Genomic DNA, 288,358 nt, shown 5'->3' with positions numbered 1-288,358 from the left:
GCCTAGCTGACATGGTCATTCCATCTGAGTACAAGATGATATCTCATGGTGAAGATTTTCTGCTTTATGATAGTGGATCGAATGAGTAGCTTATCCTTGTGTTTTCCACATCTACAAACATCAACCTATTTGAGAATTCAAATGATTGGTTTGGAGATGAGATGTTTAAAGTTGTACTCGAGCTATTCTACCAACTATATTGTATTCATTGTTCATCTTCAGAAAGAGCTTTCCACACGTTTATGTTCTGCTACCAAGCAAACAAGCAACATTTCAAGACAAATTCCAAGAATTCCTCACTACCAACCCTATGTTTCATCTAAAGATCTTCTTTATAGACTATAAACAAATTGCGAGAAATATTATTGAAGAGGTCTTCCCCCAATTTAACAACAAGGGATGTTTATACCACTTATCACAAAGCATATACTGCAAGATGCAATGTGAGGTTTTTCAACGCGAATACCAAACTGATGTTAATTTTGCCATGCAAATTCATATGATTCCAGCTCTGGCATTTGTTCCCCCAGATAAAGTGATGGAAGCATGTAAGACACTGCGATAGGATTTGCCACCTGAAGGTGATCTTATCAAAGACTATTTCGAAGATACATGTGTTGGCAGAAAACGTCGACATACCAGGCGAGCAATACGTTTCCTTGTTGTCATGTGGAATATTCTCGTGTAGTTGAAGGTTTACCTCGTACTAACAATGCTTTGAAAGAATAGCATAACCATATGCAAGCTACCATTACTGAACTTCATTTCATCCAAATATATGGAAATTTCTTGGAAGTGTTGAAGACAGAACAGGTATTAACCAGTGTGTCCATCAATCAAATGCTTGCTGAGCAACCAACACCTAAACAGAAATATTATCAAGATTTGAGCGTCGAAATCGTAAACATCGTACAAGACTTTGAGAACCACTATGTGTTGGAATTTATTTTAGATATATAGTCCACAATTTATAATTTTAGTACATTAAAACTTTTTCTAAATATTTTTGGGATTACTGTAATGTGCTGTGTGGTCTCCTAGAATTTTCCTGTGAAAGGCTAGAACAGGGAATCCAATACAACAAGAAAATACCAGAGAAGTATTGTCTACCCTGCTCTGGTGCCAGTGTATAAACGTGCACGTCTGGGACGTAGTGAGTATAAGGAAGACTTATGGTTTCAGGCTTTACTGAATATGTCACAGCACCTTTTATACTCAAATACGTCAGACATACGATGCCACATTGCCAAGAACCAACAAAGTTATCGGAGCTGAAGCCACCTGATTATTAGTATGCACTCGATGGCCATCTTTTGAATTTGTTGACAAATGTGTGAGGACATTCTTTATCTGCGCGTTCCAAGTATCAGACGGTTAGGCATCCTCCTCAAGCTTTAAGATAAGTACTGTACAATCAATCTTTTAATTTATCATAAGTTAGTTTATGCTATTCATTATTCTTAGCGGTAGAGTTAATACAATCAGTGTAACAAATTTTTTCTTTCTTCTCCAAGTGTTGTCTACTTTTGAGTTTTGTCATCCATCATATGAAGTCACTAATTAATAGTTGTTTTCATAACATCTTGGGAATAGGTGGGTTTAAAAGTTCCTCTTTTTTTTTTTTTTTTTTACTTTACTTTTGTCAAATTTTAACTTAATCATATTGTTTACCGAACCTGAGTTGTGATTCTCAGTCTTGGACTTCTGTTGCCCATAATCTTATATATTTTGGCTTATAGCCCCAATAATTATTATTTTTTATTTATTATTTTTGGGGGTTAATGTGCTGTCTGGTCTCCAAGGACTTTCCTGTGAAAGGCTATACTAGGGAGTCAAAATAGTGTACTACTGTACATAAATACCAAAGAAATAGTCTCCCCTGCCCTAGGGCCAGTGTATCAACAAGCAAAGCATGGACTCATTCCGTATAAGAGAGACCTTCTAGTTCAAGCACTACAGAACTCACCAAAGCACTTCCAATTTTGAAAGCACTCTGGCACACTTTTCTATGATAGTTCTTTTCTTCTTATTTTTTTGAAGTTGTAATAGTTTATATATGAAAGATTTATTTCAATGTTGTTACTGTTCGTAAAATATTTTATTCTAATTTTTAATTACTTCTCTTGTAGTGTATTTATTTCTTTATTTCCTTTCCTTACTGGGCTATTTTTCCTGTTGGAGCCCTTTGGCTTATAGAATCTTGCTTTTCCAACTAGGGTTATAGCTTAACAAGTAATAATAATAATAATGATAATAATAATAATAATAATAATAATAATAATAATAATAATAATAATAATAATAATAATAGTAAACCGTTTGTTATGGATGACATCATTACTACAGCATCACTGCATAGACAAAGGAAGCAACGCTGCAGTCGGAGACAATGCAACGTGCACATCAACTTACGCCTAACCTCCATCATCATTCCTGTTTTCCTTGGGAGGTATCTTTTGGGAGACACCCCAGTGTCGACAATGCTATCTAGGTTGGCTCCAACTCAGGATTCTGCTAGGCAAATTTAATACACTTGCATCTCGCATGGATGCCTCGGTTATAGCTAACATAGTCGAGGATTTGATCGGCCCACCCTAGGTGCTTCATTTCTGTCCAAGCCCATGATTGGGCCTTAGGGTTATCAGCCTCCTGGAAATGCTTCAGTGGCGATCTCCTTCCAATCCTATGGATTTTACAGTGGCTAGGCCTTTGGGTTACTGGCCACTGGAAAGGCTCTAGTGGGGCCTCTTCCTTCCAATCAAACTATTGTTGGTTTTGAGGGAAGAGTGGCGCAGGTGACCTCATCCATGGATATAGAGGGAAACCCCTGATGATCTTTTAATGGATGCGCCTTTTAGACGGAGTCAGATATTTTCCTACATAAGAATATGGACTTCCCATACTGTGATATCAAATTTGAGAATCTTCCGGCATTTTCCTATCACAATGAAGGTTTTAAGGATCAGTCTCTCAAGTCTGCCTCGAATACTCTAGCAGAGGTCATTTCAGATGCTGGGGGTTTTCTTTTAGACCTCAGTTTTCTTGATGCTTTTGTGGTCAGAATGGCAGTGCCAGGCCCAAAAAATCCCTTTGTTCCGTAACCGAAATACAAACCACGCTATTTACACAGGGTTTACCTTTTAGCGCAGCTGAAATGGCGAGCCATTAGAATTTAACGAGGGTGTATTACCCCCGCGCTAGTTAGCGGGGGGTAGGGGAGTGGTAGCTAGCTACCCCTCCCCTCCCTCACACACAGATGAATGCTCACTTTCACTTTTGGCTCGGACTGTGACAGACGTCTCTGTCTTGGTCCTCTCTTGGCAGCCATTGTTTGTTTTGTCTTTACTTAATCGCTTACTTTTTATTTACTCAATATATATGTAAACATGTTTTCATGTTTGTATACATATTTGAGTATAGAAATCAGTAAGTTTCCTTTTCAGATTTGTGTGTGTAGTGTACTTATCCACGTGGTGTCCTCGGCAGTTGGCCGCCACGGCGTTATGGGTGGCGATCGAGTTTGACTTATGTCTTTCTCTCTCTCTCTCTCTCTCTCTTGAGGTCGTTCACCCTTTTACTACGTGTTACTACTCCCTTGTAGCTTCCTTTCCGTGTGGGGGGGTTGCTACGCCGTATGTTTGTCTCAATTAGTTTATGAATCTAATTGTATTTGTTGATTTTTCAGCTTTGTAGAACGATTCCTTTCGGGGTTTTCGTTCTTTCTTTAGTGTTCATTCATTTTTAAATTACATAATTACATAGTTACATAATTATAATTGTTATAATTCTGTTTTGGTTACAGCTCTCCTTCCGTGAGTGTAAGTGGTTGTGAGGGCACGTGCCTGTTGTGTAATTCTGGTTTCCTTTCCCTCGGGATTCCTCTTCGGAGCCTTCCCGGGGGAATGAATGTGTACTAATGTTTTTTTTTGTTTTTTTTTTTTTACAGTTACCGATCTAGTTCGTTTCTGTAATATGGCAACGGTGTGAGCTGTCTTGTTGAGTCCTGGGGATTCGGCTGTTGCTGCCTCCCCCCTTGTGTTTTCGTCAGGGGCGTGTCTCCTTCTACTGGAAGTACTCCCGTGACGACGGACAGCTCTCCAGTTCATTTTAGAACTCTCAGGAGGCTTGCCTCCTTGGGCAGGTAACTTTCCTTCCGAGGGAAGTTTTTCCTGTCCAGGCTTGAGTTTTTCCCCTTATGGAGGGTTCTCCTCTTGCCTTTTTTTCGTGGGACTATGCTCTTGGTGCTGAGCGGTCACACCTGCAGTTTCGCTCAAGGGGCTGGGCAACTGCAGGAGCTCCTCTTCGGAGGATTGCTCCTTTTAGGTCACTGCTGACCAGTCTCTTCTACGAAGTGTTTCTCTTTCGTTCGCGAGAGAGTACACTCATAGAGACTCCTCTTCGGAGGTTTCTTCTGTTGCTGTTGCTGTTGGCCTCCCTCGCCGTAAGGCCCACCGTCCGCCTCGTCGTAAGGGCCTCTCATCTCCCTATAAGGGTGCTTGAGGCACCTTTTTGAATCTCCGTTTGCAGCCTACAACTCCTTTTTCTCGATCTTCCGCCTTGGTGCAAATGGACAGCAGTCTGATCTCGTCTTCCGACGGGCAACGGTCTTCCCGACGGACAACGGTCTTCCCGACAGACAGCGCTCTTCCGACGGACATCAGTCTCCCGGCGGACAACGATCCCTTCGGGGCAAAGGGTTGCCTCCCACGGGGGTTCTTCCCTTGCGTGTCAGGGTTTCCCTGCGCGCCCTTCTGCTGTGTTCTCTCCTGCTCCTGCTCAGTGTTAACGCACAGGCGCTCTTCTGCTCATCAGCGCTCTCCTGTTCGTCAGCGCTTTCATGATGATCATCCGTGCTGTTCCTGTTGGTTCCTGTTACGCGCCCTGTGCGCCCAAGTTCGCCCTTGCGATCTAGAACTTCGGTTCAGGTCGGGGTCAAGGACTCTTCTTCTATACGCAGGCTTCCACGCGTAGCCTTCTGCTCGTCAGCGATCATCAGCTCGCCAGCGATCTTCAGCTCACCAGCGATCACCTGTCTCTCGGCGATCTCCACGTGTGTTACAGCCGGCACGCCAACGTTCCCCAACTCTTTTGAAGGAACATGGTTTGCCAGCTACTAGCTCACCTGCGCATGCTGATCGCCATCGCGCGACCCTCAACTGCGGATGCTGATCGCCATCGCGCGACCCTCAACTGCGGATGCTGATCGCCATCGCGCGACCCTCAACTGCGGATGCTGATCGCCATCGCGCGACCCTCAACTGCGGATGCTGATCGCCATCGCGCGACCCTCAACTGCGGATGCTGATCGCCATCGCGCGACCGCACACCTGCGGATGCTGATCACCATCGCGCGACCCTGCGCATGCTGATAGCCATCGCGCGATCGCCCACCTGCAGAGGCTGCTCGTCATCGCGCAACCGCCCATCTGCGCATGCTGATCACCATCGCGCAATCGCCCTCCTGCACATGCACATGTTGGTTCCTGTTACGCGCCCTGTGCGCCCACGTTCGCCCTTGCGATCTAGAACTTCGGTTCAGGTCGGGGTCAAGGACTCTTCTTCTATACGCAGGCTTCCACGCGTAGCCTTCTGCTCGTCAGCGATCATCAGCTCGCCAGCGATCTTCAGCTCACCAGCGATCACCTGTCTCTCGGCGATCTCCACGTGTGTTACAGCCGGCACGCCAACGTTCCCCAACTCTTTTGAAGGAACATGGTTTGCCAGCTACTAGCTCACCTGCGCATGCTGATCGCCATCGCGCGGCCCTCAACTGCGGATGCTGATCGCCATCGCGCGACCCTCAACTGCGGATGCTGATCGCCATCGCGCGACCCTCAACTGCGGATGCTGATCGCCATCGCGCGACCCTCAACTGCGGATGCTGATCGCCATCGCGCGACCCTCAACTGCGGATGCTGATCGCCATCGCGCGACCGCACACCTGCGGATGCTGATCACCATCGCGCGACCCTGCGCATGCTGATAGCCATCGCGCGATCGCCCACCTGCAGAGGCTGCTCGTCATCGCGCAACCGCCCATCTGCGCATGCTGATCACCATCGCGCAATCGCCCTCCTGCACATGCTGCTCGCCATCGCTCACCTTCGCATATTGCTCGCCAACGCACAATCGCTCACCTACGCATGCTGCGCGACCATCGCGTCGGCATAACACAACGCGCCATTGCCAACCTGCGCGTTAGTGCTCACCAGCTCACCACCGATCGCTTGTTGATCCATATCGCCAGCGGTCTTCCTCGCCCACGCGGCAGCGCGTTTCCTCGCCATGGCGCTAACGCTTGCGTTCGCCGCCTTGGACTCGCGCTCATCCACCTGCCCACCCTCACGACCGCTTGCCTGTGCGCCCGCGCGACCGCTTGCCTGCGCGCCCGCGCGACCGCTCGCCTGCGTGTCCGCGCGACCGCTCGCCTGCGTGTCCGCGCGATCACTTGCCTGTGCACCCGCGCGACCATTCGCCTGCGCGCCCACGTGCCTGCACGTCTACGCTCATGCGCGTCCGCGCCCATGCTCTCCAATGTTCGCCCACGCGCGAACCAACGGTTTTCCATCACGCGGACGGATGGTGTTCCGTCGCGCGAACCTACAGTGTTTCTTCGCACAAACGTCGGCTTATTTCTTGCAGTATCCATTGCTCGTCTATGGGTTATCGCTCGCCGACCACCAGCTCTCGCCCTTCCTACCACGCTCGCCCTCCTTCTGCGCTCCTTCGCTCACCTTCGTTTGCGATACCGCGCATGGGCGCTTCCACGTTCGCCCATGCGAAAAATCTTTGAATTACCGTCGCGCGAGCTCCAGGGCGATTGCGACCACGATTCCCAATGGGGTTTTCGCAGCATGGCCAGCCTGGCAAGTTCTTCTGGAGCGTATTTCCAGAACACGGCCTCACCCCGTAAATGCAGAGCATGGCACTTGCAAGAATAGGGGAAACTTAAGGGAGATCTGAGCAACACTCCTCTTTCCTGAATCTGGTTAGCCCTTCCCCGTCATTCCCTGGAAGGATTTTTGGCTGGGGGGCTTTCCGTTCGAGATTTTTCCATCGGACAAGGGGTGACTGCTTACCCCTTCCTCTGGGAGCTTACCAGGTTCTTTCCCTCCTCGGTTACGGCCCGAGGTTTGGTTCAAGGAAGCTACAGGAAGAGCATGGGTACTTTCCTCCTCTCGAGCTCAGGCACCTTGGCCTTTCGTCGTTAAGTATCTAACTTGCAGACAAGCTCGATGTTGTACCATCTGGACGCGCTGACTGAGGGCTTCCTTCGGGTGTCTCATCTGTGGAGGTCGACAACCTCAGACACCCTTCCATCCTTGAGAAGAGTTTGTTTGTGCCCAAGGACAGAGACTTAGACAGCGGCTGTGCGGAGGAAATCGACTTCCATTTTCACTCCTCCAAGGCGCTTTCTTCCAGACTCTGCAGGGCTACAGCGCCCCTTTCTTTCAATCTCGTCGGCCTAAGTTATCGGCTACGACAACTGGGACAAGGTGTCCAATTGCAGTTTCCTCCTGTCAGGAACAGATGGCACGGGAGACTCCCCCGGGGGGGGCATAGTCCTAAAAGGAGTTCACGAACTCTAGGATTGCAGGTTTTTCTCTGGGAGGATGCTTAAAGTTACTCATCCGAATGACAGCTTCCCGATGCCCATTCCCGCACAATCTCTGTGATCAGCCAAGGATATCGCGCCTGCCGTCTCTGTCAGAGAATTCAGTGTCTCTGAACCTCTATGCCATAGCGTCAGCAGAGTTGCCCGGTTGGGCAGAATGATCCATACCTTAGGCGAAGGTCTTCCTTAGGATCATCGACGGCTTCACCCCCGGCCTCCTCAGTCGATCCTTTCTTGTAAGAAAGGATCTGAGAGGGGATGTCCTTAGTCGACCTCTCAGCCCTGATCAAGTTTGTCGAACAAACTTCGGCCAGCGTAGACCAGCAGAATCGATCAGACTGGTAACGAGGCGACAGGACTCCTTAAACCCTGGATCGGAAGGACGGGTACTTTCAGTTTCCATTCCTTCCATCTTCCAGGGTGCTCGTCGAATTCAGCCTAGACTGCAAGTATTCCTGCTTATGATGCAGTGTGGCTATCCCGCCGTGGCATAGCAGGTTTGTTTCCCCAGAGAACTCTCTCTGCCTTCCTCTTGGCCGCTCAGGTGCAGGCTTCCGCCTCCTCTGCTGTTTGGAGGGCTGGTCAACTCCGGTAGGCTCGGGTTCGACCTTCTTCAGCGCCGGGACAAGCTTCCGGATGCTTACCACGAGTGTGGGCTCATGGTATTTTGCTTGGAGCCTTCTCTTCCTCTGCCTCAACATCTGGAGTATCTGGTCATGATATTGAGTCAACGGCCTTACCACGTTGGAAACCCTCTTCTCGTCCGTCCAGCGAGGTTAAGCAACGTCGGTACTTGGATGGGTGACCACCTGGGGACGTCAGATTCTGTTACCACATCCTCCGAGCCTTCCTTTCGGTTGACTGTGGCAAGACTGAGGAGAGTCGCAGTACCTGTTCTCAGTCAAGCAGAGCTTTCAGCCCTACCTTGGAACGTTTCCTAGTTCTCCTTTCCTCATTGACCCGTCTATAGTCCGAACGGTCGCCTCAGGATAAGGTCCATGTGGGGCGATCCAAGTTCCGGTGGCTTCAGGCAATGTTTAACCGGACTTCCTGGCCCCTATGGGACCAGCGGAACTATTAGACCTGCAATGGGTGTTGACCTATGGAACCTCTTGATGGTAGTGGATATTCTCGTCCTTTCCCCACATTCTTGATGCTGTTCTCGGACTCGTCAAAGGAAAGGGGGGGGCATGTTCCGGTCCAGGCCTATGGTCAAGACCTGAAGGATACCTCTCCATCATTCAGGCAGGCTTAGGAGCCTTAGTCTGGCCCCTCTACAGATCCTACAGCTCCTGCCGAGTCGCCCCGTGCGCGTCGACTTCATGATTCTGGCGTATTCTAACCAGCAGGGGACACATTTTCACACCTTCACATCTTGCAGTAGAGATACCGGGATGATTGAGATTCTCTCAATACCACCATCGGCTCTCTCATTCCAGGCAGGGAATGTTCTCTCAGACTATCCGAGCAGAGCCTCGTAGAGAGTGTACCTGGGGGTCTTTGACCTTGGGTAACCAGCAAGTACTGGTCTGGGGGACCTGATCGCGACAGCTGGGAACCTCAAGCTTCCGCTATTCTTCCCCCCAGTCTCAGATCCCGAAACTCTGGCAAGATGCATTCCGGTAATGGTGGGACAACTTCGACGCCTGCATCTTCCCTCCCTTTTGTCTGTGGACAATGGGTCTCAACAAGACCAAGTTGTCTGTCAACCTTTCAATGGGAGAGCTCCACTGGGACTATGCGCAGAACGGTTTCTGGACCCTCTGCTTCCCCTGACGGAACTCCCGGGAGAGCTTCTCCCACGGCGCAGACTACTCAAGCAACCACACTGCGACATCTCTCCCGAACCGGGGCGTCGCTTCGGCTTCATGCCTGGAGACACTACGCCTCCTCCTCAAGAAGAGACAACCCGCTACAGTCGCGGTACGGAGGTCGCGTCATCTGCGATAGTCATCCACAGGGGTCTCCCAGGCGAAGTGAAGAGTCTAAGGGGGTTGGTGCCGTGGGAGATATACCTCTTCCCTTGAGGCCTCTTCTTCAGCAATAACGGTCTTATTGCCTTTCGGCGGGAGGAAACTCCTTTCCGCTCTCGGCAATGAAGCCTGTTGCTCAGCCTTTCCCTGACCTTCAGGCTTAAAGGAATAACTTTTTCCTGCCCGCTGGATCTATCCTCGCTCATGCGAAGCTACGATCGTCCCTGCCCTAGTCGGAGGAAGACCTCCGACTTGGAGCATGGCTCGGACTTTTAGTCCTTTAAGAGATATTCTCAAGACCCTTTACGACAGGCCTCGGATTGTATTCCGCCTTGGGTCTCCTGCTCACTCTGGCCACGGCCAGTGTGTAAGCAATCTTCTTGGTCTCTTACGACTCCCCCCTTCTAAGGAAGAGGGGAAGGCAACATTCAGGCTCACTCCTGAGTTGTTGACTAGACTCAGAATCTGGGGGTCCCGGCCCTTCTGTCCGATTCATTCAAGATTTCGAGTCTCCATTCTGTATCTGATGTCCCAAGACCTTCTCTTTCTTGCCAGTAAAGGAATCGAGAGGTTAGCGCTGGGAACAGCTGCAGTTTGTCCTCAGTTGCAGCCGATTTGGGAGCACAAGGAGGACATGGGGGAGAGTCACCAGTATACCTCTTCAGCCCGGGCTCAAGGACATTCATCTCGACCTGTCTCCAGACCCTCCCCCGTCACGTCGCCCTACAGCACGATGTTGGATACATCTCAACGTCCCTCGCCTTCGAGTAATACTACTCTGTGACGCAGGTGCTACAAGCTGGAGTCTGGAAGCATCTAATGACCTTCGCAGCCCGCTTCCTGCAGGGCGTGACCCACAGGAGTCTCGATACGTTTTCTATCGCTCTGTGGTGGCTACACAACAGCTGGTCTAACCTCAGGCTCCTTTTTGGACAGGTAGCAGAAGGTTGAGGGCATTGTTATCAGGTTTTAGTCTGCATGAACGAAAGAAGTATGTCTGGCCCTTTCTTCTTTCTTCATCATCCCCTCTACGGGGAAGCAGCATCCTGGTGTCTGCATAGCTGACCTCGAACCTCTGCAGGTAAACCATGCTTCCTTGTGTTCCGAGTATTGAGTCAATACTGTCGCGTCCCCCATACCCTGACGAGGTGGTATTGGGAACGTCCTAACCCAGAGTTCCTTCTGGAACTCCAGGTCAACTGCCTAGGATGGGTCACACTTCTTCCTTCACACACAAGCTTACGTAGGCCACATGGTTCCTTGCGAAGCAAGGAACTTGTGAGGTGCAGGGACTCCTTTTATCGAGTGCTACTCACTCGGATTCTGAGTCCCCGGGTAAAGCCAAAGCCAGTATGGCTGGGGACTTTCCACCCTACCTAAGGGGTAAGTCACCCTGTGTAAATAGCGTGGTTTGTATTTCGGTTACGGAACAAATGACAAATTCGAAGATAATTTTTATTTTTCCTAACCATACAAACCTTAGCTATTTACACACATTTGCCCACCAGCCCTGTCCCCCAAGACAAGTCCTACCTCTAAGTGAAAGTGAGCTTTCATCTGTGTGTGAGGGAGGGGAGGGATAGCTAGCTACCACTCCCCTACCCCCCCGCTAACTAGCGCGGGGGTAATACACCCTCGTTAAATTCTAATGGCTCGCCATTTCAGCTGCGCTAAAAGGTAAACCCTGTGTAAATAGCTAAGGTTTGTATGGTTAGGAAAAATACAAATTATCTTCGAATTTGTCATTTTTGTCCAAAATTGTAAAAATTTCATTCAAATCAATGGAGGTGATGCTGTTGAAAGGAGATTTTATCCTACCTAAAGAGTATACAGTAGACCTTATTTTGGGGGTGTATTCAAAAGAGTTTGAGGGATGTACAGAACTGAAAGGTTTTTGTGAAGTATTTCTTTCTAAAAATTGGATGCAGAGGTAGTTGTCAACCAATTGGATGACCATTTTCCTTTGGTTCCAGATCATCTTAAGACTGCAGAATTCAGTACCCGGCAGACTGTTAACCTAGTGTCTGTCATGTCCTATTAAGAAGTAGTAGATACAGGGAGATCCCAGTTGGCCACCTCTGTGCAAACCTATCTACGAGGCTTTGCAGAGGTGTCACAGGCTGGCTGCCTGCAATCTAGAGAAAGTATAAGAAGAGGAATTTCTGTATAGTGATCCCCTACACATCTCTTTTCCCCAAGCAGTAGTAGACAAAGCCGACACAGAGGCAATGGCCACTTCACTTCCAGAAAATTGGAGGAAAGGTTTTCTTCCCTTCCTAAAAATTATGGCCTCCTTTCTCAAAGCTTCAGCACAAACAGCAGCTGGCTCAAAAGCAATAAGTTAGAAAGCCAGCTCCTTATTTCCCTTCTAAAACTCATCCTACACTTGAGTTTCCTCAGGAGGAACAGAGCCAGCAAAGCCACTCCACCTAAGGTGAGGCCCAAACCCCAAACTTATGGTCTATTAAATTTCTTATTCCTGATTTAGATATTAATCTTTGGCACTGTCGTTCAACTAGTTCATTATGCATGTTGGATAAGACTTTTCATAATTCTGACCCTCCGTTACATTCTGATCTTCCTGGACAGTTCCATCCTGTTCGTAATACTAAGCATGCAGTTAATTCTAATAGTCAGGCCTTCTCCATCGTGAGGCTCAATACTACACAGTATTCTAGAAGTTTTATTCCAGCTGTGATCAAGTTGTGGAATGATGCTGCTTATTGGGTGAATTAGTAGAACTTCAAAAGTTCAAAGTTGCAGCTAATTCTTTTATGTTGAATAGGCTGACATAAGTCTTTTGTAGTTTATATATGATATATCTGTTTTAATGTTGTTACTGTTTTTAGAATGATGTATTGTTGATTTTTCAATATTAATCTTACCCGATGATCATGTAGCTGTCAACTCTGTTGCCCGACAGAAATCTACGGTCGGGATACGCCAGCGATCGCTATACAGGTGGGGGTGTACACAACAGCGCCATCTGTGGTCAGGTACTCCAGTACTTCTTGTCAACACCACCTCAATTTTTCCCCTGTCGTGCCACCGGCTAGACCTACTTGGATACGCTGTTGATTCTGGAGTTATTGTTCACGATTTGGTGATGTATTTGCTCTAGAGTTTAGCCTTCGCTATTCAGGAAGCTTTAACATTAGCTTAGCAAGTTTTTGGAATTAATTTGATTTAATTTTGGTGACGAAGAGAGTATGAACTCTCTTTCACTTTTAAATGGCCGACCCTTCCCTTAGACGGAAGTGTTGGTGTCGAAGAGAGTATAGACTCTCTTTCTTAATTTTGCTTAACAAAGTTATAGATTTATTTATATCTCTCCGCCTTTTATAGGCCTCTTCGATTAACTTCCTTTTATTATAAACTTATAAAAATTAATTTTTATGTTTGTTTATATGCGACCTTTCCTAATAGTAGGCGGTCTTTTCTTGGAACCGAAGTTAATTAACATTGAGCCCGTCATATCGTTTTTACCTGTTAAGATTTTATGCTATTTTAATTTTAATGTTTTTGAAAGAATTTCTTTGATAGTCTCGTACTGTTTTCAAAGTTGAACTAACGTTTTGTTTTGTCTCCGCAGTTGTTGACGTTCAGAACGTTCAACTTGCGCTCTATCGTTACGATAGAGAGAGAGTATTCACGGTTTCACGTTGCAGTAAGAGTAAACCGATTCTAGCGTTTTGTTCATTCTTAGCTTAAATGGTTTTAATTCTAATAAAGGAACTTTTTATTTGGGAAATCTTTCAGTTTTTTTCCTTTAACAATAATATGTTTTAACGATATATATAATTGGGCTCATCTCTCAGGTTCTAAGTCAAGAGAGAGAGAGATAGAGACGGAGGGAGAGAGAGGAGGATAAACGTTTCGTTCAAGCGGGTAACGTTGTTATCGTTTTTGCTCTTCTCCCTAGTCTCTTTAGGGGAAGAAGGTAAACGTTTCTAGAGTTTTATTCTTGTTCCCAGGCTTTATGCGGTGAGAGATTTTAAACGTAGTTTATTTGATCTAGTGTTTAGTCTCTTTTCCAGCCACTGAATTCTTTATCTTTCATTATGTTTTTCTGTTACATTGTAATACTGTTTTCGCAATTACTAACTTTTAATGAAGGATAGAATTGCGTGTTTCAGGTACAAACCACTTAAAGTTTCGAGTTCAGTGAAATAAGTGCAAACAGAAAATCAAAAGTGATAAAGTGATAAGCGCAAAGTGTTACAGTGTTGCGTTCGAGGGTTCGTCTGTTCGTGCCAGTTGTTCGCCTAGTCTGGGACCTCTTACAAGCTCCCAAGCCCAGGGGAGAAGTAATGTCGAAGGACTTATGGGTTCATCAGGCCTTGATCGACGAACAGACGTTTCCCTCCGTGGTTTCGGGTGTATCCACTCACGTAGCCGACGTGATCACCCCACCCACACAAAGACGAGAGAGCCCATTTATTCCTCGTCTGCGGAAGAGGTTTCTCGCAGAAACCATGGACCAAATCTTGCAGCTTTTAAGTGCAAGTCGGTCCCTTCCGCGCAAGTCCAACTCCTAGGTGTAGCCACTGCCACTGGGTCAGTTCGGACTTGCTGCAGTACGACAACTGCACACCTCCCAGAGAGGCAAGGTGGTACCGCAACAGGCAGTAACTCCGTCTGTTGCCGCACCAGCTGTTTTAGACCCTCAGTCTCAACGGACAGTAGCTCCGTTTGTTGTTGTCTTTCATAGACCCTAGTGGTCCATGCTGCAGACTATACAGTCTCAGCTTGCTCCTTCATACAGGAGTATCATGCTGGAAGGTTGACAATGCAGCCTGTTAACCTACAACCCGCCGAGGTTGTGCGCTCAGCAGATACTGCGGCTGCCTGCTCCCACCCTCCACCTGTGAGAGCTCCACCTCCGATGCGCAGTCCACCCTGCCAGACGCATGTTCTTGCTGCGCCTCCTGCTTTCATGCGTGAGTTGCCGCATCGGGAGTTGCCGGGTTCCAGCACTATGAGGCAACCTCCTCAACCCATGAAGCAGGAGCCTCATGCTATGCGGCATCCTCCTCAACCCATGAGGCAGGAGCCTCATGCTATGCGGCAACCTCCTCTACCCATGAGGCAGGAGCCTCATGCTATGCGGCATCCTCCTCAACCCATGAGGCAGGAGCCTCATGCTATGAGGAGCCTCATGCTATGCGGCATCCTCCTCAACCCATGAGGCAGGAGCCTCATGCTATGAGGAGCCTCATGCTATGCGACATCCTCCTCAACCCATGAGGCAGGAGCCTCATGCTATGAGGAGCCTCATGCTATGCGGCATCCTCCTCAACCCATGAGGCAGGAGCCTCATGCTATGAGGAGCCTCATGCTATGCGACATCCTCCTCAACCCATGAGGCAGGAGCCTCATGCTATGAGGAGCCTCATGCTATGCGGCATCCTCCTCAACCCATGAGGCAGGAGCCTCATGCTATGCGGCAACCTCCTCAACCCATGAGGCAGGAGCCTCATACTATGCGGCATCCTCCTCAACCCATGCGGCCTGAGCCTCATCCCTTGCAGCATGAGCCTCATCCCATGCAGCATGAGCCTCATACCATGCAGCATGAGCCTCATCCCATGCAGCATGAGCCTCATACCATGCAGCATGAGCCTCATCCCATGCAGCATGAGCCTCATCCCATGCAGCATAAGCCGCATGCCATGCAACATGCTCTGCATACCTTACAGCATGCTCTGCATACAGCATGCTCTGCATTCCTTACAGCATGCTCTGCATACCTTACAGCATGCTCTGCATACAGCATGCTCTGCATACCTTACAACATGCTCTGCATTCCTTACAGCATGCTCTGCATACAGCATGCTCTGCATACCTTACAGCATGCTCTGCATACCTTACCGCATGCTCCTCAGTCACACATCTTTGGTTGTTGCCAACTCACAAGACTGTCAAGCAGTTTCATAACGTTGCCTTCTGGTCTGCTGCTTTTGCACCAGTGAAACCCTCACTGAGAGAACTTAGCTTTTCTCGGATATGGTTCCTGTAGATGAGAAAGTGCTATTCTCCCTCCTTCTGATATTCCCTTGAGGACTCTGTCATTTGGAGAGGAGCCTTAAGCTGCTTAGACTCCTATGGACTTTTATTTAAGCATAACATGCTTCCAGGGAGGGTAATGGTTCCGCTTCAGTCGCTAACCCCGTCTGTTGCCACACCTGCTCCCATAGACCTTGAGCTTTGTTGCAAGACATGCAGTCCAAGCTTAGTCCTTGTTAGAGGATTTTTTGTTTACGGAGTCAGTGTGTCACTGGGAAGACGTTCAACAACCAGCAGAGGGGACTTGTTGTGGCGCAGTGCGGCAACCTCAGCAACCCGATAAGGAGTTGTCTGTACTACCCAGACAGTCTAGACAGTTTCGGGTTGTCGCTGTACTTCCTCGCTTCCCCATGGTTGACAGTTCACAGACTGTGCAGCAGTACCATGATCTTGTGTCCGGCTCCGTCAGACGACTGGCTTTTAAGAGCTCCCACAAGTCGTCGCTGTCTGGAGAATCTCAGATGGACTATGGATCTGACCAAGGAACTGGGCCTCCTGGTCAATTTAGAGGAGTCCCAGCTCGTCCCATCCCAGACCTTTGTCTACCTGGGCATGGAGCTTCAGAGTCGAGCTTTTCGGGCTTTTCCATCGGCCCCAAGAATCTACCAAGCCCTAGAATGCATCCAGAGCATGCTGAGAAGGAACCGATGCTCAGTCAGGTAGTGGATGAGTCTAACAGGGACACTTTCATCGCTGGCCCTGTTCATCGAGTTAGGGGGACTCCTCCTCCGCCCCCTTCAGTATCATCTAGCTGCTCACTGGATAAAGGACATGACGCTAGAGACGGTCTCAGTTCCTGTTTCCGAAGAGAGGAGGTCTACTCTAACGTGGTGAAAGAACAGCTTTCTTCTCAAGGAAGGTCTACCTTTGGCTGTTCAGAAACCCGACCGCCGTCTCTTCTCGGACGCATCAGACACGGGCTGGGGTGCGACTTTGGACGGACAGGAATGCTCGGGAACATGGAATCAGGAGCAAAGGACACTTCACATCAATTGCAAGGAGCTGTTGGCGGTTCATCTGGCCTTGATAAATTTCAAGTCCCTCCAGCTTAACAAGGTGGTGGAGGTGGACTCTGACAACACCACAGCCTTGGCTTACATCTCCAAGCAGGGAGGGACTCATTCGTGGAAGTTGTTCTAGATCGCAAGGGACCTCCTCATCTGGTCAAAAGATCGAAAGCTCACGCTGGTAACGAGGTTCATTCAGGGCGATATGAATGTCATGGCAGATCGCCTCAGCCGGAAGGGTCAGGTCATCCCCACAGAGTGGACCCTTCACAAGAATGTTTGCAGCAGACTTTGGGCCCTGTGGGGTCAGCCAACCATAGATCTGTTCGCTACCTCGATAACCTAGAGGCTCCCGTTGTATTGTTCTCCGATTCCAGACCCAGCAGCAGTTCACGTGGATGCTTTTCTGCTGGATTGGTCCCATCTCGACCTGTATGCATTCCCGCCGTTCAAGATTGTCAACAGGGTACTTCAGAAGTTCGCCTCTCGCAAAGGGACACGGCTGACATTGGTTGCTCCCCTCTGGCCCGCGAGAGAATGGTTCATAGAGGTACTGCAATGGCTGGTCGACATTCCCAGGACTCTTCCTCTAGGAGTGGACCTTCTACGTCAACCTCACGTAAAGAAGGTACACCCAATCCTCCACGCTCTTCGTCTGACTGCCTTCAGACTATCGAAAGACTCTCAAGAGCTAGGGGCTTTTCGAAGGAGGCAGCCAGAGCGATTGCCAGTGCAAGGAGGACATCCACTCTCAGAGTCTATCAGTCTAAAGGGGAAGTCTTCCGAAGCTGGTACAAGGCCAATCCAGTTTCCTCAACCAGTACCACTGTAACCCAGATTGCTGACTTCCTGTTACATCTAAGGAACGTAAGATCCCTTTCAGCTCCTACGATCAAGGGTTACAGAAGTATGTTGGCAGCGGTTTTCCGCCACAGAGGCTTGGATCTTTCCACCAACAAAGATCTACAGGACCTCCTTAGGTCTTTTGAGACCTCAAAGGAACGTCGGTTGTCCACTCCAGGCTGGAATCTAGACGTGGTCCTAAGGTTCCTTATGTCATCAAGATTTGAACCTCTCCAATCAGCCTCTTTTAAGGACCTCACATTAAAAACTCTTTTCCTCGTGTGCTTGGCAACAGCTAAAAGAGTAAGTGAGATCCACGCCTTCAGCAGGAACATAGTTTTCACATCTGAAACGGCTACATGTTCCTTGCAGCTCGGTTTTTTGCTAAAACGAGCTTCCTTCTCGTCCTTGGCCTAAGTCGTTCGAGATCCCAAGCCTGTCCAACTTGGTGGGGAACGAACTGGAGAGAGTACTTTGCCCAGTTAGAGCTCTTAGGTACTATCTAAAAAGGTCATAACCTTTACGAGGACAATCAGAAGCCTTATGGTGTGCTATCAAGAAGCCTTCTCTTCCAAGGTCTAAGAACTCAGTTTCTTACTAATCAGGCTTCTGATTAGGGAAGCACATTCTCATCTGAAGGAAGAAGACCTTGCTTTGCTGAAGGTAAGGACACATGAAGTGAGAGCTGTGGCTACTTCAGTGGCCTTCAAACAGAACCGTTCTCTGCAGAGTGTTATGGATGCAACCTATTGGAGAAGCAAGTCAGTGTTCGCATCATTCTATCTCAAAGATGTCCAGTCTCTTTACGAGAACTGCTACACCCTGGGACCATTCGTAGCAACGAATGCAGTAGTAGGCGGGGGCTCAGCCACTACATTCCCATAATCCCATAACCTTTTTAACTTTTCTCTTGAATACTTTTTATGGGTTGTACGGTCGGCTAAGAAGCCTTCCACATCCTTGTTGATTTGGCGGGTGGTCAATTCTTTCTTGAGAAGCGCCGAGGTTAAAGGTTGTGATGAGGTCCTTTAGTATGGGTTGCAGCCCTTTATACTTCAGCACCTAAGAGTCGTTCAGCATCCTAAGAGGACCGCTACGCTCAGTAAGGAAGACGTACTTAATAAAGGCAGAGTAATGGTTCAAGTCGTCTTCCTTACCAGGTACTTATTTATTTTATGTTATTTTTGAATAACTAATAAAATGAAATACGGGATACTTAGCTTCTTTGTTAACATGTATGCTGGTCTCCACCCACCACCCTAGGTGTGAATCAGCTACATGATCATCGGGTAAGATTAATATTGAAAAATGTTATTTTCATTAGTAAAATAAATTTTTGAATATACTTACCCGATGATCATGATTTAATTGACCCACCCTTCCTCCCCATAGAGAACCAGTGGACCGAGGAAAAAATTGAGGTGGTGTTGACAAGAAGTACTGGAGTACCTGACCACAGATGGCGCTGTTGTGTACACCCCCACCTGTATAGCGATCGCTGGCGTATCCCGACCGTAGATTTCTGTCGGGCAACAGAGTTGACAGCTACATGATCATCGGGTAAGTATATTCAAAAATTTATTTTACTAATGAAAATAACATTTTTTCTCATTGCTTAATTATTTCCTTGTTTCCTTTCCTCACTGGGCTATTTTTCCCTGTTGGCCCCCTCGGGCTTATAGCATCTTGCTTTTCCAACTAGGGTTGTAGCTTGGCTAGTAATGATAATAATGATAATAATAATAATAATTAGTCAAACTTTGTTTATAGAGGAAGGGGAGGCTATAGGAGTCATTCCAAGGAAAACAGAGGACTTGGTAAGTTGCATAGAGGCAAAGGACCTCATCAATGAAAGACTTCGCTTTAGGGATCGTCTCCATCGTTTTCAAGAATGGAACTTTTCTCGATGAACACAGAGCATAGTCTCAAAAGGTCTTGGTTGATTGTGGATGTCAAAATCTCCTCTGTAACCTTTTTTATCAGCCCAGAACCCTGGCACTCAACTCTTTTGTAAGTAAGATGCTCAAAATGGAGTCATAGAAAATTGCAGGCTCTTAAAATTCTTGGCAGACAATTCAGCATACTGAAGAAAGACTCCCCAGAGAGAAGAGTGAGCCTCTATTTTTCTCATCTCAAATAACACATCAGAAACGATGCATTCAAAGTGACAACCATCCTGCATATCCACCAATTACAACACCAAGAGGTTGGACCTGTACAACAGATCTAAAATATACTTATTGGCATGTCCCTGTTGCTCTAAACTTCCAACCTAACTTTCCCCTCAGGAGGAAGGTATAGTATGGCAGGAAAATGGCTATATTCAATATAACACATTAAAGTCTGTTAAAGTTTTTTCACCTAAATCTAATGGTTTGGTGTGCAAGCGATAATTTTTTGCCTGATTTGTTGTTCCCACAATTGAGCATTCCAAGAAAATCAAAATGACATCTGTAATGGTTGCTGGCTATGAGTAATTCTCAATCACTTCACTTAGGAATATGATTTTGGCATCTAAACTTGGGTTTTTGGGTATGAGGATTCCAATGGAGCCAAGATTAATGGCACAGAACCAATTTTTAGGTGTATTCTGCCATAATATTCACATGTATTTATTTATGTCTTACATTTTTCAATATTAATCTTACCCGATAATCATGTAGCTGTCAACTCCGTTGCCAGACAGAATTCTACGGACGGGATACGCCAGCGATCGCTATACAAGAGGGGGGTGTACTCACCAGCGCCACCTGTGGCCAGGTACTGCAGTACTTCTTGTTGACACCACCTCAATTTTTCCTCTGTCGTGCTTCCGGCAAGACCTACATGGATACGCTTATAATTTTGGAGTCTTTGTTCACGGTTTTGGTGAAGTATTGCTCTGAGATTTCAGCTTTCGCTATACAGGAAGCTTTTCCCTTAGCTTAGATAGCTTTTGGATTAATTTTGATTTATGGTTTAACGATCTTTAGCTTTAATTTGGAATCCCCCTTGACTGTTCTCTGATTCAAGATGTCCGACCATTCTCAAGCTCCTCCCCAAAGACGATGTAGGACTTGTATTAGGCGGCTTCCGAAGGCCTCGGTTGATCCTCACACCGTTTGTTCCGACTGTAGGGGAAAATCCTGTCAGTTGGAAGATCGATGTGAGGAATGTGCCGGACTTTCGGAACTTGATTTTATTCGATTCCTCAAATATACCACTAAGTTAGAGAGAGAGAGAGTTAGGAGGAGTTCGGCTCGCTCTTTACTTTATTCCTCCCCCCATGATCCTCAACCTTTTCCTCCCCCTGTAGTGGCTACCCCCGAACCTACTATTAGTGCTCAGCCTGATATGTCAGATGTTTTACGTGCCATTCAGGCTTTAGGCGATAAAGTGGAGTCGGTAGTGAGTGACCACAAGTTCCTTTTGGCAGACGTCAAGGAACTTAAAGTGAAAAGTGCAGTGGGAAGTGGTAGTGCCAGTGCTGTGCCTAGTGCTAGTGTCAGTGTCAGTGTTGCGCGTGAGGATACTTCTGTGCGTGCCAGTCGTCCTCCCAGTCCGGGACCTCTTGCAAGCTCCCAAGCCCAGGGGAGAAGCAATGTCGAAGGGCAAAAGGGTTCGGCAGGCCTTGATCGGCGCACAGTAGTATCCTCAGTGGTTGCGGGCGTATCTTATAGAGATCGTCACTTCCACTCTCAGACGATTGAGCCCTTTAAATCCTCGTCTGCAGAAGATTTTTCGGGGAGAAAACGCTGGACTCAGGCCTCAAGACCTCTTAAGCGTAAAGTCCAGACCGCGCGAGTCCAACAGCCAGGGTGTAGCCATTGGGCTAGCTCGGACTCGCCGCAGTCATCAGGTGACTGCACGCCTCCTAAGAGAGGTAAGGCGCTGCCTCAACAGACCTCAACTTCTGTTAAAGCTATGCCTCAACAGACCTCAACTTCTGTTGATCCTAAGATGGCTATGCTGCAGACTATGCAGTCGCAGCTTGCGGTTTTGATGCGGGAGTTTCAGGCAGAGAAGGTTAATACACCTCCTCCTGCGAACGCTCCTCCTCCTCTGCGCAGTACAATCTGCCAGACGTATGAGGTTGAGGTTCCTCAAGCTACCTCCATGCGTGAGCTGCCGCGTTGGGAGTTGCCAGACCCCAGCGCTGTGCAGCAACCTCCACTTTCCTTGAGGCAGGAGCCTCTTACCACGCAGCAACCTCCTCAACAATGGGGGCAGGAGCCTTATGCCTTACAACCTCCTCTACCCTTGAGGCAGGAGTATCTTGCATTACAACCACCCTCGAGGCAGCAACCTCTTGAGGTACGACAACCTCTACCATCCTTGAGGCAGCTGCCACCTCAACTCTCGCAGCAACCACCTCCACTTTCCTCGAGGCGAGAACCTCAACTCTCGAGGCAAGCACCTCAAGAACCTCAACTCGTGAGTCAAGAGCCTCTCTCTGCGCAGCCACCTCAACCCTTGAGGCAAGCGCAACTCTTGAGGCAGGAACCTCATGCTATGAGTCAGCCACCTCAACGCATGCATCTGCCACTTTCTCCTCAGCTTGAGCCTCTTCCCATTCAACTTGAACCGCAGTCTATGCAGCATGAGCCTCATGCTTTACTACAGTCGCCTCTCACCACGCTTGCTCCTCAGACCTCCGCAGAACCTCCTTCATCCCAGCCTCAGGACTTTGTCATTACCAGCCCTCATCCTCTTCAACAGAGACTTGAGGATGAATCCGCAAGTGCGCATGCACCCGCTCTTCAGGATTCAGCCATTCAGCAGACCGCTTTAACTTTACCTCTCGCTTCTCAACCCTCAGGTGATGAGGTTTCTGAGGATGAAGCTGCTCACCTGGATGATCCTTCATCTGACGTGGAGGAATCCAAGTCATTGCTACCCTCCATCGACTTTCGCAAGGTTCTGGCTCTGTTCAGAGAACTTTACCCGGATCACTTTGTTTCTGCTACCCCTCGCTCTCCTCCATCCGAGTTCTCTCTAGGCATGCAACCTGTTAAGTCTGCCTACACTAAGCTCGTCTTCGCTAGATCTTCTAAGAGAGCTTTGAGAATGTTAGGGGATTGGTTGCAGTCCAAGCAGCAACTGGGAAAGACGTCTTTTATGTTTCCACCTCCTAAGCTGACGTCTAAGGCGGGCGTCTGGTATGCCACAGGAGAGGAACCAGGCTTGGGGGTCCCTGCCTCTGCCCAGGCTGACTTCTCAAGTTTGGTTGACTCTCCACGGAGGTCGGCTATGAGACGCTCTAAGGTCTGCTGGACCTTTTCTGACCTGGACCACTTCTTGAAAGGAGTCTTTCGCGCCTTTGAGATTTTTAATTTTCTCGACTGGTGCCTGGGGGCCTTGAGCAAGAAGACTGCCCCATCTGACAAAGACTCGGCCATGCTGATCATGTCCTGTATGGACAAAGCAATTCGCGATGGTTCCGGCGAACTGGCCTCTATGTTTGTATCGGGAGTCCTCAAGAAAAGGGAACAGCTTTGCTCCTTCCTTTCCACTGGTATCACCTCTTGCCAAAGGTCACAGTTACTTTTTGCTCCTCTTTCTAAGTTCCTGTTTCCTGAGGATCTTATCAAGGAATTGTCTGCGGCTCTCATTCAGAAGGACACGCATGATCTTGTGGCCTCTTCAGCACGGAAGGCTAAGGTTGCTCCTTCAGTTCCTAGAACTTACCGCACCCCAGTGGCTGATACTCCTGCTACTAGATTTATTCCGCCCTTTCGTGGCAGAGCCCCCAACCGAGGAGGTACCCGCCCAGACGGTCACAGGGGCAGGTCCAAGAAAGGTATCAAGTCTTCGAAAGGCAAACACTGACTCTCCTCCTCTCCAGACAGCTGTAGGAGCCAGACTCAAGATCTTCTGGCAAGCTTGGGAAAGAAGAGGTGCAGACGCCCAGTCTGTCAAGTGGCTAAGGGAGGGTTACAAGATTCCATTCTGCCGCAATCCCCCTCTGACCACTTCTCCCATCAACCTCTCTCCCAACTACAAGGAAAAGGACAAGAGGCTAGCGTTACATCAAGAGGTGTCGCTCCTGTTACAGAAGGAGGCAGTGGTGATAGTCCGGGATCATCAATCCCCGGGCTTCTACAACCGTCTCTTTCTGGTGGCCAAGAAGACAGGAGGTTGGAGACCGGTGCTGGACGTCAGTGCGCTCAATGCTTATGTCACCAAGCAGACGTTCACTATGGAGACGACGAAGTCGGTCCTAGCAGCGGTCAGGCAGGAGGACTGGATGGTCTCGTTGGATCTGAAAGACGCTTACTTTCACGTCCCCATTCATCCAGACTCCCAACCTTTTCTGAGATTCGTTTTTGGAAAGGTTGTGTACCAATTCCAAGCCCTGTGTTTTGGCCTAAGCACGGCACCTATGGTGTTTACGCGACTGATGAGGAATCTTGCGAAATTCCTCCACTTGGCGGACATCAGAGCCTCCCTTTATTTAGACGACTGGCTGTTAAGAGCCCCCACAAGTCGTCGCTGTCTGGAGAGTCTCAATTGGACTTTGGACTTGACCAAGGAACTAGGTCTTTTGATCAACTTAGAAAAGTCCCAGCTTATTCCTTCCCAAACCATCGTTTACCTGGGAATGGAGATTCGGAGTCAAGCTTTTCGGGCTTTTCCGTCGGCCCCAAGAATCAACCAAGCCCTAGAGTGCATTCTGAGCATGCTGAAGAGAAACAGATGCTCGGTGAGACAGTGGATGAGTCTAACAGGGACCCTGTCATCGTTAGCCCTGTTCACCGAGTTAGGGAGACTCCACCTCCGCCCCCTTCAATTCCATCTAGCAGCTCACTGGGACAAGAATATGACGCTCGAAGCGGTCTCTATTCCTGTTACCAAAGAGATGAAGACTACTCTCATGTGGTGGAAGAGCAACATCCTTCTCAAGGAGGGTCTCTCGTTAGCTGTTCAGACCCCCAATCTTCATCTCTATTCGGACGCATCAGACTCGGGCTGGGGCGCGACCTTGGACGGATAGGAATGCTCGGGGACATGGAACAAGGAACAGGAAACGCTTCACATCAATTGCAAGGAGTTGTTGGCAGTACATCTGGCCTTAATGAACTTCAAGTCCCTCCTGCTAAACAAGGTGGTGGAGGTGAACTCCGACAACACCACAGCCTTGGCATACATCTCCAAGCAGGGAGGGACTCATTCGAGGAAGCTATACGAGATCGCAAGGGACCTCCTCATTTGGTCAAGAAGTCTAAACCTCAAGCTGGTAACGAGATTCATTCAGGGCAATATGAATGTCTCGGCAGATCGCCTCAGCAGGAAGGGTCAAGTCATCCCCACAGAATGGACCCTTCACAAGGACGTGTGCAACAGACTTTGGACCTTGTGGGGTCAGCCAACGATAGATCTGTTCGCCACCTCCATGACCAAGAGGCTCCCATTGTACTGTTCCCCAATTCCAGACCCGGCAGCAGTTCACGTGGATGCTTTTCTGCTGGATTGGTCCCATCTCGATCTTTATGCATTCCCGCCGTTCAAGATCATCAACAGAGTTATTCAGAAGTTCGTCTCCCACGAAGGGACACGGCTGACGTTGGTTGCTCCCCTTTGGCCTGCAAGAGAATGGTTCACAGAGGTACTGCAATGGCTGGTCGACGTTCCCAGGACTCTCCCTCTAAGAGTGGACCTTCTACGTCAACCACACGTAAAGAAGGTACACCCAAGCCTCCACGCTCTTCGTCTGACTGCCTTCAGACTATCGAAAGACTCTCTAGAGCTAGAGGCTTTTCGAAGGAGGCAGCCAGAGCGATTGCCAGAGCAAGGAGGATTTCCACTCGTAGAGTCTATCAATCCAAGTGGGAAGTCTTCCGAAGCTGGTGCAGAGCCAATGCAGTTTCCTCTACCAATACCTCTGTAACCCAAGTTGCTGACTTCCTGTTACATCTTAGGAATGTTAGATCTCTTTCGGCTCCTACGATCAAAGGGTACAGAAGTATGTTGGCATCAGTTTTCCGCCACAGAGGCTTGGATCTTTCTTCCAACAAGGACCTTCAGGACATCCTTAAGTCTTTCGAGACCTCTAAAGAACGTCGCTTGTCCACTCCAGGCTGGAATCTAGACGTAGTCTTAAGGTTCCTGATGTCTTCTAGATTTGAACCTCTCCAGTCAGCCTCTTTCAAAGACCTTACTCTCAAAACTCTTTTCCTCGTCTGCCTTGCAACAGCCAAAAGAGTTAGTGAGGTTCACGCCTTCAGCAGGAACATAGGATTCACATCCGAAACAGCAACATGTTCCTTACAGCTCGGGTTTTTGGCAAAAAATGAACTTCCTTCACGTCCTTGGCCTAGATCGTTCGAAATTCCTAGCCTCTCCAACATGGTGGGTAACGAGCTAGAGAGAGTTCTTTGCCCTGTCAGAGCTCTAAAGTATTATCTTAAAAGGTCAAAACCTATACGAGGACAATCAGAAGCCTTATGGTGTGCCATCAAGAAACCTTCGATGCCTATGTCCAAAAACGCAGTTTCGTATTACATAAGGCTTCTGATTAGAGAAGCTCATTCTCACATGAAGGATGAAGACCTTGCTTTGCTGAAGGTAAGGACCCACGAAGTGAGAGCTGTAGCTACTTCGATGGCCTTCAAACAGAACCGTTCTCTGCAGAGTATTATGGATGCAACCTATTGGAGGAGCAAGTCAGTGTTTGCATCATTTTATCTCAAAGATGTCCAGTCTCTTTACGAGAACTGCTACACCCTGGGACCATTCGTAGCAGCGAGTGCAGTAGTAGGTGAGGGCTCAGCCACTACATTCCCTTAATCCCATAACCTTTTTTAACCTTTCTCTTGAATGCTTTTATTGTTGTTTTTTGGGTTGTTACGGTAGGCTAAGAAGCCTTCCGCATCCTAGTTGATTTGGCGGGTGGTCAATTCGTTCTTGAGAAGCGCCTAGGTTAGAGGTTGTGTAGAGGTCCTTTAGTATGGGTTGCAGCCCTTTATACTTCAGCACCTTAGAGTTGTTCAGCCTCCTAAGAGGAACGCTGCGCTCAGTAAGGAAGACGAACTTATTAAAGGCAGAGTAATGGTTCAAGTCGACTTCCTTACCAGGTACTTATAATTTCATTGTTATTTTGAATAACTGATAATATGAAATACGGGATACTTAGCTTCTTGATATACATGTACACTGGTTTTCACCCACCTCCCTGGGTGTGAATCAGCTACATGATTATCGGGTAAGATTAATATTGAAAAATTTTATTTTCATTAGTAAAATAAATTTTTGAATATACTTACCCGATAATCATGATTTAATTGACCCACCCTTCCTCCCCATAGAGAACCAGTGGACCGAGGAAAAATTGAGGTGGTGTCAACAAGAAGTACTGCAGTACCTGGCCACAGGTGGCGCTGGTGAGTACACCCCCCTCTTGTATAGCGATCGCTGGCGTATCCCGTCCGTAGAATTCTGTCGGGCAACGGAGTTGACAGCTACATGATTATCGGGTAAGTATATTCAAAAATTTATTTTACTAATGAAAATAACATATTTTAGCCAAATTTTATATATACAGTAGCTTTATTTGCCTATCAGATTGATCTATAAAATGGTTTAATATTATTCACTGTTGTTTCTATACTACAGTATATGTAATGCATTAGTTAATATACGGTAATGCCAAATTTCTTTTCTGAGCCTTACCAAGCTGAAAAATAGTTATTATGGGGATTAAAGAGGCTTAGTGTATTTTTTATTTCCGCTATGCAGAAAATTGTAAAAAAAAAAAAAAAAAAAAAAAAACTAGAAATCCTTCCAGGAAGTATTTTTATATTGTCTATCAGGAGAGTAAGTCTAGCATATGGTGACAGTTTACATTAAGAACTGCAACATCAAATACAAGAGAATCCTAATCTTATGATACATTATCATAAATAATTGTGTATTACATTTTTTCACTGTATCAAATATTGTAAAGAAGCCAAACACAACTGATGAAGGTAGAACTACTCAACTCATTGATGAATGGAAATGCTGTTCTGCTACTCCAGATTTTAACTTTAAAGGGCTAGAATAAGGAATCTAATACTGTACAACAAGAAATTACCAGAAAAGTATCGTCTACCCTGCTCTGATTAGATCTTCAACGTAATAAGACGCCAAGAATCAGTAATGCAAACCAGCTTACATGTTTTATGCAATTGAATATGAATGGAAAGGTAAAGATCCGTTGCTTAATCATAAGAACATGCAATGATAAAAAAGATAACTTGAAAATTTCAGAATTTGTCTAGATGGTGCAGTAGGAAATCTTCACACAGCAGGAGTAAGGTATCATGTGGACTGCAGGCAGAGATTTCACACACCAGACAGAATTTCAGAGGGAAGTAGTGACACAAACGCAACTGAAGGCACGAAGAAACTAATGAAGAAGCTCTCATAAAAGGCATCAAGGAGATGACCCAAAATCAGAAGCAAATATGGACATCAGTCTTGCTATTTGGAGTGTGGTGGTAGTTCAAAACTTGGCCATTTTGAGTTGCTTTATCACATTTCAATCTGTCAATGGCCTTGTAATTTTGTTAGCTAAAGGATATAGCAAGATAAGTGTTGTTCTAGGATAATGTAACAGCTACACTGAGGATGACGAAAAGTATTGATGATAATGAAGAAGAATAAGGTATGGCTGTAAACAAAGATTTGTCTTATTTACAGTACTGTACATCAGTACAGTAATGCCTACAAGATTCACATTTCAAAATCAGTTGCTACAGAAGCTGTCTCAGACTCTCTTTTATAACTTTTCACCATAATTTCACCAAACTCAATGAAGATTTTCTGACCCATTCTCATTGGAAATATCACCTGTAATGTAAAGTAGCATCCAACTCCACTACAAATTGCCTTCTCCAAGTAGTAGCAGATAACTTTAGTTGTATGCAAACATGTCCCTTATCAAATCATGCATATGAAAGGGAGGTGAGAGAAATCAAAAGAATCAATGGGGAACAAATGTATCACCCAATACCGAATGATGAGTTTGTCTTTATGCATTATAGGGGAGATAAGGAGCCTACTCTTCTTCAGATACCAAGTCTGGAACTTCCAGAGGATTTCATGGACAAGAGCTGAAAATAACCTTGCATTTCTACAGTAATAGTATGCTGGAAGGGAAATTTTAAATATTTAACTTAGCCGCTGAATATATAATAGCTGCTACTCAGCGGCTCGACAGAAAACACACTCAAAAAACTCGCGAGCGATCGCTATGAAGGTTGCGGGTGTGCCCACCAGCGCCAACTATCGGTCAGATACCACTCTTGCATGTAAACAAACCCTTCAATTCTTCTCTGTCGACCTTGACGACAAGACGTATCAATACTCACTGTAGAACCTGGAGTTTTCTCAACATATTTGGTGAAGTACTTCATTTTGGTTTGAGCTTTCGCAGTGCAGGTGTTTTTCCTCAACATAAACTCTTGAACTCTTTATTGAATCAGATTATTTGTTTATGACTTGGATTGTTTTTTGGAATTTTCTTTGACTAATTCAAAATGGCTGACCCTTCACAAGTACCTAGATTTCGGAAGTGTAATGCTAGGGACTGTAATAGGCGTCTTCCAAAGGCATCTCTCGACCCACATACTGTGTGTTCCAATTGTCGGGGTAAAACCTGTCAATTGGGAGATCGGTGTGAGGAATGCGTGGGCCTTTCGGAATTCGATTGGCTCGAATACGATAAATATGCACGTAGGCTAGAGAGAGATAGGGTAAGGAGGAGTTCATCTAGGTCTGTAGATTTTTCCTCTCCACATGCCCCTGAACCTAATCCATCCCCTGTAGTGGTTGTTCCTAACCCCCCTTCTAGCACTCAGGAACCATCTATGCAAGACATGTTACGTGCTATTCATGCCTTGGGGGAAAAAGTTGAAGCGTTAGCAACTGATCGTAATCAACTCATGGCTGACGTGAAGGAACTTAAGTGTCAGAGTGCCACGGCGGAAAGTGGGAAAGTGATTAGTGCGCAAAGTGTTGTGAACAGTGTTGCGACCGAGGGTTCGTCTGTTCGTGCCTGTCGTTCACCTAGTCCGGGACCTCTTGCAAGCTCCCAAGCCCAGGGGAGAAGTAATGTCGTACGACTTATGGGTTCGAGAGGCCTTGATCAGCGAACAGACGTTCCCTCTATGGTATCAGGCGTATCTCACCAAGATCGCCCCTACCATAAGACGAGAGAGCCCATTTTCTCCTCGTCTTCCGAAGGCTTTTCACGCAAGAAACCGTGGAGCAAGGTTTCTAGGCCTCTTAAACGGAAGTCGGTCCCTTCAGGACAGGTCCAACGTCCTGGATGTAGTCATTGGGACAGTTCGGACCCGTTGCAGTCATCGGATGACTGCTCGCCGCCTAAGCAAGGCAAGGTTGTGCCGTCTCAGACGTTAACCCCGTCGGTTACCGCACCCATTCCCGTGGACCCTAAATGGGTTATACTGCAGGACATGCAGTCTAAGCTTGCCTCCCTTATGGAAGACTATTCTGCCGATAAGGTTTCCGTTGAGCCTAGCCGTTTATCTCATCAAGATCCTGGCCTTCAGCCACCCAAACGTTCCTTTGTGCGTCCTGTTGACGTTGGTGTAGCCAAGTCACGTCAATCAGTTTGTTTAGAACCACACTCGATGCGGTCTCGTGTGGATTTTCAGCCGCATTTGGACGTTAGGCAACTTGCTGATGCTCCTGTTGACGTTCAGGACGTTCGCCAACCATCGGAGTTGACTTGTTTTGACGCTGAGCGTCAACATCCGCAGTCTAGAGTTGTTTTGACTGCTCAGACTAGGCGGTCAAAGCAGTCTCGGGTGGACGCTGTGCGTCCTCACGCACCTGTTGTTGTTGACAGTTCACAGACTGTCAAGCAGTTACATGACGTTGCGTCCTGGTCCGCTACTAATGCACCAGTGCGTGTGGACGCAGCGTGTCAAGCATTGCCAACCCCTTTGCTTGTTTCTCAGCAGTTGTCAGATGAGGAACCTTCAGATGAGGACGTTGCTGACCCTCAGCCTGAGGATCATCCTTCAGATATTGATGAACCCAGAACAGTTCCGCCTTCAATGGACTTTAAGAAAGTCATGTTAATTTTTAAGGAGTTGTTTCCCGATAACTTCGTCTCTGTTGCTCCTCGTTCACCGCCGTCTGAGTTTGTTTTAGGCGTACCTGCTGACATGCCAGCCTTTACAAAACTTGTGCTCTCTCGCTCATCCAAGAGAGCTTTACGGCTTTTAGGCGATTGGTTGGAAACCAAGAGGAGTTTGGGGAAGACGGCCTTTGCCTTCCCTCCATCTAAACTCTCGTCTAGATCGAGCGTCTGGTATGCCACGGGAGAAGTTCTCGGCTTGGGAGTCCCTGCCTCTGCCCAGGGCGACTTCTCAAGCCTTGTAGACTCTCCCCGCCGCCTAGCCATGAGACGCTCGAAGATTAGTTGGTCATCTTCGGACCTTGACCATCTGCTGAAAGGCATTTTTAGAGCCTTTGAAGTTTTCAACTTCCTTGACTGGTGTTTGGGAGCCTTAAGTAGGAAAATCTCATCGGCTGATAGAGATGTCTCCCTACTCATTATGTCCTGCATGGATAAAGCCATCCGCGATGGATCCAATGAGCTCTCCTCCTCTTTTACTTCAGGAGTCCTTAAGAAGCGAGAGTCTCTTTGCTCTTATCTGTCGGCAGGAGTTACTCCCTGTCAAAGATCTGAGCTACTCTTTGCTCCCTTATCGAAGTTTTTGTTCCCTGAACATTTGGTTAAGGACATAGCTTTGTCACTCGTGCAGAAGGACACCCATGACTTGGTAGCGTCCTCTGCTCGCAAAGGGACTCCTTCGACATCCTTTTCTGCGAGACCAAGGATAGACACTCCGGCGTCCAGGTTTATACCGCCCTTTCGTGGCAGAGCTCCCAGCAGGGGAAGTACTCGTGCCGAGGGAAAGAAAGGAAAGAAGAGAGGAGCCAAGTCCTCACGTGGCAGAGTCTGACTGCCCGCAGCCTCAGACAGCAGTAGGTGCCAGACTCAAGAACTTCTGGCAAGCCTGGGAGAAGAGGGGCGCAGACAAACAGTCTGTGAGGTTGCTCAGAGAGGGGTACAAAATTCCATTTGTACACAAACCTCCTCTAGCGACTTCCCCCATCGACCTCTCTCCCATATACCGAGAGGAATCAAAGAGACAAGCCCTGAAACTAGAAGTGTCTCTTTTGCTAGAGAAGGGAGCGGTGGTGAAAGTCTCGGACCTTCAATCACCGGGGTTTTACAACCGCCTCTTCCTAGTACCGAAGAAGACAGGAGGTTGGAGACCGGTGCTAGACGTCAGTGCCCTGAACGTCTTTGTCACGAAGACAAAGTTTACCATGGAGACCACGAAATCAGTCTTAGCAGCGGTCAGAAAGGGAGACTGGATGGTCTCTCTCGACCTAAGAGACGCATACTTCCACATCCCCATTCACTCAGATTCCCAACCTTTTCTGAGGTTTGTTTTCGACAATGTGGTGTACCAGTTTCGGGCCCTGTGCTTTGGCCTAAGTCCTGCTCCTCTCGTGTTTACGAGGCTTATGAGGAATGTGGCAAAATTCCTCCATTTATCGGGAATCCGAGCCTCCCTTTACTTGGACGACTGGCTTCTCAGAGCCTCGTCCAGTCATCGCTGTCTGCAGGATCTTCATTGGACATTGGATCTGACCAAGGAATTGGGACTTTTGGTCAACATGGAAAAGTCCCAGCTGATTCCATCCCAAACTATACTGTATTTAGGGATGGAGATTCGCAGTCCAGTTTTTCGGGCTTTTCCGTCTGCCCCCCGAATAGAGCAAGCCCTGCTCATAATCCAACGGATGTTGAAGAGAGAACGTTGCTCAGTCAGGAATTGGATGAGTCTGGTAGGGACTCTATCATCCCTGGAGCAGTTTGCCTCACTAGGAAGGCTACACCTTCGACCTCTCCAGTTCCATCTAGCTTTTCCCTGGAAAAAGGACAAGACGCTAGAGGCGGTCTCAATCCCGATCTCCGAAACAGTAAAGGCATGCCTGAATTGGTGGAATGACAATATCAGTCTAAGAGAGGGACTTCCCCTAGCAGTTCAGAAACCAAACCACGTTCTATTCTCAGACGCATCGGATTTGGGTTGGGGTGCGACCCTGGACGGTCGGGAATGCTCAGGTCTGTGGACCTCAAGTCAGAGGAGCATGCACATCAACGGCAAGGAGCTTTTGGCAGTCCACCTGGCCTTGATGAACTTCGAGAGTCTCCTTCGAAACAAAGTGGTGGAGATCAACTCGGACAATACCACAGCCTTGGCATACATTTCCAAGCAAGGAGGCACCCACTCCCTGACACTGTACGAGATCGCAAGGGACCTGCTCACTTGGTCAAGAGATCGAGGCATCTCCCTGTTAACGAGGTTTATCCAGGGCGACTTGAACGTCTTAGCAGATTGCCTCAGTCGGAAGGGTCAGGTAATTCCTACGGAATGGACCCTCCACAAGGACGTGTGCAAGAGGCTTTGGGCGACTTGGGGTCAACCCACCATAGACCTCTTTGCAACCTCGATGACCAAGAGACTTCCAATCTATTGCTCTCCAGTCCCAGACCCAGCAGCAATACATATAGACGCTTTTCTTCTAGATTGGTCTCATCTAGACCTATATGCATTCCCACCATTCAAGATTGTCAACAAGGTACTGCAGAAGTTCGCCTCTCACGAAGGGACAAGGTTGACGTTAGTTGCTCCCCTCTGGCCCGCGAGAGAATGGTTCACCGAGGTATTTCGATGGCTGGTAGACTTTCCAAGAAGTCTTCCTCTAAGAGTAGACCTGTTACGTGAGCCCCACGTAAAGAAGGTACACCAAGGCCTCCACGCTCTTCGTCTGACTGCCTTCAGACTATCGAAAGACTCTCTAGAGCTAGAGGCTTTTCGAAGGAGGCAGCCAGTGCGATTGCAAGAGCGAGGAGAGCTTCTACCATTAGAGTATACCAATCGAAGTGGGAAATCTTCCGAATCTGGTGCAAGTCAGTATCTGTATCCTCGTCCAGTACCTCTGTAGCCCAAATCGCTGATTTTCTCTTACACCTGAGAAAGGTTCGCTCCCTTTCAGCTTCCACGATCAAGGGCTACAGGAGCATGTTGGCTTCGGTCTTCCGGCATAGAGGCTTAGATCTTTCCAACGATAAAGATTTACAAGATCTCCTTAAGTCTTTTGAAACCTCTAAGGAACGTCGTTTGGCTACTCCTGGATGGAACTTAGACGTGGTCCTAAGGTTCCTCATGTCAGACAGGTTTGAGCCATTACATTCAGCCTCCCTGAAGGATCTCACTCTTAAGACTCTTTTCCTGGTGTGCTTGGCCTCGGCTAAAAGAGTCAGTGAACTTCATGCCTTCAGCAAGAACATCGGTTTTTCTACAGAAAACGCCACTTGTTCTCTTCAACTTGGTTTCCTGGCCAAGAATGAACTGCCTTCTCGTCCTTGGCCTAAATCTTTTGATATTCCTTGCTTATCAGAGATCGTAGGCAACGAACTGGAGAGAGTGTTATGTCCCGTTAGAGCTCTTAAGTTCTATTTAGCTCGTACTAAGCCATTACGAGGTAAATCTGAAGCGTTATGGTGTTCGGTTAAGAAACCATCCTTACCTATGTCAAAGAATGCTTTGTCATATTTTATCAGATTTTTAATACGAGAAGCCCATTCCCACTTGAATGAGGAAGACCGATCTTTGCTTAAGGTTAAGACGCACGAGATTAGAGCTATAGCAACCTCCGTGGCCTTCAAGCAAAATAGATCTCTGCAAAGTATCATGGACGCGACCTTTGGGAGAAGCAAGTCAGTGTTCTCGTCATTTTACTTGAAAGATGTCCAGACTCTTTACGAGGACTGCTACACACTGGGTCCATTCGTAGCAGCGAGTGCAGTAGTGGGTGAGGGTTCTACCACTACACTTCCCTAATTCCAATATCCTTTTTAATCTGTCTCTTGAAATGTTTTTAATATTGTTTTATGGGTTGTACGGAAGGCTAAGAAGCCTTTCGCATCCTGGTTGATTTGGCGGGTGGTCAAAGTCATTTCTTGAGAGCACCCAGATTAGGGGTTTGATGAGGTCCTGTTGTATGGGTTGCAGCCCTTGATACTTCAGCTCCTGGAAGTCTTTCAGCATCCTAAGAGGATCGCTGGGTTTCGTGAGGAAGACAGACTTACAAGGCAGAGTAATCTTCTAAGTCAACTTCCTTACCAGGTACCTATATATTTTGGTTTTGTTATATTGATAACTGTCAAAAACTCTTAGCTTATACGCTGTAAACTTAATTAACTCTGGTCTCTACCCACCGCCTTGGGTGTGAATCAGCTATTATATATTCACCGGCTAAGTTAAATATTTAAAAATGATATTTTAATTATGAAATAAATTTTTGAATATACTTACCCGGTGAATATATAAATTAAAGGCCCTCCCTTCCTCCCCAATAGAGACGCAGCGGGACGAGAAGAATTGAAGGGTTTGTTTACATGCAAGAGTGGTATCTGACCGATAGTTGGCGCTGGTGGGCACACCCGCAACCTTCATAGCGATCGCTCGCGAGTTTTTTGAGTGTGTTTTCTGTCGAGCCGCTGAGTAGCAGCTATTATATATTCACCGGGTAAGTATATTCAAAAATTTATTTTATAATTAAAATATCATTTTATTCAAATTACACAAAAAATTTATTATAATAAGTATATTAAGTGTACTGTAATGTATTAATGTAGACGTTGTTATTATAAATCTGATGGAATGTAAGTGGACTTCCTCCAACAGAAAATACCATTTGGTATGAAGAGCATTGATGACCTTCCATAACGATAAGTCCCCATGCCAAATAATCCCAGACTTCCTGGCTTCCTTTCTAGTTCAGCTCAATAAAAAAAGGAAACTTAAACCATTAACAATCTTATACAAATTTGCATTGACAGAACTTCTCAAACAGGCCTTTAACTTGGATTTAGACTTGGAGATATTCCACAAGATTACACAATTTTTTTGCCTTACAATAACAATCCTGGCCAATTGCTTCAATGTCCCGTTCTCTCAATAAGGTGCTTTAACTTTTTGCAAAGTTAGATCATTCTAGTTTTCCTCAAAGAGTTACTTAAGAAGGTTATTTTCATTATAGCTGTAGCTTTGAGAGCAAGAGAAGGTAAACTTTCAGCATTACATAGGGAAAAGGAGTTCCCCACTATCACTCCTGGCCTCCTATATCTAACCAAGAAACAAAAGCATCTCCAGACCCAGGATCCTCTTTATATCATGGCTTTATTGTCAAAGGATGACAACCTTTGTCCAGTATCTACCGTGCAGGCATAGTTGAAAGGAGTCATGTCTGCTGAGGGTAGTCTGTTTTTACAGGGGCTATCCGTATTCTAACGACCTCCCTCTCTAAAACCCATGATGTGAGAAATATTGCTTCCACATTAGCATTATTTGGTAATATGCAATTTCAGAACATACAGGGTTTTAGGTGTTGGTCTGGGGATACAGTATTTATAAAACACAACCTGAAAAAATCCAAGCAGCACAACATGCGTGGGTGGTGCTCAGCCCGTTTGTGGCACCTACGGGAGGTAACCTGACCAAAGAGGAAACCTCTCATCCTGGACCCTCAACAGACTGACCAATACAAAGCTATAGCTTCCTCTCACGAATGATCCTCTCCTATGAGGTGAATTTCAACCTGTGATTTTTTGGTCACCAGGTATGTACTAACTAATAGTTAGGTTAGTTGGAGATGGGTGACCATTAAGGTACCCGAGTCTATGCTAATGTTTCTCGGGTGTTAGTACTTGGAGACCACACAGCACACTAACCCGATAAAAAGGTGTTATGAGATGGGGAAAAACTAGTTTTTGGGAGGTACTGGGGAGTCTCCAAGAACCCCTTTCCTCCTTAACCTCATGTAGGAAAAGGAGGCTTGTGAGTATTACTTTGAATGTAAAAGAAGGTAGTCAAGTGTATACTAGTGACCAGGTGGTTTCAGCTCCAGTACCAGTGTTGGTTCTCAGCAGGGTGTCAACGTTTCTTTGATGTATTTCAGCATGAGAGGTGCTGTTACAGATTCAATAGAACCTGGATCCATAGATCTTCCTTACAGTCACGAAGTCTGTGCTGTGCATGTTGACACACTGGCCCTAGAGCAGGGAGGACAATATTTTTTTGGCATGTTCTTGCTGTATTGGATTCCCTGTTCAAGCACTTTACAGAAAATTTCTTGGAGACTAAACAACACTAACCCCAAAAATAGGTTTTTCCAATATCAAAATCCCATTTTTAAAACTTAGAAAATTAAAATTTTAGCGCAGTATATACATAGTCATTATTTTTTAGTATTCATGTATTATTGAATAATTTTTCTTCAAGGGTAATTTTTAGCATTCTCTTTCATTGAATAATTCTTCATAAAGGATAACAAATAAAACATATTTTCAATAATCATTTATCTTTCATACTTTTTTTCCTCTAAAGGGAGACAATTATCCGGGGGCCAGTTGTCATGGGCTCCACTTGTCTAGGGGCCAGTAGTCCAGGGGGCAGTCGTCCTGATACCAGGTACAGGATATCACAGTATTGTAGTTTGTAATTTTGGATTACTGTATATTAGTGATGTTTGATTTTGATTTTGGATTACTGTATATTAGTGATGATTGATTTTAGCCTCATACTATACAGAAAAAAATTTATTTGAATTCTCTTCAAATTCATAAATATGGAGCTTATTTGTGAAGTGACATCAATACTATTGTTGATTTATGAATTCATCAAAATGCTCCTTTATTTTCATGAAATATCTCTTATGAAAATAAGAAAAAGTGTTTAATAAGCATTTAATTTGCATCAAGTTTTGAAAGGTTGTACTTTGTTTGAATATTTTGTACTCAATTGCAGCGGTCATTTTTGTCATTGTTTAGAAAACCAAATCTTTGTCTTCATATGTTTAATTTATGCATGACATATTCAAGGTCATATGCTTAAATTTTTTTTAAATTTTTTTTATTTTTTTTTTTATTTTTGAAATTGACATACTGCACAACTTTTGAGTTTCCTTTGACTGCAATGGTACTGAACATTGAAAAATCCATAATTAAAGGTCCTTTACTAGGTTTCTGATTTATAATATCACTTAAAAGTTTACATTGTGCAAGAGCATTAGCGAATAACATTGCAAAAGCTAGAAGAATTATAATCTTTTCTATTTTTATTGCCTGTAGCAACTATAAAAGGCAAGCATTTCTCTTCTACATAGATCTGTTTGTTATGTAGAGCTAGATTACATGCCATGGCTAAAGCACTCTTGCCGATCATGTGTACATTTGGATTTTTAGAGTGAGGTGAAGGCTTCCTGTATTTTATTACATTAAGTAAAAATCTCATAACATCAGGCCTAGATACTCAGCAAGGGATTAATATTTTAGGAGAATTGAATTAATTACAAGTCAATACTGTAACTATTTGTGCCATCGAGAAAACAATGAGTAAAACAGTAGTGGACAATCTGTCTCAGAAGGGAATTCCCCTGAAATTAGTCATATTCTTCTAGTCTGCTTTTTATACTTATATGATTAATTTACTCTTCTTGGATTTGCTCGGTTCTGTCGACTTTCTACATTGTCTGTTCTTCTTAATGATTTATATGGTTATTTCATAATATGGTGCTTTGTCTTATTAGTTTGAGGTTGTAAAGTCTTTGTTTTTATTATGTTACAGTATATATATATATATATATATATATATATATATATATATATATATATATATATATATATATATATATATACATATGTATGTATGTATGTATGCATGTATGTATGTGTGTATGTATATACTGTATAGAAATAACTGTAGAATGCAAGTATCAGGTGAGTTTCAACCTTGGAGGTAAAAGAAACTATAAAAGTAATTACATGGCATTTGAATACAATAATTTTATGTGAATGCTATAAAGTTGGAAATATGCATGTACTTGCACTAACTTTCTCATCTTATATGTGTTATATCATTTTGTGATGGCTTGGCTAGACTTTGCCTTAGGATAATTGTGTGTACTTTATAGTTCTCCTTTAATCTTGTACTAAGCTGTAAAATATGTATCCTCCTAAAATCTATTTGTTGTTGGGACATTGTTATTATTGAATACTGTATTTTTGGTTATATAGGAAAGTTATAATTCTGTGTGAACAGGAAATATTTAAAATATAATTTAAGAGGAAATAACTACTCTTCTAGACTGTCCTGACTATATTGAAAAAGATTGACTCTGTCAACTTTTATATACAGGTATCTTGTTTTATAATTTGCCTAACTACCAGTCTCATGTCTCCATTCTTAACAATGTGTAACTTAAATACTTGTACAGATAATGAGAAATTCTGCTTCAGAAGGCAGCAAACAATCTTGATATAATTTCAGTGCTTTATTAACTTGAATTTTTTTTTTTTATGTTGAGTAGACACCTCTTGGTTAAGCACATTGATGTCAAGTAGACAAAAGGATTGGTCTGTTGAGGGGAACTGCATTTTCAATGGGCCAACAAACTAATTAGGTCTAACATTGTAAAACTAAATTGCTCCTCTGATCTGTTAAGAGGCCTTTGTAAAATTGATTGTGTATTTTTAATGAGTAGATGCTCAAGGCTAAACGATGAAAGACAAAGAGATAAAAAAGGAAACTCTGCCAGAAGTCGTCATTCCTTGACATTGTTTTGTTTTTATTTATACAATTAGCAATTCAAAATTCAAATGAAAAAATGTCATTTTAACATAAAACCATCACTCATATGCAGATCATTAATAGAGGCTGTAGGCCTATATCAGAGATGGACTAATTAGAATAACAATTAGTTTATTATGTTATAACTTAATGCTATTTTATTATTCTTATTTTACTTTTTTAATTACTGCAATTGCCCTACCTCCGACTGCAGGTAATACCCATTTCCCTTGTGTAGCCTAAAATATGTTACTTATTTGTTATTTTCCTTACCCTTATTTTGTTAAGTGATAAGCTTAGAAATATAATGGATGTGATAATTATAGAGAACCATGCCATCTTAGACTTATAAATGCCTGGAATGGGCTGTTGCATTTATTATTATTATTATTATTATTATTATTATTATTATTATTATTATTACTACTACTACTACTACTACTACTACTACTACTACTACTACTACTACTACTACTACTAGCTAAGCTACAACCTTAGTTGGCAAAGTAGCATGCTACTAGCTCAAGTGCTCCAACAGGGAAAGCAGCCCAGTGCAGAAAGGAAATAGAGAAATAACAAATAAACTATATACAGTACTGTATGAAAAATATAGTACAGTATGGTAATGAAAAATATTTGTATAAAAATGTAAGGTCGGCTACAACCTTGAAATAAATCAGTCATAAATTAGGAAGCAAGACTTATGTCAACCTGTTCAACAGAAAATCATTTGCAACGAGTTTGAACTTCTTAAATTCCACCGATACAAATGCCAGATTAGGAGAATGGAAAACTGTTAGAATTAACTGCATACCTAGTACTACATCCAGGGTTGCCAGTTTGGCATTTTTTCAGGCCAAAACCATCTCAAATTTGGCCTTTTTTAAAAATTGATTGGCCCCCAGTAATATGAAAAAGAGTGAGCCTTAACCCTGGATAGGTACGGTCCTCGGACACCCCTTTAAGGGTATACTCGGACGCGAACGACCCCGACGCCAAAAAAAATTCTTGAAAAATCAGTTTTTGCAGTAACCTCCTTTTTTCTTTTGCCAAAAAAAACTTCAATGAATGCTTAAAACAACTGTAAAGATAAATACTACTCATCTGCAGAAAAACTATTTATTATAAATATTTTAAAAAATTAAGTAGAAAAAAAAAAAGACCTGACATAAAAATTCATAAAAAAAAAGTTTATACATATATACACAAATCCTTTTAGGAATTGATTCTTGAATGTTTAGGACACATCTTGATGTATTTTGGATGAAGTCAGACCCATGGAGGTGAAGATCTGAAATGAGAAAAAAAGGGTAACTTTTTTTGGCCAAAAAAAATTGTCCAAATTTCATGAATTTTTTTGGGTACCCAAATGAAATAGGAAGTGGCTAATTTTTTTAGGGAATAAACATATGTTATCCTAAAATAGAAATATGTAAAAAAATCTTCATTATTTTGTAAATTACATTTATATCAGGGGCCATATCTAAAGGTAATTTTTTGAGTACTTGGAAATTTCGTAAAAAAATACACATATTTAATATATAATATGATATTTATGCAGGTAAAAATATACCAAAATATCACAAATTCTATAGGGAACAAGAATATATATAGATAGGGCAGCTTACGCTTCGGATATGTCCACAAAATGGCCGCCAACCACACTGACTCAGACTCCCTAATCTGCCACTTGAAATGTAGGAAGGGTATGTCAATTTCAAGGTGTTATTTACTAATCTAATTATTATTGGATATGCATAAAAATTGTATGGTGGGTTGCTGGATAATTGTCGATTATTTTACAACTATAAAATTAAAATTCTGACCCAAAAAATTTTTTTTGAAGGGAAATAAAATCGAAAAAAAAAAATGTAAAACAATATTTTAGCTAAAAAAATTTGATGATATTCAATCAAAAAAAAAGTAAACAAAATTTTCCGACAAATAAACATCTAGAGGAATCATTACTCTGTGATAGTTCCTTAGTACGTAGTAATTTTGAAAGAATTGGGAAAAAACGAAAAAATGGCAATCACCGGAAAATCGAACACATACCTATATATACGCCATATCTGGCTAAAAAAAAGATAGGCATGGGTAGCCAGATCATCTAGAAACACTTTCCAACACTATAAAAATATAAGTTTTGCGACACTACTTGCCAATTCCTTACGGTAACATGACTAAGCAAAAAAATGCAAAACAAATAAAAAGGGGCACTCGTGGAAAAATGGCCATTCTAATATACGGCATTTCAGAAAAAAAAAAATTTCAGCCACGTGCTAGGCAAACCATCAAGGCATATTTTCCGACAAATAAACATATAAATGAAATATTACTCTGTGATAGTTCCTTAGTACGTAGTAATTTTGAAAGAAATGGGAAAAAACGAAAAAATGGCAATCACAGGAAAATCGAACACATACTTATATATACGCCATATCTGGCTAAAAAAAAAATAGGCATGGGTAGCCAGATCATCTAGAAACACTTTCCAACACTATAAAAATATAAGTTTTGCGACACTACTTGCCAATTCCTTACGGTAACATGACTAAGCAAAAAAATGCAAAACAAATAAAAAGTGCACTCGCGGAAAAATGCCCAACATTCTAATATACGGCATCTCAGATAAAAAAAAAAGACATGCACGTGTTAGCCCAACCATCAAGGCACACTTTCTAACACATAAACATGAAAAAAAAATCAATAATATACGGCAATTCCTTACTACGTAGTAAATTTTTACAAATATTGAAAAAAAAACAGAAATTGGCAACCGCAGTTAAATACCCAATATACCAATAACTACGTCGTATCTGACAAAAACAAAATCACGCATGGGTAGCCAGATCATCTAGACACACTTTCCAACATTAAAAAAGCAAAAGTTTTTCGACACTATTTCGCAATATCTTACGGAAAAATGACTTGGCAAAAAAATTAAAAAAAATTAAAAAGGGACACTCGCGGTAAAATGCCCGACATTCTAATATACGACATCTCAGATAAAAAAAAAGACATGCACGTGTTAGCCCAACCATCAAGGCACACTTTCTAACACATAAACATGAAAAAAAAATGAATAATATACGGCAATTCCTTACTACGTAGTAATTTTTACAAATATTGAAAAAAAAAACAGAAATTGGTAACCGCAGTTAAATACCCAATATACCAATAACTACGTCGTATCTGACAAAAACAAAGTCATGCATGGGTAGCCAGATCATCTAGACACACTTTCCAACACTAAACAAGCAAAAGTTTTACGACACTATTTGGCAATATCTTACGGAAAAATGACTTGGCAAAAAAATGAAAAAGGGGCACTCGCGGTAAAATGGTCCTCGTGGTGATGAACGACATTTTAACTAAAAAAAAAAACATGCACATGGTAGCCAAACAATCCACCAAGACTTTCCACAACTGATAACCTATACAAGTTGCACCATTCTACGACAATTTTATAATACGTAATAACTTTGATAATTATGCAAACTACCTCAGAAGGGTAAACTCGGACGCGAACGACCCCGACGCGTCTCAGAAATCGGGGAAGGAGTACAGCTACAGCAATGCACATCTGGACACTACTAGAGCGTGTAGGGGAGACACCTCCTGCAGGTCGATCACCCACAAATTCAGTCACAGGGGTGAGTCACGTGAGAAAAACCTGTTTTTTTTTGACGCTCGGGGTCGCAAACGACCCACCGTACCTATCCAGGGTATACTATATATTTTGGCCTTTTTTTCTACTAATGAGTTGACCTTTTAAAGCTCCCGTTGATTAGAAGTTGGCAATTTTCCTTTAGAAAACCTGGCAAACCTACTGGGAAGATCTGAATGCAAAGAATGGTCAGATTTATCAAAAATCTTAGCAACATGCTGAACAATAGTGCCAAGGATTAATATCCAGATCAGGGATAAGGAGTTGGATAGACCAAGTTTTGTCCAACGAATTAAGATGAGAGTGAACTGTTGAAGCCCAGACAGGACATCAATATACTAAACATGGTAGAGTGGAAGAATTAAAACTTACTCCGTATAGAATGATCACCAAAAATCTTAAAAATACTCGATGTGCCAATTGAAGAAGAAACAGACTGGATAGGTGTCTAAAAGAAGTGTTTACAATAAAAAAAATAATTCTTAGAATTTTAAATGAATGACAATATGCATTTAAAGAGACATTGACACTTAATAAAATTAATTTTCATCTTTTCCACTTTGTTAAGGAAGTGACTTGAAATTGTTTTACTCTTCTGAATATTTATCATATATTAGTTTGTATTATGAACTGTATAATTAAATAGACAGTACAGTATATATGGAAGTGAGTTTATGCCATGTTGTTTTTTTTTTGTAAGAGGAAATTGTGATTTTTTTTTTATCCCAAAACAGTGATAAAGTTTGACAACTTATCCTTAATTTTTTTATTAGCTATGCCAGTCTAAAAAAAAAATAAGGTGTGAATTTTCACTTTTCTCAAAATTATTTGCCATTGTACAAATTTATCAATCTCTGATTTTACCCAGATTTCATTTTAGAGGCATAATATATTATCTGTGGTTTAAAAAAAGGCAACGTGTGATATTCACCAGAACTTATTTGTTGAATACTGTATGTGGACTAAATAATCAGTTCATGCCTGAAACACCACTGATAAAAGGCTTCTTTGTTTACAATACAATATCCTTAAACAAGGAAGAGGAATAATTTTTTTTCTTTCTGGGGATGCCAACCCACATTTCCTTTTTTTTTTGTAAGCAATATTCTTTGGATTTCATGGTTTACAGTATCGACTTACTTGTCTTCTGCCTCCAAGCATTGGAAACATCTTCATTCCTATTTTTTTTTTTTTTTTTTTTTTTTTTGTGATTCTTAACTGCAAAGAAATTTCCAGTCTATTATATTTCTTATTCCTGATCTTGATGTTAATCTCTGGTACTGTTGATCAGTTAGTTCTTTATGCATGTTATACAAAAATTTTCATAATTCTGACCATGCTTTCAAATTTTCCAAGACTGTACCGTCTTGCACATAGTACTAGGTATATAGTTAATTCTAACAGTCTTGATTTCTTCATCATAAGGCTGGAGACCAGATTGTGGAATGGTCTTCCTAATGTGGCAGTTAAATTGCTGGGAATCTGAAGTTGAAACTTACAGTGAATGTTTGTATGTTGAACAGGTTGAAATGTGTGTCTATTTATAGCTTATATGTGAAGGCTTTATTTTAAAATCATTACTGATCTTGAGATATTTTATATTTTTTATTCATTACTTCTTACATAAAGTTTATTTATTTCCTTACTTCCTTTCCTCACTGGGCTATTTATTTTTTTTTTTTTTGGGGGGGGGGCCTAGGGCTTGAGGTATCCTGCTCTTCTAGTTGGGCTTTAGCTTGGATAGTAATAACGATAAAGAAATTGTAAAAGGCTTTACCAAATGTCTGTATGTCATGAACATGTTCTGTGAATCCATAATCTTGGTTAGGTTTGTCATTATTGTTTTTTATTATGGCTGATAATTTGTATACTGGTTCTTGAAGTTTCATATCATTGTATCTAAACATTATAGTCTCAGAACAAGTGACGGTGGAAATAGGAAATGCCAGCTGTGATAAAATTTGGTGATGTAATATAGTGTTATCAGTTCCATTAATCTTTTTTTTAAGCCTTGATTGAAATGCTTGTACTTCCTAATCATGATTCATAGTATCAAGGTAGTATCAAGTCTTTACTTAGAGTAATTTGATTTTATAAAAAGACATTCATATCTTGGTTTATCACCTTAGGGAGCAATTGATACTAAATCAGGTATCAATAGGGCAGTATGAACAAGATGAAATACTGTAGTGGCAAGAGTTTGGGTGATATATAATGAGATTGCTAAAATACGGGTATATCAAAGCATCACGTTTATAAACAGAGCTAAAATTTGTATTGTGCTTGAATAAGACCTGTACTTTAATGTATGCTGCTGAGATATGTGATTTGACCAAGAAATTATTTGACACTTGAATACGAGATTCATACCTAAAGTGTAGTGAGGACATCAATTACAAATATAAATTCATTGTTAGAATGTGGTGTCTAATTGCTGGACAATATACTGAAATTTCAAAGACAGATGGTTTGGACATATGATGAGGAAGAATGAGTAAATAAAAAATAGTTGTAAAAGTAGGAAGAAGTTTACCTGTCAGAAGGCCCAGTAAATTGTGCTAAAATGGCAAAGATGAGATTCTATACTAGATTAGAAATCAGGCAGAAAATGCACAAGGCAGGAATGAGTTAAGATAACAAATGTTTAATCTAGTCCTTTAAGGGGGAAACATGACAAAGAAATAATGAAAAACAAGGACTCTTATCTGATCAAATGAAGTTTCAGTAAAAGTTGTTACATGAGTTACTTTTTAATGTGGTATGATAATGTTCTGGAGACCACAATACAGCAGATTCTGTTTTTTTTTTTTTTTTTTTTTTTTTTTTTTTTTTTTTTTTTTTTTTGCTTGCTTGCTTGCTTTCTAGTGTTATGTTAAAGTCATAAATAATGTTTTAAATGTTTTTCTTTGTGCCATTAACCATACAAAATTATTTGATGTGGAAATCATAGCTAAGTTTGTGAAGTGCCAGCCATGAGTAGCGGTCATCACCAAGGCTACTGAAAAAGTCATCCACTATTTTGTGACATTACAAATAATGCTCATTTGACATGGATTTGGTTTCCATTAAATTGTGATTTGTTGATCCAAGAAATGAATATGATTTGAAAAAACAAGTAAAGAGGAGTAAATGTCTTGCACTTTTAATTCTCATTATTTAGGTTTATTCTCCCAACACTTTTTCACCTATTCATTACTCTTTTAGGAGTGTAGATGGGTTACTGAAAGCTAATTCCAAAGGTTTGTTTAAGAGTAGAATATTAAAAAAGTCTTACGTGGTTGATACTGATGGTGATTGTGTTAAACTTTTATGTTTAGGTCCCATACCTTTTCCTTCCCCAGTGTCTTGTTTCCGAGTTAATTTTCTTTTGAATGAAAATCACTAACATGAATACAAAATTTGTAATGTGTTTCATTAGAATGTAATATAGAAAAATAATAAGGCAGAAATAAGGAAAATATGCAGCAGATAATATTTCAAAAATTGTAGTATGGAAATAAACACTATGCATGTGAAGCACCCAAGATAAACCAATACTAAACTTTAAGCAAAGAAGTGTAAAAGCAAAAATTAAAAGCAGCCATGAAGTAAATTACTATAGAAAAATTAAGGACGACCAAGTAACTGTTATAATTGTATGAGACTAACAACCCATACATTGTTATTATTGAGGACAGTGCACTAATGGGGAAACGAACAAAGCCATCGTCAGGAGTCTTCATAACTAATGCTGAAAATGGTGGAGTCTGTAGTGGTGGAGATGGTGTATAGGTGCACCAGGGTCTAAATGCTAAGCTAAATGTCAGATGAAGAGAGGCAAAGTAACTCGAGAATCATGGTAGTGGAGACTGAGATTTTTTATTCATGTGTGTGTATTGAGTAATGAATTGACGATTGCATGTCTGCATACTTACAGTAAAGTGATTTTGCTAAATGACCCTGATTAACACTGATCAGCTATTTTCTATGGACACACTTTTATGGCACCCCTTTATTTCTTAATAGTAATAATTAGGAGTAAAACATAGCAATTCAAGTATCTTGCTCTTGTGAACAATTGATCTAGATTTCTTTCACTAAGTTATACTGAACTTCATTTTATAGCTGCAGTGTAATTATGATCATGAAACAAAAGGAACAAAATCAATATCCGGTCTTTAAAAATGATACAGTTCTCTTATCATTCTTGTCATATTTTTTAGTGCTATTGACCATTTTGTTGATTCTGTTCTGCACAATACAAGGATTGTATAATACAGTACCAAGTAATAACTATATTAGAAGTGTTTTGAGAATTTTGTGAAAGGTTATGATATATTTATATTCTATATCATAACCCTCAAATAGACAGGGAATATGATAAACTGTGTAAACTCAATATCTTCTTACAAATGGAATTATATCTACATCCTTAAAACAATGTGTACAGTACAAAGATGAGAAAGAATTGAGAGAAACATCAAATTAAGTTGACACCTCCTCATTAAGAATATTTAATGGAGTGGCATATGTTGTACAGATGTTAATGAGCACTGTACTGCTGTATTTTTACTAATTAATTTCTCTCATTAATTTTTATTCACTCCACTTAGAATTTATATGTGGTAATTATATGAAAGATTTCATAGTTGTGTTTTATGTAAAACATTGTTCAACCCTTTGCAACAGGAAGACTTGTGAATATATAATTTCTCCACTACTGTAGCTTTAGGACTCTTTCAATGCCACCGTTGATATCATTCTTGCTACATCAAGTTGTTCCATTACTTCTGTCAGGGTTAAACCCCTTCTTTTCTTGTGTTCCCATCAGATTTGGACTGAATTAGGTAACAGTATTTTTTATTAGACTGACATTCCTTTTGGAATCTGTGTTGAAAACATTGGTTATTTTTATGTCAAATTATTTTATTTTTAATATCAGGAGATTTCCAGTGAGAAAGCATAGTTATTTAGGCTGAAAAATGTTCCTCGGATTTCAGAGAGAGCTGTAGCATTGAGTCATGGGAACGGGGGAATTTAACAGTAATGACACATTTTGAATAGAAACTATTTATAATTTCTTATGAGTATGCCAGGTGTTATATCTGCCATCTATGTATTGTCACAAGTCCTGTTGTTTTTATTGTTTAATGCTTTGCTTTGAATTGATTTGATTTGAACAGTTTATTGTCTTATTTTTTTTTTCAAAATGTTTAAACCTCATGAAACTGCTACTGTAATTCAAATCATGAAGAAAATCTCGTTTATTAGGATATGAAGTTTTCTTCAATAATTTAAGTGAGTTAGGGTCAAGAACAGAAATTTAACTGCTTTAGTGACTTCAAGTATATAGTTTATTCTTTTTCATTAATTTTAACTTTCAATTTAAACCTTTTTTCTGAAATTTAATGACATCAGTAACAGATTTTTCAAAAAAAAAAAAAAAAAATTTCAATGCTTTTTCATATATGTTATCTTTGGATATAGGGATAGTGAATTTCTGTGCTTTTTAAATGAAGAATGTCATATGAAGATTACAGGATTATTATCACTCATCTTTGTTCAGTTCAGCTACCCAATTAAAAAACATAAGTTCAAGTCGTCCTTGAATTAGATGCACTTAAACTTAACCATTCCATTTTGGTGTAAGTAATGTTAAACAATGGGAATATCTGTCTCACCGTATGAATGCATAATGTATGAATTTATATACAAGTGGACGCCTTGATTTTTTTTCATCCAGGGGGCTAAAACTGTGTAAATCACTTCAACCACATTGAATACAAAATCCATTAGCGTTCTCTCCAACTCTCCTGGGGGAGGCAACATGAAGGTTTAAATGCCAATCATGAATGGCAGATAGACCTATAGGCTTCCCCAAACCCCCATCCTTAGCTCACTAGGATGGTGATGCAGCCTATAAATGTAAATCTTGATTGTAGCCATCAAAGAAACTAACGTGTTTGAGTTGAACTCGAACCCCAGTCTGGTGATCACCTGACAAGGGCGTTACCAACAGTTCACTACCAAACCAAAGTACTTAAGGGCTGCCGACTCTATGCCACCTAAAGAGTTCGTTCTTATGGACCGAAATTCACTGGGTCCGTTGAGAAGCATTTTACATCAATTCACCAAGGTGGCCCTGTAATTTAGTTTCTGGCTATGAAAAGACCACAGTCCGCCAAACGTATTAGTGTGGTCTAAAAATTCTTGCAACTAGTATTTATAGTCCATATTTCAGTATTTTCCTATTATATATATATATATATATATATATATATATATATATATATATATATATATATATATATATATATATATATATATATATATGCGGGATATGGATTAAGGAGAACAGCGGTAATGAAGAAACTCAAAATTTCGAATGAAATGGAAATCCCGTTTGGCCAAGCTCATCCGCTGAGCATTTGTTATATGAATGAATGATGAACTGACACAACACATGCACAGTATGCCGTAGTTTTCAGTTTGTACTATACTGTAAGTGTGTAAGGCCACAAATATGTATGCATGACTCACGCACACAATGAATTCTCTAATTCATGCACTTTTCTGTGGCTTTTATGAAAGTGAAATTCTTTGAATGGCAGGTGTTTATGGTAATTCACAAACACGTTCCCCTTGTTTGTATTCCCACGCGTATTAACGTTAAACACCTGTCTTCATATATCAAAATAATCAGAATACTGCTAAGATAATTCTTTTGTGTTCCGTCATAAACTCATAATATTATGTAGAGTCGTTGCAAAACGAAGAAATTGTAGTCTACCTACACTTATTGACTACAAAATATCGACGTATCGTCTATTTATTAAAACCCATTAGTCACTGTGATAAAGGGTTACTAATGTATTTACCCAAACTTATTTTCACCACCCGTGCTGTAGTCAGGAATTTATTTGTGAAAACTTATAAGTTTGAAATATATTCAATTCACACATGTATTCAAACACGCCACTTTTACCTCTACTTTCTATTGTTGATGGGAACACTGGCTAAATGACATGCAGTATGCTATCAGTCAATCAATAATTGTAGTCGAGCGCTACCGTTGCATCGCGTTTTACTTCATTCAAAGTCGTTATATAATACACCTTATGTAATGATGCAGATGGGACCTAGGCGCAGTTTTAATATAATGTTTTCTGTGAGAAATTGTGTCTTTAAGCATTTAGTTGCTTGGTCCTTAGATATTATGAAATTTATAACCATGGTCAGTTTATTACCGTATTTCTTTCTGTGTGCACACACATACTGTACACACACACACACACACACACACACACACACACACACACACACACACACACACATATATATATATATATATATATATATATATATATATATATATATATATATATATATATATATATATATATATATATATCAGCCGTGACTAAACCACTGCAGAACAAGGGCCTCAGGTATGTCCTTCCACACATTGTATCATTATCAGTTGTAATTAACTAGCCCACTGCTGGACTAAGGCTTCAGACATGTCCTTTCACTCGCGTGTGTTTATGATTTTTCTATGGCCGTCCATACCCGCAAATATGTTTAGCTCGTCAATCTATCGTCTTCTCTTCCTTCCCCTGCTTCTTTTGCAATTTTTATGGGCGTATTCTGTTATTCTTAATGTCTATATATTATCTGTCAATCTCATTATATGTCCTGCCCATGTTCATTTCTTAACTTACATGCATTCAGAATATCCTCCACTTTAGTTTGCTTTCGTATCCATGTTGCTCCTTTTCTGTCTCTCAGTGTTATTCCCATCATTATTCTTTCCATAGCTTTTTGAGTTGTAACTAGCTTATGTTCTAAAGCTTAGTCAGACTCCATGTTTCCGACGTATAACTTAATACCGGTAGGACAATCAGATTAAATACTTTTCTTGTTTTAGAGGATGTGGCATTTTAATTTTCATAATCTCATTTTGTTTACTAAAAGCTCCCCATCCCATGCTTATCATTCTTTTTACTTTGGTCTCTGCATGTCCTAGGGAAATAATTACTGTCCGTTTATTAACAATCTCTAGAGGTTCGTCCATTACCCTTAGTTTTATTCGTGTTCATTTTCAGTACTACATTTCTGTTATCTCTATTCAAATCTTCTATCATCTATTGCAATTCCTCCCATGATTCACTAAATTGGACTATATCATTTGCAAATCTTGAGTTGGTAAGGTTATTTTCCATTAATGTTAATCCCTACATTTGCCCAATCTAAAATTTAAAAAACTTCTAGGATTGCTATAAATAATTTAAGAGAGATTTGGCCTCCTCGTCTAACTAATTTTTCAATCAGAATTTTCTCACTATATTTGTGTAGTTTTAGGATTACTGAACTTTCAGAATAGACATCTTCAAGTGTTCTGACATAAGATTCATCTATTTCTTTTCTCTTAAAGCAATACATCGTGGTTTGCCATACTCTTTTTTTTCTATTCTTCAATTAGCTGGTTAATTACATGGATATGGACAGTTGTTGGATACCCGTTTCTAAAGCCTGGCTGCTGCTCTCTTGGTTGATTAAAGACAAGCTGTGTTTCTATTCAACATAATATAGTAGGCCCTATTTGTAAATATCTTATATTTTACTGAGAGTAAACTTATTGGGTGGTAATTTTTCTGGTCTTTTGTGTCTCATGCTCTGTGAATTAGTATAATGATAAAGTTTTTCAAATCTGGCATAGGGTATTTTTGCGGCGAGTTTTAATACTATGAGATGTCCCCCATCTATTATCAAATCAATTGTTATGCCATCTTCTGCTGTTTTGTTTCTTTTCCTGCCTTTTAATGTTTTCTTTACATCTCGTACTGTTACGTTTGGTACCGGCTCAGGTGTTTCATTATTTCTATTGGCAAAGTTTTTTTTCTTATCTCTCTCTCTCTCTCTCTCTCTCTCTCTCTCTCTCTCTCTATATATATATATATACATACATATACATATATATACATATAAATTTATTAATTTTATTACGACTGTGAGTCCGCCGATGTGATTAAGATAAAAATATTAGGTCTTATAAAATCTTTTCAATTATTCTCTCGTACTTGTTATGCATAATTTATGGTCATCTAGGCCTACACACAATACACACACACACACACACACACACACACACACACATATATATATATATATATATATATATATATATATATATATATATATATATATATATATATATATATATATATATATAAAGAAGTCTGAAGTGTATTTCTTAAAATAAAGAGATGAGCGAAAAAATAGGTTACATTATTCCATCATATTGCAATACAAGGTGGTATACTTTATATAAGTATTTATAATGGACGTATATGTATAGTAGGAGCATATGAATGTCTTGATGTTTTACCAATGTTTTTTTGTTTGTTGTTATCGAGTGTTTTGTGACGCCTTATCACAATGGGAAATGTATATATATTTTTTATTTTCATCAAGCAAAGCAAACCATAGACCCACCTTGTAGACCAATGTATTGGAATTAAATGGTATTTTTATCAATTTCCTTTCCCCGGTTAGTTTTACTCCAATATTTACAGGAGTCAAAAGCTCTCCATGTTTTATGCAGTGTAAGGTTACAGACAAAAGCAACAGCCTTTTGGTTAAATCTATTGTTCTCTTCGTTGATTTGCTTTGGCGTACTGTACCTTGAACTACAAAGCAGGTGTAACCATAAAGCTTTCTAAATATGTGCGATATAAACTATACTACATATAAATGGGTGCATATATCAACTGTGAGTTTATCTGTTTATTGTTGTAGGTGTTTGAAAACCTTTAAAAAATAAAAGTTGTTCATACAACCCACACATGTGTTGTTTCTCTCGTCCCTCTGGCGGCCATTGGTGTAAATTTGACTGTGACGTCACAGGCGGAGATTCACTAGTGGCGAAGCAAACTATATGTCGTAAGGAGTTTCGACGTCGCGTCCTTAAATATCGGCGCTGCAAATGGAGTAAATTTGCTGTTGAGTTTAGCTGCTGTATTCAAAAACTTCGTGCGGTTCTCGGGACGCAAAATGCACCTAATGATAGTGACGGATGTTGCTTGTAAGTCCCAGTATTTTGTGATTCAAATTCCCTTCGCTCCCTCCCCTGGCAGCTTGTGTCTAATATGGCGGATGCGCGGAAAATCTGTGAAGGCTGCGCCGTAATGTGTGCGAGTGTGGGGCTTTTGTATGTTGACATGGCGCTCCTTTGTGAAATCGGGTGGGGATTCTGTAATATTGAATGTCTTGTGTGCTTCTTATTTTGTTGGTTTCTTTGTTCGAAGTTGAGTGGCAAGTTAATAATCTGCCATAATATGTCGTGCGGTTGGCAACAACTGTGTGGCGATGATGCTGTCGACTGGGTTGGGCCGGTTCTTGCTTGGGACCGGCTGTCTGCTCCTATATTTTTTTTTCCCTCGTTATTACAACTTGTTACCTTATGGTTTTTGTGTATGAATTGGTTTACAAGCTTCTACTCCGTCTAAATTAGGAATAAACTTCGTTCTGTTCTGATTGCAGGAAATTAAAAAAAATTTTGACAGAAGAAACCAGCCTTAGTACATAGGCCTTTTATATCATGGATGTCTTGTCTGGTCAACGGAAAAATCTACGGAGCGACAAAGAATACCGGTTTCCCATCTTTGTTTATCCCCGTGGATAACTGTTGACATCAGAGGTCATGGATTTTCCTATTAGCCAATCTGGGAAATTTTATATCCATCTACAGTTTCACTTAAATTTATCGAATTGCTAGTTTCCGAAAGGTAAAAGAATTTTATTCTTTATTACATCTTCTGTACAGAATGTTAGTTTTTAACCTTGGTCACCAAGTCTATTTATCTTTTCCACCCAACTGGTAATGAATTAAACATACCTGCACACACGTATATTGCTATGGGTTGCCTTTTTAATCGAAATGAAGGTGTTATCAATTAGACGTTGACCTACCGTAGCTACTATCTGAATTTCAGTATTGTTTAGTACTGTATTAACATAACCACCTGAAAGTAACAGCTGCCAAAGAGGGATAATTTTCAGTTATGACTGATAATTCTGATGATTGAACCTTGTCACATTAGACCTATCACAGTTGAAGTAGCTCAAAGTGATGGCAGGGCGGATAATATGCTGGGAAATTATTCTTTACAGGAATGTCTATGGACCAAATAGTTAAACAATCTTAGAAAGTTTACTCGAGAAGCATTACTAATTCGACCTAAATATAGATCACAAAAATAATACAAAGTAAACATGTATTTATTTATAAACTCCGAAGGTACTCACGAGGGAAGGGCAATTGACAGGTGTATGTGTTGCACATGAAAAGCTAAGGGAACGACCGACCAATGAATGATCTATTGGATCAATAGATCTCGAAATTAGAATATTTTCGAAGTCTACTTTAAGGTTAAAGACTTTAATAATCTTAGCATTAATTGTTTATTACATAACATTATTTAGGATATTGTGGATTTCTAAAGTATAATGATAATTTAAACTTAAAAGATGCGTTCAAGTCGAATGAAAATTTCTTTTTGCCTTTTGTTTATATTGAAATGTGATATCGTTATAAGTGCAAAGTTCAATTATAGTAATTTAACCGCGATTTATAACATCACGGGCAGTGTAATGCTGTAAACAAAAAGTCCGCCATGAACCAGTTCAGTTGCTGGAAATTAAAAACGATAAATATCTTTAAAAAACTACCTATAATTAGCCTATTTTAGTTCATTTTTGCTGTTAAACTGAATGCATGTCACCCCACTGCAGTCTTTCGTTTATGATATTTTAAAAGGATCATATGATTAGTGCTTTTTGTCGTAAATGAATTGAGAATCCTAACTGGTTATAATGTGATACTGTATTACGAAAACCAACAGGGTGCCCAGGCTGCGGAATGTCAAGGAGTGCCATGTACAGTACTCGGAGAGAGGGGCAATCTCAAGTACAAACATGTACAATTTACAAGGAAAAAGTTATTTCGTGGAGCCTGACCATAATTAGCTCTTATGTCAATGATACGTTCTATTTACTTTGAGCAATGAACGATCGGCATGGCAATTAAACTGTAGGTCTATTGATGTATTGCACAAAATTCGAAGCGGAGCAACTGTTCATCTAAGTCCATGAATATAAATATTTTAAAGAATTGTTATGGTCCTAACCCCCGAATGATCTTTATTAAGGAAATCAAATATGAAATTCGTGTTACTTTTAGAAGGAAAGTATCATGTTTCTAAAGTATTTTGAGTTACTGCTAAACGAATCTTTTTATTTTTATTGAAAATATAAGGGTGAATGGGGCAGATCCCATTGTGCTCAAGGTGAAGCAGTTACGGGAAAGAGATAAGAGGCGAATTCCATCTCCGGACGAAGGCACCATGCAACTAGGATTACTGCTGATATAAGCCCGAGGGCTCCAACATGGTAAATAGCCCAGTGAGGAAAGCAAATAGGGAAACTACAAGAAAAATAATTAACAATTAAAATATTTAAAAAAACAGTAACGTTAAAACACATATTTCATGTAAACTATATAAACTTTAAAAGACAAGGGGAAGAGAAATAATATAGAATGGTGTGCCCTAGTGTACCCTCAAGCAAGAGAACTCTACCCCAAGATAGTGAAAGACCATGGCACAAAGGCTATGGCACTATCCAAGATCAGAGAACAATTGTTTGATTTTATTGTGTCCTAGAAGAGCTGCTTACTATAGCTAAAAAGTCTCTTCTACCCGTACCAAGAGGAAAGTGGCCACTGAACAACTACATTGCAGTAGTTAGTCCCTTGAGGGAGGAATGATTGTTTGGTAATCTCTGGTGGTATCAGGTGCATGAGGACAGAGGAGAATGTGTATATAATAAGCCTAACTATTCTATGTATGTGTAGGCAAAAGGAAAATGAGCTGTAACCAGAGAGAAGGATCCAATGTAATACTGTCTGGCCAGTCAAAGGACCCAATAACTCTCTAGCGATAGTATCTCAATGGGTTGCTGATTCTCTGGCCAACCTACTACCTTGAATGATTGTTCCAGCCGGTCCAAAATAATGCATATGCTTATTATGAAATATGTTAGCCCTAGATTCAGTCCAAGCAATGCTTAAGGCAGAACAAAATAAAGCTCTGGCAATAACTAGAGGTACGATTTGTTTTGTCTTTAACCAAAATTAACAAATTAAATTTATGATTTGTGTAGAAATTAATCTCAATTCCCTGAGTATCATAATGTATGCAGTAATTGTATGCCATACCCATAATATTTCAGTTTGGAATGTGATATGGTGACTTTGTGTACTAAAACATTGTAAGGTGTTTTATACAGAATCTGAACACCACACAACAAATTTTAAGTTTAATCCAGAAAGAGGAAAGCTGATAAAACTGGAATGATATACCTTTAAATTGAATTTTCATACTTGTAAATTCTGAAATGTAAAATGGGTTAAATTCACATAAAATCATTTGGTGAACTCCTCAAGATACAAAACCAAAGTTGTAATTAAAATGTTTAATCATATCACAAGCTTTTTAAGATATGAAGCAAGGAACCCATGTCTGCATTATGACCTAAGGTGTCAAACTGAGTTTATTGTATTGGCTATGGTAAGCAGCTCTTCTTGGAATGCACTCCAAAATCAAACCATTATCTTGGGTAGTGCCATAGCCTCTGAACCATGGTCTTACACTGTCTTGGGGTAGAGTTCTCATGCTTGAGGGTACACTCGGGTATGCTATTCTAGTTTCCTCCTTTGTTTTTAAGTTTTTATAGTTTCTTTAAAAGAACTAATTTAATGCTATATTATTTTAATTTTTTATTACTTGTAGTTTATTTTATTTCCTTGTTTCCTCTCCTCGTTTGGCTCTTTTACCCTGTTGGAGCCCTTGGGCTTATAGCATCCTGGTTTTCCAACTAGGGTTGTAGCTTAGCTAGTAATAATAATAATTATGATAATAAAACATCAACACTTAATTAGGTACATGGAATTTTATTATTTGTCTAAAAATAGAAACCTTAAAGAAGACATATGCTGCTTTCCTTATTTTGAGTACATTCATCATCAAGGAAAGAATATTATGGACCTGTTACTATCTCATATCAAGGACAAAATTTCTTTGGCCACCCTGTGCAAGACAGCTACTTTCCTCTTGGTAAGGTTAGAAGGGACTCTTTAGCTATGGTAAGCAGCTCTTCTAAGAAAAGGACACTCCAAAATCAAACCATTGTTCTCTAGTCTTGGGTAGTGCCATAGCCTCTGTACCATGGTCTTCCCCTGTCTTCTGTTGGAGTTCTCTTGCTTGAGGGAACACTCGGGCACATTATTCTATCTTGTTTCTCTTCTTTTTTTTTTCATAGTTTATATAGGAAATATTTATTTAAATGTCACTGTTCCTAAAATATATTATTTTTCATTGTTTCCTTTCCTCACTGGGCTATTTTTCCTGTTGGTGCCCCTGGGCTTATAGCATTCTGCTTTTCCAACTAGGATTGTAGCTTAGCAATTAATAATAATATATTGCCACTTAGTCCAGGCAATTCCAAATAATTTTTGTGTATAAAGTTTTCATGTAATGCTTGTTACTACATTACATAATGTGTAGGTACATAGCTCGTCCATATCTGAGGAAGACAACATTGCAGGTACTGATACTGGTTATTGTATGGTAGCCTACTTTTGGCTCTATCAAATTTCCTACAGTGTTTAGTTAAAAATAATAAAGTTTGGCTATAATCCTGTAATTTATTTTCAACTTAGTCTCCTGTTATCTCTTGCCCAATGTGGTTTTAGTTATAGGGGTAATTTGGAAATGGAACATAAATTCCAAAACCACAGTTGAAGACCAAATCAATATTCCCCATAAGAATTGGTCCCCCATCCAAAGATGCTCTTATTATAGATTCGGCGTCAATGACCTTAGATGTCAGGATGCCAGAAAACTTTAAATCAGTCAATTATTCTTGTTATAGGAGAAAATTTACACAAGTTTTTAATACTGAAATACGTACAGTGCATTAAAGCATACTAAAACAAAGGAAAAGTTGTAATCAGAGTAAATGGGTAAATATGGAATACATGGGTAACTGTCCTTTTTGGGTTCTTTCTTTTCTTTTTCTTTGCCTTTTTTTTCTGGCACTGATTCGCTAGAGGAAACTGATCATGAAAGGATTGTGTTTCTGCCTCCATTAGGAGATATGTCATAAATGACTAAATGCATTGTCATTATAAAGATTGGTTTAGATACATTAAATCTTTCCTCATACACCTAACAACACAGCTAACCAAAGAATTCTGTACTAAAGGTGTTAACTACTGTGCTGTAATTGTTCAGTAGCCACTCTCCACTTGGTAATGGTAGAAGCGCTCTAGTTATGTTAGGTAGCTCCTCTAGAAGGCTACTCCAAAATCAAACCACTGTTATCTAGTCTTGGATAGTGCCATAGCTTCTGTATAATGGTTTTACACTGTCTTGTCATACAGTTCTCTTGCTTGAGGGTACACTCAGCCATGCGATTCTGTTTCTATATTTTCTTTCTCGCTGGGCTGTTTTCCATGTTGGAGCCCTGGGCTTATAGCATCTCACTTTTCTAACTACTGTAGGGTAGTAGTTAGGCAAGTGATGATGATAATAATGGTTTGAGTAATATGATGTGCAATATACTGAGTAATACATTACCTCCAAATAGCTACTGTCATTCAGTTCAGATGAGTTGTGGAAGTTCTATCTAGGATTGTGCCTCAATCATTTTTATTTTCTTTAGCTTAATGTGATTTTCGTTACCGTTAAGTTGCTTTTTGTATTAGCATAGTTGTTCTTCACAGCTTCAACTTGGTTCCGTTTAACTTATATGTGGTGGATGATTTGCACAGATCTACAGTCGGCATGTTTCCAAATTGGCTGATTTTCAATACCACACTGAAATGTGTGAAAGGCAGTTATGAATTTTGTGAATACCAGTATGAAACTGGGTTTAATTAATTTTGAATGTATATATTTTATTCAGGCAATATATTTATTGTGGCCCAGGTTATGAGACCTTTGTTAATATAGTAATTCAAAGGTCTGGTTAAAAGAATGAATACTGAATTATAATTAGTTGCAGAGAATTTCTTAAATGTGGCTTGAGATAGATAGGGACTGTACCTAATCATGTTCTCTCCATAGAATCATGAACAGTTCATATAATTTGCTGTTCTTGTGTGAATTGGAATTGATTCGTGTGTGATGTAAACTAAACAAGTTGAATAAGTTCTTGACTAATTAAGTAAAACCCAGTCAACAGGGAAGTTGAGAGCTAATACAGTAGAACACTTAAATCTTTTACAGTTTGAAACATAGAAAAATCAATAGTAATTAATATCCTTCCCTTTAAGTTTAAAGTGCAAAACATTTAAAGTGGTGGCATAACCTATTGAAATAGAGAGAAGAATGTAATTAAAAAAATGTCAGTCAAATTTGCCATTTATATTAATTTCATAGTTGACTTGCATAGGATACTGTATAAGTAATACAAGTGTCCCAATGTACGAGAAATTTGAGATATGAGGAAATTTTTCCCTGAGATACGAGGATACGAGACTGTTCCCTATGCAGCTGCTAGGTGGCCAAGTGTGCGAGAGGCTGCTCACGAGGACAGGATCGCTCGCTCTTTCCTGTCGGATCTCCGTCACGTAAAGCTACAGTATCTCCGAACATCGGCCGTAGTGTTTTCATTTTTTACGTGTTTTTTTTTTTTTATGGCGTTAATCAGTACAGAATTAAGTGAATAAGCAATGGGTCCAAAGCAAGCAAGTGCAAACAAGGGTAAAGAAAAGAAAAATCGTATGATGACAGTCGAGATAATGAAGCGTATGATGACAATCAAAATAATCGAAAAACATGAGAGTGGTGTACGAGTGACTGAGCTGGCTCACCAGTATGAGAGGAGTACATCAACAATATGTACCATCCTCAAGCAGAAGGATGCTATAAAGAGCACCAATCCTTCCAAAGGACTAACCATCCTTTCCAAACTGCACAGTGATATTCATGAGATGGAGAGGCTTCTTTTAATGTGGATAAATGAAAAACAGTTGGCGGCAGATAGCGTGACCGAGACGATCATCTGTGAAAAGGCCTGCGGAATCTACGAAGGCTTGAAAGGAAAGAAAGCAGCTGAGAGATGGGAGACTTTGACGCCAGCGGAAACCTTCAAAGCCAGTCGTGGCTGGTTGTATAATTTAAAAAAACGGACTGGGATACACTCGGTTGTGAGGCATGGGGAAGCAGCAATGTCTGACTCGAAAGCCACGGCGGATTATGTGAAAACTTTGCCTCAGTTATCGCAGGAAAAGGATACATCCCCCAACAAGTGTTCAACTGTGATGAAACTGACCTTTTCTGGAAGATGCCCAGGAGAACATTCAGAAAACTATGTGCTTTCAAGAGCCAAAGGATCTTGAAAGAAAAACTGCAAGTTATGTGGCGCTCTAATGCTAAGGCTTGTGCTATGCGACATTTCTTCACAGAATGGGTTAATCTGTGCTTTAGTCTGGCAGTCAAAAAACATTTGGACGAGAAAAGCCTGCCAATGAAATGTCTCCTGGTCCTCGACAATGCCCCTGGTCTCGAAGAGGACATTCTTGATGAGTACAGGTCCATCAAGGTCCTTTATCTCCCGCCCAACACCACGCCACTCCTCCAGCCCATGGACCAACAAGTAATTTCCAACTTTAAAAAAACTCTACTCGAAGCATTTGTTCAAGAAACTTTTCGATGTCCCAGACAACACCAATCTCACCCTTCGTGAATTTTGGAAGGAACATTTCAATATCGTCCATTGCTTAAAAATTATTGACGATGCATGGCAGGGTGTCACACGAAGAACGCTTAATTCAGCATGGAAGAAATTGTGGCCAGCATCCGTCGCTGAGAGGGATTTTGAAGGGTTTAATACGCCAGACCCTGATGAACCCGACCCTATTGTGGTGGATGAAATGGTTTCTCTTGGAAAGTCCATGGTGCTGGAGGTAGATGAGGCAGACGTGAACGACCTTGTCGAGGAGCCTCAGGAAGAGCTCACGACACAAGAATTGATCGAGCTCTGGGAGATGCTACATTCGAAGGTGCTGCAGGAGCTCAGTAGTGAGGAGGAGGTGGAAGAGGAAATCAGAGATGTGTTAGCAAAGTGGCATGAGTTTTCTGATTTTATGGAAAAGAGGCACCCGGACAAGTTGGTGTGTGGTCGTGCATTAGCCTTTTGTGACGACACTTCACTTGTGTACGTCATTTTTGTAACATTTTGAAGGGGAAACAAAAGCAAACATCCCTAGATAGGTTCCTTTTAAAAAGGCCAGCAAAAAGTGAAGGTGAAAGCAAGTCAAAAAGTGAGGCAAAAAGAGCCAAGCCAGAAGAAGAAAAGTAAAAAAGTGAAAATGAAAACAAAATTAGAATTAAGTTTAGTGTAACGTAAGATTAACATTTATTTTTAAGTGTTAGGTTATGTTACGTAGTGTTACAAAAGTGTAGCGTACCGAACGTCTGTCTCGAAGGTAAGAACTCCATAATAATGTTGCATTTTATTGCAGATCATAACCAGTACATAGATAATTGTTATTTTGTGAGCGTATGTTGTGAATTTGAACAATTAAAAAACATGTTTTACCACTGTAATACTGTATACTGTTTTTAGGTGTTTTTTCAGAGGGAGGGAACAGATTAATTTTTTTTTTAGTTATTTTATATGGGAAAAATTGATCCGAGATACGAGCGAATTGACATACGAGCTCGGTCCCGGAACGCATTAAGCTCGTATCTCAAGGTATTACTGGTATCGAATCAGTACAGTATTGTATACCCCTTGGGAGTTAACTAAAAATTAAAATTTCTCTTTTATTTTAACTAGGCCGTTGCCTTGTCTGCCAGCCAACCACAGTAAAACACAACAGAAAATTGGCAAAGTTACAAATCATAGTCATCATATTTTATCCTGCCTATATTGAACCTATAGGAGGGAGTTGTCGTTTGCCTCTCTCCGGTCATAATCTGAGGGCCCAGTGGACACCCATATAGGATGTGTTCCATTGTTTTTAGTGTTACCCTATATGGACATTCAGTGTTGGTGGCTAATACCCATTTGTGACAGTTATCTCCAGTTTAGCTCACTTTTACTCTTGCTCCGTTTAGGGTTACCCAGGTGAGGGTTATTTTGCTGGGTAAGCCTTTATTTTCACTGGGCAGCTCCGTATTGGATGACCATCGGTCACTTCTGTAGTCTGAGTAGCTGCCCAGATTGGTTCAAGTCAGTCCACTGTTTCATAGCTTTTGTGTGAATTCAGTCTTGCTTTGCTTCCGGGTGATTATAGGGTGGATGCCTCGGGTAATTAATATGTTTGTTCATTTTAGATTTTGCCAGTGTTTCTTGTTGAATATGTATTGGTGATTTGCTTCCTCTCAAACCTATCCTGAATGTATTTTGTCAGGGTTAATACACGACTGCAACAGGATTGACCTGGTCTAATGCCAGCTTTGGTTGTCGACAGTAGGTTGGATGCGGGCTAAGATCATTCTCTTATAATTTGTACAGGATACATAGTAAAGGTATTGGTCGATAGCTTTATGGGGATGATGGATGTTTCCCAGGTTTCAGGAAGGCCACTACTCTCGCTCTTCTCCAAATCATTGGCATTTGGTAGGTTGTTGCACAGGAATTGAATAGCAACAAGAGGAATGCTTTTGTTTTGTCTCCAAAATGGAAGATCATATCTGTTGTTACGACATCCTAGCTGCCTTCCCAGATTTGAGATGTTTCATGGCAGCATTTAGTTCTTCTAAGTAAATAGTTGGAAGTTGTAGTCACAGTCTTGCATGATACGGTCCGTGACCTGGCTCATTTATTTTAGGTAACCCCACTCTTTGTTGTGAGGCTTGTCGTTTAGCAGCAGTTTCTGTGGTACCTGGTTGTGGGTTACGGCAACTAATCTAGGTTGGGGCATCTTTTCCAAGTTCAATTGATCAATGGTTGCCCTGGCTTTTGCTGTTAGAGGTCGATGTCTATGAAAGTTATGACATTGTGCTATCGTTCATTTCTTTCATTGCTGATTGAGGCCAGATAGGCCTCTCCAAGTTTCATGGTACTTCCAGTAAAGGGATCTTAGTTATATGCCTCAATGGATGTACTTCATGTACTGCTCTTTTGGTCGTTCATTAAGACGTGTGATGTAGCTCTTCTTGCACAGAGTATGTGTCTGTTGTTATTGGGCAGTGTTGCTGTGTTGGTATAGGTTCACTGATCGATTTTGCAACATCTTAGTAATGTCTTGATGAGGCAAATGTTAAGTCTGGGATATAACCCAGTCTCCATTGTGTTCTGTGAAAAGGTGCTTTATCGTTTGCATCGTGCGGGAGTGTTAGGTCTTGGGTTGCGGCCCAGTTCTCGAGGGCCTCACCGTCACTTGCTTGTATGGCTGCAGCATCAGGTGGTGCTGTGGCTATTAAAGTTACCAATAACAAGGCATTCTTTTGTTTCCTAATAGGTTAAATTGTGGCCATGTGGAGTTTGTTGGTGGTTTATGCACATTCGTGATGGAAATGTATTCAGTGTCCACCTGGAGGATTTCCAGCCCGCTAACTGAGATGTCTTTGCTATTCAGGACGATGATTTATCCCGGACAAAGATTTTACTTCCATGAACAGGACTTGGTCAGATATTACTAGATGCATGCTAGGTAGGCTTGGCAGAACCAGATCCTTGTGTGTGTCCAGCAGACAGAGTATATCGGCTCCTAAGTTGGCGGGGAGTTCCGATTTGGTCACATATAATCCTTCAGCATTGAAACTTGATTTTGATTCTGAATTTGGTCGTCATCTTGTTCAGGGATCGAAAGTTTATCCTTTTACCCCCTTGTATAGGCTTGTGTGAAAGAGACAAACCATACCTGCATAGAAATTAGTAACAGTTGCAAAACTTGACTTTTGGAAGTACAGTATCATATCTTCTATAAGTACAACCGTAGGCACATTCATATAGCATATAAATTTGAATGATGTGTTAAAAGACCATGCAATCACCATGGTGGTGATTCAATGATGACTTGGATTTCAAGTAAAAACTTGATTGCCTATTTGTATTTAAAGGTTATTTTCTTTTCCAGATGTTAAAATCATATGTGTACTCAATAAAGATTTTTTGTAAGGGGTTAGTCCCGTTGAGGCACAGCATCCTTCCGCTGTAGGCCTTAGTTTGTGGTCTGCAGCATTTCTTCACTCCTGAGCTGGACTTCCTTTGTATCCTTCTATGTTACCTCTGTTCTCGCTTCCTGTCTTCCTTCTTGCTATCCTCCCCTTTCTAACTTTTACTCCCTAGTGCAGCTGTTGCCCAAATTTGAACATCTAATATAAAATAAGATCAAGTCATCTAATTACAATTGTTGGTGGCAATGTTTTGTCTGGCTGCATAGCCAAAAAAATGTGAGGAACTTGAAAGTTCTGGTAGGTGAGAGGAAGAGTTGCTCATGTGATACTGATATTAGTAGCCTCCAAAAGAGAATGGCTGGCTAAGATTTTTGCATAACAAGCATTTTGTTTTTGGTTTATGTAGGTACTTTGTATTCAAGTGTTCTTTTCCTTACAAGGGAGAAATGTAATGTTTAATCTAACTTCAACACCCCAAGAAGTTGGAAAGTAGTCTGATTCATGAAATATGGAAATAACTATCTGAGCACTGTGAAACCTTTGAGGAAATTTTCCTTCATAAGTTATCCCTAAAATATGTGCAGTACTGTAGGAAGAATAACCTGGGAATAATTTTTTTCTTCTCATTTGATACCTTTTTTTGGTGTTGGTTCTATCTTAGTTTGTGCAAATGCATTCTTCTTAGTTTTTTGTACACTAGACAGACACTTATTTGTGACTTTCTTAATGATTTCTAAAGTCTTTGTCTTACTGTAGTGTAACACATAATCTGCTAATCATTTTGTTGTGCTAGAATTGGACAGCCTAGTACTGGATATATTTTAGTACCTAGATATGAACATCTGGTGAATATAGAAATAAAAATTTTTATCAAATTCTCTATAGTAGTTACCTAGATATTTCATGTTGGCCTCAGAGTTCATCAGTACATAATACAGTGTATATGTTGGCAGATTTGATAATCAAATTTGGTACTAGCCTACGCGGTTGTATAGATTAGTTTGTTAAAATGGTAACATTATTTAGTACTGTATTTATATAGTGCTAAATATCAAAAGTTCTTTAAAATTTATTGTCGGTTGTTGAAGAGTTTTCAGTGTTTTATAGACATTTTCATTGGGCTGTGTAGGAGGAATGTTTATTATGAATATTTTAATTTATCAATATTGTATGTGCTTGTCTGTGATATTTATTTTAGGGAAATTGTTCATCTTTTGTTTCTGGTTATGGAATGGAAGGTTCTTTTCTTTTGATTTTTTTTAAGTATTAAGAGGTAAAGATGCTTTTTGATTTTTACAGATGCGTGTAAGTGTGTGTAATGAGTGCACGTGACAGAAGTTCACAAAATGAAACCTCAACATCGACGCACAATGTGACCGACAATCCACAGTCTGCTGGGGTCAGTTTTTTTAAATATTCTTATTGAAGTTAGTTATAATATAGAGGTTATTTTAGGGTTTGGCAATTTCTCTCCCTTTGAAGCATGGTGTTCTAATGCTATATACTGTATTGTAAATAGTTTTGTTTTTTGTGGGCTATGATTGTTAGTATTGTGGCAATTTGTTTCTTGCAGCTTTTGTTAATGAAAGTGGCATAGGTCAGATTTAATGATGATAGTTTATGGTGCTTTGCCTGCTTTATCATCAAAGTTTTATACTTTTGACATACTTTTTTATCATTTTAATTTTTTTTTACTATCTTTATAGTCAGAAATTTTTCTTAGAATCCAGGTGTATCTCATTAGCCATTTTTAATTACAGGTCAAAAAGAATTTTGCTAGCTATGCATGATACAATTTTTTTTTTATATATATCAAAAGTACTGAAACTGGTTTGGGGTTCTACTTTTGCCCTAGAGTAAAGGTTACATATTTTTACCACACTAACCCAATGTTTTTTTTTCTTTATCAATTTGATTTATATTTCGAATTTATGCTCTTAGCCATGGTTTTCAAATTGCTCATGTTTATTTTTTATATTTCTATTTAGGTATTGTATATTCAATTTACAAGTTTAATTTATACAAAACTCTTTAATCTCATAGTGCAGTTGCCTTTACAGTCATTGGTTATTTCTTGAACAAGCGTTTATTTTGGTGGTTTTTTAATATTCTATCAATGTGAATGATTGTAAACTTGAAATGTTTTTAATGCTTTTTTTCTTTGAATCTTGCAGGGCCCAGTCCCCACCAGCAGTAGCAGTAGCAGTGTCGCGGGAGGAGGCATGGAGTCACAGTTGGCGCAGCCACAACCTAGTCCATTGAAGGCAAACATCATGGGTTCTGGTGATGGGGAGCTTGTCAAGTTGGCTGATAACAGCAGTATTCACACATACACTCCCCATTCATCTCCAGTTCCCCCAATACAGGCTACACCAGTAGCTGCGGAAGTAACTCCTAACTCTACTCCATCCTCCTCCCCTCGAAGACCACTCTCGCTTTCCTCGGAACCTCCTGCCAAACGTATCAAAATAGAAGAAAAACCAACAGACTCCTTAGAGTTACGAAAAGTAATTATTGAATGGAAGAATAATAAACTAGAAAGTGTGAAAGAAAAGTACAATAGTCATATAGTCGAGAAATATTTTTTAGAAAACGTTGGTAATCTCATGGATTACCAAAATTGGTGCAGGCGTCCTCCCCGGGAATTTTTGAACTATGTTCGTCAACACAAACTAGAAGGTGATGAGTCCCTTGAAGTCAAATTTACTACTCCAAGTCCATTCCAACTTTCCACTGGAGTACAGATAAAAACTGAGAATACTCTTGGTGCACAGTCCTCTCCAAGTAAAGCAAATATGGGTAATCTTGCAAAGACTTCTACATCACCTGTTAAGCCAGGTAAAGGTCTAACTGGTGTTGGAGGTAGACAGAAAACTTTATCCACCAGTGAAAATCCATCATCAGTGACATCACACCAGGACCAGATGGTGGAAAAAGCTAGACAGGAAGCATATGTTGTACAACGTATTGCTGCCCTGCGAAAGGAGGGTTTGTGGTCAGAAAAAAGATTGCCCAAAGTCCATGAGCCTCCCAGACCAAAGGCTCACTGGGATTATTTATTAGAAGAAATGGTCTGGCTTAGTGCAGACTTTGCTCAGGAACGAAAGTGGAAAAAAGCTGCAGCAAAGAAGTGCGCACGTATGGTACAGAAATACTTTTTGGATAAGGCGTTACAGGCACAGAAGGAAGAAAAAGAGAAAGAAATGAGGACTAGGAAAATTGCGGCTTTTATTGCTAAAGAAGTTCGAACATTTTGGGGTAATACAGAAAAGTTTATTCATTTCAAAATAACAACCAAGTTGGATGAAAAGAAAAAGAAAGCATTAGATCAGCAGCTCAGTTTTATTGTCGATCAGACTGAAAAGTATTCCTCGATGTTGGCAGAGAGCATGAACAAACCTGCAGTAGTGGACTCAGCTGCAGTTTCAACTTGCACCACTCCATCGCAAGATGCAAGAATGTCTGACGGTAAGTCTTTTCTTAGGTTTCATTTCTATCATTATTAAATATTTAAAGAATCAGTGAGCCTTTTTATGGTTCTGCTAATGTTTTTATTTTATTTTATTCAAATGAGTGACTGGAAAAGTTCAGTTTATATTGTGAAGGCATTTTTAGAGTCCAAGTTAGCACATTATTTTGTTAGTAATAAACTTAATGTTGGAGTAACTCATAAGATAATTGAAATTATTAAACCAAAAAAAACTATCCCTTTAAATTTTCAGCAAAGCAAGAAGAGCCTTTTTAGGGAAATTCCCATTTGGCTCTGAAGTAATTTCATTGTTTAGAATTTTTAGTCTTATGGGGATATGGTGGTACAGTAGTTATTTACAGTATATTGTAAGTAGTCTTATGTTGGTGGATTCATAACCAGGTAGTTTGTGTTTAGTTAAGGTTTTTATATTAGTATTTGTGCTTATGCATATACAAGCCTTTCATCCTTTGAAATAGGAAATGTCTTCAGAGGGGCTAGAATGTTCATTGAAATTGATAAAGTAATTAACAACATTTGGTGAACACAGAAAAGTAGCCCTGTCCACTCATCTGTCAGACACACTTCATCACAGTGATTACAAACAATTCTTTTGGATCTTACCTTGGCTGTTTAATCTTTTCCTCTAATTCTTTAGTTTAAATGCGTGATATAGGTTTTGTGTTTAATGATGAGATGAAGTAGGAACTAATGTGTAAACTCATGAGTTCCGAGCATGGCCCCAGTAGTAAGCTTCAGGAGCATATAGAACTTGGTTGTACATCGGTTAGTGTTTTTAGGGTTGGTAGTGTGCGAGGTGGTCACCGCACTAAAATTTCTGCTGGAAACTTCCTTGCAGAGCTCTGATAATGTTTGACCCAAGGAAGGCTTGGCCTTTCTGGCGTCTTGCAGATAAGCCCTCCATGTCATCTTGGATGGAGTTGGTAGCCAAGTGATATCGGTAATCTCGGTGCCAGCTGTGCGAGTGGCCTAATGGTGATTCTCACATGGTAGCCTAATAGTTGGGTTCCAAGTTTTTTGGAAGTTATCAAAAGTATATTTTTGGAAACTTCATTTTATAAGCAATTACAAAAATAATGTTTTTATTTGCCCTGATACTTTTATGGCAGCCATCTTGGATTTTACAAAATTTTGTTAGAAAATCTGTTATGACCTAGAAAATTTGATTTTGAAACCAAGTCAACATTTCCAGGGCCAAGGAATCCAATGTTATCAATATAAGATTAAACCACAAACTTATTTGTCTGAAATATTTTTCTTTAGTGAATCTTTTACAAATAATCAGCCGTGAACATTTCACCTTCCATCAAGAATCCACATGGTGTTCAAGACAAAAATGGGTTTAATATTTTAGGCAACCAAGGAGTCTACATATCACCATTATTGTCATTATCAGTTTCATATTTATTCTGTATGTCCTTATCATTTTGACCTTTACTGCCGTACTGATAAAAATCAATGCAGGATAAGTTTTTTGTTCTGTTTTGCACTGGCAGTTAATCATCACAATGATGACCTGTGGAAGGGCATGTGTTTCGGCTGGTTATCAGACTACTTGTGGTAGCCATTCTGTTGGGGATCCAAGTTGGAATCCTGCAGAGCAATGCTGGCCCAACCCCACACACTGGCTTGGATATAAATTCTCGGGACGTATCAGAGCTCCAAGGGTATGAGGTAGCTTATCACTGCAGAAGAGATGACATTGCAGTTCGAAGATGGTCTTGGTGTAAAATGCCTTTGTTCCAACACGGAGACTTACCTCGAACTTTTTTCTTAGGAGTACCTGGAATCTCCTCTCATCCGACCAGAGTTTTGTGTAGTTTACCCTACTAACGTTTTCTGTGAGGACTACCTCAGGCGGAAGGATACGTGCCCTGAGGCTAATCCCGAGTCAGGCCACATGCTAGCTTGGATCATCTCGACGCGTACCCCTTGAGCAAAGTAGAATTATTTTGATAATCAGTGTTTTTCAGGGGTATGAGCACAGAGGATGATGTGGAAAGAATAGGTCAGACTATTCAGTGTATGTGTAGGCAAAGGAAAATTAAGCCCTAACCAGAGAGAGGAATCCAATGTACTACTGTCGGGCCAGTCAAAGGACCCAGTAACTGAAGCGGTAGTATTTCAATGGGTGGCTGGTTCCCTGGCCAACCTACTACCATTGGTTCCTATCAACATAACCATTGTGTCTTGGGAGAAGGTAACAGTCTGTGCATCTGATGGTGTTCACTGTAATGCCACAACAACCTGGTAAATCAACAGTGTATCTGTTTCTTTGTGATTGTTGTCCTGTAATGGCAAATCTTGCTCCATATATGCCCTGAAGAGGTGTGAGTCCAGAATGAATTTTATCACTTGTCCAAATGCATACGTGTATAGTCCAACCCGGACTATGCATGCAAGCATCTTGATAGAAGGGCATGTGTCATTCTTTGTGAATGCAGTATTACTTGTTCGTACTTCTTCCCTGGTTCCAAAGCATGTTTCTGATGTATCTAGGTCTGAGTTTGCTTGTGTTTGATCCGTTCAAAGGTGAATAATAAATTCATCTGCTCTTCGGCTTTAGGACGTAGCTCCACATCAGCATTCTGGGTTGCAGTGACAAAAAACACGATTGCTTCCAGTCGTAGGATTCATCATTGCATTCTTGAATCTCTTTCTCCCATTCTCAGACAAGGTGATAACATCATCAGATGGGCACTGCATACTCTGCTTCCAGATGATGACTAGACCATGACAATTAGTTTCTTCACTCAGGTTTAGAGTGCAAAAAAAAATATATATATATGGCCTAATGACTATTTTGTCTTCTGAAATTATCAAGTAGTTTCTAAAACTGTTGTAACAAATGTCTCGTGACATCTCAAGAATCTTGTTGCTTACTTCGTCGTAGCTGGAATCCACTGGTTGGTGGCGGAAGTGACATGACCCCATGCTCATGAGAATTTGTCTGTGGATTATTTTCTATTACCATCAACAGAGGGAAGTGTGTGATGTATCCTCTGTCCTTGGTTTGATCAGTGCCAGAGATATCTCTCTCCCTGATGACAACCAACCTGGTTCAGTATCACCTTCAACTTCCACCTGGAAGGACACTGCACATAAACGGAAATTTCAAGGGCCTCGACCTGTCCAGTTCGAGAAGGGAGGCACAAAAGAGGCAGAGTGGCACACTTAGGTTGAAGATCACCCTCTCCTGCTGCTGCTATTAGAGGGATGCCTAAGATGCCTTGGTAGCGAGTCTTTATCGGACTGGCATATGCTGCCTTTTCTAGATTGCCAGGCCTTCCATAATGTGTAGACCAGTGGTTCCCAACCTTATTAGCAGGTGACCCCAATCTTGCTCCTCCAGCCATAACTACAACCTCACTGTTTTTATGCAGTGTATATAACCATGTAATGGTTGTGTTGCATGTTACTAGATTAGTGACAGTAGGAATAAAAGAAAAGAGCAAATATAATATTCTTGTAAGTGGTGGTGATGTAAGGCTGAGAATAGAAGATAAGATGCACATGAGATTTAATTTAATTTTATATGAACATTTTTATCAGAAAAATTTGTGTTACATTCCACAAAGGCAAACTAAAGATAAAACTGTATGTTATAAACTGATAACTTTTTTTGTAAGACTTGAGACTGAATTTCACTAATAAGTTTGTCCATTCATGGGTTAATTGTTGAAAGTTCTGCTCTGGAATCGAGTTTTGGTAGCAACCGATTTCTGTTTTTTTTTTTTTTTTTTTTTTTTATAGAAGACAGCCTGTGAATAAGGGTTTACACACGCCCTTGTTAAATACACGACACCAACAAGGTGTTCGCGCGAGGGTTGTAACTTCTGCATTCCATGCTTTTATCTTTCTCTAGTATATTTGGAAGATTTATATTAGAAAAGTGTAAAGAAGGACCCTTTTCACCGGGCGTCACAGGTCTCTCCCCAGAAATAGATTTTTCCTTCGTCAAAATCCCTTTTCACACAAACCTTATAGTGAATGGCAACAGTATTTTCTCAACCTCCCTTCCAAGGATTGGTTTCTCCTTCTTCACAGCTGTCCAGAACACGCCTAGTGATTGTTGTGGAAGTTGAAGTGGAGAGGTTCATCATGTTGCACCTTGATGAGTTCCTCTTGCAGATCTTGAATGGAAGAGTCTTCCTCTGAAAGGTCTTCAAAATTGACATCGAAGGGTTTGCATACTCATTTGTAAATGTTGTGCAACTCTTAATCTGGAATATACGGTACATCTCCAACTCACTCGGCTTTTCAGGATGCTCAATGTTGGTACTTCGTATTTCCAAAAGTGAGAATTCTTTGTCTTTCAGAAATGATTTAAGGAGTGGAAAGGACAGCCTTCATACCCTTATTTTTTTCCCATCCACAACTCAGCTTTGACTTGAATCCTTTGAGCTTTTCTGACACAGTGATGAGTTTTATCTTTTCCTTCCATGGGTATTCAAATTTAAGTAGCCACCTTGGTTCAGAAAGCATTGATGACAGTGCATGTTTATTCTTGCTCAATTATGTTTCAACTCTGCATGCAATAGAAAAACTCTGGAGCACTTTTCCTTGGGATAACCACTTGACAGAAAAGTAGTAAAGTGAGTGTTCATGTTTTGTGAACCCCATATCTCAGCACATCCAATTGAACAACCTTGAATCTAGAGTAGTTGATTTAATAAATTTCAGTATTTTAATCACATTTACCATCACAGAGTTGAGTTTGTGATAATTTTATGGAAGCAAGGTTTTCCAAGTGGGACAAACAATGCGTCATTATCACTGCAGGGCTCACTTTCATTACCTTAACAGTGAAGCCTTGATGTGTCCCCAATATCGCAGATGCTTCATCCAGGCATACACTGAAGCTTTGTTGCCAACTTAGTCTTTGTTGTTTATAGGAAGTAGGTTGGCCAGGGCACCAGTCACCCATTGAGATACTACTGCTAGAGAGTTATGTGGTCCTTTGACTGCCAGACAGTACTGCATTGGATCCTTCTCTCTAGTTACGGTTCACTTTCCCTTTGCCTACATATACACCGAATAGTCTGGCCTATTCTTTACAGATTCTCTTCTGTCCTCATCCACCTGACAACATGGAGATTACCAAACAATTCTTCACCCAAGGGGTTAACTACTGCACTGTAATTGTCCAGTGGCTACTTTTCTCTTGGTAAGGGTAGCAGAGACTCTTTAGCTATGGTAAGCAGCTCTTCTTGGAGAAGGACACTCCAAAATCAAACCATTGTTCTCTAGTCTTGGGTAGTGCCATAGCCTCTGTAACATGGTCTTCCACTGTCTTGGGTTAGAGTTCTCTTGCTTGAGGGTACACTAAGGCACACTATTCTATCTCGTTTCTCTTCCTCTTGTTTTGTTAAAGTTTTCATAGTTAATATAGGAAATGTTTATCTAAATGTCATTGTTCTTAAAATATATTATTTTTCCTTGTTTCCTTTCCTCACTGGGCTATTTTCCCTGTTGGGGCCCCTGGGCTTATACCATCTTGCTTTTCCAACTAGGGTTGTAGCTTAGGAAGTAATAATAATAATGAGGCTTTCTGCTAGGTTTTGTTATTTTGAAATTCACAAAATTGGTCGGAATAATAAAATATCTGAATTGCTCTAACTTGGTTCAGTAACGATCAGACTTGAGTTGGTAACAAAGTTGTAAAAGAAAGTCAAAAGATTAATTTATATGAATGGCTTACTAAAATATCACTCTGTGCAATAAAGTGGTATCAAATAGGTTTTACACTCCCTTATCTAGAGAAATATAAACAGTATTGTATTCTATTGAAAAATACAAAAGACACTTGTGATGCTACAGACAGAGCACTGGTCCAAATTATACAATTGATTTTGATCAACAGATTGATACACAATTTAGTTGAAAGCAGGTTATGTTCAAGTTTAGGCTTATTAATTAGACTGAGTGACAAAATAGCAATTATACAATTTCCTAACACTTTGTTTCTATAAAGCTATTCAAGCAATCGTGGAACTATGTTTAGACATTTATTTTAACACTTGGAGATTTAAAGGCTGCTCATGAATGGTAAAGGCAAGTGACAGCTAGGAGGACAATGTCCTAGACATATCCATATCTAGTCCAAGCCCCCTCTCCCCCCAAGCTAGGACCAGGGATGGCCAAGCAATGGCTGCTGATGACTCAGAAGGTAGACCTATATGCTCCCCCAAACCCTCCATCCTTAGCATACAAGGATGGTGAGGTTGAAGACGCTAGAAGAAACTATCGTGCTTTGAGCGGAACTCAAACCTCAGTCTGGCGATCACTAAGCAGGGATATTTCCAATAGGCCACCACAATTCAAACACTATAATGACAATAGGCATAGACAGTTAACTTAACACTTGAGCAAATCAAACTATAAAGTTAATTATTGAGATCAGAGATATACGACAGATATCAGTGACTTAATGTTAAACTTAACTTTGGATTTGCATTCTGAAAGATGCTGTTCTTCAGAGAGGTGTGCCTCGGTGATGCAAAACTTGCCTTATATATCCCCCGTTTGGTTAGTTTTATACGCTGTTTCAAGTGATACATCACAAAACCTGTTCCCAAAATACTATTGTAAGGATCTTTGTAAAAAAAAATCTTTATGATAGGATGTAACTAAAAATATTGTTATTCACTTCATGAAAACATTTTACAAATAAACCACTATTTACCAAGATATGACATGATTTCGGAATCAAGACTCCTCTCAAATGACGTGACATCCTTTCTAACCTCCATGTATGTATTATTCTAATCCTCCAATTCATTCTAGAACCTTCTAGATTTTCTACATTGCACTTATTTTTTTCCTGCGCCATATGCCGCATTAGATCTGTATACATCAGGTCAGATTCAGGAAAAAAAAACTTTTGGGTATATATAAGGATATATTTTTTAAAAGTCTAGGTGTACATTACACAAGCAGAAACATAGCTTTATAAAAGCAATTTGGCAGTACAGGCAAGCAACAAGCATACACAAAACATCTCCATAGCAGGAAATGAACGATGTGTTAGTAAAGGCATGCAAAGCAGTCACGATTATAACAAAACATTGGATACAAAAATAATTTGCTACTGTACTTCATTAAATGAAGTGCAATATAAAAATAATTGAATTTATTACATATGAATGATAATTGTAGTTTTATATTTTATGTCTACTAAGTGTGAGTGCTTGTATGTCATTAGTTGGGTGTTTGAGAGTTGTCAAACTCCCCTATACAACTTTTTCTTAGTGTTAAGCTGCAGGGTGATTTTGGGGGGATTTTTTTTAGGAAAAATGTGCGTCTTATGACATGGGAAATACGGTACTTGAATGTGACCTTGAATGATTAGGTCCAAACCATATTGGAGGAAAAAGACAAAGAAGCATCCTTAGGCCTCCCCAGTTTTTTATAGTCTTCTCTTATTTGTCCTGAAGGTTTTATGTGGATGGGTATGATAATAGACCTGGCATGTATCAAGAAGTTTCTGAAGCTCCCCTCCCTTTCAGTATGGGAACTAGTCAGTTAGGCAACACATTAGGAAGGGTGACTTGTTTTTTCAAAGAAAGTTTATTTTATTTTTATAAGATGACAATGGCTACCAGTTTAAAGTTGAATGCTTTAATCTAGCAAAAACACCCCTCTACTCCTATATGATAATTTAATTGGCACTAGTCCCTAGAAACTTTTCAAAATTCAATAATAGGTCTCTTCCTGTCATATGTCAACAAAATGCCCCATATGCTTGATGACAAAGTATATGCAACATTTGGTCATTTCTTGTGTTGTCTGGTTGTTTGGCAAGTATATTCCGAGCAGGCTGAAGGTTGTAGCTGACCAGTTCAGGAGCCTGGGGAAGATTATAGGGGTAGAGTGGTTCCTGTATAGTGATACTGGTAAGGCTGATTGAATTGTGGAGAATACTGATGATTAACCTGTTCACCACACTATTGAATAAAAAGCTAATAGTGTTCTAGTCTACAGACCCATGGGCTTCATTTTAAGTTGCCTTGCAGCACCCATAGGACCACTTGGATGCATGTGACTTGCCCTTAATTAAGTTTGATGTGTCAAGTGATCACCCATGTAATGTTCACCTCCAAAGCTTTAGATAGATCTCTCATGATCTTCGGAAGAATTATTATTTGCTGTGACGGGTATCTCTCGCGTTAATTTCACTTAACAGATCATGAATTTTATAGGCTTCTTTTTATCTATTTTGTAGAAGGACAATCACCCAACCCTTAACTAGTTCTGACTGAAGGGTATAGACCTATTTTCCCTTTTTTATTTGTAGCCTATGCTCAAGAGTAGGTAAGAAGTAATAAGTGTGATTTTTATAAGTATTCCAGCACACTTTTGATGGTCTTATTGTTGGGGAAGTATGCAGATGAGAATCGTTGTGTCATGTACCAACCCTGTCATGCAGGCATCGGAGTTTCCCCTCATTCTTGATTTTTCATGCTGTGTAAAAAAACATGATTATTGGTTCTTGACAAAAGGTTTGAACAGTTATCCCTTCCTTCCTAGTAATTATCGGGAAACTTACTTTTTATAGGTCCTTTGATGGAGATAAGTTTCATGCCAGGGGCGAACTACCAAAGTTTGCCTTTTACTCCATGCTTCTCTAGCAGACAAAATTTCTGTCGGCTTGGGTATTAAGGGTAGGGATTTGACATTGCCAAACCTCTTACCCATGGCGTGGGTAATTACATAATAATACATGATAGTAGCCGGTGAATTAGACGACTGTTACACCGTAAGAGGATTTATTGTCTTGAGTTGATTTTCACTATAAAAATTAGCATAAATCTTGAAAGTGAGTGAAATAGAACTTTAAATCTTGAGATTACATAACAAGAATTATAAGTGTCTCGCTGGCTTTCAAATGATTTTATCAGTTCCAGTAACTTTTAATTATTAAAATACACACGGGGAGAGCGGACACTCAGGGAGACATTAACATGATTTAGATTATAACAACTAAAAGAAACTATTGGACGTCTTATGGTGTATGGACATCCGCCATGGTTGAGGAGGCTTACCATAGCAGGTGGGCCTAGTGAGGGTTGTCCACTCACGAGTAGGACTCGGACTTAACTGCTCTTCGCCTCACTGTGAGTCTTCTTATTTCCCCTACTTTGCTGGGGTGTCTGAATTGCTTCCCACAAAACCCATGGATCAGGGAGACAATGTCATAGCTCAGCAATATCTGCCTTTCTTCCTGCACATTTACTTAACGTTTTTGGCTTTTGTTTAAAGTTATTCAATTGTCCGTGACAATGTTACTGATAAGCTCTTGGGGTTTTCGTTTTGAAGCTTTGTTGATTGCTCCAAAAGTATAGTAAGGAAAGCATTTTATCCAAAGTTCATTTGCTAGCATAAGGTCAGGAAGTATGAGGTGGATTATATGAGTTGTTCCACCCCTAGACATACTCATGACCAGGAAGCTGGAATTTTTTTTTTGGAATTTAGAAATACCAGTTATGTTCCTCTATACAGTACATTACTTCACTATTGATTTAACTGTTAAATACTAAAAGACACTGGATTTTATTTTCATTTGGAACATGGTGGTGTTTTCAGGGTAACAGCATTTTCCTAAACTGTGTAACCAAAACTGAAGTCTTATCATTATCTCACCTTTTGCAAGCTACGCTGTCCCCATTTGACCAAATAAGACAGTGATTATCTTCAGACCTACCACTTCACTTTGTTTACAAGCTTTTATTCCCTAACCAATTGTTACTAGATATACTTTAAGGAAGAAAGAATACTGGTTTATGTATCCTTGAGTACTTTTAATTGATTTTAAAGATAGCACTATTTAGACCGTAAAATATTTCACAATTTTTTCACCCTTAATAATTGTCATTATGCTGTTATTAACCTTTTTTAAGATTGGTGTTAACATTTAAACCAACCTTCATATGGAAATACTGTTCTGTATGTGTAAAAAGATAAAGGGTTCTATCATTTTTATAGCCGTTTAATTACTGTTGTCCTGCAATATCATTGATGCCTTCTTTAAAATTTACAGAAGAATTCCAACCAGAAGAATCGTCTGATGATGACGAGGCCACAATAGCAAAAGAGGATGATAATCCAGAAGAACAAGAGTCAGAGCTACAGCTCTTGCAAAAAGAATCCGAACAAACTATAGAAGACCTTCTTAAGGATCTCCCTGAGGGATACTTCCAGGAGATTCAACAGTCATGCAGCAACTCTCCTGAGCAGATGTCTGAAGAAGAAACCCGTGAAATTGAAGAGGAACCAGTCGCCATTGAAGAAAAGGAAGAGAAACAACCAGAAAAGACTGAAAAGAAAGGAAAGAAAAGGAAAGCAGAATTTGAGAACATGGATGAAGATTTCAAGGCTGACGAGTCGGGAGAAGATGACGAAAACACTATTGAAGAAGAAGAAGCCAAAGAAGGGGAAGCAGACCATGAAAAGGAAATAGCAGAGTTAGAGGTTAGTTTTTTGGGTTTTCTTTTTGTTGAAATTATGTGACGTATCATTATAACTTTGACAAAATCTTTTCTCATCACTTTATTAGATTTTACCATTTTATTTATTATATACACAGGCTGAGAATGAGATGTCTGTGGAAGAATTAAGGAAGAAATATGAAGAATTGGCGGCCAATGCTGAGCCAATGGAGAAAGAAGAGTCTGAAGATGAAAGCAGTGTTGAAGATGGAGAGGAGAGTGAGGATGAAGGGGTGTCTGGAGATGATGAAAAGGAAGAGGGGGAGAGTGAAGACGAAGAGGAGGAAGAAGAAGAAATGCCTAGTGATGAGGAAGAGGAGGACTTAGGTCTTGGCCTTGAAACATTAATGGAAGAAGACTTGGAGGAGCCAAAGAGAGACCGGGAAAAAGCAGACAAGGAACTCCAAGATGCAACAGCTGCAGCAGAAGCATTACAGCCCAAAGGATTTACTCTTTCATCCACTTCTGTCACAACTCCCATCCCATTCCTGCTCAAGCACATGTTAAGAGAGTATCAGCATGTGGGTTTAGATTGGCTAACAACAATGTATGACAAAAGGCTAAATGGCAAGTATCCCTCGTGTTTGTTTTGTGCATATAAAGAACTATAGTTAGATCACTTATTGATTTCATTTTCTATTTGTTCTAACAAGAATACAAACGTTTATAGTCCTTTTAAGGAGTGTCACCCTGCCCTATTAAAACAATGTTATTTTAAGGTTACTTCAAACTACTTTTTTATCACAGTCAATTTCTGACATTTAAAAATTATTTGAAATGTAATTTTCTTTACAAAAATTAGACCAAGGTAATCTTAATTCATTTTTAAAATTGTTATATGTATGAGAGATACTTTCAATTCTGACTATTTCTCGTGTGAAAGTTTTTCAGTTTTCATAAAAGTGACTGGATTTTAAGCAATAACATTCCCTGCCTAATGTTTGAATAACAAAACTCATTATAAAAAAGTAGATGTAATATTTTTCCCAAGATTTCATGCTAAGAGAGAATGGCCCTCAATTTATTTGTATAAATTCATTGAAAAAACTTTATTATGGATAAGTATGGCCTTCTGGCAGTAATTTTCCTCATCTCTGCGATCATAAGGACATGATCATCATATGTCAGGGTTACTAATCAGTGGAGAAATCCTTTGTTCAAATACACAATATACGCTACATGTACCTAATACGCACACGTAAGATGTGGCTAGCGAAATATATTCTTGTCTGTATAGTTTTCTGGGCAAAATTAGTCCTTGAGAATTATAGAAAATGGTAGTGCTACTCTATATGAGATACTGAAATATATAGTTTCCCTAAATTTGTTTAAGAGAATGTCAATAAATATGTACCCAGGTCAGAAAATAGTTGCGTCCTTATGCAACTTTGTGCACTTTGCCGAACATACAAAAAGGACTTTGTTCCTACACGAATACAAATGATTTCAGCTAAGCTTGAACACGGCTGGTAAAACTTTTATCACGGTGTCAACCTTTGACTGGTTGTTACTAGTCGTCAGCTGGGAAGTCCCACCCTCCTTGCTTGCTCACTGACAAACCACTTCTGTCTCCACCGGCTGTAAATTTTGGAAAATTGTCATGTTTTTCAGCTGTTAACCCCTTTGCTAGCAGACATGAAAGCATGTCTGGTACTACACATGTTGACATACTAAATACAGTATGACATTTACAAATATAAACCATATGGAATTCAAAATTACTTGTATGTTCTTCAAAAGAGTACAACACATGGTCGTATATTGCACCCAGGATATTTCATTAAAAATGCTCTGCCCCTCCCTGATATTAGCCGCCCCCCCCCCATTCTTCAGCCAACCAACAAATGCTTTGTAATTCTAGCCTTTATTCCTGATTGTGTAAGGGCTTTTATAAGGATTTTATATTACCATGTGGAATCACACTGCTCTCTTTAGCCAGTGTCAACATTCTCTACATGAGACATTACTCTAACCCGACACTCCCAGGTCAGAGATGTGGATATTCTCACATCTCACCCCACCACAAAAGTTACCTTACTGTTATGTTTAAAATACTTATGTCTAATAAACTAAATTTATATTCTCTCTTTTGCAAAAGTATTTTTGTCATTAGAAGGCAAGTTTTTGGTCATTGTATGTATGACTTATAATTATACATTATAATAGATTTCTTGTATCATAGGAAACAAACCGATATTTTATTTACGTTTCTGTATACAGTAACATAAGGTCCGTTATCGACGATTATTCGTCTTTCGTCGGCTATCTATCATGAAATTATTACTCGGTCACATAATCACTTCATGATGAATATAAAAAAATTTTACGCATAGAATCACAGGGCTATACTAATTTAGAGTAAAATGATATATAAAAAATAATCCTGAAAAAAACCATGCCACAATTACTTCTTAATGAATAGAAATGAATTTTTAGGGAAATAAAGTAGAAAATAAAGTACGCTTCTGAAAAATATATTCTGTAATCAGTAGTAAATCAAATAAACTTGGAAATGCAGATTATCATAAAGTGTGCATGTATATCCTATAGTGACAAATTTCTTGTTAAGTTACTGAGGGCGGATCTGCTAAATATTTAGCATTTTGCTTGCTCTTGCAGTATTGTACTGTAGTTCCATCTCTAGTTTGTTCTTCATTAGAGCTTTTTACTAGATTTACATGTTATTAAAAGAGGTGTGACATTAGTATATAATTGCAAGTCACAGTCCAGTTGCGTAAGTTGTTACTTGCTATTGATCGTGCACCCTGTCATCTGTTCACGATTGGTTGCTACCTTTCAATTACGATCAATTGGTCGCATACCTTCACTCTCACCTGCTATATTGTTCTCCCATGGGAGTAACACTTCTAACCCTCTTATTTGTTTCTACAAAACACTACCCTCGGGAAAGAAGCATGTTAGATGGTTAAAATTTTAAATGGCTGCTACACAATTACAGTCCTGAGCAGGTACTCTGTTTTGTAGTGTATAATTAGGAAGAATGCATTTATTTTCCAAGGGCTCTAGCAGGCAGAGCACTCGTGTAGTAGTTGCACATAAGCATTTAACAAAGCACAGTCACTTCCTGGTGCCCTTCTAACCTTAGCCATTTTGCCATTAAACCTAGGAGCTCCTACCTGTTGCTCTTCCCCTTTTACTACCAGTCAGGCTGGGGACTGATATGGTAGATATGTGCAAGCATATTGATCATACTCTTGGTCAGCACAGTCCAAGGATGGATGCTGACCCCAGACTAAAGGATGTTGGGCTAACATCTATGGCAGAACAGACAGGGTCAGAGGCGCAACTAATATGTGGCAAGAAGGTCCAGTCACTGGCTATGAAACTCATCAAAGGCTATACACTATCACGTTGATAATGCCACTTCTCTTCCGGGCAGGTAAGTTCGGCAAATTAGAGGTCAGTACTGTACCTAGATGGGTGACCTGAAAACACCATGTGATAGTGACAAACACAAATTGTAACAACACATTCAAGCTTAGCATGCCTCTTAAGCAACGATGGCATGCAAAATATCAAAGTTTTCAAAATTTTCACCTCTTCCACTAGAGGAGGGATTCCTCCTTTGATGCATCTTGTGGGAAAATTCCTACAACCCTGTCAGAGGACGGGATGGTGTCACACGTCGAAGCTTGGGACTGTGGTCATGCTTCAGTAGACCTCTCGGTCTTGAACGGGTTTGTTCGTCAGACCCTATTTAAGATGGAGACCGCAGTCACGGTTAGACGTGCAATTAGATTACTGTACTTCATATGTACAATGTACCTCTAGTATGTGTACATTCAGATCCCAATCCTTCCTGCCTCAAGGAGGTACCTCAAGTTTGTTGTTGTGAACAAAGTATACTGCTTCAAATTACTGTCTCTGGCTATCAACAGCTCTGCAAGTTTTCAACTAGATCTTTACTCTGGTGTCATCCTGGGCCCATTCTAACGGGACATCTGTTACATTATCTGGAGGACTGGCTGATTATGACGGACTCGATGGAGACCCTTCTCTTTCATTGGGACAGTCTAATTGAATTTTACCATGATCGGGGGACTGTTATAAACTGGGAGAAGTTGAATCTTGAGCCAAAATGGGACTTGGTATGTTTGGGGATGGAAATATACACTGTCAAAGGTAGAGAGTTCCTGACGCGGGATCACTCAGAAAGATTTTGAGAGATTGCGTTCTTTCTCTTGAGCAAAGGTCTTTGAAGGCTCTGCAGTGGCAAAAGATTGCCGGGACACTTTGCTTCCCTTGAACGTCTAGTTCCGTGCAGCTACCTTCGTATGCGCTCCATTCAAGGGAAATTGGAAACCCTTTGGTGGTAGAGCAAGGGTCCTCCTGGAATGATGATTCCGATTGAAGAGGAGCAGATACAAGATCTGAAGTGGTGCTCTCTAACACCAGCTTCCTCAGATGCACAGACTTACTGTCCCACCCCCTCCCCTCTGGAACTTTGGCTGTTCATGGATGCATCAAAGATAGGATGGAAAGCACACTGGCTCAGACTATGGTGTCAGGACAGTGGTCTGTTTTAGATCGACAGTGCCACTTCATCTTGCTAGAGCTAAAAGTGACTTTTCTAGCTCCAACATTTTCAACCACTCCTCTCAGACCATGAGGAACAACGCAGCTGTTGTGGCTTTTCTAAAAACAAGGAGGTACTATTTTATGGCAACTCTACCTTCTGCCATGCAAATCCTGCAGTGGATGGAGATGAAAGCAAGTGCTCTGTCAGACCTCTTTATTCCTGGCAAGAACAACATCCTGGTAGACAAACAGAAGGAAGACCCAGATAGTTCGCTCTGAGTGATTTTAAATCCTCGGATGGCGAACTCATTGATGACTAAGTAGTTTTTCATTGATATACTGTTTTGTGACATCCCTCGGCCAGAAAATTCCAGTATTCTGGTCTCTGGGTCTAGATCCTGGTATGGCACTCCATGATGCATTGCAACATCCAAGGGACAATTAGGAGATCTATGCATTTCTCACTATTGTGTATAATAAGGAAGGTTCTCAACAGGGCCAGATTGTTTCACAACCAGAAAAGAACTGTGGCCTCAAGTAGAATGGTACCCAGAGCTTCTATTGCTACTGAGGGAGATGCCTCTCCTCTCTGACTAGTTATGACAGCAACATGCCCGGATCTTCCACAATGTAATAGAGTGCCCATGTCTTCACACTTAGAGGTTATCCAGCATCTACTCACATGTTTTTGGCAAAAAGTTGCGAAACTTATATTCGGATACCACAGGTCATCTTCCTCAATCTATCAAGCAAAATGGGCCATTTGCCTTGGTTGGTGACGTAGTAAGGGTGTCTTCCCTTGGAGCTACTATACCCGATATCTGAATTTTTTACGTTTTCTCCGAGAAAAAAAAAACTCAAGGTCAGTGGTGAAGGGCTATCAGTCCTTTAGTTGATATTTGCTCTTTGATATATCTGCCTATGCTGATACAAATCTTTGAACAGTTGGAAGTGAGACCACCTCCCTACTACATGAACATAGTTCTCTGTTCCTTAAAAGGAGCTGCGTACAAGTCATTGAATTTGGCTATGGACCTAAACCTCATTTTGATGGTGTCATTTTGTCCCCTAGCCTCAGCTAAAAGGATCGGCAACCTTCGTGGTCTCTCCCACAACCTCTTATTCAAGGAGATAGGGGCAGATCTCATTCTCCTTCGTACCTGACATTAAGATCCAAAATCCGTCGTTACCTGTACCAGGTTCATATTTTTTTGGATTTGGAGTCTTAAGGAGGGAGTTGATGATCCTGATTGGTGCTGATTTTGTCTGGTGAGAGCGCTAAGGTGCTATCTCATGGGCGCACATGTAGTTTGGCCCCAGGGTAAACATCTCTTTGTCAGCACTAGGAGAGTTGAGAAGGAGACCAAGAACACTTATCAATCAGAGAGGTCAAGGACAGTGTCGTCAATCCGTCGCCTTCCTCCCAAAGGGGAACACGACTTAGAGCTCTTGACATACGAGGCATAAGCACACCCATGGTATTCGGAAAGAATCTCTCCGCAACGCAGGTACTCCAAGCGGGCATCTGGAAACATCAGACAATCTTCACAGCCTGCTACCTGCAGGACTTAACCCAGAGGTCAGTAAACCACAGGTCAATAAGTACTTTCTCCATGGGACCTGTTCTAGCTGCACAGCAATTGGTTTGACTATCTTAGCTGTTTGAGGGCAGAGGTTACGAGTTAGTCTGGTATTAATGTAAGAATGGCTGGAATTTTCTCTCCTCACTTTTCCCTCTCTAGGAGTACTGCATCTGACATCCTTTCAGCTGGATCTGAGCTGTCTGTCGATAAGCCATACATAGCTGTAATATACTAGCATATAAGTGTCATCCCCACTCTCCTTATGAGGGGGGAATATAGAGTGTCTAGGTAAACCCATGCTATGATATGTTTTTGCAAACCTTTGGTTTTGCCTTAGAAATTCTCACAAAAGTTTCCCTATGCTCACTAACCTCCAGTGCATGGGCCGGCTGCAATTGTCAAGCCACTTGTTAACGAGGTGTAAGGATAATTGCTCTTTCCGCATGATACTAATGCTCGATTGGAGAGATTGCCTGGGTAAAGTTCCAGCCAGTTGGAAAATGAGTCTCCTATGTAAAGAATGAGCGTTTGTATTCGTTTAGGAACAACTGACATCTTGAAATAATTTGTGTATATCCTAACTGTATAAACCCCAGTTCTTCACACAAATTTACTTGTCAATGCTGGGTGCAATCTAAAAGGGCTAGATCCAAAAGAGCTAGTATCACAAAATGGCTAGGTCCATAATAGCTAGTACCAAAATTGCCATTATAACAAAATAGCTAGTAGTTTATTTGAACTTGTACAAAAAGAGCTGCAAACCAAAATAGCTACAATTAATTGTTCATTTCCTTAGTCTTTCTTTTAACCGGTACTTGCTGACCACTAATATACGCATTTAGATTGCATATCTTAATTGCTTCCTCGTTTTTAATTCCTTGAAGAAATTGTCATACTGTTGGATGTGCAGTGTCCTACATTCCCTGAATAACAAAATGCCATTCCTCTAGCTTGTTATTTGTCCTTTTTCTGTTTTGTGTTCTTTCCCAAACGTTCCACAAATCGATAGGGAATAAGGGTGTTCTCCCTCCTCTTCTCTGTTGTCTTCCAATGTAGATGTCTTCAAAATAGTCATATAATATTTGCATTTCTTCATCTGACTGTAGATATTTTGAGGTTCTCATTCAGCTCTTCGAAGACATCTGTCACTTCATCTGGACTTAGAAATAACAAAGCAGCCAGCATCTTGCAATAAAGATGGCAGTTGGCATCAGATATTCAGTTAAGCTATTTTAAAATCCAGTAATTTGTATTTTTCTACATATTGACTGTGATAGATAAAGAAAAAAAAACTCATTTATGTTTTCATCAGGATACACTCATGAAAGCATAAATAGCACTTTTCAAAATTTAAGGATACATTTTCAGGTTCACAGTTGGGCGCTTGTCTTTCAAAATCTGAAATGCTTGTAACATAAACACAAGGAAAAGAAAATCTCTAACAACATGGATTGTATATAATTGATAAAATATTCTAGAAACAACCTTAAAAGTGCCATCGCACAGCCATATTTTCGAACTGGCGAGTTGATCGAGCATAAGCCGACTTGCAAATATGATTATTTGCTTTGTATTGCTTGTTACATCACCCAGTAAGAAGGGTTTTGCTTTTCCATTTATGGTAACCATTTTAAATTCTTCTGGAATTAGAAATTTGCTAATTGATATAGGTTCGGGAAAATTGCCTTCAACCTTGCGTCTAAGAAGTAGAGACAACATTACATTTTATTGAGACTACCTATTTTGGTTAACACCTCTTTTTGTACCACTTCAAATGTACTACTAGCTATTTTGTCACAATAGCAATTTTGGTACTGTACTACCTATTATGGAATTAGCCACTTTGTCGCACTAGCTCAAATGTATTACCTTTTTTGGACCAAGCTATTACGTTGCATACCTGCCAACGCCTACTTCCGTAAGTCCTATCTTAAATCAAAGTTATTTTTCCGTGAGCTAAGGGTGGGGGCCTGTGCTTCCCCGCTGCCAACTGGTATTATTACCAGTCGATGGTTTAAGCTATTGAAAGTTTGAACAGCTGTGTTCCTGCTTCTTTGAAATCATTACTATGTAAAGAATTCGTGTTTGTATAGTTAGGTTAAATACTAATTACTTCCAAATTTATCTTTTTTTAGCAATAAACCAAATTTTAATCAAAAAAGCTATTTGAAACATGAAATATGGATATTCTTCTAGCCAATAATGCAGTGATCAGAATTTACAAAATTCCAACTAGAGGGCGTGAGTCATGCTCCTTAGTAGGAGTATGCCTATGGTGAGCTAGAAATATTTTGTGTGTTGATAACAAAACCATGTTTGGAGGATTGAAAGATATGCGTGTGTTGAGGGATATGGCTAACGGTGTCTGATCATTATTTGATTGAGGCAAAATTAAGAAAATAGAATGAGTTGATGTAAAAGGGATATAGTGATAGTTGAAGAGTTGAAAAAACAGAGGCAAAAAGTGAATATTAAGAAAAGTTGGAAGTGGCATATGACAGTAAAAGTGAGAGAAACTGGTAATCTAGAGGAGGAGTGGATGTAGTATAAGAAATTTTGTTGGGCTTGCAAGCTTCTGTTCAAATGCACTCACCAAGAAAAAATAGAAAACCTAGACATTCGTGCATTCCCAGAGAGGTGTCCGCTCCTGTTCACACGCACCCTCCCCAATCGGAATACTTATAAAAGCAGATGGAAATTCTCCTGGCCATGCACAAGCACTCACCCTCACTGGAAAAGACATTAGCTACAAAGTGCTAGTTCCCCCATCTACAAGTGCTTAACGGTTTGAAAGAACCCCGTTTGTGGGCAATCTCTCATTCGTGATCAGGCTTGAACTAACTGAAGGCGTTCGTCTAGCTTAGAAAGGCAACTGTAGGACAAGATGGTCCACAAGTCCTTCAGGAGTGAAAGCACAGGCCCTTCAGTGGTATGGAATTTATACCAGTCAATCTGGAGTGAAAACATGAGCCTTTCAGTGGTATGGGACTTAGACCAGTCAATCAAGGATTGCATGTGATTAAAAGGCATCTCCAAGACTGCTAAGGAAGTCAGCCCCTTAGCTATGGCCACTGCCCATTGAAATACAGGCCAGATTTTATATTAGAACCAGGAAGAAAAATTTGAACTTCACCGGCCTGTGGATCGTTCAGACTCCCAATAATATCGGTATATGAGTCGAGAGGCTTAGAATCTATGACTCGAAACTTGAGGCTTGCTTCAGGAGAAGTAGAAAACCAAGAATCTGAAGGCCCTTGTTATTATCAGGCAAATTACCAGCTTAGGGGAAGCTTCCATGGCTGCGGTTAAGACAGGCTAGACCTCTGTGGCTGCGCTCAAGATATGCAAGACCTCCATTAACTGCGTATGTGGAGATTTGCAGGTCTCAAGAACCACGTTGGAACTTCCTGGTCTGTACTGGTTTTTCAAGGAACCGAGAAAGGGGACGGGCTGGCTTCTTTGAGAATCTGTTTTCTCAGAGCAAGTAGTTCTAGGAAAATTCTACTTCTAGCACTCTAGACAGGAGAGATTTTATTTACCTGTGGAAGCCATTCCCACTTTGCCCATTGAGGCCAAGATTACAACCCTGACTCTAGGGACATAATGGAAAGACTCGAGGAGGAACCTACGAGTTCTTTAAGTAGTGCTTACTACCTCATCCACTCCTCAAGCCCTATGTGAAGGTCAAAGAGGCTGCTTGTGTCTCGTGGCCGTGTGGTAATTGTGGCTTAAGGGGACCATCCGCCATGTCTGCCATTTTTTTTCTAATGATCCAAAATACACCATTTTTATATATGTTTTAGACATCTATAATACCTTCATCATATAAAGATTTCAACTCATTTGATCAAAAACTGGTTTATTAGCAAAAATCATGACTTTAAAAGAAAATTTAAGTACATTTTCGCCACTAATATGACACCAATTGTATTGAAGCTTATACCATAAAAACTACCTTATTCACCGATCAATTCTGTGAGACGGAATTTTAATTTTCCTTTGTTTTTTTTTAAGAATTTTTTTCCTCGTCTAGACGCAAAATAATCTTGAAAAAGAAGGTGAAAAGAAAATCAGAATTCCGTCTCACAAAATTGTGGGATTTTTATTCTTCTCTCTAAAATCAAACAACAAATGAGAAAAATGTACCTAAGTGTGAATAAGTGTTTTAAGTTATGAGCTCCCAAAGATTTGCAACAAATTTTCGCTTCTTTTCATAAAGAAATCAAGATAACATTATTATGATAACTTTGATTGTTTATTCCTACATAAATACACCCTAAACGAGGTATTTAAATCTTGACACTTGGTGTAAGGATGTCATGAGTTGCCAACGATATTTCATTGTTGCTAGTGTTTTAGTTAGTATGTTTCATATTTTTACTCTTATTCATGTTTTCTTCTCTTCTTGGTTCTTTATTTTGTTCTTTGCTTACTTTTTGTTCTTTCTATGACCTTGTGTAACATTGGCCTTGCTATAAAATTCCTGAGGACGTTGTGAAAACACAATGTACATATGAACTGCAAGTAAACAAACACATGCATTGTAACTTTTATACGTCTTTGAAAACTGGCTGCTGTTCTCGTAGCTCGTAGTGTTTAGTCACCTTGGTCACTTACCCTCTAACAATACCTTCCATTTCTGCCAGAAGTATGAGATTTCAAAACATTGGAGAGAGAGTGAGTGTGTGTGTGTATGTGTTTAAAGACCGCTATATCTTCATTATTTGGAAAAATAATTGACTGTTCTTTCTATGACCTGAGATAACATTGGCTTTGCTATAAAGTTCCTGAGGACGTTGTGAAAACAATGTACATACGAACTGCGAGTAAACTAACACATGCATTATAACTTCTACACGTCTTTGGAATCGCTGGCTGCTGTTTTCCCAAGACGTAGAATTCGTTCACCTACCCTCTACCAATGCCTTCCATTTCTGCCAGACGTATGAGATTTCAAAACATAAGTGAAAAAAAATCACTATATTTGTGCAAAAATAAACACACACAAACGATTCTGTCAAAGTCAGTCATGCAGACGAAGCAGTAAGGAGGCCGTCATCATTTAAAGACCACTTTATCTTTGTGTAAAAATAATTGGTTGAAACTTCTGGAGAGCATGTATGATATGTTTATGCATACATTGAAGTAATAAAACTATTTTCGATTTCTGAAAGTTGGTATGTCAAAACACCATGGCGGACGGTCCCCTTAAGACAAAAATATGGGAAACGAGATAATGATAGATGTTTCTCTGCATCTTTTTCTACAGTTTGTGTATTTAACAAAAATTATTTGAGCACATAAATAATCAGTTACGATAGCGTTGAATTATCTTGAAAATGTTAGTCTCAGGTTACAAAGTTGAATTAGAATTCAAAATCTTTAAAGTACTCCTTAATAGTACATCAAAGTTACAAAATTTTAAGGTCTGGCAACGGAGAGGGACGCAGTGGGGAATTAGAAAGTTAATGGAAAAAGTACATTCTACAAGGGATATTGATATGGCCAGGATCGACCTCTTACGACACGACGGTATTATCAATCTACTAAAACTTCTGATTTTTTGGCCATACTTTCTCCTTATGTGTGGCAGGACCTGGATGGAGTACCATGGGTGTCCACTTGGGTTTAGGTAGAGGAGGTGGCTCTCCAAATTCTGCAATGATTTGCCCTTCCGCTGCTCTCTCGTCTCCGCCTCCAGCCTTGTGGGAAAAGGATATGATTCAGCAATATGACAGATCAGCAATGCGTGCCTGTTGCGGATTAAGGAATTCAGAGCTTCAAATTCACAGATCAGCATTTTTGTGCCTGCATTCGTGTCGTTATTGTTTGTTATCTTTTATTTTACCTAACTTCACTTTACCTTCTGTGACACTCGAGGTGCTTCCCCACCACCCACAGATAAATAGTGATACAGTGTTATAAATCTTAGTTGGGTACCAGCTATGCTGAAAGTATACTCCTTTTAAAAGGACTCAGGTTTGTTTACAATTTGGAAAAGTACATACAGTATAGTGTTACTTTTAAAATTTGTGAAATTTTATTGATTTGAATTTTTTCTATGAATTTATCTTTGTTGTGATAGTGTTGATATACTATACTTTTATGATTTTAATTTTTTTTTTTTTTATGTTAGGTATTCTTGCCGATGAAATGGGTCTGGGAAAGACCATACAGACAATTGCTCTTCTTGCACACTTGGCTTGTGAAAAGCGGAATTGGGGACCACATCTCATTGTAGTGCCAACCTCTGTTATGTTGAATTGGGAAATGGAGTTTAAGAAATGGTGTCCTGCTTTCAAGATTCTAACTTACTATGGTACTCAGAAGGAAAGGAAGATGAAGAGGCAGGGTAAGTCTTAGGTCTATTAATTTTCAATGAATTGTGGGTTTGTTTTTAATGTTGTTGTTTTGGGTTTTTCCTGTTACAGCATCTGATTTATTTCCATGAACCTCATATGATATTCATATTGCTTTTCCAGAAATTGTTTATTGATGTTTAACCCTAAAATGTATCAGAAATTATCCCATTTTATTTCCTTTCAAAAGATATTGCTCCCCATATAGTGATGAAACAATCTAGCTTTAATGGCTAGTAGAACACCAACAGTTCGCTTTTTTTCAGTTTTCCATCCCAGTGGTTTGATCAAGAATGTAATGCTTGAGTCTTGATTTTACAATAAACCTAAGCTAAGTTTCTATACATGATATTTGGAATCAAACATGGTCGTAGCTAATAGCTTAGAGTATACTTGTAAATTGTATGAAATACCTGTATACTCATTTGATATCATTAAAAACACTAATAACTTGCAAACAAAAGAAAAGAAATTTTTCTTTGTATACAATTGTTTTGTCTTGACTAACGAAAGATTGCAAAGTAACCACTATAATTAAACAACATCATCATACATTTCTATTTTTTTAACTCTGACCACTAAACAGTATGGCAAAGAGAAAGAAGCATTTTAGCATCAAAAGGAAAGATGGATTTGTTATAACCACAGATGATGAAGAAGGCAACGTTGGATGGAACACTTGAGTGAGGTCATGAATAGAAGATATATAGGGAGTATGTTATTGATAGGTAGTAGGTTGGCCAGGGCACTAGCCACCCGTTGAGTTACTACTGCTAGAAAGTTATTGGGTCCTTTGACTGGCCAGACAATACTACAGTAGTTACCTCACTCTGGTTACGACTCATTTTGTCTTTGCCTGCTCATACACCGAATAATCTCGTTTAATGTTACTGTTCTTGAAATATTTTATTCTCATTGTTTATTCTTCTCTTGTAGTTTATTTATTTCCTTGTTTCCTTTCCTCACTGGAACTCTTAGGCTTATAACATCTTGCTTTTCCAACTAGGGTTATAGCTTAGATTGTAATAACAACAATAATAATAATAATATACCTGAAGTTGAGGAAGACCTTATTGTACCCATGAATGAATTAAATGTGTTTGAAGTCAAAGCTGTCAATAAAAAACTCAAGAGATGGAAAGCCCCTGGATACTCCGGAATAACTTTGGAGATGATTTTGTTGAATGTGTCGTGAAGAGGCAAAACCTGATGAATGGGAGCTAGGAGTGTTGGTGAAAATGGCAAAAAAAAAAAAAAAAAAAGAAATCTTGATGGTTGCAATAGTTACAGAGACATCACACATTAGTTGTCATGAAAATATATTGTATGCTTATTTTTAAGAGACTAGAGAGAAAGATTGATGAAAAGCTGAGAGATGAACAATCATGATATAGAAAAGGTAGTTGTAGTTCTGACCAAATTTTCATTTTATGACATGTAGGTACAGCAATGTGTAGAATATAGAAATCCTCCTTTGATATATGGAAAAGCCTTTGCTAGTGTAAACGGGCCAATTTTGTGTAGAGTCCTGCATTATTATGCAGTTCCTCTTGAATATGTAAATTTGTTTAAGTCTGTTCATGAGCATAGCAAGTGCAAAGTTAATGTTAGTGGAGTCCTATCAAATGACTTTCCAGTGAACAGTGGATTACTCCAAGGGAAATGTGTTGTCACCTATGTTGTTCATCCTCATGGATTTTGTAATAAATAGAACAGCTGTGGATGGTAGAGAAGGATTGAACTGAAATGGTAACAAGAAATTAGGTGACCTAGATTATGCTGATGACGTTGTCCTTATTAGTAGAAAACTATATATGAAAACAGAACAATAATAGAATCTCAGATAAGTAAAACATTCATGTTTATTATCTTTATTCCACAAGAAAAGCAGAGGAAATATATTTTGATCTATTTGCAGCCATTTTAAACCTTCTTGAACTCTCTCCACACTTGAACCTTTCCCACACTCTTATTGATCTCTGGAATGGTCGTTCAGTTAGTATACATGAGTTTTCTTTTTTCGTAATTCAAGATCTTCCTGGATTGTATCATCATATATGAAATATGAGGTATGCAGTTAATTCTGACAGTCATGCCTCCTCCATCATAAGGCTCAACAGTACACAGTATTCTAGAAGTTTTATTCCAGTTGTAACTAGATTGTGGAATGATATTTCTAATCAGGCAGGTAAATTAGTTGAACTTCCGAAGTTAAACTTGCAGTGTATGGTTTTATGTTGAGCAGGTTAACATAAACATTTTCATAGTTCATATATGACTGATCTATTTTAATGATACTGATCTTAACATATTTCAGTTTTTATTCCTTCTTTAAATAGTTTATTTATATCCTTACATTATTGGAGGACTAAGGCTTGTAGCATTCTGCTTTTCTAACGAGGGATGTAGCTTAATAGTAATAATTAGTTAGTGCCCCTAATTGGCTATATGGAATTAGTATTTAAATTCATTCTCTGTCCAAAAGTGCTTTATTTCTTATTGATGGTTCAATCACAGAAACACCAAGTTTAGATCCAATTCTTATATAAGCCTTGAAGATTAAGGTTCTAGTTATTATGAGTAAACCCACATCTCTCTAATTTTTTAACAAAGGTTTCTTTGTAAAGAATCTAGGCGACAGTTCAGTAATGTATGTACCATTTAGATGTTCGGTGGACATTATCTTGAAGAATCCTGACTTCCTTATTGAGCTTATTGGTCTGTAGTTCCTTTAGTTGCTATCTGTACTGTGGTCTTTTGAATATATTTGAGCTGAATTAAGTTCTATTTCTTTTTTGATGTTTCAAATATCGTTAGAAAAACAATCTAGATTCTTACATTGCAAACTGTATTTTGAGAGCAGTTCCATTAGATTTAGATCAATTTAGTATAAAATTTTTATTATGTTGAACATTCTAATTTTTTTAATTTTTTGTTGACTTGGTCACTGACATCAGTGAGGAAGTCAGCAATATGTACATCATTAGAGGCTCAGAAATAAAAAAGTTTTAACGATGAAGTTTTTTCTATACTCGCCTGGTATTCATATGCATGCTCACCCTCCCATTAACTTGTGTTGTCAAGGAATAGGGAATATTTTCGACTTGAAAGTTGAAGAACGGGAACCGTTAGTGTACTACTAGACATTTACTGCAATATTGTTTCGTTACTTTTTTTGGACATGTATCTTTTGAAAGGAAAGAAAAGATGAAAATATTCGATAAATGTTTTCGTTAAACGTCTATGAATTGAATTTATGGGGGAACAATCAAAATGAACATGAGGTTGAGTATGGAAATGAAAGACTTATTAAAGTTTTTATTCTTGTTATTCCACTTAATTTTAATAATTGCAACTAGCTGCTAACTTCCTGGATTTTTATTTACTGTAATTTATTGGAAGTATAAAAAATGTAAAAAATGAGTCCCTGGTTAGGCTGGAGGAACGTAGAGAGTAGAGGTCCCCTTTTTGTTTTGTTTCATTGTTGATGTCGGCTACCCCCCAAAATTGGGGGAAGTGCCTTTGGTGTATGTATGTATGTATGTATAAAAAATGTATATACTGTATTAATAATATAGTGTTGAAAATGTTAATTACTGTTTGTTCCAACACGAATACTTACCTCGAACTACTTTCTTAGGAGTTACTGGTAACCTCCTCTCTACCGACCAGAGTTTTGTGTAGATTACCCCCCACCCCGCTTTCTAAGGAGGCCTACCCCCGGCATTAAGGAATGTGCCCCGAGGGTAGGCTTATCGTAGGTCGATGCCCGGCCGGGTCAGCTTCACCAGTAAGTTCTCTGGTCGCGACGTGTGAACACCTCGCCCTCGTTCTCTATCGATCCTTTGTGTGCGTTCTAGTGCCCCACGTGTTCCCCGCGTGGTAACTTGTGTTTTCCAGTGTACTTTTCCCGGGTGTTCCTGTGTGTTCACCTTCCACCCGTGTGCTTACCCAGTGTTTTCATTGATTCCCTTTGTGCTTGTGTCTTGCGTTGTGTGCATTATGGAGCAAATCCGCCGTTGTCCGGGGCCTAGAGCCGGTAAATCGTGTGGAGCGTTCCTCTCCAAGCCTGAAGTGGATCCTCACTCCCTTTGCTCCTCCTGTAGGGGAAGGGTTTGTTCGTCAGCAGATACGTGCCCCGAGTGTGTAGACTGGAGCGATATCCAGTGGGTACGGTACGGTACCAAAAAGAGGAAATCGGCGAAACGTTCCCCCAGGAAAGCTAGTGTTACTTCGCCGCTACCATCACCCAGTGAGCGGTCCGACGGGGCCTCTGTTTCGCCGTCCCCTACACAGAGTAGGGGACGAGGTAAGTCTGGTGTAGAAAATGAACAAGGCGTCCTTTCCCAGGAGCCTAGTGAAAGTGCAGTGCCGATTGCGGGCCCTTCTAGGGCTAGTGAAGAACCCAGTAGTGCGTCCGGAGAGTCGGCCCTTGTGCTCGGGGGGCACGCTTCCTCCGATGACCCCTTGTGGGGCAGTAACGTGGTGTCTGTATCTTCGCCGCCCTCGTGGGCCTGTGCTTCTAGATCTTCGTTAGGCGGAGACAACCAGAAGAAATTACGACCTTCGGGTAACGATGCCTTTGGTTGGAGGCTTCCGAAGACGCCGGGTAGGTCACCCTTAAGGATGGATGTGGCCCTGGACCCCTGGCTCCCTGGCATGGAACGCTTTGAGTCGTTCCCGGCCCCCCTCACGGAAGTCCCCGAAGATTTCCTCCAGCCGTCGACCTCTGGCGTTCAACGCCCGAAGAAGTCCCCCGCAGTCCCCGCTACCGGCCGACATGCGATAAGCACAGTGTCGTCGGGTTCATCGGACGTTTATTCCTCGTCGGAGGGAGCGGTCCAGGAGCGAGCGTTCCCGTTCGAGGTCGCTCTCCCGGTATAGTAGCAAGCGCTCCCGCTCCCCAGGGCGTAAGTATTGGAGGAGTAGGTCTCCTGATGGCGCCTGGGTCTTTGTACCCCGGGACTCAAAGGTGCTTTATTCCCCGGACCGCCGGTCCAGAGAGCGTTCGCCAAGGATGCCGTCCTCTAAACACAACCTTGACCCTCGCGACCTAGCTCGCAGGAAGGACCTTACAAGAAGGCATAAGTCCTCGAAGCCTCCGGTTCACCCCGCCCAGCGGGGGGAAACGCGCTTCTCGTCAGGCGGCCTGGCCGAACCAGCCCAGCTGGTGCGGCCTTCGGGTCGGAAGGAACGGTTCCCGCTGTCGGGTCAGCCCACGGGAACCGCGTCCTCGGCACCCAGAGCCCTAGGGCGGACGAGAGTCCCTGCTGAACCAGCGATGCCTGCGTTAACCCAGGCCCCTGGTGCGGACGTACCCGCAGATGAGATCCAGTACCTGGGCAGGACGGCGCCCCTGGCACCAAGAGCTAGACGTCCAGTCGGCGTGCCCGGTAACCCAGCTCCCCGGCCCCAAGCCGAGACCTCGGCTGACGGAGGGGAGGGTTCACCAACGGAGGACTCCGCCTATAGGAGGGTGGTTGGCCTTATCAGAAGGCACCACAAAATTGAGGAACCTACGGCTACGGACGAGGATTACTGGAGGTCAAGCCTATTGAGAATCATGCAGACTCCTACCCAACCTAAGACGTCTCTAGCGCTTCCTCTAGCCCGAGATCTAGTCCTAGGGCAGGAGTATGTGGGCAAGGTGGTGGCTAGTAATGCCGAAGCCCCCAAAACCCAGAGTTCCTCGAAATTGCTCCAGGGCCTCAGAACCCAAGGCAAGGTCTATGTGCCAGCGGGACGTCGCCCAGGCCCCTGTAAGGTGGAGTCTTCCATCGACATCCTGAGTCAGGGCGTCTCAGACGATAGAGCCTCTTCGGCCCCGGTCTGTTTCTCGCCAGCAGAAGCCTCCATGATGGAGGAAATGTCGAGAGATTTGGTGAACGTCTCCTCTTGGCTGGACTGGTGGGCTTCCACTTTAGTAGGGGTACAAGCCTCGTTCGACCCCGCGGACCCTGACCAGCAAGGCCTCCTGAGAGACCTTATTACCTCCGGGGGTAAAGCCCTTAAGTTTTTGACTTATCAGTCGCTCGCTCTGACGGCTAACTGGGTACTCCGTAAGAGAGACACCGTACTGACGAAGGTGTCTCGGAAGGTACCAGACAGGGAAGCGCGGGCCATTCGGAGCTTACCCTTGTGGGGAGAGTCCTTGTTTCCCCTGAAGGAACTAGAGGCCATCATGGAGAAGGTCTCAAAGAAGAAGGAGTCTAACATCCCCAGACCTACGCCTTCTAGGAGACCGCCCTACAAGAGGTCCGTCTTGGATAGTGCCGCGACATCCCAAGCCTCTCCCAGCACTACGAGGAGAGAGGCTCCCTCTTCCTCCTGGTCCGCAACGCCTCAGCCCCCCCGCAGTGGAGCTCCAGCGCCCTCAAGCTCCTTCAGGTCGGGTTACTCCGCCTCTAGGAGAGGCAGATCAGGCCGCTCCTCCAGAAGAAGATAAAGTGGGAGTCCCCCTATCCCCGCCCAAGCCTCGGGTTGGGGGATGCCTCAGACTTCATTGGCAAGCATGGAAGGCTCAGGGAGCAGAGCCTTGGACAGTGTCCGTACTAAAGGAGGGCTACAGACTTCCGTTCTTAACAGAACCACCCCCTCTTATCCCGGGCAGCCGGACAGAATGGCTAGCTCCCAAAGACCCGTTAAAGAGGACCGCCCTTCAAGAGGAGGTATCCTCCATGTTAGAGAAGGGCGCCATGGAAGAAGTTCTTCTCCCAGGGCCAGGTTTCTACAGTCGCCTGTTCCTGGCAGAAAAAGCGACCGGGGGTTGGAGACCGGTTATAGATATGTCGGCTCTCAACAAGTTCATCAAGAAGACGGACTTCAAAATGGACACTCCGAAGTCAGTCCTGCTGTCCTTGAGGGAGAAAGATTACATGATGACCATAGACCTCAAGGACGCATACTTCCAAATTCCGGTCCACCCCTCGAGTCGAAAGTTCCTCCGGGTGAAATGGGGTCCCCAGATCCTGCAATTCAGGACCCTTTGCTTCGGTCTGTCAACAGCGCCCCAGGTGTTCACGAGAGTCTTCACGACTGTCTCAGTGTGGGCTCACGAACGAGGCATTCGCCTCATCAGATACCTGGACGACTGGTTGCTTCTTTCCGCCTCAAAGGTCCTCTTGGAGGAACAAGGGAGAAGACTCCTCCAGTTTTGCAAGGATCTGGGCATCGTAATCAACCCGAAGAAGTCAAATCTATCCCCATCCACCAGAATGAACTACTTGGGAATGACATTAGACACCATTCTGGGAAAAGCATTCCCTTTGGAGGACAGGATAAGAAACCTCATGCACATCATTCAGCCGTTCCTGTCAGAGCGCCCTAGGAGAGCGAAAGACTGGCAGAAGCTGAAAGGTCACCTGGTCTCATTGGAGAAACTAGTTCCCCAAGGTTGGGTAAGGTTCAGATCCATACAATGGAACCTGAAGAACCTCTGGTGCCAACTGGACTCGCAACAAGTGCTAATCCCAGTCCTACCAAATACGAGACTCTCCCTGGAATGGTGGCATTGCTGGTCGAACTCACTCAAGGGGATGCCCTTCGGGACCGATCCACCCGAGTTACTACTGTTCACAGACGCCTCCAACCAAGGATGGGAAGCCCATCTCCTCGACGAAACAGCACGAGGGACCTGGTTGGACGGGGAGAAAGAACTCCACATCAATGTCCTGGAGTTGAAGGCAGTCCAGAAGGCTTGCCTACACTTCGCGAGTCTACTAAAGGGAAACACCGTGGCGTTGATGTGCGACAACGCCACGGTAGTGGCATACATAAAGAAACAGGGAGGCTTGAAATCGAAGGAGTTGTGCGATCTCACCATAGAAATTCTAGATTGGGCAGAAGAGAACCAAGTGGTGTTGTTAGCAAGGTTCATTCCCGGGAAGAAAAACGTTCTGGCCGACGGCCTCAGCAGAATGGGCCAGATAGTAGGGACAGAATGGTCCCTTCTTCCGGAAGTAGCCAAGCTCATCATCCAACGTTGGGGTTCCCCGGTGATGGACCTCTTTGCAACAAAACTCAACGCCCAACTCCCAGTCTACTGCTCTCCTGTGCCAGACCCGAAAGCAGCCTTAGAAGACACCTTTCAGCACAAGTGGGACAATCTAGATGTGTACGCTTTTCCCCCTTTCACGTTGATAAGGCAAGTGCTCAACAGAGTAAGGACAGCCCGAAACCTAAAGATGACTTTGGTAGCGCCCTGGTGGCCGGAGAGAGAGTGGTTCGCGGACCTAAAAGACCTATCGAGTCAACCGCCGTGGCCTCTGCCCGACAGGTCAGACCTTCTACATCAACCTCATTTTCTCAAGCTCCACGACAACCCACTCTCCTTACGTCTTCACGCCTGGAGACTATCGAGCGGCTCCTGAAGAAAGAAGGATATTCTTCTTCCACGGCTAAGAGAATGTCTCTATACCTGAGAAAGTCGTGAGCTGCGGTCTACCAGGCTAAGTGGGCCTCCTTCACGAAGTGGTGCTCTGAGAGGCACATTAGACCTCTTAAGGCCTCTGTCCCAGACATAGCAGATTTTCTGGTATTTCTTAGAGACAAGGTGGGAATGTCAATCCCAGCCATAAAAGGAGTTCGGGCCGCCCTAGGCCAAGTCTTCCTCCTGAAGGGCATCGACCTGGGGGCCTCGAGACATATTGCGATGCTTGTCAAGAGTTTCGAGCAGTCCTGCCCCCCACAGGCGAGTAGGGTGCCCCAGTGGGACTTAGCCAAGGTCCTGAAGATGCTGTGTCGTCCCCCCTTTGAACCCTTGAAGGATATCGTGGACAGAGATCTCACCCTCAAGGCTGTCTTCTTGGTGGGCTTGGCGTCCGCTAAGAGAGTGGGAGAGATCCATGGTCTGTCATACGACGATTCTCATTCGAAGGGGTGGAAAGAAGTATCCTTCAAGTTCGTGCCTTCTTTTGTGGCTAAGACTCAGAACCCAGCAGTCTGGGATCCGAAGTTCGAAGATTTCTCAATTCCTGCCATCCCTAAGACGGGTAATGCAGAAGATTTAAAATTATGCCCTGTACGAACAATTAGGAAATACCTGGAAAGAACAGCTCATCTCCGCCCAGGCATCAAGAGCCTCTTCGTATCCACAGGTATTAATAAGAAACAAGTTTCCAAGAACACCATTTCCTTCTGGTTGAGACAAGTTATTGCCAGAGCCTACAAGGAAGATGGCATAGCAGTGCCAGGCACCCCCCGACCCCATGACATCAGGGGCCTGAGCACCTCCTTAGCCTTTGAGAAAAACATGGCAGTGGGTCAGATCCTGCGAGCAGGTACTTGGTCGAACCAGTCAACCTTTACTGCCCATTACCTCAAGGACTACTCGAGGAAGTCCTTAGACGGGTTCTCCATTGGAACAGTCATCTCCGCCCTCCAAGCGGTGTAACGGTAAAAGCCCCAGGCGCGATCAAGGCTAGCAACCGGTAGGCACAAGTGCGGTTTCCTACCTCCTACCCAGTTGCTTCCTTGCCTCTTCGGGGAGTACCGACTGATACCATTGGATAACACATTCTTCACGACTACGCTACTGGAAGGAACTTCAGAAGAAGCTTTTCAAAGGGTGAGTACTTAGACACTAACGTGAACTCTTGTGTAGTTACCCTCGCATCCGCTTTCTAGTAGGTCCCGTTATCCCTGGGCCTCTTGGCCTCCACGTCCCGGGTCAGGGGGTCAGAATAGCACTCCCGCCTCCTAAAGTGTAAGTCTCCTAAGAAAGTAGTTCGAGGTAAGTATTCGTGTTGGAACAAATCAAAAATTTTAAGTAATTTTTATTTTTCCTAACATACTTACCGAGAACTACTTTCGGGTAATGGCCCTCCCTTCCTTCCCCGAGTGCCTCTCTTCCCTTGCTAGCATTGTGCTAATCCAATAGAACTTACTGATGAAGCTGACCCGGCCGGGCATCGACCTACGATAAGCCTACCCTCGGGGCACATTCCTTAATGCCGGGGGTAGGCCTCCTTAGAAAGCGGGGTGGGGGGTAATCTACACAAATCTCTGGTCGGTAGAGAGGAGGTTACCAGTAACTCCTAAGAAAGTAGTTCTCGGTAAGTATGTTAGGAAAAATAAAAATTATTCAAATTTTTGATATTTTCAGGTTGGACAAAACCCAATGCATTCCATATTTGTATAACATCGTACAAGTTAGTGATACAGGACCACCAGAGTTTCAGGCGAAAGAAATGGAAGTACTTTATCCTCGATGAAGCTCAAAACATAAAAAATTTCAAATCTCAACGTTGGCAGCTACTGCTCAACTTCCAAAGCCAAAGGTAAGTTAAAAACATTAATAGCATTAGTTTTTTGCTTAAATGTAATATTTAGTTCTTACTTTTTGTTAGATTGATAAGTTTTCATTTTGTCTACAAACCCATCAATTAAATTAACCCTGTAAATTAGTTAAAATTACTGTCATAGTTCTGATGTCTTGAAGTCAGAATTAGGAGGTCTGAGAGTTACTGTATAACCGTGTACACCTATTTGTTCCTATATGGATACAATCCTGCTGCTTCCTCCGATGCCTTAGATGACCGCGGAGGTAGCAGCAGTAGGGGATTCAGCATTATGAAGCTTCATCTGTGGTGGATAATGTGGGAGGGTGGGCTGTGGCACCCTAGTAGTACCAGCTGAACTCGGTTGAGTTCCTTGTTAGGCTGGGAGGAACGTAGAGAGTAGAGGTCCCCCTTTTTGTTCTGTTTCATTTGTTGATGTTGGCTACCCCCCAAAATTGGGGGAAGTGCCTTGGTATATGGATACAAATCTTCAACCTTTAATAGAAGTATGATTTCAGCAAAGGTGACATATTGCTAGTTACTGATTGCTAGCAGGGAAAGCCACCCTCTGCTAGATCAATGAGAATCCACTATGACCCAGGATTTGTCATAGCCCAAGGATGAATAATTACACAGATTTCATCTGATCAAACAGCAAGAAAAAAGACTTTGTGATGCACTATACAGAAGGCCCATGGGCCATTTGAAACCCAGAGAAAATTAATAGAATTATATCCTGCTTTGCCAGATAGGGGAGTCAAAAGAGAGTAGATCCTTTATAGAAAGCATTAGTACGAGTTACTGGCAAAGACCGAGTCCCTTCATGGATAACACTTGAGATTCCCCATCACACCTTTAGCGGGCACTTGAGAAAAATCCAGAGACCCACAGATTCAATCTGTCACTTCAAGCTCTTCCTCCCCTTGAAAGGCTCGGATAGCACACCTGTTCACTCACTACCTGGCCATCCAGTGGGATAGAAGAAGGAAAGGCTGAAAGGATTGAAGAATTCAGTAACCTTCTGTAACTCCTACAGCCTGTACATGTTGGTTAGGATGGGGATCGATACGTTTGAAACCTGCTTTCCGATCTTGTTTGTGATTTACCATAACTTGCTGGAAAGGAGGTGACATGAGGGCTGTTTTTAAAGGTTTACAGACTCCTACATCCTTGCTCTTTATGCATGGTTCCCCGGGTGCCATTTAAGATGGCTGTGGCTAACTGTGTACAGTTCCATTCTATATCCTATAGGAAGTTTTCTTTCCTTCATCTTTAAAAGGTTTTCTTTCCTTCATCTTTAAATGAATGTGACTACCAATTCAAAACATGCCTGCTCCTACGGAAGGAGGCCTTCAACTGTTTTCTCGCCATAGACTTCACTCCTACAGGAGTGTGCCCTTATTCTTAGAGCACACATTTCCCTTCTAGTCAGTGTAGAAATTTGTTAGTTTAAGTTTGCCAGCTCGCTTTGCAAGTCGAGAGAAATCATACCTGGAATGTTCCTTCCACGAAGCTACTTGTGCTCTTTTCTCACAAGCACAAGCTGGTGCACTGCTGCTAGGAATAAGGGCCTTGCCTTTCCCAAGATTGTACTCTGTGCCAAGCAGTTCATTATTCTAGTGCTCACACACCTGTTCCTAGCACAATGTCTCATACGAAATTGAGCTCTTGTTCCTCTTGATCGGGAAAAGAGACCCCTCACCAGCTCTAGTAAGTAGAACACCTAGTACGGTCAATCATCGTGAGAGGTTATATACTGGGAATGCTTACTTCCCAAAGAATACATTTGTTGCGAGGTTCAGTTATTCAGTGTGCTTAGTTGATGCTACCCAATCAGAAACTTCGCGTATGTTCTTCAGTGACTTTTGGTCCACAGAACTTCTGGCATGCTTCGTTCCTACCCCTCGTATACATACTGTATTAGTGTGGAAGAGGAAACTACAAGCGTTCTCATCACTTGTAGGCTCTTCGAGGTCTTGCTTTCAGAAATGCTTAGGTTTCCTTGTACCCGGCCCCTTTATGGAACCAAGCTAATCTTGTTTGCTCCTGTAAGGCAGGTTGTCTCGTGATTGGCGTTTCCTGCCATATCGATGGCAGGTCACGACCAGGAGACTTATGATCAGGAATCTTTAAGTTTAGAGATTGGAAACCTTGTGGTCGTTTACTGTAATTTGGAGCCTGGCGATCGTTTACAGTGATTGGGAACTTTATGATCATTTACGAAGATAGGATACCTTACGATCGTTTACCAAGTTTGAGAACCTTACAATTGTTTACCGAGGAAGGGAACCTTAGGATGGTTTACAGAGATTGGGAACCTTATTGTTATTACCCGAGGTAGGGTCCCTTGCAATGGTTTACAAAGATCGGAAACCTTATGATGGTTTATCGAAATCAGAAACCTTACTGTAGAGCACAGTGATTGGGAGCTTTCCAATTTTTTTATGGTGATTGAAAACTTTACAATTTTATGGTGATTGAAAAGTTTACAATTTTATGGTGATTGAAAAGTTTACAATTGTTTACAGTGATCGGGAAACTTGAAATTGTTTATAGCAGTTGGGAACCTTACAATACCAGAGAAAGGTCTTTTGGACTTCAAGACCGAAGTTGTAATATCTGGGGAATAACCTTAGCATAACAGCCAGGGGTGGCTCCCCAACAAATGATCATAGCAACAATTAGCAGAACAGTTCCTACATTGCTTTCCAGATTGACAAAGATGAGATACCGCTTTTGCAACAGGGTCAACATATTCTCATCAGTGTCGTAAACCTTTGTCCAATATAAGCTAAATTCATAGGCTTTATCACACTAGAAAATCTTCTTTAATTTGGCCCACCTCTGTAGCAATCACTCTGTAGCAATCTCTCCTGTGGATTCCAAAGTTTACTGGTTAACACCCAGCATTGTTCCCCTTACCTTCGGGTTTGGTGGCAACGGGAATATGGGATTAGCTACCCTGGTACAGGTCCTAGAGTTACAAACGAGATCCATTCTTATGATGTGTAGTGAATCGGATTTTGATATGTAATATACAAATACATACTGTATATACATTCTGTTTATGTGAAATATGATTTTCAGAAAATAGCAAACTATCTCATACCATTCATGAATTACTGTACTGTATACAGTACTGTACATACATTAATACACCACTAGCAGACGATAAGTAATACTCGAACATATAACAATTCCTTTCCTTTATGCTTTCCAGTCATGATACATAACAAACCAAAAGGCACAAAGATATCTTAAAAAAAAAAAAAAAAAAAAAAAGAAAAAAAAAAGAAAGCGGTAGCGAATTCTTGAATGCATATCGTAAACAAAGATGGGGAAGTAATACTAAAGAGATGCGTTACACACTACTTCACAGCTAGTCGTTGGTATTTTTATATAGTCTCTTATGAGAGCCCTTTTGTAACAGCAAATTGTTGTAACCTTGGGACCTCCTGTAGTTGCATGACGAACTCTGTCATGAGTACATTCAACCCCCCGTCTTTGCGGTTTTGGTTTTTCATGGTTCAGAGATCCGTGTAATATTTAAATAGTTTCCCAGACTTAAAGTTAGTACAGCTTTGCAGTTCGCACATCCTGACATTTTAAAATTGGCCGCGCTCCTTTGCATCCAATACATGTAAACTATTCAGTAATAAATACTTTGCATAGAAATTGTAATAATGAAAATTATAGAGAGAGAGAGAGCCTTACCTTACCCTAATTTATGTTTGGGTTCCCCCAGGTCCCTCAGTGTGAGGCACCTCGTATATCCACCAGAGAGTTGCTAATGCATCTTCTGGTGTATTTTGCATCTTCCAGTCTTGGATGGTCTGGGATGCGTCTTGGGTATTTATCAAGCTAATTCTTAAACACATCTACGCTCACTCCTGATATGTTTCTTAGATGAGCTGGCAGTGCATTAAATAGTCACTGCTTTATCAATGTTGGTGCGTAGTGGATTAATGTCTTGTGCGCCTTCCTTAGTTTTCCTAGTATATTTTTTGGCACTTTTAATCTACCTCGGCTTGCTCTTTCTGATATTTTTAGCTCCATGATGTTTTCAGTAATTCCTTCTATTTGCTTCCATGCTTGTATTATCATGTAGCGTTTTCTTCTCCTTTCTAGACTGTATAGTTTTAAAATTTGCAGTCTTTCCCTGTAGTCAAGGTCCTTAACTTCTTCTATTCTAGCAGTATAGGACCTTTGTACACTCTCTAATTGTGCAATATCCTTTTGGTATTGTGGGTACCATATCACATTGCAGTACTTGATTGTACTACGTACATAATTTTTTTAAAGCATAATCATGTGTTCAGCTGTTCTTGTTTTAAAGTGTCTACGTAACATTCCCATTTTTGCTTTACATTTAGGCAACAGTGTTGCTATTTGGTCGTTGCATAACATATTCCTATTTAACATTACACCAAGGTCTTTAATTGCTTCTTTGTTTGTGATTGTCTCGTTATTAGGTCCTTTCTATGCATATACCATTCCTTCTCTAAAAAAGAGAGAGAGAGTGTGAGTGAGTGTGGTGGGGGGAGAGAGAGAGAGAGTGAGTGAGTGAGTTTGTGTGTGTGTGTGTGTTTATATTTTTTGGCAATAAGCAGACACGCGCTCCTACAAGGGGACGAGATGACTGCCCAGGATTCTATTACATGAAACCTGAATATATGATCTACCTAATCTCTCAAGGAGACCCTGTTGAGGTGCTTTTCACCAAAAGGGTAATATGTTACCAAAGGTAATCTTTGCTGCCCATTACCTATGGGAATACATACAACATCCTGGATACCTTTATCTTTTGACTGGTAATAGGGCCTCAAAAGATTATGTAGCAAACCCATCTCCTCCATGAGACAAGAAGCATATTGTCTAAGTTAACGGTCGTGACATAAGCAATAAGTTTGTTTTGAAGTTTGTCTCCCATCTTCCCAAACAAGGGATAGGATGGAAAAATGTACTGTATGCACCATGTTCTCACATGACCATTGCAGTACATTTAGATGTGTCCTGCACTTGGACAAAGGTTCTAGCCTAACACATACCTCATGTACAGGTGACTGGAGCCACTACTTGCTCTTATTCAGTTCTTTGACATTTGCCTGGAAAGTAAACCAGCCAGTTGGTTATAAGGACTTCCCCCCTCCAAAGGGTGACTATCCAATTGGATTGTATTCATGTTTGTTAGAAGAAATGGCAAATTATTGTAGTAATTTTTATTTTTCCTAAATATACAAACCTGAGTCCTTCCTTACATGTAAAATGCCAACAGCTGTTGATACTGTAATGTTAATAGTGAAGGTCAGATCATTGAAGGCCCTAAACTCTTAGATTGATTTACGTTCAGGTCCTTGTACAATATAGTCTTTGCTTATAATTCTGTTTTGTGATTTTATTTTAGTGTCCTTCCTATTGTTTCATTTACTTGACTGAATTTTAAATGGTCATAGGGTATATATTGCCTTTCTGTAATTCTTTAATAGATTTTTTATTTTTCATTTGAAAATCTGTGGCTTTTCCATTCCAGACGCTTGCTGCTCACAGGCACACCTCTCCAGAATAATTTGATGGAGTTGTGGTCTCTGATGCATTTCCTGATGCCGAATGTCTTTGCCTCTCACCGGGAGTTTCGTGAATGGTTCTCAAATCCTGTGACGGGCATGATAGAGGGAAACAAGGAGTACAATGAAAACATTATCAAAAGATTACACAAGGTATATTTGTGTGTGTGTGTTCATACAGTATTTGATAAAACGCAAATTTCTGATAAGTTTGTATTATAATCGCTAGTAAGAAAATAAGTATGGAAATATAAGTTATCAAAGAATATCTGTATGTGTATCCAATAATGAAAATTCTCGAATGCAGCTACTGAGGTGGGATCTGTTGCCTTGTAGCAAGGGGGTTAATGAGCTGTTTTGAAAATACAAAATTGCTTTCATATTCAATCCCATTCATCTTAAGAGAGACAATATCCTCTCCTCCCCACTATCCCAGCTCAAAACTATGTGGGTCTAAGCTTAAGTCACCCAGCTGTTACTGGAGAAGTTGAGAGCATTCATTTCCTAGTGCTATGGATACATCTGGATACTGTCACAAAATATATAGCGACTTACGAGTAAGGGGCTCAAACATGAAAAAATAATTTTTTTGTATTTTTTTTTTCATTCACAGGTGCTAAGACCCTTTATCTTAAGAAGATTGAAATCGGAAGTAGAGCAACAAATGCCTAAAAAATTTGAGCATGTTGTAATGTGTCGGTTGTCAAAGAGACAGCGTTACTTATATGAGGAATTCATGTCAAGAACTAAGTAAGTTAAACTTAATACTTTCCTAAAACACTATTAGAGAAACATAATGTAGATAAAACATTATAAATTTGTAAAATGTTGCTATTGTACTTGCTATAGTAGTTTATCAGTTTTAACATTATTCTGGCTGTCATATAGTACAGTAGAACTGTAACCAATTATGTTTTTTTTTTTTTTCAGGACAAAAGAAACTTTAGCCTCGGGTAATTTCTTAAGTGTAATTAATGTGTTGATGCAACTTAGAAAAGTGTGCAACCACCCCAATCTATTTGAAGCTCGACCTACAATATCTCCTTTCATGATGGAGAGCATACAGTATGATGCACCATCCATCGTTTATGGCATCTGTGATTATGATCCTTTCAAGGTAATATTTCCCATTTTTTATATCAGTGTGGTCCCTCAGATCAGCCTATGAAAGTATTATTGATGTTGTGAAGCTGAGTTAGAAGTGATAAAACTAAATGGTTAATAGAAAAGTGCAATAATCATTAATCTAACCTGTAAGATTAATCTATTGCTATTTTATTTTATGTTCACAGCACATTGACCTCTTCAGTTTGAATTTGCTTCTCTCCGACTTGGAGCTGTGTTTGACTGCCTTTGCTGCCCATCGCATTAGGAAGTTTCAAGCCTCCCGCCGTCTTATCGAGGAGATTGATTCTGCATCTGATCCGCCCCCAAAGTAATTATAACCAGTTGGTGGGAGAAAGAAAGAAAAAACTACCCTCATTTTTATTGAGTAAAAAAGTTGAAAGGTGGATTTCTTGTGCTGAGTATGTGGGAATATTACCTGGGGGGGTAATACAGCTATCTCCATCTTTGGTATTCAAAGACAACTTAGGGTTCCTCCTGTGACTCCTGAAAAAATAATATAAATATTTCATACTTAACTGATTGTAATGGTTGTTAGTTATCATCCACTTATGAGGCACTGTTTGAGGAGATTCTACACTTTCTTGTAGACCTAGACTTGTTTTATTTTGTAACTGCTTTGTGATTTCTCCTCCTGTTATGAGTTGGCTTTTCATGTTTATGCCATGACATGAGGGCTTAGATGTGTTTGGTGTCTTCCATCTTGCCTGCATTACAGTCCCTAATGCTGTCTCATGCCTTATAAAGCACAAAAATTGCTAAATAATGTACAATCCTGTACAGCTTGGAGTCTTTCTTGCAAATTTTATCAATGTTAGAGATTGATGCTTCTGACTGAGGTATTGATGCCTTTGTAGCAGAAGTAGGTGGTCTGTGATTGGGGATAGGTGACGGGCAAAATGTACAGAGTATGAGTGCATCAGAATTGAAAGTGGTGACTGGTTTTCTTCTTGTGCAAGGATTTGAAAAGTGCTTCTCTATTGTCATCTTTTGGTGACCCAATTGTTAGCCATTTTTCATAAGATTTTAGTTTCAAGTGATTCGGTCTATTTTTCTTATGTTTTTCATTGTTGCTGGGATAAATCTTCTTACTCTCAAATCCTTTCTTTATAATCTGTAGAGAGTGCCCTTTCTCTCAAACTGAATATAGCATATTCAATAAACCATGTAGACATTAATCAAGGGTTCTTAAGTTCCTATTTTATTAACATATTTAAAGCATATTTTTAGGTAATTCTTCAATGGAGAAAAACAGGTAACATCAAGTGGTTGAAGAAGATTCTATATCAAATTTTTTTCTTTCCTTGCCAGTTCATTAGTTGCTATTGAAGTATGACTAATGTGGCACTCAGTCAAGAATTAATAGTAAAAGATGTATTTTTTTTCTACAATATACTTGAAAATTTCTTCAGAGATTGGTGGTGGTATCCAACCATTTTTGGAAACTGCTTATTGTGTGCCAGGCATGCCTTGTGTACCATTCCAGGTGCTTTGCATATGATTTTCTCTGAATATATCTACAGGAAGAAGAGTAGCACCAGCTGCACAACATTTGCAAAAACAGTTGTATTTTCCCAATTTGTTCCATAGACAACATGAATGGTTTTCTTACTGAACCTATGGTCTTATATTTTGATGCGTCATTAGGAAACCCCATCTCATCAAGAGTCCAGATATCTTTTGGTTTATTACTTATATGCAGATGTTCTTGTGCTCTCTGAAGAAAGTCATAATATCCATAAACCACAAAAGGGTCAGCAGTCGGGTTTTATTTTTTCAAGCTAACTGCATTGTTCCCCTTTTTTATTTTAGAGGAAAATTGTGTGTGTGGAGGAATGAAGCGGCCCATTCGTAACCAGGACGATCAACCACAAATGGTGTAGAAGTCTCATTGGCAACCCCATAATCATGGACAATTATCCATAAATTCTTTTATGGTTGGTCCAAAACCCAACTATATATATTTGATTTGCTCCTCCCAATAGAGTACAGAAACATAATTTAGTTGGAGATAAGACCAGTTGAATAGTTGCTTGCTTCAGTGTTTTCTTCTCTGTTGATTAATGTTGTTTCAGAGTATAGATGCTGACATAATGCTTTAAAGCAGTGGAGTTCACTGAGGCTCCATGCTGTATTTCCTCCAACCCTCTCCTTACAGTTTCTTCATTCCAGTGTTTGATTTTCTTTTTGTAGTCGTGAGCTCAGGCTGCACCATTTAACTGAGTGGAAGTTTCCTTAATTCTAAACCTCACAATTTGGAGTTTCCTTATTATTAGACTTTACATTATAGAGTTTCCTTGCTATTAGACCTTGCAATACAGCAACCTGCTAAGAAAAGTTCAAACTTATTTAAGCAGTGGTAGCTTATGCTTATGGGCACCAGCCACCCATTGAGATACTACCGCTAGATAGTTATGGGGTCCTTTGACTGGCCACACAGTATTACATTGGATTCATCTCTCTTGTTACTGTTCATATCCCTTTGCCTACATATACACCAAATAGCCTTGGACTAATCTTTACATATTCTCCTCTGTCCTTATACACCTGACAACACTGATATTACCAAACAATTGTTCTTCACCCAAGGGGTTACTGCACTATCATTGTTCAGTAGCCCCTCTCCTCCAGTTAAGGGTAGAAGAGAGACTTTAGCTATGGTAAGCAGCTCTTTTAGGAGGACACTCCAAAATCAAACCATTGTTCTCTAGTCTTGGGTAGTGCCATAGCCTATGTACCATGGTCTTCCACTGTCTTAGGTTAGAGTTCTCTTGCTTGAGAGTACACTCGGTCATGCTATTCTATCTAATTTCTCTTCCTCTTGTTTAGTTGAAGTTTGTATAGTTTATTTAGGAGATATTTATTTTAATGTTACTGTTTTTAAAATATTTTATTTTTCCTTGTTTCCTTTCCTCACTGGGCTATTTTCCCTGTAGGAGCCTCTTGGGCTTACAGCATCCTGCTTTTCCCACTAGGATTGTAGCTTAGCAAGTAGTAGTAATAATAATAATAATAGGCAACACTTCAGAGGAAACACTAAATCATGGCCATATACTTTTCACTGTTAGCTAAACTACGGGTAATTATTAGGTTATGATAAGCAGAGCCATGGGTAACAAAATCCATATCATGGGTTAACAAAAAAAAAAGGGGGGGGGGGGGCAAAAAAACTTTTTTCATACCCCAATTTCAAATTTGGTATGGTAAAAAAACAGCACTTATGACCTGTAAACATTAGACCAATAAGGCTATTCTTCTGGAGAATTATAAAACCCATGTTTAAAAACTCCCCAAAGCCATTGGGTGTGATAAAACTTGTGTGAAGGTCAATGATAAGTTTTTGAGACCCATTTTCCAATAACTTAACATAGTTAGTGTCCCATATTCATAAATAAAACAATTCATGGAATCTTTACCCTGGCCACATGTTTCAGAACTTTAAATGATCATATTTTTTTTTGAAGCAACGGGGATGACCATGTTTTATCTTACCTCCCTAACCCCTATGTTTTTTGTCCCCCAATATACTATATATTTAAATAATTTACTGGTTTTGTTAAGTAAAGGTGTTAAAGAGTAATTGAAGAGATTTTATTGTATTTGGCATGCTGTTGTAAACTAGATGGACAATTTCAGGTGCCCTGCAGGAAAGATAAAACTTCATGTTCGACCATCTAGTCAGTCAGTACCCAAACCACCAGGGGTTTCTCCCGTTACCACTCCAAGACCGCCTCCTGTTACTGGAGCTATTCGTCCTCAGTTGACCCCTACTCCATTAGCTGCAGCTCCAACTGCTCTTCAGGCTAGTGGAGGAGTTCGTTTCCATCTAGTTCAACAAGGTGGAACTATCAAAGGTTAGTAAAATTCTAGTGAAAGTTGTTTGGAAGACTTTATAGAATTTATTGAATATTTATAAGAATTATAGCCAGTATTTAAATATAGAGTAAAAATGCTTTTAAATTTGATAAGTAAAAAAGTAGACCTCATAAAAGAATCACTAAAAACTTATACTGTTTAGTTAATTATAGGAGGGTAAAATTGATATTCAGTGGTCATTATTCAAGTACAGATGAATAAGTCTAAATAGAAATTGAATTCTTTCAATGAAACTTTTCTGGATTTCATGTGCTGTGTATCTTAAGTAAGAGGTTCAGAGAGTTATAACATTGTGAATTCCAGTTGAATATTGAATGGATTAATTGTTATAAAAATTTATTGTTCTTTCACAAATGCAAACCATTATCCTTTATATAGGACAACGATAACAGCGAAGCTTGGTATACGATAGTTTAAAATTATAACAAGGTGTCAACAACTGACATTTATTTAACCACTGGTAGTGTGGAGGTCCGTTTATTAGCAGCTTTACTAATATTGTGCAATGTTTTTCTCTTTACAACATGCTTCCGTCTTCAGGTGTGACTTTTTTTACTTTGAGGATGCCTGTAGAGATGTGGAAATGCTCAGGAGTGCTGCCTAAGCCTTGCAACACTCCTAATTGCAATAGAGACGTCTTCATCAGTTGTGCCTGGCCTGCAGAGAAGATTACTGTAGCCAGGCCTTACCTTGCAAAGAGTGCTGGCAGTTGTCATCCTCCCAGTGGGATAAGTATGGCTGGAGGGGAAGTCCATAAGGGATTCTTTGCCTTCAGGGTCATCCTCGAAATCTAAGAATGCTCGACTTCTTTCTTCTACCCTCGCTACTCTGCCTTCTGATTCTTCTCCTTTGGTTTCCTCTGGTGACCAATCAAGCAAGAGTGGTGACACATTAACTCTTAGGGCAAGCCCTGGGGCCTATCATTTCTCTTAATGAAAGGGCAGGTGTTCATCTTCACTCAATTCAGAAATATGATGCATTACATTTGCTGTCTCTCTCCTTGGGTATCAGGGCCCCCTTCAGAGGAGAAGTTGCAGCAGGGTCTGTTTAGACACTAGCAGGAGGCACCTGCTTTGGAGGATGACAGCCCACTGGTTTCTCCAGTTGTCCACTAGACATTTTTGTAGTCTTCAAAGGGAGAATGGTCTCCCATGCATCTTTCCCAAGTAAAAACTTCACCCGCCCATAGGTTTAATAAGCGAATGCGGGACCTTCACCCTTTCATGGGATCTCTTTCCAAGTACTCAACCTCCTCAGAGTGTGCTTTGAGATGAGCCTCATCCAAAACCTCCTCACCCCAACGCGCTTCTTCCGGATGCACTTCACCTTCCAGTTCCTCTCCTAGACATACCTCATCTTCTACACGCATCAACCTCCAGAGGTACTTCTTCCAGACAAGTTTCTCTTGTGAGCTTTACACCTGGACAAACCCCAACCTCCATACACGCTTTTCTGGCGAGCTATACTCCTATACTCTAGCAAAATTTCTATGACTGTTGGACCAGTCTTTTTCCAAATATTGTGTGTCAAATTAAAATAACTGTGGACATATTCCTCTAAGGAAGGAACCTAATCGGCTTATCCCGAAAAGTAGATTAACTCTTTAAATTCCTGAAGTTAACCATTGTATTGTACCTTTTTAATAAAGAGGCAACCTCAAGCAGCAAAGTTAACGAACGATTTTTGTACTAACAGTGATAAAATAAGAATAAAAAAAAAAAATGTATCACGCTAATAGTGTGTGCCTTTTATTTTCAAAAACTTGATTTTTGGTAGAGAACTATAGTTTGGAATTAAACTACTACGAGAGCTTTATATATTAATCTTATTATTTATTTATTTTATACTATGTAATTTCTCTTAGCCAACTGACTCCTCTTGGTGCGTATGACCTCTTGACTTTTCCATGAGGGTTATCGTCTAAAGATTGAAAGACTGTGTGCGCGAGATGGCCAGGTGTTCCATTAGCCTGAGGGCTTAATTCTTGGTTTCTACGCTCGGAAGGACATTCCTACTCTCGAAAAAGTACTTTTAGCAATGAAAGAAGATTTCGGTTTTATTGGAAGTAGAGAATCTCTTTGAAAGGTGATTAGTAAAATCGGTTTTCGCTATGCGGACAATCTTTTCACGAAAAATAAGAGATGTAAAAAATAAAGAACGAAACCTAGGTAAACCAAAACTACAGTATTGATAAATGCTGGATAGATCTAAGCCCCCAAAAACAGGCCTTAAACAGGTCATTGGGAAAGGAGAACGTATTATTGTTTTGCATACAGTCTCTAACGATGGTTTTGTGCCAAATGCACAATTGATGTTCTTGCTAAAAACATTGGAACGGCATTTTGTTTAAAAACTTGTGGTTCCCTATGTAACTCATTCCTAATATTTCCGCATCGTCTGTTATAGTCATAGATAACGCCCCTACCACTCTGTGAAGATAGATAATCCGCCGACATCGTCATCTATAAAAGTTACCATCACAGAATGGCTTATCAGAAATGGGGAGAATCCAAAAGAACACTTGCTAAAAAGAGAACTATTATAAATAGTGAAAAAGTGCACTTGGTACACGAAAAATTTGTATAAGATTGCAGCAGAGTACGGCCATTAAGTGGTTTGTCTACTGCCGTATTACTGTCAATACAACCCTGTTGAATTTATATGGGGCTAAGAAAAAATAATTTCATTTTGAGGGACTTGAAGGGACAACTGCAGGATTCACTGGATAGAATGATAAAAGAAGATTGGAGCAAAGCTGTAAGACCTACCAAGACTTTGCAACATTAAGATGCAAAGAAGGATAACGCCATAGATCGATTCCTTGACCCATTTGTCATTGATCTCGAATCCTCTGATGACGATGACGATTTGCCATAGATCCAATGTTTTTTTACCAAGAATTTATTTATGTATTGTTGAAAAATAGATAAATAAACAACTATTTTTTTTTTTCCTTCAAAACATAAGTGTAATAAAACATGCTACGTATAATGCTAATATCTATATAGCAGTATGTACTTTATCCATTAATACAAAGACTGATATGAGATATATGTAAATAATGCATTTATAGGTCAGCTTCGATTGAAGCACATCTGTAAGTTGAAGAGCGCCTTCTACTTGTAAATGTGCTTCACCTGCGTACTCCACTTCTGGATGTGCCTCGTCCACACAGCAAAATTCTTCCAGACATTTATCACCTGAACGTGCTAGACGTGCATCTCACGACCATCATAGGCATTCTCCTTATGAACAGTCTCGGCATGTAACTCTGGAATGCACTAGATGTGTCATCCCTGGACGCCCTAGACGCATTTCTCTAGTTCGACGTAGTGATCCAAACCATGCAAAGCATGCTTCACTAGATAAGTGTACAAAATCCCATTCGGAACGCACTACTCGCGCATGTTCAAAACATTCGACTTCTGAACACACGAAACCCATCTTACTTGAATGGTCCCCAGAATGTTCCAGACACATCTCTCATGGACATTCTTCATTGGAACCCTCACCTTCTTAGGAAGGTACTTATCGCAGAACCTCGCCAATAAGACATAAGTCTTCAAAACTCTTCAAATGTCTACTCTGTTTCATCTCCAGCCCCTAAGCCCAGATCATTCAGACCTGCCCTAGAGTTTGACTACTGGTACGTGCACCAACACCTTTTTCCCATCAACTTGGACACCAGGAGACATAATAAGGGAGGACACACTTGGGATCTCTCTCCAAGAGATATCTCTTTGGTAGATAACTATCGCCTCTCCTATAGTTTACTTCTGATCACTCCCCATTGCCCAAGAGACGAAGTCTAGACAAAGTTACGGACAACCTGCTCAGTTCAAGGAAATCTCCAAGGGACATGAGGGTCTCTCAAGTCGCCTATCTCCTTAGCAGCAGCATCCCTGTGTTATCCTGTCCTACAGATCTGAGGATGTCAAAGCAGATCCATGTCTCAGTCAGCTAAGGAACCCAGCAAGGACACTTGTTCTGATTCTCCTGTGTCTCAGTTATCTGTTTAAGTGGTGGGGAGAGAGATTATTTTTGACGACAATCTCTCTAGGGGTCCAACCGGAGATGAACTAGTATGACTCGAAAGAATCTGAAGGGTTCTTGTACACCCATCTTGACCAAAACTTTCAGATACCAAGGAGGGCATGTCTGACTCACCCAAAATAGTTTTTATACAATTTTTACTGATTCCAATAGTGTTTTACTCTCATTAAAACAAATTATGCCAGGCCATCATCTAGTACAAGAGGTGCAGGACTGGTTAGTACTTCTGCAGTCTAGGAAGAGTATCAGTGTTCACTTCTGTTGGGTCCCTGCCCATGTTGGGGTGGATGGGAATGAACAAGTAGATAAGGCAGCAAAGGAAGCTTCAGGGCTAAGTAATCCATCCCCCTTGAGTATTCCTTACAAAGATCTTAGAAGTGAGATTCATCTTTACTGTAAAAATAAGTGGCAAGCTCGATGGTCTGAACGGACCACCAATACAAAATTGAAACAAATCCACCCATTGGTGGATAAATGGTCATCTTGTAATTCTACAAGTAGAAGGGATACCATTATTTTAACTAGGCTGCGTATTGGCCATACACATGCAACGCACAATTATTTAATGAAGAGTGGGGAAGGGAGACAGGCCCCTCTTTGTAATACCTGTCAAGTGACAATGGATGTTAAACATATTTTAGTCGATTGTCCTGTTTTTAATCTCCAGAGGAGGACACATTTACTCCAGGACAAACCGTTAAGAGATATACTGGGGGAAAACTGTAATACCCTGAACTTGAGAAAATTTATACAAAGTATTGGGTTATATTACGAGCTATAATTGATTTTATTAATTTATTTATTTATTTTACCCTTTTAATCCCTATTTATTTCACATCTAGATTTTATTGTATGAAAGTGTTACGATTTGTATTAAAGGTTAAAATGATACTAAATGTTGTGAGTGTACAGATATGATTGAATGATTTTAGTTATATAGCGCTGAATGGCCTTTGATGCCCCAGTGCTTGGCTTAATGCCTAAATCCCATATTCAATTCAATTCCAAGGTCAGGAACAAAGCTATTGAGCACCTGGTAGCTCTAGACCTCATCTGAAGCTTCCTTTGATAATCCTGGCCACTGAAGCTTTAGATAAGATAGATGTCCAAGTTTCTGGAGAGAAGTACTCCTGGAGGGCAAGGAGATTTTCACACTTAATTCCTGTGGCAGGCTGGTAAGTGTCTTAATGGAAAAACGAGCTGGACATAACTGACTTCTTTCAAACGACTTAACAAGCTTATGTACTAAGTGCTGAGGATAAAAACCGTGGTCACCAGTTGTAGCAGGCTGGTAAGGGTCTTGATGGAAAGACAAGCTGAACATAATTGACTTTATTAAAAAAACACACAAGCTTATATACAAATGGTTGAGGATAACAATGGCATAAAACTTTAACAATGTGAAATAGGCAATGGCAAGCTTAAAGAGGTTTTTTGTTTATCAATGTGGGAGAGAGGGAGAGAGAAAAAGAGCAATGGCATTACTATGTCTGAGCGTATATGAAATACATGTGCATTACATGCCTTTACAAGGCCGAAGTAGTATTACGGCATGCAGGAGGCTGCCCCTCTAGATCCTGCAGTTTCTACCTTGGCGCCAGGTATTTTAATAGAGCAGCTGGCAACTTTTTTTTACCTTCTCGGTGGCAGAGACGTCAGGTATGGAAGCCACGGCTATGGCCACTGTGCAAGCGGCTTCTTGGATTGGCCTGTGGTCAGGAACAGTTAGGTACTTACCCGATACCGAAGACTTGTCTGACACTGAAAAAATGCAAGCCCTGAAGGACATTGTTCTGACATGGGCAAGGGCAGATTAGTTCCTGAAGCACCAGGCAGCCAACCAATGGGCTAATTGGGTACTCAAGCATCGAGACGCCGTGACAAAGTTTCGTAAGCGGATCGGCTGCCAAGAAGGGTTAAACCTGCGTAACTCCTTCCTTTAGGCCTCTTCCCTTTTTCCATCAGTGGAAGTAGAAACAGCAATAGAAAATGGAGATAGGACAGTCAAGACTCTCTCTTACATTAAGCCGTGTCCTTTTGGCAACAAGTCTACACCAGAGATCAGACTAAAGCACCTTTACAGCCCTGTAAATCAGCTCAAAGGGGCAGTACCTGACCTTAGGCTTCTGTCCTCTAAAGGTTCCGAATCAGCCCTTTTTGGCCTAACCAAGGATGTAGTAGTGGCATGGAAAAGATCGAGGACAATGCCTCAGTTAACTGGGGTATTTTTTTCTATCACTCCACCATTGAGTGAGATGCCTGCAAGCATATTGGAGAAAGTGATGGAAAGATGGATGGTGGATGTCCTGCGATCCTGATACTTTCTTCCATTCATCAGCTTTCCACCACTGGCTATATTGTCATCTTGTTGCCAGGGATCACTGAAAGATCTAGACCTTCAGGCAGAAGAAAGTCCAAGCTATGCTGTAGAAGGGTGCTCTCCAAGAAGTCAGTGACAGCTCTCCAGTCGACTCTTGTAGAGAAGACTTCTGGAGTTTGGATACCAGTCATCAGCCTCTCGGCTCTGAATGAATTTGTGCAAGAAACTCCGTTCAAGGTGGAGACTACAGCCATGGTCAGGGAGGCAATCAGTCTTTTGGACTTCATTAGGTTGCGGTCGATCTGAAAGGTGCGTACTTCCAGGTGCTGATCTAGCCCTTCGGGCAGAAAGAAGTCCAAGTTATCCTGAAGAAGGGTACTCTCCAGAGGTTGATGACAGCTCCCCAGGGTCTTCAATTGACTATTTCTTTTAGTGAAGACTTCTGGAGTTTGAAGACCAGTCCTCAACCTCTCAGCTCTGAATGAGTTTGTGTGGTCAATCAGGCAATCAGTCTTTGGGTCCTCATAATTATGGTAGGTCTGAAAGATGCGACTGTAGAACTTCGCAGCAACAGACTTATAGGAGGGGAGGTGTCTCTGGTACTGTTGATAGTCTGTGGTATCTGCAAAAAGTTTCCTAATGCATAAAATCAGGCAAAGTTATACCAAATTCTATAGGCTGTAGGCCTACCATATATGCCAAACATATGGGCAGTTGAGGTTATCACACTTGTTTTTCCCCCTTTGAATGACATAATTAAGGAATTAAATGAAACCACTCACAAAAATGAAGTGTGTACTTGAGAAATGTTAAAGGAAACTCACAAAAACAAAGATCACTTCAATCATTGGCCATACCAACACAAACTGAATACAGCGCCAGTAAACATTACCAAGTAATTTGGGAACTACTGCTACTGCTTTACTTGTGTTTAAGTCTAAGAAAATTTGTAAAATAATGTATGCAAGACTACTTTATCTGCAAATGAATAAGTAAATAAATATGGATATTGTATATATCCATGCATGAAACAACCTTTAAATTGGTCAATATAGAAAATGAAAACAAATTTTAATTTGTCTAATTTCTGTAGACTTTTAAATCGTGAAACCATCTGTGTAGGCCTATAAATTGGGTTTTGGTTATGTAAAAATGTTATCACAATTTGATTTAACTTATTCAAAGTAAACAAAATAAAACATTCTAAGTCATATCTTCCCTACATACGATGCCCGAAAGGGAATTTGTATTAAGGTTATTTATATGTGTTCATATCCTTGATAGCAGTAGCTTGAATCTGCTGACAATGTGTACATGTTCTCAGCTGGGCTCTTAACATGCAATTTCCAAACCTAATCAAAGCATCATAATAAATATTGCACAAATGTCAATGCTGTATGTTATAGACTGCTATAGTTTACATACAGCTTATTAAAAATTATTAGATTCATTATATATCAATTGAATGTGTATATGGGTTTGGTTGCATGTGTTTTCCTTTGGACGTCATATGTAGGGGAAACGTAATATGGAAACTGCTTTATTTCGTTTTATTTGAATTTCTTAACCTACAGTAAATAAAATAACATTTGTAATAACATCATCTTTACATAGAACACTTAAGAATACTTGTTATATGTGAACATATCCTTGAGAGTGGTTGCTTGAAATCAGCTGCGTGTGTTTACATGTTTGGCGATGGGCTTGCATAGAAAAAAGTTCATTTAATATATATATAGAATTATTCCTTAAACAGGTTATTTATAATGAATATAAACCAATAATGAATAGGGTAATAATGATTTTATTACTTTATATAAATAATATAGAGTAAATAAATATAAAGATCTCAACTATTTACTTTTTATAGTGACCTTTGCCAACAGAATACTACTCTAATTTGAATTTAGTCCGGTATATCTGAAGTCTGTTGCTGCGAGTGTCTACTGTACTTCCAGATCTCAATCCAAGCCCGGTCAGCCACGTGATCAGTCCTTCGGACTTCATGGTTACAGTAGATTTGAAAGATGTGTACTTTCACTCTGGTTTCAGCATGGACAGACACCAAGGGCATTCCTCTCCTTTACTTGAACGACTAGCTGATTCTCGCCAACTTAGAGGAAACCCTTCTGAGCCATTGAGACAGGCTTCTTTCGTTTTGTCACAATCTAGAGATCGTGGTGAATCAAAAGAAGTCTGCTAGTGCTGATGTGAAGACTAACTTATCTAGGAAAGGACAAAAGATTTATTCATCTGAGAACAGGATAGTCCATCTACTAAAGGTAGCTCTCTCCTTCCTTCGACAAATCCATCTGCCGACAAATAAGTGGCAGAAACTACGAGGGCACCTGACATCCTTAGTGTGCCTAGTACACAGTGGTTGTCTTCACCTTAGGGAGTTGAAACTGTATTGGACCTAACATCTAGACCATCCCTCTCACATGTACGGTAACCACGAGGGAAGACTTGCCACCTTGTTATAATCTATAAATTCCTTATTCCCAGCTTTGCTGTTATTGTTCTCCTATGTAAAGGACTTGGGTTTGTATAGTAAGGAAAAATTCAAATTACTTAAAAAATTTGTGATATTTCTTTAATGATGAGTAATTCTTGCAGCAATACAAGTTCCAGCAAGTGGTTCAAATATCGGTAGCTTGGTCATACAACAAACCCCTCAGGGACCTCGCCTAATGGTACCACAGCGTGCTAATATAGGCTCTCCAGCTGGTACTGCCACAGTAGGAACAGCTTCTCCTTCTGGAGGATTGCAGCTCTTGCAGACTGCTTCAGGCCAGTTATTATTAACGACTGCTCCTGTGCAAAAGCCAGCAACTCCAACACTTTCTCAAGGTTAGTAATAACATTGTATTAGTTAAATATTTGTTATGATTCCTATATAAGGGTTGTTTTTATAAGTAGTGTACTGTTAAACTGTAAATATCACGTAGGTATTTGTCAGCCGTTGTATTTCTCTTTAGGTTAAAATAATTAGAAAATTTATAGTAGATGGTGGTATATGACCTAGTCTTTTTTATATGTACTTAATATAAGAATTTAAATCGTAAGATAAGTTCTTTTTAAACCAAATACAGGTATACCTCACATTACGTTGGTAATTGGTTCCAGGAGAGGTGACGAGTTGAAAAATGACTTTTCGAATTTACTTGTCATTAGGCTAAACCTCAAATAACCATTCCCAATTCTGTGTTTTATCTGTAGATTCAATTTGAATAATATATGGTTAATAAGAATCTGTTTAAGGTTACAAACAAACATTTTAGTTTTTAATTTATTACCGAGAAAATTAATCTAATTTTATAAATAACTGTTCATCCATACTTGTAAATGTAGATGTTTACAATTTAACATGTTTACAGAACATCACGGTCTCTTATTTGTGTAGGGGGTTTGCTCTAAGATAGTATGAAATCAAAAAATTTTCCTAGGTTAAATAGATCAAGTTATTAAAGTTAATTTGCGGTAGTATAAAACAAACTTAGTTGTTACATTTACCAATATATACATTCAATATCTTTGTTTACACCACGTACATAGATGGCTGTGGAATATGGATCATCAGCGTCAACAGCCAATTCATCTGTTGTTTGATACGCAATTTGATAAGAAACTGGTCGAGAGTTTGTTGAACTGTGCTCTTCTCTTCTTCAAGGATTACGTGATAGGGAACAAATTATATCAACAATACTCTGTTAACTATATTGAGCATAATCGTGATCCCACCGTGACCTTGAAAACAACTGACAACAAAACCAAAATAATACAATCAGGAATTGCTGTTGAAATACATCTTGAATTGATAATAGAAAAATACAAAAGTTATTAAACGAAGTTCGGATAAGATCGAAAACCAGGATTATTTAGAAATCTTTCAGTACATATACGTTTTTATGCTGTTGGCTAAAGCTACAGATCAGCTGGCATAATCGAATGACATTTTAATCCCAGCTTACGATTGAACATAGGTCTAAGTTAAGGGGACCCTCCGCTATGCCGTGAATTTTTTTTTCCTAATTCAAAATACACAATTTCTATATATGTTTTAGACATATATAATACCTTCATCATATAAAAATTTCAAGTCATTTGATCAAAAACTTTTTGATATACAGTATAAGCAAAAATCAGGATTTAAAAAAAAAATGAGGTACATTTTTCTCCTAATATAACACCAATTGTATTGAAAATCATACCATCAAAACTTTTTATAAATCAAATAATCATGTGTTACATATTTTATTTTCCTCTTTCTTTTTTTTTAATGATTTTTTATTAAGTTTCTCTGTCTAGGCGTAAAACATTCATGAAAAAAGAGAAAAAGGAAAATAAAAATTCTGGTACACAAAATTGTGGATTTTTATTCCTCTTTTCAATGATATCTTTCTCTCTAAAATCGAACAATAAATAAGTGAAAAAAATGTACCTAACTGTGAAAAAGTATTTGTTCCGGCGTAGATACAAACCCTCCGCTATTTATAGGGTATACTCGCTGAAAGACGAGCCCTGATAATTTTAGTGAGGGATAACTATCCCATACGCTAGTTAGCGGGTGGGGTTGGGGTAGACTGGCTACCCCTCTCACTCACACCTCTCGGCTGAGTAACATCTTTACTTTATGGCTCGGTAGAGGATGGACATGCTGCCCTTCTCTCCCGCAAAGACTTGTCTTGATTTATTTTCTGTTTTATTATTTTTTTTCTTGTGTTTTCATTTATCTTACATATATATATATATATATATATACATATATATATATATATATATATATATATATATATATATATATATATGAGTGTATGTATGTATAAATGGAAATACTGTATAGGTTTATGTTGTTAGATACTTGTAACTTTAATTACTGTTGACAACGTATCCGACTGCCTCCACCGTAAGGGAGTTGTCATTGCCGCCCTTCCCTGCGCTGATGGTCGGCAGGTTCTCAACACTGCCGTGTGTTTGTTTCATTACTGAATTAAAGTGTATAACAGTTCAGCTCCCTTTCGAAGTATTATCTTACAAGGACGGTGACTTATTCCTCGAATAGTGTATTTTGGGCAGTGGAGCATGAATTGTAATTGATCACAACTTCCTTTTTTCACAGGTAGGGGCGACGTAGAACACAAGGCCGATTGCTACGGCCGCCATGTTCGTTATCCTGCGCTCCATGTGGTAGCTTGTGAGCTGCCCACGTTACGAGGTAGCATTTGCTGTCAACCTTCAACTTGATGTTCCTCCTTCGAGGGAAACTTTTTATCCCTCTTGCGAGAGAGAGAGAGAGAGAGATATTTTTTACGCCTGTTCTTTTTTCCCATAGAGCTGGGAGAAATCTTCACTTAGGCTATGTCCTCTGGCGGGAGGACTTCTCTCTCGTTCGCGAGAGAGATTTTTACGCCTACGCTTTTTTCCCATAGAGCTGGGAGAAAGCTTGCCTTAGGCGTTGATCTCCTTCAGGAGGACTTCTCTCTCGTTCGCGAGAGAGTTTCTTACGCCTACGCTTTTTTCACATAGAGCTGGGAGAAAGCTTGTCTTTGGCGATGTTCTTCTTCAGGAGGACTTCACTCTCGTTCGTGAGAGAGATATTATTAAGCCTACACTTTTTTCCCATAGAGCTAGGAGAAAGCTCGTCTTTGGCGATGTCCTCCTTCGGGAGGACTTCTCTCTCGTTCCTTCCTCTGACCGCTTCCATATTTACTGCCGAACTGTATGGCATATTAACCACTATTGAGAAAATAGCGTTGGAGAAGGAGGGTAATTTTACAATTTTTAGTGATGCAAGGAGTGTCCTTCAAGCTATGGAAGTTTTTAATTCGAATAACCCTCTAGTTTTAAAGATTTTAGAATGGCTTTTCATTATTGGACGGAGAGGTATAACAGTTCAATTTTGTTGGGTTCCAGCACATGTAGGTGTGTCCGGGAATGAGAAGGCAGATTCACTGGCTAAGGAGGCTGCATCCGAGTTGCTGCCAAGAAGGTATCCCATTCCCTGTAATGATTTCTTACCTGACATCAAGAAATTGGTTTGCAATAAATGGCAACAGCAATGGGATAGTCAAGATTGCAATAAAATGCGAGAGATAACAAATGACATATCTCCTTGGAGGTATAATATGATGCCCTAAAAATGGGAGACGTCTCTTTGTCGTCTCCGTATTGGTCACACTCGGTTGACACACGAGTTTCTGCTGAAGGGCCAACACCAACCGTATTGTGACGACTGTTTAGTACCTCTCACAGTAAGGCATTTGTTGACCGAATGCCCCAATTATAACAACTTGCGGAATAGATATTTGTTTGAGGCTCGAGGTGAGGGTGGCAGGTTCATCCTTGCCAAGATTCTTGGAAATGATGTGTCCTACCATGCAAGTGGCATTTTTAGATTTATTTCAGGAGCAGGTCTTCTGAAAAATATTTAACTTTTATGATTTGAATTGAATACTCTTTTATTTTTTATTTTATTTTATTTTTTATTTTTGTATACATAAATTAAATGTTACCGCGTCAATGACCTCAGATGTCAGGATGCCTGAAAACTTTAAATCAATCAATCAATCTCTCTCGTTCGCGAGAGAGATTTTTTATGCCTACGCTTTATTCCCATAGAGCTGGGAGAAAGCTTGTCTTAGGCTATGTCCTCTGGCGGGAGGACTTCTCTCTCGTTCGCGAGAGAGATTTTTACGCCTTCGGGAGAACTTCCCTCTCATTCGCGAGAAATAACTTGTAGGAGTTTGCTGATCCACCAGGGGCGGTGGCAGAGCTTTTTCCGAAGCAGGTTACCCCTTCGGGGCAACGAGTCTCTCGTTCTCGAGAGAAGACCGCCTCTGGGCATCGGCGGTCCCCCGTTACGCTTATGATTCTTCAGGGGTGGAGCGAGAGCCTTATCTTAAGCGATATTCTCCTTCGGGAGAACAAACCTCTTATGTAGAGGTATTATCTTGGAACCTGCTGGTTCTCCTTGATCCTTCGGGGTCTTGTTACGATCACCCTTTGGGCTGGCGTGATCGTGAGCCTTCGGGCTCTCGTCGTGTTGATGCTGCGGGTTCTCATGACAATAGGAGTCCTTCGGGACTCCGCTCGAAACCTTCGGGTTTCAGTTACGCTGAACCTTCGGGCTCTTGTAACGATGGTAACGTTGAGCCTTCGGGAACTTGTACCATCAATCACGCTGACCTTTCGGAGTCTCGTGACAGAGAAACCTCGGTTCCTAGTTACGCTGATCCTTCGGGATCTCGTAACATTAGTTACGCAGAACTCTTGGGCTCTCGTAACTTTAGTCACTCTGACACTTCGGTGTTTTGTGACAGGGAAACTTCAGTATCTCGTTACTCTGACCCTTGGGCTCTCGTAACTTTAGTCACTCTGACACTTCGGTGTTTTGTGACAGGGAAACCTCAGTTTCTCGTTACGCTGATCCTTCGGGGTCTCGTAATATTAGTTACGTTGAACCCTTGGGCTCGTAACTTTAGTCACTGACACTTCGGTGTTTTGTGACAGGGAAACTTCGGTTTTTCGTTACGCTGACCCTTCAGGATCTCGTTACATTAGTTACGCAGAACCCTTGGGCTCTCGTTACTTTCGTCACTCCGACAATTCAGTGTTTAGTGACAGGGAAACTTCGGTTTCTCGTTGCGCTGACCCTTCGGGGTCTCGCAACACAGGCTAAGTTAGGCCTTTGGTCTCTCGTGCCCTTAGTCACGCTGATCCTTCGGGGTCTCTTGACAGAGAAACTTTCGTTTCTCGCTTGCGCTGATCCTTCGGGGTCTCACAACACAGTTCACGCTGAACCTTTGGGTTCTCGTGATCATAGCCATACTTATATGACAGAGTTTGCGGACTCTCATTGTTGATCGTTCGCAGTCACACAACACAGGGTATCGTGAACCACACTGAGAGCTCTCGCGCGCAAATTGGTGTGCACAGACGATCGGGTGCGCACGATTGGATTGGCGTACATGACCATATTAGCACGCACGGCCAAATTGGCGCTCACGGCCGATGTGGCCCCCATGACCAACCTTTTGCCCGCACAACCCAATAGACGCACGACCAAATTGGCACTCACAGCCGATGTGGCGCACACGACCAACTTGGGGCGAACTAACAACTAGGCGCACGCAATCAGTTGAAGTGTGCGAACAACTCTCCTGACAGAGTTTTCAAACTCTCGTCCCGTGAATTGTTCGCGCGTGCCCATTGTCATCAAGAGTTTTACTCTTATGACAGAGGGATGCCTGCTGCCTAGGGGTTTCCGAATCTCTACAGGTAACTATGACACAGTTCCTTTGGGTCCTGGTCACGTAACACGATTCCTGAAAATTCCATCAGGAATCAGCGACAGTTCCTGCGGGTTCTCGGCTAAAGGTGTAACTTAATACGTCACTCTACACTCCCAGCTGATTACTATATCAGCTAGTCTGGTTTTGCCACACCGATCCTTTCATTTTCGAATGAACCACCGTCATCTTTCCTCCACCTTCCCACTTTGTGTGGTTTGGTTAGCAGACAGAAATGAGCGGGGAATGAAAAATTCTTTACACTCTAGTTCATTTTCCCTGGCAGGCCTTGCCCAATTTAGACAGTAGTTTTCTCACTAGCGAGAAAGCGTTCGATGGCAACCCCTTCGGGTAAGCGGTCGATGGCAATTATGTCTGGCCTTCTTGAAGCAAACCCCCACATACAAGACTTTACCCTTTTTCGGGAGGCTCGTTCCTGAGAAGTTTTTACAAAACTTCAATGGGTGTTGTTAAAACTTCATGAAGGCCGTAAGCCATCCCAGAGCATGCGCTCTAGCCAAGACAAAACCGCGAGGTTATTATCTTTAACTCGGTTCTACCGTTTGATGGAGGCAGCCTCCCCCGTCATTGTACCCTGGGTAATAATGACTTGCCTTTTTACACGATAGGCTTCCAAGACTTTTTATTCTATCCCTACAGGGTTATTGTTTCGAACAATTAGTCCCGAAGGAACATTGTTAGCTGACGTTGAAAGAACGAAAGAACGATAGCAAGAGTGTGGGCATCTTTTCATTACGTTTACGAACGTTTCAAACCCCGCCCATAGGTAACCAGACATTCCTTTCTGTGTAATGAACACTGGCTAGCCCCTCACATAAAGAGGAGGGGTAAACCAAAGGGGAAATGATTGCCTCTATAACTATATTTTGTTTGAGAAGATGTTTGCTCTCATTCAAGAAAATATTACAGTTAGTCAACGATCAAATATCTTTCAGCAATAATGTTGCGATTCGTCGCACATACATTATTCCTGTAACCGGATTCGTTGCAAATGTTTCCTGGAGGCAGAGAATACGCATGCGCTAGCGCAAATGGACAGGTACATATGTGCGTGCAAGCGATCTTTCTGCCAATAAGGGCTATATACATCTTGCAATTAGAACTCCGGTCTATTTAGTTGTATATTTATATCCCTAACTGAAACTAGGTTATTCAGTACATTACTTGGCTACTTTCCTGTAACCAGACATACGGCATTTACGTTCAGCCTCCTTATGTGCATTTTTTTTTCCTTTCCCTCAATCGGAAGTCTTGGTCTCCTACAAAGGCTTTGGTTGGAAACTTCTCATAAGCATATCTGTTCCCTAGTAGGGAACATTTAATATAAATGCTAGTTTACCGATCGGAGACGGAGAAGTAAGGGACGTTTTTTGTCCTAAGAAGGAGGAACTCCGTTACGAACGTTTTCAACGTTCTCCAACTGAGTTCCGAACACAACTTTTATGTCGAACTACGCATGTACACTTGTCATGCACATAGTTTGGTGTTACTACTCCGTAGTAGACTTATGCTATTTACCCACCCAACAATAGATTGAAGATACGTCCCAATCCCCTCTTGGGTTTGGTTGGATGTGTTCGGTGGTTACCGTACAGTCTCTTGTCCGGAAAGCGATCTCTATGGAGATTCGCTATTATAACATAAGCTGTACTGATTAACTGGTTTACCGTTGGTATCGGTCTTATTCGGCCAACCACACTGGATTAGCGGCAGTTGGAGGGAGAACAGGCTGTTCCCCTTCGTTGCAAGAACGTGCAATTAGTTACACGTCTCGACATCATCTCAAGATGTGTTTATTGCTATGCACCCCCCCCCCCCCACCGCTGGACAATCCGTGGATGAAGGGTGGCATACGAGAGCTTCTGCAAAGAGGCCTGTCTTCTCGTCTTACCTCTGGATCTGATGCTCTCTTTAATGCATCAAAAGAGAGGTGGGCGGGGCATATGCCGCACCATTCCAGCCTCCTCCATTGGCCCGATTCAGAAAGGTACCAGCATTCCCGTCTCTTAGAGAACTATCTAGCAGTACGAAGCCTCAGATGGACAGAGGACAACTAGTTGCCCCCATCTGCTCGCATCATTCCTGGAATGTGTTGCAAAACCACCTGGGTAGTAGGCTCCTAGCATCTTGGAATCTTCTTGTATCTAACAAAGTCTTAACTTTGTGAGGTCCCAGACTGTGGTTATGCTCGCAGCGTCCCTGATCTTCAGGCTCCCACTCGACTGTTCCCCAATCCCGGAACACCATGCCCTCAAACAAGATGTATTCCAAGATCGGTGGGGCGGCCTAGAGGTGTACCTTGTTCCCCCCCCCCCCCTTTCGGTCTGGGGAAAAAGTCCTCAGCCAAGTCAGGATAGGCAAAATCTTATCAATGACTCCAATAGCTTCGCTATGGTATCCCGCAGAATGGTTCCCAGACCTTCTGCAGCCCCTGACAGAGTTCCAATAGCTTCGCTATGGGAATCTGCAGAATGGTTCCCGGACCTTCTACAGCTCCTGACGGAGTTCCGAGGGATCTTCCTCATGGCACGATCTTCCAAGCACCCACATGCTAACACTTTCCTAAGCCGTAGCTTTGCTTCGACTTCACGCTTGGGACGATCTTTCACCACCCCTCTCAGAGAGGCCTTTCGCACAAGTTATGGAAAAAGATGTCTAGGAACCTCGTACACTTTTCAACGTCGGTCTTCCAGGCGAAATGTTCAGTCCTTTGTGACTGATGTCGTGGAAGGGGATTCTCTCCCATCTATGCCTTTACTTATACAAGAGTGAGATAACTTGTCCCCCGTCGGATCTCAACCTCCTCCTGGGAACGCAGTTCGGGTCCTTCGGTCTCTTAAGGCCCCTCTCTACGAACCTTATGCCCGGCAGCAGATCACTTCCTTACACGGAAGACGGCCTTTCTACTCACTTGGGCTTTTGACCAAGAGAGTTAGTGTGTTATATGATCCATCTTCTGATGTCTCCTACCCTAGGAGACGGGGAGAAGTAATCCTCAGCGGCGTCTCTGAGTTGATTGCCAAGACTCAAAATCCGAGTGTGTTGTACCCTAGGTATAGCCCATTTCGAATAAAGTGTCTTCGTTCAGCAACCGAAAACCCATCAACTGGGGTTTTACCCAGTGAGGAGTCTGTGGGGTTACCTTAAAAGAACAATACCAGCTCGTCCCCGTGTGTCGGCACTGTTGACCAGCACAGGGAAGGTCAAGAGGAGGACCTCAAGGATTTCCTTCCCCTCTGGGATCGGAAGGCAATTGAGGTTACTCTCAATCTAGACTCTCCTCCATCCTAAGACTCAGAGCCCCTAACGTCAGTAGTGTTGCTACATCTCTGGCGTTCAAGAAACTACTCTGTGGCGCAGATACTTTTAAGTGGGCATATGGAAGCGTCAATTGACCTTCATGGCCCACTACCTGCAAAGACGTAACCCATAAGAACATGGAGACCTTTTCCATTGGTCCTGTGGTGGTCGCACAACAAATGATCTAAACACCTCAGGCTCCTTTATGTTACCAAGACAACTGGCTATTACAGGCATATTCAAAGGCCCATCTAATCTGCCACAGGGATCTTCTATAATTTTGCCGAGATCTGGGGGTGCAGTTTGATTTCAAGAAGTCAAATCACAAACCACACTGTTGTCTTCAGTACCTTGTCATGAACATAAACTGTGTCCAAGCCAGAGAGTATTTCCGTCTGCAGACAGAACACAGACTTTATAACAAATTACGGTTCTTCTTTTTTATAGGACTTTGTGCAGTCTCACCTTTGGCAGAAGCTCTTCGGTCATCTGGCTTCTTTAAAAAAAGCTAGTGGCTTTCGGGAGAATTCATTTCCAATCAGTGCAATGGGTGTTAAAAGCCAATGGTCCTAATCATCCAACCCTCCATCTGCTCTATTGAAAATTCCACAGGGTGTAAAGTTAGACCCCTCTTAGTGGACTTTCTCCTGTTCTCTGATGCTTTTCGCCATGGATTAGGTGCCCATCTTCAAAAGCATGTGTCAGGTTTATGGACACAGGAGAACAAGTCATTCCATATAAACTACTTTGAAATGAAAGCTGTATACTTAACATTACTTCGCTTCCAGAATACTGTCAAGGGTCACTCTGTCGAGTTGATGAGTGACAACATGACTGGTGATGTACATTAACAAGCAAGGGTGCTCAATGTGTCTTTTGGCAATTTGCAGTAGGGATGCAATGCTGGATGCAAGTGACTGATGTCTTAACTCTTGACCTGTTTTATCCTAGGAAAAGGAAATGTGATAGCAAACAATCTGAGCCGATTAGGGATGATAGTTGGCTCAAATTAGTTTTTGAACCCTCAAGTGGTGAGGAGTCTCCTGACTTTGTGAGGTTCCTCGATCATAGGTATGTTTGTCACTCGCATGAACCACAAACTAGCAGTGTATTGTTAACCATTCCCAGACCCAGTAGCAGCAATGGAGGATGCTTTTCAATACCCCTGGGATAGCATCAAGATCTACGCCTCTCCCCTGTTCTGTATGATCTGCCAGGTCCAGAACAAAGTCAGGGCATCACAGGATCTGAGAGTAAAACTGACCACAAATGGGTTGGTACCCAGAACCTCTGAAATGTAATAGAAGCTCCAGCAGAACTTTCCAAACTGCCCAGATTATCTTCACAACGTCACATGATAAGGTTCCGCTAAGCAGTTCATTGTCTGACTCATCACAGCTGGAGGTTATCCAGCATCTTTGAAAGAAGGGCTTTTTGAGACCCAACTGCAAAACAGCTCTCTTGATACCTCCAAATCTCTGCAGCAGTCTATCCAGTAGTGGTCCTTGTTCTGTTATTGGTGTTGTGGAAGGGATATTACTCCACTCAAAGCCACTATTCCCCTAATTGCAGACTTTAGTTTTCCTATGGAAGGAGAAACTACTCTCATTTACTACACTGATGAGGTATGACCTCTCCGTGTCACAGGAACTCTGAGCATTCATCAGGAGTTTTGAACAGTCATGTCCTCCTCAGGAAATCAGATTCCCGTCTTGGGGTGTGATTAAGGTTCTGAGGTCCCTGAAGATGGTACCTTTCAAACCACTCTGTAAATCTACTAATAGAAACCTGACGAAAAGTTTTCCTTCTCACTCTTAGCATCATCAAAGGAGGTGAGTGAACTTCATGGTTTATCTTAGCTTATATCTCGCTCCTAGGGTTGGAAAGGCCAGTCTTTCTCCTTTGTAATGGAATTCATAGCTCAAAACCTAGAATTCATCTGTTTGTAACAACTCATTTCATCACTCAAGACAGTGACTGATGGTGATGGTATGGATGATTCACTACCATGTCCTATTAGGGCAGTTCATCTTTATCCAAAAAGGACGCTGCCCTACCACCTTAGTGTATCCAACATGGTCATTAGTGCTGGACGAAAGAAAAACTTAACCAAGAACACTGTCTCCTTTTGGTTGTGTGAGATTGTATTAAAAACTTGCAAATCTTATACAGAAGCATTTCCCAGAGCCTCTCCTATCACAATATCCAGTGTGTTACTGCAACCATTGTTATCTGGAAGAACCTCTCTGTATCACAGGTACTCAAAGCAGAAGTTTGGAAGAGACAAAATAGCTTTACCGCTTACTATTTGAAAGTGTGTGCCCACAGGTCACAAGACATTCTCTGTAAGCCCTGTTGTGGCTGTTAAACAGCTGGTGTAGAAGCCATGGTCCTGCCTTTTGATGAAAGGGGAGTGGACTGTAAGAAGACTTAACTTCCCCCCTTCTCCGTATATCTGCTGTGCTGATAAAAGCCTAAGCATAGATGACCACTCTAGCAGATAAGCACTCCGTGTCAGATGATTTTTGTTTGACTGCCAAGTTATATTGCATATATATATTGTGGCTTCCAATACAGATGTTATTCTTTGTTAGGCAACATTGATGTCGTAGAGAGTTTAGGTTTTCCCCCTTGCCTCTCATCAGAGCTGGGCTTTACCTTCTTGGGTCAAGGGTTAGATGGATGCTCTTTTGCTTGGGGATTTCCTCCTACCTAAAGAAGTCCCTTTTAAAATGACTATGGTTTGTATTTGCTTAGGAACAAACTACAAACTTTAAAGATAATTTGTATTTTTCCTAGTTATGCAAACCAGTCATTTTATTTATATAGCCTACCTTTACCACTCTGCAAGTCCTGACATAAGACAAGTGACTGGGTGATGCTCGCCTCTTCCCACAGAGCCGTAGATGGGCAACATGGAGCAACCATTCACTTCCTATACCCACTAGCTTTCATCTATTGGCTGTAACAAAGCTTTACCAAAGGTTTAACCCTTTAAAATGACCCGGGTTTGTATAGCTAGGAATGATATGCTCAAGTAGAAACAGTAAATCCTGGAATGTCAAGTTAAGTCTATTTCTAAATTTCAAAGAAGTATATTTGGTCTGGATCTTATGATTTACTTGATATTTTCATTTTATGCTTCATGTTTACATATACTATATATAGTAATTATTTTTGTTATTGGTATCATACGTAGACAATTGTGTATGGGCTTTAGTGTGAAAAGATTATATAAAAAATATGGACCCAGTTGTTAATTTTGTACTGCCAGTAATGTGACAGGGAAATAAACATAGATACATGTAGCATAAAAGTTCATAGAATGTTAGGTAATTGATATAGTAACAGTACTATATTACAGTAACAATATATAGTATTTATTACCTTATGAAACACTAGGAATCAGTGGTACGGCAGCAGCTGCTCTTCTGCAAAGGCTGCAGGGTTTGAAGGGACTACAGGGTTCTACAATCACAACTGGAGCTGGTGGCCGACCTGTGTTGAGGTTGCCTCTACCTGCTAACACGCTTAGACCTCATACTCAGGTTAGTTGATATTTTTTCTGACTCCTTACTCTTGTAGTTCATACAATGTGGCCTTCATTTATCCTTAAACATTGTAAACTTTTCTAAGCCTAACCTACGATAGAACATAGATTTGAGCAAAATAGAAGCTTATTTTATGGTTACTGTAAGGAAACAAAGATTTATATTTCTTTTTAGATAGAGAATATATTCATATGATATCTAATGATAATAGCAATAAACAAATAATAATAGCTATAAACAAACTGTACAAAACATACAATATGCTATAACATATTGGTGCTGATGTGTTATTTATAATGAAGACATTTTAAAGGTGTTAAAAAATTATATAAACAATACTCTGTTACTCGTACGTACGCATATTCTATATACAGTAGTGACAGCTTGAGATAGTTGATCATAACCAAAAGTATAAAAAAGAAAGTGTTCATTGGTAAAAGGCACCTGAAATGGAAAAATAGAATACATAAATACTCTAATTAGCTCAATGCCCTCTTAAAATCATGATTTTTTTTTCAATGTGATAATGTTCTTGGTTAAAACTAGAAATTTCTGACGAAATTGAATGATGTGCTTTAAGACCAGCCTATGATTGAATGTAGATTTAATCAAAGTATAAGTTATTTTTGTGTCCAGTATTTAATAGATGATATATATGTATTTCATGACACCTCAGAGAGTTGATTTATTGATATGTACACATATTCTCGATACAGTTGTTTCAGTTTGAGATTAGTGGATCATAACTATAATGAATACAGTATAAATTTGTGTAATTTATTTTTTTAATTTTTTTTTAAAGAAACAAAGACTTTTGTTGATAAAATATGACTATAAGATGATTACAGCATAACATACTCATAATGATTTAACATGAGTCGACTTACGATCTGTTTGTGGGAAGTAAACGCTGTTGTAAGTCACGAGTACCTCTATTATGGGGAGATTGTATTCGAGGGAAATTTGCCGAACTGCTCACGAAAAGTGAACAGTAGAAAATCAAATTACTCCGATATGGAAAAAAAAAAAAATTTAATTGCCAACGAAGGTAACAAGTACAGTACGGGCAAATAGGGGTGGACAAACTTTCATCTGAAATTTGGGATTTTAGGAAATATTTAATAGAAGGTTAGGAATCATAAACAACATAAGTGTATGGTTAATTATTTTTCTCAACCCTAAAAATAAACTGATATTGTTTATTTCATTAGGTTATTAGTGGTGCCCAAAGTGTGGCTTCTCCTTTACGCACTCAAGCTCCTGCTCCAACTCCTGCACCAGTTGTTTCAACTCCAGCCCCAACACCTGTTCCCATTGTGAGTATAAGTAATATTGTTGAATGAGAAAAGTTTTATAGTACAGTGAACCCTCGTTTATCGCGGTAGATAGGTTCCAGTCGCGGCCGCGATAGGTGAAAATCCGCGAAGTAGTGACACCATATTTACCTATTTATTCAACATGTATATTCAGACTTTTAAAACCTTCCCTTGTACGTAGTACTGTTAACAAACTACCCTTTAATGTACAGAACACTTAATGCATGTACTACAGTACCCTAAACTAAAACAGGCACAAATATTAAAGGTGATTTTATATCATGCATTTCCTAAACATGCTAAAAAGCACGATAAAAAATGGCAACCAATGTTTTGTTTACATTTATCTCTGATCATAATGTAGAAACAAACTGGAGGTAGAGCTTTGCTTATTACCCAGACATATTTCCCATACTTTTCCCTTAGAACTACATCACATCTTCCTACTTTAGATATATATATATATATATATGTATATATATATATATATGTGTGTGTGTGTGTGTGTGTGTGTATATATATATATATATATATATATATATATATATATATATATATTTATATGTATACACATATACATACCTACATATATACATAAATACATGCATACATATATATATATATTACTGTATATATACAGTATGGGTTATGGAAAAAATACGCGAAGTGGTGAATCCGCGATGGTCGAACCGCGAAGTAGCGAGGGTTCACTGTAATTACTGGTTCAAGATCACAGCATAAAGGAAATGGGACTGGACAAGTTCAGGTTTTGCAAACTTTAGTACGGTACTGATTAATATAGTAATGCTTATGAAAGTCATACAAATACTGGATATCTATGAAGAAAATTGCTTTTATATTATAAAATCAATTTCATATTTCCATTAAAATTGCCTTTAAATCTGTAGTTATTTATGTAGAAGTGCAATTGTCATAATTTTAGAATTAATTTGAAATAATTAGATTTACTTCCTCTCCAGCTTTCTCTGCGAGCAATGTCTTAGTCCTGTGTAAGAGGTTATTTGGGTTGAACTTGTGGAATGTTCGTCTCTCATATACTTTATGCATCATTAATGATTGTAGATTGAGAATAGAAAAGCAGAAATGTAGGACTGAAAATTAATATGAATAAAACAAGATAATGTTCAACAAAAGTGCAGGGACAAGTAAGGGTAATGGACAAACTCTGAGATTTTTAATGAATATACGTATCAAAGACAGATAGTAAATGTTTCTCCAGGACGAGACTGAAATTGAAAGGATGAACATGGGAGGAGGGGTTCTGGAAAACAAAATTAAGTTATGAAAAGTAAAATACCACTTTCTATAAAAAGAAGTATACAACCCCTTCACTCCGTTGACGTCAATGTATGTCAAAAGATGCCTGGTAGTGCACACGGTGACGTCGGGATAACGTCATCTTCATTACTATTATCGTTATAATTATTATTATTACTGTATAGTTTTTATAAGCTACGAACGAGTATAGTACATGGCTGTATATCACATAAGTTCACACTTGGAGAAATTTCACTAAAGAATCTCCTCTCCCTAATATTAGCCCCTCCCCCTCCTGTCTTCAGCCAACCAACAATGTTTTGAGGATTCTAGCTTTTATTTTCTGAATATGGAAGAGCTATTTTAGTCTTTTTATGTTACCATGGAATAATCATACCACTATCTCTAGCCAATAGAGACATTCCCTACCTTAGGTATTAGTCGACTCCCCCTTGACACCCCCAATTGGGAGACTGTCATCCTGCCATCAAGCAAAATACTTGTGATTCTAGTCCTTATTCACATTCAACCTCATCACCTCACATTCAACCTCATCACCAACCCAAAAATACTTGTGACTCCAGTCCTTATTCATGATAATGTAAAGTCTATTTTATTGTTTTCCTATGTTGCCACAGTGATCATAATCATAAGAGAAAGTATCCCTGCCCTCGACTTCAAGTCCCACCCACAAGACAAAAACTTACCATTACCAGTAAAGGAAATAATTGGCAGAAACCGAGATTTATCTTTTTTCTTTGTTTTATTCCTTTTTTTCAACTATCATTTCTACAATATATCATTTTCATGTTTTATAGATTTCATATTAGTATTGTTCATTGTTTTCACGAGTAAAAGTTAGCCTATTGTTGTTTTTTTCTATTTATTGCCATTCTACCGTTTCTACGCAGTATTCATCATGTTCTTACATGTGCAGTCTACAGTATTTTCAAGCTCGTGAAATATCCAAAACAGGAATGATCCAGTTCATAGTCACAGTCACACAAAAGATGGAATAAAAAACGAAAGAACAAACCTTATGTCGATTGAAATAAATCTACATATTACGTCTTTCTTATGAATTAAACATTATTAAATACTGTTTGTTCCAACACAAATACTTACCTCGAACTACTTTCTTAGGAGTTACCTGTAATATCCTCTCTACCGACCAGAGTTTTGTGTAGTACTGTATACCCTATACCCGTTTTCTATGGAGGGCTAACCCGTGAGTGAGAGAACGGGCCCCGAGGGTAGCCTTGAGCTAGGTCGAGGTCCGCTTGGGTCCCATTAGTCAGTAAGTTCTCTGGTCGCGACATGATACCATACTCTCACGTCGCTCTCGTCTCTCTCGACCCTTTGTGTCCGCCTCGTGTGTCCCACGTGGTTACCGCGTGGTATCTTTGTGCTTATCCCTTGTGTTCTTGCGTGTTCACTATCCTTCCTTGTGCTTCCCAAGTGTATCCCTTTGATTCCCTTCGTTCCTGTGCCCTGTGGTTGTGTCATTTGGAGCAGATCCGCCGTTGTCCTGGGCCTAGAGCCGGAAAGTCGTGTGGAGCGTTCCTTTCCAAGCCCGAAGTAGACCCTCACTCCCTTTGCTCTTCCTGTAGGGGCAGGATGTGCTCGCCATCGGATACGTGCATTGAGTGTGTTAGTTGTAGTGAGATACAGTGGGTGCGTTAAGGCACTAAGAAGAAGTCGTCGAAACGTTCGCCCAGGAAATCTAGCATCTCTTCGCCGTTACCGTCACCCAGTGGACGGTCCGACGGGGCTTCTGTCTCGACTTCCCTTACCCAGAGTAGGGGACGAGGTAAGTCCGTTGCGGGGAAAGAGCCGAGGGTTCTTCCCCAGAAGTCTAATGTGTGTGAAGTGGGGGTTGCTGGGACTTCTCAGGCTAGTGGGGGGCCTGGTAGTGCTGTGTCTGGGGGTTCTGGAGACTCTGCCCTTGTACTTGGGGGGAACGTTTCCTCCGACGACCCCTTGTGGTGTAGTAATGTTGTGCCTGTTTCTTCGCCCGCTTCGTGGGCCTGTGTTTCAGGTTCTTCAGCAGCTGGCGACGCCCAGGGTAAGTTGGACTCCACGGTAAGTGAGTCCTTCGGGTGGAAGCTCCCTAAAACGCCAGGTAGGTCCCCAATGTGGATGGAAGAGGGCCTGGATACCTGGTTCCGTAGTGTAGGGCGTCAACCCTCTTTTCCAGCTCCTCTGACGGCGGTTCCAGAAACCTTCCTACAACCCTCGACCTCTGGTACGCAGCAAGTTGCGAAGCCCTCCGTAGCCCCCGCTTCTGCCCGTCGTGCGGGTGGTACAGTTTCGTCGGGCTCTTCGGATGGTGGGGCTTCGTTCGCTTCAGAAGAGGAAACCAGGAGGAGACATCGGCGCCGGAGGGAGCGGTCCAGGAGCAGGCGTTCCCGCTCGAGGTTCAGTAGGAGACGGTCCCGCTCTCCACGGAGGAAGTACAGGAGGAGTAGGTCCCCCGATGGTGATTGGGTCTTCGTTCCCCATAAGTCTGAATTGCAGCGTTCCCCGGACCGGCAGTCCAGGGATTTCTCGCCACGAAGGCCATCCTCCAGACGAAGATATGACCCTCGCAGGGAGAAATGCGAGAAGGCCGCTTCAGGCAGGCGTAAGGCTGTGAAGCTTCCGGTTCACCCCGCCCAGCGGGGGGAACCGTGCTTCCTTACGGGCAGCCTGGCCGAATCAGCACAGCTGGTTCGGCCCTCGGACTTAAAGGAACGGTTCCCTCCGTCGGGTCAGCCCACGGGATCCGCGTCCTCGTCCCTCAGAGAGAATACACGAACGGTAGTCCTCGCCGGCACGGCGATGCCAGTTCTGACCCCCAAACCTGGTGCGGAGGTTTCCGCCGGGGAAGACCGGTACCACCGCAGGGGAGTGCCTGTTATTCCAGAACCGAAGCGCCCGGTGGGAGTGCCCGGTGACCCGGCTCCTTGGGATCAGGCCGAAGGTTCTGCTGATGGTAGAGAAGGTTCCCCGACCGAGGACTCGGCCTATCGGAAGGTTATAGGCCTGATTCGAAGGCATCATAGGATTGAAGAACCGGTTACAACCGATGAGGACTACTGGAGGTCCAGCCTTACCCGTTTGATGCAGGCACCCGTCCAACAGAAAACCTCCCTGGCCCTGCCTGTGGCCCGAGATCTCGTCCTGGGACGGGCTCATGTCGATAGAGTTGTGGCAGGCAATGCCGAAGCTCCCAAAACGCAGAGCTCCTCGAAGTTGCTCCAAGGGCTCAAGGCACAGAGTAGGTTTTATGTGCCAGAGGGACAACGACCGGGAGCCTGCAAGGTGGAGCCTGCCCTCGACGTTCTTGGACAGGGTGCCACGGAGGACAGAGCCTCTTCAGCCCCGATTTGTTTTTCGCAGTCGGAGGCTGCGATGATGGAGGAGATGTCGAAAGACTTGGTTCATGTCTCCTCTTGGTTGGACTGGTGGGCTTCCACACTGGTAGGTGTTCAAGCCACATATGACTTGACGGACCCGGAACAGCAAAGCCTCCTGAGGGAACTTATCATCTCCGGGGGCAAGACCCTGAAGTTCCTCACGTATCAGTCCCTTGCCCTGTCAGCGAATTGGGTTCTTCGCAAAAGGGACACTATTCTGGCGAAGCTTTCCCGGAAGGTCCCAGACAGGGAGGCGAGGGCCATGAGGAGCCTTCCTGTGTGGGGTGACTCCTTGTTCCCCTTGAAAGAGCTAGAAGAGATCATGGAAAAGGTGGCTAAACGAAAAGAAGTGAACGCTCCCAGGCCTCAACTGGTAAGGAGGCCCCCTACAAGAGGTCAGCATCAGACGGTCCCTCTACTTCTCAGGCCCCGCCTAACCTGACGAGGAGAGAAGCCCCTTCTTCCTCGTGGGCTTCAGCGCCTCAGCCCCCCCCCCCCCCCCCCCCCCCCCCCCCCCGTAGAGGAGCTCCAGCAGCGTCAGCCTTGTTTAGAACAGGGTATTCTGCCTCCAGGAGAGGCCGTTCAGGACGCTCCTCCAGGAGGAGGTAGAGTGGGAGGCCCCCTACTCCTGCCCAAGCCTCAGGTTGGGGGATGCCTCAGACTACATTGGCAAGCATGGAAGGCTCACGGAGCAGAGCCCTGGACAGTATCCGTACTGAAGGAGGGGTACAGGCTACCGTTCTTGACGGAACCCCCGCCTTTAATTCCTGCCAGCCTGTCGGAGTGGCTGGCACCCAAGGACCCGTTGAAGAGGGCGGCTCTTCAAGAAGAGGTGTCCACGATGTTGGAGAAGGGCGCCATGGAGGAGATCCTGCACCCAGGGCCAGGTTTCTACAGCCGCCTGTTCCTGGTAGAAAGGCGACGGGGGGGGGGGGGGGGGGGTGGAGACCGGTGATAGACCTGTCAGCTCTCAACAAGTTTGTGCGAAAGACAGATTTCAAAATGGACACTCCGAAGTCAGTCTTGCTGTCCTTGAGGGAGAAAGACTACATGATGACCATAGACCTCAAGGACGCATACTTCCAAATCCCGGTCCATCCCTCAAGTCGGAAGTTTCTCCGGGTGAAATGGGGTACCCAGATCCTGCAATTCAAGACCCTCTGCTTCGGGTTGTCGACAGCTCCCCAGGTATTCACGAGAGTCTTCACGACAGTCTCGGTGTGGGCTCACGGGCGGGGCATTCGCCTCATCCGGTACCTGGACGACTGGTTGCTTCTTTCCTCCTCAGAAGACGTTTTGAAGGAGCAGGGTATAAAACTTCTCCAGTTTTGCAAGGGTCTGGGTATCATGATCAACCCAGAAAAATCGAACCTATCTCCCTCCACCAGAATGACCTATTTGGGGATGACACTGGATTCCCTACTAATGAAAGCTTTTCTGTCAGAGAAGCGGGTAAGCAATCTTATGAAGATCCTTCTTCCTTTTCTGTCGGGGCAACCCAGGAGTGCGAAGGACTGGCAAAGGCTAATAGGTCATCTGGTGTCGTTGGAGAAACTGGTTCCCCTGGGGAGACTCAGACTCAGGGCCGTCCAGAACCTGAAGAACTTCTGGAACCAACTGGACTCGCCCCAGAAATTAATTCCAGTCCTGCCAAACACAATACCCTCCCTGGAATGGTGGCATTGCCGGTCGAACTCGCTCAAGGGGATGCCCTTCGCGACCGAACCTCCCGAGTTGCTCCTATTCACAGATGCCTCCAACCAGGGATGGGGAGCCCATCTCCTCAACGGGACGGCGAGAGGAACCTGGATGGACGGGGAGAAAGGCCTACACATCAGTGTCCTAGAGATGAAGGCAGTCCAGAAAGCTTGCCTGCACTTCATTGATCTACTAAGGGGAAACACTGTGGCGTTGATGTGCGACAACGCCACTGTGGTAGCGTACATAAAGAAGCAAGGAGGCTTAAAATCAAGGGAGTTGTGCGATCTCGCCCTAGAGATCCTAGATTGGGCGGAAGCGAACCAGATAGTGTTATTGGCAAGGTTCATCCCCGGGAAAAAGAACGTCCTAGCTGAAGGTCTCAGCAGGATGGGTCAGATAGTAGGAACAGAATGGTCCCTCCTCCCAGAAGTAGCCAGGCTCATCATTCAACGGTGGGGTTCCCCGGTGATGGACCTCTTTGCAACCAAGCTGAACGCACAACTCCCCGTGTATTGTTCTCCTGTCCCAGACCCAAAGGCAGCCTTGGAGGATGCCTTTCAGCACAAGTGGGACAACCTAGACGTGTACGCTTTTCCCCCCTTCACGTTGATCAGGCAAGTCCTCAACAGAGTAAAGGCTGCCCGGAACTTAAGGATGACTTTGGTAGCGCCCTGGTGGCCGGAGAGAGAGTGGTTCGCAGACCTAAAAGACCTGACGAACCATCCTCCGTGGCCACTCCCCGACAGGTCAGATCTTCTACAACAGCCACACTTTCTCAGGTTCCACGACAACCCACAGTCTCTACGCCTTCACGCCTGGAGACTATCGAGTGCCTCCTGAGGAAGGAAGGATATTCGTCAGGAACGGCTACGAGGATGTCGCGATACCTGAGAAGGTCGTCGGCAGCGGTCTACCAAGCGAAGTGGGCCTCTTTCACGAAGTGGTGCGCTTCGAAGCGCATAAAACCCCTCAAAGCCTCAGTCCCAGATATCGCAGACTTTCTAGTATATCTCAGGGATGAGATAGGGATGTCAATCCCAGCTATAAAAGGAGTACGAGCAGCCTTGGGTCAAGTCTTCCTTCTGAAGGGCATCGACCTGGGCTCCTCTAGACACATCTCTATGCTTGTCAGGAGTTTTGAACAGTCCTGCCCCCCTCAAACTGTTAAGGTGCCTCAGTGGGACTTAGCTAGGGTCCTGAAGATGTTAAGTAGCCCCCCGTTCGAACCAATGAAGGATATTGTAGACAGGGATCTCACTCTCAAGACAGTCTTTTTGTTGGCCTTGGCCTCTGCGAAAAGGGTAGGTGAGATCCATGGGCTGTCTTATGACGTCTCTCATTCGAAGGGGTGGAAAGAGATCTCTTTCAAGTTCGTCCCTTCGTTCGTGGCGAAAACCCAGAACCCAGCAGTCTGGGATCCTAAATTCGAGGGGTTCTCTCTGCCAGCTATTCCTAGGACTGGGAATCCTGAGGATTTGAGGTTATGCCCTGTCCGTGCCATTAGAAAATACCTTGAGAGGACTGCACATCTCCGGCCAGGCATCAAGAGCCTTTTCGTCTCCACAGGTGTTACAAAGAAGCAGGTATCGAAGAATACCATATCCTTTTGGTTGAGACAAGTTATTGCCAGGGCCTACAAGGAGGAGGGACTAGCCTTGCCAGGTACTCCCAAGCCCCATGACATCAGAGGTCTGAGCACTTCCTTAGCCTTTGAGAAGAACATGGCAGTGGGCCAGATCCTTCGAGCGGGCACCTGGTCGAACCAGTCGACCTTTACTGCCCATTACCTCAAGGATTACTCAAGAAGGTCCTTAGACGGGTTCTCCATTGGGACAGTCATCTCCGCGCTCCAAGTGATTTAACAGTGAAGCCCCAGGCACAATCGTGGATAGCAAAACCAGGAGACACAGGTTCGTTCCTTTTCACCCTAATCCCCGTTTCCTATCCCTATCGGAGATAACCACACTTATGTAACCATTGAAGAACACGTCTCTGCAACTATGTTACTGGACTCAGCATCAGAAGATTTTTTTCAAAGGGTGAGTACTTAGACACTAACGTGAGCTCTTTGTGTAGTTTACCCTACCGTCCGTTTCCCAGTTTGTTTTTTAGAACCTAGTTCATATCTAGGCTTCTTGGCGTCCGCTTGCTGGGTCTGAAGGTCAGGAAGCCACTCCCACCTCCTAAAGTGTAAGTCTCCTAAGAAAGTAGTTCGAGGTAAGTATTTGTGTTGGAACAAATCAAAAATTTTAAGTAATTTTTATTTTTCCTAACATACTTACCGAGAACTACTTTCGGGTAATGGCCCTCCCTACCTTCCCCGAGTGCCTTTCTGCCCTTGCAGGGACTTTTTGCAACATCCGAGGAACTTACTGACTAACGGGACCCAAGCGGACCTCGACCTAGCTCAAGGCTACCCTCGGGGCACGTTCTCTCACTCCCAGGTTAGCCCTCCATAGAAAACTGGTATAGGGTATACTACACAAAACTCTGGTCGGTACAGTACGTTATAATTATTGATTATAGAATATTTCTTGTTAAAGGAAATAAATGGATATTTTCGTTAGATTTCTGTACAATGTAAAGTTCATTATTACTAATGAGTAGTTTTATATCTTTTGACGGCTCTTTATTGTGGATTTATAACAATAACAGTAACTTAAATGAATATGAAGATTTTTAACACAATCACAGTGCTTTCCCATTATTTGATAATTACATGAAACTTTTTTCTTCAAAATTTTTCTGCAATCACATACCAATGAATAGGAAAACATTTCAATTGTTTAGAGTGAAATACCTTAGAAAATAAAGCAAACTTTGGAAAAATTTATTTTGTAATCAGCAGTAAAACAAATAAACATGGAAATGTAGCTTATTATAGGATAAATGAGCGAGTATATCCAATGATGACAAATATCGTAGCGAAGGGTTTAATCAGATTGTCCTGTCAGGAACTTTGAGCCTTACTAAAGCCTTAGAACATAAGCTAGTCACTACTTTAAGAGCTAGGGAAATAATAATAATGGGAATAACACTAAGAGACAAGAAAACAAATGGATACGATAGCAAACTAAAGTAGGGAATAGTCTAACATGCAAGAAAAAGGAATGAACATGGCATGGCTCATAATAGATAGACATTAAGAAAAACAGTTCGAAGATGTCACGATCAGGGCCCCCTAGAATCCTGTTACATCAAATTGTCTCCCTTTGGGGAAACTGTATCTTGAAAAGATGCAATAGTATCTTGGCCAGATGTTCTAAGCAGCTGTCCCCCAGGTCTGTGTTATGCCTGAGAAACTCATATTTAGTGAGTTCTTCTCTCTTCCCTCTGGATATGGCCATGTCCATAGAAAAGGTTGAGGAGTGTGGAAAAGCTTCTTTGATGAGGAGAGAAGTGGTACTAAGGAAGCCTGCTCTTGAACAGCTGCAAAGAAACTCTCCTTTTAAACATGGTCCTAAACAGAGATGGCTTTTGCCTCGAACAGTCACAATAACCTGAGAAGCAAGCCATCAAACCCCCTATTTGACGTAGAGGATAACACTCCGGACGCAGAGGTTAACTCTAAGGAGGGATGCCTGCAAAGTTCAGGTGACACCTCTTCGGGGCCAATCCATGGACAGTAGAGGACCTTCATTCGGGGTATCAAGTCTCTTTCATAGACTGTCTGCTTCCTCTGACCCAGACGCTGACAACCCAACCATATTATTTGAAAAGCTCGGTAAAGGACCTTTTGTAAGGGGGTGTCCAAAGTGTTGGCCAAAAGGAGCTGTAGAAGTCTTGAATGACTTTGAAGCTGCCAAGCTACCTCAGCAATCTAATTAAAAAAGCCAATGGGAGGTTGGACACCCGTCATAGACATATCCCGTTTAAATCGTTCTACAAACTAGATTCAAAATTGAAACTCAGGCCACTGTTCTCTGTGCCATCAGTAGGAATGATTTCCTTCCAACCATAGCGCTGAAAGATTCCTACTTTCAGGTCCCCATTTATCCTGCCTCAAGGAAGTAGCTTATATTTCCCTTTTGAGACAGAATCTTCCAGTTCAGGGTGCTATGCTTTTGACTGTCAGCCCCTCAGGTTTTTACCAGAATCTTTGCCCTTGTCTCAGCGTGCAATCATGCCATGGTCATCAGGCTTTTGGGGGTACTTGAATGACTGGTTTCTCTTAGAAGAGTCCCAAGCTCTGCTGATAAGCCACAGGGAGCCAACTGAACCTAGAAAGGTCCAGCCTTCTCCTTTAACCACCTATCAGGTAGCTAGGCATGGACATTCTATACTAAGTTCAAGCCAGAGCCTTTCCATCTGTCAACAGGATCCTGAGATTCAGGGTATCAAGTCTCTTTCATAGAGAAATCACTTCCTGCCTACTCTTGGCAGAAACTTCTAGGTCACCTCTCCTCTTTGGAGAAACTTCCCCTTCGAGTAAATGCATCTTCGCTCAGTACAGTGGGATTGTGACAATACTCCATTAGTGGCTGAGAGAGGAGAACCTGTTAGCGGGAACCCCTTTTCAGGTTTCTCCCTCACAATCATTCTGTCATCGCATGCTTCTTGCCAAGGGTGTGACGCTTGCCTAGGAAGATAGCAAATCTTGGGCCTATGGTCAAAAAAGGACAAAACCTTTCACATCAGTTTCTTGGAAATGAAACCTGCGCTACTATCGTTACTCCACGTCTCAGAGAGACTAGGTCACTCAGTGGCGCTGATGAGTGACAACTCTAACAGTAGTGGCTTCATCTCCAAGCAAGGAGGCACTGACTCTCTCTTGCTCTGCAAACTGACAGTAGAGGTCCGCAGGTGACCACAGAACAATGCAATCTCCCTGTGGGCAAGGTTTATTCCCGAGAAGCGGAACATCATTGCTAACCATCTTGAGTTCACCAGGGATGGCAGTTGGTTCCGAATGGTCTTTTCTTCCTTTAGTGGTGAAGAGACTTGAATTTGTTGGGTTCCCAGTCTCTGGATATGTTTGCCACCCACCTGAACCACAAACTCCTGGTGTATTGCTTACCAGTCCCAGACTAAGCTGCAGTAATGGAAGATGCCTTCCAGCACCCATGGGATCAGTTAGACTTTAGTGCATTCCCACCATTCTATTTGATTTGTTAGATCCTGAACAGAGTCCAAACATCCCATGGAATCAGAGTAATGCTAGTAGCTCCAAAGTTTCCAACAGGTGAGTGGTATCCAGACCTTCTGGAACTTCACGGAATTGCAAAGAGAACTTAAGGGTCCCTAAACCTATCAAATCAACGACACATGAGAAAGTTCCATGAATCGGTATATTACCTATCACTTCATGGCCGTAGATTATCCAGCAACGCCTCTGAAAGAGGCTTTTTGGGATCAACGGGAAACAATTTTCCGGGTATCTCCGAAAGTGCTCCATAGCAGTTTACCAGGCCAAGCGGAAAAATTTATACAATTAGTGTTGTAGAAGTAACATTGTTCCACTCAATGCCATTGGATGCCAAATTTTTTTTGTTCCCAAGGAATGAAAAATACTTTTCAGTCTCTGCATAAATGGTTACTGCTCAGCCTTAAGCCAGGTTTTCAAACTGAAAGTACTTGATTTCTCATATCATTGAACTCTCGGCTCTCATTAGGAGTTTCGAGCAGACTTGTCCCGTGAGAACTCACCACCCCCTTAGGTCTTATGCTCATAGGGGACACAATATAAGTAAGAATGCCCTTCCAGTTGTCATTGACTATACCTGTATATTGGATATATTCATTATGTGACTTAATATTCATAATTATAGTTTCACCTCAGGCACAAGACAAACTTTTGTATTGGACCTTACGGCTATGCTTCTTTACGAGCCTGCTATACAATTCCAAATTAATCCTCTTGATCTTTTGCTCTTACAAGTAATTGTAGCAGTCAGAAAGGAAGGGCATACCCCTTAAAACAGAGACTTCCTTCATTGAAGGAAAACTCGCATTTAAAGGACTCAGAAGTTTGTATCCGTCTAGGAATAAACTAAATTTTTACAACAATTGTATTATTATTAACTATAAAAAACTCAGTCATTTAATCAAAGGTCCCGCCTCAACTGCCTCTTAATTCTTTGACCAGAACAGAGTGAAGCGTGTCATGCAACGACACTGCCCCGCCATGCACAGGAGTTGCCTAACAATTGTTTTATGATGCTATCGAATCCTTTTTATTTTGCTTGTCTTGTAGTAAACGAGACTAGAAATAACCCCTTTAAATGGCTCAGGTTTGTAGAGCTGGGAAAAATGGAAATGGTTTTAAAAATTTGTAGTTTAGGAGAACTAGCAACCGCATAGAAGGAAAATCGCACAATCCGAACCCACATATTTTGGGACCCATCTGTACATATTTTATTTACAATCTAGAGATTTGTCAATAACCCTTATTGTTTACGTTTTCATTTAACATTATCTTAGTTTTACTCATATTTTCAATCCTACATTTTTGCTTTCTCTATTTGAATCTCTCATTTGTGCTTCTTCCCACTATTCACTAAATAGAACTGTCATCTACAAATCTTAGGTAGTAAGGTATTCCCACTAATGTTAATTCCTACATTTTCCCAATATAGATTCTTAGAAACTTCTAGGCATGCTGTGAATAATATAGGAGAGATGTGGTTTCCCTTTTAACACCTTTCTCAATAAAAATCCTGTTGTTTTACTTGCTTATTATCTTCACTTTTTGCTTGAAAATTATATTTTCTTACTTTGTCCCAGAAATCCTAATTGGAAAAGCCTTTTTTTCTTTTGGGTAAGAAGAGAGTTTGATTTGCTGCCTTCATATTTATAAATAATTGTAGTCCTCATCAGGGAAAATTAAAGTTAGATTATTGATACAGTAAGCTTTTTTTGGGGATACAACATGATGCAGATTAGTGAAGTTTAATGTGTTGATCTTAGTTTCCTTTAGAAAATTTAGATTTTCTTCCTTTATAGACTGCTGCAGTTTCCAATGTTGTACGACCAAGCACACCTGCTGTAGTCCCTCGAACTTCAGCACCAAACACTCCTACTAAACCAACAACAAGAACTGAACAAAGGGAAGCAGAGCGCCAAGAAGAAAAAAGAAAAGACGATGAGAGAAAAAGGAGCCTTTTCTTTTTGGTGAGTGAGAAGTCTGTTGGCCTTTTTCAAGTTCCAATATAAACAATTTTCAAGTCACTGACAAGAAATTGCTAAAAAATATTGAGAATTATTTCATTTTAATTAGAGCTGATATCACATTTAAATCAGTTATGTTATTTTGAAAGATTGTTTAAGAGAAGCTTGTAATGTATATGTCATATTATAGTTATTCAATGGTCTCAAAGAATTATTTGTAAACTAATTAGTAGTAGAAGGACCTAACTTATTTTCTATCAGTAATGTAATATGTTCTTTCAGAATGACCTGGAAGAAAGAAAGAAAAAGACCAGAAAAGAAAAACTATCATTGATAGCAAGATTAAATATTCGCAGATGCCATGCATGTCCCATTTATGGTGCAGATTTAATAGAAGCTGTGACAGTAATAGGAAATATAGGTGGTATTGCCAACTGCAGTGGTAATTTTTGTGGCCAAGGGATCGTTAATTGTCTACATGCCACTTCACCAAATCCACGTGCTTACTGGGCCCAGACAGATATGCTTCATCAAGTGGTTTATACCCCTGAAAAATGTCTAAAATACCTTAAAGATATCACAGATCGTTTTATATTTGTGGTTCCTTCGGTTCTTGCCCCTCCAATTGTGTTGAGAGTATGTCATCCCCCTCCCTCAAAGTTATGGCAAGAAGTAAGACAACGACTAATAATGAAAAAGGAGTTAGCTCCATATATAACACCTCTTCATCACATCTTGAATGCCTCTGTTACACAGTTCCCTGACCCTCGACTTATTCAATATGACTGTGGTAAGTAGTTGAAGCTGTTTTATGTTTTACTCTATCATATGTTCAGTTCCTCTTGAGCCAAGTTATTTTGTTTTTGGTATATCTATACAGTATTTATATTGTAGAAATAGAACTAAAAAGTAATGTGTAGGTAGGTTTTGTTGCAGATTTTTATAATGAAATTTTTTGGTAAAGTTTGGTGTTCTTTATTGTAAAAATTGATTAACTACAGTTGTGAAAGTAAGCCTATTATCAGAACACACACACACACACTCTCTCTCTCTCTCTCTCTCTCTCTCTCTCTCTCTCTCTCTCTCTCTCTCTCTCTCTCTCTCTCTCTCATATAAATATTTTAAGGTTTTTTTTTTTTTATTTTACTAAGCATTTGGCATTCAGATTGGTAATTTGGTATTTGACGTGAGAGTTACCATTTATTTTGTAATGGCACTGCCATGATAAAGAAAACTTATTTCTCGTCCCATTCCAGGCAAGTTACAGACGCTGGATCGTCTGTTACGGCAGTTGAAGTCGGGAAGTCACCGTGTTTTAATTTTTACCCAGATGACCAAGATGCTGGATGTCTTTGAAGCCTTTTTAAATTATCATGGCCATCTCTATCTTAGATTGGATGGTACCACAAGGGTAGAACAGAGACAGGTAGGCCTCAGAAGTATGATTGTATTAATAGGATTTCCCATATTCATAGTAACAAAATAAAGTTACATTACAGTAATGGCTTTTACATTTTTTCATACATAGAATTTTTTTGTTATTTGTTTGTATTTGCTGTTTATTTAGGAATTTATTGTTGAATAGTTAAATTGTGTGTTCATTTTACGCTACTGCTTTTGGTAACCTTTTCTTCCTGTCCCCTTTGATTGATTTTAATTGCTCATTTATCTTGACAATTTAATTTTAATTGTTCATGTACCTTTTGATAATTTGATTCTTGTTCATTTGGCTTTTGATAGATAAGTATTTTCACCTGTTGATTAATTTTTATATTTTTATCAGGTGCTGATGGAAAGATTTAATCAAGATAAACGTATTTTTGCCTTCATACTATCGACCCGATCTGGAGGAATAGGTGTGAATCTCACAGGAGCCGATACAGTCATATTTTACGACTCCGATTGGAATCCTACTATGGATGCCCAGGTTTGTTTTACCTTGCTCGTATTTCAAGTGACGGATGGCATACAGTACTGTATTATTATTATTGTTATTTATTATTATTATTATTATTATTACTAGCCAAGCTGCAACCTTTGTTTGAAAAGCAGAATGCTACATGCCCAAGGCCTCTAATAGAGAAAGTATCCCAGTGAAGAATGGAAATACGGGAATAGCAGATTAGCTGTATACAAGTAATACATAGAAAATATAAACTTTTAAGATAAGTAATAATGCTAAAATAGATCTCATATATAAATTACAAAAAGGTCTAAATTATGAAGAATGTTAAGCAGTTATTGAATGACCTAGCCAGAGATTAATATCCAGATAAGGAATAAGGAATTTAACAGACAAGGTTTCTCTCTAACAAATTAAGAGGAGTTAGTGCAGCAGACTAGACACAAGAACAATGCTCAAAACAAGGTAGAATGAAAGAAAATAAGTTTCCTAAGAATAGACTCATCACCGAAAATTTTATGACTTTCCTAATAAACAAAATTTTTTGTAAAGTTGAAGAAGAAACAGAACAAATATATTTTTTGAAAAGTAAATTTGCAAAAAAGAATACTTCATAGAATTTTGATGGACTTGTATAAAGTTAAGGAGACATTGTCAATGCAAAGGTCTGGATGTTGAGAAGCCACTGTTCTTGACTTAAAATAATACTTTGAGTTTTGTTAGGGTTCAACTTCATGTCCCAAAATTTGCATCATGCACTAATGGTGGTACTTTCTTAGGAGTATCTGAGATCTCCCTATCCGACCAAGAATTTTGCGCAGTCCCCCCATCTCTGTTTTCCCTTGTCGGCTCCCTCCGTGGCGGAGGGATACGTGCGGGGTCAGCGCGTGGGTGCGCTACTGGATCGTTGCTGTCAGTAAGCATCTGGTCGGGGTGTAGATCACATCTCGCCGCTCTCTCTCACATCCCGTCCAACCCACCACGTGTTCCCTTTGTATTTTCCCGTTCACCGATAACGTCTCCTTCAGCTCCTTCTGAGAGCGGTTCCCCTTCCCCTTCCCCTACCCAGTAGGGGACGAGGTAAGTCCGTTGCGGGGAAACAGCTTTTTGCTGTTCCCCATGAGTCTGATATTGATAAATCCAAATGCATTGTGCCTACGCAAACGAGTGAGGAGTCTGCGATTGTTCCGGGAGTGCTTTCGGTAGACGAGGTTCTGGTGCCCGCAGGACCCATCTCGAGTGAGGATCCGGTGTGGGGGAGCTCAGGGACACCAGCTCCTTCCCCACCACCTTGGCAGTGTTTTTCCAAGGGGGCGGCCAGGACAGGAAAAGACGAGCCACGTGCTCTTCTGACCCGGATTCCGTTGTGTGGACGGCACCAAGGACGTCCTTCAGGTCACCCATGCGGCAGGACGAGGAGTTTTCTGGCTGGGTTGCCTTACGTGGGTCACTGCTCACAACTCCGGTGCCTTCTGTTTCGCTACCCCCTGATGTTATGCAACCCGTCAGCCCGGTGGCACAATTGCAAGCCCCCATGTTGGTGGCAGAGGATTTAGGGTCCTCGGATAGCTCCTCTTCTTCTTCATCTTTCTCGGACGATACCTCGTCCTCCAGCTCTTCGTCGTCTTCCTCGGACGATACCTCGTCCTCCAGCTCTTCGTCGTTGGAAGACTCCAGCGACCAGGAGATGAAGAAAAAGAAAAAGAAATCGAAGAGGAAGAAGTCGTTGTGGGTCAAACATGGCTCTTGCTGTTCCAGTGCCTGCCTTGGCGGCTGCTGCTGGAGCCGTTAACGTGCCTTTGCCCAGTGTCTCTTCGGCTCCATCCACGCTTCGGATGCAGCCGTTGGCACACACTAGATTTTCTTTGCCCTTGCCCGGCAAGTCACCGGCTCCATCCATTCAGCAGAGGCACCCGCTGGCTCAGCCCAGCAGCATTGTTCCCATGCCCAACGTCTCACCGGCTCCATCCATGCATCGGGTCATTGGCACAGCATGGCAGTCAATCGCCACGGATTCTTCCGGGAGGGGGTAGACCCATGACGGCTACCTCCTCCTCGAACACTCCATCCGTGATGGAGATAGCCTCACCGTCGAGTCGGCCGGATGCCAGGGATACGACCGCCCCCACAAATCCATCCGTGATCGAAGAATCAGCCGGCACGGCGGATCAAGTGGTAGTGGGCTTAGTAGATATATATATATATATTATTATTATTATTATTATTACTTACTAAGCTACAACCCTAGTTGGAAAAGCAGTATGCTATAAGCCCAGGGGCTCCAACAGGGAAAATAGCTCAGTGCGGAAAGGAAAAAAGGAAAATAAAATATTCTAAGAAGAGTAACAACAATAAATATCTCCTATATAAACTATAAAAACTTTAACAAAACAAGAGGAAGAGAAATAAGATAGGAGAGTGTGCTCGAGTGTACCCTCAAGCAAGAGAACTCTAACCCAAGACAGTGAAAGGCCATGGTACAGAGGCTATGGCACTACCCAAGACTAGAGAACAGTGGTTTGATTTTGGAGTGTCCTTCTCCTAGAAGAGCTGCTTACCATAGCTAAAGAGTCTCTTCTACCCTTACCAAGAGGAAAGTGGCACTGAACAATTACAGTGCAGTAACCCCTTGGGTGATGAAGAATTGTTTGGTAATCTGTGTTGTCAGTTGTATGAGGATAGAGGAGAATATGTAAAGAATATGCCAGACTATTCAGTGTGTATGTAGGCAAAGGGAAAATGAACCGTAACCAGAGAGGAGGATCCAATGTAGTACTGTCTGGCCAGTCAAAAGACCCCATAACTCTCTAGCGGTAGTATCTCAACGGGTGGCTGGTGCCCTGGCCAACCTACTACCTTTAAATATATATATATATATATATATATACAGTAGGGTCCCGAATTATGCGAGAATTTGGTCGATTAATGACCTCGTGTAAATGGAAAATCGCGAATTTCGAAACACACAACTAACAGAAATAATTCCATTGTGGCCATGGCAACCAGCAATTTGCCTACTCAAATGTGTTTACTACCCATTTCCAATACTTTCTTTGTACTATACTGTATTTCTTTATAATATCAAATTGTTTTTGTAAATAAATAAAACATTTATTATACTTTAAAGTTCTAATAACTTGAAAAATGGTTAAAATTACAACCAGGATAGGTGTAAACACCATATATTTCCCGTTATAACACAACCCAAAATACAGACAAATTTTAATGTTTGTCATATCTATTGTATAATACAACTGGTGAATAGCAAAACCATCACTCTATAGACTAGCTTGTTGTATGATTGAAAATCCAGAATTATCAAAATAAAGGCGATTTTATATCATGCGTTTCTTAAACACGCTAAAAAGCACAATAGAAAACGACAACCAATGTTTTGTTTACGTTTATCTCTGATCACAACGAAGAAACAGACGCATTTATACATCTGTGTTTTTGAATTGACAGCAATTTTACCAAGTATAGATTATATGTTGAATTTGTTATTACCAATGTTCTAATTATTTTTTATTAGAACTTTCAAATAAATGAAATGAATGCCATTTATGAAATGTTTTTCTTTATGATGCCGCCTGAAACGGAAACCTTCCATTTGTTTACGCTCCATCTTCGATCATAATAAACAAACGAATGTATTAAACACACATGATCTAAGTCATAACTAATGATATTACAAACATTTAGTAAACATTGTTATTACAAATATTTTACTTACCGTATCCATATAAATTCCTAAATTCGTAGCAAAGCTGGAAATTTTTTTTTCCTTATGCGTTTAATCCACAATAGCAAACTGCCGCTGATGACAGAGTGATAACTTACGATAATTCTAAACTGTTACGAAAGATAATTGTCCTTTCCATATCCAAAATACTTTTCCTAACTTCAGTTATAAGTCAACTTGTACCCACCTCAATTATGGATCCATATGCAAAAAAGGTAAAAGAAGAAAGTACTAGGCCTATTTTTAAAGTCACCGAACAATTAGGTTACCGCTATAACGTTCGATGTGAGAGAGAGAGAGAGAGAGAGAGGGATGGTTTTAAAGTACTAAACAATAAATATGATAGGTTATAACACATTGGTGTTTATGTAATATAAACTGTATAGATGGTTTGAATAAGTTAAGAAATGGTGTAAACAATTCTTTGTTATTGTATTCACGCGGAAGCTAGACATCAGCTGATGTGATCACAGCCAAAAGTAAAACAAAAATAAGTTAGCAATACTCGATTTTTAAAACACACCCGAAATTTAACAACATAAGTACATACATGTTTTATTATAGCGCAATTGACATTTAAAGAGTAAAAATTTTCTGGAATAGAATGGTGTTTCCTAAAAAATAGTGGTTTGCGGACGAAATCGGTTACCGTATTTTAAGCTATGATTGAAATGGATGTATACACGGTATAATTTTTTCGTTTTGTATTTAATTGACACTTCAAGAAAACCAATTTTGGTTTCTTCATCTATTTGTAAGTATTGTATAACGAGAGAGAGAGAGAGAGAGAGAGAGAGATATTATGACGCAGAAGGTTACAGACCTAGAACAGGGGAGGATGAAGGTGGGGGGAGTGATGAGATAGGCTGGGTGGACTCGCAGGGGAGACGGTAGGAGACGGGGGAAGGGGGATTTGGTTGCCAGTGGCTAAAAATAGATTCTGAAAGACGGTAAAGGGAAAAACGAATCCCATCGAATAAACAGAATAAGGAAAGGGAATAAGATCCAGAGGAATAATAGATATAATGGAATGAAAATTACTAGATGGTGTTAGTTGTGATAAGAATAATTTAGATATTTGAAATAAGAGTGTCTGAGGAGGTATAGAAGGAATTCGTGATAAATATAGAGGAATATCAAAGGATACAGTTAGTTTGCATTAAAGGGTTTGTTATCGTTTATCGGCAGTGAATAGCCTAAACTTCGGTAACGAGTCGTCAATATTTTGTCATATTTTAAACAGTATACATTTGATTTGCAAACATTGGTTTTGTAGAGTAGACGGTAAAATAAAATCTAGAGAGAGAGAGAGAGAGGGGGGGGATTTCTGCCATCAAATCTCTCTCTCTCTCTCTCTCTCTCTCTCTCTCTCTCTCTCTCTCTAGATTTTATTTTACCGTCTACTCTACAAAACCAATGTTTGCAAATCAAATGTATACTGTTTAAAATATGACAAAATATTGACGACTCGTTACCGAAGTTTAGGCTATTCACTGCCGATAAACGAACCCAGTCTACTCGTGAAAACCTTGAACGCCCAGAGGGAAAAATAAGGCTTTTAAATATACTGTATTAAACAAAAATAATGCTTTAATATACCATCATTAACACTACCATTACAATTATCGTAAGGTTGGAGAAAGATAAAGATTGCCGAGAACGTAACCACATTTCTGTTTACATTTTGTCAGCTGGACTCGCACAGTTAACAGTTGATTTCATTGTTGATGTGGAATTTTATCCTTAAATAGGCTATTCATTATGAAATTATGTTAATGAAATGTAATGTTGATATTGTTTTGTAACATTTATTATAAATCACCGTATTTAGGGCTACCAATATACTTAAAAAGACAATAGATTTGATACATTTTGTAGTGCTTGACTCGCGAACTTTGAACAGCCTCGCAGACACAGAAAATTTATTTTTGAAAAATAGCGATCGCGGAAAAGGGGAATCGTGTAATTCGAACACGCTTAATTCGGGACCCTACTGTATATATATATAATATATATATAATATATATATCACCGGTTCCATCCATGCATCTGATGCAGCCGCTGGCACAGCATGGCAGTCAATCGCCACTGATTCCTCCGGGAGAGGGTAGACCCATGACGGCTACCTCCTCCTCGAGGGCTTCATCTGTGATGGAGATAGCCGCTCCGTCGAGTCAGGCGGATGCCAGGGATACGACCGCCCCCACGGATCCATCCGTGATCGAAGAATCAGCCGACACGGCGGATCAAGTGGTAGTGGGGTTAGTGGATGTTGGAGATTGTTCACCTGATGAAGCATCCTCATACAGAAAAGTTTTAGCCCTTATACGGCATCACCACAGACTGGATGAGCCCAAACCATTCTCGGAGCAGGCCTGGCTTTCGGGTTTGGGTAGGATGGTGGACAACCTTATACAGCCGAAACCATCCTTGACCCTACCAGTGGCTCCAGACGTGTCCCTAGGCATGGATCACGTCAACCGGTTTGTCTCGGGACACAAGAACTCCCTCAGGGCCCAAGGGTCCTTCAAGCTCCTGCCCAGGCTTAAGACTCAGAAGAATTTTATGTGCCGGATGGGCTGCCTGCAGGGCCTCGAGCAATGGAAGAAGCCGTTGCGGCTCTGAGCCAGGGCAGCACGGATGACAGGATCCTTACTGCCCCCGTGGTCTTCTCACAGGCGGAGGCCACTATGATGGAAGACACCTCTCAGGACATCATCAATGTGGCCTCCTGGTTGGACCTGTGGGCATTGCAAAGGCAAAGGCAAATTTTATTCTATCGACCCCTTCCGGAGTATGAGAATTACAAAATTATACATATATGTATTTTACACAAAAACTACAAAAAGAAGAGACCAATAGATTACAACTATATTTATGTACACATATATTCAGCCAGTACATAATTAAAGCATAATAGGTATTCTGACAAAGGAAAGTACATACATTGAAAATAATAACAATAATGAAAATCCTAGAAAGTATGCTCCTGCCCAGAATATCTTTCAGTTGCTACAGGAAGAGGGTGGGTATCACACCTATATTTACTAAGGGCAATTCTTTCTGGTATATCTAAATTTATAATATACTTTTCTTGGCCAAATTCAGTCATAAAAAGTTTATAATCAATACACAATATATTTGGTTCTACTTCTGCATGCCACTGTTGTCTCTCTATATCTTTGAGTTTCATTTCTAGGCTATTTATTATCCACGTGTGATTGAAATTTTCTGGATGTTCCCATATATTTGAAATACCACATGAATCAAGGATAGTTTTAATTTTATGGATCCAGCTAGACTTATACTCAGTCGACTCGTAAAGAATTCTAAGAAAACGATAAAAAACATTTGACAATTTAGACGCCTTTGATTTTACAATTCTCAACCAAAATCCAATCATCCGTTTGCAAATAGATATTTCACTTTTGAATCTGCCAAGATCCCCATATACCATGCAGTTTGCTGTTCGCTTGTTCACACAGAGCTGATTTTTCATGAACTACTTGTGAAATGTTTCAACATGGTCTAGTTTGTGGTAACCCCATATTTCACAACCGTAAGTCAAAATTGGTACAACTAGAGCATCGAATAGATCACAGTTGATATCAATGGATAATTCAAGTTTTTTACATTTAATTAACATACTAAATATTGCTCTATGTGCTTGAATGACTTGTTTCTTAATAGCTTTATCCATTTTACCATTATAATTAAACGTAGTACCAAGGTAAACATAATCATCTACAATTTTGATGGTCTCCTCACCATATTTAAAATTCGGGACATTTCTAACTTTTCCTCTAGAAAATACAACTACTCTAGTTTTTGAAACATTAATTTGAAGTTTCCAAGTATCACAATATTCTTTTACTTTTTTTAAGGCTTTTTGTAATTCTTTTGGGGATTCAGCCATTACAGTAGTATCATCAGCATGAAGTAAAACATAAATACGCAAAAACATTTCTATATCAATACTACTTAATTTTTCATTTATTTCCCTTGAACACATATCCATCCCATTATACCCCCTGCTAAGAGAAGACTCAAAATCATTTAGGTAGATGGCAAAAAGTAATGGGGAAAGATTCTCACCTTGTCTTACACCTATGTTACATTCTAAAAAGTTAGAAATTTTGTGATTCTGCTTCACACAGGATTTTGCATTATTATACAGCCGTAATATTACCGTTAATGCCGTGTGAGATTACTTTTCCCCACAAGGACGACCTGTCAACCAAATCCAATGCTTTCCTGTAATCAACGAACAAACAGTATATTCTTTTTTTTCGATGGAGATAGAAATTAACAAGTGAATTTAATACAAAAATATGATCTAGAGTACTATATCCTTCCCTGAAACCAGCCTGTTCCTCACCAAGTTGACCAGTGCTGTCAATATAATCGGTCAACCTTTTATTGACACAAGCGGTAAAAAGCACTTTAGCAGGCTTTCTCCTCTCCCAAGATCTCTCGGTGCCTGAGAATCAAGCCCTAATGCATGAGCTCTTAAAGACGCTCTGGGGGCAAGGTGATGAAATTCTTGACATTCCAGTCCTTGGCGCAAACAGCAAACTGGATCTTGAGAAGGAGAGAGACAGGCTCCCTCGTAGACTCCCCGAACGAGAGGCCAAGTTCCTTCTGAATGCTCCGATGTGGGGTGAGACCCTGTTCCCCCTACAGACGGTATCAGAGACCATGGAGAGAGTGGGGAAACGGAAGGACTCGGCTGAGCCTAAGCAGCCAGCAACAAGACGCCCTCCACACAGGAGACAAGCTAGACAAGAGGCCTCCTTTCCTTCTTGGCGTCAGTCCTCGCGGCCCTCCCACAGAGGTGGTGCCCCAGCCCAGTCCTCCTTTAGGCAAAAGCAACTCGGGCTTGAGACGAGGCCGCTCAAGCCATCTCCCCAGAAGGAGATAGGAAGCGAGGCCCCCTACACCTTCCCATGCCATAGGTGGGAGGATGCCTCAAATATCATTGGCAAGCATGGCAGGACAACGGAGCGGACCCATGGTCCGTGTCAGTCCTCAGGGAGGGATACAGGATTCCCTTCCTGACGGATCCTCCTCCTCTGATTCCCGAGCATCGGGCGGAATGGCTGCCCCCCAAGGATCACATGAAGAGAGCAGCCTTGCAGGAGATGATGTTGGCCATGTTGAACAAAGGAGCTCTGCATCTTGTCCGGGAATCGTCCCCGGGGTTTTACAGCAGGCTCTTCCTGGTGGAGAAAGCTATGGGGGTTTGGAGACCAGTCATCTACCTCTCGGTCTTGAACAAGTTCATCAGAAAGACGTCTTTCAAGATGAACACGCCGGAGTCGGTACTGGTAGCCTTGAGGGAAGGGGACTTCATTATGTCCCTGGACCTCAAGGATGCCTACTTTCAGATCCCTGTACACCCCTCCAGCAGGAAGTTCCTCAGGGTGAAGTGGGGAGCCCAGTCTCTGCAGTTCAGGACCCTCTGCTTCGGCCTGTCGACGGCACCTCAGGTTTTCACGAGGGTATTCACTGTAGTATCAGCCTGGGCACACAAGCAGGGCATCAGGCTGATCAGGTACCTCGACGGCTGGTTGTTTCTTTCAGTCGCGGAGGCAGCCTTGAAGGAACGGGGCAGAGCAGTTACAGTTCTGCAGGGAACTGGGGGTTACCATCAATCTGGAGAAGTCCCAGTTGATCCCCACCACCAGGATGACGTACCTGAGGATGGTCCTGGACTCCCAGGTAGCAAGGGCATACCCCTCTCAAGAGAGACTGGACAATCTAGACCACATAGTTCGACCATTCCTAGCAAATGTGCCAGTGAGGGCCAAGGATTGGCAGCGATTCGTGGGCCACCTGGTCTCGGAGAAGCTAGTTCCTCAGGGGAGACTCAAGCTGAGGCCGGTCCAGTGGAATCTGAAGGCACTCTGGCCACCAGGAGACCAGCCTCAGTCATTTGTCATGATGACCCTAGCCACCAGAAACATGCTCCTGTGGTGGTCCGACAGGGCAAACACCCTACGGGGCGTGCCTTTCGCTTCCACTCCTCCGGAGATGTTGCTCTTCACGGACGCATCAAAGGAGGGGTGGGGAGCCCATCTGCTCGAAGAGACAGCAGAGGGAAAGTGGTCCCCGGAGGAGAAGCTTCTCCACATAAACCTGCTCGAGCTGCTGGCGGTTCAAAAGGGCCTTGCAATATTTGCCCATCGGCTACGGGGAAACGCAATAGCCCTCGTATGCGACAACGCCACCTTGGTGGCTTACATAAAGAAGCAAGGAGGATTTAGATCAAGGGAGCTGTGTGATCTCATGGCTCGAGTCCTGGAATGGGCCGAGAGGAATTACATCATTCTCATAGCCAGGTTCATTCCGGGGAAGAGAAACGTCCTAGCCGACGGCCTCAGCAGAGCAGGGCAAGTAGTGGCCCAGAAGATCCTACAGTTGTGGGGCTCACCGGTGATAGACCTGTTCACCACAAGGCTCAACACGAAGCTCCCTGTGTTCTGTTCTCCTGTGCTAGACCCGGCAGCGTCATTCAAGGACGCCTTCCGGCACCCATGGGACAGACTCGATGTGTATGCCTTTCCCCCCTTTGGGATTCTCAGGCAGGTGCTCAACAGGCTCTGGCAATCAAGGGCAACAGTGATGACTGGTAGCGCCCTGCTGGCCGGAGAGGGAGTGGTTCGCGGATCTACAGGACCTGGCCACCCTTCCTCCGTGGCCCCTACCAGTAAGGGAAGACCTTCTGCACCAGCCTCACTTTCGAAGGTTTCACAAAAACCCTCAGTGCCTCCAGCTACACGTGTGGAGGTTTTCGAGCACCTGTTGAGAAAAGGAGGATACAGTACTCTGGGAAGACGGCTTCGAGGATGTCAGGGTATCTGCATAAGTCCTCGATCGTGGTGTACCAGGCCAAGTGGACCACGTTTTTGAAGTGGTGTGCCACGCAGAACCTGAGGCCTCTGGATGCATCATTCTACAAGATAGCAGACTTCCTGGTCCACCTGAGGGTCTCCATTCCAGCCATCAAGGGGGTCCGAGCGGCCCTGGGGCAGGTCTTTCAGCTCAGAGGCATCGGCCTGGGGGCCTCTCGCCAGATTACCATGCTCATCAGAAGTTTCGAGCAGTCTCCCCCCCCCCCCTGCTCGGGTCCCGCAGTGGGACGTAGCCAAGGTTCTCAAAGTTTTGACAAGGCCTCCCTCCGAGCCCCTCAAGGATATTCTAGATAAAGACCTCACCCTCAAGACCGTGCTCTTGCTGGCTCTGGCCTCAGCCAAGCGCGTGAGTGAGCTCCACGGCTTGTCATTCGAGGTCTCGCACTCGAGAGGGTGGAAGGACCTGTCCTTGAAGTTTCTGCCTGAGTTTGTGGCCATAACACAGAACCCGGCCATTGCAGACTCAAGGTTCGAGGGGTTCTCGGTCCCGGCCATCCCTCACTCGGACAACCCGGAAGGCTTGCTCCTGTGCCCAGTGAGAATGGTCAGAAAATACCTCAACAGGACAGCCAGACTCTGGCCAGGCATCAAAAGTCTGTTTGTCTCCTCAGGCCCAGTAAAGAAGGCCGTGTCGACGAATACGATCTTCTTCTGGCTTTGGCAAGTCATCAAGAGAGCTTACACCAGTGAGGGGTCTGCAGTCCCTGGTACCCCGCGACCCCATGATATTAGAGGTCTTAGCACTTCTTTGGCCTTTGACAGCAACATGGCAGTGGGCCAAATCATGCGAGCAGGCACATGGTCCAGGCAGTCCACCTTTACGGCCCACTACCTGAAAGACTGCAAAAGGAAGTCCCTGGACTCATTCTCCATTGGACCAGTGATTTCCGCCCTTCAACAAGATTAGAGCTACGGCCCCGGGTAGCTCAAGAGAAGTAATTGCGAGCGACACAGGTTCCCCCCTTACTTCCCTTTCCTTGGTAGCCTTTCCCTTCCCTTCCCTCCTCCCATGTGAGAGATGGATGTTTTGGAAGCCCATGCTTGGATTATTTATAAAGGTGAATATATACAAAGAGTTAGACTTTTGCATGCTTCCCCTAACTCTCCTACCCAGGTCTTTATGTCGTCTGGACCTAGATGCCTATCTAGGTCCCGTGCCCTTGGATGGTAGTAGTGGGTCTTCCGGCCTGTAAGTCCACCCCCGCCTCCTAAAGTGTAAGTCTCCTAAGAAAGTAGTTCCAAGGTAAGTACTCCATGTTGGAACAAATCACAAATTTTAAGTAATTTGTATTTTTCCTAACTACTTACCTCGAACTACTTTCGGGTTATTGCCCACCCATCCTGCCCCGGGTGCCTTACAGATGTTCGAGGTAGAGACCCATATGTTTACTGACGGCAACGACCCAGTAGCGCACCCACGCGCTGACCCCGGGTCGCCTCAGGGCACGTATCCCTCCGCCACGCAGGGACCCGACAAAATTCCTGGTCGGATAGGGAGGAGATCCCAGATACTCTAAGAAAGTAGTTCAAGGTAAGTACTGTTAGGAAAAATACAAATTACTTGAAATTTGCGTTATTTATTAATCTGAATTTCTTGTTCTTTTGCATTGTATGAAAGATTGAGACATTTAAGTTTTTTTTTTTTTTTTTTTTTTTTTTTTTTTTTTTTTTTTTTATGGTGGTGGTGGTGGTACAGTCGGCGTCAAAAGTTATGCAACAAATATCAGAGGGTTTCGCTAGAAATTAACTAACTGGCAACTAAAATGCGTATCTCAAAAACATATATATTTCCTACATTGAAAACTCGGTCAAGCAAAATAAGCTTATATATGATGCACACATATCCTACTATGATATATATAAGAATGAAAAGAAAGAAAAATAATGTAATAGTAATTATTTCAAAGAATAGTAATTACTTCAAACTAGAGAAACGCAACAATTGAAAAATTTTCGTTCAACACAGGACTACCAACATTACCTATATATATTTCAAGCGGTGTGGAAAGAAATATCTAATACTGTATACTGAATTATCAATTATGTTACAGACGATGCATGAAACCATGCAAGTATCATTAAAATATAAAGGGAAAATCTTCTTAGCATTATTATTATTATTATTATTACTAGCCAAGCTACAACCCTAGTTGGAAAAGCAAGATGCTATAAGCCCAATGGCTCCAAATAGGGAAAAATATTCCAGTGTGGAAAAGAAATTAGGAAATAAATAAATGATGAAAACAGATTAACAATAAATCATTCTAAAAACAGTAGCAACATCAAAACAGATATGTCATATATAAACTATTAACATCAAAACAGATATGTCATATATAAACTATTAACATCAAAACAGATATGTCATATATAAACCATAGAAAGACTCATGTCAGCCTGGTCAATATTAAAACATTTGTTGCAACTTTGAACTTTTGAAGTTCTATTGATTCAACTACCCAATTAGGAAGATCATTCCACAACTGGGTCACAGCTGGAATAAAACTTCTAGAATACTGTGTAGTATTGAACCTTATGATGGAGAAGGCCTGGCTATTAGAATGAACTGCCTGCCTAGTATTACGAACAGGATAGAATTGTCCAGGGAGATCTGAATGTAAAGGATGGTCAGAGTTATGAAAAATCTTATGCAACATGCATAATGAACTGATTGAACGACGATCCCAAAGATTAATATCTAGATCATGAATAAGAAATTTAATAGTCCGTAAATTTATGTCCAACAAATTAAGATGAGAATCAGCAACTGAAGACCAGACATGAAAATAATACTCAAAACAAGGTAGAATGAAAGAATTAAAAATCTCCTTCAGAATAGATTGATCACCGAAAATCTTGTAAGACTCAATAAGCCAATTTTTTGTGCAATTGAAGAAGACAGCTCTAATGTGTTTTCATAAGTAAATTTGCTGTTGAGAATCACAGCTAAAATTTTAAGTCATACAGGTTTAAAGAAACATCAATACTGAGATCCGGATGGTGAGGAGACACTGTCCTTGACCTAATTACAATCATACTTTGAGTTTTGTTAGGATTCAATTTCATACCCCATAATTTGCACCATGCACTAATTTTAGCTAGATCTCTATTAAGGGATTCACCAACCCTAGATCTACATTCAGGGGATGGAATTGATGCAAAGAGTAGCATCATATGCAACAAGCTTGTTTTCTTGGCCAAACCACATGTCATGTGTATATAGTATGAAAAGTAATGGGCCAAGAACACTACCCTGTGGAACAAGTTTTTCATTACTCTGTTTACTGTCAAAAACATCACCCAAAAGGGTTGCCTTTTCCTTTGGACAGTGAGTGACTCAGCCATCTGGTTTGAGTAAAAGAGGATCTGTTGCATCTATACCAAAGAGTTCAGATTTAAGGGTAGATCGCCATTTATGTTCCTGAGTTGTACCAGAAAGGGTTTCTTTTATGGTTAAATTGTATTCCTTTTCAGTTGAGGCATAAAATCTCTGAGTAAAAGCTCTAAGCTGAGTATAGTTATTCCAGGTAAAATTTGATCTATTACCCTTCCAAAGATGATAGGCCTCCTGCTTCTCCAAATAAGCATGTCTACAATCATCATTGAACCACGGTTTGTCCTTCACTCGGTACCTTAGCACCCGAGAAGGGATACGCTTATCAATTATGTTGACTAGATTCTCATTCAAAGGGACAATAGGATCAACACTACTATATAATTGTAACCAAATCAAGCACAAAAGATCATGCAAAATCCCTTTCCAGTCTGCTTGGGATTTCATATGAATTTTACAAGAGTATGATACATCAGGGACAGGCTGCTGAGTCTTCACTATTAATGAAATCAAGGCATGATCAGATGTCCCAACTGGAGAACCAATTTACTAGTTATAACACCAGGGGAGTCAGTGTATACAAGGTTCAAGCAATTACCAGGCCTGTGAGTAGCTTCATTTATGATTTGCTCACAGCCTGATTCAGAGTCAAAGTCTAAAGCTCTTAAGCCATGGCGATCGGTAGGAGAAATAGAACTTGACCACTCCCTATGGTGAGCTTTAAAATCGCCAACAAAGACAAAAGAAGCCTTTCTATGATCTTCTTGTATCTTAGCCATAATGGTAAGAAGACAATCGAAGATAGAATCATCTGTGTCTGGATTCTGGTAGATCGAACACAAATAAAAGTTGTTATGCCTGCCACAAACTTTTATCACCTGAATCTCATGACATCCACATTGATAGCAGGACTTATGAGATGCAGGGTACTCAGTCCAAATATACACCGCCATTCCCCTGGCCCTAGGGATGGTATCACGTTTCAACATTATTGGCTTCTTAAAACCAGTTATAAGGAGTTCAGATGAGTGCCTCATATTAGAGACCAAAGTTTCTGAGCACAAAAGAATATCATACTGTGTGGACGCAACTGTAAGGTCTTGAATATTTGCATGAAGACGACAAATATTGCAATACAGAAGAGGACATCGACGAAATCTAGGACGTACTGGTCCCAGATTTCGGTCAACGTCTCCAGACAGCATAAGAATTAATAGTAATAAAAAAAAAAGATACATCATACTTAAAAACTAGATTAACAAGAATTATAACAAAAACAATATGGGTTTCATCAATCACTTTATCTACAAGATAAAGTGATTGATGAAACCCGTAGACTATAATAAAAAGTTGGATAAACTAGTCAACATGGAGGAGCCGATACACCACGCAAGGCTAAATACCCTCCAGGATAGTCACTTCAACTGAAAGGAGGACAGTAAGGATGGTTTTTAGAAGAAAAAGAATCAGATAAGGAAAAGACAACCTCTTGATAAACCACCAGACATCCGTGGCCCTTCTATTAAGCCTGCTCAACACACCATTTAAAAAAAACAAGAGGAAGAAAGAAAAAATAAGATAGAAGAGTGTGCCCGAGTGTACCCTCAAGCAAGAGAACTCTAACCCAAGACAGTGGAAGACCATGGTACAGAGGTTATGGCACTGCATTAAACATAATCAATGGTGAATTGACTTAAATTCAACAGAGAAGTTGGGTGGGTTGGTAATTCTGATATTTGCATTCAAGAATCAACCGTCCGGACTCTACCTCACCTTTGGCTTCAGTTTAGACCAAGGACACAAACTTAATATTAGTTACCAAATTATTATTATTATTATTATTATTAAATGCTAAGCTACAACCCTAGTTGGAAAAGCAGGATGCTATAAGCCCAGGGGCCCCAACAGTGAGGAAAGGAAATAAAGAAAATTAAAATATTTTAAGTAAAGTAACAACATTAATATGAATATTTCCTATAAAAACTATAAAAAACTTTAACAAAACAAGAGGAAGAGAAACTAGATAGAAGTGTGCCTGAGTGTACCCTCAAGCAAGAGAACTCTAACCTAAGACAGTGGAAGACCATGGTACAGAGGCTATGGCACTACCCAAGACTAGAGAAAAATGGTTTGATTTTGGAGTGTTCTTCTCCTAGACGAGCTGCTTACCATAGCTGAAGAGTCTCTTCTACCCTTACCAAGAGGAAAGTAGCCACTAAACAATTACAGTACATTAGTTAACCCCCGGGGTGAAGAAGAATTGTTTAGCAATCTCAGTGTTGTCAGGTGTATGGGGACAGGAGAATCTGTAAAGAATAGGCCAGACTATTCGGTGTCAGTGTAGGCAAAGGGAAAGAACCGTAACCAGAGAGAAGGGTCCTATGTAGTACTGTCTGGCCAGTCCAAGGACCCCATAACTCTCTAGCGGTAGTATCTCAACGGGCGGTTGGTGCCCAGGCCAACCTACTACCTGATAAACATTTCCAGTGACCCCAGAGTGACACGAACACCCAGCCTTATGAATTACTAGCCATGGCCTACTAGTGTGGGGGGGGAGGTTGCCCTCTAGGAGGATTAATACTACTGGAGATGCCCTGGCTCAGAATTCTTTCCCAAACCCGTGAGGCCAGGGTTTGGCCAGATTCACCCATCAGACTGTCAAATCTCTATCCCAAGTTAATCCTCCGACAGCGTACTGGAACTTAGTCTGTTTTACTCAGACCTTTGTTTATTGCCGATAACTATTTTCTTGTGCTATTTTATTAGCGATGGTCCCTTCCTGTGATGCTTTACTGAAAAAAAAAATGTTAAACTTGTTGCTCAACTTATTGGTGAATCAGTTACAAACTCCTTATAATAATGAACTACAGTAAAGTTGGGCATTCAGACGTGGAAACCTCGGCTTCTTGGCGTTGCAAATGTTCAGGAAAAGCTTCAAATACACTTGGTACAGCTAGACTGTGCAAATAAACTTTCAGTGTTGTCCGATAAAAGTCCTCCTCTCTAAAGTGCTTAGAGCATAATCGCGAGTATATCGCTGGAGTAAAGTTTTCATGTCCCAAAGCACGAACCCATTCATTTCTCATGACCTCATCTTTTGAAAAACTGCAAGAGAAAGAAATCCAAGAAAATTTTCAGGTAAATTATAAATGCTTCCACCATAATTTTATCTCGTTTTCTTCAGATTAGTACGACGACAATAAAATAAGGAACATTATCTGCATATTTTGGACGGAATTACAAATCATTACTACTTACTGATGAAATGTAATAGATGGATTTGAAATCTTGTTGAATTTTTTCGTACAACCAAGAACAGCACAGGAAGGAGCCATCGCTAATGAAAGCACAATGATGGTTACCGTTGCTAAACAAAGGTCTGAATAGAACTGACTACAAATTCCAATACAGTGACAGAGATTAACCTGGGGGATCAAGAACTGACAGTCTGACTGGTAAAGCCTGACTTCTCTTGATCCGGGTCAGGGCATCTCCAGTTATTTTTCCTCCAAGGTTGCCCTAATACCCTCATCGCCAGTCAGTAATACTAGGGCAGGGGCCATGACCCCAGTCCCCCCACACCCCACCATTAACTGTAGTCTGAGTCTTTGGACGAACACAATGATCTTTGACAGGAGAACAATTTGCCACCATGTTCCCCATGGAGTTGCCAATTAGTATAGTTTATTATGGTAATTGTCTTTCTTTTTATCTGATAATAAGTAACAGTAATTAACTGTAGAACAACAGAAGACCTTTCCCATATGTATGGTCAATGTTAGTTCCAATAATTGTTTATATATATAAAAAAAATCTTAGAAACATCTGTGGCTACGTGATATCAATTTTCACCCTTGATGGCAGTAGGCAGGCTCCAAGTGCATAAGCAAGAGATAATGTTATTTGTAAATTAGCTCTCTAGCATTATACTGAAAGTTATGATTTCTTTTCTATAAAAAACACAGAAATTTAGCATCTAATTAAATGAAACATAAATAAAACACAAGATAGTCTGAAAAAATGAAATCCAATTTATATGCGTGTTTAACTAAATGGTTAGGCCTATTTCAATAATCAAAGAAATATATTTTCCAGCTTGTTATATAATAAATCGAGTTGTTTAATATCTAGATGGTTGTAGGCTAAACATGGTTTTCCATTAATTAGGTTTCATTATTATGAGCTTTGAAAATATGTTCTTGGTTTACCACAATCTATAAACTTGTTTAGTAGGAATACGTTGAAAACGTATTGTTGAATCTTACTTTTGATTATTAGGATACATAAAGAGATATACATTTCATAATCTGTTTTCCATCCATCCATATACCAAGGCACTTCCCCCAATTTTGGGGGGGTAGCCGACACCAACAATGAAACAAAACAAAAAGGGGACCTCTACTCTCTATGTTCCTTCAGCCTAATCAGGGACTCAACCGAGTTCAGCTGGTACTGCTAGGGTGCCACAGCCCAACCTCCCACATTTCCACCACAGATGAAGCTTCATAATGCTGACTCCCCTACTGCTGCTACCTCCGCGGTCATCTAAGGCACCGGAGGAAGCAGCAGGGCCTACTGGAACTGCGTCACAATCGCTCGCCATTCATTCCTATTTCTAGCACGCTCTCTTGCCTCTCTCACATCTATCCTCCTATCACCCAGAGCTTTCTTCACACCATCCATCCACCCAAACCTTGGCCTTCCTCTTGTACTTCTCCCATCAACTCTTGCATTCATCACCTTCTTTAGCAGACAACCATTTTCCATTCTCTCAATATGGCCAAACCACCTCAACACATTCATATCCACTCTAGCCGCTAACTCATTTCTTACACCCGTTCTCTCCCTCACCACTTCGTTCCTAACCCTATCTATTCGAGATACACCAGCCATACTCCTTAGACACTTCATCTCAAACACATTCAATTTCTGTCTCTCCATCACTTTCATTCCCCACAACTCCGATCCATACATCACAGTTGGTACAATCACTTTCTCATATAGAACTCTTTACATTCATGCCCAACCCTCTATTTTTTACTACTCCCTTAACTGCCCCCAACACTTTGCAACCTTCATTCACTCTCTGACGTACATCTGCTTCCACTCCACCATTTGCTGCAACAATAGACCCCAAGTACTTAAACGGATCCACCTCCTCAAGTAACTCTCCATTCAACATGACATTCAACCTTGCACCACCTTCCCTTCTCGTACATCTCATAACCTTGCTCTTACCCACATTAACTCTCAACTTCCTTCTCTCACACACCTTTCCAAAATTCTGTCACTAGTCGGTCAAGCTTCTCTTCTGTGTCTGCTACCAGTACAGTATCATCCGCAAACAACAACTGATTTACCTCCCATTCATGGTCGTTCTCGCCTACCAGTTTTAATCCTCATCCAAGCACTCGAGCATTCACCTCTCTCACCACTCCATCAACATACAAGTTAAACAACCACGGCGACATCACACATCCCTGTCTCAGCCCCACTCTCACCGGAAACCAATTACTCACTTCATTTCCTATTCTAACACATGCTTTACTACCTTTGTAGAAACTTTTCACTGCTTGCAACAACCTTCCACCAACTCCATATAACCTCATCACATTCCACATTGCTTCCCTATCAACTCTATCATATGCTTTCTCCAGATCCATAAACGCAACATACACCTCCTTACCTTTTGCTAAATATTTCTCGCATATCTGCCTAACTGTAAAAATCTGATTCATACAACCCCTACCTCTTCTAAAACCACCCTGTACTTCCAAGATTGCATTCTCTGTTTTATCCTTAATCCTATTAATCAATACTCTACCATACACTTTTCCAACTACACTCAACAAACTAATACCTCTTGAATTACAACACTCATGCACATCTCCCTTACCCTTATATAGTGGTACAATACATGCACAAACCCAATCTACTGGTACCATTGACAACACAAAACACATATTAAACAATCTCACCAACCATTCAAGTACAGTCACACCCCCTTCCTTCAACATCTCAGCTTTCACACCATCTATACCAGATGCTTTTCCTACTCTCGTTTCATCTAGTGCTCTCCTCACTTCCTCTATTGTAATCTCGCTCTCATTCTCATCTCCCATCACTGGCACCTCAACACCTGGAACAGCAATTATATCTGCCTCCCTATTATCCTCAACATTCAGCAAACTTTCAAAATATTCCGCCCACCTTTTCCTTGCCTCCTCTCCTTTTAACAACCTTCCATTTCCATCTTTCACTGTCTCTTCAATTCTTGCGCCAGCCTTCCTTATTCTCTTCACTTCTTTCCAAAACTTCTTCTTATTCTCTTCATATCTGTTTTGTAATATATATATATATATATATATATATATATATATATATATATATATATATATATATATATATATATATGTGTGATGTGTGTTTACCTACAATTTAGGTAAAGGTGTATAACTTGGATTTAGATTTTTTCTCACACCAACGGGAGTCTTGTATATATTTCATCTAATTACATCAGGCCAATGGTCATGCACTCGGTGGTTCCTGCTGTCACTGAATGGTGAATGCTCAGTATTACATATTGAGATCTGCATATGTTTCTACGGGGGGAATTGTTATCATTTTTTTTTTTTTTTCTCCAGTTATAGAACTAAAACTGACCATTCACTAGGGAAATGGTTCTACAGTTAATTACTGCTACTTATCAAATAAAGGGTAAGACAATAATTGGAACAAAATATACTAACTGGCCACCCCACGAGTTTCTAACGAACTACGTACGATGAATTTTGCAATTCATTGCATCATATTTGCTGCCAACTGTACCTAGATCTGTAGAATATGTATTGGATACTAATACTTCCCTATTGAAAGTATTTGAAATGACCAGGAACAGAATGAATAGGTATTTTTATTAAGGCTAAGACCTTATCCATAACATTGTCATGATGATTTACCTCGTAAATAAGTGAATCATTAATAAATTAATTAGGTATTAGGTATGCCAAAGCTCTATAGTTCATAGTTAATTGGTGTAGATAAGAGGAAAAGTGTTTATATAGTGATGTAGACTAAAACTTTTGTTTGCTAATCTTGTATCTTGCTTACTTACATGGCTCACTTCATATGAGTGTACTTAATATTCATGTGAGTTTGCATTATGTTAAATATGCTCTAATCATAATTTTAATGTGATGCATTGTTATTTTTACTCACTGTTATATTTATATGGTTACAGGCACAAGATCGTTGTCATCGTATTGGTCAGACACGCGATGTTCATATATATCGCTTGATATCGGAGAAGACTATTGAAGAGAACATCTTGAAGAAAGCAAATCAGAAACGCCTTTTAGGTGATTTGGCTATTGAAGGTGGTAACTTCACAACTGCACATTTCAAGAAGGTATGTAGTCTCGAAAATATTCTGAATCAAACATGTAGTATAAGATAACCCCCATTCTTAGGTGAGGATTATAGGATTTAGAGGTTGTCTTATACCTGGAAATATAAGGAACAGTATGTATTAGTGAAGTAATCAATCGCTGTCATCAAGTAAGTAGGTTATGATAGCAAATTAGTTAATAAAAGAGGTGTGAAAATGGTTAAGGAAAAATAGAAAATCACAGCATGCAAACAATTTCCACATCTACAAACTTGGTAATTGTTTCAAGATCTTTAATCAACTTGGCTGCACTGTCCCAAAATCCAAGTAAGATAATCATTAGTATTTGTTCCTTGCCATATATAAAACTTTCATCCTTTAAAGTAGGCCAATGTCTTCAGCAGAGCTTGAACTGCTGTTGAGTTTGTTAGCGACAGGTGGTGGAAGCTGAATAGTAGCCCCACCCACTTGTTGAAGACACTTAATTTTGTCTTTGGCTGCAATGAGTGTGGATGTACTGTTGCATCCTATAACCAAGGCTGTCCAATGTTTTTATACCTTTAGTTTGAATTGTGAAATTGGCTTCATATTTAATAATGGTGTGTAGTTCTTTTATTGTATAATGAACTCCTCTTTGGTTTTATTAAACCAGCAATAGTTCCTATCACTAATTAGGGGTATAATTGTTACAACTATCTCCTTTGTTTCCAAGTATAGATTGTAGTCTTTAGAATTGCTATAGAGACTTAGCACTTTGCTCTCTTCAAGTTTGCCACTTCGCTGAAGCATCTGGGTATACGTCCCGGGCTTAGTATGAGGAGTATATATCGGGGAGAACTTGGATCTGCATCAGGGGTATTTTTTCATGATTGTGCAGTGCGAGGTGATTACTGCACTCCAACATGTGTTGGAAACTCTGACTAGTGACCTTAGGAATGCCAAGTCTTTCGGATTTGCATAACGCTACTTCTCCTAGTGCCAGTTCCCAGGTGGCAACACCTATGATCCAGCAGGAATTCTAGTGTCAGCAATCAGTGACCCCAGTGTTGATCCCTGTACACAGTGCTCCTTAAGTGTGTCACCCCTGACCTTTGGCTATGGCCCTTGGCTCCCTTCTTCTCTGTAAATTGTTGGTGCTGGTGGCCACATCTCATCTAACCACGTATGTGCAGGTAGCAATGAAGTGGAGAACTGGTTTCCAAGATTCCCTGATCCAGAGCGCAGTCTTCTTCAATGTCCTTGGCTCTTCAAATGGATTTGCTGCCAAACCCTTTAGTTTGGCCATGCTTGCAGGCTTGGGTGCAAGTAAGGCCTTTGGAATCTTTAATAGACCCCAACCATGACTGTTTGTCCTTCTACAGTCCATCTGGATGAGGGGAAGAGGGCGATGGAAGTTGTCATCGTTCTCCCTCCTACAGCTACGAGTAGGATGATGCTCTCTGGCCTTTTGGCAACCTAGCAGAGACACCAGCCCAAACCATGGGTAGTGAGCATCCTTTGTGACGAGTCCTTTCTATCTGTATCGGTACTGTTTTCTGGCACAAACTGATTAACTTCAATATTTTACTAAAGACTTGGGGAGAGAGAATGGTTTCTGCCTGTTATGAAATAATTTCTGAAATGATGATGCATTATCTTTTTAAAAAGTGCCTACTCTTCTGGTTGCTTCCTTGTGTGGATATTTTCTTTACAAATTTGTGTGATAGCCTATTTTCCATTTCCTCTTATCACTGAACTAGGGACAGGATCCCATCCCTCCTCCTCCTCTGAAGCCCTGTGGTTTTATTTTTTTCTGCTGTTGTGTATGGGTAAACATGGAAAAAACACTAAAATGAATTGAATTAATAAAAAAATTAATGCCTCTTTTTGTTCGGGGGTTACCTTTGTCATGGTTGCATCTGTTGTTCAATATCTTGGGCAAAAAATGTGGGAAAATATTGTAGGATCACCAAATTGTACAATTTTGGGGTGTAAAATCTCCAAAAGGCCACCGAGATTTATTTATTTATTATTGAGGCCTTTACCTAAAGGTACTTAGTGATGGAAATGCTGTTGAATGCACACTTTTATCCCCTGTATGAGCAATCCATCATCTTTATGCCTGAATTAAGAACTCTAATTCCATTTACCTATTTAACTAAAAATTGAAAAGACTAATTGTTCCAGCTAATCTACCTAATAAAGATGAACATTAGCGTTGCATATTAATCGAAGATTTTATATCTTAGATTTGCGTTATGATTGAACAATTCAGATAGCAATTTTGTTGATAAAGTATTGTTAGTGTTTTAGCTAATTTTAATTTTTGTTTCAGTCAACCATCCAAGATCTGTTTGATGTAAATGATGCTGAGAATGATGCTGCCAAGAGAATGTCTGAAGTGTTGGAAAAAAAACCATCTATAGAGGAGGTACGTAATGGTGCATTTATTTTGTAGTCAAGGATCTGGCTTGTAAATAATACTATTTTATAAAAAGCATTTTTATAGCTCTTCTTAACTTTTCAATATCCTCTCCCTTTTCTTGCTAGGGTAAAGAAGTACAACCACCTGAAGGAGAAAGAGTTGTCGGTGCATTTGAAAGTGCTTTGGCAGCTGCTGAGGACGAGACTGATGTTCAAGCTGCTAAAATAGCGAAGGCAGAAGCAGCTGCCGAATTAGCAGAGTTTGATGAAACTCTTCCTTTGAATGAAGAAGATCGTGAAGGAGGACAAGAATTGAGTAAAGCAGAACAGGAAGTGGCTATGTTAATGAAACAGGTATGTTTTCATTCTTTATTCTGATTACCAGTATTATAACTTTTGCTAAATTAACTCTTGCTTTGTAGCAGTTTGAAATTCAGCATCTTCTATAACACATTTTCCCTCCCATACTGTATAATCTTGATATCCAAACAATATTTGATCCTACACAAATACAAAACGTCCTTTTATATGAAAATTGATGTAAGCACAGCTTGAACTTGGGAGTTAAAAACTTCTGGTACACTGAACATTCACTTTGATTCTTGCCATCAAATAATAGACATGCCTTGAGTGTGTGTAAATTTGGCTTTTAGGTTTTTCTTTCTTTAACTCTAGGCCGCTTGTTCCCATTGACTTGATCCCTCGAAAAGGAAATAAACCCCAGTACCTTATGACATGTCCTTGTGTCTGAACTCAAGCAGCCGTCTAATATTTCACCCGTGAGTGGGAGGTCCTTGATTATCCAACCCCGAACAAGTTCGGGAGACAATGGGATCAGGAGCGACAAGTTCTCCTTCCCTAAAGTGAAATTGCATCTTTCTATGTTTAATGCGCTCGCAATCAATATGTTTAAATGCATCCATTGAGTTTTCACTCTGAATCATTGTTTATTATTATTATTATTGCTTGCTAAGCTACAACCCTAGTTGGAAAAGCAAGATACTATAAGCCGAGGGGCTCCAACAGGGAAAATAGCCCAGTGTGGAAAGTAAACAAGGAAAAATGAAATATTTAAGAACAGCAACAACATTAAAATAAATATTTCATAAACTAAAAACTTTAACAAAACAAGAGGAAGAGAAATAAGATAGAATAGTATGCCTGAGTGTACCCTCAAGCAAGAGAACTCTAATCCAAGACAGTGGAAGACCATGGTACAGAGGATATGGCACTACTCATCTCAGTGTTGTCAGGTTTATAAGGACAGAAGAAAATATGTAAAGAATAGGCCAGACTATTCGGTGTGTGTAGTCAAAGGGAAAATGAACCGTAACCAGAGATGAGGCTCCAATGTAGTACTGTCTGGCCAGTCAAAAGACTCCATAACTCTCTAGCTGTAGTATCTCAACGGGTGGCTGGTGCCCTGGCCAACCTACTACCTAATGAGCGTGTTACTTTCCTATCTAGATTGGAAGCCCTCCCTGCATACCAGACCTTATCTGTTCTGAGCACAATCTTTATATGTGAACACAACAGTCAGCTCTCACACTAGTGCACTTGATATTAGCAAGCCTGTGGTGCACACAACAGTGTGCTTAACAAGTGACAGTACTTCACCCATTCCCACGGATTTGGGGTCTCTCCCCAGAGGAAAATATTTCTTTATGTCCTGAACACATGTTCACGATTACACTCGCACATTTGATTATTGCAAAGCTAGCAGTGATATCAGGCGGGCTCATTTGAAGAAACAGGCCACTGCCCTTCTTTATCCCTATTGGGTAATAAGTCATTTAAGACTGATCAATAGGAGTTTCATGTGAGATATTGTTGGCCAATCCTTCATTGAAGACAAAGAAATGAATGGTGAGATTGCTCGCTACTTTTCTTTCACGGCAGCTGTTTGCAATTGCGAGCATCTAAGGGAACGTCACCACTTGTGCTTGAGATCGCAGTTCTGTTTGTGATCACCCGCTCCTACGGGAGCATTATCTCACCAGCGCGGTACTAGGCATGCAACTAGGTGTTCATGCTCTCATAAGAGGGCACCATTACATGTGTGCGATCACTCGCTGCAATCTTAACTACTCTGCTTGTGATTGATCACACCATTTTGCTTGCTTGTTATTGACAGTGCACTCTCACACCTGCTCACAATTGATCGCACACCCCCTCACCCGTTTACAATCAATCGCACACCTCCTCACCCGTTTACAATCGATCGCGCACCCTCCCACCTATTTACAATTGATCGCGTACCTTCTCACCTGCTTACAATCGATCGCGCACCTTCTCGCCTGCTTACGATCGATTGCTACCTCTTATCACCTGCTTACAATCAATTGCACCCCCTCTCATCTACTCGCATTCGATTGTGCACCCTTTCCCCTGATTGTGATCAATCCCACACCCTCATACCTGCTCACGAGAAATTCAGCACGCTCTCACCTGCTTACAATCAATTCTGCACCCTCTCACCTGCTCACAATCGATCGCACACCCTCTCCCCTCCCTCTCTTACATCTATTTTGTAATTTCATCTCCAAGCTTATTTTCTCATATCACCTCAGCTGTAAAAGGGAAACTCAGTCCCATATTATAGATGTGCCTGCTTAAAAAGCTGTGAGATATTGTAGGTTGGGTAAATCCTTTCCCTCTGAACTTTAATTTCTAAGCTTAAGCATATATTTCTTGAAATTTAGATGCTGTATATTATCGTGTTAAGGGCAGTTCCCAAAATTTCCTTTAGAAAAAGTGTTTTTATAATATAGTGTACAGTAGTCCAAGTAATGGGCGAACAACAAATTCTTGGCTAGCTTAATGTTACTACATTTATTATAAACATTTTGCCACACATATAATCGTTATTTATAATATCTTTACTAAGAGCTCTTAGTATAATTACTTATCACTTGCTTGGTATAATGGGTTGTTTCTCCATTAGGATCGGCGATGAAATGTAAACAAAACAACGCTTTCTTGTTTTAGGCAGCATTTATTAGGAAATGCATGATAGAAAATTGCTCTTTCTTTCATTTTGAATATCTAAGGGTAAAGTAAAGCAATATTAATAACATTTATTATTACATAGCCAATACTTGGTAAGATATCTTGTTGCTGCAAAAGCTAACCTAAACACAGATGTAAATACTTTAGTTTGACCATTATGATTGGCAATGGAACATTAAAAAAACAGGGGTTTGGTTTTAGGTGATGTTTCACTAAAGCATGATATAAGATTGTCTTTAATTTATTTTGCATTTCTAAGTATACGGAAAAAGCATCTCAAACAATTTACACGGAATAATGGACGATGCACTATTCGAGGATGACAGTACTAGTATTATTATTATTATTATTATTATTTGCTAGGCTGCAACCCTAGTTGGAAAAGCAGCATGCTATAAGCCCAGGGGCTCCAACAGGGAAAACAGCCCAGTAAGGAAAGGAAACAAGGAAAAAAATAATTGTTTTAAGAACAGCAACACTATTAAAATAAATATTTCCTATATAAACTATAGAAACGTTAACAAAACAAGAGGAGGAGAAACGAGAGAACAGTATGCTCTAGTGTATCCTCAAGCAGGAGAACTCTAACCCAAGGCAGTGGAGGACCATGGTACAGAGGTTATGGCACTACCCAAGACTAGAGAACAATGGTTTGATTTCGGAGTGTCCTTCTCCTAGAAGAGCTGCTTACCATAGCTAAAGAGTCCCTTCTACCCTTACCAAGAGGATAGTAGCCAATGACCGATTGCAGTGCAGTAGTTAACCCCTTGAGAGAAGAAAAATTTTTTGGTAATCTCAGTGTTGTCAGGTGTATGAGGACAGAGGAGAATATGTAAAGAATAAGCCAGACTATTCGGTGTATGTGTAGGCAAAGGGAAAATTAACCGTAACCAGAGAGAAGGATCCAATGTAGTACTGTCTGGCCAGTCAAGAGACCCCATAACTCTAGCGGTAGTATCTCAACTGGTGGCTGGTGCCCTGGCCAACCTAGTAGTGCAAACAAAAGCAACAATGATCCCCATGATGATGCTGTCTTGGTGAATTTTTTTTTGAGTCACGTGATTTTGATGGCATTTGATTTCATGTTTATTAACAAATCTTTTTCCTGTTTAATCTTGTTTGCATCATTGTCTTCTTGTATACCACAGTATAGGTACCAGTAACCTGCACATTTTGAACTTTTGAACACTGACCATCTACCGCCATCTCTTGGCAAATAGAGTAGTTGTCCGTAACAAGTGTTTTTGGTAGTAGAAGTAATGTAATAAAGATAAGATTAATTCTTATATTTTTGCTTTACTCAACTAGACAACTACAGTATATGATTATTTTGAGCATATAAGCTGTTGAGTCAATCCTTCCTAACTACTAAGTAAATAGGAAAATTAATCACAAATATGGAAAATTCTAGGTTTCGGACAACTATGCTAGCCTACCGACAACACACACAGCCTGAGTACTATAAATAGATATTTCCCGTAAATATTCTTATTTTACTTATTACCGAACCCATTGCTTTGTTTACGTTTCTCCACCAATCATAACAAACAAATGAACGTATTTACACATCCTGTGTTTAGGTTAGCTTTTGCAGATAACAGATATCTAACCAAGTATTGGTTATGTAATAATGATGCTATTATTACTGTTGTTTTACTTATTTTATCCTTAAAAATATAAAGTGAACGAAATAGCGATTTTATGTCGCGTTTTTCATGAAATCGCCACCTAAATCAGAAAACGTTTTATATACATTTTATCGCCGATCATAACGAACGAACAAACGCACATACGTATGCAAGGGAGGTTACTAATGGTACTAAGAGCTTTTAGTAAAGTTTTTATAAATAAAGATTGTAATATGTGGTAGAAGATATATAATAAAAGTGCTGTAGTATTAGGCTGGCCAAGAAATTATCGTTCGCCTTTTACATGGACAATATGATAAAACACCTTTTCTAAAGGAAGTTTTGGGATTCGCCCTTTACGTGGGGGTCATCTTTTATGCGAGAATATACAACGTACGGTATGTATGTGTATATGTATATATATATATATATATATATATATATATATATATATATATATATATATATATATATATATATATATATATATATATATACAGTGGAACCTCTACACACGAACGTATCTACATCCGAATTTTCCAACATCCGAAGTAAAATTCGAGCAAATTTTTGACTACACCCGAATTTTATTTCGACACACGAAGTAAACATTACGCCATTGAGCGTCGAGGGCTCAGTTCTCTATTCTTGTGTGTATCGTGTGGTTGTCCTCTGTTTGGTCTGTTATTAACAGTGCTTATTTTCTTCCTTTTCTCACATTTCCTTTTTGATTTTACCTATAATCATAGTGCCTAAGAAGCTAAGTTTCAATACAGGAAGAAGGTAATTCTTTCATTAGAATTGAAGCAAGAAATTATAGAAAAACATGAGAGCAGTGTGCATGTGAGTGATACTGTATTGCTAAACAATATGGCCGGAATAGGCCTATGATCTCGAGGATCATCAAGCTGAAGGCAGCCATTAAAGCAAATAACCATCGAAGGGGATCACCATTATTACAAGACATCGTAGCAATACTCTGGAAGAGATAGAACGCCTTTTGTTGATAGGGATAAAGGACAAAGAGATTGTTGGCAACGATCATGTGTGAGAAGGGCCAGCGTGATGAACAGAAAGAAAGAAAAAAGTGAAGCAAAGAAAACCATGATAGCATTAACAAGCTCTTTTAAATAAGACCTCTCTCTTTTTCTGTTTCTCTCTAAACATAGCATTAACATGTTCTTTAAATAAAATCTCTCTCTCTCTCTCTCTCTCTCTCTCTCTCTCTCTCTCTCTCTCTCTCTCTCTCTCTCTCTCTCTCTTCTTCTTCTTCGCTGTTATAGTGTTAGATACGTCTATTATTTTTTTTCAGAGAGAGAGAGAGAGAGAGAGATTAAACAAAAATGTGTTTAGAGTACATATGATTTTTAACAGCGTCAACGAGTTGAAAAACAATTAAATGTAACTAAGAAAGTAATAACAGCTAATCTGAATTTCTTTATTAACTAAAACAAATATTGAAACAAACACACACACAGGTGCAAAAATTGCTACGCAGTAAGAGAGACGGTCGGGGAGGAGGTAGAGATGGTGACTGTGATAACATACTCGTCACTGAAAGTGATGAAAATAAAAAATCAAAAGAAAAAAAATATTAAAAAATATGAAATATAAAAATAAAAAAAATAAATAAGCTAAGTTAGATTAAAATTTCCGTAGTGTAAGTTACGGTATGTTATCGCAGTCACCATCTCTACCTCCTCGCCGATCGTGTCTCCTCGTGTGTGTGTGTGTGTGTTTCCGCATACGCACACGAGTGTGTTTGTATCAATATTTGTTTTAGTTAATAAAGGAATTCAGATTCGCTGATATTGTTATTTTTTAGTTACATTTAACTGTCTTTCAACTCGTTAACGCTGTTAAAAATCATATGTACACACATTTTTGTTTAATCTCTCATTTTTGTTTAATTTCTCTCTCTCTCTCTCTCAGAAAAAATTAATAGACGTCTCTAACACTAACAGTGAAGAAGAACGAGAGAGAGAGAGAGAGAGAGAGAGAGAGAGAGTATTTATTTAAAGAACATGTTAACACCATGTTTACCTTCTCGCCGATCGTCCGTCTTCTCCTGGCGTAGCAAATCCTACACCTGTGTTGGCCTGTCTCTAAGGTAAAGTGGCAATAAAACACATTTTTTATTTACTATTTCTTTATAATTATCTTTTTTAAATGCTGCTTTCATATTATGCAGTTATGTTATTGTTATGTGTAATTATGTGTAGCCATTTATTAAGGATTTATTATGGGTTTTTAGGCTGAGGAACGAATTAAATAAATTACCATGTATTCTTATGGGAAAATTCGTTTCTACATCCGAACATTTTCTACATCCGAAGTTGGTTGTGGAACGAATTAAATTCTTATGTAGAGGTACCACTGTATATATATATGTATATATATATATATATATATATATATATATATATATATATATATATATATATATATATATACATATATATATATATACATATATATATATATACATATATATATATATACATATATATATATACATATATATATATATATATATATATATATATATATATATATATATATATATATATATATATATATATTGTTCCAACACAGAGACTTAACTCTAACTACTTTCTTAGGAGGTACCTGGAATCTCCTCTCAACCGACCAGAGTTTTGTGTAGTTTACCCGACTTCCGTTTTCTGTGAGGACTACCCCAGGCGGAAGGATACGTGCCCTGAGGCTAGTCCCGAGCCAGGTCGCGCGTTAGCTTGGGTCTCGGCCCCCAGTAAGTTCTCTGGTCGTGTCGTGACATCATCTCGACGCTCTCCTTGTCTCAGTGCGACCCTTTGTCCCCCCGACTCGTGTCTCCCACGTGGTCCCTGCGTGGCCAGCTATTCTTTCCCTTGTAGTCTCGCGTGTCCGCTTGTTTTCCCTTGTGCCTTCCCTTGTGTTTGTAAAGTGTTCTCTTGCCCTTATTATCCTTTCCCGCTGCATTCCTGTGTCTTGCGGTTTTGTGCTAGTGCAGTATGGAGCATCATCGCCGTTGTCCTGAGTCTAAGGCTGGAAAATCGTGTGGTGCGTTCTTATCTGAGGCTGAGGTGGGCCCGCACTCCCTTTGCTCTTCATGCAGGGGTAGAGTTTGCTCTCCTTCGGACACGTGTCCAGAGTGTGTATCTTGGACTGAAGTGCAGTGGGTGAAGTTTGGGACTAAGAAGAAGAAATCGTCTAAACATTCGACCTGGAAGTCCAGCATTTCTTCGCCCGCGACGTCTACAGGAGAGAAGTCTGACAGGGTCCCTTCTTCACCCCCTACCCAGAGTAGGGGACGAGGTAAGTCCGTTGCGGGGAAGAAGCCGATGGTTCTTCCCCAGGAGTCGTGTCTTCGAGATTCTGGGGTTGCTGATCCTTTACAGGAAAGGGGGGGCCTGATAGTTTTATTAGTGAGGGTCCTTAGGACGATACCCTTGTGCATGGGGGGCACGTCTCTTCGGACGACCCCATGTGGAATAAGGGTGTCCCTGTATCTTCACCAGCATCGTGGATTTATGTTTCAGGCGGCTCCGCATCCGAAGGAGCCCCAGGAAAAGAAGATTCGCAGTTAGAAGATCCCCTCGGATTGGGGCCCCTGAGAACTCCCTGTAGGTCACCCTTGAGGGGGGAGGACAGCCTTGGGTCCTGGTTCCAGAACGTTGATCGTCTGATATCTCTCCCAGCCCCTCTATCGGCGGTTCCCGACATTTACCTTCAGCCTTCGACATCCGGTATCCAGAAAATGGCGAAAGCGGACGTTCCTGTCTCTCGGAGTTGCTACGAGGAGTCATCAGAGTTCTCGGAGGTAGGCTCATCGTTGTCGTCGGAGGAGGAGGCGTGGAGAAGGGACAGATCCAGAAGACGGCGCTCCCCCTCTAGGTCCCGCTCTAGGTCACGGCATGGGAAGAAGCGGTCAAGGTCCCCGAAGAAGAAACCCAGGAGGAGTACTTCGCCGGAGGAGCAATGGGTCCTCGTTCCCCGCAGTAAGCTCGCGGACTTTACTACTCTCCCGAGCGCTGCAGGTTGGCTTCCCAGAGACAGTCCTCCTAGAAGGGCCTCCACCAGCCATAGAATTGACCCTCACAAGGACCCAAGGAGCTCTTCCAACAGGCATAAGACCTCGAAATGGGCTTCCCTTCCCGCCCAGCGGAGGGAGTCGCCTTTTCGGACGGGCAGCCTCGTCGAGTTAGCTCAGCCGAGCGATATGGAGTGACGGCTTCCTCCGTCGGGCAAAACCATGGAAGCCTCTTCCCCCTTGAAGAAAAGCAAATGGAGGACGGATGTGCCCGAGCCCTCCGCAATGCCCGTCCTCAGACCACAGATTGGTGCGAAGGCCTCCGTCAGTACAGTTCCTCAACCTCGGACGGAGGGCGCGGACGGCGATACTGAAACCGCGCCAGCGGAAGACTCCGCTTAAAGGAGGGTCATTGGTTTGATTCGCCATCACCACAGGATCGAGGAACCACTGCCTGCGGACGAGGATGCCTGGCGGTCTAGCCTTAATAGACTAATGGAGGAGCCCGTCCAACAGAAGCCCTCCTTAGCCCTACCTGTAGCCAGAGATGTGAGACTTGGCCGTGCTCACATTGACAAAATTGTGGCACGAAACGCTGAAGGTTCCAAGGGTCAAGGGTCCTCCAAGTTACTCCAGGGGCTGAAGTCCCAGGGGGAAGTACTACTGGATGGAAGGACAGCCACAAGGTGCCAGCAAAGTGGAAGACTCCTTGGAAGTCTTAGGTCAGGGAACTTCGGAGGACAGGGCTTCCTCGGCTCCTATCTGTTTTTCTCCATCAGAGGCTACGATGATGGAGGAGATGTCCAAAGATCTCTTGGTTGGACTGGTGGGCCTCGACACTTGTAGGCATCCAGGCTTCCCCCGACGCTGCAGTGCCGTCCAACCAAGCACTGCTGAAGGAACTTATCAGCTCCAGAGGACGAGCCTTGAAGTTCCTGACCTTCCAGTCCCTAGCGTTATCCGCCAATTGGGTTCTGCGACGAAGGGACACGATCTTAAATAAATTATCCAGGCGCATACCGGACAGGGAGGCGAGGTCCTTGAGGAACCTTTCTGTGTGGGATGACGGACTCTTTCCCTTGAAACAGACGGAGGAAGTGGTGGAGAAACTGTCAAAACGGAAGGAAGTGAACACTCCCAGACCACATACCATGAGGAGGCCCACTTACAGAAGGCCTCCTCCGGATGGACCATCGACGTCTCAGGCCCCTCCTAGCCAGGTGAGAAGAGAGGCCCCGGCTTCCCTGTGGTCTCACCCTTCGCAGCCCTCCCGCAGGGGCGATCCCACAGCCCCAGCCTCCTATAGAACAGCCCACTCAGGTGCCAGGAGAGGTCGGTCAGATTGCTCCTCCAGAAGGAGGTAGGTTGAGAGGCCTGCCCAAGCCTCAGGTAGGGGGATGCCTCAAACAATTTTGGCAAGCATGGAAAAATCACGGAGTGGAACCCTGGACGGTAACAGTGTTAAAAGAGGGGTACAGGCTCCCGTTCCGGGCAGACCCTCCACCCCTTATCCCAGCAAGTCAGGCGGAGTGGTTAGCTCCCAAGGACCCCTTGAAGAGGGAGGCCTTACAAGAAGAGGTCTCTGTACGTGTTGATAACTTCCTTAACCTTAATTGGTGGGGCAAGGATACAACTTAGAAAAGTAGGTTCTCAATGTCTATTAGAGTAAATACATAAGATACGTGGGACACGAGGAAAGATAACTTATCAGCTAAGGGGACGAAGACGAACAGACTGCATCATGGCAACACAACAGATAAGTGTTGCCAATGCTGACTCAATGTTGCCATATCATATCAATGACATTACAGGATTTATCTAATGATATGCAACATCTGAAATAATGGTTGTAAGTACATAATACAGTTACTAATATGTACAATAATGGTAATCATGATAATGCAGTAAATGGTACATACAATAATAATAATCATGACAATACTGGTACATGTGAAATGTGTCTTTTCATGTACCTACACCTCCCTCCCCCTCACGCTCGTAGTGCATTCTCGAGCGGACTCTTTTTCTATGAGTCTTTGGGAACGGCGTGGATTCACAGGAGGAATGGTGACTAAGGACTCTCTTTCTAGGTCCTGGCAAGGGGCCACTGGGACAGGGAGAGAGGGGTCACTAATAGTGGGTGGCACTGGACGAAGAAAGCGGCGATTACGCCACCACACACGACCACTAGGGAGACGAATTTGATAGTCTCTTGACTTTCCATGGCCCATGATGATGCCAACTTTGTCCCAACGATGAGAGGTCGGGTCTTGAATCCGAACTTGCTGTCTGACGCTCAACTTGGGCAGGGAGTGGGCATGCTGGTCATACTGGGTTTTTACCTGCTCGTAGCGGGCGGCAGCACGGCGGTCACAGTCTTCAGTCTTGACCTGCCACTCCTTGGAGAATGCATTTGGATGGGCAGGAATACATGACCTGAGAGGACGGCCATACAGGAACTGGGCAGGGGAGCGTCCTGTAAAGTTAGGAGTATTCCTGAGTTCCAGCAATCCACGGTCAAAATCTTCATTATCGATGTTGCCAGACGGGGCTGTTTTCAGTATGAGGTGCTTAATTGACTTCACAGCAGCTTCGGCATGACCATTCGATTGTGGGTAGTGGGGTGAGGTTACCATGTGTCGAACTCCCCATCTCTTCATGAAATCCTCGAACTCTGCGCTGGTGAATTGTGGCCCTCCATCTGTCCTAAGGCGAAGAGGAACACCAACTTCACGGAAGTAGCGGCAGAAGATCCTGATGGTGTTAGATGCGGTAGTATCGCCTTTGCAGGGGGCGACAACAGGCCATCCTGATAAGCGATCGACGACGACTAAGAAAGACTTCCCTGCAACAACAAAGAAGTCAGCTGAAACTGACTCAAAGGGTCTTGTTGGATTGTCGTCATTCAGTAGAGGTTCCTGCTGCTGAGATGGCTGCAATGTCTGACATGCCTCACAAGCTCCGACTGTATTGGCGATGTCAGAATCGATACCGGGCCAGAAAACAGACTGCCTTGCTCTGCGCTTGGTTGCTTCCACACCCCTGTGGCTGTCATGCAAGTGGGACAAGGTGCGGCGACGAAGGGCGACAGGAACTACAACTCTTGCTCCATACAGGACGAGGTCACCATCGGCGTAGAGATCTGCACGTAGTTTCCAATATGGGAGTAAAGAATTGTGCAAGTCATATCTGTTGCGAGGGAATCCTGATGTGACACAATTGAGTAGACGCGTATACGAAGGATCTGTTCTCGCTGCGTCACGAAGATCCTGAAGTATTCGGTCGGCATCCTGAGCTGAAGACTCGTCTGAGAGAGTAACGGTGTTCATGGCTATAACAGTCCGAAGATGAGCAGCAGAAGAAGCACCTGAGATTTCGTCCTCCTGTGTGGGGTGGCTGACTGGGGCTCGAGACAATGCGTCTGGAACACAGAGCAACTTCCCAGCACGCCACACAGCTGTAAAGATGTAGGGCGAGATCTTCTCCTTGAGGCGCTGGAGACGAGAGTTCTCGATGGCATCCAGTGTATAACTGTTCAGAATAGGGATGAGGGGTCGGTGATCCGTCATCAAAGTAAAGTGCTGTAGGCCAGCTAAGTATAGCCTACACTTTGACATTGCCCAGACAACGGCTAGCATCTCGAGCTCAATGGTAGCATAACGTGTTTCTGCATCGGCGAGAAAACGAGAACCACACTGAACTAGACGCAGGTGTCCATTACCATGGTCCTGCAGGAGAGCATATCCAATGCCATTGAGGCGTGAAGCGTCCGTCTGAAGAACGACGGGTAGGTCTGGGTCAAAGAGAGCGAGAACTGGTGGACTGGTGAGGGCTAACTTGACGCGTTGAAAGGCCTCATCATGGTCAGAAGTCCAGACAAATGTTCTCTTGGGACTCATCAGGGGGCGTAGAGGTTGGGCTGCAACGGAGATGTCAGGCGTAAACTCTGCTAACTGGTTGACCAATCCCATGAACGATCTGAGGTCCGTCAGGTTAGCAGGGGTCGGAAAATCCTTGATCGCACTGACTTTCTGGTGGTCAGCTGAGATGCCATCTCCTGAGAGCGTGTATCCGCAGAAGTTCACAGATGGGGCAGCGACCACAAATTTGTCCTTGTTGAGTGTGATCCCGAACTTGCGGCACCTGGTGAGCACTTCATGGATACGTTGAAGGTGGGTAACGTAGTCTTCGTCGTAGAGAAGGAGGTCGTCTATCACCTTAACACAGTTTTGGACACCTTGAAGGGCCATATCACCTCGCAGGCAGAAGGCATCTCCAGTAGCTGCGAAGCCCATCGGTCCTCTGCAATGTATGAACCGACCATATGGCGTAATAAAGGTGGTTAAGTGACGATCCTCTTCAGCCAGTTCCATCTGCCAGTACCCGTAAAGAGCATCAGCTGTGGTGAAGAAACGAGACTTCCGGTCCACACTACGAATAGCCGTGTAGGGTGTGGGTGAAGGGTGGGCTGGACGAGAAACCTGGCTGTTCAGCTTTGTTAGATCGACGGTGATACGCACGCCTGTTCCATTCTTGGCGACGACGACAAGAGGGTGGCACCAAACTGAAGGGTCATCACCAGCTGGTTTGATTATCCCTTGGGCCACCATAGAATCAAGCTCTTCTTTGACTTGGTCCTTGAAAGCAAATGGAATCTGTCTTGGGGTGTGGATGGCGAAAGGCACTGCACCATCCTTTAGGTAGATTCTCATGGGAGGACCAGCCATAGGCTTGAGAGGAGCTGTCTTCAAATCTTCTTTCGAGACCAACACATCTTTAAATTCCCGAAGAAAGTATTCCTTGGCTGCTGAAGGGGATGTAGTTGCTGAGATGGGCAGCTCCTTGCATCTATTGACATGCTTGACTTCTAAAATGGGTTTGGGGAAGTCTGGAGATATTATGGACAGTTCTTGACAATGGCCATAGGATAAAAGTGGAACTTCCACATTTTCGTGAACCTGAATCCTGGCAAGACATGATCGCTTGCCTAAGGTAAGGGTCGCTTGCAATATACCAAGAGCAGGTGACATCGGAGATCCATCCGCTGTGAACGTCACATTCAGCGGAGGTGGTTGCAAGCAGCTCTTGGAGATACCCATGGTGTCTAGGTGTTGCTGTCCGATAACGGTGACGTCGGCACCTGTGTCAGGTAGCATCTTGATGCGAGAGTTAACATCGCCAGATGACAAGAGGACACAGATAGGTTTGGGCGTCTTGGAGATGGTGGAAGGTGATCCTAAGCGACGACAGCTGGTCCGTGAATCTTGTTGTTTGTTGGAGACTGCAGAGGCACCACTGTTGCTTGAAGATCTGTCTCGATGACCATTTTTCTTGTTATCCATGCAGCATTTATCGAAGTGTCCAATACGGTGACAATGACGGTACTGGACTTTGCTGGCAGGACACTTCAACGTCCTGGACCAATGGCCAACACGGTCACAGTTTTTGCAGGTACTGTTGGCAGCAGGGCATTTATCAGGTTCGTGCTGACGGGCACAAGACTGGCATAAAACGCCAGGCTTAGAGGACTTCGGCGAAGGTGGAGGCTTCCCGCTTGATTTCTTGCTTCTCCTGTAGGCTGAAACGGCACACAACTGGCTGGGTGGGCCACGTATGGCAGAAGTTGCAGTTTTAGCTGCCTCATATGATCGACAGGTTGTGACGAAATCTTGAAGAGGAGAGCTGGCGTCCAAGGCAATCAACTTCTGAACCAACTCTGCATCTCGAATACCCATCAAGATAATCATTTTCAGTTGGGTCTCTTCACATGCAGCGGCATTACCTGGGCACAAATCAACTTCTTCTGCGATGCGTCGAAGTCTCACGTAGAAATCAGCAAAAGATTCTCCTTCCATTTGCTTACAGCTAAGCAACTCTCTTCGGCGAAGGACTTCATTCCTTAGTTCCTTAATGTGCAACTGTAGAGCATCCAGGACTTCGTCTACAGACTTATCTGTAGAGGGAGAAATCTGCAGTGTGTGTTCTAAAACACGCTGTGTTTCAAGGGTTAAACACATCCTCATCTGGATCATTTGTTTTTCACGCGGGAGCTTAGAAAGATCCACCATAACAGCATAGTCATCCCACCGGCGTCTCCATTCCCTGAACATTTGGAATGTTGCATCTGCCTTCAGTGGAGGTGGCGTTTGGGCTGTTGCCTTCTGTGGAGGTGGAAGAGCGGGTTGCTTGGAGTTAGGATTCACCTCTGTGCCAGGCGTATGGTTGCCTGGATGAGAATGGATGATCGGGGCAAGAGTTTGAATGAGAGCTGTAAATCTTGCATTTTCTTCTTCTCTTCTAAGATCATCTTCTCTTAGGCGAATTGCTTCTTGTTCCCTTCTTCTTTCTTCTTCACGTTGTCTTTTTTGTCTTCTTGCTTCGTCTTCCCTTCTTCTTCTTTCATCCTCATACAAGCGAGATTCCTCTAAAAAACGAATTAAAGCGAGGAAATCAGTCCCGGTAGCTTGAGAGGCAGACGGGGGGTAGTAGTGGGGACTCAAGAGTGGTGGGGTGGGAGAGGCAGCGCTCTCCAACACTCCCCCAACACTGTGGGCGTGGGCGGCATCGACGCTGTGGGCACCCACATCGCTGAATGGTCCCTCTTCTGTGGGCTCTTCTAATTGTTCTTCAAGTATATCATTCGAGGCCATTATTACTTTCGATGTGCAGTGGGTAAAAATACAGTTCCAACAAAGTTATAAAAAACAACACGAACTGTTTTAAAACACTAATAATAAGAAAAGTTTAAGGCAAGCAAGTGTGTGCGCATGTGCATGAATACGTCCGCCAGCGACTCTGTGGGTTGAGGGGAGCAGCAACTCTGCCTCAGGCACAGGCAGTCACCCCGTGACGATGAATGAGTCTGGGTGTGGTCACGCATGCTCCGACTGAGTCCCAACAGTCTATTTGCTGGCTTCTTGAAATAGCACAGCAAAAACACTGGGACGTAAAAAAGAGAGCACTATAAAAGCACAATGCACAGCACAACACTTCACTGTTAACTTGCATCACTACACTGCACATGAAATATGAGTAAATCGAATTACAACGAATTCACATTTGAACTGAGAGTCCATTAATGGCGTCGGCTGGTTCCCGTTGTCCACGTCTTAAAAAAGTTCTCATAATACGACACTGTAAGTTCACTGCGCCATGTACGTGTTGATAACTTCCTTAACCTTAATTGGTGGGGCAAGGATACAACTTAGAAAAGTAGGTTCTCAATGTCTATTAGAGTAAATACATAAGATACGTGGGACACGAGGAAAGATAACTTATCATTAGAGTAAATACATAAGATACGTGGGACACGAGGAAAGATAACTTATCAGCTAAGGGGACGAAGACGAACAGACTGCATCATGGCAACACAACAGATAAGTGTTGCCAATGCTGACTCAATGTTGCCATATCATATCAATGACATTACAGGATTTATCTAATGATATGCAACATCTGAAATAATGGTTGTAAGTACATAATACAGTTACTAATATGTACAATAATGGTAATCATGATAATGCAGTAAATGGTACATACAATAATAATAATCATGACAATACTGGTACATGTGAAATGTGTCTTTTCATGTACCTACAGTCTCCACTATGTTAGCGAAAGGGGCAATGGAAACAGTGCTGCAGCTGGGTCCAGGTTTCTATAGCCGCCTCTTCCTAGTGGAGAAAGCGACGGGGTGTTGGAGACCAGACATAGATCTGTCAGCCCTCAACAAGTTTGTGTACAAGACTAGCTTCAAGATGGACACCCCGAAGTCGGTCCTGGAGTCCTTGAGGGAGGGAGACTTCATGATTTCCATAGACCTCAAGGACGCCTATTTCCAGATCCCCATTCACCCCTCCAGCAGAAAGTACCTTCGGGTGAGGTGGGATACCCAGATCTTGCAATTCAAGACTTTGCTTCGGCCTGTCGACAGCGCCCCAAATCTTCACGAGAATCTTCACAAACTGTCTCTGTATGGGCTCACGAACGGGGAATTCATCTGATTCGCTACCTGGACGACTGGTTACTCCTTTCTTCCTCAGTGGCAGTTTTGAAGGAACAAGGCGTGAAGCTAATGTAATTGTGCAAGGTTCTGGGTATCACCATCAACCTGGAGAAGTCTCACCTGTCTCCCTCCACCAGGATGACATACTTGGGGATGGTTCTAGACTCCCGACTAGTGAGTCTTTTCCCATCGGAAGAGAGGCTGAGCAACCTGGACCAGCTTCTCCGTCCCTTCCTATCGGGCCAGCCCAGGAAAGCGAAGGATTGGCAGAGAATGATAGGACATCTGGTGTCTTTGGAGAAGCTGGTTTCCCAAGGGAGGATGAAACTCAGGGCCATCCAATGGAATCTGAAGGGACTCTGGAACCAAGTAGAGTCTCCCTACAAAGTAATTCCTGTTCTTCCAGGGACAAAGCAATCCTTGGAGTGGTGGAGAGACCGAGCGAACACCCTCAAGGGGATGCCCTTCGCAGCAGAGCCCTCGGAGATGCTCCTCTTCACGGACGCCTCCAAAGAAGGTTGGGAGCTCACTTTCGCGGGGAGTCAGCAAGGGGTTCTTGGACGGAGGTGGAAAAGACACAGCATATCAACGTTCTGGAGATGAAGGCCGTTCAGAAAGCTTGCCTTCAATTCGTCGGTCTTCTAAGGGGAAACACAGTGGCGTTAATGTGCGACAACGCCACAGTAGTAGCCTACATAAGGAAGCAAGGCGGCCTAAAATTGAAGGAGTTGTGCGACCTCAGGCTGGAGATTCTGGATTGGGCCGAGTCGGAACAAGTCGTAATAACGGTGAGATTCATTCCGGGAAGAGGAATGTCCTAGCCGACGGACTCGGCAGGATGGGCCAAGTAGTAGGGATCGAGTGGTCCCTTCATCCAGAGGTAGCAAGTCTCGTCATCCAAAAGTGGGGTTCGCTGGTGATGGATCTCTTCGCGACGACCAGGCTGAACGCACAACTCTCCGTATTCTGTTCTCCTGTCCCAGACCCAAAGACAGCATTGGAAGACGCCTTTCAACACAGGTGGGACAATCTCAACGTGTATGCCTTCCCTCCCTTCACACTGATCAGGCAAGTGCTCAACAGAGTAAGAACGGCTCTCAATCTAAGGATGACTTTGGTAGCACCTTGGTGGCCGGAGAGGGAATGGTTCGCGGACCTAAGAGAGTTGGCGTGCCTTCCCCCGTGGCCTCTGCTAGACAGACCAGATCTCCTAAGGCAACCACACTTCCAAAGGTTCCACGATAATCCACGATCTCTGCGCCTTCACGCGTGGAGGTTATCCAGCGGCTCCTGAGGAAAGAAGGTTATTCGGCAGGAATAGCTGAAAGAATGTCTCGTTATCAGAGGCACTCATCGGCAGCGGTGTACCAGGCAAATTGGGCCACTTTCACGAAATGGTGCGCCTTCAGAAACATCAAGCCCCTAGGAGCCTCAATTCCGGACATTGCGGATTTCCTCGTACATCTCAGGGACGTGGCGGGCATGTCAATTCCAGCCATCAAGGGAGTCCGTGCAGCGTTAGGTCAAGTTTTCCTCTTGAAAGGCATTGACCTGGGTTCCTCTAGGCACATCTCTATGCTCATCAGGAGCTTTGAGCAAACCTGCCCTCCTCATGCCTCCAGGGTGCCACAATGGGATGTAGCTAGGGTTCTGAAAATGCTGAGTGAGCCACCCTTTGAACCTTTGAAGGACATAGTGGATAGAAATCTCACGCTCAAGACGGTCTTCCTGTTAACCTTGGCGTCAGCTAAGATGGTGGGCGAGATCCATGGCTTGTCCTACGAAGTCTCGCACACAAGAGGTTGGCGAGAGGTCTCATTCAAGTTCGTTCCTACGTTTGTGGCGAAAACACAAAATCCAGCTGTCTGAGATCCGAGATTCGAAGGGTTTACTGTTCCAGCAATTCCTCGGTCAGGTAATCCGGAAGATTTGAAGTTGTGTCCAGTCAGGGCCTTAAGGAAATATCTAGAGAGGACTGCTAGTCTCCGTCCTGGCATCAAGAACCTCTTCGTCTCCACGGGCACAGTGAGAAAGCCGATCTCTAAGAATACCATCTCCTTTTGGCTTCGACAGGTAATCATCAAGGCTTATAGTAGTGCCGGTCTTCCCCTTCCAGGTAAGCCCAGACTACATGACATTAGAGGTATAAGTACCTCTCTTGCCTTTGAGAGAAACGTGGCAGTAGCGCAGATCCTCAAGGCAGGCACCTGGTCGAACCAATCTACGTTCACAGCCCACTATCTCAAAGAATGTTCGAGGAAGTCTTTAGACGGGTTCTCTATAGGCACAGTCATCTCCGCGCTCCAAGCGATTTAACGGCCAAAGCCCCAGGTGTAATCGCGATTATCAAGACCAAAAAGACACTGGTTCGTTTTCCCTTTTCCCCTAGTCTTCTCTTTTCTCTTCTTTCCCCGGAGATTTGACCAAGTAGAGACTGATCAAGACACGGATTCACAGTTTCATTACTGGACACAGCAGCAAGAAGTTTTTTAAGGGTGAGTAGAGACACTAGTGTGAACTCTTTGTGTAGTTTTCCTACGGTTCGTTTTCCGTCAACCTTAGAACATGGTCTCCTATATTGGTTCTCAGCCGTTCTGCTTAGTTGGGTCTAGGTCAGGTAGACACTCCCACCTCCTAAAGTGTAAGTCTCCTAAGAAAGTAGTTCGAGGTAAATCTCTGTATTGGAACAAATCACAAATTTTTAGTAATTTGTATTTTTCCTAACATACTTACCGAGGACTACTTTCGGGTAATGGCCCTCCCTTCCTTCCCCGAGTGCCTTTCTGACCCTTAGTTAATTTTAACATCCAAGAACTTACTGAGGGTCGAGACCCAAGCTAACGCGCGACCTGGCTCAGGACTAGCCTCAGGGCACGTATCCTGGGGTAGTCCTCACAGAAAACGGAAGTAGGGTAAACTACACAAAACTCTGGTCGGTTGAGAGGAGATTCCAGGTACCTCCTAAGAAAGTAGTTCTCGGTAAGTATGTTAGGAAAAATACAAATTACTAAAAATTTGTGATATACAGAATATATATATATATATATATATATATATATATATATATATATATATATATATATCAAATAAGCCATATATATTTTTGATATATTAATGTCTGGATTCTCTTAACGACCTCGGGATCAGAGCCCCAGGCGAAATCACACAAAGACAAGAGCTTGGCTCCGGCCGGGAATCGAACCCTGGTCGGCAAGCTTATATAGACAGTGACTAACCCATTCGTGGCCGAATGGGTTAGTCACTGTCTATATAAGCTTGCCGACCAGGGTTCGATTCCCGGCCGGAGCCAAGCTCTTGTCTTTGTGTGATTTCGCCTGGGGCTCTGATCCCGAGGTCGTTAAGAGAATCCAGACATTAATATATCAAAAATATATATGGCTTATTTGAATATGAAAAAAACACGTAAAAATGTGCAAAATTTATCATATATATATATATATATATTATATACTTATATATTTCAATTCATGTCTGGCCAGTGCGGATTGGTGAGGGTGGGAGATTATCATCTGATTGCTCACAGCAAACCATCCTAGTATGGGTGAGCCTGACTAGTACAGCTTTGCTGATCATGGAAATATGCAAATTTTCACCACGTTAATATATTCTCTCTCAAGAAGCCCACTTTTTTATTCAAGTGCAGAGAAATGGGCCTTGACAATGTCTTAGCTAATCATGTAGGTCATTCTTGGAAATTTGGTACATTCCAGAAATTGAAGGAGTGAGGTTCTGTTAGTAATGAAAACCATCAAGCCACGAGTACAGCTTGTTACATGGGAACCACAGATTATACCTTGTCTGTCTCTTCCAATACACACTGTTCAGGTATCAGGTCGCACCATTGCCATGGTGAAAAAACTGTGACTCGGGAGGAATGTAGACTGCATTGGGGGCATAATATGATGGGGGTTGGTTTTTGAGGAAATCTAAAATCATGAAAATGACCATCTCTAAACTACTGTACAATCTGATTACTTTTAAACTCATATCTGTACAGGAATTAATTCAAGCATTGTATAAAACCATTCACATTATATATATACACCTAAGTAAAAATGCTGTAGAAAAACTGGGGCTCTTCACAGACCAAGATACTTATATTTAGATCTTAACAGACCAAATTACTTTTATTTATATACATATATTATCTTCCTTATGGATCAGAGTTGTGGGGAATGAAAGTGACAGAGGGACAAATTGAATGTGTTTGAGATGAAGTGTCTGAAGAGTATGGCTAGTGTTTCTCGAGTAGATAGGGTTACGAACGAAGTAATGAGGGTGAAAACGGGTGTAAGAGATGATTTAGCAGCTAGAGTGGATATGAATGTGTTGAGGTGGTTTGGCCATGTTGAGAGAATGGAAAATGGCTGTCTGCTAAAGAAGGTGATGAATGCAAGAGTTGATGGGAGAGTACAAGAGGAAGGCGAAGGTTTGGGTGGATGGATGGAGTGAAGAAAGCTTTGGGTGATAAGAGGATAGATGTGGGAAAGGCAAGAGAGAGTGCTAGAAATAAGAATGAATGGCGAGCAATTGTGACGCAATTCTGGTAGGCCCTGCTGCTTCCTTTGGTCGCCTTGGATGACCGCGGATGTAGCAAAAGTAGGGGATTGAGTCCCTCTTGAGGCTGGGAGGAGCGTAGAGAGGAAAGTTATCCTTTTTTCATTTGTTTGATGTTGGCTGCCTGCCCCCCCCCCCAAAAAAAAATTGGAGAAAGGGCCTTGGTATATAGGTAGATAGATCTTCCATTTTATATATTGATAAACAATAGCTATTAATCTTTGAACTAACTTGTATTTACCAATTTAACTATATTTTATACTGATCACTTTTATAGTTTTTATAAAAAATACTACACCATATAACATAAATCATAGTACTGTAAAATTATTCAAACTTGTAGCCTATTAAAACAATCTTAAATACTATATATCACTATCTTCTTTACAAAAAAAAAAAACAAGCAATTGGTCCTTTCAAGATTTGTCATATATTTTCACTAGTGCCGCTTCTCCTCTGCTTGATCCTGTATAGCACCTGAACTACACAAAATGATAACAGATTTCTTTACTGTATATAGAATAGAAAATTATACAGCAAGAAAAGGTCTCAAATGCAACACTTCAGAAACGTGTACCAGGCCAAATTGGTTTTCTACAAAAGCAATTTTTGCACAACAGAAGGCAAATCTCATTATTTGTACATGTTGACCATCACTAATCCGGCAATCTATAATCCCTAAACATCAGTTAACCAGCATTATTTTCGCTACTGGCATCAGGTGGCGGTACTGTTTCTCTTATTTTCACTACAGGCCAGTTGGCAGCGTTGTTTCCAATGTAAACAAATATAAGAAGCACCCTCATTTTAGCAGGAAAACAGTGTTGCTGCTCATTACACAAGCAGAAACATACGGTACATTTCCGCCCATAAGATAACCTTCAGACAAGACTAGGTCAAAAATTGAGTCATTTGAATTAATTACAAAACAATCAGCGCATAGGACAGCTTTTATTGTATACTTAAAAATACAAAATAAATAAAATAAAGACCCTTTTTATCATGCTTTTGCTAAACATGCAACATAAAACCACAACCACTGCTTAAAGTTTCATCACCGATCATAACAAACAAATGAAAGCATCTGTATATAAGTTAACTTTGGTAGCAACATATATATATTACCAATTATTGGTTATGTAATATTAGTAATATTAATGTTATCCTTTCTAATAATGTCTAAAGAAATAGGGAGATTTAACTGTGAATTAAAAATTGAAATATATATAGAGAGAGTGTGCGTGTGTGTGTGTGTGAGAGAGAGAGAGAGAGAGAGAGAGAGAGAGAGAGAGAGAGAGAGAGAGAGAGAAGGTCTATAAACGAACTGTAAGGATACTGTGACTATTACATATTGGTGCTGATGTAATATTCATTCTGAAGAGATATTGATAAGTTAACATTATTTAAACAACTTTTTATTTGTACTGTATGTGCACATAATCGCATACGGTAGCATGACCTTGAGATAAGCTGATGTCTACCAAAAGTAATTGTTGATTATTGAATTGCTCAAGAAATTGAAAAATAGAATACCAACATGCTTTAATAAACCACAATAATGCCTAATGAAATATAAAGGCTTAATAATGAATAAAAAATTAAATAATGTATAAAGTTTTAAAAAGTAACTACCCGTACACGCCCACACTTATATTGTCACACACACACACAGAGTGAGAAGGTGTTCGGATAATAACTAATAATAATGGCTTTAAACGAACTGAGTGAAAACTGTGATAGCCTTTAACTTATAGGTGCTGATGTAATATTCATTATGAAGATATTTCGAATGAATTAAGAAATAATTTATAAAAGACACCGCATGCATGTGCGCAATCTTTTGATATGGTAGCAAGACCTTCAGATCAGCTGATCATTACTAAAGGTAAACAAAATATTAAGTAGTTCTTGGTGTTTAAAATTCTTTCAAAATTGAAAAATAGAATACAAAAATGCTTTAATAGAACATGTGATATCCTATTGAGCAAATAGAGCATGTGATATCTTATTGAACAAGAAAATTGAATAATGATATACAGTAAGAAAATGTTGATAAAATATGACTTAGATGATAGCCGAATCATGATGCATCATAATAAATCTACGGAAACTACAATTTTCTCAACTTATCGGTCATAAGTCGACGACTACCTGTAAATTATGGATAATCCGGAAAAATGGATAATCCAACACTCTCCCGGTCCCAAAATTGCCGGATTAGTGATGGCCGCCCCTGTACTCGGGTACATTGATAGCACGGTAGGAAAATTTTATCGTAAACTAAAACAATTTCTCCCATAAGAAATACTGTAAATGAATTTCACATAAAGCATTCCACACATCCATAAATATATAAATACAGTTTGTATGGTAATTATTGAACAATTTAGTAACCCATAACATCATAAATGAATAAAAATTAGTAATTCACGATGAAAAATACATATTAACTGGCATGGAAAATTAAAAAAAAAAGGTTATTACATAGCAACACATACTACGGGGAGTATAAATATCGGACTTATAATGTGTCAAGATGTGCTCAAATGGTTAATATGTGCTAATAAAACTGATGAAATCAATAGATGATTTATCATTTTTTCAAGCCGAAAACACTATCGTCTTAAAGTAGCTTATCTCGTAAACATCGTATGTCTGATGAAGAGCCCATGACACCCAAATCTGGTGTGAAAAAAATTTCAGCCAACTTTAACAGTTAAACAATTTTTTTGTGAATATGCTAACTTGAAACGTCAAATATCTTGCGATGGAAATAATCGAGTATGGAACTGTCAGCATTTTCATATTTTTCCTTTTAACTAGTTTAAATATTTTAGAACTACAATTTATTGAACATGATTTAAGAAGATTAAATCTTTTGGCTCAGATCTTGAGTTATTCTATGGTCTGGTAAAAGTACCAAATGCTAAATATGTTTGAAATTTTTTTATTTACCCGTCTCACACTTTTTGTATCCTATATATTGTGTCGTGTACATCTTTCTTAGAATTTCAGCTTAAATATTTATATGGTTGAGAAGTGTCTAAATAGGATTTATTTGTAGATGTATGTCAAACAGCAAAGTATAAACTTTAGTTTAGGCTAAACTGCAAATAGCAAGTGGCATATAAATTATATACATAATTATCTATAAACTTTATAGGTTCTTTAGCTCCCAAAAGTAACGCCAATATTTGATGTGAAAAATGGCTAATTGTACAGAGCGATGCATGGTACCTGATCACCTATCAACTCGGTAGGATTGGTATGCTTGGTTACCCCATCATAGGTGTTAGTTATTTACTGTGCCTATGTTAAAGCTCTCTAGTCTGTCATTAACTGTCATCACAATCACATTAAATATATCACAATAGTAAATAAGATATAATACTAGCCAAGTCATATACAGCACCACTCCTAATAATGAGGCCTATCACTTTTTTTCTCACCTCATTTAACCTGTGTCAAATATTGTTGTCTGGTGTGTCAGATTATTCAGCACATTTTGTTCCATTACCTTTGAGAGCTATAGTACCAACATGTTTATTAGTGTACATAGAATTTTGTTGGGAAATGTTTACATATTTATGCTAAATTTAGAGTTGGGAAATGTTTACATATTTATGCTAAATTTAGCTTCATTACAGAGTGTTTTAAGGAATATGTTTGATTTTTAGTATGTGTATCTCATCCCACTTTTTTTCTCTTGAACAGTTGACTCCAATAGAGCTATATGCTCTGAAGTTCCTTGAATCGCGCGAAGATTATCAAGCAGAAGCGGAAAGGATGTCAGCAGAGATTGAACAGCAGAAGAAAGAATGGGAACTTGGTCGTCTGCAGGCATTGAAAGAGGAGGAGGAACGCTTGGCACAGAGTTCAGATGAGGATCTTCTTTCCTACGCATCTACAGATGCTCACAATCAGGTTAATAGTAAAAAAAAGAAAGGGAAATGTAAAGTTCAGGTAGCCAGGTCTAATTCTAAAGGTGGTAGGGTAGGTCGACCTCGTAAAGTTAGGTCTTCAGATGATGACACAAGTTCCAAAAGTGATACTGAATGTGATACCTTAACAGAGGAAGATTCTCCTTTAGAAGGGGACTTGGATGAAGTAAGTGATGATGAGGCTAAGGATGAGACATATGGGAGCCACAAGAAGGTGAGGTACAACAGTGGTGCCAGTGCATCATGTAATAGTAGTGACACTCCAGGTCATTCCACTTCAAAATCACCCACACCAAAAGTTTTGTTTAGCACAGTTTCAGAGGATAGTCCTCGAACCCGCTCCAGGGGACATGTTAAGATTAATCTTTGGACATTGGATGTCAATCCTGTATTACCAGGAGAGAAGCCAGTGCCCTTTAGTCGAAAGCATATTGAAAATTTGAAGGATCAAGGTGTAAGCCTTCCGGATGATACAATAGATTCTCCATTGTTAGCAGAGGAGTTTTCCAGTGACATGGTTCCGACTGTAAATGGAGAGGTTACAGGGGATACCATAAGGGATGTTGATGATGACGTTGATGTAGTTGGGGATTCTATAGACTCTAATGCAATAGAAGGGGTAGAAGGTCAAGATGATGACAGAAATGTCCTCGAGGAAGTTATAGGGACCTTGTCAAATGGTCCTACACAGATAACTGTTCAGAATGGGGGTGGGATGTGAGTGTGTATCTGTTCCTTAAATTTTTTACATTATTTATTTTTCTATTTTATGTAAGGTAAATTTACAACTTGTACTGTGACGGTAGTGTTGTATTGTAATATTTTATTCCCACAATTGACCTCTTCTATATAATAGAAAGGAAGTGAAAGACTGTGATGCTATAACTGTAAATAGATGTACATTTCTGTAAATCACGTTAATAATAAATGTCTGTCCCTGAAGAACTGATTGTTGTTTTCTTGGTATGCCAGTGGTAAGGCCTCATAGTTTGGTTTGGTGTCATGCTTATCCTGATCGCTCCCATCCTAACTTTTTTTTTCATCTAGAAATGATGCAGTGGTAGGAATTGCTGTTAGCTTTCATATGCACTAGGTCAGATCATCAGAATCAGGTTTTTTCTTTAATAGGTGTATCAATTTAATGCTCATTAGGTCTCCAGGTCTTTTATACTCACAAGAAGAGGATTTTAGAATCAAGATGCTTGCCAGCAGCATATAAGCTTTTCACTTTATGCAGTTTTTAAATTAAGATCTATATAGAATGTTTGAAAGCAAGATAATGTATAAATACACAAAAAAATGAAATGACCTGACCTATGCATTATACATTATTATCTTCTCAGAACCTTTAGCTTTAGACTTGTATAGACTCCTTGTAGTGTTTTTCCTTTTGACCCTATGTTTGGAATGGCAGTGGCTTTAGTAGAAATGAATTGGTTTTAAAGATCTCCTCTTTGCTGGCACCAAACTGGATGGGCCTTGCCATACCAAACTGGTCTCTACCAAGATTACACCAGCTTCAGGGTAGGCATGGCAACCAAATCTTGTGCAACTTATCAGTTGCACACAGTATGAAACTACCACATTTTATGTCATGAGATCTAATCAATCTTGTGGCTCATAAAATTGTGTATTCTGTTTACAAGGCTCAAGACTTGGCCTTCATAAACTCGTTGATATTCCAAAAACTGGTACGCATATATCTTACAGAAATTGCTGAAATTTTTTTCCAAGTACTCATACAAGAGAAATCTACTTTTCAGTATCTTTGAAATATCAAATGTTATCAAGTCATTCTTCTAATCTAAAAAAATCATATTTTTAATGTTTAGTTACTGTACTTATGTACACACACTATCATTAAATGTATGGTAGAAGAAAGTATAATGTTATTTTGCCCTGGTATTTTTGAAAGGGCTGTTGCTTCTGAACTTCTAGTACAGGCAGTTCATAATATGATTACATCCAAAACTATGCATCAGGTCATACTTTTTAGAGGGCACCCCTAACAACAGCTGCCTTTGTTTGGTAATTCTGTATTCCCTACGCACAAATAATTAGCAAGGGTGGGAAACGCCCTAGGAAACTATATTATTTATTGTCGATTTCAGACTGACGCTCAACCATTAGGCTTACCGCTAAAAAATCCAAACCAAGACCATGAGAACCCCTTTCGTTTTAATCCTTTTTTAGGTTTGCTGCTGCAGCTTTATTGAAGAAATTGGGAGCATTTTGTATTATAAGTGTAGTCCCTTTACCCCTTGGTAAAGCATATTAACAATTTAGGATAACTACCTTCGTAAAATTGTGTGTGATTTCTTTATTGAATAGTGATCGCTTAGTGGCATTTTTCGCAGACCAGTCCGTTTAATGGGTTTTTTATGGAAAGGTACTAATACAGTATTAATGTACTGAAACACATGCTCAATATTGCAAAAAGAAGTCAAATGAAAAATGTGAAAGTTATCTCTGTACTGTATTATTATTACTAGCAAAGTTATAATCCTATTTGAAAAAACAGGATGCTATAAAGCCAAGGGTTCCAACAGCCAAAAATAGCCCAGTGAGGAAAGAAAATTAACTACCTGATATATGAGAGATAATGTATAAACAATATGAAATATCTTAAGATCAGTAATAAACTAGGAAGAGAGATTTATGTTAGCCTGTTCCACAGAAAAACATTCGGTGCAAGTTTGAACATCTGAAGTTTCACCAATACAACTACCATATTAGAAAGACTTAAAATTAACTGCACACTTACCAATAGTTATTGTACAGGATGGTACAGTCTGGGGAGAACTGAATACAAAAATGCAACATGCATAAAGAATTAATTGAACAATGGTGTCAAGAGGTTCATAATTAGATCAGAAATAAGAAATTTATTTGCCTGTTTTTGTCCAACAGATTAAGATAAGAGTTGGTAACTGAAGACCGAACAAGAGTACAATACTGAAAACTTACAAAGGAAAGAATAGATTGTTTGTAAAAAATGATCAACTAAAATCTTGAAAGACTTTCTCAAAAGCCAGATTTTGTGCAATTGAAGAAGAAACAGACAATGTGTACCTTAGAAATAAGTTTTCAATCAAGATTCACACCTAACATTTCAAATGAGTTTTATATAGCTTATATAGTTAAAAGAAAAAAGGAGACCTCACTTATTGCAATAATTACAGAGGTATCACACTTACGTCAGTTGCCATGAAAATATGTAACATGATTATTCTAAAGAGACTTGAGAGAAAGATTGATGAAAAGCTGGGAGATTAACTACTAGGATTTAAAGAAACGTAGAAGTTGTACGGACCAAATTTTCATTTTGAGACATGTACAGTAATGTGTAGATTATAGAAATCCTTTTTTGATGGCATTTGTGAACTATGAAAGTCTTTGATAGTGTGCACCGGTCAATTTTGTGGAGAGTACTGCATTATTATGGAGATTCTCTTGAATATGTAAATTTGATCAAATCTGTTCAGGAGCATAGCAAGTGCAAAGTTAATGATAGTGGAGTCCTATCAAATGAATTTCCAGTGAACAGTGGAGTACTCCAAGGAAATGTGTTGTCACCTATGTGGTTTATCCACCTCATGGATTTTGTAATGCATAGAACAGTTGAGGATGGTGAAGGATTGGACTAGATTGATAACGGGAAATTATCATACCTAGAGTATGCTAATGATGCTGTCCTTATTAGGATAACACAGGACTTGCAAAGCTTGCTTACCAGAATGCATGAAATATCGCATGAGGTTGCACTCAAGATAAATAGAAGGAAGATGGATGATGAGAACGGAATATGCAATGGAAGATGAAATTTTATTGGAAGGAGAAAGGATTAATGAGGTGGAATCATTTAAATATTTAGGAACTATGATCTTCAATACAGGATCTAGAATTTGAGTTTAATGAAAAATTTAGAGAAGCAAATCAGATAATGGCTAGGTTAAGTAAACTTTGAAATCAAGTTGTCTGAAATTACATATAAAAATCAGGCTATATATCAGTTTAGCGAGACTGGTGTTACTGTATGGAAATGTGTTTTGGTATGACAGTGAAACAATATGCAACATATTTTGTAGATTTGAGAACAAAGCCCTCAAAAAATTATTGGGTGTTGAATCTGTCCTAGAAATGAAACTTATAAGAGATTATTTGAGTGCCGTATGTGGATGAGATCATGTTTAAAGGGGGATTTAAAAGCTCAAGATAGAGACGACTGGTGAAATCTAACCGAGGCCTATTGCGTCAATAGGCGTAGGAATAGACGATGATGATGTTAATAGAAAATATCTATGCTGAGATTTGGATGTTGAGGAGCCACTGTCCTCGGCATACTTACAATCATACTTTGAGGTTTGTTAAGGTTCAACTTCATGTGTGATTTACTCCATGCACTAAGTTTAGCTAGGTCCGTGTTAAGGGATACAGCAATGCTAGATCTACATTCAGGAGATGGATTTGAGGCAGAGAATAGCACCATTTACATATACAATTATCCTGTTTTCTATGCCAAACCACATATGTGCATCCAGTATAAAAAATAATGGGCTGTGAACACTACCCAGAGGAATGCCAAATATCAAATTCTTGTACTTACTACAGTGCCCATCAACAATTTTTTGCAGTCTATTATTCAAAAATTTGATAATGATGCTAAGAAAAGATGCACCTATTCCCAACAGTTTGAGTTTGAAAACAAGGACCTCATGATTAACACAGTCAAAGGCAGCTCTAAAATCAAGGCCAATCATATGAACTTCAACAATCAAGGGATTTCTTTACAGCAAAAAATTATACATCACATGCTCCAAGACCTATGCAAATCCAAATTGCAAACTAGGGAACAGATGATTACCTTCAGCTTACCTATTTAGATGTTTTTCCTTAAAACATTAGAAAACTTTTAAATATGAGAGTCATGGAAATTGGACAGCAATCCACAGGGCTACAGCTACCACAAACATATTTATGTAGTGGAGTATAACATTACCAAATCTCTAACAAGTGCGAAAAACCTCTTCCTGCTAACTTTAGAAAATAAAAAATGCACGAACTAAGAAATCAGCGTTTTTTTATAAAGAACAAAGGAAGTATACCATTTGGGTCTACACCTCCATAAGCATAAGGGTTCATCAAGAGAGTTATAATTTCATAGTACAGAAAAGTCTGACATTTTATTTTGACCTCATAAAAACAAAATTGAGGACAATAACTACACTTATGTCAAACACATTAGCCAAAAGTGTTGCCTTATCGTTTGGACAGTGAATGACAAAGCCATCTGGTTTAAGTAAAGGATCTTATAGGTCTATGTCAAAGAGTGCATTTTTAATGGTAGCCCACCCTTTGTGTTCCTGGGATGTACCAGAAAGGGTTTCTTTTATGGTTAAATGCATTCATTTTCAATTGAAGCATAAACTCGCTGAACAACAGCTCTTAGCTGAATACAGGAGGTCTTCTGGTTATAAAGAAGCTCCATGCTTACAATGCGTCAGAAGTCTGATATATATGCATAACATACTGTACACACATACATCCATACTGTATAGGTACTTTATAAAAAGAAAGAAACAATCCCTTACCATTCATGAATTACTCTACCCTATACAGTAGTGCAGCTATACTAATCCAGGGCTAGTGGACAATAAGTAATAATACAGTACATATAACAATTACATTATTCCTGTGGCTGTCCTGCACATTGTAAAGGGCATTGGAAGTGGTGGTAAGACAGGATTATTAAGAGGAGAAAATAGAGGATGTTGGAGAAGCTGGAAGAGTAACTGTAGTCACCATGAGGTGCTGGAGAGTTGGGAGAATCAGGATTAGATGCTGGAGGTGATGAAGTAGCAGAGGTAGAGACTTTAAGCGTATACCTCTCTACCCTTTTGAAATGCATACACAGGTTTTTCTGCCAGGATTGCATCCTCATCTCTTCCAAGATCTTGCAATACCTCAAAGCATCCATGATCCCCTCTGGACACCTTCCTAAAACTTTCCAAGCTGGGGTCCTGTTCCTTACTGTAAATTTCTAGGGCTCTGGAATCGGTTGTCTTTCTCTTCTGCAATCGTCTGGCTCTCCAGTTCAATGAGATCCTCAGTAGAAAACTACATAGGGTGCCAGGAATTCTGTGACATCATCAGTATCACCTCAAGTTCCAGCTGTTAGCTTAGGTCAACAACCTTCTTGGTGACAGCCTCAACTGTATCCTCAAAGCCAAAGAAGTCGTTGACCAACTGGGATCAAAGTTTCTTCCAGACACCATTCATTTTGGTTTCCTTCACCTCATCCAAAGATGTCCTAGCACTTCCTGAATATCTTGAGGGTCATATCCTCCTCTGTTGCCTCCAAAGCCATAGCAATGGACCTACATAGGTAGTAGGCCTTTCAAGGAAGCAATTACCCCTTGGTCCATAGGCTGTAACTGGGAAGTAGTGTTAGGTGCTAAGTAAACCACCTTGACATTGGGATGTAAGTCAAGTTACCAGGGTCATTGTCCAGCCATAGCAGCATCTGAAAGGGATAGAGTATAGACCCTCCTTAACACAATACTGTTCAACCTCAGGCACAAAGTTGTTGAAAAACTAGTCAAATAACAAGAGGGTTAGCTATACCTTCTTATTAAACCTCCAAACCCCCTTGAGTGGCCCAAGAAACAAAGTTGGTCTCTGCCAACTTTGTGTCCTGCTGCTCAATTCTCCCTAGCGATGTAGGTCTGATTCAGCACATTTCCAAAATAAACCTGTCTTATCCACATAAAGACTTGTTCACCACAAAATCTGCCTTCCCTAATAATCTCAGCCAACACATCAGCCTTACCTTGCATCTTAACCCCTTTGCTATGATGACGTTTTACGTTATAAACATGCCTGGTGATACAGGCGGTGACACCCAGATAAGTTATATACAAATTAATAATGATAATAGTTTTGATAATTTTAATTATACAGTAATTAAAGTTATTTGTTTATCCTACAAAAGAGTACAGTAATGCACATGATTGTATATCACACAATTCACACACAGGAAAAGTTCACTAAAGATATTTCCTCCCCTCTCTCATATTAGGCCCTCCTCCTCTGGCCAAACAACAGTCTTTGGGATTCTAGCCTTTATTCCTGATTGTGTAAGAACTATTTTAGTCTGTTTTTTTATGTTACTATGTAAAAATCTTACCCCACTCTCTAGCCAGTAGCTACATTCCCTACCCGAGGCATTACTGAAACCCCCCCAACACCTCTATCTTAAAGACGTAGGGATCATTACATCTCGCCCCTCCATCAACCGAAATACTTGCGATTCTAGTCCATATTCATGAATATGCAAGGTCTATTTTAGTGTATTTCTGTTGGCAAACGAGTTCAAAATTGGTTCGCCATCCCACCCACAACTTTGCCAAAATGTTTTACCAGTAATGCAAGTTGTTGACACATGACGATATTTTTTTTTTCCTTTTTTCTCAACTATCATTTCTACAAAATAGTATTTTCATGTCATATATTTCATAATAGTATTCACATTTTTTTTTCACAGGTAAAAGTTAGACTACTGTACTGTCATTATTTTCATTTATTGGCATTCTATGCAAAATTTCATGTTCTTACATGAACAGTCTGTATATCCAAGCCTGTGAAATACCCAAAACAGGAATTACTTTGTTCATAGTGACAGTCACGCGTAAAGTGGAATGACAGAAGAACAAACAAACTTTGTGTCTAATTAACTAAATTTGTATTACAGTCTCTCTCTCTCTCTCTCTCTCTCTCTCTCTCTCAGAGGACAGGAATTTATTTGTTTTGTCATTTTGTCATCAGTTTTTGTTTATCGCATAACTCAGAAATTATATTTTTCTCTCTCTCTCTCTCTCTCTCTCTCTCTCTCTCTCTCTCTCTCTCTCTCTCTCTCTCAGAGGACAGGAATGTGTTTGTTTTGTCATCAGTTATTTTGTTTATCGCATAACTCAGAAATTATATTTTATAGAATAGTTCTTGTGTCAAGGAATCAAATACTGTAGATATTTTCCTTACATCTCTGTATAACGTAAAGTTTATTATTACTGACGAGTAGTTTTAGATCTTTTAATGGGTATCTATTATAGAATTATTATGAAATAACATAGTCACTTCAATGGCCACATACTTCTCAAATGCTTGGCCTTCTCCTGAATCATCATATGGCTCACTTGGATATGCCACTGATTCTTGTCGTCCGAGAGCATTAATAACCTCTTCACTGCGTTGTTTCATAATAATGGTCGACTTCATAAGGGCAGATCCTTAAAGATGCTTAAGGAGGCAATGTTTATCCTTGATGATAGTCGCAACCATAGAACGACTAAGGCTTAACACGACTTATGTTGGTATGGGTCTTTACTTTCTTTACTTTGATGGCTGCTTTTCCAGTCCCACAGGGAACCCCACTCTCTACAGGACCTCCACTGTTATTATATCTTGTTAGTTCAGAGTATTCAACGTTTCATATCACGTATTGCTCATTTACTGTTGAATCATCACTGTCATACGTCTCCTGGAATAAGAAAGTCTTCAGTTTCCTCTTGAAAGCTTTAATGTCTCCCCTTTTTTCGTTTGATTTGTTAAGTCCACTTTAATATATGTCGTAATGGCTTTCCGCTTATTGGATGCACTTCCATAAGAAGAGTCTCCCTTATGCTTTACAGACATGATGCAAAGCAAAAATAAGCTCAAATAATCAACTAGCTACACTTAAATCCCTAAGGCATATTGTAAACTAAGATGGTGAACTGTTGCTAAAATTATGTGTAACGCACTAGTACGTGGCCAAACAATAACGTTAAGCGGCTCTCCGCATTGGCAAGTAGTTCATCATATTAACAAACCAAACGGAGTTATGCTGATTTTTTAAGTACTGTACGTGATCCCATTTGTAAAGGCGAAGTGTTGTAACCCAAGGACTTCCTGTATGGTTATTCCAAGTCTTTTTACACATCCAAAGATGATAGGTCTTCTGCTTCTCCAAATAAGCATATTTACAATCCTCATTGAACCAGGGTTTGTCTTTCGTTTGCTATTTTAACATACGAGAAGGAATACTCCTATTAAATATGTTGAGTAGTCTCATTCAAGAGAACAAAAACCTCAACACTTATTTTGTCCAATTCAAATGTAAAAGATCACTCAAGATGCCATTCCTGTCTGCTTGAGATTTGATTTATATCTTACATGAGTATAACACATCAGGGACAGGCTGCTTAGTCATAATTAATAACAATACCAAACGATACCAAGGCATGATCAGACATCCCAACTGGATAGCCAACCATAGTTGTTATGACACTAGAGGAGTCAGTGTATACTAGCTCCAAGCAGTTATCAGTCCTCCAAAAAGTCTCACATATGATTGGCTCACAGCCTTATTGAGAGCCAAAGTCCAAAGCTCACAGTAGGAATAACAATTTAATCATTCCCTGCAGTGAATGTTGAAATCACTAACAAGCACAAAAGAGTCATTACTATCATCTTGTATCTTTGCTATAATGGTAAGAAGACATTTAAAGATAGAGTCATCCAAGTTGCTGTTAACAAAAGTTTGTAGATCATCACTACAAAAGAAATTTAGAATGCTAATTACAGTAAAAACCTGTCTTATCCATGGTCATTACAATAGAGATCCCTCCCCCTGTCGTTTTGGATAATAGACTATGTTAACAAGATTTTTATTTTCACTTGTAAATGATAAAATTAAGAACAACTAGTTCTTAAAATGTGAAATACATACAGCATTGAAAATACTGTGCTGTGATAGTAAATGATAAAATTAAGAACTACTTGTTCTTAAAATGTGAAATACATACAGCTGTGAAAATACTGTGCTGTGATGATATAGTACAGTACATTAAAATCTTGTACTGCACTGGCAATATTCTACGTATCATATCCATATAAGAATTTTAATGTGCTGTACAGTGGTGGCTTGCTGCTAGAATTAATGGAGGTGCTGCTCCAGAAAAACTTTAGCTTTTGTTTTAATATTGGCTCTGAGGAAATGGATATAAGAAAATTTATTCAGAAACTTTATAGAATCCTAACATTCTTATTTTGATTTGAGTGAAAAGATCAGTAATTTTCTTTTTGATAGCTGGATGACTAAGGATGAAATTTTTCTCCCTTGAAAGCATTGCAAGTGCATTTATGCTTCTTAGAAAAGTGGTCAGTGCTATTTCTTCTGTAGGAAGTTCATTCTTAATTTAAATTTACTAGCTATCAACTTCTTAGTTGAAGGATATCTATCTGTTATATCAACACATACACAGTCACATTAAATCTATGATAAGTTCAGCATCATAGGCACAAAAACAGAAATAAATTACCTCACCGGTTTTGGAACCTGTGTTAGATGGAGTTAACATTATTAAAGTAGTTGCTCAAGTAGAGAACAGAACTCAATCCGATGTCTCGAAGTCGGTTTACGAACTAGATTTCTAAAACAAAGGTGCGCCAACAAGGACGTCCTTTTGTTCAAAAGATAGCGCATCAGAATTCATTGCAGTAGACGTTCTGAAAGGATTGCCAACAGAACTCTAAAACCTTATCGCAGAACAATATGACGGTTCTTTCCACTGAATTCCAATAAGGGAAAGACTTTCCCACTGTCTTCCTTGTTTGGGAAAGACTGCAGCTCAGCTCTTTGGTAAGCTGTGGTCAAAGAAGGCTACTGAATCTGGCTAACTTCAATCATCCTTTATCAAAAAAACTGGTTCTGAATCCAAGGTACCTTACCAATGCAGCAATAGCTCAATTACTAAATTGTGAAACTTCTAGAGAAGGGTGGGATACAAGAGACAGTTAACCCATCCCCTGTGTTCTACAAAGGTTATTCCTAGTCCCCAAAAGCTTGGGAAGTGGGAGACAAATTCTTGATATCCGAGCTCTTAAGTTCACAGTGCTGACAAAGTTCTCAATGGAAACACCCTCAAGAGTTCTGGGAGTATTTAAAGAAAAACATTGGACTTTCTCGTCAGACCTCTCAAGTGTATATTCTCGCATTTTGATTTTTCAATGGAACAAAGGTTTATCAGTTCAACTACTTTTGTTTCAGTCTCATGACGGCCCCACTAAATATTCACCGAAATGATGGCCCCATATCGAAATGTTTTAAGGTTGCTGGAATTAACAGGTCATTTTTACCTGGACGATAGGCCAATTTTTAGCCATTCACTGATGAGGATTTGAGTTTGGGAATCATAGTCAATGTCAAGAGTCTCTTGGCTCCGACTCAGGTTCTACATATGAGAATGATAATAGCAAAATTTCCTTTACAGATTTCTCTGTTGTAGAAAAGTTTCAATTCCTTTCTTCTTTTGCCACAAAAAATAATAACATTGAAACCCATGTCAGTGCAAATATGGATGAGGGTTCTAGGAACCTTTGTTTCCTTAGAGAAATTAGTCCCATTAGACTGTTTGTTTATGAGAGTTTCAATTTCATTTTTGGACACATTGGAACAAGACAAATGATCTGCAGTAGTCACCGTAACTGTTCCTTCAATAGATAAACCAACTTCTGCTACTGAATTTGAGGGACGATCGTAGTTGCTTGTCACAAGGAGATTCTTTGGGGTTGAAAATTCTAGACCTAACTCTGTTTATAGATCCATCACAGGAATGGTGGAAAGCAACCCTGGACTATTTCTCTCAGGGAAATGGACCCTGCAGAAAACACAGTCACACATCAATTGCCTTGAGTTACTAGCAATATTCAAGACACTTCAAGATCAGGAACCTCTAATAGTAGGCTTTAGCCTACTTCAGGAACCAAAGAAGTACAAGATCTCCATCCCTTTATCGGGAAGCAGACGAACTGTTATCATGGATAAGTCTCGGATGAATCACTATACTTCCACAGTTCATTTCAGAAATCAAAGTATTGGCAAACCAGTTACCAGGAATAATAAGATTTTACCAAGTAAATAGTTTTCATATGATTGCAATGGTTGCAGCTGTTACTGAAAGTAGTGAGTGCGGGGGTGATTCCGTGCCAAAAAATAGATATCTCTGCTCTTGCTACCTTTGATAATACACCTTGGTGGGCAGTGTGAAAGGCAGTCAAACAGTCTTGTCTGAGTGAAGGTGGTATCACAACATGGTCTTTGTAGGTTACTACTCCGTCCACTGTGTACAAATGGTTGCGAGATGTTCATCACCATTCGCATAATCACGGGAACACTTCCCTATAATCCCTTTTTTCGTTCAGATATTGACACCCCCCCCCCCCTCAGATGCCTTCTGGTGATTCTGCTTCTGCTGCTGGTCGCGTAATTGTTATTCGTGTAGTGGTTCAGGTAGTTCATGGCAAAATTCTGTCATACCTGCTTTGATAATATTTACAAGAGTGGACATGTTCTCGTCACTGCTCATTGCTATGCAAACCTTGTCCCAGGTTATGGACCAGTGAGTTCAGGGAGGAGGCTGTAGCCAGGTGAAGAGTATCCTCGACATCATCCTGTTGTGCCTCAATGCCGCGAATGCCTGAAAGAAAGGCATACCATACAATTATGTCTAAAAAATGTATAAACATATAATACTGCCTCATTATCCTCTAATGAATCAAGTGAGTGTGTATTGGTTGATGTTTGCAGATGGTTCAGTATGAAGATAGTAGAGAGGCTGCCGATTAGTGAAGGTTTAAAATTGAATGCAAGTTTATGTATGCTTGGGTAAGGTGGCCAATCAAAACTAGGAAGATTAAGTGGATGTTACTGTGGGTAGTTGAAGAATAAAGAGTTTGGTTTGTACAGTATCAGTATTTGGGAGAAAATGAAACCAATGATGGTATGAGGAGAGAAAGAGGTGAAATAAGAAATGTAACAGTGTGTGTGGTAAAGTTTAGAAAGATTAATGTACTGTGGCATAAGAGGAATTGAAATGTGTAAATACAGTGCTTGGAGGAAATGGTTGAAAGCTTTGCAAAGGTGAAAGGATGGATCAGCATTTTTAAGGGGTTTGGCATGTTTCAAGAGAGCATGTGTACCTGGCTACTAGTGTTCAGGTCCTCATAGAAAAAGCAAACGATTTTGTTTATAATATATTTTCCTTTTAATAATTTGACTCTTTGTATTTTACATAGTGACTTCCCTTGTTTCGGTGCATGATAGTTGCCGTAAAATTTATAATCTAATCCAATCCAGATGCGGCATTAGAGATTATTTCAATGTAGGATAAAGGAAAAAAGGCATAGCGTCAAAGTTAAGGAGAAATCCCATCTAAGAAGGCAGATCGTCTTGATTGAATATCCTTCTCAAAATGTTAACATGACATTTCTGTGATTTGAAGAACCCATGTTAAATTTACTGATCTCAAAGTCTTGAGAAAGTACTAATATGTGCCTTATAGTAGCAGATACAAGCATCTGTTGCTGCCTCAAGGACATAAAAATTTCAGTTGACATTAGAATAGAGCCATTATAATTGGATCAATACCCTTCTCACTTAAATCGAATATTGCATGCTCCTTTTGTTGAAAAACATTCAACTCTAAAACTTAACGGAATAGCTTTATATATATCAAGTGTGTGCAGGTTCCTTTGTAATTTTGTAAATGCAATTAAGATTCTCCCATCGTAGAGAACTCTTAAAGCATTATAGTTGTAGGTGTTGAGAAGGCATACTATTATGGATAAAGGTTGGAAGTTCTAAAACTTGTGCAGTGTTGCCTTGGTCATGCCAAATTTGGCAAAAGAGTAAACATCTGAATTTAAGCTTGAGGGTACACTCGGGCACACTGTTCTATCTTATATCTTATTTCTCTTCCTCTTGTTTTGTTAAAGTTTCTATAGTTTATAAAGTGATATTTATTTTAATATTGTTGCTCTTCTTAAAATATTTTATTTTTCCTTGTTCCCTTTCCTCACAGCTATTTTCCCTGTTGGAGCCCCTGGGCCTATAGCATCCTGCTTTTCCAACTAGGGCTGTAGCTTAGCAAGTAATAATAATAATAAAAAGTAGGCATGAGGCTGTGTACTCTCCAAGCTGCTGTCTTGAGAGACTTGTTAATGGTTCTGTGGTTGGAACTGGTTGCCAAATTGTGTTCAAGGACCTAGTCAGCAATAATGGTCAAGCCTTGGAAACTTCTACATGAAATATCAGTTCTAAAGGAAGATCCTGACTACTACAGGTTATTTGCAATAACATTGTTACTAAGTGAATCGTGGCATGATTTGCAAATTTTTATCCTCTGCCTGAATGAAGATGACTGGCATTTAGTCACTGGTAGAGGGTCACAGCCATTGTAGAGAATGATCTGAGGATAGCACACTAATCCCAAGAGACTATGAGAAGACTACTAGAAGGCCAGTATTTAGAGCGCTTCTTTATAGGTACAAGGTTTCAAGTATGGTTCTTCCATGATTCCCTCAAATAAACCACTGTGATCCTGTAATCTCATCTTCTTGCCTGTGATGCGAGGAAAAAAGGGCTGTAGATTTAGAAAGACCCCCCTTGGCCCTATGAAATATGTATATGGTATGTTATGTCATTAGGGAACAAGATTTTTCTGACTTTGAAATCCAATAAGCGGGCTCCCTACTTTCAAATTGATAAATCGATAAAGAGATTTCCCTATGAGGTATATAAGTATCTTCCTTTCAAAATATATGCTTATGAACCTCAGCCAAAAGCATGACTGGATGACTTCACAATCCTGTAGTCCGCAGCCAAAACTTCTTTCAACTGCATCTGAAGAGAATGAGTATTTCAGACACAGCTGTGAATATTTTAACTAAAGCTGAATAGAATATTTTAGCTTCATATAATGATGCAATTTTGCTGGGGAAAAGGAGAACCTTCTCTTCAAGATTTATGGATGGCAGCAGAATGTTGTCAATTAAGTGATGGAAAGTCTTCTCCATTTGCTTTTGGAAATTGGTGAACAAGTACTACTTTGTCTAATCCAAGTACTGTACTCCTTTTACAAGTAGAAAAGAGCTAGAGTCGAGCGAGTTAGTGAGTCACTGGAAGTGGAATAGGTACCACGAGCAAGTGTTGCGAGTTGGGGAAAATTACCTGAACATTATTTAAATTGAGTAATTCTTCAACTGTGGCCAAGTTCTTAGGTTGAATGGTCTAAAGCTGAGGAGAAGCTTGAATCCTTTGCAAAACTAAGAACAATTCTTGTAAATTTTTGTCCTCAGTTAGTACTGTATCATTGGGTAAGAGAGATATCCTGGTGGACAGAGTAGTTTACTGCACTTCAAGGGAACATACCTGACCCTAACAAATGCTACACAGTTGATGCAGGTTCTTGTTGGAATTAGACAAAGAAATTGCATTGTATACCAGGCCAGCCAGTATGTGCTTACCCCTCCCTTATGTCAAGTGTCTGCAGTGTTGTGGTTCCTGCTGAAGCAACCCCTGAGGTTTTTCTCATCAGGAGAGCGTTGTTGAGAATAGTCGCTGAGACTTTGACACCTCTGCTTGCAGAGCTTGCTCTTCCTCTTCATCCTCTTTAGCATTGAACTCTGTTTCTGACATTTCTTCTACAAAGAAGAGGAAGAGGTTACGGGCGAAGAATGCGGCATCCGAGTTGCTATCAAGGAGGTATCCCATTCCCTGTAATGATTTCCTACCTTACATCAAGAAATTGGTTTGTAATAAATGGTAACAGCACTGGGATAGTCAAGATGGCAATGAAATGAGGGAAGTAACAAATATCATATCACCTTGGAGGTATAACATGATACCCCGAAAATGGGAGACGACTCTTTGTCATCTCCGTATTGGTCACACACGGTTGACACACGAGTTTCTGCTGAAGGCCCAACACCAACCGTATTGTGAGGACTGTTTAGTACCTTTAACAGTGAGGCATTTGTTGACCAAATGCCCTAATTTTACTAACTTAAGAAATAGATATCTGTTTGAGGCTTGAGGTGAGGATGGCATGTTCATCCTTGCCAAGATTCTTGGACATAACGTGTCACACTATGCGAGCGGAATTTTTAGATTTATTTCAGAAGCAGGTCTTCTGAAAACTATTTAACTATTGTAATGACTTCTTAACTTTTATGGTTTTAATTGAATTCTCTTTTATTTTTCATATATAATAAATGCTATCGGCGTCAATGACCTTAGATGTCAGGATGCCAGAAAACTTTCAATCAATCAATCAATCAAAGAAATCCACTCCTCCCTAAGTGTAAGGATGAGTTCCTCTTGACACCTCTCTCTATCAAGGGCCATTGTATTGCACCCTAATGGGTCCCACCCATATCTTGTCTCCCCCCCCCCCCCCCAAGGTGGCAGCTCAAGTCCCCGGCTACCCCCGATAACCAGGTGTGACGGCCCTGTTTTTCATCCCCTCAGGGCCTGATGTATGGGGCCTGGGCCAGGGTCATACCCTGTGTCACGGTCCTGCAACTCATGTCCCCAGATAACCCGGTAATCAGGTCTGGCTAATGTACGGAACCCCCATGTCTCCACAGTCCCTGGGGCCAATGCATTTAGCTGGAGCAGGTGTTATTTCTTCACTTCATCACTCATTTATACCCAAATTTGGGGTCTTCTAATGTCCCAAGCAGTAAAATTTTGCGTCATTAAAGTTATTCATTGAATTGAAGTAAATTTAAGCTAAATCTCTTTTCCTCCTTTGATATTTAGGTATAATTGGGTGATTATTCAGATTAGCAGGTCCAGAATTCCCTAAATACTTCTTTTGCAGCTAATAATTTGAACGTGTTCATTTCTTAATGAATGTTAGGGGGCCTCTTTTATTAACAAGTCCTAATTTTAATATTGCCAAGTAGTACAAGGCTAAATACCTTTAACAAATTATTACATTATTGAATAACACTATTTCTACCACTCTAGTCCAGTTTAAATGGGCTTTTGTTTTTATGATCAAGAGTCCCTCAAATAACTTATCCCATTTTGATTTGGTAGTTGAGCTAATGAGAATACAGCTTTTGCATTACTCTTATTTCATTGGTAGTAGTTTTAGGTGAGAAAAAGTGACAAGACCCTACTAGCTTTCTAATAACAATGTGAGGGATATTCAAAGTCTGCGATTGGAATTTATAAGTATGGTTAAACTACATAATGATGACAATGGGATATATAAAACTATGAATGTGGTTCATATGTCAGTTTTGGTTTATTTAAAGAAATAAACTAGAAGAAATTTGATTTCCAAAACAAGTTTTTCAATATAAACTCCCCATTTACATCAAATGCCCTGCCTCCAAACATTGCTAATTTCTCACAGCTATATCCCAAACTGCACTAAAAGTAAGACTTCTGCTGGCTGGATATACAAGTGTCATTGAGATTCATTCACAGCAGTACCTTTATACAGCCAACAGAATGTCATCATATGAATTTGTATGGATTATTTAGGACTGGAGGATGCAGTAATGTAAATGTTGGGTTTGTATAAAAAAAAATTCAATTTTATCAAAAAACTATATTTTTAGAATTGAGGGGATAAGCTTTATCAGTTTAAATAAAGGCTTAATTTTTTTTTTCTTTTTACAGATGTGGTTGTCATTATGTGGGAGAGAGGAGATGCCGGTATGTATTTTATATCTTTTACCTATTTAAATGTAAATGGGATATACTGTACTCCTTATATAGTACTGTAATAGGATATTGTGTAGTTCTGCAACAGTGTGAGTTTTATATATATATATACTGTATATATATATTTTTTTTTTTGACAGTATTTCCATAATTTTTCTATTTTTAAGATTTGGCATCCGCCTACGCCTCCAAGAGATGAAAATGACCTATATATTGATCATTCCCTTGGATTCTGGTATGACCCCAGCATCATGCCTGAATCTGCTCTTCCACCATTCTACATCAAGAAAGAGCACAAAAGGATTAAAATTGAACCAGGAACGGGGGGTGAGTTATATTTCCTATTGCCAGAGTGCCATTATATTATATTCCAAAGTATTGTATTACTATACTATATTAGTATTTAATATATATTAATTCAAGCAAGACAAATTCTGTGTTAGGAAATATCTATCGTCTTTTGATATAATTTTTTCTACAGGTTAAGGAAAAATGTATTATTTTATTAACTGTCGATTTTCAATTTTCATTTAGCCTTAGCAAGTGATGAAACTGTTGGTCTCCGTCGGGTCCAAAAGCATCGACGTGAAGATGCAGTATATGCACCAAGGTCACTCTTTGACCGCCCATCTCCTGCTATTGTCAAGATTCGTCAAGCTTTGAAACATCAAAAATACAGAGGTATTGTTAGACCTAGCATTCCCTTACCAGGTTTAAAGCCTTCACTGCTAACCAAACCACCTGTAGCAGAGCCTGAAAATGCTCCCGAATGGACAGTAAATGAAGACTGGGCTGTAGTGCAGGCATTACAGCAACACTTGCAAGTTGAACTACCAATAAATCTATTAGTTTTATCTCCTGGACATACGCCCAATTGGGACCTAGTTGCTGACTTGGTTAATTCAGTCTCTCGCTGTTTCCGATCTGCTCGCCATTGCCGAGCAAGATATGAGAGTACCATTTTACCTCGAGAAGAAGGTAAATTGCCTCCTGACACACCTACCAAAAAGATTTCCAAGAAGCAGAAGTCTGGTATCCTTTCAAAACCCTTACATGTACGTATTAATGTTTTGCTATGTAGTACTAGAGTAAAAAGTTCCTAAGTTGTGTTGAGATCATGATGAAAGATATTTTTCTACTGTTCAATATTGATATTAAATTTAGTTTTTCATATTAGGGTATTTTAGTTTAAGAAATGAAAAATCATCAGTCATCTGAAGTACAGGTGCATTTAAAGTGGTTGTATACAGAATACATTAAAATTTGTGTTACACATTTTTCCAACAAAAGTAGAGTATCAAATGCAGTCTGCATTTTGTCATAATCCGTTTTTTTTTTTCTTTTTTCAGAAGAATTCGCGACCAATGCGGACATCGCATCTTTTCAAAGAGGATAACAACAGTACATACTCAGGCCTTTATTCTTCCCGATTTGAAACCATCAAGAGTATAGCCATTAAACGCACACCTACTACTAAACCCCCTCTTATTAATTCAACTCATAAAAACCCAAAACATGCTCAGGTTCTTTTAGAATCTGGCATCCAGTACGATAATCCACTTAATCCTGGTCAAGTTGCTGCAAATCTTGCCGAACGAATACAAAGGGCCAAGCAAAAATCACAGGCTGCAGCTGAACTGGCGCAACAACAGAAATTACTTCAACAACAACAGCAACTTCAGTTGCAACAGGCTCAAATAACTGCCAACCAGTTACAACATCATGTACAACAACAGACTCAAAGTCAGTCCCAAACACAAGCAACTCAGCAACAGCAAGGACAACAAGCTCAACAGCAGGTATCAGTTGTTGGCAGTAGTGCAGTTCAGCAGGTAGTAAGCTCTGGATTAACAACAAAAGTAGCCACATCTGTTGTTTTAAGTCAAGGCACAGCTATGACAGTAGCTACTGTTACTGCTACAACATCTGCTTCTACTCCAGCAACTTCCACAGCAGCAGCAGCTATACTTAGTGGTGTAAGAACAGCAGTGGGAACCACAGGGAGTGCTACTGCGGGTAGACCAACTTTGTCACTACAAGAACTCCAGGTACGAACTCCTGGAACTGTTGTGACTGTGGCGAGTCTTACACCTGCTCAGTTAAATAATGCTAAAATAACTGCAACATTGGCAACACCATCATCTAATCAGAAAGGTAAAGTTCATTGGTCATTTGTTTTGTTCTTGTATCAATTTGTTTCTGTCCTTTGTTAATTGTTGTAATGTTTTTTTAATAGTAAAATATTAATTACTAATATTATTTAGATGTGATGTACTGTATATGGAAACTATATGAATATTTTTTAAAGGTTATGTAAATTGTCAAGACATAAAATTATTGTCCATTGAAACTAGGTGAAAAATGTGTTGGTTTAAGTCTGTAAGGACTATTTAGTTTAGTTCACCAATTGCTTATTTTTTCTTATTAGCTATATAGTATTCTTTATAGACTAAATAAATAAAAACTTCACTTCCCAATGGGAAGTAGGAGTTCTGAATGATAATATATACTAACAAAATTTTGTATAATTTAGAAGGCCTCGTGTCTGTGATGTCTAATTGCTTTTATATAGAATCTCTCTCTATCTAAAGGCGTCTTTGTAGGTCGGCCCCTTACTCCAGCACAGCTGCAATATTTAAAGCAACAGGCACAGCAAGCAAGACAAGCATTAACCCTGCAGCATCAGCAGCAAGGAAAAGTAGTATCTGCTGATCAGACCATCAAGAGAGTACAGGTTAGAGTCCAGTGTTTCTCAATCTCTTTTCTTTTCATCAAAAGCATATCTAAGATCTCATTAGAATATCATTGCACGCTGGGCAAAATTTAAAAGGGTACGCACTAAACATTATGAGATGGAACCACAGAATTAAAAAACAAAACATAGATAGGAATTTACTTTTATTTTCATTATTTCTATTGTCAATTTTCCTGTACAGATTTTTAGTGTGAAACTTGTGCCTGGTGTTTTTTATGACTTCACTATTTGGTCGAATGTGTGATAGGCAGACCATCATTTCTTTTTCAGTTTATCATAGTCTTTCTCACTTCTTAGTTTTGATGCTTTTTAGGGATGGAAAGCCTAGTTCACATAGATGAGAAGTATTGATTGGCAACAGAGGTGATAAATCTATTCTAACTAATATGGGATATTTCTCTTGTATAGAAATCTAAAATGCATCAAGTTCTCGATCTCTAGATTGGCGGCTAGTTCTTCACACAACTGTATTCCAATATTTAGAAAAAACATTTATGATGGATTTCAAATCCAATCATACTTTTCTATGCTTTGTGATGTAAAATAATGGTCAATGTTTTCATCGAGTGCTGTCAAATTGGTAACCACAACAGGGATTTTTTTTAATCCAAGTGGTATGCAGAGTAGGAAACGTATAAAAATTACCAACGCATGCTTTATTTCTCCCCCCCAAAAAATGTTCTTTTATAGGACAACTAACTTATCTATTGAAATGAGAATATTTTTGTTTTTACTTTGCATGCTACTATTTAATTGACTATATATTTCCATTAAATATTCCAGTTTAGAAATTGAAAATTTGCAACTAAGATATTCGCAGAATTTTCCCAGCTTGTGTCTGTCAAAATAGGCTAGTGATTATTCGTGTAATTTGTGAACTGGAGTTAGCACTTTTCCTTTTGACAGCCATCCAACTTTGGTATGCATAGGTATTCTATCACATGCTGGGAATCTTTCAAATAGTCTTGACTTCAAAGGCATACTTTTAATTGACTATTTCAACTACCTGTTATAACTAATATTTTAAATCTTTTCATATTCCTAAAACAAGAAATTATCTATATACTGTAAAAAAACAAGTACAAATAAGATCTGAATTTTCTTTTTCTGTGAGGTGTACAAATACTTTTAATACATTTTGTCATACATTGTGCTCCATCAGTGCAAATGCCGACATTGGACTTCCAAGTAAAATTCATTTCTTTAATGAAGTCTGATATCATATGAAAATATATAGAATTTTAGTAGTTGCTGACATTCCTTTGCAACAAAATCTAATTGATTATTTCACCCGCATCAACAAAACATACAAATTTAAGCTGATATCAGTGACTCAATGTTTAATGCCAAAATGGAATCCTTAAGATGAAAATTTTTAAAAACATTTTCAGTAAGATTAAAATTCCATTGTGTATCTTATGATTTGATAATGGGATTTTGCAATTTCTTTTTTAAAATATTTTTGCAAGCAGGCAATATTATTCATCAAGATTGTGAGATTTAGATTTCAATGCTATCACTTCTGCAACCTCAATTGAAGCAAGCTAAACCCATTCAGATACAGTTATTGTTTTCTCAAAAACATTGCATTACTTTAATGGCTCATCTAAGAGTCATAGAAAATAAACAAGATCTTTATATTGTAGAGACAAATTTTTAGTATTGAAATGTCATTTTAACATGCGTGGTAACTTGAATTCATTTGACTTTCTTTTCCGCAAACTACATGTAATGGTCTTGGTTGATCAGCCAAGAATATCCATACTTATGGCTGTCACTAGCTTCCTTTCTTATAAGAAATTTATCCATTGTAAAGGGTTGCACTAAAACCAGTTAACACCCTATTAATGATCAAAATCTTGCCCCAGAAGTACACTGATGCAATACAGATGCTGTCAATGTAAATTATTGGGAAATCCCAGATCAAAAGGTAAAAACAAAAAAAATGTTGAATGGAATATAATCCAGATGCTAGTATGGTACTCTCCTAGGGGTCTATGTATTACTATTAGTCCAAACTCAATCTGATTGGTCTACTGCTCAGTCTCAACCAACAGCAAGACTCCGAGAGTTTCTGACGAGATTGAGATTCAGGCAGTGTTGATATGTGTATGGTACAAAGATATACATATCAAATATTTAACTTTGAAGCAATTTAAACTGCTATGATCGACTAATGATATTCTAATGCCTATTTTTGTATATCCAAGAATTAACATAAACATCCTTTTGAAGTCTATTGAGATATTTATTATTATTGTTAACAAGTTTGTTGAAAAACTTTTATTTCTCTCAATCTTTAAAACAAAATCCCAGATCCAAGGGAAAAAAAAACAGCATTTGCAGCAAAATTCACATTATCAATAACAAACAATCTGAAGATCAAAATTAAATAACAACATGGCATTTCATCATATGTAGACACACTGCTAAACTATATGTTTGGAACACAACATGAACTATAATAATCACATTTTGATACAGTATATGAGAAAGCCCACACCGCAAGGACGAAACAGGATGACGCCTATCAATATGACATGGCAATATCAACTCAAAGGCCATTTCCCTTATGATATCCAATCCATAATTCTTTGTAGAATTATTATAAATAATGAGAACACTTTAAACGGCAGTTTTCTGTGCTACAACTATATTGATTTAAGAAAATTGTCGCTAAAGCTGTTCAGTCACATAAAACCAAAATCTCTACCCAATTTTTTGTACTTTCCGCTGTGAGGTTTCACGTAAAATGATATTGTGGTACAGTGGTTGAGAATTACTGGGTTTGACAATGAACTTACAGTCTTAAATGTTATATGAGAACTGAATTAACTTGGAAATGGCAAAACATTTTAGAAACACTATGTGAAGCTTAAAGAAATGCACTCTTGAAAACATCACTCTCCTTGACTTCTTATCATCAAATCTTCATGACTAAGATCACCATAAAATTGTTTTGATTAAAATTTTATATAGAATACTGTACTGCATATGTATTTTTGATATATTTTAATGATTTGAAAGTATCAACCAGTTGATTGATAATCTAACTAAACTTGTAGAAGTTTTTTACTTCTTTGGAAGCATTAAACTTTTTAGATCTCTGCACCTTTCAAAAGTTTTTAGATATGTTTTGTAATAATTGCACATGGTTTACTTTTTACTGTTTGTGCCAGCTCTTGGTGTTTTTGCCTGATTGATTTATAGTAATACACTTAAAATTAATCCATTCATTACTACTTCAAGTGCTTGCAATTTTTCCATTTCAAGAAAATTTAATTTTCATTATCAGTACAGAGAATTCATTAGATTTTGGAAAATGCAGAAGAAAGAAATTTTGGTACTGTATTTTTGCAGTAACATTGAATAGAAATAAGCTTTTTATATTGGTCATTTATAAAAACGTTTACTCCTTAAGTTGAAAAATACGTTACCTTACATTGTCTTTGGTTTAATATGAAGGGCATATGAAATCGTAAACAGTGTGTGCTTGTACACTGTAGTGGTATTTATTTTTTGTACATTATCGTTATCACTCTCCTCTCGCCATGGTAACTTGTCTATTCCTGTATGTACTTGAATCATTGTGTTTGAATTTTTGTGCCTTTCTTGCTTGGAACGGCTTGTATTTATTCTCATGCTCTGTCAACATAAAGTTAGGTACAATTACGCCGTCTCCTAGTTATCACCTAATTGCTCGCTCGCACACTAGTCACTCCGGGGTCACCAGTGTGCGAGCAAGCAGTTAGGTGATAACTAAGAGACAGCGTAATTGCAACTGACTTTATTTTGACACAGCATGAGTATAAATACAAGCCGTTCCATGGAAGAAGGGCACAAAAATTCAAACACAATGATTCAAGTGCATACAAAAACAGACAAGTTATCAGTGCAAGAGGAAAGCGATAACGATAATGTACAAAAAACAGGAATGCCGTCACAGTGTACAGGCGTGTGATAGACGTGCGGTACAACAGGAGTCCAAATATTTGTAGTTTCATTGTATATATCATGAATAAATTTTAATGAAGTTAATTTTGACCTAGTATTTTAGATCACAAGTCCCTAGATATACTAGTGTGTGCACATATGGAATCCCCACTTTAAAGAATGATTTTATAAAAAGCAATTTTTTTTATTAAAACTAAATTAAGAGATTTTTAATGTAAAGGGTGTTTAACCAAATATTTTCTACCTATTTGTAGTAGCTTGTTAATTATGGCACCTGTTTTATGAAGTTATTTTACCTGTACAGTATGGAATTTTTTATGCATATAAGTCTTGTATATTTATTGTTAGACCTTACCATTTGTGGGAAGACCCTGAAATTCCATCGAGTCATAAGTCTCTCTCTCTCTCTCTCTCTCTCTCTCTCCTCTCTCTCTCCTCTCTCTCTCTCTCTCTCTCTCTCTCGTATGAAACAGGGGCTTTAAAATTCACTTATATAACAACATCAGTCTCAACTTACTTCCCTGCTATGCAACCTAGTCTCAACTTACTTCCCTGTTATGCAACCTAATATAGTATGCAGCTGTGTTACATTTTCTCTTATATAACTATTCCTTTATGAATTTTCAGTATTTTATTTCAGTCACTTATACCATAGAATTTTAAATGAACATAAAAAACCATAGACTAAAGGCAGCACAACATACCTAAAGGTTAGAGTAAGTTGAGACTGAAACTGCTATTTAGGTGAATTTTCTAGCTCTAGTGTAGTAATGGCTTTTTGTATTCTATTTGTTGTTATATAATTGCAAATGCTTTTCTGTATTTGATGTAATATAACTGAATACTTACTACTTTTGTCTTTTGTCTTTATTGGTAAATATAAGTTTTGTTCAGTTACATAGGGAAATTGATGGTGTAGTGATTGGTCTTGTCTCCAGCATTTGCTGATCCTATACCTAACCCTGCAAATGGTAAGGTCTGACTGTATTCAGATACTCTACCTACAATGTAATCCCTTTTGTTTTATGTAAATGTGTTATGTTTGGAATCATTTACTGTATACAAAATTTTACTAAGAATTTGGTATGGAGAACAGTTGGAGGAAGCTTTTTCAAGGTACTTTTGAATTTCAGATTGGAGGCCAGTCTGGTACAACTCAGAAGGTTCAGGTTGCTGTATCTGGTGGATCTATTGCTGGTGTCAATCCTATTCAGGTATGTGGTTTTTAATGCTTATGCAGTAAGCCTTCTATGATAAAGACTGCAGGATGCATACGATGCCTGGAGCCTTGCTAAGTTTTGTAATGAACCAGACTATGACCAATTAGCTTATGATGTAGTCATGAAGAGAAGAAAATTTTTGCCTAGTCATTTTAATTTATAAGGGAAAAAGAGAGTTTAAAAGCATAAGTCCTCGATGTTGTTTCTATTAATTTCTGGTCTTGATTTCCAATTTGTTCCAGTATGAATGCAAACCTTCGTCCATTAATAGGAATATTATTTCAGCATAGCTGAAACTCCGATGTTGAAATTTATTGCGAGTTGTCAGTAGCGGGTGGTGGGGAAAGCTTGGCCCCTCACTAGCACATCGAGAAATCACTTTGACTTCAGCTGCCAGGTTGTACACAATTACGCTCAGTGTAACCTCCCTCGTCTTGGAAGGAGGTAGCTCGTGCCCACGACATGCATGCGCCTGAGACCCAAACCCAATCTTTTCTGAAGACTCTGCTTGGAGACAGGAACTCACCAAAGCTGTCTTAGCCGTGACTGCATGATAGCCTGTTAAACCTGACAAACCTATTAACATTCTTCTGACGGTGTCGGGGTCTCTCGGGAACCCTAGGCCTCTGATCCTAGGAGTAGGAACTCGAATACCACCAGTTGTGCCCCAGTTTCTCACCCAGTCCCTGTACTTCTTTCATTGGCACCAGGTGTCAACTCTCACACGTAGGTTACCTGTTTACATCTGCCCCTCAAGGGGCATGCCCCAAGACAAGACTCCCTAATGGCCAGCAATTCGTCTAGTTTAATTCCCCTGCCATTAGTCCTGGGAGTGTCAGCCTTGCCCCAAGGCATGACAGTAGAGGACTTTAAAACACAGCCGGTGGTTTTTCCAGCTGCTGATGTTGCTAATACGGAGAGGGTTGCAAAGGCCACTTTGCAAGTCTCTTCATGAATGGAGTACTGGTTCAGTACCAATGGTCATTTGGTCAACACCAAAGATCTGTCAGATCCAGTAAAATGGAACATTTTTAAGAATGTCGTGCCTTCTGAAGCCAGATCATTAGAGTTCTTGGCTCATAACTCAGTAAACCAGTGGGCTCTTCCATAGAGCCATTACTTCTCCTCCTTCGTCTTCAGCACCTGTTGCATAAAAAACGTCAGGTGTGAAGGCAAGCACATAAGACATCTAAGAAGCCTCCTTGGCAGACCACCACCAAGAAGACTGCCCTTTCGGTGTACTGCTCGTCAGTACCAGACCCACAGGCAGCCTTTCTGGATACCTTTCAACACCAGTGGGACAATCTGGATGTCTATAAATTTCACCCATTCTGCCTGATGAAGAGATTCCTAAATAAGGTGAGATCATTACACAACCTATTCATGACTAATAGATCTAATGTGACAGCAAGCAGAGTGATTCCCATACCTTCTGCTTCTGCTGCCAGAGATTCTGAGGAGTTTCCCCCCTTGCATGACCTTATATGTCAACCACATGCCAAGGTCTTCCACAAAATATTCACATCCCTATGACTTCATGTCTGTAGGTTGTCTGGCATATCCTCACTCAGAGAGGGTTTTTGCACACAGTTGCAAAACGTATGTCTGGATACCTCAGAAAGTTCTCTATCACCGTCTACCAGTTGAAGTGGTCAATCTTTTGTGGTTGGTGTTATGGAAGGGGTGTCTCTCCACTAGGAAGCACTATTCCCCTGAGTGCTGAGTTTTTATTATACTGTATCTCCAAAGGAAAAATTCTCTCCAGTCTCTGCTGTGAAAGGCTATTGCTCAGCTTTTATTCAAGTGTAGACTGAAAGGAGTAATAATTTCTCTTTGGTTAAATTTCTCATACAGAGTTTTGAGCTAACTTGCCCTCAGTCAGAAGTGAGACCACCTCCATGAAACATAGTCAAAATTCTGCGTTCCGTGAAAGGAGCTCCCTAAAAACCGTTAAATCAAGTGTCAGATCAGGACTTTACACTGAAAATGTTCTTTCTCGTTCAGGCCTCTACAAAGAATGTCAGCAAGTGGCATGGACTGTTCTATGGCATCGCTTGAATACGAGGATGGGACCAGGTTACACTCATCTTTGTCGCTGAGTTTATTACTAAGACTTGGAATCCGGATGTAGCGAACCTTACGTTCAGGCCCTTCCAGATTTTGAGTCTAAGGTAAATAACCGACGATTCTGATCAAATATTATTATGTCCTGTAAGAGCACTGAGGTACTATCTGAAGCAAATAAGAAGAGATTGCCCTCAGGTCAAGCGCGTGGTTGTCAGTACGTGCAGGGTCAAAAGAAGAAATACTAAGAACATTGTCTCCCCTGGATTTGACAGGTCATTGACCATGCATTTAATCCCCCCCTGCTCAACAGAGCAGATGGCCCAGAGCTCATGATGTCAGGGGCATTATTATGCCCCTGGCATTCACAAGGAACTTCTCTGTGGTACAGATACTACAGGCGGGCTTGTGGAAGAGACAGATCCCCTTCACCATCCACTACCTGCAAGACTTAACCCACAGGAACCTAGATATGTTTACTCTAGTCCTTGTGATGGCTGCTCAAAAACTGGTATATCAGCCTTAGCTCTCTTATAGAACTAGTAGCAGTTGGTTGAGGGCGGAAGTTACAATAGTGTTAGTCTGGGAGGAATTCTCTTTGGACATATCATCCAAATACTCTGCAAGCTGGCCTTCTCCTGATTGCAGACAAGCCCCATTTTTATTTAGTAGCTGGAATATATATTTATACTTTCTGTTACGTCCCCAACTCCTAGCGAGGGGAAGTTGAGTCTTGTCTGGGTCTCGGTGTGCATGAGTGTCAACCCACACCTAGATGAAGTTACAGTGCTTGTTCCCACTCACTGACCATGATTGCACAAGATGTTAACCCTCTGTCATTGACAAGCCAATGGTTCACAAGGTGTCAGGATACTCTTCCCATGATCTGTAGAGCTCGGATTTGTTATCCCAAGGCAAAGTTCTTCAGCCAGTTGAAAAGGACTTACACCCATCTTAGGCTGAGTGTCCTACATAAAGAACGAAGTGACAAATTACAAAGTGATTTTTATTTTTCCTAACTATACAAACTTGAGTTCTTTACATCTACTTGTCATAGTTTTCCTGCCATAACTTTCCCCCTAAGCCTCCTTGCAATCAAAAGTGAGCTTAATTGCTTTTGGGCAAGTATGTGACCGGGGGGCCGGGTTACCTCATATCAACTAGCAGAGGGTCATTGAAGAGGTGTCAAAAGCTTTTATGGCTAAACCAACTCAGATTTGTATTGTTAGGAAAAATACAAATTACTTCAAAATTTGTGATATTCGGTGAGACGTTCGCATTTCACGTTGAGCGATCGCTTGTGAGGTCTGAGATCTTGCGTAACTTAATGGCATCCCTCTGTTTGCCATCATAAGGGCTCTCTTCTTAGTGCTTATATTAGCTCACCTCTTAAGTGTTCATACATTCTTTCCTGTTAGCAATCAGGCGGCTCACTTGCCGGCTCACACCCACGTGTGCTCTGAATATTTCTTATGAATTGTCGCCTGTTAGAGAATATTCACGCTCACCTGTTAGCCCTCGGGTACATCCACTTGTTAGAGCTTGCTGGCGTTCAGCTGTTAGTGATCACTCTCAATCTCCTAGAACATTACAGGCTTTTAAGCGTGTGCGCTCTTCAGCTTTTAAGTGCGTATCAGATAATGAACAGGATTTGCCTTGGGAGGCCACTCTTGTAGAAGATTTTGCAGCTATTCTTGCATGCAAGTGCAGTTGTACATGGGTGCCCTTTGGTAGGGACTTTCTCGGTAGACCTTGAAAGTTCTATGCATTTGGGCTTCTCTAGTATTGTGTATGGTCACATACTGATAAGCTTATTCGATCTTTGGTTAATGAACCCTTGTCAGTGGTTTATCATCCTGTTAGTAGACATATTCTAGACCGACTAAGTGAGTGATCACTTGTAGAATCCCCTTTGGCAGTTAGATCTACCCCAGACATCCACCAATGATCACTCAGGCCCTAGACCAAGGTAAATCTCATGGGGTTAAGTACTTTGGTTGCATACCATCAGCAGTGCATCCACACTTTTTTCCTTCTAAGGAGAAAGCATTTGAAAGCTCACTGAGTTTCTTGTGCAAGCACACCCGTTCTAGGTCTCCAGTTTGCGAGCACTTTACTTTTGGCAATCATGCAATGAATTTGGCATATACAGACTACCCAGACTGATGCATTTCATGTGCACTCCGCAAGCAAGCTTGCTTTTCAGTTCAGGCACGCCCAAAGGTCCAAAGGCATTCATGAGGTAGTTGGTTTTCTTCACATAAAGATGATTCTCTTGATCAGGTAGCCCCTCCCAAAACAGTTGTCAAGCGCCCTGTGATGCAGATGCATTCTTCTAGAGAGATACAATCACCTCTCATAACATGCTCATCTGGGTTTGAGCAAGGGCCACTTCACAAAGGCTTTGATAGTAGCAGACACACCCCTTCCGAGGAGCTTTCATAGGCAGGGGAACACTCTTCAAGGCAACCTCATGCTGTAATGTACTCCTACTCTTCAGGACATCACATCCTGCAGACTTTAGAGTGTACTGCATGATGTTGTATGACACAAGTCATTCTCAACAAAGGAAGGCCTTCCTCTCTTGTCCAGAGTTTGTGTACAAGAGCCAGGGTTAACTTGGCACAACTCCAATCTCGTTCTAGTGAGGTGCAGAATGACAGTCTCCACTGACCTATGAGAATACAGTGACACTTCTTAAGAGATCTCATTTTCCCTTGTGGAGCACCAAAAACTTTCCTGTGCCAGAAGGGTATAGATGAAGATACACAAGTACAGTACAGTGCTTTTGTGACATGTACCTTCAGCCATGCTGATTCAGTAAGAGTCCGGAAATAACATTCCTGTCTGAGCACTTGAAGTTGGGATATCAGATCTACCTCAACCTTAAGGTTGAATCTGTTAGTGTCACTAATCTTGATGGTAACCGCTGACACCTAATTGTAAATCTCAACAGTCGAGTTTCAGCTATGCTGAAAACACTCATATTAAAGGATTTGGGGTCTGTATTTATGTACAGTAGTTAGGTAAAATGCAAATTACGTTCAAAATTTGTGATACTAACTTTACTTTCTGGCAAGATACTCTAGTGTGGATAAAAGTTAGTATATTGATCAACTGCCTAACAGCAGAAACCTAAATCTATCGCCTAAATCCTTTAAGGACAATAGGTGTGGATGGAAGCCAGCACTTATGCACCTTCTTCACTGAGTGCACTGACATTCCAGGATTTTACACCAGCCAGTTCAGTCATAGGGACTTCCTCCCTATTAAGGATAAGTCTCCGCTTAAAGGACAATGATGTGTATTTTTCTCAAATATACAAACCTGAGTTCGTTAATCTTAACTTCAAGTCTTAATGCACCCTACAATTTCTAGGCAAAGGTCAAAATGGCTACTCTGAACTGGCGGGAGCAGGGCTTCCCCGCTACCCACTTGTAACCCACCTGACCAGACAGTACCACATTGGATCCTTCTCTCTGGTTACGGCTAGGTTTTTCTTTGCCTACATAATACACTGATTAGTCTGGCCTATTCTTTCCACTTACTCCTCTGTCCTCAAACACCTGACAACGCTGAGATTACCAAACAATTCTTATTTGTTCAAGGAGTCAGTTACTGCACTGTAATTTTTTGGCGGCTATCTTCCTCTTGGTAAGGGTAGAAGAGACTTTAGCTATCTATGATAAGCAGATCTTCTAGGAGAATGACACTCCAAAATCAAACCTTTGTTCTCTCTTCTTGGGCAGTGCCATAGCCTCTGTACCATGGTCTTCCATTGTCTTGGGTAAAGTTCTCTTGCTTGAGGGTACACTCAAGGTTCTATCTTAATTCTCCTCCTCCTGTTTCTTTGAATTTTTTAATAGTTTATATAAGAAAGATCTATTTTAATGTTGTTATTGTTCTTAAAATATTTTATTTTACTTTTTAATTATTTCTCGTAGTTTATTTTCTTATTTCCTTTCTTCACTGGGTTATTTTCCCTATCGGAGCCCTTGGGCTTATGGCATACTGCTTTTCCAACTAGGGTTGTAGGTTAGCTAATAATACATACATACATACATATACCAAGGCACTTCCCCCAATTTGGGGGGTAGCCGACATCAGACAAATGAAACAAAAAAGGGGACCTCTCTCTACGTTCCTCCCAGCCTGACAGTGGACTCAACCGAGTTCGGCTGGTACTGCTAGGGTGCCACAGCCCACCCTCCCCCGTTATCCACCACACAAGAAGCTTCATAACTCTGAATCCCCTGCTGCTGCTACCTCCGTGGTCATCCAAGACACCGGAGGAAGCAGCAGGGCCTACCGGAACTGCGTCACAATCGCTCGCCATTCATTCCTATTTCTAGCACGCTCTCTTGCCTCTCTCACATCTATCCTCCTATCACCCAGAGCTTCCTTCACTCCATCCATCCACCCAAACCTTAGCCATCCTCTTGTACTTCTCCCATCAACTCTTGCATTCATCACCTTCATTAGCAGACAGCCATACAACAACTGATTTACCTCTCATTCATGGTCATTCTCGTCTACCAGTTTCAATCCTCGTCCAAGCACTTGAGCATTCACCTCTCTCACCACTCCATCAACATACAAGTTAAACAACCACGGCGACATCACACATCCCTGTCTCAGCCCCACTCTCACCGGAAACCAATCGCTCACTTCATATCCTATCATAACACATGCTTTACTACCTTTGTAGAAACTTTTTACTGCTTGCAACAACCTTCCACCAACTCCATATAACCTCATCACATTCCACATTGCTTCCCTATCAACTCTATCTTACGCTTTCTCCAGATCCATAAACACAACATACACCTCCTTACCTTTTGCTAAATATTTCTCGCATATCTGCCTAACTGTAAAAATCTGATTCATACAACCCCTACCTCTTCTAAAACCACCCTGTACTTCTAAGATTGCATTCTCTGTCTTATTCTTAATCCTATTAATCAGTACTCTACCATACACTTTTCCAACTACACTCAACAAACTTATACCCTTTGAATTACAACACTCATGCACATCTCCCTTACCCTTATATAGTGGTACAATACATGCACAAACCCAATCTACTGTACCATGAACAACACAAAACACATATTAAACAATCTAACCGACCATTCAAGTACAGTCACACCCCCCTCCTTCAACATCTCAGCTTTCACCTTATCCATACCAGATGTTTTTCCTACTCTCGTTTCATCTAGTGCTCTCCTCACTCCCTCTCTTGTAATCTCTCTCTCATTCTCATCTCCCATCACCGGCACCTCAACACCTGCAACAGCAATTGTATCTGCCTCCCTATTATCCTCAACATTCAGTAAAGTTTCGAAATACTCGACCCACCTTTTCCTTGCCTCCTCTCCTTTTAACAACTTTCCATTTCCATCTTTCACTGTCTCTTCAATTCTTGAACCAGTCTTCCTTACTCTCTTCACTTCTTTCTAAAACTTCTTCTTATTCTCTTCATATGAATGACCCAATCCCTGACCCCACCTCAGGTCAGCTGCCCTCTTTGCCTCTCTTACCTTGCGCTTTAATAATGATAATAATAATCTCTTAAATGTATAAGTGCTTAGTATCACTAACATTTTATTAAAGAATAAAATTTCATGAATTAATTGTATCAATGATTTTATCATATTCACATTCTTTACCATATTTTCAATATTAAGTTGGATTTGAGATGTTGCTAGCCTTGAGCTTAAAATGTTCATTAGTAAGTCTTGACTTAGTTTTAGATTTAACATGTTTTATTCTAGAAAATAACTGTTCACATATATAAGTACTTTCAAAAATAGAAATTAAATTTCTTGCTTGTTTCAATATCTCGGTAATCATTCCTCGGTAAAGACTTACAGAAATCCAATAATGATGTCTCTGAATCTTACATTAGAAGATCGTTACTTTCTTGGAGCTTGACTAATTCCATCTGAAAAAAAGGTAACATGTACTTCAAATGGAGAAGAACCAATTGTCGAATAAGAATCTTGGCTAATAAATTTTTGAAATCTGTTGGAGAATTCCCTTTTGTGTAACCGATGCTCATTTGTAAATGTAGGGAAATTTGCTTGGTCATGCCATGCCAAAGTCAAAAGGTGGAAAACTTCTCCATGTCTCTGTTGCCTATCCCACGGCTGAAGTTTGGTTGACCTCTACCTGCAGTTCCAAATTTAATTCATTTAGATGGTCTGTGAAGTCCACAATTAATGCTAAATCATGAACCCATTTTTCCTTTTGAAATTCTGTAACAGACTATTCTTTCATATCCATAAAAATAAAAATTTCTTATCCGAGCTCATGAAATTGTTTTAACCTTTCACCCTTATTTATCCATTGTACCTCACAATAAGAGGCAAGGGTACCATACTCTGCATCGATATCTTCTAAGAACTTTAAACTATCGATGATATACAGCCTTAGATTTTAGAAAATTGGCACATTGCATAACAGAGGACATGATATTTGAAAATTTCACTGACTTTACACATAAAGTCAGCTGATGGATCGTAAAGTAAAATGCATTGATGCTGCTGGGTTCCTTGTGCATTGCCATTTTTCTTTCTTTTTAACAAGTCTGTTTTTACTTCCAACCATGGCAGTTGCACCATCTATTGCCAAGCTATGAAGTTTTTCCATAGGAAATTTTAGCTTTTATCAAGCCTTTCACTTCCTAAAAAAGGTCCTCACTTGTTGTTCCTTGCATAGATTGCAATCCATGCACTTTTTCAGTAACATTAAAATCAGAGTTGACACCATACATAAACATTACAAGGTGAGCTATATCTGTTACATCAGTGATCTCATTTGTGGCTAAAGAAAAAGTTTTGAATTTTTAGCATAGTTTCATTGGAGTGGATTCATTGTTAGATCCCAATTCTTCAATGTGTTTTGTCACAGGTAAACTATATTTTCACAGTTTTTTCTGGTTGCAATTTCAGATACAAGTAAACATTCTTACATAAATTTGTCATTACTGTAGTTCTTTGAATACTCAGCAGCAATTTTTTCTGCAACTATGTAAGTAACTTACGCAATATTATATTGTTTTTTCTTAAAAATCTTTTTCTGTCCTATCAAAGTTTTTCTCAATTTTTTTAATTTTTCTTCTCTTAGTCTACCAATAAGATTGCTATAAGTAGAGTGTTTAGTACAATAATGTCTTGTCAAATTATATTCCTTCAAAATACTAATACTGTAATTTATAAACAAATAAGGCTTACAGGTTTCTCATTCCACAGTACAAAAAAAATAATGTGTTGTCCACTTATCTTGAAAAACATAACCTTCATCAAGTAACTTCCTTTCCTTTGACATGTTGGGAGTATAAATATTCCAAAAATTTAATTTTTCACTGCGTGTATACGACAGTTCTGCTCTCACCAAGTTAATGGAAACAGAACAACTGGCAATACAGTAGTATTAAATTTGTTCCCTTTTAAGTAGGAACAATAAGTAAACAAAGTGAAAAACATGGTTAATTGATATCAAATCTCCAAGTTGATCAATATACTATTAACTCTCTTTAATCTCGAAAGTGGTCACTCCGTGGTTAGATTGGGTGATAAGGAAGGATATTTACCTATTCCTTGTGGGATTTTCGCAGACTGATTTTCCCTTACCAGTAATCTCCTTGTTTGTTCTTTGGTTGTAGCTGTTACGACCTTGATTCATGAAAAAGGAATTTTGAAGACCAAGGCTGCGTCTTAACGAATAATAGGTATTCATAGTTTCGGTAATCTAAAAAGTCTCTGGGGCCACACAACCATGAGTCGTGGGCCGCAGGTTGCCCATACCTGTAGTAGATATGTATTGAAAATCATGTCCATAAAATACTTGGTAAACAAGCTTTTCATTTAATTTTTTCCAGGTAAGTCAAGCTGGCCGTACACAACTTGTAAAACCAGGAACTGTAGTAGCTGGCACAAGTGGAGTCATGGCTACTGGTAAAGTGACATGCACAATGACTGACAGGGAGGTTGCTGCTCTATTCAAACAGCAGCAGCTTAGTAAAACGGGACAGATGGCTCAGGTAAGATAATGTTTGTTCATCAAGTTTTGTTGGAAAATTTTGTCATACACGTTTTCAAGCAATAAAATTGGTTGGTATGTGGATTAGCATAGTTTTCCCCAAAGTTACCAGGAGGTAAATATGATTATAAAGTTAAGGCTACTCTTTTTTCATGACTTTGTCGTATAATTCAGATTGTTCATGTGTTACAGAATTTAGACATATTTCATGTCTTGCATTAGCTACTTTAGAGGAAGTAGGCTGCAAATATTTGGGGTATTATGATGAAATATTGTTAGAGGGAAAGGTAGTAGATTCGCACATTTATTTGTTGTATTTAAAATGATTATGGAGGATGAGGGAGAGAGTTAATTTAAGATTTTTTATATCTGTCATTAATTGTATAGAAAAAAATTTCCTATGAAAAGGCAGCTTTGAGTTTAAATGATAGGTTATTGTTTAAATATAGTTATAACAAAACCATGAAGTCATATTTTACCCCGAACCCTTCAGTCCTTGGAAAGTATTTCAGATATTCATTCACTCGGGGTGGGAGATCATGTGAAGGCTTAAAGTTGACTCGTATCTCGGGTAAGCCCTCTTAACACGTAATCATTAGTTCTGACCTGGGTATTTGGGAAAAAAGTTCAATATTAATCATGAAGTTTATTTTTATTTCTTACTCACCTGATATTCTTACTGCTTTTCTCAAAGCCTTGTTTTACTGTATATCGACGTATACCCTAAACCTAAAAATTTCTAGTTTTTATTTAGAACGCTAGTACAGAATTGAGATAGGACAGTTAATGCTATTAAATTCTACTACGGTACTCCACAGCTCCTTTGGTTTTTCACTTTTGAAGTAAAAAATAACAAATTTGGAAGTAATTTGTATTTTTTTCTAACCTCAGTTGTACATAAAAGTATGACTTCAGCAAAGCTGGAATACTGCTGTTTAAATTCTAACGATGTGTCAACGACCATTTAGGTTCTTACCAGTCGATAGAGAGCAAGCACCACCCACCTGCTCACTTATTACAACTCCACTTTGATTGAAATATTTGAGTAAAGAACTCATGTTTGTATAGTTAGGAAGAATAAAAATTCTGACACGAATACAAAACTTTGTTCTTTACATAGGAGACTCATCCTATGGTGGGTGGAAGTCCCCCGTCCAACTGGTTATTAACCTTTACCCGAGATTTCTTCACTCAAGCATGATGAAGCGTAGGAAGTGAGAATCCTGACACCTCTTTAATCAGTGGCTTGACAGTGCCAGCAGGTTGTTGGCCCATGAACTAGCGGTCAGCTATTGTAACAACACATCTGTGACTATGTCTCAAGTAATATTGTGGGACGTAACATTTAAAATACAGTATATATATAGTTGCTACCAGCTTGGCTACCTGCAGCCAACGAAACCAGCTGACAGGGCGTTGAATGCTCTGACCCGATAAAAGGGGAGATGAAGAAATGAAAGAGCCAGTCAATCTTTTACATCCATCCCAGACTAGACGTAACCTCTGTCTTATATTAACTGTGAGAGGAGCTAAGGTACCTAGACCATTTGCTGAATAGCTATCACAGGACCTAGAGAGAACTTGTCTATGGGATGTAAAAGGGTTTTGACGCTTCCAGAGGCATGTAAAACCTGCGTCACAGAAAGTATTCTGAATGCCAGGGACTTGCTTTTACCCATGACATTGTGAGCTCTGGGACGTGTCCCACTTTGGAGGAAGGTGAAGGTTTGAAACACGCGTAGTAACCTCCCTGGTATATGCAGAGATCATGTTCTTATTTGAAATCTTCTTAACTCTCCTGTCATTGACAGAGAGATGTTCCTCCCGGGGCGAGTGTAAATCCAACAAAGTAGGTGCTGGTCAATCATTAAATAGAAGTATATCTCAAGAATAATGGGAGGTGAAGGTTATAGAGCATGTGCCACTAAGCAATGATAATATCCACCTGGTATGGAAAGAGGGCAACAAAATAGAGAATATTCTAAGGATCATTTCTGGAAGAAGGGGTTTGGTCATGAACATTCCCAAGAAGTAGTAGAGTCTTCCCTCAAAAGAGTGTTTTCAGACATGTGCTTAAGTCCATAGGAGCACCACTGGTGTACTGTTTACAGTATTTGTAATCATTCTCAAACTTCCACCATATACCTCAGCTCTTCCATATCTAGCAGCGTGGAAAATGGACACCCTATTAATTCCTGGTACGACAGAAGGTCTGTGGCTTCCCACCACCTGGTATGATCGAATGTGTGTTGGACAAAATCATAAGCCCCAAGAATCTGTCAGTGACTTATGGCCTTGCTTTGTATCTGACATACCTCCCCAGAAGACTAACTTCCACAGGAACCTAAAGATACCAAAACTTCATGGTTTGAGGTCATCCAAAGCTATATTATAGCCTTGCAGGGACTATACTGTTAGCCTTTACCAAACAAAAGGAAAAATTTTTTGTGGTTGATGTAGTGAAAGAAGTATTGATGCAGTCAATGCTGCTGTTTTACTGATGGCTGATTCTTACTTGTTCTTGAGGTGCAGAAGTAACTCTCAGTTTGTGATATGGAAGAGCATAGGTCTTTACATTCATCTTTCCAATTTCATGCACTGATTATGGGTTCTGTTGTGGAACTTAGAGAGACTTTTAGTACTTTGAGGTACCTTAAAAAAAAAAGTGACCTATTATAAGTTTGTAGGAGTCTTATTAAACCTTCAAACAGCCCTTTGTTTCAGGCCTTGTATACCATATAACACAGTTAGTTTCCATTTGGGGCTGCAATATCCAATCTGAAACTGAACGTTATAAGCAAATCACTTTCTCAGAAATAAGGGGACATGTAGATTTTGTACCGAAAACACAATATCTTATTAGGTAGGACCAAGCAACTTCACACTGTGTCATCCCATCTCTCTTGTACCACACTAAATTGGAAAGGACTGTTCCCTCAGTCAGACTAATTTGTTGATATATTTGTACAACCAAGTACTCCAAGAGAGGTATGTTGAGGCTGTCCCTTTCTATGGGACGTATCACAAAATAGATAACAAGAAATTCTACTTTAATTTAGCTTAGTTGTAGGAGTTAGCATATGCAGATTATTTGGTAATTCCTTCTGAAAATGATGAACACTTACAGAGAAGGGTTGTAGTGGCAAAAAACTTTGGAGAGGGGTGGCTGGAGAGTAAATGTGAATAAGACAGAAGCTATAGAGAGCAGTAAGAAACAGGTGGAACAATTTAGATACTTTGGATCTACTATAAGTCCAGAGGAGGGGATGTGAGGCTGAAGTTGGTAATGGATAGAAGCAGCCTTGGGGAAGTAGACCGAGGTAGCAGAAGTGGTATGTGAAAAGAAAATGCTAGTTAAGATCTATAGTGCAGTAATAAGACCAGTGTTAATGTATGGATCAGAAATGTGGGCTCTAAGACGAAAAGAGGAAGCAAAGCTTGAGAGAACAGAGATGAGAAAACTGAGGTAGATTATGCGAATATTATTGCTTGAAAGATTAGAAAGTGATGAAATAATAAGAATGGCAGGCATACTAAAGATTACAGAGGTGATAAGAGTGTCACGACTGAGATGAGATGATGTGGACACATGTTGATGATCGATGGTGGGGAGGAAGGGAGGATAGCTTGGGACGAACCTGTTAGAGGGAGAAGATCTAGTGGGAGGCAGAGAATTAGATGGGGAAATAAGGGGAAGGATGATGTGGAAAGAAGAGGTTTGTTGGATAGAAGGCATTGGAGAGGACGCATCAAGCAACAGACCCCGTAATGTAGGGATAATGGTGGAAAGAAGTAGTAGTTTTGAATCAATAGGTTTTTCCTTCTTCGGTTCAGGTTCAGACATTTTTATTAAACCAGAGTACTCCTTTTATATACCCTTCGTAAACTTCTCATGTTACTTCGGCTATCAGTACGTATGGTTTTTAATGCAGTTCCCTGTTTGTTAGTTGAGCCTTGTGTTCTGTTGTGTAACAATCAAAAGAGCTGGCATAGATTATATGATACTCCTCTGGTTAACTCTGAGGTCTAGCAGTGAAATCCTTCCCATCATAATCAAGATTTGGGCTACAGTATTTATTGGGAAACAAGAAAAATTTTAAAATGCTGAGTTTATTCTAAACCCATTACCTCATGCTGAGGAGTTCCTGTTTCATAGTGCCGGTGATGGTTTGTAGTTGATCAGACAAATAGCATAAAAAGTGAAGTAGCAAAGCGTCAGAGCCAAAGGGATCTATACTTCCATTTGTAGTTCCACTGACTGATTACTGTTTTTCTCTTAGTATAGGGACTGGGGTGACTGGACTTTTTGTCTATCTCAAAAAGTGCAATTTAAAAGTACCTGTTGTAATGGGTTTGTATTGAAAAATAGAAATTTGTTTTTAAAGGTTGTGTTTTAAATTTTGATTAGAGCAAAGGATGATTATAAAAGGTAGAAGAAAAATAATGAGAATTTACCACCCGGTCCAATATAGAAGATTTTAGGACTGAATATGCCTGCAAAGAAAAGGAAAGAAGGAAAATTAGATATAAAGTATATATAAATTATTGTCACTCAGATTCATTAGCCATCCATAAACACCTACTGTTTGTCCTACATATTACAGTAACAAGTTTTGTGTAGCGTGCTTGCTGTGCATACTCAATGTTCACTAGGTCCATATTCAAAGGACACTGCCGCTGGCTTTATATCAATACGTGAATCCAAACTAATAGAATTTTGTATATCACACTCAATTTAATCTTCATAAGACAATTCATATTATGTGCCTTGGACATATGAAGTTAGTGACTATTTCAAATAATGCTGTAATGCTAATTGTCTTTAATTGTACTTTTCTCATCAAAGCTGCTTTTGTATGTACTTTTATTTCATGCTTGGAAGCTATTTATTTCTGATGAGATGTTTTTTTTTTCTAGTTTTAGCAGTTGTCACTTGTATTAGCCACATATTTTTCTTAATTAGCATTTGAAAGTTTTTTAATTAAATTTTTCCAAAATATTTTAGAATCTATTTTCTCTGTATACTCGTTTCTTTATACTGGTTTTTAAGTAAACATTAGAGAATTGTCATCCACGGATATATGTATTATTCATGTACTTTGTTATGTAGATGCTTTATTTTCACTATCATTTTCATTCATTGATAATGCATTAAAGAAACTATTTCATTCACTGATCCTTATGCATAAAAGAAGAGATTGTATAGTTGTAATTGTTGTGGTGTTTTGTGGTGCAGGTGCAAGTGCCCTCAGCACAGTTGTTAGCTGGTCTACAGGTGCAAGGGGGTGTGAGTGGTGGTGGGACCCCTGTACCCACATTGGTTAAGACAGTGAGTGCTCCATCCACCCTGGTGCACACACCTACCTGTGTCACCCTGCCTGTCTCAGCCATTAATGTTACGCTTCCTCAGGCACGCGTCAGCACCGCTGCAACTGTCACCAAAGCTGGCAACACCCAACAGGTCGGTTGTTCAGTTGAAGGATGTCTTCTATTGACCTGCAGATGGCTGCCTAAATATCAGACTTGATTTTTCTGAACCTTAAATGTCTAATTCAACCTCAACTTAATGCAACCAAATTTTATTTTATTTCTTAACTAATGGCTGGTAATTTTTTGATAGCTTTTAAATCATGAAAATTAAAACGTGTCTAAAGAAAATGTTAAATGAGCCTCACAGCCTATTTTCCCACCCTCACAACTTCTCTTGTAGATCGGCATTGTTGCCTGTCATGATGCCTTGCGTTCAAGCAAATATCCTTTTTTCCTCGTTTATTTTAAAGTAATTTGTAGTTAGTGCATTTCTGTGCCGTTGTGAAGATTTTTATCGTATACCATTTCCTGTGTGGCCTTAAGATGAATTTATGTTTTGCATGCCTTTTTTTTTTTAAATTTAGTATACGTGTACCACAATGCTCCTTCATGAATTCAAGTCTTAGAGAACTGAAAGATTGAAGGGGTTGTTTTTCATATAGTTCCAAGGCCTTAGTATCCTAATGAGAAGTGGTTTGACATCCAAAGTTTGCTTAATCTTTCGGGGAAAATACTAGTAATATTCAAATTATATGGTATAGTAAGAAACAGAAAAGTAAATGGAATATAGTAAATAAGTTTGATAAACTGGGAGTTACAGCTTTCTAGAGAGTAGATATTGTTCCGATTGTAGCAAATTGACTGCTGTATTGGTTACAAAGTATTGTAGAATGTTGAATTAAGTTAAGTAAATTACTTGAATAAAATTCTTAAAGTTTTACATTCAAAAGTCAGTAGCAAATGCGGTAAACTTTGTTGCAGTTTATGTTGATTGTTTTAGAATATATGTAAGTTAGGGATGGTTATTATACAAGAGTGAATGAGTGTAAGTTGAAATCTTTCTTGGCTGGAACTATCTGTTTTCTTCATATACTTCTGTATGTGTGAGCTTTATGGTTGTGCAAGGTAATGAAATTTATGTTTTTTGCATTAAAAAGTTTTCATATTTTTCCAGGCATAAAATCTCATCATATTCTCCACACCATTATACTGTATTATCATCTAGTTTTTCACAGATTGACTATTATTTTCTTCTATCCTATTGCCACAGAACTTTATGCATTATGGTTTTTGTCTTGTGTAATTCATGTAGATCAAGTTTTCTTATGTAGCATATGTGAAAATAATAGGAACTTTACGTGGACCCTTTTTTTTTTATTTTCTAGTAAAGTTGTAAAAGAATACTTGTTACACATTATATTATATTTTACTACACTAACCCTCCACCTTAAAAACTGAAGGCTGATTGATTTTGCAAATGTTAACATGTTGCAAAAATAAAAATTGAAAAGTTAGAATACTTGAAAATTCAAAATTATGGGTGAATTTCAAATCAAACAGCTAAGTGGTAGGTTAGTTTGCCACTCTTGTGCTTATCCCATGTTTGTTGATATCTGCCCCTGTCACTTGTCCATTCTTTAAACACCTGTTTGTATTAATTCAATGCTAAGCCGTTATTCCTGTGTAGAAATTGTAAAATCTGAAACTACAGTAATCCCTTGGCAATCACAATGATACATTCCAGCCCCCCACCCCCTGCGATAGCTGAAAAATCATGAAGTAGATACAGAAGTCCACAGTATTTATTTTTTATTTTTATACTTTCATATTCTTTTTTATCTTTATAAAGTTATGCTTTCATAAAAAATCTCAACACATTTATGAACCCATTATACACAATCACTTTTTTAGTTACAGTAACGTCTTCCAAGTTGCAATGGTAAGTCTCTTAAAAAAACTACTGACCTTTATGATGAAAAAACGGCTGCTTCAGTCCTCTTTTTTTTAATGGGATATTGTAAAATTAAGGGTAGATTAAGACAAAAAATAGCTGCTTTACTCTTTTCCATGAGTGGTTGTTTTTCCAAAGAGGAAGAAATTTAAACCAAACTTTAATTTTGGAGCAATGCATTCGATTATGCTTTGTGCTTGACATTCAAGTTCAGAGAAAGAAATTTTGTCATTGATGATACAGTATTCTTGTCGACATTGAAAATTGATATTACTTGTGATAGATTTAATTACTGCAGAAAGCTATTGACATAATGATTTTTTTTTGTGGGTCTGTAGGTAATCTAAAAATTGAATGAGTGTAGTTTAGAGGGTAGACCTCAAAAGATCATGGAATGAAAGTAAGTATAGCCAGATACATATGAATAATAGTTCGGTTGTGATTGCCCTACCGTATGTGGGACACATTAATAACATTTGACAATAGCCCCATTACTTAATGTGTCCTTATTTTGCAAATGTTTCAAAACAAAAATTATCTGAAGGAAAAGAATATGACTAAGCATATGTTGGTACTGCATACACACACTCAAACACTTATCCAAGGGTTCGGGACTATCAAAGCAATTTATTATTTTGTTTGTCTCTGTTGTCATCATCTTATTCTCCAGAATGTTTCAGTTGTAGGGCTGAAGAGTTTTGTACATTTGTTCTGTGCATTTTCATTCCATTTGCCAGTGTAAAGTTTTCCTTAATATTTGAATTTTTCCTTTTATCCACATGTTAATCTATGTTCCAGGCTATCAAGTATAGATTATGTGGATTTTTGGATGATCTTGAGGTTTTAGTAATCTAACTCTTTCATGTCTTTATAGTTATTGTAGGTGATGGCCACTTTTCATTTTATGGCATTTCTTTAGGTTGAGTTGAGAATTAAGGTAAAACTTTCACTTCCTACCTTCTTCCTGTGCTTTTATTGGCTTAAAATTTTTATTGTTAGCAATTTTCCCAATATAGCTGAATGTTTATTTTCTGTTTACATTGAGAAAGATGTGCCCTTTTCTTGTTCACTGTCATTTCTTGTATATTTACTTGAATAACAATCTATTTCTTATTGTTTATTGAATATTTTTTTATAAATCAGTTTTGACTTTTACCAGTATTCCACTTCTTATTACACCTTCCCTACACTGTTTTGAGTATTTTTATGATATGTAATTTTTTGGAAAGGTAGATTTATGTATAAATTTGCTAGAACATAAATACCTGTGTTTTTTGTGTTCTACTTGTCAGTAGCAAATATGTTAGCCAAGTTTCACCTTTGAAAATACAGTCAACTGAAACATTAATCCAGTCGTGGGGGAATGACTTTAGAAAGAAGGCTTCTCTCTGAATGTCAGTTTTGTTTGTGCTGCTTTATATTTCTTTCTATTGTTTTCAGTTATTTAGTGACTGTTTGTTTGTCTCAAGGTACTCAGAATTAGTCTCAGGATTGCCACTCCAAAGAAGTACCAACCTGAGCTAGGGTGTATTGAACCCTGAGCCTCCTAGCGCAGCTCATGCCACTTTTGAGCTGTCTCTAAGTCTACTCCTACTCAGTCTAAAAGATATATCCCTGTGCTGTAAGCTTTAAATAAGATTTTGTAGCTACATTTGTGGTATGTATTTGCCAAGAAAGCCCTAAGTCCTGTTCAACCTCAGCACCATTAAAAAAAGAGAGAGAGTGTGTGCGTGTGTGTTTTTGGTATTTAAGAATGAATTTAGTTAAATATTGTGCATCTGATAAAAACAGGATGTTCATATAAGGTGTTCAGAACCACAAATACTGACCACCTGTTCAGCTCCGGCAACAAGAAGATAAATGTCTCCGATACTAATAACCCTTTTTGCTCCAGTACAAAAAATGTGAGGGGTTCCAGGACAATGATCTGAAACTCTTTATTTATTCAAGTCTCTCTAGCTCTAAGGATGTAATCAACTCCATTACTGAGGAACGGAGCTACTGTATTTCAGCCTTTCAGTAATACCCCAGTCTTAGAATTCAGTCTTTTCTTTGTTTAGAATAAAGCTGCTCCAAGAAGCAGGCCCATGACCATGGGCAATTCATTTTCTTAACCAAGATATTCAAGACCAGACCAATTCCTGTCTCCCTAGAATCAGACTTAGTAGAACCTTTACTGTATTATTAGAATTATTTCCATGATCAGAGCTTTGACCACAGCTCCAGCTATGGTTATAAAAATTGCAACTACTCAACACCTTGGGACACCAACTCGAAGCAGAAAACGTTCTTTAGATAAGTGTTTGGTTACCAGAGCGAAGATCTTATAAAGGGAAAACGTGTCGATGTCCACTTTTTTCACCATCTTTAGCAATTTTTTTCAAGATACCCCAAACTCTTCGCAGAAAGAGTTTGAAGGCATGCTCTACTTCACCTGCAATGTTGTGGGATCCAGTTAATTACACCAGATGTGTTTTGACAGGAAGTGAAAATGTGATTTAACTCTGGAGATGCCAGAGCGGCTGAACTCATATCATGGTTTAAGACAGAAGATATTTAGTTTTACCCTTCCATTCTCTGAAGCAATGGTGGATGATTGAGTACTGACAGACTCTGACAAGCTTATATTCTCTCTACACTTCTGTCTCCCCAGTTTTAGACTGGTAAGGTTTACTAATAGTATTTATTATGTTATATCACAAAAACCCTCTCCTCTAGCCTTCCCTATTCTGTTCTTGACTTTTACTGCTTCAGAATACATTATTTTGGAAAGGTATCATAGTTTTGAAGTGTGCCTCGAGGATGCCTAACGCTTCTTAATAGAAGTATTTTTCAGTCGATGATTTCTTTATCATGAGGATTATTCCATTGCTTGCCTTTGGTTCTCTTGGTTTAGATATAACATTTTTAATAATGTAATTGGCTTTTTTAAATATTTAACTTAGCCGGTGAATATATATAGCTGCAACTCTGTTGCTCGACAGACAAAAAAACAGTAAAACTCGCCAGCGATCGCTATACAGGTTGCGGGTGTGCCCACCAGCGCCAACTGTCGGCCAGATACCATACTCGATGTAAACAAAGACTCAATTTCTTCTCTGTCGACGTGTCGACAAGACGTACTTTACTCGCTGTTGAAACCTGGAGTTTTTCCCATCATATTTGGTGAAGTACTTTAATTTGGTTATGAGCTTTCGCAGTACAGGGTTTTTCTTCAAATAAATCCTTGAACTCTTTTTTGTATCGGATTCATTGTTGATGACTTAGATCGTTTTTTGGAATTTTCCCTTGACCAATTCAAAATGGCTGACCTTTCATAAGTTCCCAAGTTTAGAAAATGCAATGCTAGGGACTGTCATAGGCGTCTTCCAAAGGCTTCTCTCGACCCTCACACTGTTTGTTCCAATTGTCGGGGTAAAACCTGTCAATTGGAAGATCGGTGTGAGGAATGCGTGGGCCTTTCGGAATTCGATTTTATCGAATTTGAGAAGTATACACGCAGACTAGAGAGAGATAGGGTAAGGAGAAGTTCTTCTAGGTTGGTAGATTTTTCCTCTCCTCATGCCCCTCAACCTAATCCTTCCCCTGTAGTGGTTGTTCCTAACCCCCCTCCTAGCACTCAGGAACCATCGATGGCTGACATGATGCGTGCTATCCATGCCTTGGGGGAGAGAGTTGAGTCCCTTGCAAGTGACCGCAATCAACTCATGGCGGATGTTAAGGAACTAAAGTGCCAAAGTGCCGCGGGAAGTGATAAAGTGCCTAGTGTTTCTCAAAGTGTTGTGAACAGTGTTGCGCTTGAGGGTTCGTCTGTTCGTGCCTGTCGTCCTCCTAGTCCGGGACCTCTTGCAAGCTCCCAAGCCCAGGGGAGAAGCAATGTCGTACGACGCATGGGTTCGAGAGGCTTTGATCAGCGAACAGACGTTCCCTCTATGGTATCAGGCGTATCTCCCCAAGATCGCCCCTACCAACGTAAGACGAGAGAGCCCGTTTTTACCTCGTCGTCCGAAGGTGTTTCTCGTATGAAACTTTGGACCAAGGTCTCACGACCTTTGAAGCGTAAGTCGGTCCCTTCAGGACAAGTCCAACGTCCCGGTTGTAGCCACTGGGTCAGTTCGGACTCGTTGCCGTCATCTGATGACTGCTCGCCGCCTAAGAAGGGCAAAGCGGTACCACCTCAGTCGCTCACCCGTCTGTTGCCGCACCTGCTGCCGTAGACCCTAAATGGGTATTGCTACAGGACATGCAGTCCAAGCTTGCGTCCTTGATGGAGGACTTCAATGCGGAGAAGGTTGCTGCTGAACCTTCTGGCCAACAACCATCCAAGCGGTCTGTTGTGCGTCCTGTTGACGCTGAGTTTACTTTCTCGCGTCTACCAGTTGAGGTTGTACCCCCACCGATGCGACCCAGTGTGGTTTGCCAGCCGCACGTTGACGTTAGGCGACGCACGGAGGTGGTTGTTGACGTTCAGGACGTTCAACAACCATCAGAGGTGACTTGTTTTGACGCGGTGCGTCAACCTCCGCAACCCGGTATGGTGTTGACTGCACAACCCAGACGGTCTAAACAGTCTCGGGTGGACACTGTGCGTCCTCGCGCACTCATGGTTGTTGACAGTTCACAGACTGTGCAGCAGTTCCATGACATTGCGTCCTGATCCGTCACGCATGCACCAGTGCGACCGGACTCAGCGAGCCAAACGTTGCCCACTCCGTTGCCGTTTCCTCATCAGTTTTCGGATGAGGAACTATCAGATGAGGACGTTGCTGAACCGCAAGAGGATCAACCTTCAGAACTTGACGAACCTAAGGCAACTCAACCATCATTGGACTTTAGGAAAGTCATGGCTGTTTTTAAGGAGTTGTTCCCTGACCACTTTGTTTCTGTGGCTCCTCGTTCGCCGCCGTCAGAGTTTGTGTTAGGCGTGCCTGCTACCACACCTGCCTTTACTAGACTCGTTCTCTCTCGTTCATCCAAGAGAGCTTTGCGGCTGTTGGGAGACTGGTTAGAGACTAAGAAGAGTTTAGGAAAGACAGCATTTGCCTTTCCCCCATCTAAACTCTCGTCTAGATCGAGCGTCTGGTATGCCACGGGAGAAGTTCTCGGCTTGGGAGTTCCTGCGACTTCTCAAGTCTTGTAGACTCTCCCCGCCGCCTTGCCATGAGACGCTCGAAGATTTGTTGGTCACCATCGGACCTGGACCACCTTCTTAAAGGGATTTTTAGGGCTTTCGAAGTCTTTAACTTCCTAGACTGGTGCCTAGGAGCCCTGAGCAGGAAGATCTCTTCTGCAGATAAGGACGTTTCCTTGCTCATTATGTCCTGCATGGACAAGGCCGTCCGTGATGGGTCCAACGAGCTAGCCGCCTCATTCACGTCCGGAGTCCTGAAGAAGCGAGAGTCTCTATGTTCTTTCCTGTCTGCTGGAGTGACGCCATGCCAAAGATCCGAGCTACTCTTTGCTCCCCTTTCCAAGTGCCTGTTTCCTGAAGTCTTGGTAAAGGAAATTGCCCTATCTTTAGTTCAGAAGGACACCCACGATCTAGTTGCGTCCTCGGCTCGCAAAGCTCCCCCTTTGCCTTCATTGTCTGCTAGACCGAGGTTAGACACTCCAGCGTCTCGCTTTATTCCGCCCTTTCGTGGCAGAGCCTCCAGCAGAGGAGGTGCTCGTGCCGAAGGGAAGCGAGGGAAGAGGAAAGGATCCAAGTCCTCTAAGGGCAGAGTCTGACTGCCCGCAACTTCAGACAGCAGTAGGAGCCAGACTCAAGAACTTCTGGCAAGCCTGGGAGAAGAGAGGCGCAGATCAACAATCTGTGAAGTTACTCAAGAGAGGGGTACAAGATCCCTTTTGTACGCAAACCCCCTCTAGTGACGTCCCCCATCGATCTCTCTCCCAGGTACAGAGAGGTAGAAAAGAGACAAGCCCTGAAACTGGAAGTGTCTCTTTTGCTAGAGAAGGGAGCGGTGGTCAAAGTCTCGGACCTTCAATCACCGGGGTTTTACAACCGTCTCTTCCTAGTATCAAAGAAGACAGGAGGGTGGAGACTGGTGCTAGACGTCAGTGCTCTGAATGTCTTTGTCACAAAGACGAAGTTTTCCATGGGGACCACAAAGTCAGTCTTAGCAGCGGTCAGAAAGGAAGACTGGATGGTCTCGCTAGACCTAAGGGACGCCTACTTCCACATCCCCATTCACTCAGACTCCCAACCTTTTCTGAGATTCGTCTTCGAAGATGTGGTCTACCAGTTTCGGGCCCTGTGCTTTGGCCTAAGCACAGCTCCTCTCGTATTTACGAGGCTGATGAGGAATGTGGCCAAATTCCTCCACTTATCGGACATCCGAGCCTCCCTTTATTTGGACGACTGGCTTCTCAGAGCCTCTTCCAGTCGTCGCTGTTTGAAGGATCTCAAGTGGACTCTAGATCTGACCAAGGAATTGGGACTCCTAGTCAATTTGGAAAAGTCGCAGCTGGTCCCATCCCAAACTATTCTGTATTTAGGGATGGAGATTCACAGTCAAGCTTTTCGGGCTTTTCCGTCGGCCCCCAGAATAGATCAAGCCCTGTTTTCCATCCAGAAGATGCTGAAGAAAGAACGCTGCTCAGTCAGGCTGTGGATGAGTCTGGTAGGGACGCTGTCATCCCTGGAGCAATTTGTATCACTAGGAAGACTACACCTCCGTCCTCTTCAATTCCATCTGGCTTTCCACTGGAAAAAGGACAAGACGCTAGAGGCGGTCTCGATCCCGATTTCCGGAAAGATGAAGTCTTGTCTGACTTGGTGGAAGGACAATATCAACCTAAGAGAGGGTCTTCCCCTGGCTGTTCAGTTACCCAACCACGTTCTCTTCTCGGACGCATCGGACTTGGGCTGGGGCGCGACGCTGGACGGTTGGGAATGCTCAGGTCTGTGGAACACGAGTCAGAGGAGCATGCATATCAACTGCAAGGAGCTGTTGGCAGTTCATCTGGCCTTGAAAAGCTTCGAGTATCTCCTTCGAGGCAAAGTGGTGGAGGTAAACTCGGACAACACCACGGCCTTGGCGTACATCTCCAAACAAGGAGGTACCCACTCACTGACGTTGTACGAGATCGCAAGGGACCTGCTCATCTGGTCAAAAGATCGAGACATCTCCCTAGTAACGAGGTTCATCCAGGGCGACTTGAACGTCATAGCAGATTGTCTCAGTCGGAAAGTGCAAGTAATTCCAACAGAATGGACCCTCCACAAGGATGTGTGCAAGAGACTTTGGGCCACTTGGGGTCAACCAACCATAGATCTCTTTGCAACCTCGCTGACCAAGAGGCTTCCAATCTATTGCTCTCCAGTCCCGGACCCAGCAGCAATACATATAGATGCCTTCCTCCTAGATTGGTCACATCTGGATCTCTACGCATTCCCACCGTTCAAGATAGTCAACAAGGTACTGCAGAAGTTCGCCTCTCACGAAGGGACAAGGTTGACGTTAGTTGCTCCCCTCTGGCCCGCGAGAGAATGGTTCACCGAGGTACTTCGATGGTTAGTAGACGTTCCCAGAAGTCTGCCTCTAAGAGTAGACCTTCTACGTCAGCCGCAAGTAAAGAAGGTACACCAAAGCCTCCACGCTCTTCGTCTGACTGCCTTCAGACTATCGAAAGACTCTCGAGAGCTAGAGGCTTTTCGAAGGAGGCAGCCAGTGCGATTGCTAGAGCAAGGAGAGCGTCTACCATTAGAGTCTACCAATCGAAGTGGGAAGTCTTCCGAGACTGGTGCAAGTCAGTTTCTGTATCCTCGACCAGTACCTCTGTAGCCCAAATAGCTGATTTTCTCTTATACCTGAGAAAAGGACGATCCCTTTCAGCTCCCACTATCAAGGGCTACAGAAGCATGTTGGCATCGGTCTTCCGGCATAGAGGCTTAGATCTTTCCAACAATAAAGATCTGCAAGACCTCCTTAAGTCTTTTGAGACCACTAAGGAGCGTCGTTTGGCTACGCATGGGTGGAATTTAGACGTGGTACTAAGATTCCTCATGTCAGACAGGTTTGAGCCTTTACAGTCAGCCTCCCTAAAAGATCTCACTCTTAAGACTCTTTTCCTGGTATGCTTAGCCTCGGCTAAAAGAGTCAGTGAGATTCATGCCTTCAGCAAGAACATTGGATTTTCGTCGGAAAAAGCTACTTGTTCTCTGCAACTTGGTTTTCTAGCCAAAAATGAGCTACCTTCTCGGCCTTGGCCTAAATATTTCGATATTCCCAGCTTATCGGAGATCGTAGGCGATGAACTAGAAAGAGTCTTATGCCCTGTTAGAGCTCTTAAGTTCTATTTAAAGCGTACTAAACCTTTACGAGGCCAATCTGAAGCTTTATGGTGTTCAGTTAAGAAACCATCCTTGCCTATGTCAAAGAATGCTTTGTCATACTTTATCAGATTGTTAATACGAGAAGCTCATTCACATCTGAGTGAGGAAGACCGAGCTTTGCTTAAGGTTAAGACGCACGAAGTTAGAGCTGTAGCAACTTCCGTGGCCTTTAAGCAAAATAGATCTCTGCGAAGTATAATGGACGCAACCTATTGGAGAAGCAAGTCAGTGTTCGCGTCATTTTACTTGAAAGATGTCCAGTCTCTTTACGAGAACTGCTACACACTGGGACCATTCGTAGCAGCGAGTGCAGTAGTGGGTGATGGGTCAACCACTACAATTCCCTAATTCCATATCCTTTTAATCTGTCTCTTGAAATGTTTTTAATGTTGTTTTTTATGGGTTGTCCAGAAGGCTAAGAAGCCTTTCGCATCCTGGTTGATTTGGCGGGTGGTCAAAGTCATTTCTTGAGAGCGCCCAGATTAGGGGTTTGATGAGGTCCTGTTGTATGGGTTGCAGCCCTTGATACTTCAGCTCCTAGGGGTCTGTCAGCATCCTAAGAGGATCGCGAGGCTCCGTAAGGAAGACGTACTTACAAGGCAGAGTAATCGTCTAAGTCGACTTCCTTACCAGGTACCTATTTATTTTGTTTTCGTTATATTGATAACTTCCAAAATGGAATAAAAACTCTTAGCTTAAACGATGTAAACATATTTAACTGGTCTCTACCCACCACCCTGGGTGTGAATCAGCTATATATATTCACCGGCTAAGTTAAATATTTAAAAATGATATTTTAATTGTAAAATAAATTTTTGAATATACTTACCCGGTGAATATATAAATTAAATGACCCTCCCTTCCTCCCCAATAGAGACGCAGTGGGATGAGAAGAAATTGAGTCTTTGTTTACATCGAGTATGGTATCTGGCCGACAGTTGGCGCTGGTGGGCACACCCGCAACCTGTATAGCGATCGCTGGCGAGTTTTACTGTTTTTTTGTCTGTCGAGCAACAGAGTTGCAGCTATATATATTCACCGGGTAAGTATATTCAAAAATTTTTTTTATAATTAAAATATTTTCTTCATTAGGAGAGGGATGCTGTCCACCTTCATACTTACATTTATTTTTGGAGTGCAAAGTCAATACTGAAATCTATGGACTTAACTAGGCCACTGTTAGGGCTGTTGTTTAACATTTTGGGGATATATCAAAGAGGAAGGAGGGAAGGTAACAAGAAACTCTTATTTTGCCATCCAGATTGGGCTTGTTTCTAAGGACTAATCCCAGAAGACAGCAGTCCCCTTTTGTGACCATGAGGGGTGCTTATCGAGAAGTAGAATCACTTCAATTAAGCAAAGAGATAGTTCTCCCCTTTAAGTTTCCTACACTTGATTGTATAAATCCCATTTAAGATGGAGTTTTTACTATAGTTTGTCAGTTCATCTAAAAAAATAGTTTTTTTTAATGTCAGTGAACCTAAGGATACAGAATTTTATGTTTCTGTTAATCCAAAGTCCGGGAAGTAAGGTACCTTTGCTTCCATTGAGAATGGAGGCACTTTTTTTTTATCAAGTTATGGCTCCAGTAGCAATCTGGGTACCTATGAATGCGATAAGTCACCACTCCACAGGTACCTAGAAGACTGGAATGAGTCCAGTCCTACGGAATTTCTACACTGAAACAGACTTCCAGTTAATACTTAAGCTTGGTTATGGACATTCTGACCATAGTTTGTCCAACAAAGACAGGATGGCTACTAGAATACCAAAGAAAATAGTTCCATACTGCCCGTTCAAGATTGATTTTCAACTATGACAGCACTTAGATCTCGGTTAAATTCAGTTCAGCCTAACAGCCACCCAAGGATATGTTTATTTTCGTGGAATATTACTGAGAACTTAGACAGTATTAGTGTTAGTGCATCCTGCTCCATAAATTCTGTTCACAGACATGTTCACAAGAGGTTAGGCTCTATCCTCTTAGACTTTCAGGCTGCATAAAGCTAGTCATCACAGGGAAGTTTGCCATATTATATCCTGAATTGATCAGTTAGATCATTAAAATCTGACGTGTTAGAGGCATGTCCAATAACACAATCACAGTGGTATATCTGAAACTTCAGGTTGTTATGGAATCTTGAAGTTAGTGGCACTTGGCCTTAGAGATTTTCCTAGAAAGGCCATAATGTAGATGAAATAATACCCAAAAAATACTGCATGATATTTTAAGTAGAACGGAGATGTATTGTCAGAATGGCTTTCAGTCACTTTGAGATGCTATGGCAATTGTGGAGCACCTCAATTAGATACTTATTCAGATTGGCTATATATTGCGTAGCTCTGTGAGATGGAGCACCATTAAAGTTTGAGATATTCATGCATGGCTTTGACAACTTCAATTTCAAATAATCAGAAAAAAATATAGGAAAGTTTCCAAAGTACAGGAACATATTTATAAGTAATTTTTTGCTGGTCATAACAATTGTGAATTTAGGCCATAGACTCCTGGTAGACCTCCCTAGGAAGCACTCCAGCTGGGAGAAACTACCTCAATCACATGTTCATGGGTTAAACTTTTTCTCCTTATCAAAATTGTGGCAGCTTTGAAAACATTTTGATAAGAAAGCCTTGGGAAAACCATTTATTAGCCATAGATATAGGTAGTTTTATCTGAAGTCTTGCTAAGTTTCAAATTAACCACTAACTTTCTCAACTGATCTTACACACCATAAACTTCTTACTATTATGTTTTCATATCAAGTTAGTGATATACACACTGTCAAGCAAGTAAGCTAGTTTCATAGACATTTTGCTGTGAACTTTAATGATAAGGCCCAAATATACAAAAACAGGAGACCCTTTTGCCATTCTGTCACTTTTAGGCCATGTGTAGAATGATTAGGACCAACACCTTCTTAGGTAAGCGAAGATTGTGTCTACAGCATGAACCATCAATCGAGAAGGTGAAAACAAGATTTTGTATGGACCATTGATGAGTTACCTCGAGACATCTGATTACATGACCCATGAGAAAGCTAACAATATGAGGCTAATTCCCATGATATAGAAGCCTTGGCTACCAATTTCAAGTTAAATTCAGTTTTACATAGTTTTAATAGTGGGTTCATGAAATTACCAAAGGTAGTCCTTTCATCTAGTATGCTGATCATTATGGGAATACCCTTAACAGTGTGGACTCTTACTCTGTTATAGTCACCTACAATTCTGTAATAAAAGTGGTACACTGTCTAAAAGTGTATTATTGCAAACATCTCGAGTTACTGGCCTATATAGTATACTGTACAGCATTGGGTTCTGATGCTTATATTGATTCAAACCTAACAGCATTTTCATCTTTCAATTTATTATGAGCCTTTGACAAACTCAATTACACCATACTCCATTGAAAATTGTTCAATGCAAGTATGGTGTTTCTTTTAAAATTTCATTTTGTATTTCAATTATTTTCTTGCTCCCAGCCTCACCTTCTCAAATTACACAACGAAAGAATCTGATTTTATTTTAATTCCTTAGTACCAGTACTTGCCTATGGCTAGTCTTTTCCTTCAAAAGATAATTTTCTAGGAGCATACTGTGGCAAACAATTTCTGTTTATATGATTTTGAAATTATTTTGGGGTTTTATATAATGAAACATTGTTGCAGAATTTCCGTAAAAGTACTGTAATTTAATTTTTTCTTATCACAAGAAATTTTTGTCATTGACATCCATGATGTGTAGATAGACCTTAAATTAATATCCTGCTAATTTTTGCTATGTTTTGTTTTGAAACTAAGACTCGTAACTTTAAGTCAAGAATAGTGTAATTACCAATGGCCATTAAAGCTTAATTGTTTCAGTTTGTGGTGTCAGTTACACACAATATTTCAGTTCTTGTCTTTTATCTTATTATAGTTCAGGCTTGTTAGTAATTAGTTTAGGATTTTTGTTTGTGTAAGTTTGGCCACATTTCGAGAGAATGTATGGTTTAGAATAATTGATTTAATGGATTAGCTTTCCTACACATCCAAATACCGCAAAGTAATTTTTATTCATTCCTTTCCAGACTGTACGAAACATTCCCTTACAACAGCAAATATTGGCCAAGCAAAGGTCACTAGTAGGTGTTAAGGGTCCTGTGGGGCTCCAGCTTGGAAGTAAGACAGTTGGAAGTTCCCAACTCAGTACCGTGCAGATTGTGCAGGGAAGTGGCCAGAAGCAAATGTCTCATGTCACTATGCAGCAAATTCAGCAAGTTTTGAAACAGGTGCCACAGCAGTCTATTCAACATATTACCCAAGTGTGTATTTAATATTAGATGATACACCATATATTTTTTTTATTTATGATTTGACATTTAGAAGTTAGGTAGAATCAAAAGTAAAGGATAGTTAAATTAGCCAGTATCCATGTTATCAGCTTGATATTTACCAGTAAGGAATAATAGGAAGTTCATTATGATATCAAGTTTAGGAAATTCAATTATAAGGATTTATACAAGATTTAGAGATGTGATAATTCAGTAAAAAAAAAACAGCTCATTAAATGGTCAATCAAATTATAATGTATTCCATATTTGATAGAGAAAAATTGATAAAGTACAAGGATAGAGGAAATTCTTGATGCTTAAATTTTGTTAGTAACTTCTAACCAAAGTGTCTTGTGTAAACTTAAGTAGTGGTAAATGAAAGTTTATTTTAAATGGCAGTAATTTTTCCATTGAAAGAGATACCACTGCTGTGGTTAGACACCACAGCGGCGGGTTGGGCATGCCCGGCTAACATTCTAGTGAGCATCTACTCTGATTAAAATGGAATTGAAACTAGACACTTTAACCTTTACATGCCAGAAATTAAAAAGGCCACAATTTACCGTATATTTGTCAGTTCCACTGGACCCTGGAAATTAACAAAATGAGGAACGTACTAAAGTTGATTTTCTTGTAAGCCTGCATATTAGGTAGTTTGAAGGAAATGCATCATGTTGGTACAAATAGGCCACTCAATTAATTCACAACTTTTTTTTTTACTGGAAAGCACTAACCTTTCTGTGAGGTCTACACTAGTCTGTATTCTGTTAATTGTATCAAGTGTCAATTTTTGTTATAGCAGCCAGAGGGGAATATTTCAAATGGCTTAATTTCAGAGAAGAATTTTAATTAAACTACCTGTATGATGAGGAAGTAGTTTTTCTTAGCAAAATATGTAGACCTTGCCTTCCTGTCCAAGCAAAATATGTAGACCTTGCCTTCCTGTCCAGAGCCTAGAACTTCTCAGAGTTGCTGCTGTAATTTTCCTAATCTACTAATTCCAATGATAAATAGGGGTTTTCTTAAGGAGAGGAAGTGGATAATCAATTTTATATTAGCTGCTCATGTGTGCCTGCATTTTGTTCTCCTGATAAGATATCAGTTATTTATGAAGGCAATCCCCCACCATCTTAAGAACTGTCGGTGGCTGAGTACCATACATATTTCTTCATACCTACCTTGCATCAAGATTTTGCCAATGGTTGTTTTCCTTCCTATGGGGGTGTACCTGACCTTCTTTGCTGTCTAGGATAAGAAAGAGACCATTTTGGTTCTTGAATGCATCCACGGGGAATGGACTACATTCTAATTGGTGGTGGCACATTTTGAATAATGAAGGTTGCTAATTTTGTCATATCTAAACAGCCGAGTTACTTCAAAGGAGATTTTTACTGTGATATTAGTAGGATGAACCATTTTATATCACTCTTTGCCTTTATGGGATGAGATGCACTAAGACTTCTTAACATCTCTGCCTTGCAGATTTTCTGCCCAAAAACATATATCTTCAGAAAAGGTTGATTAGGAAGTAGAAGGACAAGTACTTGTTAAAAAGCCAAGAAAGTTTTAGAATCTGAAGATATATGTTTTTGGGCAGAAAATTTGCAGGGTAGAAATGTTAAGAAGTCATATTACATCTCATCCCATAAAAGGAAAGTGATATAAAAATTGTTCATGATGATAAAGGGAAACAGCACAATGTGTCAAAGAGGTAAGGCTTTCTAAGCTATTAGGAATTCATGTGGACTTGGACTTGATATCAGTTGTGTACAGACATTTACAAGTACTCCACATCATTATTTTTTCAAATATGTAACTGCAATAATATTTGGCTTCTTTCCAGGGTGGTACTGTGAGTGGTACTGTAGTAGGGAAAGCTGTAGCTGGTGGAAGTGTAGCAGGAACAAGTGTTGCCACATCTGGCTCACAAGGCATTACCACTTCTCACACGACAAAGCTGATTCCTATGACTGTATCATCACAACAACAACAATCCATAAAACAAACTATACAGGTAATTATTGCTTATAAACTTGCTGGTTACTTTGTAATGTTATTGTTTGTATATATAAACCTTTCATTTTTTAAAATTGATGGATTCAGCACGAGCTTGATTTGTTGTTGAATCATTAGCAGGGTATTTGGTTAACGACAGATAGTGGAAGAGGGAAGCCCCAACCACACATCTCACACACTACTCACTTTTGACTTTGGCTGCAACTAGTACTGTTGCTGTGGTGTGCTCTTTCACTGCGGTATCTTATTCTTACTTTGGTTTGTTGTATTTTGTTGATCACTCACTGGACAGCATACGTGCACCAAAAGGCAAGACAAGTGCATATGGTTTATTTGTGAATACTCATGTGTGTACATTTTTCTAAGGGCAGACTGTATGCAGTCTTCTCCCCTTATTAGTGTTGTTCACTCTCTTTCGATTAGGAAGAAAATGAATGTACTCTACTCAGAGTGTAACTCGCCTCACGCTCTAGTAGTATCATATGTCTGTGAGGGAATTACCTAGTTCTGACCAAGCGTTGCCTATAACTGCGTGTCCAATAATGAACATTGTATTGTAATGACTAGCAAACCTGCCACTGCAAGTTTGTCTCATGGTGGTTTTGTGCAGTGAGTATTTTCAGTGCTCCCCCTGTTACAACTATCCAGTGCCCTGGATGGGGGTTTGTCACAAGGGGAGCAGTGTAGTTGTTTGTGTTACTGGGGAGGAAGCTCTTGTAACTTGCACCCACCACTCAAGGAACACAGTCGTTATTGGTTGCCCAGACCATGACGACTATTTGGCAGTAATGATATATCTCTCATATATTATATATATGTATATATATATATATATATATATATATATATATATATATATATATATATATATATATATATATATATATACACATCTTCTTTAACCTTTTGTTAAAAATTCCCTGGGACTTGAACAATCTCTCTTCCTTCAGGTGTAAGTAATAGAACTCCCTCACTAACTTCAGGGTCTGTCAAGCAGTGTGAGCATGTTTTACAGTAACCACTGTCACACTGGGTGTAGGTGGTGAGCAATCCTACCGAGAAAGAACACCAGCATTGTATGCTAGGGGAGTGTGGGTTATAAACACCCAACTTTCCCTCTCCTTGTGACATAAAGGATTATTCCTTACCCTTAAAACTCCGCTTTGTACTGTACAAAACACTCCCACCAACTGGTAGCTTCAGGGTTGGTTAGCTAAGTATCAGCCTGGTGTTACAGCCTCAACTGTTTCATCAGTTACAGAATAGTTCAACACAGATGTTATCTCCTGTACTGTACAGCAAGCTGAAGGGGATATTGATCACGCCACCTTCTCGAATGCTGAGCTCACACTGCAACCTGTACCTTCAAGTTTGGTTAGGGATTGTGGGCCTGCTGTAACAGCTACTATTGGTTCATCAATTGCAGGTGAACAGTTCTACCCGGACCAATTTCCATCACTGGACTGATAATGATTTCAATCACGCTTCCTCCTTGTGTCAATAAGAAGCTCTCTGAAACCAGTACCTTTGGGGTCAGTTATTGATCATGAGCCTAATTCAACAGCAGGTTAGTATTCTCAACAAGACCAATCACCAGCGCTGTATGGTAGGCATGGATGGTGTCAACATTACATTCGGGGTCAATCAGAAGTTGAGCCTGGTGTGACAGTTAACACTTTTCACCTGTTGCAGGTGAGCAGTTCTTCTTGGACCTAATACCAGCACTGTAGGCCAGTGAGGGTAAGGATACACAGTCATTAAAAGCTGTCCTACTCTTCTGGAAGGGCAAGACAAATCCAGGTATGAAAGTTGTCGTACTAGTAGCAAGTGAGCGACCATTTACCGATTCAGTGAGGGTGGGTGAATTTTTTTTTTTTATTTCTCCCTCCTCATTGCACTTGTGCATAATTGTTGGCCAACTCTCCACAAGCACAAAGTTGAGCCGGTCACTCACACCCAATCACCAGGGGAAGTGTACATAGTACCGCTTCATATCTTGGTCAACCGGTGGTGCCAAGGATTGTCTCGCAGATATGGAATGAGACCGGTCACAGCCCGATCCATTGTCTACCATCCATTTATACATTCCTAGATATAGCTTTGGTTTTGAGTGTTTGTATTAAGTTGTCCCTTGTGATGGGAAGAAAGCTTGGAAATCTTTGACCTAAGAGAACCTCATGTCTGTCCAGTTTCTTCAGTGTCAGTCCAGCGAGTCTAAGCAGTCTTAGAACCACAGCACCCTCAGTCCTTATAGGTTTGGCTGTCATGAGTCGTTTTGACTATACAATTAGTTTAGAACCTGACAGTAAATGCTCTGTCGGATTTATATACATAACATATTCTACGTGCGTACATACGAACATCTATACGTTCTTTATATGTCTAATTTGCTTACTGTACCCATTACATACAAATACCTGTATGCTATACAGTACAATAGTGTACCTACACTAAAACAGTACTAGTTGATAATGAGTAATGCATATAACAATTCCTTACCTTTATTCCTATGGTAGGCCTGCACACTGGAAGTGGTATTGCAAGTGGTGAAGAGACAAGCTCATTGGGAGGAGGAAGTGGAAGATGCTGGAGAGTCAGGATGAGATGCTGAAAGAAGTACTGGAGAAGTTGCAGAGGTAGAGGGTTATCATCCGTGACACACCTGGACACCAGAAACCTTTCCATGCAGGGATCCTGTTCTTAAAACTTTGCCATTACCAAGGCCTTGGCCATAAATTTTTTGAGCTCTGGGATTAGGGTGTCTTCCTCTTCTGTATTCATCTGGCTCAATGAGTTATTTTGCAGACAACTCTCCATGCAGTGCCAGGAGCTTTAGTGACATCATCAGCAGCGACCTCAAGATCTAGCTGCTTACTAAAGTTAACATTCCTCTTGGTAACAGCCTCAACTGTCTCTTCATAACTAAGGAAATCATTGACAAACGGGGGGAAAATCTTCTTCCAGTCACCATTCATGTTGGTTTGCTTCACTTCATCCCAAGCTTCAGCAATGTTCTTGACGGTATGTCTGATGTTGTAGAACTTCCCGAAAATACTGAGGGTCATGTCTTTCTCCTCTGTTGCCTCCTAAGCCATAGCAATTGTGTTTCATAGGTAGTAGGCTTGACGGAAGCAATTACCTCTCGGTCCATAGGCTGTAACAGGGAAGTAGTGTTAGGTGACAAGTGAACCACCTTGACATTGGGATGGAAGTCAGCTAAGTTAGTAGGGTGACCATGGGCATTGTCTAGTAATAGCAGCACCTTAACGGTTAGGCCCTTTTTAGCTCCAAAGCACTCAACCTGTCAGAAAATTGTTGAAAAACCAGTCCTTAAGTAACAAGAGGGTTACCCATACCTTCCTATTAAACTTCCAGATGACGGGTAGTGGACTCTTCCAAATTCCCTTAAGTGGGCTGGGATTCTCAGCGTGATACATAAGCATAGGCTTCAGCTTGCAGTTGCCAGAAACATTACTCCCAAGAAGCAAACTCAGTCTCTCCTTGCCAACTTTGTGTACCAGTGTCATCTTCTTAGCAATGTGTGTCCAGTTTGGCATATTATTTCAAAGTAAGCCTGTCTCATCCACATTGAAGACTTGTTCAGCACAAAACCCACTTTCCCTTATAATCTCAGCCAATGCATGAGGGAATTCACTAGCAGCTTCACCTTGAACCTTATAGTTATGCAAATTGGCGCAAGCCTTAAATCTCATAAGCCACCCCTTACTGGCCACAAACTCCTCAGTTTCAATCCCCTCCCCATTTGGCTTTTCAAGGTCTCAAACAAATGCTTAGCCTTCTCCTAAATCACTGTAAGGCTCACTGGGATGCCCGCTGATTCTGGTCATCCAACCAGAGCACCATCTCAATCATAAGACCACTGCGTTGTTTTGTAATAATGATCGCCCTTATAGGGGCAGATGATCCTTTCACATCCGATGTTTATCCTTGATGATAGCTGCAACTGAAGAACGACTAAGGCCTAACGCACAACCTACGTTCGTAGGGTCTCCCCTTTTTTCATTTTGGTTCACTATGTCCACTTTAACTTCCATTGTAATGGCTTTCCTCTTCTTGGATTCACTATCATCAGAAGTCTCTCCCTTACGCTTTCCAGGCTTGATGCAAGGGGGGAAAAAAAAAATCCAAAAAGAGCAACACAGAAATGTTGAATGCATATCATAAGCCAAGATGGTTAACGGATGCTAAAGTGATACGCAACGCATTAATACACGGCCTGGCGATGGCGTTGGCTTCTCCGCATCGGCAAGTAGTTTTTCGTATCAATGAACCAAGCATTGTTACTCGAAACTGAGGTATGCTGATTTTCATGTACAGTACCATGTGTGAGCCGTTTTGTAAATCAACACATGTAACCCAAGGGCCTCCTATACTCACTTCGGTCTAGCCAATCTAGAAAGTTCTTGCTTTCCCCAGTGGTATGACAAAAGGCTTTATTGCAGAGGAAAGTGCACTTTGTATCTTACTATGGTCTCCATCTAGACTGTTTAATCAACTGAAGGTCGGTCATGGTAGTAAACTTTGCCTTTCAAAGGGGTTCAACTCTGTAGTACTGAGCAAAGTTCCGCGTTTTCTCACCAGATAACCAGCCTGCTTGACTTAGTATAGAGAAAACATTTTTGCTGTGAATAGGATTGTTGCTGGATGCTTTACCTCCCTGTCTGAAGGGTGACGTAGAGGCAGTAGTTGAAGGGATTGCCTTGTGTCAGGACTCCTCCTTCTCCCATACTGGATCTCTTAAGGACCTTGACCTTTTGAGGGCAACCGTAGCCTAGTCTTTTTGAGGTGTCCATGACAACTGGCTCTGGTTTAAGGAAGGCCTCAGTCTTCTCTAAACACAGCAAGTATCAGCAGTAGCAGCTTCCTCCAGAATATGTTGGTCTTCCGGGTTCCATCCCTGAACATGTTGACAGAGTTGGAACAATCTTGGATGTTTGCATAGGAACTCTTCTACAGCCATTCACCAGTCTTCTTCCGTTTACTCTTCATATGTTGTCATGGGGACAGAGGACAATTTAGACTATATCAAGTTGGAACATTATATTTCATACCTACCCTCCAGAAAGGGAGACTATGCATTAGATGATTTTAGGGACTTGTACCGCATGCAGTCTTCCAGTCATCCCAGAAGTGCATCCTTTGTTCCTTGGATATTCACAAGCGTATTCACCTGAGTGTCACCTTGGGACTTTAGGAATAACCTCTTCATATTCTTTCATGGCTGAGATTGAGACTTCGCTTGTATCAGGATCTTAGTTGACTTTGATCATACACCTAAATGCCTGAGTAAAGAATGAAATACAGTATCTGGGAATGCTGTCCAACTGGAAAGTTTTCCATAGTACTGTACTCATATCAACAAACTCAAGGTAGCACAGTATTACAGCAGGCCTCTCGCAAGAAGTTCCGTCTACCAAGAGCTCTTCTTCTGTAAAGAGTGGCAAATCTCACCCGCTGACTGGTACCTTAGGGTTCAGTCAGTTGATCCTTGATTTAGGTGGTGAGCATATGCATCACCCACCTTCACCATTCCCTCTATGAATTGTAGAATGCCCTACCCCTTAAAGGAAGTCACTCTCCCTCTGTGATGCAGTGTTGGTTCTTGTATATCAACCAGTACCTTAGGATTTGATTGAGAAGATGTGAGCCTGATATGAAAGCTAATGCCTTTGATCGAATGCAGGTGAACGGCTTCAGCCAACACAATCTCAATAGGCCAGGCAAAGCCTCGACCTTATACCCACCTTCCCCCTTTCATGCTGTGACACATGAGAGGCATGGCGTCCTTGCCCTTAAGAGAGCCACACTCCTCCACCAAGTGGGAGTAACGTAGCTTACCCTCTGACCGATACCCTCAAGGTCTATCAAGCCGAGCTTTAGCCCAGTGTGACAAGTTCCAGGTGAGTGGCCCCACATGAATCAGTCACCAGCACCATAAGACAGGTAAGGTTAGTGAATATATTGCCCATGAAAGCAACCTTCCTCCTCTTCTAAGAGAGAGTAATGGAGCTCCCTCAGTTATCCTTTCCCCAGGATTTGGTCAACCAGACCATGAGCCCGGTATGACAGATAGGACTTCTGACATAGGCTACCAGCAACAGGTAACGCTTCCTCCGGGAACTAAGTACCTGTACCATCCAGGTAAGGCATAACGTTTTTGTCCACCTTCCCTATCCCAAGAGAGATGGTTTCTTTACAAATATGGTCTGTAGAGAGTGTATTTCTCTGATCAGAGCACCATTCAGCAAATCATGGACACCATTCTCTGATTCTGCCAAATAGGCTCTTCAGTAGGGTTTTTACCTCTCATCGGGTTGGTGTTCTAAGTTTGATGAGAGCTTTAAGCAGTCTAGGAAGGGATGATTCTTGTCAACAGGGCACTGTTGCCTTCACCTCAAGCTAACTTGAAGAGGGCATTATAGAGTAATAGTGTTCATTTGGTCTTGAACACCAATTCCAAGATCTTCTTGACCCTATTCCTCCAATTGAAATAGACATGAAGATGCATGGTGTCCTCTGAGGGCCTTGCAGTTCTATTTAAAGAGGACTCGATCTCTCATGCAAGTGTAGTAGCCTTCTCATCAGGCCTAGCAGGAACAAGGAGAAAGTGTTCAGACACTTCAAGTCTCTCAGAGTTAGCCCTCTAGTTTACCTGTCAGAATACTTGGAGCCAAAGGTTTTGGATCACCCTCGATTCTGCAGCTTGCAGGCCCTTGAAGCCTTCATGTGGCTACTCAGTGTTTTTTTAACATTCCCAGCTCCCTCGTAGTATAAGTATGCCTCTCTTTTAAGGCAGTGCATTTGGCATAAGTGTTGAGGAAAGGAAAAATGATTGGCTCTGATTTATGCGGCAGAGCACCTTCCTTGCTGACTATGTCTGCCAAGAAGCAACTCCTCCATCCTCCTTACAAGTGCAAGGATTAGGTGTTGTCTTTTGAAGCATTTCTTTTGTGGAGGCTGGTTTGATATTTCTGACATCATCTCCCTATTTTTGTGACCTTGTACTGGCTTCATTTCAAGCTTGTGCTGGCCTAGGTCCTAACAGCTTCTGAATCCCAATGTGGAGCTATTAGAAGATACACATTCCTTGCTCCCATACTGGAACAGGGAGGATGACTTCTCCAGTAAAGAGAAAGAATCTTTCAGTTTGGTTCTAGGAAACTTTCACCCTCCCATGAGCAAGTTTCTCATTTTAATGGATGAAAGATTTGTATACGCACAGGAACAAATAGATTTTAAAAGGGATTTGTATTTTTCCTGGCTATATAAACCATAGTTTGAAATTACTTTTGTCATCTCAACCACCCCTCTGTCTCAGTCTGTCTCAGTTGTGGTCCTCAGATCAAAGTGTATAGTCAGGTGGGTAGGCTGGACTGGGCTTCTCCCTCGCACTATTTATCATTAATCAGCTTCCTTGTCAACAATTCAACAGCCATTCCAGCTTATTTTGAAATCTTCCCCTATTAGATTTGTATAGCTAGGAAAAATTAGAATTGGTTTTAGTTTTTATTTCAATGGGTTGAGTTATAAGTATGTTCAGATTTGTTGTTACCTAGTGCTGCAAAAAAATGAAAATTAGATATCTGACATAAGTGAAACAAAGAATAGCTGTAGTAATCATAAATTTGATGGCAAGGTAAGTTTCTAAAATCCCCTGAGAGAGCTGTTATAGAAATTTGGAATCATTTAAATCATCAGACCTCTTTTATTAGGTCTATATGGATTTTTTCAAATTTTGTGACCTTATTGATATTTATTTTTCAGGTTGTGTCTGCTGGGGGTCCGGGTGTTGCGGGAGCATCTGCTATCAGAGTAAGTGCAGGTGAGCGTTCTTCAGCCTCCACATTAGCACTACAATCCGGATCTGTAAAAGTTACAAATCCAATACTTTCTCAAGTTTCTGCGGCTCTGCAACCCATGTCAGTGGCTGTAAGAAACCCAACACAGAGCCCTGTTAGAATTCAGACTTCAGCTCTTCAGGCACAACAGACGACACAGACTCAGCAGCAACCACAACAGCAGTCCCAGCAAGGACAGCAGCAGACTGGTGGAAATGGCAACAGTAGTAGTAGTAGTAATAGTCAGTAATTTTTTTCACTAAGCTCTCTGATGTAGAAGGATTCAAGGATTTCTGTATTGTATGTTATTTAGGGATATTGATATTTACACAGGAAATGAAAATTACCTACATCATTGTCATAAAAGTGAATCTGACCACACATCCATAGATTACACATTATGGTAAACCGAAAACTGTTTTGCCAGACTTTTTTTCAAAAGAAAGTTACTTTGATTTATTGTGATATATCTGCATAGTCCTAGACTCTCTCTTGTGATAAATTTGGTTAGAAAAACAAAGTACATAGTTGCAGAAATTCTCTTGACACTGAATTGTGGTTCAGCAGCTTTATTATATTTTGTTGTAAATAGTTGTAAGTCAATTTTATATTTATAAATATACATTGTAAATAAATTGATGCTTTATTTAACCAAAAATCAATTTTATTTTGAATTATCCTAATTATTGAGTCATGTATATAGTGTTTGGGTGTTAATTTAGTGAGGGGTTACACAGTAATTAGTGGAACTGACTTGATACCAGAATACGGCGTTTCACCATGAATGATCACTGTATTATTAAGCTCCGCAACCCACAGGTGGCACAGAACTACAAGGAGGCCTGCGAACAATGCCTCGCAGACCCTGTGGGTCAGGCCACTGTTGAGCACCACTGGACCACCCTCAGAAACGCCATGGCCCGTGCCGCGGAGGAAACACTAGGCTACACCACCAAGAAACGGCAGGATTGGTTTGATGAGAATGATGCTACCATCTCTCTTCTCATTGAAACCAAACGACAAGCACGCCTGACTTTGGAAAACCAACCAACAGCAGCTAACAAATGTGCTCACAAGGTGGCTGAAGCTGGTTGCCAAAGAGGTATCCGTGAAGCCCAGAACACCTGGTGGCAAAGAAAAGCTGCAGAAATACAGAGTTTCGCTGACCAACGTGACCTGCGCAGCTTCTATGCAGCAACAAAGGAAATATTCGGTCCCACACGGTCATCAGTGGGCAGCCTGAAGGACGCGGATGGGGCCACGACCATCACCGACAGTGAGGGCATCCTGGCCAGGTGGAGGTCTCACTTTGAGAACCTCCTCAATGACCAAGCAGACACCCCAGACGATCTCCTGCGAATGACCCCGCAGCATCCCGTCCGTCACTGGATGGCACTACCACCCTCTATCCATGACTTCAACAAGGCCCTGCAGCGCATGAAGCCCGGCAAAGCCCCAGGGCCAGACAACATCCCGTTGGAGCTCCTCACTCACGGTGGCCCCGGCTTGAGGAACCGTTTGATGCTCCTTATACTGAAAATATGGGAGACCAAGACCCCCCCCCCCCCCAGTGACTTCCGCGATGCAAACATCATTACCATCTTCAAGAAGGGAGACAGGGAGAACTGTAACAACTACCGGGGAATATCACTACTAAGCATCGCGAGTAAGATTTTCGCTCGGATTCTCCTTGACCGCCTCCTTATTCTCGCAGAAGACGTCCTGCCAGAGTCCCAGTGCAGCTTTCGACCTTCCCGCGGGACCATAGACATGATCTTCTGTGCGCAACAACTACAAGAGAAGAGCCTCGAACAACAACAGCTCATAATGTTCATCTTCTGGGATTTGAAAAAGGCCTTCGACAAAGTACCTCGATCTGCCATGTGGGCTGTCCTCAAAAGATATGGCTGCCCACCCGATTTTGTCAAGCTGGTGCGTGCCCTCCATGACGGAATGGTTGGGAGAGTCTGCCACCAGAACTCTCTTTCAGACCCATTCCCCATCAACGGCGGCCTGAAGCAGGGCTGTGTTCTGGCCCCGACGTGTTTCTCGCTATACACCGCAGCAATGCTCAACGAGATTCCCCCAGACACACCCTCAGTCGACCTACGTTTCCGCATGGATGGAGGCGCTTTCAACCTCGCTAGACTCCGTGCCAGAACCAAGACCACCTTGTGTGCAGTGTGAGAACTGCAGTATGCTGACGACAATGCCACCCCAGGTCAGACGGCAGAGGACCTGCAGTCGTTAGCTGATGCATACAACTCTGCCTACGAACGTTTTGGGATGCAAGTCAACACAGACAAAACCAAGACCCTCGTCCAACATCCACCAGGACTGATGCTCCCCAACTTCAATACCATAGTGAATGACCAACCGTTAGAACAGGTGGACCAGTTCTCCTACCTAGGGAGCATCCTAACATCAGCTCCCATAAGCAAAAAGGACGTGGAGAACAGGATCAGGGCAGCCCACTCCGCCTTTGGCCGACTCAACTGCCGCGTATTTAACAACCACGCACTGACAATGACCACCAAAATAATGGTGTTCAGGGCAGTAGTCCTCTCCACGCTCCTGTATGCATGTGAAACATGGACGCTATATAGAAACGATCTTAAAAACCTAGAACGCTTCCAACAAATGAAACTGAGGCAGATCTTGAAAATCCCCTGGGAGAGCCACACCACCAACATTGAAGTCTTAGAACGTGCCTCGCTGACCAGCGTGGAGGCCACCATCATCCACCACCGCCTTCGCTGGATAGGACACGTGCATAGGATGGATCCATCTAGGCTCCCAAAGAAAATATTCTACGGAGAACTGACCCAGGGTACCAGACCACGAGGAGCCCCGAAAATGTGCTATAAAGATCAACTAAAGCGCACCCTGGCTCTAACTGACATCGATCCTTCCTCATGGGAAGAAACAGCCAGGGACAGGAAAACCTGGAGGAGTACAGTACACCATGGCACCGTGGACTTCGAGGAGAGGAGGAGAAGAAGGAGAGAGCGATTAGAACAGCCCCGACCACCACCTACCCTCCCTTGTGAACGCTGTCCGCGACTCTTCCACCACAGACTAGGACTTAACAGCCACATCAGACATAAGCACCCACCCCACAGATAGGAGGCTGATGGCTAACGACAGAACCCAATACTCGGACACGATTGGGCGCCGACGACGATTAATTAGTGGAGAGTTTGTAGCCTGAGATAAAAGCACAAATTATGGTTTTATTTAAGGGTTTAACTGTCAGTTTAGTATGTTGGCTTAATGAACCAATAGCTAGTTCTGAAAATCCCAGATTAGTTTTCTTAGGCTTTATCTGGCAGTTTATTGCTGTAGTTTTCTTGTTGCCAGATCCTACAGCTGATTTTTTTAGCGAAGCCAGTCATTGTTAGCTTTTTCTAATGGTAAGTACAGTACTGTACTTGCCTAATAACCAGTTCTTATTTGTTCCTACACAAATATAAACCCTCATCCTTTACATAGGATAGAATATCAGCAAAGTTGGAGTACATGGCAGTTAAACTTATATAAGTTGTAAACAGGTGGCCTTGAAGCCCCCACGATTCCTCACTTTGAATTTGGCCGTCAGTGAGAACAGACATTCTTCTACTGGCTGGAGTAATTTGGCAAAATAATTACATGCATACATATACCAAGGCACTTCCCCTAATTTTGGGGGGTAGCCGACATCAAACAAATGAAACAGAAAAGGGGACCTCTCCTCTCTATGTTCCTCCCAGCCTGACAAGGAACTCAACCGAGTTCGGCTGATACTGCTAGGGTGCCACAGCCCACCCTCCCCCCTTATCCACAACAGATGAAGCTTCATAACACTGAATCCCCTACTGCTGCTACCTCCGCGGTCATCTAAGGCACCGTAGGAAGCAGCAGGGCCTATCGGAACTGTGTCACAATCGCTCGCCATTCATTCCTATTTCTAAAACGCTCTCTTGCCTCTCTCACATCTATCCTCCTATCACCCAGAGCTTCCTTCACTCCATCCATCCACCCAAACCTTGGCCTTCCTCTTGTACTTCTCCCATCAACTCTTGCATTCATCACCTTCTTTAGCAGACAGCCATTTTCCATTCTCTCAACATGGCCAAACCACCTCAACACATTCATATCCACTCTAGCTGCTAACTCATTTCTTACACTCGTTCTCACCCTCACTACTTCGTTCCTAACCCTATCTACTCGAGATACACCAGCCATACTCCTTAGACACTTCACCTCAAACATTCAATTTCTGTCTCTCCGTCACTTTCATTCCCCACAACTCCGATCCATATATCACAGTTGGTACAATCACTTTCTCATACAGAACTCTCTTTACATTCATGCCCAACTCTCTATTTTTACTACTCCCTTAACTGCCCCCAACACTTTGCATCCTTCATTCACTCCCTGACATACATCTGCTTCCACTCCACCATTTTCTGCAACAACAGACCCCAAGTACTTAAACTGATCCACCTCCTCCAGTAACTCTCCAAACAACATGACATTCAACCTCGCACCACCCTCCCATCTCGTACATCTCATAGCCTTACTCTTACCCACATTAACTCTCAACTTCTTTCTCTCACACACCCTTCCAAATTCTGTCACTAATCGGCCAAGCTTCTCTTCAGCGTCTGCAGCCAGTACAGTATCATCGGCAAACAACAACTGATTTACCTCCCATTCAAGGTCATTCTCATCTACCAGTTTCAATCCTCGTCCAAGCACTCGAGCATTCACCTCTCTCACCACTCCATCAACATACAAGTTGAGCAACCAAGGCAACATCACGCTTCCCTGTCTCAGCCCCACTCTCACCGGAAACCAATCGCTCACTTCATTTCCTATCCTAACACAAGCTTTACTACCTTTGTAGAAACTTTTCACTGCTTGCAACAACCTTCCACCAACTCCATATAACCTCATCACATTCCACATTGCTTCCCTATCAACTCTTATCATACACTTTCTCCAGATCCATAAACGCAACATACACCTTAACTTTTGCTAAATATTTCTTGCACATCTGCCCAACTGTAAAAATCTGATTCATACAACCCCTACCTCTTCTAAAACCACCCTGTACTTCTAAGATTGCATTCTCTGTTTTATCCTTAATCTTATTAATCAGTACTCTACCATACACTTTTCCGACTACACTCAACAAACTAATACCCCTTGAATTACAACACTCAAGCACATCTCCCTTACCCTTATATAGTCGTACAATACATGCACAAACCCAATATACTGGTACCATTGACAACACAAAACACATATTAAACAATCTCACCAATCATTCAAGTACAGTCACACCCACTTCCTTCAACATCTCAGCTCTCACACCATCCATACCAGATACTTTTCCTACTCTCGTTTCGTCTAGTGCTCTCCTCACTTCCTCTCTTGTAATTTCTCTCATTCTCATCTCCCATCACCGGCACCTCAACACCTGCAACAGCAATTGTATCTGCCTCCCTATTATCCTCAACATTCAGTAAACTTTCAAAATATTCCACCCACCTTTTCCTTGCCTCCTCTCCTTTTAACAACCTTCCATTTCCATCTTTCACTGTCTCTTCAATTCTTGAGCCAGCCTTCCTTACTCTCTTCACTTCTTTCCAAAACTTCTTATTCTCTTCATATGAATGACCCAATCCCTGACCCCACCTTAGGTCAGCTGCCCTCTTTGCCTCACTTACCTTGCACTTTACTTCCACATTCTTCTCTCTATATTTTTCATACTTCTCTACACTATTACTCTGCAGCCATTCTTCAAAAGCCCTCTTTTTCTCTTCCACTTTTACCTTCACTCCATTTCACCATTCACTGCCCTTCCTCATGCTGCCTCCAACAACCTTCTTGCCACACACATCACTTGCAATCCCAACAAAATTTTCTTTGTTCCATAGCCGAAATACAAACCACGCTATTTACATGGGGTATTACTTTCGGCGTAGCTGAAATGACGGGCCATTAGAATTTTAACGAGGGTTAACTACCCTCTCGCTACACACCGGTGAACTGATTCACTTCACTTTTGGCTCGGGTGATGATCAGACCTGTCTGTCTCACCCTCGCATTTTCGACAGCCTTAATTTGTTTGCTTTTTCTTACAGCTTGTGTGCTTGGAAGTTGGCCATCATCCATCATGCGGAAGTGCCCTGGACTTCCCGACCGCCCTTGTGGAACGTTCATGTTGGCGGTCGAGACCGACCCTCACTCCTTATGTCCGTACTGCCGAGGTCAACGGTGTGAAAGGGATAAAACTTGTAGTGAGTGCAGGGAGTGGTCTATCTCCCAGTGGGAGAGGTTTTCCCGGCGACGAAAGAAGTCTATGCGTGACCTTACCCCTTCAAGGGCTGCCTTGAAGAAGGAAGGTTCCAAAGACTCTTCTTCCGTTGCCCAAACCTCCTCCGAAGCTCCCACTCGATCGGTGTCTCGCGAGGGGCCGTCGAGTGGTAGCGTAGGCCTTTCTGTTGTTGACCAACCTCAGGGTTCAGGAGAGGGAGTTGCCTCCCATAGCGAGGCAGCTCTTCCTCCTCCACCTCCGGGGGAGGATTTTGATGTTGATGATTCTGTGTCTAACAATGATCTTTTGCAGCTTTGGGCTTCCTTGGGGCTTAAGGGCTCGCCCTCCAGGGAAGCCCTGTTTGACCTGATCCAGTTGGGTGCAGCTGTCAAACAGTCGCCGGTAATAGCAGAGGTTGATCCCCTGTCTATTGTCGACGTTGTTGTGGCAGAGGCTTCCGACGGGTCGGGCCAAACCCCTGCTGTTGTTGCGGATGTTGCTGAAGGCTCAGTTCCCCCTTCCGAACATCCTTCGAGGAAGGAGCTGAGTCCAACGGTCTCTCCTGCGGGTGATTCTCCCCCCCGGGGGAGTTCACCGACGGAGACTCCTCTTCGGAGGACCGACAATGTTGTTGCTGCCCCTCGAGGTCGTCTTCGCTTTAAGGCTCGCCCTCCTCTTCGCCGTAGAGGCCTTCCTTCCCCTTACAAGGGGGTTAGGAGGCGCCTCTTCAGTTCTTCGCCTTCGACGTCCCCCGCAGAGGAGCCTCCTCGACGTGAGCAGACCGTTACAGCCGCTTCGCTAGTCCTCTCAGCTGATCGTTCGCAATCTCCGACGCCTGCCAGACCTGCTAGCCTTCCTTCTCCGTTTGCGGACGCAGATGCGCTGTGGGCGCCTACGCACCCCGTTTTCCAACGGGCACCGGTCCCTTCGGGGCATAAGGGCTTATCTCCCACTGAGACTAAGTCCCTTAAGCGCCAGGTGTTACCTGCGCGCCCACGTTCTCCTGCGCGCTCACCTGCTATGGACCCTTCAGACTCTTCGCGCCCCACATCTTCTCGCCGTAGATCTCCTGCCTGCCAGCGCTCTCCTACGCGTCGGAGCTCTCCTGCTCGTCAGGGATCTCCTGTGCGCCAGCTCTCACCTGCTCGCCAGCGCACATCTGCGAGCAACGTTCCTGCTGCGTGCCCTGGTCCTGATGCGCGCCAACGTTCGCCCGCGCGCCCACGATCTCCGGATCTGGGTGCAGGCAAGGAGGCTGTTCCTTTGCCCCCTCACTGTCGAACTCCTACGTGCCCGCAGACCCCGCCCACGCGCCAGCCTTTGCCTGTGCGCCATCGCGCGCACTCTCCTGTGCGCCATCGCGCGCACTCTCCTGTGCGCCATCGCGCGCACTCTCCTGTGCGCTCTCCTAGACCTGGTCGAGTCTCTGCGCGCACACAAGAAGTCTCCGGTGCAAGCCCACGAGCGTTCGCCTTTACGCGCAACTTCACCTTCTGGTCCTGCAGCCCGACTGATAGCTCCCGACCACTACGCGTCAGCGATCTCCAACGACCCAGCGATCTCCTGTGCGCCCGCGCGATTCTTCGCCTGCGCGCAAGCGCTCTCCAACGCACCCGCGCGCCCTCACATCGGATCGCCGAAGGTCTCCTGCGCGCCCACACGCTAACTCGCCTGTGCGCAGCCGATCGCCTTCTCGGCCTACGCGCCATCGCTCGCCAACGCGCCATCGCTCCCCTGCACGCCGCCGTTCTCCCGGCTGCCAGCGCTCTCCCTTACAACCGCACGCACCCTCACCTGCACGCCCACGCGCTCACTCGCCTGCGCCCAATTGCCAGCGCGCCCGCGCGCACACTCGCTCCCTCGCCCACGCTCACCCGCGCTTTCATCTCCGCGCGCAAACCCGCGATTTTACCATCGCGCGAGCGCCAGCGCGACCCCGTCCGCGATTCCCGCCCGGTTTCGCAGCACGGGCAACCTTGCGAGTCCTCAGGAGCGGCGCGTACTTCCAGATCATCCGCCCCGTAAGCGCAGTGCAGCGCACTTGCAGGAGGAGGAAGATTCTTCAGAGAGGTCTAGGTAACCCTCTTCATCTTTTCAGGCAGGCCCTGTGGTATCCACTCCTAAGGATCGCCCGATCCCCTTCCCTCCAGCAGGAGTCGCTGACACCGAGTCTGTCAGCCGTCAGCCTTGGTTCGGGTCTCTGATCAAAACGGTCGTCCAGGCTGTTAAGCCGGCCCTTGCTGATCTAGGCCTCAAACCAACGGCAGCCTCGTCCCCGCTGAAAAGAAGGAGAGGAGTGGACTTCGTGGTGACTTCTCCTAGGGTCAAACTGGCTCCCAAGAAGTCCGTCAGGAAGGCCCCTTCCCCCCCTCAGACGGTTTCTCCTTCCCCTGTGGACGAAGCCTTTCCGTCCTCAGGAGAGTCCAGCGAGGTGGAACATTCTCTCACGGCACCAATGGGAGGAATCCCACCTCGAGTAGGAGAATCGTCTCGTGTGGGAGAAGCAAGGAGCCCTCAGACTTCTTTACCGGAGTCCTGTATTCCTCCTAGAAGGGAGCCCAAGGACTCGAAGACCGTCCCTAAATCTTCATCCCGAATTCGACCAGAGCCAGCAAGACCCCAGGAGAACGTCCGTGTGTCCCCCCAAGTAGAACAGCTGGGGACAGGAAACTTTGCTGCCAGTCCACAAGGAGGAGAGCTGCATGAGTCGGAGCATGCCTTCTGGCAGGTCCCGAGTCTGATGAGGCAACTCAACAGGTTCGAGGACCCGGAGACCGCCCCTCGCGAACGCAAGGATACGGTTCTGGACCAAGTCTACGGCACTCAAAAACCTCCGAAGGCCAGTGCGGCTCTGCCCTGGTCCTAGGGGGTTAAGAGCACCAGAGACAAGGTTGAGAGCCAGCTCTCCGAACTTGCCTCCTCCAGCCGTTCCCCTGCCGGCAACAAACTCCTCCCACCTCCTCGCGTGCACCAAAGGAGGTACTTCGAGATCATGGGGAGTCTTGTTTAGCTCTTCCTCTCCACCATTCTGTGGAAGAGCTCTCCAGGGGAATTTCTCTCGAGAAACTCTCCGCCCGGCAGGTGACATTCTCGGCTACAGAGATCTTGAGCCAGGAGAAGGTTGCAAAGTGTGCCATGCAGACCACTTCGTGGCTGGATGTCTGGCTGGGGTATCGGCATCCTGTTGCGATCCGAGGACTTGTCCAAGGAGAGCACCAGGAATGCCATGGAGACTTCTCTCGGGCACGCGCACCATCGAGTTTCTGGCCCACCAAGTTTCGAACTTGTGGGCAAACTCGATCTTGAAGCGTCGTGATACGGTGACCGAGAGTTTCCATGCGAAGGTCCCAGCCGTGGATGTCCACAAGCTCAGACACTCTTCCATCCTTGGAAAGAGCCTGTTTGAGCCCAAGGATGTGGAACGGACAGCTGAGAGGTGGAGGAAGTCGAATCACGATTCTCTCCTCCAAAGGGCTCTTACATCCAGACCCTACAAGCCTCCAGCACCTCAACAACAACAGCCTCGTCAGTCTAGGACATCGAAACCAGCTCCGGCAGCAAAGGCAAAGGTGTCCAAACAGCAGCCCTTTCCCATCAAGGACAGGAAGGGTGGGAAGTCCTCCAGGGGAGGCAAGAATCCTAGAGGGAGCAGCCGAGGCCGCAAACGCTAGGATTGGCAATCCCCCTGCGTGTCCACCAGTGGGGGGATGCCTGCAGAGTTGCGCGTTCAGGTGGCAGCAACTCGGGGCCGATTCCTGTACGATCTCTGTGATTTACCAAGGATATCGCGTCCCGTTCACAACATCTCTTCCTCCCCTGACAGCGAATCCAGTGTAGTTGAGCTACTATGCCATGGGATCAGCAAAGGGGCTACCCCTTTGGGCAGAAGTCAAGACCATGCTCAAGAAGGATGCTCTCCAAGAGGTCGTTGACGGTTCCCCAGGCTTCTTCAGTCGACTTTTTCTTGTAAAGAAGGCGTCTGGAGGCTAGAGACCCGTCATCGACCTCTCAGCCCTGAACAAATTTGTCAAACAAACTCCGTTCAGCATGGAGACAGCAGACACGGTCAGACTTGCAGTGAGACCGCAAGACTTCATGTGCACACTGGATCTAAAGGACGCGTACTTCCAGATCCCAATCCATCTGTCTTCCAGGAAGTACTTGAGATTCAGCCTTGACAACAAGATCTACCAGTTCAAGGTGCTGTGTTTCGGTCTCTCCACAGCACCGCAGGTGTTCACCAGAGTGTTCACCCTGATATCTTCGTGGGCACACAGGATCGGCATCCGTCTCCTTCGCTATCTGGACGACTGGCTGATCCTGGCAGACTCGGAGTCGACCCTTCTTCGACACCGAGACAAGCTTCTGGGACTTTGCCAAGATCTAGGGATCATGGTAAATCTCGAGAAGTCTTCTCTGCTTCCATCTCAACGACTGGTATATCTAGGCATGATATTGGACACCAATCTCCACAAAGCCTTTCCATCAGACGACAGGATAGCAAGGCTGAGGAGGGTCGCAGAACCTTTCCTTAGACGGGAAGAGCTTCCACTCCAATCTTGGTTACGTCTTCTAGGTCACCTGTCCTCCCTTGCCCGTCTAGTTCCAAACGGCCGCCTCAGGATGAGATCCCTGCAATGGCGGCTCAAGTCCCGGTTGAATCAAGGCCACGATTCCCCAGACTTTTTGGTTCCCATAGGGCCTGCGGAACGGACGGACCTGCAGTGGTGGTTGACTGACGGAAACCTTCGAAAGGGAGTGGATCTTCTCGTCCTCCCCCCAGATTTGATGCTGTTCTCGGACGCGTCAAAAGAAGGGTGGGGAGCCCACGTTCTGAACCACAGGATCTCAGGCCGGTGGTCAGAATCAGAAAAGTACCTCCACATCAATCTGCTAGAGATGAAGGCCGTATATCTGGCCCTTCAACAGTTCCAACAGACCCTGGCGGATCACTCTGTGGTGGTGATAAGCGACAACACCACAGTAGTGGCTTATATCAACAAGCAGGGAGGTACCTTTTTACAACAGCTATCCCATCTTGCAGTAGAGATTCTGAGATGGGCCGAAGTCCACTCGATACCACTATCAGCTCGCTTCATTCCGGGCAAAGGGAATGTGCTCGCCGACAGTCTGAGCAGAGCTTCGCAGATAGTGAGTACCGAATGGTCTTTGGATCCTCTAGTAGCCAACAAAGTCCTGACTTTGTGGGGTTCCCCGACAGTGGACTTGTTCGCGACAGCCTTGAATTTCAAGCTGCCCCTGTACTGCTCCCCAGTCCCGGACCCCAAGCCACTCTGGCAAGATGCCTTCCAACAACGGTGGGACAACATCGACGTCTACGCCTTCCCACCGTTCTGTCTGATGAGAAGGGTGCTCAAAAAGACCAGACTATCGGTCAACCTGTCGATGACCTTGATAGCTACGCTATGGCATCATGCAGAGTGGTTCCCGGACCTTCTGCAGCTCCTGACGGAACTCCCGAGAGAACTCCCCTCACGACACGAGCTACTCAAGCAACCACACTGCAACATCTTCCACAAAGCCGTAGCTTCGCTTCGGCTTCACACCTAGAGACTATCCAGCATCTCCTCACAGAGAGAGGCTTTTCGCAACAAGTTGCGGAGAGGATGTCTTGACACCTGCGAAAGTCATCTGCAGGGGTCTACCAGGCAAAGTGGAGAGTCTTCTGTGGTTGGTGTCGTGGGAGGGGTATCTCTCCCCTCGATGCCACTATTCCAGCAATAGTGGAGTTTCTTGTATATTTGCGGGAGGAAATGCGCCTTTCAGTCTTGGCGGTGAAAGGCTATCGCTCAGCCTTAAGCCTGGCCTTCAGGCTGAAAGGATTGGACATTTCTTCCTCGCTGGAACTATCCTTGCTCATACAAAGCTACGAACTTACCTGCCCTCAGTCGGAAGTGAGACCTCCTCCATGGAACGTGGTTCGGGATCTCTGGGCTCTTAAGAGACATCCGTTCGAACCATTACGCCAGGCTTCTGATCGTCACCTGACTTGGAAGACGGTGTTCCTGCTTGCTCTAGCTTCTGCCAAGCTTGTCAGTGAACTTCATGGTCTCTCGTACGACGTCGCCCATTCAAGGGGATGGGGGGAGGTAACGTTCAGGTTTGTCCCTGAGTTTGTTGCCAAGACTCAAAACCCTGGGGTTCCGGACCCACAGTTCGACTCCTTTGGGGTTTCGAGTCTTCGTTCTGTAACAGATGACCCAGACCATCTCCTACTATGCCCAGTAAGAAGTCTGAGGCGTTATCTTAAAAGAACAGCTGCAGTCCGTCCTTACGTGCAAGCTCTGTTTGTGAGTACGGGAAGGACGAAGAGGAAGGTCACCAAGAATACCATTTCAGCCTGGATTCGAAGGGTCATCCATCATTCCCTGAATCCAGACCCTCCTCCGTCACGTCTCCCTAAAGCACACAATGTCAGAGGCATAGCAACGTCCCTGGCATTCAAGAGAAACTTCTCTGTGACGCAGGTGCTACAAGCTTGGGTCTGGAAGCGTCAAACGACCTTCACAGCCCACTACCTGCGTGACGTGACCCACAGGAGCCTTGATACGTTCTCTATCGGCCCTGTGGTGGCTGCACAACAGCTGGTCTAACCTCAGGCTCCTTAATGGACAGGTAGCAGAAGGTTGAGGGCATTGTTACCCGGTTTTAGACTGCATGAATGAAAAAGTATGTCTGGCCGTTACTCTTTTTTTCATCCTCCCCTCTCTTGGGGAAAGCAGCATCCTGGGTTCTCTGCATAGCTGACTTCAAACCAATGCAGGTAAACCATGCTTCCTTGTGCTCCTAGTATTAGTATAATACTGTCGCGTCCCCCATACCCTGACGAGGTGGTATTGGGAACGTCCTAACCTAGATTTCCATCTAAAGGACTTCAGGTCAACTTCCTAGGACGAGTCACACTTCTTTCCTAAACACACAAGCTTATGTAGGCCGCACATTCCTTGCGGAGCAAGGAATTTGCGAGGTGCAAGGACTCTTTCTCGAGTGCTGCTCACTCGGATTCTGAGTCCCCGGGCAAAGCCAAAGCCAGTAAGGCTGGGACCTTCCACCCTATCTAAGGGTTAAGTCACCCCATGTAAATAGCGTGGTTTGTATTTCGGTTACGGAACAAATGACAAATTCGGAGATAATTTGTATTTTTCCTAACCATACAAACCACAGCTATTTACACATATTTGCCCGCCAGCCCTGTCCCCCGTGAAGTCCTACCTCTAAGCGAAGTGAATCAGTTCACCGGTGTGTGAGGGGGGAGGGGTAGCTAGCTACCCCTCCCCTACCCCCTCGCTAACTAGCGAGAGGGTAGTTAACCCTTGTTAAAATTCTAATGGCTCGTCATTTCAGCTACGCCGAAAGTAATACCCCATGTAAATAACTAAGGTTTGTATGGTTAGGAAAAATACAAATTATCTCCGAATTTGTCATATACTTTAACCATAGCTATCTTTATGGTGTAATTATTTCAGTTATAATTTTCCATTGTGAGTCGAGTATGTTTTATGGTTGTATAACTGTAACCGTATACAGTGTAGTATAACATTTGGTGTTATAATCCGTTAACATGGGTAAATATACATGTTTGCATGAACACTATAATTGTCAATATTGTATTTGTGTACAACTTACAATGTACCTTAGATAATTGTTTTTAATTAGTGTTCTCAACATTATTAAAGGATATCAGCATTTAGTCTGTGCAAGTAAGTTCCTTTTACTGTTCATTATTTATAAATAAATGTTTAATTTACCTTTAATTACTGCCGTAAGCAATATTTTCAGGATGTAACTTATGTTAGTTAGTCGTAAGGTCATATTTTTCTTAACTGTAGTTTCAAACATAATCATTTAAGAACTAGGTTATTATAGTAAACTGTCATTAATTTATCCACTTTGTTGTTAAACAAAAAGGAGTTGCACCTGGCAGTGCTGCCATCTGTTAGTGTAGTAATGTAAATGTGGAATACCAAACACAGTTGCTGGGATGTTGGCTTTTTTTGGCTCAGGCCATGTCATCCTGATAGAAGGTTCCTTTAGTAGCTTCCTTAGGGTATATATGACTCCAGGACCCCAGGCGTCTACATGGTCTTAGCCAAGAGCCACCTAGCTACTCTGACGAAAGACTTCTATAGCTTCGTCAGGGCACGGAGGGGCTGCAGAGAGTTCGTGTTTGCATCTGCCGCAGTAAAACACGAACCAAGGAAGCTGATTATCTCCAACATTTGGGGGAAAGATCTTTTCCCCAATGACTTGGTGAAAGAGATTATTGACAAGGCCGCCACGGAGAACAGGAACCTTCTCTAAAAGTGGGGCGTGTCAGCAAAGAGGAAATCTTCTCCGGATGAGGGCCCCAACCGAAGAAGAAGTCCAAGAAGCCGAGACCATAGCCTCGTCAGCCCCAACAAACCTTCCAACTGGTACCCCCAGCCGGTGGTTACTCAGTCACCAGCCTTCACGCCCGCCTATGAGAGGCAGTTGACTACCTTTCGTCCCAGAGGTAGAGGCACCAGCAGAGACTCCTCTAGACGTCCCTTCAGAGGGAGAGGAGGCAGGGGAGCAGGCGGTCTAAGAGGTAAACCTTCCGGCAACCAGAAGCAATGAGATGCTTCCGGTGGGAGGAAGACTCCGCCTTCTCCAGGATCGTTGGACCTTCAATCCCTGGGCTCACAGCATCATCAAGAACGGACTAGGCTGGAGCTGGGAAACCAGTTTTCCACTGATTCTTCCAACACTCCACCCCCGTTCTGGAGGAATACGTACAAGAACTCTTGAACAAGAAGGTGATCAAGAGGGCAAAGTCCATCAGGTTCCAAGGAAGACTATCCTGTGTTCCCAAGAAGGACTCCGACAAACTCAGAGTCATTCTGGACTTGTCCCCTCTCAACAAGTTCATCGTGAAAAATAAGTTCAAAATGCTGACTCTTCAGCACATAAGACCCCTACTGCCTCAAAAGGCATATACAGTCTCAATAGACATGGCGGATGCCTACTGGCAAATTCCAATGAATCGCCAGACCTCCTCCTACCTAGGATTCAGGCTTCAAAGAAGACAGTACGCCTTCAGAGCCATGCCCTTCGGGCTAAACATAGCCCCAAGGATCTTCACGAAGCTTGCAGAGACAATCGTTCAACAACTACGCCTACAAGGCGTCCAGGTGATGGCTTACCTGGACGACTGGCTGGTGTGGGCAGCATCAGAAGAAGAATGCCTGCAAGCTTCCATAAAGGTGATCCAATTCTTGGAACATTTGGGCTTCAAGATAAACGCCAAAAAGTCTCGACTTTCTCCAGCTTAGAAGTTTCAATGGCTAGGCATCCATTGGGACCTCCAGTCACACCGTCTTTCCATTCCACTGAAGAAGAGAAAGGAAGTAGCAAGATCTGTCAAGAGACTTCTCAAATCCAAACGGATTTCAAGATGACAACAGGAATGGGTGCTCAGCTTGCTCCAGTTTGCTTTGGTGACAGACCCAGTGCTAAGAGCACAGCTAAAAGATGCATCGGGAGTCTGGAGAAGATACGCATCAAATGCTCAAAGAGATCTCAAGAGACCTCTGCCGACTCGGCTACGATCACTCCTCAAGCCATGGTCGGAGGCAAAGAATCTGAAAAGGTCGGTACCTCTTCAACTACCTCCACCCTTGGTCGTCATCCATACGGACGCATCGCTAGAAGGATGGGGGGGTCACTCCCATCAACGTCAAGTTCAAGGAACATGGTCTCCCCTATTCAAGACGTTTCACATCAACATCTTGGAGGCCATGGCAGTCCTTCTCACCCTGAAGAGGCTGTCCCCACGTCCCTCAGTCCACATCCGACTGACCCTGGACAGCGACGTAGTGGTCAGATGTCTCAATCGTTAGGGCTCAAGATCGCCCAAACTCAACCAAGTGTTGTTGCCCATCTTCCGCCTGGCGGAGAAGAAAAGACGGCACCTCTCAGCAGTTCACCTACAAGGATTCCGCAACGTGACGGCGGATGCTCTATCCAGGACAGCCCCAATAGTCAGAATGGTCCCTAGACGGAGACTCATTCTCCTTCATCTCCCAAAAAGTCCCGGAACTGCAGATCGACCTCTTCGCAACGAGCGACAACAAGAAACTTCCTCGCTACGTGGCCCCATACGAGGACCCCCGAGTGGAAGCGGTGGACGCCATGTCCCTGGATTGGAACAGATGGACCAAGATTTACCTTTTCCCTCCACCCAACCTTCTGTTAAAAGTCCTCACCAAGCTGAGATCCTTCTAAGGAATAGCTGCCTTAGTGGCTCCCAAGTGGCCCCGGAGCAACTGGTTCCCATTGATCCTGGAGTTACAACCCAAGCTAATTCCCCTGCCGGACCCAGTTCTATCCCAACAAGTTCAGAATTCGACTGTCTTCGCTTCATCACAGAAAACCCGAGACCTTCATCTCATGATTTTCTCTCCCCCTAGCCATCAAGAAGAGGTTTGGGATCTCGAAGGAAAGCTTAGACTTCTTAGAGGAAAATAAAACAAAATCTACCAGAAGGCAATATGAGTCATCTTGGAAGAAATGGGTGGCCTTTGTCAAGGCAAGAAATCCTAAGGAAATATCAATGGATTTTTATTTGTCCATTCCCCTTCATGGACAAGGCTTGGCAGCCAACACGATTTCCACTTGCGAATCGGCCCTGACAAGACCCTTACTATATGCCTTCCAAATAGACCTGTCTAGTGAAATCTTCAACAAGTTGCCGAAGGCATGTGCTAGACTCAGACCCACAGCCCCTCCGAGACCCATCTCCTGGTCTCTTGACAAGGTGCTACATTTTGCCTCGGGTTTGGACAACGAAACTTGCCCTCTGAAAGATTTGACTCAGAAAGTGATTTTCTTGTTTGCTCTAGCCTCGGGTGCTAGAGTTAGTGAAATTGTGGCATTATCAAGGGAAGAAGGCCAGGTCCAGTTTGCAGAAACAGGCGAACTCACCCTCTTTCCTGACCCAACGTTTCTCACCAAGAACAAGCTACCCACCAAGAGGTGGGGTCCATGGAGAATCTTCTCTCTGAAGGAAGATGTCTCCCTGTGCCCAGTGGAGAGCCTAAAGGTCTATCTTCGAAGAACTTCGGACTTCGGTGGAGGACAGCTCTTTAAAGGGGAAACATCGGGTTCTGACTTGTCACCTAAACAACTAAGGGCGAAGATCACCTACTTCATTCGTAGAGCGGATCCTGACAGTACACCCGCAGGTCATGATCCCAGGAAAGTCGCCTCTTCCCTGAATTTCTTCCAGCCGATGGACTTCGAGAGTCTTCGCTCATTCACGAGATGGAAGTCATCGAGAGTGTTCTTTAAACAATACGCGAAGCAGGTGCAAGAAATTAAACACTTCGTGGTAGCTGCAGGTAGTGTGTTAAAACCTGCTGCTTAGTGCTGCGATGAACAGTGAGTTATATGGGACTCTAACTCTAAGTGTCTGTGTTGACCCTAGTGCGCAACATAGTGAAAATAGTGTCACCGAGTGACACTGCGAACTGTTCTAAATATACTAAGGTGAAGTCACATAGACTAAACACTTGTGCCACGTGTTTCAAACATGAAGTGTATATAAGACATTCTAGAAAGACATCATATAATTCCTCTGGAATTAACATGTGTGATGGCAAGTTTTCCTTTTCAGATACAACAACTATTTCTATTAATGTCCCAAGTCTATGTAACTAATTTACATTCCATTACAAGGAACCCCCTCTCCTGTATAAAAAATCCTGTGAGACAGCAACAAAGAGATGGAGCTGGGGGGAGAGTGACTGCTCCCCGCACTCTAGTTTTGGGGTGTTTGAATGTGCGTGGATGTAGTACGATAGAGAGTAAAAGATGTGAGATTGGAAATATGTTTAGAAGTAGAAGGATGGATGTATTGGCCTTGTGTGAGACAAAGATGAAAGGAAAGGGTGAAGTGATGTTTGGTGAAATGTCTGGTAGAGTGTCTGGGATTGAAAGGGGAAGAGCGACAGAGGGTGTGGCTTTATTGCTGAGTGAATGGATGACAGGTAAAGTAGTGGAATGGAAGGAGATATCATCTAGGTTAGTGTGGGTAAGGGTTAGGTTGGGTAGGGAATGTTGGGCGTTTGTCAGTGCGTATGGGCCAGGTAGTGAGAAAAGTGAAGAAGAGCGGAATGAGTTCTGGAATGAATTAACTAGGTGTGTAGAAGGAATTATGTAGGTGTCATGAGTGACTTAAATGCTAGAGTGGGCGCTGGAGAGGTAGAAGGTGTCATTGGGAAGTATGGCGTACCAGGTGAAAATGAGAGTGGTGAGAGACTGGTAGATATGTGTGTTGAACAAGAGATGGTAATAAGTGCTAGCTTTTTTAAAAAGAAAGATAAAAATAAGTATACATAGGTAAGAGTGGCAAATGGAAGAGTAGTAGAAAGGGCATTAATGGATTATGTGTTGATAACTAAAAGAATGTTTGGAAGATTGAAAGACGTGCAAGTGTTTAGGGGTATGGCTAACGGTATGTCTGATCATTTTTTGGTGGAAGGAAAATTAGTTGTAGCAAAAGAGTGGGGGAATAGAGTAGGTGGATGTAAAAGGGAGCTAGTGAGGGTTGAAGAGCTAATAAAACCGGGGGTAAAAAGTAAATATCAGGAAAGGTTGAAAATGGCATATGACGAGGTGAGAGTAAGAGAAACTGGTAATTTAGAGGAGGAGTGAAAGTTAGCAAAAGAAAATATTGTTGGGATTACAAGTGATGTATGTGGCAAGAAGGTTGTTGGAGGCAGCATGAGGAAGGGCAGTGAATGGTGGAATGAAGGAGTGAAGGTAAAAGTGGAAGAGAAAAAGAGGGCTTTTGAAGAATGGCTGGAGAGTAATAGTATAGAGAAGTATGAAAAATATAGAGAGAAAAATTTGGAAGTAAAGCGCAAGGTACGTGAGGCAAAGGGGGCAGCTGACCTGAGGTGGGGTCAGGGACTGGGTCAGTCATATGAAGAGAATAAGAAGTAGTTTTGGAAAGAAGTGAAGAGAGTAAGGAAGGCCGGCGCAAGAATTGAAGAGACAGTGAAAGATGGAAATGGAAGGTTGTTAAAAGGAGAGGAGGCAAGGAAAAGGTGGGCGGAATATTTTGAAAGTTTGCTGAATGTTGAGGATAATAGGGAGGCAGATATAATTGCTGTTCCAGGTATTGAGGTGCCAGTGATGGGAGATGAGAATGAGAGCGAGATTACAATAGAGGAAGTGAGGAGAGCACTAGATGAAACGAGAGTAGGAAAAGCATCTGGTATAGATGGTGTGAAAGCTGAGATGTTGAAGGAAGGGGGTGTGACTGTACTTGAATGGTTGGTGAGATTGTTTAATATGTGTTTTGTGTTGTCAATGGTACCAGTAGATTGGGACTGTGCATGTATTGTACGACTATATAAGGGTAAGGGAGATGTGCATGAGTGTTGTAATTCAAGAGGTATTAGTTTGTTGAGTGTAGTTGGAAAAGTGTATGGTAGAGTACTGATTAATAGGATTAAGGATTAAACAGAGAATGCAATCTTGGAAGTACAGGGTGGTTTTAGAAGAGGTAAGGGTTGTATGAATCAGATTTTTACAGTTAGGCAGATATGCGAGAAATATTTAGCAAAAGGTAAGGAGGTGTATGTTGCGTTTATGGATCTGGAGAAAGCATATGATAGAGTTGATAGGGAAGCAATGTGGAATGTGATGAGGTTATATGGAGTTGGTGGAAGGTTGTTGCAAGCAGTGAAAAGTTTCTACAAAGGTAGTAAAGCATGTGTTAGAATAGGAAATGAAGTGAGCGATTGGTTTCCGGTGAGAGTGGGGCTGAGACAGGGATGTGTGATGTCGCCGTGGTTGTTTAACTTGTATGTTGATGGAGTGGTGAGAAAGGTGAATGCTCGAGTGCTTGGACGAGGATTAAAACTGGTAGGCGAGAATGATCATGAATGGGAGGTAAATCAGTTGTTGTTTGCGGATGATACTGTACTGGTAGCAGACACAGAAGAGAAGCTTGACCGACTAGTGACAGAATTTGGAAGGGTGTGTGAGAGAAGGAAGTTGAGAGTTAATGTGGGTAAGAGTAAGGTTATGAGATGTACGAGAAGGGAAGGTGGTGCAAGGTTGAATGTCATGTTGAATGGAGAGTTACTTGAGGAGGTGGATCAGTTTAAGTACTTGGGGTCTGTTGTTGCAGCAAATGGTGGAGTGGAAGCAGATGTACGTCAGAGAGTGAATGAAGGTTGCAAAGTGTTGGGGGCAGTTAAGGGAGTAGTAAAAAATAGAGGGTTGGGCATGAATGTAAAGAGAGTTCTATATGAGAAAGTGATTGTACCAACTGTGATGTATGGATCGGAGTTGTGGTGAATGAAAGTGATGGAGGGACAGAAATTGAATGTGTTTGAGATGAAGTGTCTGAGGAGTATGGCTGGTGTATCTCGAGTAGATAGGGTTAGGAACGAAGTGGTGAGGGTGAGAACGGGTGTAAGAAATGAGTTAGCGGCTAGAGTGGATATGAATGTGTTGAGGTGGTTTGGCCATGTTGAGAGAATGGAAAATGGCTGTCTGCTAAAGAAGGTGATGAATGCAAGAGTTGATGGGAGAAGTACAAGAGGAAGGCCAAGGTTTGGGTGGATGGATGGTGTGAAGAAAGCTCTGGGTGATAGGAGGATAGATGTGAGAGAGGCAAGAGAGCGTGCTAGAAATAGGAATGAATGGCGAGCGATTGTGACGCAGTTCCGGTAGGCCCTGCTGCTTCCTCCGGTGCCTTAGATGACCGCGGAGGTAGCAGCAGTAGGGGATTCAGCAGTATGAAGCTTCATCTGTGGTGGAAAATGTGGGAAGTTGGGCTGTGGCACCCTAGCAGTACCAGCTGAACTCGGCTGAGTCCCTGGTTAGGCTGGAGGAACGTAGAGAGTAGAGGTCCCCTTTTTTGTTTTGTTTCTTTGTTGATGTCGGCTACCCCCCAAAATTGGGGGAAGTGCCTTTGGTATATGGATGGATGGACAATTTACATTTATTACTTTTATGTATGCTAATTCTTATTTATGCCCAATAAATGAATTTGCTGTTTTCGTGTGTCTTATTTCGCCCTAAAATTATAATAAAATACTGTTTGAGAGTTTTACTATCCCTCTATTCTGTATAAAATGATTGAACAATGAAATTCTATTGTTCCTCCACTTAAACAAACTCATCTAGACAGGTAATTTGTTCCAACACGTTATACTTACCTTACCTATTACCTTGCTCTGGGACCGGCAGGTACTAATTGATGCTGGTTTTCGAGACTTTCTATAAGTCCAATAGGACTCATCCCTGCTGGGGGGCAGGAAGCAGTAACATAGTACATGCTTAGCTGAAGTGACATATACCGGTAATGTCAAAGGTCTCTTGGGTCATTAGACCAAAGGAATATTGTCTAGAAGTCGAAGGCACTACTGAAGGGAAAAATCCACGATACATTAATTCTCTGGTACACTTCCATCAGGACGACATGGCCTGATCCCAAAAAACCGATTTTGAGGGAAGCGAAAAATCTATTTTTGGGTGAGATAGCCATGTCGTCCTGATGGAATAGATTTTTAGCTTCGCTCAAAATCCGTTTATTCTGCTTAAAGTTGTGGCAAGGTGTTGGCCAAGCCGGTACAGTGTTAGAGACTCAATGTTGCCAAGCAAGCACACAAACAGCAGCAGTCACAGTTACCAATTCACACCACATTCTCCCCCATTGAGAAGAAGAATATACAGTACAGTACATATTCGCATCATAACAAAACATGAATTCACTCAGATTTCAAACCAACTGCAATTATTTTTACATCGCATTTACATTACAAAGCTCACCTTACTGGCACTACAAATTTTATATTCACATTACAAAACTCATGAGCATTTATTTTATTCGATAGCTGGGCTCATATCATAAAAATTACATTGGTAACAATGGGCCTTATAACTACTAATTCATAATGAACACATTGACATAAGGACACTCACCACCCATACTACTCCCACTCATCTAAGACAAAATCTGAGAGATAGCCAGGAGGGCGCCTAGTGCGACTTGTGCATTGAGGCGCCTCTGAGGTTGGCGTTTCTGCAGGTGTTCCTTTCGACGGTTCCTTTCCTGGGGTGGGCGGTTCTGTGGTTTGTTGCAGTTCAGTTGCAGGCTCCCTCCCCTGGACTTGTTCTGTATCCACTCGCCTTCTTTCCGTTCTCTGGCTGGGGTCTCCAGGTGGGAGGGGGGTTCCTTGATTGATGGGAGTCTCACCATTCTCTCGCATGTTGAAGATGTGACGGCTTCCTTTATCGTGACAGGTGTTTGGACTGAATACTTTAGCTGCAGGAGCCAGGTGACGAGTTGACACAGTGGATTCCTTGCCGTCTTAGTGCGCAACACGAACCCATTGTGGGTTGACATGCAGGAGTCTAACTTCCTCAACCTCAGGTTCGTACTTGGACTTCCTAACCGTTTTGTTTAGAAGAGCTTGCTCATTTTCTGTCATCCACGACGGAGCCGCTTGCCCGTATGTTGCTTTCCTAGGGTACAGGAACATGCGCTCATGCGGTGTTTGGTTCGTAGCGACGCACAGAAGGGACCTCATGCCGTGTAATGCTTGATCCAGGACAGCCTCCCACATTTCTATAGGGAGGGAGAGAGAAGCAAGAGCTAACCTTACTGTGCGCCACAAAGTTCCATTGGCTCTCTCGATCTGGCCATTGCCACGGGGGTTATACGCAGACGAGTAGCTTGTAGCCACTCCACGGTCATGAAGGAACTTTTGGTACTCTGACGACATGAAAGCAGGTCCCCTGTCTGAATGAATGTACTTGGGCAGGCCCCAAACTGAAAAGAGAGTAGACAAACATTTAATAGTGGTACTCGCTGAGGTGTCTAATGTTGCAAAGGCAAATGGAAATCTGCTGTACTCGTCGATTATGTTGAGAATGTATCTGTTCTTTGTGGTGGACAGCATCGGACCTTTGAAGTCAATAGCCAGACGTTCGAATGGCTTTGTAGCTTTTATCAATGTTCCTGTTTCTTTGGAGAACTTAGGTTTGATCTTAGCACTGGTTTGACATTTACATATGACAGTATGAGCTTCTTCAATGGTAAAGGGTAAGTTTCTCTGTCTTATGATGTGGGTCATCCTTCTGATTCCTGGGTGACACGGGTGCTCGTGAAGCTGAGTCAGCTCGTCTCCTTGAGTACAGGTAAGTGAAGCCACACATCCCGAGGCACGAGAGAGAGCGTCTGCTACTTGGTTCTTTGATCCAGGTCTGTATGTGATGTCGAAGTTGAAGCAACTCAGTTCCAGCCTCCACCGCATTATTTTTTCATTCTTGATTTTGCCATGGTTCTTGGCGTCAAACATGAAACGCACCGATTGCTGATCAGTTATGAGTCTAAATTTACATCCTAGCAGAAAGTGTCGCCATTTCTTGATGGCTTCTACGATAGCACATGCTTTGCGTTTCACTGCCGATTGTTGTTTCTCCGATTCTGAGAGGAAACGAGAAAAGAAGGCCACCGGTTTTCCTTCTTGTGTCAATGAGGCTGCAACGGCGTCAGCAAAGGCATCTGTTTCGACTTCGCATTGTGGGATAAGAGTCCTAACGTTCTTTTGAAACTAGGGGCACTGTCCAGAGGGTTCATCTCCAGCAATGGACGCATTCTCTCCGGGTCAGGTAGGACTTGGTGATCATTCACTACGAGGCCCAAAATTGAGATTGATATTTGAGCATAAACACTTTTCTTGTCATTTATGGTAAGTCCATACTTCAATGCAGTTTCTTGAAAGCGTTTCAGATTTCTGTCGTGTTCTTCACGTGTGTGACCGCAGACTGTGATGTCATCTATGTAGGCGAACGTACCCTCTAGTTGTTCCTTACCAATAATTTCGTGGAGAACTTGCTGAAAGCAGATAGCCCCGTTGGTTACTCCAAAAGGCAAACGCGTGAATTCAAGCAGCCTTCCATCCGCTTCGAACGCCGTGAATTTCCAATCAGCCATGTTCAATGGTATTTGATGATATGCTGCCTTCAAGTCTATGGAGCTGAAGTAGCGGTAAGTAGAAATTTTCTCAATCATCTAGGTAATCCATGGAAAAGGATAAGCAATTAGGTTGG

At 41.4% G+C, this 288,358-nt stretch overlaps 1 protein-coding gene across 6 annotated transcripts; it reads left to right on the top strand.

Annotated features, from left to right (window-relative positions):
• Positions 1–52,760: 52,760 nt before the first annotated feature.
• LOC137624333 (helicase domino-like) lies at positions 52,761–264,599 on the top strand. Of its 6 annotated transcripts, none has more exons than XM_068355011.1 (34): positions 52,761–52,941; positions 65,351–65,450; positions 66,226–67,519; positions 77,581–78,011; positions 78,127–78,595; positions 90,287–90,502; positions 100,612–100,786; positions 106,317–106,503; positions 106,964–107,100; positions 107,281–107,467; positions 107,643–107,785; positions 111,112–111,329; positions 120,341–120,574; positions 132,736–132,881; positions 134,096–134,200; positions 147,520–147,687; positions 147,967–148,474; positions 148,941–149,110; positions 149,468–149,611; positions 170,818–170,985; positions 173,279–173,374; positions 173,494–173,721; positions 198,332–198,541; positions 216,071–216,106; positions 216,283–216,442; positions 216,650–217,170; positions 217,465–218,269; positions 218,719–218,849; positions 223,958–224,038; positions 233,991–234,152; positions 239,388–239,612; positions 253,820–254,053; positions 255,906–256,076; positions 263,864–264,599. In XM_068355011.1, exons 2-34 carry the CDS (start codon positions 65,370–65,372, stop codon positions 264,185–264,187), a joined length of 8,565 nt encoding a protein of 2,854 aa, XP_068211112.1. In that variant the 5' UTR covers positions 52,761–52,941; positions 65,351–65,369; the 3' UTR covers positions 264,188–264,599. The 6 variants fall into 6 exon arrangements, with proteins under 6 accessions (XP_068211112.1, XP_068211113.1, XP_068211110.1 ...); XM_068355012.1 differs by having other exon boundaries at positions 218,707–218,849; positions 253,820–254,020; XM_068355009.1 differs by having other exon boundaries at positions 218,707–218,849.
• Positions 264,600–288,358: the final 23,759 nt, after the last annotated feature.

The sequence above is a fragment of the Palaemon carinicauda genome, chromosome 31 (genome assembly GCF_036898095.1).
Source record: "Palaemon carinicauda isolate YSFRI2023 chromosome 31, ASM3689809v2, whole genome shotgun sequence".
Taxonomy (NCBI): Eukaryota; Metazoa; Arthropoda; class Malacostraca; order Decapoda; family Palaemonidae; genus Palaemon; species Palaemon carinicauda.
Note: the sequence above shows the minus strand (reverse complement) of the source record. Positions and strands in the feature narration are given on the sequence as shown.

Bases quoted from the DNA above. Each gene is read 5' to 3' on its own strand.
- LOC137624333 (XM_068355009.1), top strand. From the start codon at position 65,370: ATGAGTGCACGTGACAGAAGTTCACAAAATGAAACCTCAACATCGACG. The intron at 149,111-149,467 runs GTAGGCCTCAGA...TATTTTTATCAG, and splicing joins CAAGGGTAGAACAGAGACAG to GTGCTGATGGAAAGATTTAA. The intron at 234,153-239,387 runs GTAAGATAATGT...TTTGTGGTGCAG, and splicing joins AAACGGGACAGATGGCTCAG to GTGCAAGTGCCCTCAGCACA.